This window comes from Salmo trutta, chromosome 29 (assembly GCF_901001165.1).
Source record: "Salmo trutta chromosome 29, fSalTru1.1, whole genome shotgun sequence".
In the NCBI taxonomy this organism is placed as follows: Eukaryota; Metazoa; Chordata; class Actinopteri; order Salmoniformes; family Salmonidae; genus Salmo; species Salmo trutta.
In genome coordinates this window covers 41,118,791-41,407,148 of record NC_042985.1, presented here as the reverse complement: position 1 = coordinate 41,407,148, position 288,358 = coordinate 41,118,791, and the positions used below count along the sequence as shown (strand labels likewise).

At 42.5% G+C, this 288,358-nt stretch overlaps 2 protein-coding genes and 2 long non-coding RNA genes across 10 annotated transcripts; 3 read left to right on the top strand and 1 right to left on the bottom strand.

Annotated features, from left to right (window-relative positions):
• Positions 1-67,770: 67,770 nt before the first annotated feature.
• Positions 67,771-83,381, bottom strand: LOC115167625 (lamina-associated polypeptide 2, isoforms beta/delta/epsilon/gamma-like). 4 transcript variants are annotated; one of them, XM_029722217.1, is made up of 8 exons: positions 78,555-78,890; positions 78,353-78,451; positions 77,727-77,846; positions 77,538-77,602; positions 77,274-77,304; positions 76,964-77,098; positions 70,339-70,403; positions 67,771-70,130 (listed from the first exon to the last, which is right to left on the bottom strand). In XM_029722217.1, exons 4-8 carry the CDS (start codon positions 77,549-77,551, stop codon positions 69,827-69,829), a joined length of 549 nt encoding a protein of 182 aa, XP_029578077.1. In that variant the 5' UTR covers positions 77,552-77,602; positions 77,727-77,846; positions 78,353-78,451; positions 78,555-78,890; the 3' UTR covers positions 67,771-69,826. The 4 variants fall into 4 exon arrangements, 3 of the variants coding, with proteins under 3 accessions (XP_029578077.1, XP_029578078.1, XP_029578079.1); XM_029722218.1 differs by having other exon boundaries at positions 78,572-78,890; XM_029722219.1 differs by lacking the exons at positions 76,964-77,098; positions 78,555-78,890 and adding an exon at positions 83,104-83,381.
• Positions 83,382-88,023: 4,642 nt separating this feature from the next.
• Positions 88,024-88,874, top strand: LOC115167750 (uncharacterized). Its single transcript, XR_003870549.1, has 3 exons — positions 88,024-88,403; positions 88,489-88,563; positions 88,690-88,874. It is a non-coding gene; the product is annotated as an uncharacterized LOC115167750 (long non-coding RNA).
• A 7,486-nt stretch (positions 88,875-96,360) lies between these two features.
• Positions 96,361-97,869, top strand: LOC115167624 (uncharacterized). The gene is made up of 3 exons (XR_003870516.1): positions 96,361-96,927; positions 97,017-97,079; positions 97,190-97,869. It is a non-coding gene; the product is annotated as an uncharacterized LOC115167624 (long non-coding RNA).
• Positions 97,870-113,851: 15,982 nt separating this feature from the next.
• On the top strand, positions 113,852-273,318 carry LOC115167623 (C-Jun-amino-terminal kinase-interacting protein 1). Of its 4 annotated transcripts, XR_003870515.1 has the most exons (14): positions 113,876-114,449; positions 148,138-148,199; positions 166,062-166,173; positions 189,974-190,228; positions 224,028-224,109; positions 225,458-226,552; positions 234,469-234,544; positions 236,721-236,893; positions 257,063-257,166; positions 263,310-263,426; positions 264,478-264,548; positions 264,806-264,904; positions 268,694-270,947; positions 270,989-273,318. XR_003870515.1 is itself a non-coding variant. In XM_029722214.1 (13 exons), exons 1-13 carry the CDS (start codon positions 114,327-114,329, stop codon positions 268,764-268,766), a joined length of 2,442 nt encoding a protein of 813 aa, XP_029578074.1. In that variant the 5' UTR covers positions 113,876-114,326; the 3' UTR covers positions 268,767-273,318. The 4 variants fall into 4 exon arrangements, 3 of the variants coding, with proteins under 3 accessions (XP_029578076.1, XP_029578074.1, XP_029578075.1); XM_029722214.1 differs by having other exon boundaries at positions 268,694-273,318; XM_029722215.1 differs by lacking the exon at positions 148,138-148,199 and having other exon boundaries at positions 113,881-114,449; positions 268,694-273,318.
• The last annotated feature ends 15,040 nt before the right edge of the window (positions 273,319-288,358 follow it).

The window sequence follows — 288,358 nt, the reverse complement described above, 5'->3', positions numbered from 1 at the left end:
GGTGGTCTATAGTTTTTGTCCCTCTGGTTGCACATGTGACATGCTGGTAGAAATGAGGTAAAACGGATTTAAGTTTGCCTGCATTAACCTCTCTGGGGCATGTGGGACGAACTCGTCCCACCTACGTAACAGCCACTGAAATCCAGTGGCGCGATTTTTGAATCGTTAGAAATACTATTACTTCAATTTCTCAAACATATGACTATTTTACAGCTATTTAAAGACAAGAATCTCGTTAATCTAACCCCACTGTCCGATTTCAAAAAGGCTTTACAACGAAAGCAAAACATTAGATTATGTCAGCAGAGTGCCCAGCCAGAAAAAATCAGACACCCATTTTTCAAGCTAGCATATCATGTCACATAAACCCAAACCACAGCTAAATGCAGCACTAACCTTTGATGATCTTCATCAGATGACACACCTAGGACATTGTGTTATACAATACATGCATGTCTGTTCAATCAAGTTCATATTTATATCAAAAACCAGCTTTTTACATTAGCATGTGACGTTCAGAAAAAGCATAACTCCCGCAAACTTCCGGGGAATTTACTAACAGTTTGCTAAATTACTCACGATAAACGTTCACAAAAAGCATAACAATTATTTTAAGAATTATAGATACATTACTCCTCTATGCACTCGATATGTCCGATTTTAAAATAGCTTTTCGGATGAAGCACATTTTGCAATAATCTAAGTACATAGCCCGGCATTACAGGGCTAGCTATTTAGATACCCACCCAGGTCAGCCTCCACCAAAATCACATTTCCTATAAGAAAAATGTTCTTACCTTGCTTGTTCTTCATCAGAATACACTGCCAGGACTTCTACTTCAATAACAAATGTAGGTTTGGTCCCAAATAATCCATCGTTATATCCAAACAGCGACGTTTTGTTCGTGAGTTCTAGACACTATCAGAATGCTTCTTCACGGTCCTGCGCATGGCGCATTGGCGTGTCAAAAATGTCTAAATATTCCATTACCGTACTTCGAAGCATGTCAACCGCTGTTTAAAACCAATTTTTATGCCATTTAACTCGTAGATAAGTGATAATATTCCGACCGGGAGTATGCATTGAGCCTAAACAGCCGAATAAAATTTCTCCTCAGGAGCGACTCGTGCACGCGCCTCATTCAAAGGTCCTCGGAGCCGACACTTACAAAAGGTGATAATGTGTTTCAGCCTGAGGCTCCCTCGTAAACCTTCAGTTATTTCCCGGGCTCTGAGAGCCTATTGGAGCCCTGGGAATTGTCACGTTACAGCTAAGATCCTTACTTTTCAATAAAAAGATGCAAGACGCACGACTCCTTGTCAGACAGGGTACTTCCTGCTTGAAACCTTGTCAGGTTTTTGCCTGCCATAGGAGTTCTGTTATACTCACAGACACCATTCAAACAGTTTTAGAAAATTCAGAGTGTTTTCTATCCAAACCTGAACAATAATATGCATATTCTAGCTTCTGAGTTGGTGTAGGAGGCAGTTAAAAATGGGAACATATTTTTTCCAAAATTCTCAATACTGCCCCCTAGCCCAAACAGGTTAAAGTCCCCAGCCACTAGGAGCTCCGTTTCTGGATAAGCATTTTCTTGTTTGCTTATGGCCTTATAGAGTTGGTTGACGGCAGTCTTACTGCCAGCATCGGTTTTTGGTGGTAAATAGACGGCTATGAATAATATAGATGAGAACTCTCTTGGTAGATAGTGTGGTCTACAGCTTATCATAAGGTACTCTACCTCAGGCGAACAATACCTCAAGACTTCTTTAATATTAGACATCGCGCACCAGCTTTTATTAACCTCACCCCTCGTTTTACCAGGCATAGCTTCTCTGTTCTGCCAGGGCATGGAAAATCATGCCAGCTCTATATTATCTGTGTCGTCGTTCAGCCACAACTCGGTGAAACATAAGATATTACCGTTTTCAATGTCCCGTTGGTAGGATAATCTTGATCGTAGGTCATCGATTTTATTTTCCAACGATTGCACATTGGCCAATAGAACGGATGGCAGTGGGAGTTTACTCGCTCACCTACGAATTCTCAGAGGGTAGCCCGACATCCGCCCCCTTTTTCTCCGTCTTTTCTTCAAGCACATGACGGGGATTTGGGTCTGTTCCCGGGAAAGCAGTATATCCTTCATGTCGGACTCGTTATAGGAAAAAGCTTCTTCCAATTCGAGGTGAGTAATCGCTGTTCTGATGTCCAGAACTTATTTTCAGTCATAAGAGACAGCAGCAACATTATGTTCAAAATAAATGAGGAAAACAATGCAACAAAAAACAAAACAATATAGCACAGTGGTAAGGAGCACGTAAAACGTCAGCCATCTTCTCCGGTGTCATTTAGTGACCAGCCCAATGGAGGCCGATCCGATGCCACCCTCCAGCACTGAGAAGGCCAACCTGCACGTTTCAAACTCCCAGCCCTTCTCCAGCCCTGTGGAGGCCGAGCCATCGCCGCACTCCAGCCCTGCGGAGGTCAAGCCATCCCCGGCCTCCAGCCCAACTTCCCCCATTGAAGCAGTCAACCGGCTGCCCTGTCATGCTGAGGAGGACTCCACGCCTTCCCGGTTCCTTCCGGGCACCATCTCATTTGGGAGGCTAATGGAGCCCAGCTGAGGTTAATTAGTCAATCGAGTTTGTGATTGGCTGGACAATCGGCCCCTACAGTTGAGTTTGGGGCTAAAGTTTCAGATAATCCTTGGTACTGAAGTTATACTTTAAGTTCCTTATTTGTAATAATTTCTGTTGGTAAATTACGTAATAAAGCCTAAGTTTGAAATGTTTACTTTGCCTCACAGCCTCTGTAGCCTGGGATTGTTTTAGCTTTGGTACATGGCAGTGGCCTCTTCCCAGACTCTGCCACAATTACGTTTCAAGGTCACTCTACGAAAGACATGGACTAATGACGGTCATTACTTAAGTAGTAAAAGTATTTAATTCATAAAGCACTTTTCACAATCCCCCAAATGTGACACTTGTATTTAAAAAAAATTGTGAGAGAATGAAAGTGTATCAGAATGCAATTCAGCCCAGCTTGAACAAAAAAATTTCATATAATAATACAAATATAGTAAATACATTTTTACGTGCAACAGAATTTGACTAAAGGCAACAAGCACATACCGTACAGTAGGCAAAAATGCAATAAAACATTTAACAAAGCTATAAAGTGCCTTTAGAGCATATTAGCATTGGAATATGAAGGGGAACACCTATATGAAGGGGAACACCCCATCGACCACCTATGGGAATGCATTCAACCAAAATGTATCTTCCGCATGTAACCCAACCACTCTGAATCAGAGAGACACTCATGGCTCATCCAACCATTGATCTATTAATTCACAGGAACATGTGCTCCCGTCAGGTCTCACACTACATACAAGAGTACATTTTAAATGTAACCTTTATTTAACTAGGCAAGTCAGTTAAGAACAAATTCTTATTTACAATTACGGCCTACCGGGGAACAGTGGGTTAACTGCCTTGTTCAGGGGCAGAACGACGAGATTTTTACCTTGTCAGCTCGGGGATTCGATCCAGCAACCTTTCGGTTACTAGCCCAATGCTCTAATGACTAAGCTACCTGCCGCCCCGTAGATACACTACATTGACAAAAGTATGTGGACACCCCTTCAAATTTGTGGATTTGGCTATTTCAGCCACACCCGTTGCTGACAGGTGTATACAATCGAGCACACAGCCATGCAATCTCGATAAACAAACATTGGCAGTAGAATGGCTCGTACTGAAGAGCTCAGTCACCGTCATAATATACCAACCTTTCCAACAAGTCAGTTTGTCAAAATTCTGCACTTCTAGAAATTTCCCCAGTCAACTGTAAGTGCTTTTATTGTGAAGTGGAAACAGCTAGGAGCAACAACGGCTCAGCTGTGAAGTGGTACAGTCACAGAAGCTCACAGAACGGGACCACCGAGTGCTGTAGCGTGTAAAAACTGTCTGTCCTCGGTTGCAACACCCACTACCAAGCTTCCTCTGGAAGCAATGTCAGCACAAGAACTGTTCATCAGGAGCTTCATGAACTGGGTTTCCATGGCCGAGCAGCTGCACACAAGCCTAAGACCACCATGCGTAATGCCAAGCATTGGCTGGAGTGGTGTAAAGCTCACCACAATCGGACTCTAGAGCAGTGGAAACGTGTTTTCTGGCGTGAAGAATCACGCTTCACCATCTGGTAGTCTGACGGACGAATCTGGGTTTGGAGGATGCCAGGAGAACGCTACCTGCCCGAATGCATAGTGCCAACTGTAAAGTTTGGTGTAGGTCTGGGGCTGTTTTTCACGGTTCGGGCTAAGCCCCTTAGTTCCAGTGAAGGGAAATCTTAATGCTAACATACAATGACATTCTAGACAATTCTGTGCTTCAAACTTTGTGGCAACAGTTTGGGGAAGGCCCTTTCCTGTTTCAGCATGACAATGCCCCCATACACAAAGTGAAGTCCATACAGAAATTGTTTGTCGAGATCGGTGTTGAAGAACTTGAGCTCTGACCACAACCCCATCGAACACCTATGGGATGCATTGAAATGCCGACTGAGAGCCAGGCCAAACCGCCCAACATTAGTGCCCGACCTCACTAATGCTCGTGGCTGAATGGAAGCAAGTCCTTGCAGCAATGTTCCAACATCTAGTGGAAAGCCATCCCAGAAGAGTGGAGGCTGTTACAGCAGCAACGGGTGGGGGGATCAATTCCATATTAATGCCCATGATTTTGGAATGAGATGTTTGACGAGCAGGTGTCCACATACACTATATTGACAAAAGTATCTAGTCTCAAAGGGGCTGCATGGTTCTAAGAGGCTCTGGTCTCTTAGTTTCCATTAAGGTTGTACTACTGGTTATAAATGACAATGTTGAAGACGTAGATGCTGTGTTTTTCCCCACAAAGCTGTCGCCTCAATCTCAAAAAGGAATTTCTTAGTTTTACTTACCCTCAAACTTTGGAATCAAATAGGCAAGGTTCCCTTCATTCAACATATCCTTTTCAAAATTGTCCACTGGCCTTGACCTCTGAATTTATTTACAGAAATAAAGAAATGTTAGAAAAATAGCCTGCTATGCTAACTTAACTACATACAAATGTAAGGTAAACTGTAACCACAGAACAATGCTTTGCTCTGACATTAGTTACAGTGGCTTGCGAAAGTGTTCACCCCTTGGCATTTTTCCTATGTTGTTGCCTTACAACCTGGAATTAAAATAGATTTTTGTATCATTTGATTTACACAACATGCCTACCACTTTGAATATGCAAAATATGTTTTATTGTGAAACAAACAAGAAATAAGACAAAACATTTAAAACTTGAGAGTGCATAACTATTCACCCCCCCAAAGTCAATACTTTGTATAGCCAACTTTTGCAGCAATTACAGCTGCAAGTCTCTTGGAGTATGTCTCTATAAGCTTGGCACATCTAGCCACTGGGATTTTTGCCCATTCTTCAAGGAAAATTTGCTCCAGCTCCTTCAAGTTGGATGGGTTCTGCTGGTGTACAGCAATCTTTAAGTCATACCACAGATTCTCAATTGGATTGAGGTCTGGGCTTTGACTAAGCCATTCCAATACATTTAAATGTTTCCTCTTAAACCACTCGAGTGTTGCTATAGCAGTATGCATAGGGTCATTGTCCTGCTGGAAGGTGAACCTCTGTCCCAGACTCAAATCTCTGGAAGACTGAAACAGGTTTCCCTCAAGACTTTCCCTGTATTTAGCGCCATCCATCATTCCTTCAATTCTGACCAGTTTCCCAGTCCCTGCCGATGAAAAACATCCCCACAGCATGACGCTGCCACCACCATGCTTCACTATGAGGATGGTGTTCTCAGGGTGATAAGGGGTGTTGGGTTTGCGTCAGACACAGCATTTTCCTTAATGGACAAAAAGCTCAATTTTAGTCTTATCTGACCAGAGTACCTTCTTCCATATTTTTTCTTAAAGCAATGGCTTTTTCTGGCCACTCTTCCATAAAGCCCAGCTCTGTGGAGAGTATGGCTAAAAGTGGTCCTATGGACAGATACTCCAATCTCCGCTGTGGAGCTTTGCAGCTCCTTCAGGGTTATCTTTGGTCTCTTTGTTTCCTCTCTGATTAATGTCATCCTTGCCCGGTCCATGAGTTTTGGTGGGCGGCCCTCTCTTGGCAGGTTTGTTGTGGTGCCGTATTCTTTCAATTTTTTTATAATGGATATAATGGTGCTCCATGGGCTGTTCAAAGTTTCAGATATTTTTTTATAACCCAACCCTGATCTGTACTTCACAACTTTGTCTCTGACCTGTTTGGAGAGATCCTTGGTCTTCGTGGTGCCCCTTGCTTAGTGGTGTTGCAGACTCTGGGGACTTTCAGAACAGGTGTTTTTATACTGAGATCATGTGACAGATCATGTGACACTTAGATTGCACACAGGTGGACTTTAACTAATTATGTGACTTCTGAAGGTAATTGGTTGCACCAGATCTTATTTAGGGGCTTCATAGAAAAGGGGGTGAATACATATGAATGCACCACTTTTCCATTTGTTATTTCTTAAACATTTTTGAAACAAGTTATTTTTTTCATTTCATTACACCAATTTGGACTATTTTTTGTATGTCCATTACATGACCTCCAAAGAAAAATCAATTTAATTTATAGGTTGTAAAGCAACAAAATAGGAAAAATGCCAAGGGGGTGAATACTTTTGCAAGACATTGTATGTGTGTCCCCGTGTATGTGTGTATTTGAATGAGAGTGTGTGTATATGCATATGCTAACATAATTGCAAAAGGATTTTCTAATGATCAATTAGCCTTTTAAAATGATAAACTTTGATTAGCTAACACAACGTGCCATTCGAACACAGGCGTGATGGTTGCTGATAATGGGCCTCTGTATGCCTATGTAGATATTCCATGAAAGATCTGCCATTTCCAGCTACAATAGTACACTGTATTAATGATCAATTTGATGTTATTTTAATAGACAAAAAATTTGCTTTTCTTTCAAAAACAAGGAAATTTCTAAGTGACCCCAAACTTTTGAACGGTATTGTATATCTTTCAACTATACTGTGATGTTTAACATACAATTTCTTTATAATCTAATAGAATCCACAGATTGCGAGTTGAAGATACAGCTGAAGTCGGAGGTTTACATACACCTTAGCCAAATACATTTAAACTCAGTTTTTCACAATTCCTGGCATTTAGTCTGAGTAAGAATACATGTCTTAGGTCAGTTAGTATCACCACTTTATTTTAAGAATGTGAAATGTCAGAATAATAGTAAAGAGAATTATTTATTTCAGCTTTTATTTATTTCATCACATTCCCAGTGGGTCAGAAGTTTACATACACTCAATTAGCATTTGGTAGCATTGTCTTTAAATTGTTAACTTCGGTCAAAGTGTTGGGTAGCCTTCCACAAGCTTCCCACAATAAGTTGGGTGTCATTTGGCCCATTTCTCCTGACAGAGCTGGTGTAACTGAGTCAAGTTTGTAGGCCCCCTTGCTCGCACACATTTTTTCAGTTCTGCCCACAAATGTTCTATGGGATTGAGGCTTTGTGATGGCCACTCCAATACCTTGACTTTGTTGTCCTTAAGCCATTTTGCCACAACTTTGGAAGTATGCTTGGGGTCATTGTCCATTTGGAAGACCCATTTGCGACCAAGCTTTAACTTCCTGACTGATGTCTTGAGATGTCGCTTCAATATATCCACATCATTTTCCTGCCTCATGATGCCATCTATTTTGTGAAGTGCACCAGTCCCTCCTGCAGCAAAGCACCCCCACAACATGATGCTGCCACCCTCGTGCTTCACGGTTGGGATGGTATTCTTTGGCTTGCAATCATCCCCCTTTTTCCTCGTAACATAACGATGGTTATTATGGCCAACAGTTCTATTTTTTTTCATCAGACCAGAGGACATTTCTCCAAAAAGTACGATCTTTGTCCCCATGTGCAGTTGCAAACCGTAGTTGGTCTGGCTTTTTTATGGCGGTTTTTTGGAGCAGTGGCTTCTTCCTTGCTGAGCGTCCTTTCAGGTTATGTCGATATAGGACTTGTTTCACTGTGAATAAAGATACTTTTGTACCTGTATCCTCCAGCATCTTCACAAGGTCCTTTGCTGTTGTTCTGGGATTGATTTGCACTTTTGGCAACAAAGTACGTTCATCTCTAGGAGACAGAACGCGTCTCCTTCCTGAGCGGTATGACGGCTGCGTGGTCCCATGGTGTTTATACTTGCATACTATAGTTTGTACAGATGAACGTGGTACCTTCAGGCGTTTGGAAATTGCTCCCAAGGATGAACCAGACTTGTGGAGGTCTACAATTTATTTTCTGAGGTCTTGGCTGATTTCTTTTGATTTTCCCATGATGTCAAGCAAAGAGGCACTGAGTTTGAAGGTAGGCCTTGAAATACATCCACAGGTACACCTCCAATTGACTCAAATGATGTCAATTAGCCTATCAGAAGCTTCAAAAGTCATGACATAATTTTCTGGTATTTTCCAAGCTGTTTAAAGGCACAGTCAACTCAGTGTATGTAAACTTCTGACCCACTGGAATTGTGATACAGTGAATTATAAGTGAAATAATCTGTCTGTAAACAGTTGTTGGAAAAATGACTTGTGTAATGCACTAAGTAGATGTCGTAACCGACTTGCCAAAACTATAGTTTGTTAACAAGTAAATTGTGGTGTGGTTGAAAAACGAGTTTCAATGACTCCAACCTAAGTGTATGTAAACTTCCGACTTCAACTGTACATATGTACAGTTTCAAAACACATTTATTTGAAGAACATCTACTTGATTTGAGTGTGTAATAGCTACGTATGCCTATATCTTTTTTTGTGAATAGTGGATCATATTATGCTAACATATACATTTAGCAACAATTTGGGACATGCAGCCTATTTGAATCATTATGAAACACAGACCATACATGTAGCAGTTTAAACCTGGACCCTGGTGTACGGTTTACAACGGCTGGATTCAAATTAAAGGTACACCAAATTTAAAGGGATGTCTTTAGATAAATGTACTGAAAACCCTATTGAATGAAAACTCTATGATAAAATATGTAGGCCAGCAAGTGGGAGGGTTTTCAGTGGTTGAATTAAATGTATTCAGTTCGCGTAAGGGAGCCACACCTGCAAAGCCCTTTACACACCTGCATACTTTTATTTATTTCACCTTTATTTAAAAAGTCTATATACAGTGAGTGCAAATTAGTTAAGTTAAGGCAATAAATAGGCCACGCTGGTGAAGTAATTACAATATAGCAATTAAACACTGGAATGGTAGATGTGCAGAAGATGAATGTGCATGTAGAGATACTGGGGTGCAAAGGAGTAAGATAAATAAATACAGTATGGGGATGAGGTAGGTAGATAGATGGGCTGTTTACAGATGGGCTATGTACAGGTGCAGTGATCTGTGAGCTGCTCTGACAGCTGGTGCTTAAAGCTAGTGAGGGAGATATGAGTCTCCAGGTTCAGAGATTTTTGCAGTTCGTTCCAGTCATTGGCAGCAGAGAACTGAAAAGAAAGACGACAAAAGGAGGAATTGGCTTTGGGGGTGACCAGTGAGATATACCTGCTGGAGTGCGTGCTACGAGTGGGTGCTGCTATGGTGACCAGTGAGCTGAGATAAGGTGGGGCTTTACCTAGCAGAGACTTGTAGATAACCTGTAGCCAGTGGGTTTGGCGACGAGTATGAAGTGAGGGCCAACCAACGAGAGCGTACATGTCGCAATGGTGGGTAGTGTATGGGGCGGTAGCTAAGTCTGAATACCAACAACAAACACATAGAAAGCAAATAGATTTGAGTCAGGCCCAAAGTGTTTCAGAGTAGTAATGATTATCTAGGATCAGTTGTGTCTTTTAAATTGTAATGAATAAGAAGGGGGAACTTATTCTAAAATCGTCACTCCTACCATGAGAAGCAATGTCTCCCGACCCCTCCTGTCTCAGCCTCCAGTATCTATGCTGCAATAGTTTATGTGTCGGGGGGCTAGGGTCAGTCTGCTGGTGTAATGTGTGAATTTAAGTATGCTCCCTCTAATTCTCTCTCTCTCCCTCTCCCTCCCCTCCCAGAGGACCTGAGCCCTAGGTCCATGCCCCAGGACTACCTAGCCTGATGACTCCTTGCTGTCCCCAGTCCACCTGGTCGTGCTGCTTCTCCAGTTTCAACTGTTCTGCCTGCAGCTTTGGAACCCTGACCTGTTCACTGGACATGCTACCTTGTCCCGGACCTGCTGTTTTTGACTCTCTCTCTCTACCGCACCTGCTGTCTCGAACTCTGAATGCTCAGCTATTAAAAGCCAACTGACATTTACTCCTGAGCTGCTGACCTGTTGCACCCTCTACAACCACTGTGATTATTATTATTTTACCCTGCTGGTCATCTATGAATGTTTGAACATCTTGGCCATGTAGTGTTATAATCTCCACCTTGCACAGCCAGAAGATGACTGGCCACCCCTCAGAGCCTGGTTCCTCTCTAGGTTTATTCCTAGGTTCCTGCCTTTCTAGGGAGTTTATCCTAGCCACCGTGCTTCTACATCTGCATTGCTTGCTGTTTGGGGTTTTAGACTGGGTTTCTGTATTGCATTTTGTGACATCGGCTGATGTAAAAAGGGCTTCACAAATACATTTGATTGATTGATTGATAATGAATACGGTCACAGACCTCTGATCCTATTCCAATCAAAAGTAATTTTAATCAAATTATCTTCATTAATGTGTGATGCATGAATACAGTATGGCTCCAGGGACATAGTAAGGAATATGCAGCACATTACTTCAGACAATCAATATTGGATTTCTCTCTGAGCAGCTGTGTTGGCTCCTCTGACATTTTCTACCAGCGCAAAGTGATCTGTCATGATTAAACGGGTCTTTGTAGTTTATCAACATTCATTATTAGCCCTGTTGATGCATGGATTGGGACTTGGTGGCAATCAACTAAGCAAACCCTTTTTGTTTCTGTTCTCTACAAATAGGAAAGAGGGTGTCATGTCAATCCAAACCAAAACACAAAACGTGTGAATGCAGCTTCTGAAAAATAAATATATCAGTCACACTTTATTTGGATAGTCCATCTGTAGATGCTGCTTGATAAGGTTATGGTTAGGTTTAGAATAAGGGTTAGGGTAAGGGTTACGTTTAGGGTTAGGATAAGGGCTAACGTTAGGGTTAGTAGATATTTAGTTGAAATGTTACTGATGGAGCATCTACAGATGGACTATTGTTTTAAAGAGATTGTTTGTGTCTTTGTAACAACCAAATAGTAGTGGTATGTCTGTGGGGGACATGCTTGTCTGTGCGGCATACATTTCTTCTCTCAACAAAAGAAGGAAGAGCGAGAGAGGAGAGAGAGGTGTGTGTGTGAGAGAGAGAGAGAGAGAGAGAGAGAGTAGGAGAGAGAGAAAATTAGTCTATGTGCTATTCAGTACAAATGTGTTTGTGTGTCTGTGTAAGCTTGAGTGTACACTAAATCAAAGATCTGTGAATGTTACAGGCGTCAATGGCTGCTGTCTCTTTTGCATTTACTCTTTTGGACAGAGAAAACACTAAAATCTGAATATTTAATTATCTGTCCTGGTTTGTCTGTATAGATGTTGATATATTTAGGACTGTGTCTGTGAAAACTCACATGGTAGTTTTTTATATAAAGATATGTATCACTTTTAGTATATATATTTGTGTACACATGATTATTGCGTTACCATGTTACATTCTTTAGAAGATTGTGTGTGTTATCTGATGAGGCTATGCAGGATACATAATCTTCAAACTAGATTGTAAATGGTGGTGTTTCTTTTCTATACATGTGCATGTTTAAATTGAGCTATGTATTATGCAATAAATCTATCTATACATGCCAACGGGTATGTCTTGATTTACTGCTAGACCAGCTCCTCAACATTGGGAATGGGAGTAGATAGGTAAATACTGTCATCTGCTGGTAACAGGTAGGAACTGACGTCTACTGCTGGTAAATTCACAGCTACCCAGTAGGCCTACTCTCCTCAGAAGTGACAATCAATTGATATTTCAACAGTTCTCTCGCACTAACCTCAGTGTCAGTGCAGCCTATAGCATCAGAATACTGCAATTATTGTTTGCTTAAAATTTTATCCCAATAAAATATTGAAAATACATAAAACATGATTGTTACCAAGTGTGTTTGAATGTAATCAATAATTTTATGCAGTGTGCTAAATCATTGTCATTGTGTGCATAGATGGTGTACCATATAAGGCTCTCAGAACATCTCTCTCTGTCGGGCTGGTCCAAACGGGGAGGTGCCGCTCATTACAGCCACCACAGGAGATTAATGGTTCAGTCAGAGTGGGAGGGAGAACCAGGCTGAAAGAGGTAGAGGTCCAACTGATGATGCGTTGCGATTTTCAAGTCTAAAGTGGCCTACCCTCCTTGTCTCCTCCTGTAATCTGAGCTAACGTGAAGTGACAGGTGAAAGCTAAATTCTCAGTAGATGTCCACCATTTTGCTTTCAGTGCAGTTCAAGGACAAGAGGGGAAGCTAATTTAGACTATTGAGCCCAAAACTCTGCTGCTCCCCTCCCTCTGACCCATAGGCGTCGTTAGACCTGGGTTTTCAGGGCTTCAGTCCCAAAGCCATAATTCACTTTCATCTCAAACACCATCCTGATATGCATTACATTAATTTACAGAGATAAATATAACCATTCAAAATAGGAGAGCATTGTTAACTTCTTTGGGATAGGGGGCAGTATTTTCACGGCCGGATAAAAAAACATACCCGATTTAATCTGGTTACCACTCCTGCCCAGAAACTAGAATATGCATATAATTAGTAGATTTGGATAGAAAACACTCTAAAGTTTCTAAAACTGTTTTAATGGTGTCTGTGAGTATAACAGAACTCATATGGCAGGCCAAAACCTGAAAAGATTCCATACAGGAAGTGCCCTGTCTGACAATTTGCGATGCCATTGGCTGTTGGCTAGGGGTTCCGCTAGCGGAACGTCTGTCCTCAACAGGTTATCCATGGAGGATCATTAGCTTATTTTTTAAATCACAAGCGCATTCAGAAGGGCGGAGCATTTAACTTTTATAACCTCTCTAGGATATGTGGGACGAAATCGTCCCACCTACGTAACAGCCAGTGGAATCCTGTGGCGCTTTATTCAAATACCTTAGAAATGCTATTACTTCAATTTCTCAAACATATGACTATTTTACACCATTTTAAAGACAAGACTCTCGTTAATCTAACCACACTGTCCGATTTCAAAAAGGCTTTACAACGAAAGCAAAACATTAGATTATGTCAGCAGAGTACCCAGCCAGAAATAATCAGACACCCATTTTTCAAGCTAGCATATAATGTCACAAAAAACAAAACCACAGCTAAATGCAGCACCAACCTTTGATGATCTCATCAGATGACACCCCTAGGACATTATGTTATACAATACATGCATGTTTTGTTCAATCAAGTTCATATTTATATCAAAAACCAGCTTTTTACATTAGCATGTGACGTTCAGAACTAGCATACCCACCGCAAAATTCGGGTGAATTTACTAAATTACTCACGATAAACGTTCACAAAAAACATAACAATTATTTTAAGAATTATAGATACAGAACTCCTCTATGCGCTCGCTATGTCCGATTTTAAAATAGCTTTTCGGTGAAAGCACATTTTGCAATATTCTAAGTAGATAGCCCAGCCATCACGGCTAGCTATTTACACACCCACCAAGTTTAGCCCTCACCAAAGTCAGATTTACTATAAGAAAAATGTTATTACCTTTGCTGTTCTTCGTCAGAATGCACTCCCAGGACTTCTACTTCAATAACAAATGTTGGTTTGGTCCCAAATAATCCATAGTTATATCCAAATAGCGGCGTTTTGTTCGTGCGTTCAAGATACTATCCAAAAGGGTAAATAAGGGTTATGCGCCCGACGCGTTTCGTGACAAAAAAATTCTAAATATTCCATTACCGTACTTCGAAGCATGTCAACCGCTGTTTAAAATCAATTTTTATGCCATTTTTCTCGTAAAAAAGCGATAATATTCCGACCGGGAAATCGTGTTTTAGTACAAAGAGAGAGAAAATAAAAACATGGTGTCGCCCTGTGCACGAGCCTCAGTCTGATGGTCCTCTGATCGGCCACTTACCAAAGGCGCTTAAGTTTTTCAGCCAGCGGCTGGAATTACATCATTCAGCTTTTTCCCGGGTTCTGAGAGCCTATGGGAGCCGTAGGAAGTGTCACGTTACAGCAAAGATCCTAAGTTTTCAATAAACAGAGCCAAGAAGCTCATGGAATGGTCAGAGAGGGTACTTCCTGTAAGGAATCTTCTCAGGTTTTTGCCTGCCATATGAGTTCTGTTATACTCACAGACACCATTCAAACAGTTTTAGAAACTTTAGGGTGTTTTCTATCCAAAGCCAATAATTATATGCATATTCTAGTTTCTGGGCAGTAGTAATAACCAGATTAAATCGGGTACGTTTTTTATCCGGCCGTGTAAATACTGCCCCCTAGCCCTAACAGGATAAACAGCTGATTATTGAGTTGCAGCTGTCAGTGAGCAGCAGCTAAAATAGATCTTTTACAACATTCCAAATTACAACTGCTGGAAAATAGTTTGGAAAGCAATTGGCTAGGCCTACTGGAAGAGGAATCTCATCTTTCCAAAACTATCTAAATTATTTCTCAACTCCCTATATTGCGCAAACAGCACCTTTTTACAACCGGAGAAGCCTATCAAGTAGGGTTTTGAAGGGGAGCGTTTCAGGCCATCCCCAGTTAGTGCGCATATTCACTATTTATCAGTGGGTGAGTCAGTGCTGCTGCCGATTTTTTTTAAAGACAATATATTTTTCCAGGCCAGGCTAGTAACGTGCAGTTGGATAATTCACCTGAATGTTGAGCATGCATTGAAAGCCCATCAATTAAGTCCTAGATGGTACTTGTCAATTTCTGTATGGAGTCAGGCAGTGCATGAATTCGAATATGCTCCCAAAAAAACACACATTCAGCCAAGACAGTGTGTGATTATATGGTTCAGTGTTGTTTCTTGGCAGAAATAGCAAGGCATGGCTGAGGGTCTGATGGTCTGGCTTCTTCTATTCTGGTTCAAATGGGAAAAAGGAAAACAAGCCTTCAGATGGATGTCATAGGCTACTGTTCAATCTGTGTCTACCCTCTTTGTTTCGTATTGGTTGCATACAAGACAAGGGGTTGGGTTGTCAGAGTAACCAAGTCATTTTTGGTCTATTAATGGAGCGGACTGTAATGGAGTGGGCTTGCTCATAGGTTTAACTGCTTGAAACTACCTTGTTGACACCTATCCAACCAGATTTTTGAGAGTCAGTGAGGTGAGAGGTGCTTCTAGGATTTGCCCACATTTGGGGCTCAGCCTCACTGACTCACCCTCGAAAATCTTGTTGGATGGGTGTCAGCAAGGTGGTTTAAAACAGTTCCACCTACAGTATGAGCCAGGCCACTCCATTACAGAGGACAACACCGACACACAAAGGCTGTAATCAGACATGATTGTGTGTGTGTGTGTGTGTGTGTGTGTGTGTGTGTGTGTGTGTGTGTGTGTGTGTGTGTGTGTGTGTGTGTGTGTGTGTGTGTGTGTGTGTGTGTGTGTGTGTGTGTGCGCTATCTGGGAGCAGGTGTGAGAAGGTGGCCTGCACACTGGGATTTAAAATGGTTACGAAGTGTGAACTCAACACATGCTCTGAGTTAGCTATGACCACAGCAGGGATTTTAGGTTTCACGCCTGGCAACCAGCGGTAATCCTCACCGTTATAGAGTGCTCTCTCCGAATGGCTTCTCTTGTCTCTTTCACTGCTCAGCTAACGCAGGGATTATGGAGCACTTTCCCTAGTTTGGTTTCGTGAACTGAATATATTCTCCGACAACCTCCATGAGTATTCCATTTTACTGTGTGCTGTTTTTCTGTTCTACATTATTTATTTATTTTATATCAAGGTTTCGGACCATAGCTGCTGGAGCAATGGGTGTGAGAGGTGTCATGACTATCCTGTGAGGATCCAAATAGGTCAGATCAGGTTTGCAATGAATAACTTCAACCAGACCCCCTCTCACCCTCAGAGGGGGGGGGGGGGGGGAACTAGTGGGGGTAAACTCACGCCCTATTGTAAATCAATGTAGAAGATTCAGGTATCCCTCTCCAAATTCACAGAAGGAATGTGACTTTGTTTCAAGATACCCTTTCCCAACGAAAATCTAACACATTCAAAAGCGAATACTGAAACAATATTTCTTACATAGAACGTGGGGGATGGTCAGAGGTGATCTAAAGAACACTAATGTTGTTTTGTTTTGTTATGTTGTGATGTCATAAAAAAAATTATAAGGGAAATACTGTATCTTGGAAAGTATATCCACTACATGTGTGAAGTGTCCATTATATGCATTGTGCATGAAATATGAAAAATTATAGTGTTTTTGTTAACCTCTTATGGCTAGGGGGCAGTATTTTCACGGCTGGATAAAAAACGTACCCGATTTAATCTGATTATTAGTCCTGCCCAGAAACTAGAATATGCATATAATTATTAGCTTTGGAGAGAAAACCCTCCACAGTTTCTGAAACTGTTTGAATGGTGTCTGTGATTATAACAGAACTCCTATGGCAGGCAAAAACCTGAGATGCTTCTGTTCAGGAAGTACCCTGTTTGAACATTTCTTGCCCTTGTTGATTCTCTCTATCTATTACAAGGGATCTCTGCTGTTACGTGACACTTCCCACGTATCCAATGAAGTCTCAGAGCCCGGGAAAAACAGGAATTACGTAATTCAAAGCACTGGCTGAAGCACACGAGAGCAAAAGCTGAGTGGTCACTCAATGGACTAAGCCTTACGCTCGCGACCCGCCCCGCCCCCGGCTTTCGGTTTTTCCCTCAGTATACAGACAGGCAGATTCCCGGTCGGAATATTATCGCTTCTCTACGAGATAAATTGCATAAAAATTGGTTTTAAACAGCGGTTGACATGCTTCGAAGTACGGTAATGGAATATTTAGAATTTTTTTGTCAAATTCTGCGTCATGCTCGTGGCCGAGATTTAGCGTTGGGATAGTGTCTAGAACGCACGAACAAAACGTCGTTGATGGAACATAACGATGGATTATTTGGGACCAAACCTACATTTGTTATTGAAGTAGAAGTCCTGGCAGTGTATTCTGACGAAGAACAATCAAGGTAAGAACATTTTTCTTATAGGAAATGTGATTTTGGTGAAGGCTAAACTGTTTGGGTGTCTAAATAGCTAGCCCTGTGATGCCGGGCTATGTACTTAGATTATTGCAAAATGTGCTTCATCCGAAAAGCTATTTTAAAATCGGACATATCGAGTGCATAGAGGAGTTCTGTATCTATAATTCTTAAAATAATTGTTATGCTTTTTGTGAACGTTTATCGTGAGTAATTTAGTAAAATCACCGGAAGTGTTCGGTGGGAATGCTAGTTCTGAACGTCACATGCTAATGTAAAAAACTGGTTTTTGATATAAATATGAACTTGATTGAACAGACATGCATGTATTTTATAACATAATGTCCTAGGTGTGTCATCTGATGAAGATCATAAAAGGTTAGTGCTGCATTTAGCTATGGTTTGGGTTTATGTGACATGATATGCTAGCTTGAAAAATGGGTGTCTGATTATTTCTGGCTGGGTACTCTGCTGACATAATCTAATGTTTTGCTTTCGCTGTAAAGCCTTTTTGAAATCGGACAGTGTGGTTAGATAAAGGAGAGTCTTGTCTTTAAATAGCTGTAAAATAGTCATATGTTTGAAAAATGGAAGTTTTCTGATTTTAGAGGAGTTTGTATTTCGCGCCCCGCCCATTATTGGATATTGGAGCAGACGTTCCGCTAGCGGAACGTGTAGATGTAAGAGTTAAGAAAGCGACATGATTTTAGGAGCCATAAGAGATCATTGTTTTACATAAACATTGCACATTGACAAGTGACATCCCTGAGTGAGGTCAGAGAGTGTGTCAGCCTGACGGAACCACCCTTCACGTTACTCTCATCATCACACTGGGAACCATCAACACGGCTGGCTAGCCAATCATCAAAGAAGCATCTTCCAGAGCGAAAGGAAGGAGAATAAACTCTGTAGTTCTATTCAGGACTACACGACAAGTCACAGAATACTGGACAACTACAGAGAAGAACAACAGTAGAAGACTTGTTGGAACCATTTTTTAACAATCAGAGCCCAACCTCCTTTCAAGACCCTGTACACCAAGAGAGATACACGGCGAACCAAGGATTTTCACGTAAATACATTCATGATTTCTTACTCCAAGCGGGTGGGGATTTGTGTACAAAGTATAGCAGTACAATAAGTGAGAGTAGTTTCTAAATGTACCAACGCTAAGTGTCCCTCTCTCTCTCTCGCCCTCTCCATGTCTTTTGTAACAAGCAGCCATATTGTTGTCAGGATAGGGGGCGGTATTTTGACGTAAATCGCTTCGGATAGTGACCTGAACGCACAAACAAAACGGAGGTATTTGGATATAACTATGGATTATTTGGAACCAAAACAACATTTGTTGTTGAAGTAGAAGTCCTGGGAGTGCATTCTGACGAAGAACAGCAAAGGTAATCCAATTTTTCTAATAGTAATTCTGAGTTTAGGTAGCCCCAAACTTGGTGGGTGTCAAATTAGCTAGCCGTGATGGCCAAGCTATGTACTCAGAATATTGCAAAATGTGCATTCGCCAAAAAGCTATTTTAAAATCGGACATAGCGATTGCATAAAGGAGTTCTGTATCTATAATTCTTAAAATAATTGTTATGTATTTTGTCAACGTTTATCATGAGTAATTTAGTAAATTCACCGGACGTTTTCGGTGGGTATGCTCGTTCTGAACATCACATGCTAATGTAAAAAGCTGGTTTTTGATATAAATATGAACTTGATTGAACAAAACATGCATGTATTGTATAACATAAAGTCCTAGGAGTGTCATCTGATGAAGATCATCAAAGGTTAGTGCTGCATTTAGCTGTGGTTTGGGTTTATGTGACATATATGCTAGCTTAGAAAATGGATGTGTGATTATTTGTGTCTATGTACTCTCCTAACATAATCTAATGTTTTGCATTCGCTGTAAAGACTTTTTGAAATCGGACAATGTGGTTAGATTAACCTCTACGGGCTAGGGGGCAGTATTGAGAATTTTGGGAAAAATATGTGCCCATTTGTAACTGCCTCCTACACCAACCCAGAAGCTAGAATATGCATATTATTGTTCAGGTTTGGATAGAAAACACCCTAAAGTTTCTAAACCTGTTTGAATGGTGTCTGTGAGTATAACAGAACTCCTATGGCAGTCAAAACCCTGAGAAGGTTTCATGCAGGAAGTACCCTGTCTGACAAGGTGTTGTTGTTCTTGCTTCTGTTTATTGAAGAGTCAGGATCTTAGCTGTAACGTGACAATTCCTAGGGCTCCAATAGGCTCTCAGAACCCGGGAAAAACCTGAACGATGACGAGGCAGCCTCAGGCTGAAACACAGAATCCCCTTTTCCAAGTGGCCCATCAGAGGACAATGGAATTAGGCGCGTGCGTGATTCGACCCCGTACAGTATTTTCCTTCGGCTGTTTAGCTAATTGCAGATTCCCGGTCGGAATATTATCGCTTTTTTACGAGAATAATGGCATAAAAATTGATTTTAAACAGCGGTTGACATGCATCGAAGTACGGTAATGGAATATTTAGAATTTTTTGTCACGTTCTGCGCCATGCGCACGACCGTGATTTACCATTCTGATAGTGTCTAGAACGCACGAACAAAACGTCGCTGATGGAACATAACGATGGATTATTTGGGACCAAACCTACATTTGTTATTGAAGTAGAAGTCCTGGGAGTGCATTCTGACGAAGAACAGGAAAGGTAAGACCATTTATCTTATAGGAAATGTTATTTTGGTGAAGGCTAAACTGGGTGGGTGTCTAAATAGCTAGCCCGTGATGGCTGGGCTATGTACTTAGAATATTGCAAAATGTGCTTCATCCGAAAAGCTATTTTAAAATCGGACATATCGAGTGCATAGAGGAGCAATGTATCTAGAATTCTTAAAATAATTGTTATGCTTTTTGTGAACGTTTATCATGAGTAATTTAGTAAATTGTTAGTAAATTCCCCGGAAGTTTGCGGGGGGTATGTTTTTTCTGAACGTCACATGCTAATGTAAAAAGCTGGTGTTTGATATAAATATGAACTTGATTGAACAGACATGCATGTATTGTATAACATAATGTCCTAGAAGTGTCATCTGATGAAGATCATAAAAGGTTAGTGCTGCATTTAGCTGTGGTTTGGGTTTTTGTGACATTATATGCTAGCTTGAAAAATGGGTGTCTGATTATTTCTGGCTGGGTACTCTGCTGACATAATCTAATGTTTTGCTTTCGTTGTAAAGCCTTTTTGAAATCGGACAGTGTGGTTAGATTAACGAGAGTCTTGTCTTTAACCTCTCTAGGGTATGTGGGACGAACTCGTCCCACCTACGTAACAGCCACTGAAATCCAGTGGCGCGATTTTTGAATCGTTAGAAATACTATTACTTCAATTTCTCAAACATATGACTATTTTACAGCTATTTAAAGACAAGAATCTCGTTAATCTAACCCCACTGTCCGATTTCAAAAAGGCTTTACAACGAAAGCAAAACATTAGATTATGTCAGCAGAGTGCCCAGCCAGAAAAAATCAGACACCCATTTTTCAAGCTAGCATATCATGTCACATAAACCCAAACCACAGCTAAATGCAGCACTAACCTTTGATGATCTTCATCAGATGACACACCTAGGACATTGTGTTATACAATACATGCATGTCTGTTCAATCAAGTTCATATTTATATCAAAAACCAGCTTTTTACATTAGCATGTGACGTTCAGAAAAAGCATAACCCCCGCAAACTTCCGGGGAATTTACTAACAGTTTGCTAAATTACTCACGATAAACGTTCACAAAAAGCATAACAATTATTTTAAGAATTATAGATACATTACTCCTCTATGCACTCGATATGTCCGATTTTAAAATAGCTTTTCGGATGAAGCACATTTTGCAATAATCTAAGTACATAGCCCGGCATTACAGGGCTAGCTATTTAGATACCCACCCAGGTCAGCCTCCACCAAAATCACATTTCCTATAAGAAAAATGTTCTTACCTTGCTTGTTCTTCATCAGAATACACTGCCAGGACTTCTACTTCAATAACAAATGTAGGTTTGGTCCCAAATAATCCATCGTTATATCCAAACAGCGACGTTTTGTTCGTGAGTTCTAGACACTATCAGAATGCTTCTTCACGGTCCCGCGCATGGCGCATTGGCGTGTCAAAAATGTCTAAATATTCCATTACCGTACTTCGAAGCATGTCAACCGCTGTTTAAAACCAATTTTTATGCCATTTATCTCGTAGATAAGTGATAATATTCCGACCGGGAGTATGCATTGAGCCTAAACAGCCGAATAAAATTTCTCCTCAGGAGCGACTCGTGCACGCGCCTCATTCAAAGGTCCTCTGAGTCGACACTTACAAAAGGTGATAATGTGTTTCAGCCTGAGGCTCCCTCGTAAACCTTCAGTTATTTCCCGGGCTCTGAGAGCCTATTGGAGCCCTGGGAATTGTCACGTTACAGCTAAGATCCTTACTTTTCAATAAAAAGATGCAAGACGCACGACTCCTTGTCAGACAGGGTACTTCCTGCTTGAAACCTTGTCAGGTTTTTGCCTGCCATAGGAGTTCTGTTATACTCACAGACACCATTCAAACAGTTTTAGAAAATTCAGAGTGTTTTCTATCCAAACCTGAACAATAATATGCATATTCCAGCTTCTGAGTTGGTGTAGGAGGCAGTTAAAAATGGGAACATATTTTTTCCAAAATTCTCAATGCTGCCCCCTAGCCCGTAGAGGTTAAATAGCTGTAAAATTTTTGAAATCGGACAGTGTGGTTAGATTAACGAGAGTCTGTAGCTGTAAAATAGTCATATGTTTGAGCAATTGAAGTAATAGCATTTCAAACGTTTTAAAAATCGCGCCACAGGATTACACTGGCTGTTACGTAGGTGGGACGAATTCGTCCCGCCGGTCCCATAGAGGTTAACGAGAGTCTTATCTTTAAAATGGGGTAAAATAGTTGATTGTTTGAGAAAATGGAATTGTGGTATTTTAGTTGGTTTTGTATTTCGCGCCGTGCGATGCCATGTGTGTCATCTGATGAAGATCATAAAAGGTTAGTGCTGCATTTAGCTATGGTTTGGGTTTATGTGACATGATATGCTAGCTTGAAAAATGGCTGTGTGATTATTTCTGGCTGGGTACTCTGCTGACATAATCTAATGTTTTGCTTTCGCTGTAAAGCCTTTTTGAAATCGGACAGTTTGGTTAGATAAAGGAGAGTCTTGTCTTTAAAATGGTGTAAAATAGTAATATGTTTGAGAAATTGAAGTAATAGCATTTCTAAGGTAATTGAATATCGCGCCACGGGATTCCACTGGCTGTTGAGTAGGTGGGACGATTTCGTCCCACATACCCTAGAGAGGTTAAGGTCTAAAGCAGAACGCTGGGACAGGATGGCCCCCACTACGACATCTGAAGCATCTACCTCCACCACAAACTGACAGGACGGCTCTGGATTGTTCAATATGGGAGCTGTGGTGAAGCGGTGCTTAAGGTCCAGGAACGCCCGGTCAGCAGCTGGGGACCACTTGACTGGGACGTTGGGAGAGGTGAGTGCTGACAGGGTGGAAGCCAGGGTGCTGTAACTCCGGATAAAACACCGATAGAAATGGACAAATCCCAAGAAACGTTGCAGCTGCACTCTGAACGTGGGTTGGGGAAAATACAACACTGCTCTCACCTTTCTCGGATCCATCTACACATTCCCAGCAGTGATTATGTATCCAACAAAGGAGATGGAACTCACATTTTTCGGCTTTGACGCTGGAGGACTTGTCGGATGTGGAGAACATGTTCTTGAGCTGAGCTGGAAAAGACGACGATGTCGTCGAGGTAGACGAACATGAACCAGTTCAACATATCCTGGAGAACGTCATTAACCAGGGCCTGGAACACAGCAGGAGTATTGGTCAAACCGAAGGCTGTCTTCCACTCTTCACCTTCCCGTATCCGTACGGTAAGGTGGTAGGTGTTCCACAGGTCTAACTTAAAGAACAGCGACTCGAAAGCCAGGGCGATGAGTGGTAGCGAGTAACGGTTCATTACTGGGATGTTATTGATGTAGTCGATGCACGGGCGCAGAGTTTTGTCCTTCTTCTCCACAAAGAAGAACCCTGCTCCGGCGGGGGAGGCAGAAGGACGGATACCCCCTGCAGCCAGGGACTCCTCGATGTACGTCTCCATAGCCTTGGCCTCCGGACCTGACAGTGAATACAGCCATCCCCGGGGTGGTGTATTGCCCGGTAGAAGGTCGATCGCACAATCATAGAGTCGATGCAGAGGAAGCGAAGTGGCCCGGGCCTTGCTGAAAACCTCCAGAGATCCTGGTACTCCGCGGGAACGTCCGAGAGGTTGGAGGCTTCTTCCGAGCCCACAGGAAGACGTCCCGGGGAAGGCTATGAAGACTACAGGGAATGGGCGTGGCAGAACAGGCTCAAGCCCACGATAGTACCAGCAGTCCAGTTGATAAGGGGATTGTGATAATGGAGCCAAGAAAACCCCAATAGCACCTGAACCTGAGGAGACTTGATGAGCATAAACTGTATAGACTTACTGTGGTTCCAGGACACACACAGGTGGATAGGAGTAGCATTGTGGGTAACACTGCCTATCGAGCGCCCATCCAGTGCTCTAATGTCCAGGGGACTGGAGAGGGACTGAGTGGGGATGCCCAGCTCAGAGAGCAGGGTGCCATCCATGAAACATTCGTCGGCCCCAGAGTTATTGAGAACCCAGAGAAATTTAGACTAGTCGCCCCACAGCAGGATGCATGGAGTGGGGTGCAAATAAGGGGAGAAGAAACAATCTCTGTATGGCCCACCAAAGTACTCATACCTACTGATGAGCCTGGTCTCTTTAAGGGACAGGTAGACACATAATCACTGGCAGTTCCGCAATACAGACAACTCTGGGTGTTAAGTCTACGTAAGCGTTCGGCTGGAGACAGCCTAGCTCTGCCGAGTTGCATCGGCTCCAAAAAAGGCGAGTCGGCTGACCTGTGGCTCAGTTGGTAGAGCATGGTGTTTGCAATGGTGTTTGCAACGCCAGGGTTGTGGGTTCGATTCCCACGGGGGGCCAGTACGAGAAAAAAAATGTATGAAATGAATTGAAATGTATGCATTCACTACTGTAAGTCGCTCTGGGTAAGAGCGTCTGCTAAATGACTAAAATGTAATGTAAATGTTGGAGACTCTTGGGGGAACTCGGGTAAGCTCGGATCCTCTCGGGAACGTAGATGCCGGGGACTTCTGGAGTTCCTCGGAGGCAAGGTGGGATCCTTGGGCGAGCGATTGCAACTGGAATCAGACCTCCTCTCCCTCCTATGTTCCCACAGATACCCTTCAATCCGGATGGTCAAGGCGATGAGCAAATCGAGATCTGTAAGCAGCTCCCGGGCTGCGGGCTCGTCGTTAACCTCCTCCGATAATCCATGAACGAATGTGTCAAACAGGGATTCCGGGTTCCAGGCACTCTCGGCAGCCAACGTGCGGAAATCAACCCGCGTAGTCCGCCACACTGCGGAAGCCTTGGCGAAGCTGGAGTAACTTCCGGGCAGCCTTCTTTTTCGCATCAGCCACGAACTCCTCCAGGCTGAAACACACGGCAGATTGTTGTTACCACACCGCAGTAGCCCAGGTGAAAGCCCTCCTGGACATTAGCTTTATAAGATATTCTATCTTCGAGCGGTCCGAGGGGAAGGACAAGGGATGCAGCTCAAAGATGAGGGAACACTGGGAGAGAAACGCCCGACAGGTTCCTGACCATCCAGCGACACGTTCTGGAGGTGGTAAGCGGGGTTCTCGGGAAGCCGGGGTGGCCTGGAGAGATGCACTGCTGATAGCGGTGTTACTGGGGGTCTGGGAGGCTACGGTCGTGGCCAGCGGCCTCTCAGATAATCCGCAGAATTTCTCCAGCAATGTATTCAAGGCACAGTCATGGAGTTCTGCCAAGGTTTGGAATCCATCCATAAGACCTTGGAGTATCTCCTCGTGTCTCCCAATGGTGGCTCCTTGGGAGGAGATGGCATTGCGGAGCTGGTCCGAGTCTGCTGGGTCAGTAATGGCCAGTTCGTACTATCAGACCTCAGGATAAGACCCAGATGCAGACAGTTCGAAGTAACAAAACTGTATTTCAAAAACAGGGGGCAGGCAAACGACCGGTCAAGGGCAGGCAGAGTTCAGTAATCCAGAGCAGTGTCACAAGGTACAGAACGGCAGGCAGGCTCAGGGCAGGCATTATACTCAAAACTGGGAAAACTAGAAAACAGTGACTAGAGAAAAAAAAACGGATGTACGGGAAAAACTCTGGTAGACTTGACGATTCAAGACGATCTGGCAACCGACAAACTGAAAACACAGGTATAAATGCACAAGGAATTATGGGAAAATGGGTGACACCTGGAAGGGGATGGAGACAAGCATAAAACAGGTGATACAGATCAGGGTGTGACACGCTATGTTTAAATCAGAAATTGAAATGCAAAAATTATAAATCCAATGCAGTGACAGGTAAATGCAATGCATACTGCATCTGTATGACAGTGCTGTCCCTGTTACTATTGTGTACACATCTGTGTTAATTTGTTCACTTGTGCAATCTTAACATTGATCTTCATCATAACACCTTCAGAGAAGGTTGTGTTTTCCTGTCAAGGTTCCCCCTTATCTAATTGAAAAGTATATAAGTTGATACTGGGACATGCAAGTTGTCATCAAAGTTAGAGAGTGTGTGTGTTATCAGTAAGACAGTGGAAGCAAGGGGAGGAGGAGGTAAAAGAACACGAGGAGAGATGTGACAGATGCCTTACTGGGTGCCTATTCAGAAAGCAGGTTATATGAGGACCCCTGTGTGGAACCCTGACGTCATGGAGAGACAGCCATGACGTTAGGGTTCTACTCAGGGGTCCTCATATAACCTGCTTTCTGAATAGGCACCCAGTAAGGCGTCTGTTTCGGTAACGGACAGAATAGGGCACCAAGTCACATCTCTCCTCATGTTCTTTTACCTCCTCCTCCCCCTTGCTTCCACTGTCTTACTGATAACACACACACACTCTCTAACTTTGACGACAACGTGCATGTCCCAGTATCAACTTATATACTTATATAATTCATGAATTAATATTCCTGATCAGGCTCCATGATTCCCTCAACCCCCTAGACTATCCATTACATCTGTAGACAGAGACAGTCGAGAGGAGAGAAAGAGAGAGAGGAGTGAAAAAGAGGAGCATGAGAGAGAAGACTAAAAGACTAAAAGAGGACAAAGTAGAAAGAAGAGGAGCAAAGGTGAGTGAGCAAGAACATAGCACAGTCTCAAAGTGGATTTGATACACAAAGCAGATATACAAACTATACTGTGCATCTGTCTGCAACACAATATCATAAGAGAACACGCTGCATATGACACTCGCCAATACACTTACAAGGCATGAAACGTTTATTTTTTAACCCTGAAATGTTATGTTTACGGGCTGTGCACAGAGATGTTTCAGCTTTGTGTGTGCAGTCCTGAAAAAACTCCCAACCACGCTGTATCACACTGAGCACGGGTCTTGTACACCCCTGACCATCCCACTGCTGCGGTCAAGTACACACCCGACAAGCTAGCTAGCTGTGAGCAAAGCCACAGACATTCATTGAAAGATCAGTCACTGACTGAAGCTAGCTTTTATTTTTATTTTTATTTAACCTTTATTTTGACAGAGAAGTCTCTTTTACAGATGAGCCCTCCATAAATAAAACAGACATATCAATACACAATATACAAAATTATAAAACATATGAAGAAAAACAGACCCATATATCAACATAGAGGTCTCTGATCATTACTCTGAACCGACAAAGGGGGACTAGAACATCTAATTTCAGAGAGCTCTATAAGTGTGCAAAAAAACTGATAGCAGCTTTACCCAACTCTGTGTAGACCGAAGAGGCCACCAGTGTTATCCAAGCCTGAGACTGTGTTTGGTCATTTGCAAGTCTAAATTGAATTAATGATGGAAGTTTCTGCATGAGTGCTTTGTAGATAAACACAAGAAAATGCTTCTCTCTCCTTACATACTTACTAAGCACAGCATTATCCCAATGAACGTAATACAACGTTCATAGATCAAACACAACTTCATACTATTTCGCCTGTGGATGTTTATTCACCTTTATGGTCACATAATGCCACATTTGTTTTTGTATGCTAGCTACAGTGGTTATTCTTTTAAAAGTTGTGTCATGCTGCAGCACAGCTTGCGGGCTGCTGCAGAACTGGAAGAAAGTTTCCCCTCTACATAACACACATTTCTTGTATTTACAGATAACAATAGCAACAGGATTATTATAAAACTGAAATAAGTATTTGTTCTGACTTACACTTGGTCAAAAACGCACAAATATCAAATGAAAACAGTCTGATCTCCACAAAAGCCAACCTAACTAAGAAATACATGTTGTTGGCTGCCATGGGGAATAATCCAATAATAATTGGTAGGACACATAAAAGGAAACATCAAAGAGTTTACCGGAATCTTTAAATTAAAATACAGGAAGATTAATACATTGTCCTTGTATAGTAGTAGATATAATTAAATTTAAAGGATTCTAAATGAATATCTAAGGGGATTTTATACAAGTATAATGCAGGGTTAATAATAAATTAATATATTTGTAGGGGTTGATGCATTTTTTGGGGGGGGCAAATCTGTCTTTTTGAGTACTTAAGCATCGAATACATTGCCCATTTTGGCCTTTAGGCTACACTTTACAATAAGTCTAAACTCTGACTGACCACAGCATCTACAGTGGTGCAAATATATTGTATAAACTGTATTAGTTTATTAAGTAGTGTTCTGTTTAAATTCTAATACTTAACTATATTACTTACCTTGAATTTGGCTCCCTCTAGTGTTGATCTGGAGTATTTTCCTTTAGCTAGAAAATGACCCGTCATGTGACCTGTGAGGAGGAAGTTGGTCATTGTTGCCTCATGTAGAGCTCAGAGTGCTCTGTTTTAGCTGTCTGCTTACAATCTTCATCCATCATTTACGTTGTATGCCTTAGGAAGCTTTATCAGTGAGTATTTTCATTCCTTTTGCATATATCTTCTTTCCTTTCAGAGCATTATTTGTGGAATTTGGATGTGTATGTTTACTTTGGAATAGCACTAGCTTAATTGCTACAGTATGTTAGCCTAGCTTTTGCTTGTTGTCAGTGTGAGCAAAATATCAGGTTACGTTCATATCTAGTTTGTATTTTAGGACAGATTACATTGTCTTATGGAGACATTATTGTCTTTTTCAGTTTCACGCCGTTTCAACTCAATAAATTGTGTGAACATGGAGAAAATGCTTTTAGGATTATTGATGTGAAGGTGTTTATCTTCCTGTCAAAATATTCACAGTAACGCATACGGAGGACAGTACAAGTAGTCTTGTTTGTCTCAGAGCAGTGCGAAACGATGCTGAAATAGTTGACCACATGCGGGTAGGCTATTGTTTCAAATCCTATTATAACAATTGTATTAATTTTGGTGTTCCAGTAAGCAACAATTTGTTGCCTTCATTACCCCACTTTATTCCAATATTTCTGTCATTCAGTGATTATTTATTCCCATAGTAATTCGTTATGGACCCATCCAGATGTGGTTAGAAAACAATGCATTTGGTGGACTCGGTAAGAGTCTATTGTCCTGCTGATAGCCAATCAAGGGTGCATGGCTTCTTTTGTATTCTTAAAATAACTCCAGCACAGAGAAGAGAAAGGATCCTTGAATATGAAACATGTTTGGTTAAATACTGTTAGACTTGGGGATTATGGTCCTGGACAGTGCTATTCACCTGTGTTACACCGAACGCGAAAGCCCAGGAAAATGAACAGGTACAGTAGGCTACAATACTGTAAAATAGGCCTAATAATGCAAAAAATATGGCTTAAATAAATCGACTGCTGGTCTTTACTGTATGCTGCACATTTTTACATTGTATTCCATTTCCAGCGAGACTATTCAAGCCATCGATTCACTGACGGTTGAAGATGATGAGCGATCGGCAATGGCAATCTGGAATCTGCTGGCATCACAGCGCAACATCAACATCACAGTCAGAAGACTTGAGTGGACTTTTGGAAAGGCTCTAAGACATTTTATATATATATATATAATATACTTTTTTTCCAGAGCATTAACTATGTGTGTTCTCTTGTTTTGTACTGTTCTGTAGTTTCAACCCAATGATTCGTCTGACAAACAAAGAACTTTGCGTGCTGCAGGCCCAGGTATGGATCAAAGTTGGCGAGAAATTCAATGTCATCAACCGATATTCTGTACCCTATGTCAGAGAGGTGTTTTTGGGACCACATCGTTTCTATTGTCCTGCTAATAGCCCTTGTGAAAAACAAGTGTTTGAAAACATGTTTTCAAAATGCCTCCAGGGACGACAGACAAGTTCCTTACTCTTTCCCCCTTCCATTTTTGCGGTAATGCTGCAATTAGTTGGTTGTAATTTTGGGTAGAGCAGACATTCCCATATATTTGTGTTAGCTGCATGTGTGACATAACTTCACCATTCCTATTTATGATATCATTTACAAAGATCCTTTTTTTAAAATAATGTTATCGAAAAATAAAGGTTTGGAGTTAATAAAGTATTTAATACATTGCAAGTTGGGGGTATTTTTTTCCACACGTAGCCGAGCTATCCTTTTGTAAAGGTTGAAGAGTCCATTGTCCTGCTAATAGTCCTTCATGGAAACATTATTTGCACCCATAGGTTTTAGGCCTGCAGTAGGTTAAAATAGGCCATGCCTTCTGGGAATGTTTAAAAGTCCAAAAGTTATGGGTGGAGTTAGAATTTTGTCTGTCAGAAGTATTAAAATCAACCAAGGTTAGCCTTTAAATGCTTTATTATCCAAATGTTTAACTTCTATGGGCTAGGTGGGACATTTGCGTCCCACCCTAGTCAGCAGACAGTGGAATCACATGGCGCGAAATACAAATACCTCAAAACTTACATTTTTCAAACATATGACTATTTTACACCATTTTAAAGACAAGACTCTCGTTAATCTAACCACATTGTCCGATTTCAAAAAGGCTTTACAGTGAAAGCAAAACATTAGATTGTCAGGAGAGTACCCTGCCAAAAATAATCACACAGCCATTTTCAAAGCAAGCATATATGTCACAAAAACCAAAACCACAGCTAAATGCAGCACTAACCTTTGATGATCTTCCTCAGATGACACTCCTAGGACATTATGTTATACAATACATGCATGTTTTGTTCAATCAAGTTCATATTTATATCAAAAACCAGCTTTTTACATTAGCATGTGATGTTTAGAACGAGCATACCCACTGAAAATTTCCGGTGAATTTATTAAATTACTCATGATAAACGTTGACAAAATACATAACAATTATTTTAAGAATTATAGATACAGAACTCCTTTATGCAATCGCGGTGTCAGATTTTAAAATAGCTTTTCGGCGAAAGCACATTTGCAATATTCTGAGTACATAGCTCGGCCATCACGGTTAGCTATTTTGACACCCACCAAGTTTGGGGCTCACTAAACTCAGAATTACTATTAGAAAAAATGCACTCCCAGGACTTCTACTTCAACAACAAATGTTGTTTTGGTTCCAAATAATCCATAGGTATATTCAAATAGCTCTGTTTGGTTCGTGCGTTCAGGTCACTATCCGAAGGGTGACGCGCAAGCGCATTTCGTGACAAAAAAATTCAATATTCCATTACCGTACTTAGAAGCATGTCAAACGCTGTTTAAAATAAATTTTTATGCTATTTTTCTCGTAAAATAGCGATAATATTCCAACCGGGCAACGTTGTATTCATTCAAAGGCTGAAAGAAAAAATGGAGTAGTCTTGTGAACGCGCATCTCAGTCTCACTGTCCCCAGGCTGACCACTTACAAATTCTGCTGCTGTTCTTTGCCCAGAGACAGCAGACATCCCATTCCACTTTCTGGTGGCTTTAGAGAGCCAATGGAAGCCTTAGAAAATGTCACGTTACAGCACAGATGCTGTATTTTCCATAGAGATGCAACAGAAGGACTACAAATTGTCAGACAGGGCACTTCCTGTATGGAATCTTCTCAGGTTTTTGCCTGCCATATGAGTTCTGTTATACTCACAGACACCATTCAAACAGTTTTAGAAACTTAAGTGTTTTCTATCCAAATATACTAATTATATGCATATTCTCGTTTCTGGGCAAGAGTAGTAACCAGTTTAAATCGGGTACGTTTTTTATCCGGCCGTGCAAATACTGCACCCTAGCCCCAACAGGTTAAAGTGCAGCACGCACCTGATTATTCAATATGAATAGGATCTATTTTGTTTACATTCTTCTTTGTAACCACAATGTCACAAATAATTGAACACACACAAAATGAGCAGATTAACTTGGTCAAAACATTTATTTATTAAAGACTATCAGACTGAAAACACCTCCATTAATTTATGAACAGATAGTCAATTTGAGCCACAGTTTAGACTACCAATAGATCAGCGATATTTTGGAGATTTCACTTTCAAATAACCGATAGTGAGCGGTTGTAATCTGAATAAAGGGGAAAAAGCCATTCTTGAACATGGGGTGAGACAATAGGCCCTTTTAATTTTGTCTGGCTTGCCATACCAAATAAAATATTTTTTTTATCATATCTTTTACAGGTCGCTAGGTGTAGGCAAAACCATAATCAAATAGGAATGACTGTGATATGACTAAAGAGTTAATCAGGGTGATTTTCCCACAAATAGACAGGTGTTTTCATCATGGACATGTTGATTGCAGACTCCACAAACTGGAGGTGGAGTTCCAGAGCTCACAGGTGTGCCTGGCACGGATTGTGACTCCATCTCGTTCCTTGCCCTCTCCGCCAATGCTGCCTGACTCTCCGCCAATACCACCTGGCTCTGGACCAATGCAACAGCTGATTCATTTTCCAATCATAATCCTAACATTTCCAAATAAAACTCTGATTGATTTATCAAGATCAGTCCCCATGCTCTGTCATTCAATAATAATAATAATAATATAATCATTAATTCAAAGGTTAAACCCATAGATTTTAGGCCTGCAGTAGATTATAATAAATGGAAAATTTCATGTCAATTCATAAACCATGTGCCATGGAAAATCTCTTCCCAACTATTTTGCAATCTATATGGCACAGCTGTCAATTTTCTTTAACCAATTTTGGTCTTTAATGCAGGGCCCCCTTCCAATTGATAAAGGTTGCAATTGATAGTTTTTTTATCAATTAGTATATTTGAGTTTAACCACTATTTGTTGTATTATTTGTTCTGTCTTTTTTTGGTGGATTAAACGTAAATTGCAACCAATTTGGTATATCTCATTTAAAAAATGTAATTTTTTGGAGATGATTTGGATTTCAAATAACCGAAAGTGAGCGGTTGTAATATGAATTAATGGAAAAAGGCCATTGTTGAACATGGGGTGAGACATTCTTACTAAATTGTAAATAAAGCCAGTTTGTTATTTAGGATGTTTTTAGAGGGAGGGAAACCAAAAGGCCACCGTGCCTATTTAAAAAAAATTGTCAGTCCACATGTCAAGTGAAATTCCCCCAAGGCAATTACCCAAGTTCTCTCTTAACTCCAGGACCACCAACAGTTTTTTTGTTGTTGTCTGATGCAGGATTCTAGTGCCAGAAAAGAGACTCTCTGACTGAAAACGCCTCCATTAATTTATGAAAAGATAGTCAGTCAATTTGTGTCACAGTTTAGACTACCGATAGATCAGCGTTCTAACGTCCCATTGTGATAGTATGGTGCAATGACAGAATGCCACCATCTACCACTAGCTCGTAACTTTTAAAGGAAGAACCACTGCAGGTACATCATCTAGCTAGCAAGCTAGATTGGTGGGATATTTTACTGAAAATCACCCTGGGCTTTCTATGGCTTTGTCGTCACCTACTGGCATAACAATAGGTGAAGTCAGATAATGTGAGTTAGAATCAGTCTATCCATAATCAAGTGATGTTCATTGACTTTAGGTCTACCTTTTTTATTTAAGAAAAGTTACCTTCTTGAAATCCATGTTGATACAACTACCCTACGTGAAACCTATAATTTAACCAGCTAAAGTAATGCTTGGTTGCTGCATCTTTAACCATTTAACATAAGAGTTCAGACAGATTCAAGGCAGTCATAACATGTTTGGATGATCAAAAGTGGGTAGAAAGCAAAGTCATTATGATTAACTATCTCACATTTTAGCCCTTTACAACATATGTCCAAATGACAGATCCTATAATATTCTTGACAGTAGCTCATTCCAATTGGTGACAGATTTTCATGTAAATATGATAAAATCTGATTAAAAACAATATGCACATATTCTCCCACCAGAGGTAAGTTCCCATCTACCGAATAAAAATAGAATACATGACCAAGAGTATGTGGACACCTGCTGGTCAAACATCTCATTCCAAAGTCATGGGCATTAATATGGAGATGGTCCCCCTTTGCTGCTATTACAGCCTCCACTCTTCTGGGAAGACATTCCACTAGATGTTGGGATATTGCTGCAGGGTCTTGCTTCCATTCAGCCACATGAGCATTAGTGAGGTCGGGCACTGATGTAGGACGATTAGGCCTGGCTCGCAGTCGATGCTCCAATTCATCCCAAAGGTGTTCCATGGGGTTGAGGTCAGGGCTCTGTGCAGGCCAGTCAAGTTCTTCCACACCGATCGCACCAAACCATTTCTGTATGGAATTCACTTTGTGCACGATGGCATTGTCATGCTGAAACAGGAAAGGGCCCTATCCAAACTGTTGCCACAAAGCTGGAAGCACTGAATTGTCTAGAATGTCGTCTTCTCTGGAACTAAGTGGCCTAGCCCGAACCATTATGCCTCCTTCACCAAACTTTACAGTTGGCACTATGCATTTGGGCAGGTAGCGTTCTCCTGGCATCCGCAAAACCCAGATTCGTCCGTCGGAATGCCAGATGGTGAAGCGTGATTCATCACTCCAGTGAACGGATTTCCACTGCCACAAAGTCCAATGGCGGGGAGCTTTACACCACTCCAGCTGATGCTTGGCATTGAACAAGGTGACCTTAGGCTTGTGTGCGGCTGCTCGGCCATGGAAAACCATTTCAGGAAGTTCCCGATGAACAGTTATTGTGCTGATGTTGTTTCCAGAGGCAGTATTGGAACTCGGTACTGAGTGTTGCAACCGAAGATTTTTATGCGTTATGCGCTTCAGCACTCGTCGGTCCTGTTCTGTTAATTTGTGTGGCCTATCACGTTTCCACATAAGTGATAATACCCTCGAAGCCGGTGTTTGGAGGATATATTGGCACAGTTGTTTTTAGGCCCAAGACTAAGTCGAGCATACATTTGGATACATCCATAACTTTGGTTTTAGAAGTGGGGGGACATTTTATATATTTATATACACTGCTCAAAAAAATAAAGGGAACACTAAAATAACATCCTAGATCTGAATGAATGAAATAATCTTATTAAATACTTTTTTCTTTACATAGTTGAATGTGCTGACAACAAAATCACACAAAAATAATCAATGGAAATCCAATTTATCAACCCATGAAGGTCTGGATTTGGAGTCACACTCAAAATTAAAGTGGAAAACCACACTACAGGCTGATCCAACTTTGATGTAATGTCCTTAAAACAAGTCAAAATGAGGCTCAGTGTGTGTGGCCTCCACATGCCTGTATGACCTCCCTACAACGCCTGGGCATGCTCCTGATGAAGTGGTCTCCTGAGGGATCTCCTCCCAGACCTGGACTAAAGCATCCGCCAACTCCTGGACAGTCTGCGGTGCAACGTGGCGTTGGTGGATGGAGCGAAACATGATGTCCCAGATGTCCTCAATTGGATTCGGGTCTGGGGAACGGGCGGGCCAGTCCATAGCATCAATGCCTTCCTCTTGCAGGAACTGCTGACACACTCCAGCCACATGAGGTCTAGCATTGTCTTGCATTAGGAGGAACCCAGGGCCAACCGCACCAGCATCTGGTCTCACAAGGGGTCTGAGGATCTCATCTCGGTACCTAATGGCAGTCAGGCTACCTCTGGCGAGCACATGGAGGGCTGTGCGGCCCCCCAAAGAAATGCCACCCCACACCATGACTGACCCACCGCCAAACCGGTCATGCTGGAGGATGTTGCAGGCAGCAGAATATTCTCCACGGCGTCTCCAGACTCTGTCACGTATGTCACATGTGCTCAGCATGAACCTGCTTTCATCTGTGAAGTGCACAGAGCGCCAGTGGCGAATTTGCCAATCTTGGTGTTCTCTGGCAAATGCCAAACGTCCTGCATGGTGTTGGGCTGTAAGCACAACCCCCACCTGTGGATGTCAGGCCCTCATACCACCCTCATGGAGTCTGTTTCTGACCGTTTGAACAGACACATGCACATTTGTGGCCTGCTGGAGGTAATTTTGCAGGGCTCTGGCAGTGCTCCTCCTGCTCCTCCTTGCACAAAGGCGGAGGTAGCAGTCCTGCTGCTGGGTTGTTGCCCTCCTACGGCCTCCTCCACGTGTCCTGATGTACTGGCCTGTCTCCTGGTAGCGCCTCCATGCTCTGGACACTACGCTGACAGACACAGCAAACCTTCTTGCCACAGCTCGCATTGATGTGCCATCCTGGATGAGCTGCACTACCTGAGCCACTTGTGTGGGTTGTAGACTCCGTCTCATGCTACCACTAGAGGGAAAGCACCGCCAGCATTCAAAAGTGACCAAAACATCAGCCAGGAAGCATAGGAACTGAGAAGTGGTCTGTGGTCCCCACCTGCAGAACCACTCCTTTATTGGGTGTGTCTTGCTAATTGCCTATAATTTCCACCTGTTGTCTATTCCATTTGCACAACAGCATGTGAAATGTATTGTCAATCAGTGTTGCTTCCTAAGTGGACAGTTTGATTTCACAGAAGTGTGATTGACTTGGAGTTACATTGTGTTGTTTAAGTGTTCCCTTTATTTTTTTGAGCAGTATATATAAAGTGGAGGCTCCTCAGAGGAGGAAGGGGAGGACCATCCTCCTCAGTGGATTTCAGAAAAATACATTTTCATAAATATTTTAAAAGTTATTCTTTTTAGATAAAATTATATGAAATCTAAACACGTTACCAAATAATTGAAGAGAAACACTATTTTGCGAAGAAGGTCTACAGTAGCCTCCACAGCACTCTGTAAGGTAGCACCACGGTGTAGCTGGAGGACAGCTGGTTCTCACCCCCTTCCAAAGACTTACACAGTAATTATGACAACTTCCGGAGGACGTCCTCCAACCTATCAGAGCTCTTGCAGCATGAACTGACATGCTGTCCACCCAATCAAAGAATCAGAGAATGAATCTATTACTGAAAGCATAAGCTACAGATAGCTAGCACTGCAGTGCATAAAATGTGGTGAATAGTTGATTCAAAGAGAGAGAAAAACAATAGTTGAACAGTTTTAAACAAATTAATTTCTTCCAAAATGAAGAAGCAAGAGAGAAATAGAAAGAGAGAGTGTCTTTCTTTCACTTTCAGTTTCACTTACTTAGCTAGTAAATAAAGAGGGATGCATTGTATGCTAGCTGGCTATGACTATCCAACACAACACTGGAACTCTTCCAAGTTAAGGTAAGCTTCTGGTTTTCCTAATTTATTGCCACGGGGCCCACCGGTGTAACTGCTTACTGACTGCACACTATAATGTTATTGCATGATTGTAGCAGGTATACTAACATGTTAGTTCTATTAGCTATGCCAACTATGACGTTACTTTAGCAAATATGGTGACAACGATGTGGGTTGTGTGCAGAGTTTTGGCTTGGAAAGGTTTTTTCGCCTGGTCACATACAGCTGATGTGTTGTATATTGAAGCCCACAAGAGAAGGGAAGAGGTGAGAGGAGGAGAGTGCATGTGAGAAGGAGTACAACGTGACTGCTATGAAAGTGAACTGTGTTTTTGTGTGATCAGGGGTGTATTAATTCCGCTGATTCTGTTGAAATAAGTTTCTTAAACAGAAGCAAACAGAAAAAAACGGCATAAACATACCTGAATTTGTCCAATTGAAACTCTCGTTTGCAACTGCTGGACCATCAGTCCATGTGTCACCGTCTGTCACCTCAAATGTGTCTCTAAACCTGTGTGCACTTTGTAAACTTTCATTCATAGGCTAGGTTGTAGCAACCTCATGATGGGTATAAAGAAAATGTTTGTATCATGAAGTAGCCAAAACTTAAATCAGTTTTACAACATTTTTAGCAACATGTCATCTGTGCAACCAGAGAAAAAAAGATCTGGACCACCTTTACTCCACACACAGAGATGCATGCGAAGCTCTCCCCTGCCCTCCATTTGGCAAATCTGACCATAATTCTATCCTCCTGATTCCTGCTTACAAGCAAAAACTAAAGCGGGAAGAATCAGTGACTCGCTCATTACAGAAGTGGTCAGATGATGCAGATGCTACACTACAGGACTGTTAAGCTTGCACAGACTGGAATATGTTCCGGGATTCATCCATTGGCATTGAGGAGTACACCACCTCAGTCATCGGCTTCATCAATAAGTGCATCGACAACGTCGTCCCCACAGTGACTGTACGTACAGTTGAAGTCGGAAGTTTACATACATCTTAAGAAAATACATTTAAATTCAGTTTTTCACAATTCCTGATATTTAATCCTAGTAAAAATTCCCTGTCTTAGGACAGTAAGGATCACCACTATATTTTAAGAATGTGAAATGTCAGAATAATAGTAGAGAGAAGGATTTATTTCAGCTTCTATTTCTTTCTTCACATTCCCAGTGGGTCAGAAGTTTACATACACTCAATTAGTATCTGGTAAAATTGCCTTTAAATTGTTTAACTTGGGTCAAACATTTCAGGCAGCCTTCCACAAGCTTCCCACAATAAGTTGGGTGAATTTTGGCCCATTCCTCCTGACAGAGCTGGTGTAACTGAATCAGGTTTGTAGGCCTCCTTGGTCGCACACGCTTTTTCATTTCTACCCACACATTTTCTATAGGATTTGAGGTCAGGGCTTTGTGATGGCCATTCCAATACCTTGACTTTGTTGTCCTTAAGCCATTTTTCCACAACTTTGGAAGTATGCTTGGGGTCACTGTCCATTTGGAAGACCCATTTGCGACCAAGCTTTAACTTGACTGATGTCTTGAGATGTTGCTTCAATATATCCACATCATTTTCCTGCCTCATGATTCTATCTATTTTGTGAAGTGCACCAGTCCCTCCTGCAGCAAAGCACCCCCACAACATGATGCTGCCACCCCCATGCTTCACGTTTGGGATGGTGTTCTTCGTCTTGCAAGCCTCCCCCTTTTTCCTCCAAACATAACGATGGTCATTATGGCCAAACAGTTCTATTTTTGTTTCATCAAACCAGAGGACATTTCTCCAAAAAGTACCATCTTTGTCCCCATGTGCAGTTGCAAACCACAGTCTGGCTTTTTTATGGCGGTTTTGGAGCAGTGGCTTCTTCCTTGCTGAGCGTCCTTTCAGGTTATGTCGATATAGGACTCGTTTTACTGTGGATATAGATACTTATGTACCTGTTTCCTCTAGCATCTTCACAAGGTCCTTTGCTGTTGTTCTGGGATTGATTTACACTTTTCGTACCAAAGTACGTTCATCTCTAGGAGACAGAACGTGTCTCCTTCCTGAGCGTTATGACGGCTGCGTGGTCCCATGGTGTTTATACTTGCATACTATTGTTTGTACAGATGAACGTGGTGCCATCAGGTATGTCGTGACGTTGTATTAGTCAATGTGACGACTGCTGCTCATCGAATGATTAACGGTTTATAATTGTGTGATTAAATGAATTAAGCAATGAATCAAGCAATTATTAACTCATTAACCTGGGGCACCATGGGAACATTGTTTTGATTGAGTTTCTATTTCCCAAATTAACTCAAAGGATATCAGAATATCGATTACAACAGTCGCTAAATTAATCAATTTCCTCTACAGTCTCATAATCTGAACGTCGTACAATCCGGGAATCTGCACAGACCCGGGCTTTACCACTGAATTTACCACACCAATCTTAGTTGATTATTTATTTACTAGCAAGCTAAAATGATGATAAAAAATACACATACACAAAACACAGTCTAGCTATTGATTAGGACTTAGTATAACGGGCCAACACACTATGGCGCTTGTTACCCAAAATGGGGATTTTAAAGAGAGAGAAATAAAGGAAGTACACGAGAGAAATATACATTTGGGTTCATTTGTCAGCCATGCTTATTTAAAATTAGCCTTGCCCCGAACTGCCGCTCTTATGGGTCAGAATATAATGATGTAATTACGTGTTGGAGGTCTCACGTGGGTCGTTTAGGCTTCTAAATGACGCACTTCTCCGGCGCAACTCTTTGGTTGTCCTCCTGATGTCAGTGTCCTTCTTGGCTAAGTGGTCTGATCCTCACCCTTGATCTGAAAGGGGTCTTCTGAGGACAGACAGCTCTGTAGCTCAGAGCTCACAGCTTCGGCCCGAACGGGGTAGATACCACGATTCAATGGAGAGTGGAGGCTGGGTGGTTCGGCTTGAATTCACCCGCTTAGACACAGCTACTCGTCCGTAGCTCGTGTAGAAAAAGATTTCTTTGTCTTCAACCTTGTGTTTCGTTTTGGGGTTCGTCGACTTTGTTAGACCTTAGCTGCAGCTTGGGGTCAATTAGTCTCCTATGTTAATTCTTCACTCTCTTGTCTTATACCCTCGGGTCAGAAGTGGGTGTAACCGCCTTTAGGGCAATTCTCTGGGCGGACCAAGTAAAGGGGGCAAGGCTTAGATTTGGCTAAAAATCCGATTTTAGACACTTACTTCACATTTCATCTTTACCAAAACATTCTGTTTGATTTGGATATTTTCCAAACAGCGTACAATGTATAAACATCAGGCATATACTGGGAAAACTCTTAAAGGTACAATGTTTTCATAATAACGTCATCTCTTAACCTTTAAAAACAAATACAAAAGTTACATACATTTTAATATTCCACTTTTCGTCATAACCACCATTGTGGCTGACGGAAACCATTGTTCCAAAGTCCCTTTATTGCATGTTTAATGTTCTGAGGCCAGTTCTCCATTGTTAGGACAAAGGAATTTCTCTGTGGCCTAAGTTTATTATGGGCATGAGGTGTCATAAACCCCCACATCTTCAGACCCCTAGATCTCTCCTCCTCTGTTGGGGGTTTGGGAGATAATCTGTAGGGTGGTGGTCTCCTGTACCCTGACCTGATCAGGACAGTCATGACAGTCCCCCGCTGGTAGGTTCAACTTGGAATGATTCTGCATGTTGCAACCCACCATAAGAATGACCATCGGATGTCCTGGTCTGTGGATCATCAGAGCAGCCCCACCCCTTTGGTGGTTCACCCTGGTAGGCTTTCCGCAAGCTGTGGATCACCACCAGAATGGACCTAGGAGGTCTGGCAGTGGCTCTGTGTTCCGGCCCGTCGTCCGGTTATCCCGGTTAGTGGACCTAGGCAGTAACTTGGCAGACGTTAATAACGCACAACACTCAGGCAATACATCATTACATTTCCTCCCCAAACGAGCGGTGTCTTGGCTCTAAGGCTTCCTAAGTGTCAAAGGTAATGAAACGAAAAATTGGAATAAAAACATAAAAGTATACAAAATATGTCTACCACACCTTAATCATCTAATATGGACTATGTTCTATATATGTCCAAGGCCTTGGCTAAACAGCTCTATCATGGCATTGTCTCTAATGTCATGTCTAGGTTGATCCTACTTGCAGGTGGGTAGTTAAGGCACTTGGAAAAACTTGGCCCCTGAAGGCCAAAGCTTACATTAGGGACATTACTGGGCTGACCTAGCGAGTTCGGGAGAGGAGGCTGGGACTGGGCCCTGTAAGAGGGTTTCCGGATCCATTGCCACCTTTCCAAAAATCGGGATTGCTTCCGTCCCACGGGTGATCCTAGTATAAGACCTCATTAGGTCTTCCATTGCACGTGTGCGCCTGTGTATGTAGTAGGTGCACACGCCAAGGGAAATGAGACCAAGGATCATGGTAACAGTCAGGATACTGTCCGGCACCGTCCAAGAGCGGGCGACAGACCAATCTTTTGGTCTGTAGTCAGTCGGATCAACTAACAGTGCCTCATCCAGTACGCTAAGATCAACAGTCATGGGTCCCTCGTACTGGATTTGTTATTGAATAGCTTGTGGTAACTCAAGGGAACGTTTAGCAAAAGCGTCCGGCATTTCAATCTCTGTGTCTATCCGGTCGTCGGGAAGGTGGTATAGAGCGAGGTCGTCTACGTGAATAATCGCCCCCTCTGGTACCGTAACAAAAACAGTCTGGTTGGGGAGGTTCAATTGGGTGATGGAGTCATGGCGTTCGTAAGTCATAGTGGCGGACGCGAACGGTGTGTTGACCAACCATCGGTTCCCTACCACCTCCACTTGTGTGGTGGTGGCCCCATCCCTGGCTGTTAGTTTGGCTCTACAGCGTTCTTCGCTGGTGATAGCTTTAATACCACAAAGACGCTCAGTGTTATCCCTGACAAATGGTTTGCTAGGACAAAGGTAGTGGACATCTTTGGTTAGAGTACACATTAGCAGGTTAGGGGTGAGATAGAAATCTGGGTTGTTTTCCTGGTAAGCTACAACTGGGGGCGTGGCAATCTTTACGTGGGTACTGTCGCGCCAAAATCCTACATTGAGAACCGTTTTCAATCTATAGATATTCTCCAGTTCAACAACCGGCAGCGTCAGTAGAAAACCCACTTCATTACGATCAACATCAACGTGTATTGGGATGGCCGACCCCAGACTATAGGCCAAATGTGATTGTAACGGCCTTAGTGTGGTTGAAGTAGCTGAGGTCAATATGTCGTGCACCATTGAGAGGGGCACTAGATATGAGGGGATTCTATTCATGGCCAAGTGGTCCATAGAAGAGCTAACTTCACGGAGAAAATCCTCCAGTAACAATCGAACCAATTGGACATGGGCATAGTCATGGTTCATGACCTCTGCTAGCTTTCCTACAGACAGGATAGTTTTGTTCAGGAGAGTAGCGTGTGTGTTGACCACCAGAATAGTGTCCTGGAGAGACTTTCCCACATGTTGCAACCTAAGGGCCTGTGCCTTCATCTGCTGCTGGATAAGTGGCATCTCTTCAGTAATCTCCCTAACATTCCTCTTGACTGTGGCTAGACTGACTGCGTTGACGGCAGTGGTACCTAGGGCAAATAGTGACCCTACGGCTGCCCCTATCGATAGTAGCGCCCCGACGAATCGTTTTTCTCGCCTGGGCTCAGCTAGTTCTGACTGGGTTACTGTGAACTTTTGGAGTTGGGCCAACATATGGGCAGTGTCTAGCTGGGCGTGCTTAATTGCCTGGCTGGTCCAGTCAGCCCAACTCAAATGCGCCGCAGGTGGAATGTGTTGGCGGTACACATTCTCTGCATCTAGGCGGACATATACCCTCTGCGTGTGTACTCTGCAGTTAGTTATGAGGAGTCCTGGATCGTCGCGGAGAACGATTCCCGTAGGGGGTCCGTTCGTGATTACGTCTGCTGGGTTGGTTTTGACCAGGGCGCAGAGTGTCAGGATCATCCAAAGGAACTCCATCCTACAGAAACGCATAATCAGAGATTGTTGGATTATTTCAGTTATTTGTATTCGTAAACAAAAATTGTTTTGACAACTATTTTTCTGTTTTTCTTATTTTTAATCAGTACAGCGCAGGACGATATCACTAGTGACAACAGATGTATATCTGGTAGCTGGGAAGAGAATAAAAGATATTAGGTGCAACGTACTGGTCTCCTGGAAGGGATCAGCTGAGGGTACTTAAGAATTTTCTTAGTACCTCTGGTTTTTTCTAGGGTTTTTATCTATTCGGTGCTGGCTAGCACCCCTTCTATTCCCATGGGGGGAGTGTACAACTTGATTTGGTTCCGGTGGACCCACTTTAATGTGGCGTTTTGTCGACCTTTGCTGATTTTGATCTGGTAAGCTACAGGTGATAGCTTCACCACAATCTCGTGTGGCCCCGTCCAGTGGGGCAGGAACTTTGTTGCGACGCCCGCGGGTTTGGTGTATATGTAGTACCATACCTTATCTCCGACCTCGAACACCTGGTGTGAGGCTTTTTTGTCGTAATAGGTCTTGTCACCTTCTGCACTTCTTTCCAATTGTCCTTGAGCGTACGCAAAGGTAGTCTGGAGATGGTTCCGCAAGTCGGTCACGTATTGGTGAGCCGTGTAGGCGGTGGCTGCGGCGACATCTCCCGGTTGGTTCAGGAGATGCAGTGGAAGGGTCATTTGCCGGCCCGTCATCATCTCAAAGGGTGTCATTCCCGTAGACCTGTTGCGTGTGGCTCTGATTGCCATCAGTACCAATGGGAGTTTGAGGTCCCAATCTTTGTGGTTGGCTGCCACATATTTCCTCAAGATTCTGACAATTGATTGGTTGCTCCTTTCTACCCCCCCCGAGCTCCTAGGGTGGTACGCGATGTGGAGTTTAGCTTTGACTCCCAGGAGCTTCCACAGTTCGGTTATTACAGCTGCCGAAAAGTGGGTTCCTCTGTCGCTGTCCACGGTTTCTCCTGGCAGGCCGAAACGACTGAAAACGTGGTTTAGCAAAAGAACGGCAGTGGTTTCCGCTGTCATTGGTCGCCGGCAGGCACTCCACCCACTTTGTGAATGCGCAAGTCACTGTGAGGAGGTACTTGTTGCCTCTGGCCGACCTGGCAACTGGGCCGACCCAGTCGATCTGGATCGAGCTCCAGGGGTAAGACACACCCTTGCGTTGCAGGGTTGCTCTGTGAAGTGGCTTGGTGGGTTGAAACTGGCAGCAAACTAGACACCCCCTCACGTATCGTGCCACGTCTTGTTCCATGTGAGGCCAGTGGGCCACCTGTCGCAATGTTTCACATGTAGCCTTGACCCCCCTATGGCCTCCACATGGCTCGTCGTGGGCATGAGCTATCATTATCCCCCTCTGTGTTTCAGGAACCACCCACCTTCGAGCGGTGTCGGTTTCTGAAACATACACCAATAGGTCATCTACAAGTGTGAGGTGCTGTTTAGTTGCGTACAGTGAACGCAAGTCGTGTGAACCTGCCAAAGCCAGTTCGGACACTGGGTGGTTGACAGGATCCGACAGGAATGCCATCAACGTGGCGAGGGACTCATCTTGGTGTTGCATTGCTACCAGGTCGCCATTCATGAATGAATGCGTTAGCAACACATTATGTTTGTGCGACGACGTTTTCCGTGGTGCTACATGGCTACGCGTTTCCGCAGACACCATAGCTTCCTCAGTGGGTTTTTCGTCTCGAGCAGCAAACACCCAAGGGGTGCCGTGAATTGCACCAGATTTCGCCATGCTGTCAGCATGGTCGTTGCCAAGTTTGTCACGACCAGGTGATTTGGAGTGTCCCTTGACTTTCTTCCAATACACCTGTATGTCGTGTTTGGTGATGAGGTCATCACAAGCTAGAATGAGCTCTTTGTTTTTCACCTCTTTACCACTTGAAGTAGTCATGTGCTTTTGTTTCCAAAATGGCAAGTGGCATAAGAAGGTGAGTCTCGCGTAGTTTGAGTCGGTGCAGATCGCCAGTTCTGCCAATTCGTTTTTCACCGCTGTTTGCAGGGTGATCAACACGCCAGCCACTTCTGCAAACTGGCTGGTCTTGTTGCCAAGCTGAAATTGAAGTGGTTTGCACGGAATGTCGTTGTGCCATACCAATCCCACCCCAGCTTGCAAGTGGTCTAGATGGCGGTAAGAACAGCCATCTACAAATGCCATCGGCATGTCGAGACCCACGTTCTCTTCGAAATAGTGATGGTTCGAAGGCAATGGCGGAGCGATGTCACGCGGGTGTGGTCCGGAGTCGGTTTCATCGTCACCACAGTGTTGACACACCGCCAAAGCACTGCCCAAAGGCAGGTTCTTTGCTTTTGCGTAGTTGATTACTACATCATGGCTCTGCAGCGTCATGAGCCAAGCCGCTATCCTGCTGTTGTGTACAGCACCCTCACGGATTCGTTGGCTTTTCAGAAAAGTCACAGGCTGGTGACATGTTTCTATGATCACCTTTTGTCCGCCGACATAACTGGTGAAGTGTTTGATCGCCCAGACTGTCGACAGCAGCGCTTTTTCGCAGTCTGAGTATTTGTGTTCGGCGGGGTTGAGTGTTTTGCTCGCGTAAGCAACCACACGTTTGTCTTGGTCGTATTTTTGGTACAACCCAGCGCTAAGGCAGTGCTCTGAGAAACCGACTTCCAAAAAGAATGTCTTGTCTTTGTTGGGGTATACCAGGCAGGGTGCCTCGCAAAGCAGGTTTTTCAAGGAAGTCACCGCTTCGTTGTGAGTGACATCCCAAACGAATGGGGTGTCTTTCTGAAGAAGGTGAGTCAACGGTTTTGACAAGTCGGCGTAGTTTTCGATGAATTGACGGGAGTAATTACATACTCCCAAGAAGCTGCGCACCTCGTGAAGGTTTGTAGGTGTTTTGATGTTGCGGACTGCTTGGATTCGGTTAGACTGTGGCAGGATGCCCTCGGCACCCACCAGAAGCCCAACGTAGTTTACCTTGGTCCTGCACCATTGTCCTTTCATGATGGCCAACTTAGCCCCTGCAGTCCCGAGTTGGGTGAGAACGTGGTCCATTTCATTGAGGTGATGTGACCAAGTCTCACTTCTCATGAGAACGTCGTCCACGTAAATTATCGTCCCCCTAGAGGCTGCGTCTGGCATCGCCTTGTGCAGGAAGATGTTGAACTCTGAGGGGGAGTTCGCATACCCGAATGGGCAACGATTGAACGTGAAGAGCTTGTTCGAGAAAGAGAAAGCCAACTTGTGTTGGTCACGCGGGTCGACTGTCATGGTCCAGAAACCATTTGCCACGTCGACGGTGGAGAAGTACTTGGCGTTTGCCACCTTTGGCAACTCTTGGTCGAGCTGTGTCATTGGCCAACGAGACAACGGAACCAGTTTGTTGAGTTGTCTATAGTCAATGGTAAGATGCCATTTACCCGTTGGTTTCAGAACGGGCCACACGGGAGCGCTGTACGTACTGTTACATTCCCTGATTATCCGTTTAGCTAATAAGGAATCGATAATCTCTTGTACTGCTGCGTATGCTGCGAGCGGAATTTTGTATTGTCTAACGAACGTAGGAGTTGCTCCGGGTGGCGTAGGAATACGCACCACATGGATACCCGTAACCCCGCAATCCAGCGAGTCTGTCGACCAGATCTCACTGTGTTTGTTAAACAATTCTCTCAACTGATGGCGTTCAGTGTCATTGACAAGAGCATCAGCCTCCGACAGTAGTTGTATTACCTGTGCATGGAAACCAGGATATGGTTCGGCGACATTGTACAGGTCTTCATCGGGTGGTGACGGCATGTCACCTTTGGAAGAGTCATCGGTTGTTTCCTCACAAGAGTGTACTTCGCATGCAGGAGGAGACGCAATATCATCCTCCGTGACGATGGAGTATATTAACAGGTTGCTGTCAGGATCGACATCCAGCCGGAATGCCGATGTGTCGTCCAGTGGCAATACAGGAGTTAGTGCTATTGCTTTTGACTGACAAGTAAACAGCGTACCTCCCTCGCCATCTAGGTCTAGGGAGGACGGAAGAGGCCCAATCACAGGAACAACTAGTTCAAAATCCTAGCTGAGTGTGCCGAGGAATGGAAATATCCGCTTGAGTCAGATTTTGTACCAGGAGGTAAGTGGATCTAGCGGTTAGTTCCAACAGTGGGTTGCCATTGATAGTTAGCCCCAAGTCGAATAGTTTTGGGGAGGGTTGGAAGAACGCAGTGGTGCCTTCCATCCGGTATCCGGGCGCCAGGTTCAGTCTTACAGAAACCTCTGTGGTTCTTGCCGGTATCAACATGGCGGACTCAGTTATCGTCTTGCAAGCTTCAGGAATAGTCTGCCCGGAAGCCATTCGCACCGGGTCGAAAGACAAGGCATGTTGGTTTGGCTGCGCCAAAGACCAAAGAACTTGGTGTATGGTATCAAGTTTAACACCCAATCTTACCAAAATGTCCGCTCCCACATAGACTGTATGTGGGAGGTCCGCGACAACCAGTAGGTAGTGGGATAATTCCTTGGTTCCAATGCGGATCGATAGCGCACACACCCCTATTGCGGTGAGTGTTGTCTGGGGAGTCGTTCCCAGTGGAAATCTAAACGTTTTCGGCACAAGGGGATGGCAGTTAGCCGTTTTCGAAATTTCGTTGAACATTTCCAAACTGATTGCGGATTTTTCTGACCAGGTGGCCAGCCTGGTATCCTCAGCCATAGTGCCGTTTAGGCACACGCCCCCTATCAGAGGAGGGCGGTAAGTGTCGGCTGGTGAATCACCCAAGCCGCACAAGAAAACCACATGTTCGGTTAAGTTCCGAGTTTAACTCACATTGTCATTTGCCACAAATGGCGGGCTCATGGCCAAGTTCACAGGGTTTGCGTCAGATGCTGACGTTGGACCCACGTCGTTGCACAATGTATGGCAGGTAGCCTTGGAAGAATGCGGCGAAGTCAACGGAGTTGGCATAGGTATTTGTGACCAGATTTGATTGGTTTTCCAATCCATTAGTGGTACCAAACGGTCAATTAAATCACTCCCAATCAGCATTCGTTCGATTTCGATGCTAGTCACATACACGGGGTGTATCAGTGACACGCTTTCGAAGTTGAGTTTAAGTAGGAGACGTTTGGTTAGGGGCGAGGTAGCTTGAGTGAAACCTCGAAGATTCGTATCGCAATGTTCCGTTTTCAACCAACGTTTTGTTGGGTCCACTGCCCTTTTTAGTTCATCCAGCAAGGTTTCGGATATGAGGGAAATTGTTGAACCCGAATCTATCAGAGCGTGACAGGTCACACAGTCCTCCAGGACTGTTCTAAGGTATGGCCTGTTCGAGTTGGTTTTTCTCGTCATATCCCCAACAAAATGGAGTGGGTTGGGAGAACGGAGCGGTTTGTAATCTGCGTCGATTTCCAAGACAGATAAGTCACCTACGTGACCCAGTGGGTCCTCTATCGGAATGGTAGAGGAATCATCTGTTGCAAAGCTGCTTATCTCGTGCATCTCCACCTCCGTGTCCAAGTTTGTAGACAAAACCTGCGGGCTTGTGTCTAGAACGGGCGGTACCTGGACAGGGATTTGAGTGGGGGCGGGGGTAATGGAAATGTTTGCGTCCTCTTGAATTGCATGAATTTCGGCGGACTCGGTTTCCAACGATTTTACGCCTAGTCATGAGGATTTATCCTTGTCCTCTTTCTCAAATTTCTTACGATGCAGTACATCTTTTATCAGAGCTTCTATATCATTTCGGTTAGCGTTTAAATCATTGTTGAACACTTTGTTGCCCTTGTTACGCTTGTTACCCTTGTGTCCTGACCCTTTGTGAGAGTTAGGCGGAGGGGCATGTCGGCTAGGTTGATCTCTACGGGACCTGTTAGATTGGGGACGTTCATCGTAGCTATTGTTACGGTGGTGGTTGTCGGGGTGGTGGTTACTTGGTAGCCACCCCCTTTGATCGTCCTCTTTTACAGCATATGTCCCAGATGCAGCCCCTTCTAATTCGAGTGATGGTTCCCGCCTAAGCTCAAAAGTCGAGGTGTCCGGGCTCTTAGCCCGGCTTGCTTTTGATGCTTCAAAAGCGGTGCTTGCCAGCTCTCGGAGCGTCGAGATTGGCAACCCGACGTGGGCAGTAGGGCCCAAGTAGTTAATGAAGTTGGGAGACATGTTTGACAGAAAAAGTTGTTTGAACGGTAATAGGTCTTCCATTCCTGTTTCAGTGAGCATGCCAAAGTAAGCTGAACGAAGCCGGTGATAGTAGGCTTGTGGGTGTTCATTTTGAGCTTGTCTGATATTGTTAGCCAACGAACTATCGTGTTTGCGAGTCGCAGAACCACTGAATTCTATTTTCAAAACCGTGGCAAGTTTAGCATAGTCGTTTTGCACGTGTTGCTCTTGTAGACGGATGAACCTTGTCACGTGTCTGTTGGACGTTCACTTCAAAAGATAGAGCCTGTCTGCATTCGTAGCATTTGGGTAGCCATCCAAGGCGTCCTCTATGTCTGCTAAGAATGTCTCAGTGTCGTTTGGCTTTCCCGGAACGGGGTCGAAGAGGCGGAAGTTTTTGACGATTTTGTCAAGGCGATCCCCGCCAAGTGCGCGGGGAGCATCTGCACTCTCCCGTGGAGAATTGTGGGCCGAGAGGCCAAGAGGAAAAGTCAAGCTGTGGTTGTGTTGGCGAGGAGGCCCCAATTCACTGTGGGTCGAATGGCCAAGAGAAAGAGGCTGAAATCTCCTGTCATCTACATTCCCTCGTTCTCTTAGCTCCGGATGTGAGCTAGGTTGCTTGGTCTGGTTGTCCCGCGATAGCGCGTGACTGTTCTGGAGTTCCTCCAGATGATACCTAAGGGTGGTGTTATGCTGCATCGCAGAGTCCACCTGGGAGTTGAGGGTGTTTATTTTCGACACGTAGGTGTCGCCCTTTTTTCGCTCGGCCTCATACTTATCTGTCATGGTTTGCAGGGAGAGGTCGCGAGTGTGGAGTGAGAGATCCAGTGATGCGATGTCCTCCTTTTGTTTAGAGGTCACATTTTCCAACTTTCTCACCTGGTCTTTCTCATCCTTCATTAAATCAGCGACTTCAATGAGTTCTGCTGTTTTGTCCTCCAACTTGGTCATTGTGTTCCTTAACTGATCGTCTTTGGTCTGCAGCTTTTGGAATAGAGCATTATTGCTTTGAGTGGTTTCATTCACAACCGTTTGTAGGGCATCAATTTGCTCGCCCCGTTTTCTAACTAGCTCGTCCGATTCATCTAGTTTCGCGTGGACTTCATCGTATTTAGTTTTGGCTAAACCGAGTTGTTCTTTTAGAATACGGACTTGGTCAAGAGTTTGTTCGCGTTCTTTGTTATAAGTGTTAGACAGATCTTCCAATTTATCTGTTCTCACACACAGTTCCTCAGCTAGCAGTAGCTTATCTTTTTCGGCTTTCGATGCCAGCTCCCTGGTTCTCTCCACCTGTACCTTGAACTCCCCAGCTTCCTGCTCGTGCCTCTGCTGGGCACTGAGGTACTGGTACACTGTCCATCTCTGCTGGTGGGCATAGTTGAGGGCTAAACTGGAGAGAACCTTCACAAGGCCTCTGCCTGATGGTCTATTTTGAAGAGCTTCTGTCGCAATGTCTGCATTTTTCTCGCTTATGGCATTGAAATCTAACATTTTCAGCCCCTCGGCATAGTTAGGATTTGCATCGTTGCTGAGGTCCGCGATCAATCTTTCCGTGGGTGAAGGTCCACTGATTAGAGGGGAAATGGGTGGAAACCCATCTGATGGATTGCTCATTATTATGATTGTCAGTTATTTCAATTTACGTAATGTTTGGGGTTTTTAGTTGGAGGCTGCAAACACGATTTAACTCAGTTTGTAAACGTCAATGAATCATCAAGACTGGGTCAGTAATGTGAGTTGGTTATTACTGAACTTGCCAAAACAGGTTTAATTGATTAAATCGATTTTAATGATAAATCTAACCTGTATCGGCTATTTGGGAATTTTAATTTTAATTCACCTGAAAGAGTTGCTATCTCTAAGTTAACGTTGAAAAGTTTAACTATGTCTCATTGGTTAGTACACATTAGTTTGCGTATTATTCCAATAACCAACCTGGACGGTAGTGTAGCAATTTAATGTATATTAAATTGAACGAGACAATGATATCCAATCAGTTGAGACTGGTTAGATATCGTACAGCATAACCTGAATTATTTAAAAATAATTACTGGTGATTCTACACCACCGGAGGTCACTGTTAACACAAGCTAAAATCGACAGGGTACCAGTGAAAATAGAATTTTACAATACTGTTAAAAAGTCTACCTAAACACCATTAAGCTGGTAAAACAGCTTTAATCTATTCATCAATTTGAATGATTAGTCAACCCCGTATAGGCTAAAGGAATTAGCTTTAATTAACCTGAAGTAATTGCTATATCTAAGTTAACATTGAAAAGTTTAACTATGTCTCATTGGTTAGTACACATTAGTTTGCGTATTATTCCAATAACCAACCTGGACGGTAGTGTAGCAATTTAATGTATATTAAATTGAACGAGACAATGATATCCAATCAGTTGAGACTGGTTAGATATCGTACAGCATAACCTGAATTATTTAAAAATAATTACTGGTGATTCTTCACCACCGGAGGTCACTGTTAACACAAGCTAAAATCGACAGGGTACCAGTGAAAATAGAATTTTACAAAACTGTTAAAAAGTCTACCTAAACACCATTAAGCTGGTAAAACAGCTTTAAATTATTAATCAATTTGAATGATTAGTCAACCCTGTATAGGCTAAAGGAATTAGCTTTAATTAACCTGAAATAGTTGCTATATCTAAGTTAACGTGGAACAGTTTAACTATGTCTCATTGGTTATGGCACATTCGTGTGTGTATTATTCCCATAACCACCCTGGACAGGTAGTGTATCAATTTAATATATGTATAAAATTGAACAAGACAATGATATCTAATCAGTTAAGACTGGTTTGATATCCTACAGCGTAACCTGACTTATTTCACGAAAAATGACTGGCGTTTCTTCGCCAGAGGTTACGGATAGCCCAAGCTGAGATCACACAGGATTCCCGTCTAACGCGGGAATTCACTATGAACAAAGAGGAAAACAAAAATGGCTGCTCCCTTTTGTTAGCTTAGCATCTGGCGCAATGCTTAGCTTTCCTCGCGCGGGGTTTCCCCCTCGCCGCACAAGGGATGTTCCCTCCAACAAGGGATCAGGTTTACTTGGTGACGTCTCACGTTCAACCCTTAACCTCTCCCCGTTACCCAACGCGAGAGGTAGAGAGATAATAACTTCGCTTCGGTCAAACGAATATATCTACTCTAATTTCCGTAATGGCTGGCTCATATGTCCTCTGCTCTAGGAATTACTTATGACCGAGTCAGATCACTCCTGAAAGCGATCGACAGAAATAACACTACGTTAGGCCCAACTAGTATTATTTCTCAGAATGCCTGCATCGGCTGGTACATATGCCCTAGCTCGTAGCATTCGGTAGATCCCCTTCACACTGGCTTTGGTCAGATATACAACAGGGGCCGTTCTCTCCCGACCAGTATCTGGGTGAAATGGAACGACACACACACTTCTCTCCCGCACTAGTCCTGCCTATAGCTATTAATGGAATGTATATATATTGCTACACAATTGATATGGAATAACACAACAGTGCGGCCTAGTCCTATCTTAGACTCCTCACAGGGGGCGCCATATGTCGTGACGTTGTATTAGTCAATGTGACGACTGCTGCTCATCGAATGATTAACGGTTTATAATTGCGTGATTAAATGAATTAAGCAATGAATCAAGCAATTATTAACTCATTAACCTGGGGCACCATGGGAACATTGTTTTGATTGAGTTTCTATTTCCCAAATTAACTCAAAGGATATCAGAATATCGATTACAACAGTCGCTAAATTAATCAATTTCCTCTACAGTCTCATAATCTGAACGTCGTACAATCCGGGAATCTGCACAGACCCGGGCTTTACCACTGAATTTACCACACCAATCTTAGTTGATTATTTATTTACTAGCAAGCTAAAATGATGATAAAAATACACATACACAAAACACAGTCTAGCTATTTATTAGGACTTAGTATAACGGGCCAACACACTATGGCGCTTGTTACCCAAAATGGGGATTTTAAAGAGAGAGAAATAAAGGAAGTACACGAGAGAAATATACATTTGGGTTCATTTGTCAGCCATGCTTATTTAAAATTAGCCTTGCGCCGAACTGCCGCTCTTATGGGTCAGAATATAATGATGTAATTACGTGTTGGAGGTCTCAGGTGGGAAGCTCCGCGTGGGTCGTTTAGGCTTCTAAATGACGCACTTCTCCGGCGCAACTCTCTGGTTGTCCTCACGATGTCAGTGTCCTTCTTGGCTAAGTGGTCTGATCCTCACCCTTGATCTGAAAGGGGTCTTCTGAGGACAGACAGCTCTGTAGCTCAGAGCTCACAGCTTCGGCCCGAACGGGGTAGATACCACGATTCAATGGAGAGTGGAGGCTGGGTGGTTCGGCTTGAATTCACCCGCTTAGACACAGCTACTCGTCCGTAGCTCGTGTAGAAAAAGATTTCTTTGTCTTCAACCTTGTGTTTCGTTTTGGGGTTCGTCGACTTTGTTAGACCTTAGCTGCAGCTTGGGGTCAATTAGTCTCCTATGTTAATTCTTCACTCTCTTGTCTTATACCCTCGGGTCAGAAGTGGGTGTAACCGCCTTTAGGGCAATTCTCTGGGCGGACCAAGTAAAGGGGGCAAGGCTTAGATTTGGCTAAAAATCCGATTTTAGACACTTACTTCACATTTCATCTTTACCAAAACATTCTGTTTGATTTGGATATTTTCCAAACAGCGTACAATGTATAAACATCAGGCGTATACTGGGAAAACTCTTAAAGGTACAATGTTTTCATAATAACGTCATCTCTTAACCTTTAAAAACAAATACAAAAGTTACATACATTTTAATATTCCACTTTTCGTCATAACCACCATTGTGGCTGACGGAAACCATTGTTCCAAAGTCCCTTTATTGCATGTTTAATGTTCTGAGGCCAGTTCTCCATTGTTAGGACAAAGGAATTTCTCTGTGGCCTAAGTTTATTATGGGCATGAGGTGTCATAAAACCCCCACATCTTCAGACCCCTAGATCTCTCCTCCTCTGTTGGGGGTTTGGGAGATAATCTGTAGGGTGGTGGTCTCCTGTACCCTGACCTGATCAGGACAGTCATGACAGGTATTTGTAAATTGCTCCCAAGGATGAACCAGACGATGTCTGTATAAGAGTAAGACTATAATGTGTGATGTCCAAATAAATAATAACTCCGCCAATTTGCATGTAACATATAGTGCGTATAGCCTTAATATTCATGATGATATTTGTAATCCATATCGTATCACCGTCATAGTTGCATCATAATTACCTTTAACATCATTGAAAAACACATCCCAGCATTTCCATAGCAATTGATGTTTGACATGATCACGAAAGATACCTTGCATTACTATAGAGACGGCTTCACTACAGTACAAATGTATCCCGTACATTATTATTATTCCCTAATGTCCCTATTCTGATATCTTCCCTAGCTTGGTGTGACTACCACTTTAATGCTGACCTCCCTATAGGCTGTCTCATCGTTGTCGGTGATCAGGCCTACCACTGTTGTGTCATCTGCAAACTTAATGATGGTGTTGGAGTCATGCCTGGTCATGCAGTCATGGGTGAACAGGGAGTACAGGAGGGGACTGAGCATGCACCCCTGGGGAGCTCCAGTGTTGAGGATCAGCGTGGCAGATGTGTTGCTACCTACCCTCACCACCTGGGGGTGGCCCGTCAGGAAGTCCAGGATCCAGTTGCAGAGGGAGGTGTTTAGTCCCAGGATCCTTAGCTTAGTGATGAGCTTTGAGGGCACTATGGTGTTGAACGCTGAGCTGTAGTCAATGAATAGCATTCTCACATAAGTGTTCCTTTTGTAAAGGTGGGAAAGGGCAGTGTGGAGTGCACTAAAGGTTGCATCATCTGTGGATCTGTTTGGGCGGTATGCAAATTGGAGTGGGTCTAGGGTTTCTGGGATAATGGTGTTGATGTGAGCCATTACCAACCTTTCAAAGCACTTCATGTCTACGGACATGAGAAGTCCAGTGGACGTTACACCTCCAAAACAGACCTCACAAGTCAAATTGCTATTGATAACAGCGATATCAAATCAAATCAAATGTATTTATATAGCCCTTCTTTCATCAGCTGATATCTCAAAGTGCTGTACAGAAACCCAGCCTAAAACCCCAAACAGCAAGTAATGCAGGTGTAGAAACACGGTGGCTAGGAAAACCTTCCTAGAAAGGCCAAAACCTAGGAAGAAACCTTGAGAGGAACCAGGCTATGAGGGGTGGCCAGGAGTTAGTAGTCAACCAGATTGCAACATGTGTAAGGGAATCTCCAGAACACTCTTCTGATGGTTAACACACATGCCCCTCATATAGAGAACCCTTCATTCAGGAATAAAGTTATTAGAAGTCATGAGCCATGATAACACCGTGTATGAATGTTTCAGTGCTTAGAGAGTACTTCCGTCGTGAGGTTAGCTCCTCCTTGGATAATATAGGTATAAAATAGACTCCTTCATACCTATCACCACTACAATGTTTATGACACACTGACATGTAGTAAAACTACTACAGGTCCCCTTAACACATCTTGAGGTCGACATCAATTCTTACTGACCTCCAGGCATTGACCTGGAAGTGATCTGATGACCTCATACTCATTCTGAACAGGTTGCAGCCTACCCGGATACTTGGTTTCTTTCCCTTGGTATGTGCTCTTGTGTAAGCACAAACGCACAACAAAATATTTAATGAGGGTTTATGCTCGGATCACTTAAGGGTCCGATCAATATACCAGCCTTAGTAAAGTTATAATTTATTCTGAAGGCTTTGACTCTACAGCTACAGTACTCACCAGTTTCTCCACAGAGGTTCATAGGTCATCCCTGTAGACTGCCCGAAGCTGGTGCCTCACAGCTGTAGACTTATCATGTAGTTATCAACTTAGGATAGTGTCCTAAGCAACACACCGGGAATTAGGAACGCCCTAGGTATAACATTAGACGATGCCATGATATTGGCATTTTGCCAAGACCTTGGACATATGTAGAATACAGTCCAATTAGATGATTAAGGTGTGATACCTATATTTTGTTTATCTTTTGTTTATGCTTTCATTCCTTTTTGCTTCATTTCCTTTGAAACTTGTGAAGTGATAGAGCCATAAACAAGTTCCCCATACAACCATCACTTAGTGCCACAACGCCGCTCATTTGGGAAGAAATGTAATTATGTATTTTGTGAGTATGTGTGCGTTGTTAACATCTGCCTAAGTTACTGCCTAGATCCACCAGCCTGGACAACCAGACAATGGGTCCGGAACAGCGATCCCAATCCGGACATCCGCTGCTCATCCTTGTGGCGGCCTACTCCCTTTGCAGAAATCCTACCTGGGTCAACCACCAGAGGGGGACTGCAAAGGCGATCACCAACCGGACATCCACTGCCCATCATTGTGGTGTGGTGGACTGCTCTGCTTTCAGAGAGCCTACTAAGGTAAACAACAGAGGGGGGGACCACAACGGTGAACACCAACCAGGACATTTAATTTTATTTAACTAGGCAAGTCAGTTAACTTCTTATCTTCTTCTTCGGTAGCGTCCCACCTGGCCAACATTTGGTGAAATTGCAGAGCGCGAAATTCAAAAATACTCAATTCAAATATTTAACATTCTTGATAAAATAAAGCTTAACTTGTTAATCCAGCCGCTGTGTCAGATTTCAAAAAGGCTTTACAGCGAAAGCACACCATGCGATTATCTGAGGACAGCGCCCCGCATACAAACACATGAAAATCATTTTTCAACCAGGCAGGTCCGACACAAAAGTCAGAAATAGCGATATAATTAATGCCTTACCTTTGAAGATCTTCTTCTGTTGGCACTCCAAAATGTCCCAGAAACATCACAAATGGTCCTTTTATTCGATAATGTCCTTCTTTATGTCCCAAAAATGTCAATTTATTTTGCGCGTTTGATTCAGAAATACACTGGTTTCAACTCGCCCAACTTGCGTACAAAGTATCTAATAAGTTACCTGTAAACTTGGTCCAAACATTTCAAACAACATACCTAATCCAATCTCAGGTACCCTAAAACGTAAATAATCGCTAAAATGTAAGACAATAAACTGTTTCTAATACCGGATAAAAAGAATGTGGAGCGCGCTCCTGTTCACACACAACAAAGCAGTAGAGTCCATCTGGAGTGACACTTACAATGAATAGGACTACTTCTTCATTTCTCAAAAGAAAAACATAGAACAATTTCTAAAGACTGTTGACATCTAGTAGAAGCCATAGGAACTGCAACCAGGTTCCTAATAGTAAGGGTATCTCATAGAAAATCCTATGACCTCATTTTTCCCCCCTGGATGGTTTGTCCTCGGGGTTTCGCCTGCCAAATCAGTTCTGTTATACTCACAGACATTATTTTAACAGTTTTAGAAACTTTAGAGTGTTTTCTATCCAAACCAATTATATGCATATCCTAACTTCTGGGCCTGAGTAACAGGCAGTTTACTTTTGGCACGCTTTTCATCCGGATGTCAGAATACTGCCCCCTACCTAAGAGGGGTTAAGAACAAATTATTATTTTCAATGACGGCCTAGGAACAGTGGGTTAACTGCCTTGTTCAGGAGCAGAATGACAGATTTTTACCTTGTCAGCTCGGGAATTCAATCTAGCAACCTTTCGGTTACTGGCCCAACACTCTAAGCACTAGGCTACCTGCCGCCCCTCGCCATTCCTATGGTGCTTTGCAGCTTTCAGAAAGCCTACCCGGGTCAACCACCAGAGGGGGACCGCAACGATGATCCACAACCAGGACATCACGTGGTCATGATTTTTATGTTGGTTTGCAACTTGCAGGATAATCACAAGATTGAACCTACCAGAAGGGGGACTATCATGACGCGCCCTTTTTGGTTGAGGATCATAGCCCTCTCTCTCTCTCACCACAGGTTTATGACAGTCATAAATTCCTAAAACTCTTACCCTACTTGGCCAAAATTAAGGTTGAGAATCCCTTTGTTACCACAGAGAAATACTTTGCAGTATGGTAATGTCAAAAGGTTGAATCATGTAACAGTATTTCTGTATTCCAAGCAGTTGGAGTGGTCCATGGACACTTAAGGAACAGTTATGTCGAGTTTGTTTCATTTGGTGACCTCATGAAAGACAGGAGACACACATTACTGTTTCTTTGTTTGTATACACTTCTCAATTATGAGGTTTGCTTATAAATAAAAGCATTCTGAACGAGAGTATGGGTTTTCATATAAAGTTTTAACTAGTCAGTGACCACAACCCGTGAGCACAGACATTTACATTGGTGTCACGGAACGCCCCCTTTTCTACTAAAAGTATAAAACTCACTTTCCGACTAAATTTACATTAGACCAAAACATGCCGCGTGATGCTGGTGTGTGAAGTGGTTTAAACTACAACTCTACAAAAGGACAAGACCAGAGAACGTGGAGATCATCACCACGTTGAAATGGTGAAGAAATCTACAAACTAAAGACCAGTTATTCAGGCTGCAGCTGTTTAAATACTTTAGTCTGGTAAACGCATCCATTCTAAGAACATTTCCGAATGGTACTCTGACTTATCCATTATAACAACGTACAACTACGACAGACTTTGATCTCGGGTGGACAAACCAGAGGCTGTCTGTCGACTCAATATCCAGAGACGGACCGGCGATCACAGAGAGGAACAAAGGCATACACCTGTAAATATGTAAATTGCCATTTATTTTCGAATGAGTGGTTGTTCATGTTAAAAGTATTAGCGTTTCCATGAGTGTAGTTACAAACTGAGTTTCCAGCTCTTGAGCTGTCCCCACCCCTTTCCTTTGTCTACCAAGCCGTCATAACGGTTTCGTCCACTAGGGACTGTTCCTTCTGTCATGTTAGTACCCAATGTATAACTAATTGTGTGTGTTTATGTAATTCTGTGATTGATTTGTTAGTAAATAAATAATTAATCACATTTTTATATAGCTGATTCATGATTTATTTTAGGGTTCATGCAGATGTCCAAGAGTTTGCGACATTCAGGAATGAGCCTGAGGTAACAATACATTAATAGAAGACTGTAATTGATAAGATAATAAAATATCTTTAGAGTTATATTCGGGAAATTGAAACTCTATAAACAACATTTTCCTGTGGTGCCCCAACTTCCTAGTTAATTACTATTCCGTGATTCGTTTAAAACTGGAATAATTACACATCGAGAATTGATTTGATAAAATAAGCCTTCACATTTAATGATAGTCAACGCTACGACATAGGGTCCAAAAGTATTGTGATAAATTCACTTATATGTGTATTAAAGTTGTCAGAAGCTGAGTATTTTTGTATTTTATGTTTGAATTGATTCATTTTACTATGTTATTAAATATCTACGTTTAATTTCACTCTGTCCATTCTTGATCTTTAGCCTATGCCTATTACTATAACACAATGCACATAGCTAATTATCTTATGGAGTAGATACAATAATATTTACTGTATAGACTGGTAATTTGCAAGTTATAGTCTATGGGTTCCAGATCAAACGTGTTGGTCTTTCAGCCAAAACACCCCATACAGAAGCAATCAGTTGATATAATAAAGAACAAACATAACAAATCTGACTATATCAATCAGACAGTATTAGGTCAGATGGTTGAAAATCACAGATTCATATTGTAATCTTTACAGTAGGCAAAAATCATCTTGTGGTCTTCCTATTTGTTGTTAGTGACGCTCTCCATTCTCCACTGCTGTGGTTCTGAACTCGCCACAGCATGCCTTGCATTTCTCCCACGCTGGCTAGCAGCAGCTGTCCCTGGTCCTGAAATAAGACGTTGGCGCAATATTATAAAAGGCGCACAGGTTAACGTACACAGTTCTTCATTTTACCTGTCCCTTCTCCAATATAGTTAAGCTACAACATTCTGTTTGGAGCAAATTAATGCCAATCTGAGACTTAGAAGTAAACAAGAGTGACCTTTTGTCTTTCTACTGGAATAATGTTAGTTCAATGGATAAAGGTGCAGCATAATTTTGTTCCAAATGCCACCCTATTTCCCTTGAAAGTGCACTACTTTTGATCAGAGGCCTAGGCACATGTTGATATATTAGTTATGAGCAGTGGATTGGGATAATCAACTTTAGTACTTAGTGGATGTCTTATGAGTAATGAGAAAATAATCATCAAAAGTGATGAGAATATTGCATTTTGGAAAGCATTTTGGCTGACTGACCTTGAACTTCACAATTCATATCAGAGTTTATTATAGGCCTACAGGCTAGGCTATATATTAAAATACATAGGCCCACGTGTATATCAACATAGCTTATATATATATATATATATATATATATACAGCATATATAATGCTATTATGTATATTACTTCACCTGCATTTTTTCTGTGGGATATAGACCTACCCCTGAGTCATATTTTTTAATTTTCTAAGCAAGTCAGTTAGGAACAAATTCTTATTTACGATGACGGCCTACCACAGCCAAACACAGATGACGCTGGGCCAATTGTGTGCCACCCTATAGGACTCCCAATCACGGCCAGATGTGATGCAACCTGGATCCGAACCAGAGACTGCAGTGACGCCTCTTGCACTGAGATGCAGTGCCTTAGACCACTGTGCCACTCGGGAGCTCCAGTGACATTGACAGACCGTCTATCTGTTTTGGCTCTAGGCTAATTGTCTGCGGAAAATATTTGATGAAGGTGAAAGCCAAATCATGCCACAACTGCTTTTTTTGAATAGGCAGTGAGAATTAATTTTCAAAATGGCAATAGAGGTGATGTGAGTAATGGATATAGGAGTTGAAAGGCCACATATAGGTAGTTGAATGTTTAAATTGTCTCGAAGCGTCAATATTGATGTAACAACATTTCTCTAAACATTTCTACACACACATTTGTTTTCTGCCATGAACCTTTATACACCCCTAGGAAACCTTTGTAAGAGGTCAGGTCTGGTCATGGAATAACCCAGATATATAACCCCCTGCATCCTGAGAACCCCCCTTACCACCTCCGGAACACGTTGCTGGAGGGTCAGGAACCTGACGGATGTTTCTCTCCCAGTGTTCCCTCATCTTCGAGCTGCAGCCCTCGTCCTTCCCCTCGGACCGTATCTCATAACGCTAATGTCCGGGATGGCTCTCGCCTGGGCTACTGTGGTGTGGGAACAACAATCTGCCATGTGTTTCAGCCTGGAGGAGTTTGTGGCTGAGGTGAGAAAGGTTTTCGATTCTCCATTGTCCGGGAGAGAGGCTGCCCGGAAGTTACTCCAGCTTTGCAAAGACTCCCACATTGTGGCGGACTATGCGGTTGATTTCTGCACGCTGGCTGCCGAGAGTGCCTGGAACCCAGAATCCCTGTTTGACACATTATCGGAGGAGGTTAAGGATGAGCTCGCAGACCGGGAGCTGCCTAAGGATCTCGATTCGCTCATCGCCTTGACCATCCAGATCGATGGGCGGCTACAGGAACATAAGAGGGAGAGGTCTGAATCCGGTCCCAATAAAAACTGTCACGTCATCTGCATATGCAGACAGTGCTATCGTGGGACCCTTCATTACACCTGGCACAGAGAAACCAGTAAGCCTCGCTCTTAAAAAACAAAGCATTGGTTCAATCGCCAGACTGTATAACTGCCCTGAAATTGGGCATCCCTGCCTGATGCCCCTTTGGACAGGGATGGGGCAGCTCAAACCACCCCCCACCTTCACCATACACGAGGCCCCAGCATACAGTAAATTCATCCACGACAAAAAAACATCCCCAAACCCAAAGGCTTTCATTGTTTAAAACAAGTACTGGTGGTCCACACGGTCAAAAGCCTTCTCCTGATCCAACGAAAGTAAACCCACATTTACATCAGACAGTTTACAAATGTCTAAAACATCTCTTATCAGAAACAAATTGTCAACAATAGAGCGATCAGGTACACAGTAAGACTGGTCCTTGTGGACCAACAATCCCAGATACTCTTTCAACCTGTTTGAGAGACATTTAGAAACAATTTTATATTCTGCGCACAGCAACGCAACAGGTCTCCAATTTTTTATGGGAGCCAAATCCCCCTTTTTTGGCAATAATGAAAGCACCGCACGTTGACAGGATACAGGAAGAGAACCCTCATTAAAAGATTCACACATCACCTCATAAAAATCCTATCCAATAGACCCCCAAAAGTGTTTATAAAACTCAGATGGTAAACCATCAATGCCAGGGGCTCAGCCTGTTGAGAGCTGCATAACTGCTGTGGACAACTCTTGCAGTGTACTGTCAGAGTCCAATGCGACTCTCTGCTCAGGTCCCAATTGAGGAAGACCGTGTAGCAACTGTTCAGTACACAGAGAGTCACAATCCTCCGCCTTATAGAGGGCAGAGTAGAAATCTACGGCATGTTGATGCATTTCCCTGTCATCTGTGGTCACCTTCCCATCAGGGAGACGAAGGCAGACCATCTGTTTACGTTGCAGTGTCGATTGTCCTAGGTTAAAAAAGAAAGCGCTAGGAGCATCCATATCCTTGAGGGAAGCGAACCGAGACCTAATCAAGGCACCCTTCACTCTTTCATGCAGAAACAATCTCAGTTCAGTTACTGCTGTCAAATTATCGTTTCTAATCACAGTTTGAACATAGTTGTCCATACTTTCTAATCATACTTTCTAGTCTGAGAGGTTTGATATAATAAACGGGTCAGATAGACCCTAAGAGGGCAAAAGCTACTGTTTACAAACTGTATGAATAAAAACTGTGATTCAATGGATAAATAGCCTTCATTTAAAAAAAAAACATACATGTAAATGGCAAGAATTAATACCTATCATTCTTAAATAATATATCTGTTCTTGGCTGATGGCTGGTGTTTGGAGTTAGGGTAAAGCCGTTCGTACAGAACCGTAGAATAGCACCTGTTTCATCTAATCCGTTTTAGAATATCTGTTAAAAAACATAACTCCTGTTTATTGTAATAATTGTAATATCCAAACATTTCCCAGAAAAAATACCTAATACCTCCAAATCTAATATATTATTTTCACTAACTCACCTTCAGAAAGCTCCATTAGGATGGATTCACCGATTATCTATTAGCTGCTCGGTATTCCGCTGTTCTGAGCTATTGGCTGGTGTTTGGAGTTAGGGTAAGGCCTTTAGTACAAAACCGTAGAATAGCATCTGTTTCATCTGCTCCTCCGAAGTCGTTCAGAGTCCCTAATGCATCATGTACCCCTGTTTGTTGGCTGTCCACTGTAAACACAAAAATATCTTTTAAAATAGGGTGCCCACTTTTGGTTTTTAATGTATAAATATTATGGATGTATTATATATTCAAACAATTCCCTGAAAATCCCTAACGCCTCCAAATCTAATATATTATTTTCACTAACTCACCTTCAGAAAGCTCCATTAGGATGGATTCGCAGATGATCTTTTAGCTGTTCTAAGCTGATAACTCTTCGGGGCTGTTGGCCGGGTGTTTGGAGTTGCGCTTTTGCCGTTCGTACAGAATGGATAGCATCTGTTTCACTAGCCTAGCTCCGCGGTCATGTCTCTAACGGGAGATAGTATGTAATGAGTTTACAGAGCGGGGGTGACGTTTTTCGGGCGATATCCTGTATGCAAAAATGGACCTATAGTACCCCAGAATGTTTAGACCCAAAAACAACAGGAGGGTGTCTCGACATATTCTGTCTGCCGGTATTGCATTTATGCTTCATAGCACCTCAGGGGAAACAGCTTGGGGGTGTCTGATGTAAATTTATAGACCTGGGGGTGGGGGGACCGTTAGTATATGCGCTGATTAGAAATAACATTTGTTTTAAACCGTAGGAGGTTGTCTAGACATTATATATTCTGTCTGGGCTGTTTGACTTTTTAGCCCCCACATCCTCTGGGGTGAGATACATACGTATTTGAAAGGCTTGTGTGGTAATGAATCGAAAGTTCCAAGCCAAATTGAAGAGATGCACACACAATCCTAAACAGACTCACACACCTTTTTGGTTTCAAACGCCCCATGCAGAGACACCCACCCCCACCCCCTTTTGTTTTGAAACACACACACATACACGCCCGCACACACACACACCCACGCACAAGTCTTTTCCGAAAGCCTTTTTCTCTGGGACAGGCATGTTGATAGAGCGAAAAGGCAGAGTCCCTTCATTAAAGGTGAGATACAACTTTTAAATCCCTTTATTTAATTCATAATATTTAGTACAGACCTTTTTAAAACATCTTATAATTAATACAAAACATTTTTACTGTGCAATATTGAAACATGCAATAATGTTTTTATGTATAAACATTGTTGTACAGCAGGTCAGCCACCGTTATCTGGCACAGTACTACACTTTTAATAACCTTTAAATGTTTATAACTGTCTGTTGTAGGAAAGACTGTATTCGTATAAAATAAGACATTGTTTTTTAAGACATTGCATTTCTCCATGACAGACTGGGGCTAGAGAGAAAAGACAGATTCCCGTTCGTTAAAGGGTGAGATATAGCATTAATACCCTTTATTTATTTATAAATCTTTAGCACAGACCTTTTAAAACATGCTATAATTATTTTAACATTTTTACTATTCCTTTCTTACAGATAAAGGGCCCGGCTATAGGGTTAGGCCTGACATCCATCCATCGTCAAGACAGGCTCTCTTGCACGCTCCAGCCTGGTTCCGTAAGTTTTCACTCCATGGATAGATCAAACGTCTTGCATGTAGACCCTGGGTATGTCTTAAGGATAGAAGCGGCCAGCGACGTAATTGTTCACGATTTTGGAAAAGACTGTCCAGCTTATTCATCAGGATTATGAATATAGGGTAATCACGCCATTTAAAGCTAAACACTGGCATAAAAAAGTTTACATCCTTGCAGGCTTTGGAAAATACATATAAACTGACAGATTTCATCGCATTTGTACTATAAAATTGTTCACATGCTAAAATTGTCACTTTGGAGTCGGGGGTATACGCCATTGAAGAGATTCTTATGGCTTCCAAATCACCGCGCCCGCACACCAGCTCTTCCAATGCATAGCCGGGCAGGGTTGTACCACTCAGGGCCTGTTCAATTTGACAGAGCGCTAGCCGAATCTTAAGCCATTCTCTCATTTGCAGCGCAGGAGAAAAACTCCCGGGTTTTGCAGGATAAAGGAGGTTGGGACCGCTGTCTGTGAAAATCTTCACAGTTGAATCCTCAGGTTGGAATATGTAAGTCATATGGCCATCACTCGTATCCAAACGCATAGTACCCCGAGAATTGGCCTAGGAGACATAATTTTCTGTTTAATGTTCTGGGTTTTATTTTTTTTTAATTGTTTAGTGTTCTGGGGCCGCATGTGTTGTTCTGGGTCTTATTTATAATGCGTCTGCCACCAACACAATCCCCCCGGACATTCCTGCTTCATAGACAACAGCCCTAAGGGCAATAAAATAGAGTGTGTGGGGCCATCCTCTTTGAAATGTTCAAACACATCCCCCCACCAGTTCAACGAGGTCCCAACACATCAATCATCATGACAACTTCAAAGGAATAGATGCAATATATGCATAAATTAACACACACTCTAACACGTGACAACAGGAACAGGATGCACTTATATGGGCATAACCACGTGCTAACTTCCCGCCAGGATGTCCTGACCGGATGCCCATATTTGGGCATGCAGACGTCATCCGGACATAGGGTCATAAATCAAACGTTTGACGCGCACCGTCTACTTTATTCTCTCTAATGTCAAAATAAATATGTAGTGGAGTATAATTCAGTAACACCAAGATGACCCCAATTTTGACAGTGAAACTATTTAAACATACATATTTCTTCATCAATGCTGAAAACTGGAGTGGATTCCAATCCACTGGTCCTTGTCTCTAAAATAACATATGCAAAAAAGGATCAGAATTAAAGGGGCATTCAGAAGTTGATACAGCCATTTTTGGACTTACATTACTAAAATATATCCATTGATTTGTTTAGATTATAACTTATTTATGCCTCATGAGTTTAGTTCAACTGTTGTACCCCATCAGAACCCAAAATATAAGCTTGTTTTAGTCAAATGTTTGCAAACAAAGTAAATGTAAAAAAACACTGTTTTAACCTTAAAACATGGTTAAAACTATTATTTTAATATCATTGATGGTAAGTTCTTGCATCCCTAGCTCGGTCTATAAATTGAAAGTGGTTACATTTCCCCAATCCCATCACTTAGTTTTTTACCAAAACAGGGGAGGGGACTGTGCTTTGTTATCGTTTTGTTAGGTTCTTATTTAGAGAAGCTTTAACCAAGTTTATTCTTCCCAAGGGTTCTGTACAGCTGAAATCAGACAGCAAAACATTTCAGACATCACAGTTTATATACATCCCACTTAAAACCTGTTGGGGCAGTATTGAGAAATTTTGAAAAAAATATGTGCCCATTTTTAACTGCCTCCTACAACTCAGAAGCTAGGATATGCATATTATTAACACATTCGGATAGAAAACACTGAATTTTCTAAAACAGTTTGAATGGTGTCTGTAAGTATAACAAAACTCAGATTGCAGGCAAAAACCTGTGAAAAATAGATCAAAAAAATGTTGAATTTTGTGACTGTACTATTTAGGGTCATTGTTTTATAGATACCACAGTGAGAAAGGATTCATTTCGCAACTCCTACGGCTTCCACTAGATGTCAGCGATCTTTATAAAGTTGTTTGAAGCGTCTATGATTAACAGAGAGCAAATTAGAATGCAGGGAAGTTGACATGTCGTCACTTCATTTTTCGCGCCTGCGCATAAATGTGAGAAGAGAGAATATTTCATAAACGTTTTTCTAGACACAGGATAGGTCGTGTGAAAATATTACTGATGTTTCACGTTAAAAATGGACCAAAAGATTGATGCTAAACAACGTTTGACATGTTTGAACGAACGTAAATAGATTATTTACTAGGTTTTTTTAGCTTTTCAGCGTGATTTTACACCCCCCCACCACGTTTTGTGGGAGCCTACTGAACGCTAACTACTTGGTGTTATTTGGACATAAATTATGAACTTTGTCAAAAGAAACCACATTTGTTCTGGACCTGGGATTCCTGGCAGTGCCTTCTGATGGAGATAATCAAAGGTAAGGGGATATTTACAATATTATTATCGATATTAGATGCTGCTAACCTGTATAGCCTAGCCTATTGTTCTTAGCATAGTATCCCGTTTATTGCAAAATGTGATTTCCCAGTAAAGTTATTTTGAGATCTGGCCATTCGGTAGCAATTACGAGATGATAATATATTATTCTTTGAATGACAATATTATAATTGACCAATGTTTTCGAATAGTAATTCCGTAATTTGTAACGCTGAATTCACTCGGAGCATTCGAGGCGAAAAAAATTCTGAATTTCACCGCGACTGTAAATGCTGTTTTTGGATATAAATATGAACTTGATGGAACTAAAAATGCATGTATTGTATAACATAATGTCCTATGAGTGTCATCTGATGCAGATTGTCAAAGGTAAGTGCATAATTCTAGCTGGTTTTCTGTCTCTGTTGATGCCCTTCTTTGAATTGGCTAAACATTACACACAGCTATTGTCAATGTACTCTCCTAACATAACCTAACTTTATGCATTCTCCGTAAAGCCTCTTTGAAAATCGGACAACGTGGTTAGATTTAGGAGATGTGTATCTTTCAAATGGAGGAAAATAGTTGATTGTTTGAGTATTTGAAATGATTAGACTCTTGCAGTTTTGAATTCCCCGCCATGGTCACTTGACAATGAATCCCATTACAGGGATAAGATCCCCAAGTTTAGACACTCCTCTTTCACTCCAATCCTTACATTGTATGGCTCTACAGGAAGCTAATACAGAGGGTAACAGGATTACAAATATTTATTACTCTCTGAAGAGAATCTGTCCTCACCTCCTGACCTCAACCCCTCTTTCATCTAATATACAGATGTCCATCTGTATTCCCTATATCAACCCATCGCTCTCCTCCATCAAACACATTCCAAAGCCTTTGTGTCTTTCTTCAGAGAACCATTAACTTCTAACATAACACCCGGTCTCTTTCATTTCCTATCATTCATTTAATATCTCAATTTTCAAAGTTTAGCTGATTCCAACAGTTTCAACTAACACAATTTGGCTTTAATAAAAAAATACAAGGCCACTGAATAACAAGGAATTCTATGGATGAATCTATTCAATCTCTCATGAATACCTGATTCTTCCTCCTCAGTGAATGGCCCAAAAATGTGCACTGGTCTTGCTCTTGATGTACTGGCCCTTGGAGCTGAAAAAATTATTCATAATAAGGTTTTTAGTTCAAAAGGTTTGCTGGAGTAATCCCTGTAGGCTTGTTTGTCTTTTTCTTCTTATTTTCCTAAAAAGTGCATTTCAGTTATTATGCCTGGCCCACTAATAAAAGTCTCCCACAAGCATGACTTGCTTGCACACAAGTGGAGCACAAGCAAGACTTTTATTTTCACATAATGTGAAGTGATTTGTCAGCTGAGGAAAGACACCTGCAGTAGACCCACGTTCTGGTTCACTCACACAGCTTACATGTGTTAAAGTTCACAAGGATGCTAACAAGTGCCTTCCTACTCAATGTCGAACATCATTGATGCCCATGATCAGGTCATATCTCTGTATAATTGCACATTTGTGCCATGTGGGCTCTACTTTAACAAGCAAAATGCAATGATAAATCTTAACGCTGTGGTGCTGGGTGTGGTTTGGGAATATTTGTGCATGTATGGGAGGTCACGGACGCAAACTGCTGAGGGTCCAAAAAGGTGACACTTTTTTGGCTTCTCGCCTAACGTTACCTCTTCGTTATCGTTCAGGGGACGCGCTGCAGTAACTGGCAAGCTGACTTTCCAGACTGCGCGCTGATGATGTAACTAGTAAATTGGTTGTCTCTACGGAAGGCCAAGAGTTTAAAATCGTCTCGAGTCTCTTCTTTCTTCAGTCACCTGCTGCGCTGCATTCTGTTATTATGTAAACAATTGGCTGAGCCTTGGATACAGCCAGTATTGCTCCAAAAGTGCATGAACGAGTGGTGATCCAAACCTCCCCCCTCCCAAACTTTTCTCATCGGATGTACACAAATCACGTAGGTCACCTATTTTGGATTCAAAACGGCGAATTTCGCCGAAAGGTGACTTAGTTTGTATCCCGGATTGTTTAGTGTTGTGTTTCGTAGTGTAGTTTCTTTGTTGGCATGCATCAAAAAAAAAAAATTTTTGCCCCACCAAGATTTACATGCCAACATCGCCACTGGCTCTAACACAGACTGGACCCCAACTGAACCAACGTGTAAATTTTAGCTGTAACTCCATACATTTTTCATTGATACATTTAATTAGATACAAAAAATCTTCCATTAAATTACACACATCTCAAAATTGTATTATTTCTCTAAATTAGGCTAACAGTAGTTTCACCTGAACGTTTTCCAACCAACAGGATTATAATGGCTATCTTGCTTGGTTAAGAGTGACATAATCCAGAGTGTAAAGGTGAATTACGGTGACCAAATGAAGAGCCTCACAACAACTAAACCAATTTGTGGAGTATCCCGAATGTCCATCTTTTTCCCGAAGGGTGCACTACTTCTCATCATGGATTTCAAAGTTTAGGATTGGTATAAGCATTGGCTGGATTAAGTTTTATCCATTATTAAATCCATGCAAGAAAGGATTTCTCCTTTTAAGAGAAGGGTGGAGAATCAGGACACAGACCTAGAGCAGGGGAGTTACTCCTCCCTATAGAGGGTGTACAGATGAGTTCAAGGGGTCAGCCTGGAGCGACAGTCCCTCAGTCTCTGTTCCCATACTGAGGTTGTCCAGCAAGGCCACAAAGGGATGGTCCGAGCTGTGCTCCATGGCAGCGTAGATGAGGTAGAAGAGGCAAGTCAAGATGAGGAAGACCAGGATCTGGACGAACAGAGGCACCAGGCGGCGCTCCAATGCCTGTCTCTGTAGGGTCATGGGACTGGCAGGGAGATCTGGGTATTTAAACTGGACTGGTCGCCCCGCTGCACCCTTGATAGGCCTCTGACGGGTGGCACTGGAAGAAAGAGGAAAATGTGCCACATAAAGATGTAGACAAATAGTATGAGAATACAGAATCTAAGTAGCCTCAGTAAGCAGAAACAAAAAAGTCTCTGGGACATAGCCTTATTTAACCTGAGAGAGGCTACCTTACAAATGGTGACTATTCCCTAATTGTTAGTCTTCTGTATGTGTAGTGTTGTTTTATGGGAAACTGGACTTACGCAATGCCAGTGCGTGTAGGTTCCGTCTCTGGGAACATCTCCATCAGGACATCTGTGACCTGCTCCTGAAGAAGTAAAACATATAGAGGAACAAAATCAGACTGTCTGACCCAAACCAAAACAGATGAGAGGAAAGAGATAAAAGGTTAGGGGAAAGTCAACTATTCCGACGAGCAGCACTGTAGAAACTAAATACATTACAAAGGAACGTCTTGATTAGTGTTATGTTATGTTAGCTAGCTACAAAGTTGCTTTTGTATAATAGCCAACCTCTACCGACTAGCAGCACTGTAGAAACTATTACATTACAACGGAACGACTTGATTAGTGTAGTGTTGTGTTAGTTAGCTAGCATTTGTCATTTTAGTCAATAAGATTTTCGCAACGTAAGCTTAACTTTCTGAACATTCGAGACGTGTAGTCCTCTTGTCATTCCAATCTCCTTTGCATTAGCGTAGCCTCTTCTGTAGCTTGTCAACTATGTGTCTGTCTATCCCTGTTCTCTCCCCTCTGCACAGGCCATACAAACGCTTCACACCGCGTGGCCGCTGCCACTAACCTGGTGGTCCCAGCGCGCACGACCCACGTGGAGTTCCAGGTCTCCGGCAGCCTCTGGAACTGCCGGTCTGCGGCCAACAAGGCTGAGTTCATCTCAGCCTATGCTACCCTCCAGTCCCTAGACTTCCTGGCGCTGACGGAAACATGGATTACCACAGATAACACTGCTACTCCTACTGCTCTCTCCTCGTCTGCCTACGTGTTCTCGCATACCCCTAGACCATCGAGCCAGCGGGGTGGTGGCACTGGAATCCTCATCTCTCCCAAGTGGACATTCTCTCTTTCTCCCCTGACCCATCTGTCTATCTCCTCATTTGAATTCCATGCTGTCACAGTTACCAGCCCTTTCAAGCTTAACATCCTTATCATTTATCGCCCTCCAGGTTCCCTTGGAGAGTTCATCAATGAGCTTGATGCCTTGATAAGTTCCTTCCCTGAGGATGGCTCACCTCTCACAGTTCTGGGTGACTTTAACCTCCCCACGTCTACCTTTGACTCATTCCTCTCTGCCTCCTTCTTTCCACTCCTCTCCTCTTTTGACCTCACCCTCTCACCTTCCCCCCATACTCACAAGGCAGGCAATACGCTTGACCTCATCTTTACTAGATGCTGTTCTTCCACTAATCTCATTGCAACTCCCCTCCAAGTCTCCGACCACTACCTTGTATCCTTTTCCCTCTCATCCAACACTTCTCACTCTGCCCCTACTCGGATGGTATTGCGCCGTCCCAACCTTCGCTCTCTCTCTCCCGCTACTCTCTCCTCTTCCATCCTATCATCTCTTCCCTCTGCTCAAACCTTCTCCAACCTATCTCCTGATTCTGCCTCCTCAACCCTCCTCTCCTCCCTTTCTGCATCCTTTGATTTTCTCTGTCCCCTATCCTCCAGGCCGGATCAGTCCTCCACTCCTGCGCCGTGGCTCGACGACTCACTGCGAGCTCACAGAACAGGGCTCCGGGCAGCCGAGCGGAAATGGAGGAAAACTCGCCTCCCTGCGGACCTGGCATCCTTTCACGCCCTCCTCTCTACATTTTCCTCTTCTGTCTCTGCTGCTAAAGCCACTTTCTACCACTCTAAATTCCAAGCATCTGCCTCTAACCCTAGGAAGCTCTTTGCTACCTTCTCCTCCCTCCTGAATCCTCCTCCCCCTCCCCCCCCTCCTCTCTCTCTGCGGATGACTTCGTCAACCATTTTGAAAAGAAGGCTGATGACATCCGATCCTCGTTTGCTAAGCCAAACGACACCGCTGGTCCTGCTCACACTGCCCTACCCTGTGCTTTGACCTCTTTCTCCCCTCTCTCTCCAGATGAAATCTCGCGTCTCGTGACGGCCGGCCGCCCAACAACCTGCCCACTTGACCCTATCCCCTCCTCTCTTCTCCAGACCATTTCCGGAGACCTTCTCCCCTACCTCACTCATCAACTCATCCTTGACCGCTGGCTACGTCCCTTCCGTCTTCAAGAGAGCGAGAGTTGCACCCCTTCTGAAAAAAACCTACACTCGATCCCTCCGATATCAACAACTACAGACCAGTATCCCTTCTTTCTTTTCTCTCCAAAACTCTTGAACGTGCCGTCCTTGGCCAGCTCTCCTGCTATCTCTCTCAGAATGACCTTCTTGATCCTAATCAGTCAGGTTTCAAGACTGGGCATTCAACTGAGACTGCTCTTCTCTGTGTCACGGAGGCTCTCCGCACAGCTAAAGCTAACTCTCTCTCCTCTGCTCTCATCCTTCTAGACCTATCTGCTGCCTTTGATACTGTGAACCATCAGATCCTCCTCTCCACCCTCTCCGAGCTGGGCATCTCCGGCGCGGCCCACGCTTGGATTGCGTCCTACCTGACAGGTCGCTCCTACCAGGTGGCGTGGCGAGAATCTGTCTCCGCACCACGTGCTCTCACCACAGGTGTCCCCCAGGGCTCTGTTCTAGGCCCTCTCCTATTCTCACTATACACCAAGTCACTTGGCTCGGTCATATCCTCACATGGTCTCTCCTATCATTGCTACGCAGACGACACACAATTAATCTTCTCCTTTCCCCCTTCTGATAACCAGGTGGCGAATCGCATCTCTGCATGTCTGGCAGACATATCAGTGTGGATGACGGCTCACCACCTCAAGCTGAACCTCGGCAAGACGGAGCTGCTCTTCCTCCCGGGGAAGGACTGCCCGTTCCATGATCTCACCATCACGGTTGACAACTCCCTTGTGTCCTCCTCCCAGAGTACTAAGAACCTTGGCGTGACCCTGGACAACACCCTGTCGTTCTCCACTAACATCAAGGCGGTGACCCGATCCTGCAGGTTCATGCTCTACAACATTCGCAGAGTACGACCCTGCCTCACACAGGAAGCGGCGCAGGTCCTAGTCCAGGCACTTGTCATCTCCCGTCTGGACTACTGCAACTCGCTGTTGGCTGGGCTCCCTGCCTGTGCCATTAAACCCCTACAACTCATCCAGAACGCCGCAGCCCGTCTGGTGTTCAACCTTCCCAAGTTCTCTCACGTCACCCCGCTCCTCCGCTCTCTCCACTGGCTTCCAGTTGAAGCTCGCATCCGCTACAAGTCCATGGTGCTTGCCTACGGAGCTGTGAGGGGAACGGCACCTCCGTACCTTCAGGCTCTGATCAGGCCCTACACCCAAACAAGGGCACTGCGTTCATCCACCTCTGGCCTGCTCGCCTCCCTACCTCTGAGGAAGCACAGTTCCCGCTCAGCCCAGTCAAAACTGTTCGCTGCTCTGGCACCCCAATGGTGGAACAAGCTCCCTCACGACGCCAGGACAGCGGAGTCAATCACCACCTTCCGGAGACACCTGAAACCCCACCTCTTTAAGGAATACCTGGGATAGGATAAGTAATCCTTCTAACCCCCCCCCCCCCCAAAGATCTAGATGCACTATTGTAAAGTGGTTGTTCCACTGGATATCATAAGGTGAATGCACCAATTTGTAAGTCGCTCTGGATAAGAGCGTCTGCTAAATGACTTAAATGTAAGTCATAAAGCCACTTGTGGTTATTGTGCAAGAACTTAGGTTCAAAGTCCTGAAGTGAAAGTACAGTGTAGCAAGACATTTTCCCCAAACCTTTTCTTAGTAAAACATGAATTTAGGTATGAATGAACACTTTTTGATTAATGCACTAGCTTGGTTGTATACATGAACAACCCAATCAAACTCAGTGATGGTAAAACCATTAACAGGATAATAAAGTATACCGTGTAGACCTGCATATACACCATAGCTCTAGTGTATGAACTGTTGAAAGAGTGAAAAGATAGGAATGAATCTGAAAGACAACTAAACAAGGTAATGTAAGTGTCTTGTTATGCTGTTTGAAAAAGGAGGTCTTTGGGGTGACGCAAGGTGATCGGTTAGTCATGGTATACTTGTCCACGATCGCCATGTCCTAAAGGAAGAAGTGAGAAACAACTCATTAAATGTACACTACTGGTCAAAAGTTTTAGAACACCTACACATTCAAGGGTTTTTCTTTATTTTACTATTTTCTAGATTGTAGAATAATAGTGAAGACATCAAAACTATGAAATAACACATGCAATCATGTAGTAACCAAAAAAGTGTTAACAAATCAAAATATATTTTATATTTGAGATTCGTCAAATAGCCACCCTTTGCCTTGATGACAGCTTTGCACACTCTTGGCATTCTTTCAACTAGCTTCACGTGGAAAGCTTTTCCAACAGTCTTGAAGGAGTTCCCACATATGCTGAGCACTTGTTGGCTGCTTTTCCTTCACTCTGCAGTTTAACTCATCCCAAACCATCTCAATTTGATTGAGGTCAGGGAATTGTGGAGGCCAGGTCATCTGATGCAGCACTCCATCACTCTCTGGGGGTCAAATATCCCTTACACAGGCTGGAAGTGTGTTGGGTCACTGTCCTGTTGAAAAACAAATGATAGTCCCACTCAGCGCAAACCAGATGGGATGGTGTATCGCTGCAGAATGCTGTGGTAGCCATGCTGGTTAAGTGTGCCTTGAATTCTAAATCAATCACAGACAGTCTTACCAGCAAAGCAGCCCCACTAAGCTTTACGGCGGGAAGTACATATGGAAAGCATCCATTCACTCACACCGCGTCTCACAAAGACACGGCAGTTGGAACTAAAAATCGAAAATTTTGACTCCAGATCAAAAGGACAAATTTCCACCGGTCTAATGTCCATTGCTCGTGTTTCTTGGCCAAAGCAAGTCTACTTCTTATTGGTGTCCTTTAGAAGTGGTTTCTTTGCAGCAATTCAACCATGAAGGACTGATTCACAGTCTCCTCTGAACAGTTGATGTTGAGATGTGTGTTACTTTACCTCTATGAAGCATTTATTTGGGCTGCAATTTCAGAGGCTGGTAATTCTAATTAACTTATCCTCTGCAGCTGAGGGAACTCTGGGTCTTCCATTCCTGTGGCGGTCCTCATGAGTGCCAGTTTCATCATTGGTTTTTGCGACTGCTCTTGAAGAAACTTTCAAAGTTCTTGAAATGTTCCTGATTGACTGACCTTCATGTCTTAAAATAATCATGGACAGTCGTTTCTCTTTGCTTATTTGAGCTCTTCTTGCCATAATATGGACTTGGTCTTTTACCAAATAGGGGTATCTTCTGTATACCCCCCCTACCTTGTCACAACTCAATTGATTGGCTCAAATGTATTAAGGAAAGCAATTCCGCAAGTTAACTTTTAAGAAGGCACACCTGTTAACTCAAATGCATTCCAGGTGACTACCTCATGAAGCTGGTTGAGAGAATGCCAAGAGTGTGCAAAGCTGTCATCAAGTCAAAGGGTGGCTATTTGAAGAATTTCAAATATATTTTGATTTGTTTAACACTTTTTTGGTTACTACATAATTCCATATGTGTCATTTCATAGTTTTGATGTCTTCACTATTATTCTACCATGTAGAAAATAGTAAAAATAAAGAAAAACCCTTGAATGAGTAGGTGTTCTAAAACTTTTGACCAGTAGTGTATATTCCACATCCCCTCTACTTAACCACAGCCCAGTGAGTCACATTGATGGGTTCTGACTTCTAAACTTGAAATATCCTTGTTAATGTTACTGAGGGAGAGAGAGGGGAATGCAGAACATTTACATTGTCAGAACATGTTACTGTTAGACATCAGGTATCCTATGGAAGGAAAGGAGAAGGGCCACAGTCTGGTAAGTCAACAGAACAGCCATGAGTTGGGGAGGAGTGAGGAATTTGGGCCAAGGTCAGGTCACATGAAGTGAGAAAGAACAGGAATCACTAAAGTCCTGTCTAGCAACAGCGATGTATTGGCTGTCCAGGTGTGTAAGGAGGAGACTCAGCATAGGAGGAAGGTTTAAATACCAGTGCTTATGTGAATATGTCTTGGTCTGTTTAGCTGTCTGATCCATTTGGTGAATAAACTTGGTTTGAGCTTTTCATAGTTGTCCGTGAATTTTTACTCAGTTTATTTAGAACCAAACAACATCCACCCTGTAACCACCAACAACAGCTTGTCACTGATAAGATTACTGAAGTGTTTGTCTGACCCTGTGGGGCCTTGGCCAAGATCCCAGAATTTTACTCCCATTGTGCTTCTGTGTTCTACTACTAGAGAGAGGGCTTTGACTCTCAATCGGTGGTTCCAGAGGAAAACGTTAATACAGCATATCACTCATTGGTCGTCACTTTAGTGGGGATTAGATATTTAGGTTGTTGATGTGATCGTCAAGATTAGATAAAAAACAGATAAAAACAAACTTCACTCCTCTACCATCTCAGTAATGCTGAAGCTCTGAGAAGAGGAATAGGAGGAATTATCACGACCACCTCCCAGAGATACAGACGGAGGCTGCATCTGCATGGGTTTAAAGTAAGACTGTTGTTCAGAGCCACAGCCAATAACAGGTTATCCAAAAATATGCTCCAACAGCTTGCTTGATCCCTTAAGTTGTCCCCTAAAACCCAAAATATGCACCAGCTTTAGAGTGTGAGATGAAAAAAATTGCAAGTAGAAGAGCAGAGATCCCATTCCCATTGAAGAGTTAATGAGTGAGTTTTTCTAAAAGGGTTACCACTGATCCTACCCAGGAGTAACAGGCAATGGGGGCAACTGCCCCCGGTGCCCCCCCTCTGCTGTTGGAAGACTCAGCCACATTCCCATGATTCCCTGCATTCCTCTTGGGATTTAATTCATAGTGGCCCGGAGCGCTCCAGACCTGCTGCCAGGGTAGAATCATTTTTACCCATTACACAAAAGCATCACACTCCAGAAATAATCACCCATTTTAAATTATGAACTTGTGAATAATTCATAAGTAAGGGTGCTGGTGGTCTAAGTAGTTAGAATTACCATTCTCGACGATGGCATAAAACACTGAGGATAATGATATTCACCTTTTTTATTATTCCGAGAGTGCCGTACCATCTGTTAAAAGTAAGAAATAACTGAGCTGAGAACCACTCCTAAAATGTAACAACTTCTTTTGACATTGAGACCCAACAGTTAGAACCCAGGTACAGAAATACCTATCTACTGTCACAAGGTGGCACTGCAGGCAACATTTTTTCCTTACTTGAGGAGAATGACATAGCTGCATATGAAATTCACTATTCTTTGGTCACGGTCTCAAGATAAGATCCTAGTATGAACTCACTCACCTGATCATTAGCATGCTGATATTCCTCCACTAACAAAACCGTCTCTGGTCTTCCTTGTTCCGAACCTACAGAATCAGAGGTAAACACATCCTTGTTTGAGGACACCGTTTTGTCAACCATTTTAGCATACAGAATCCACATCTGCGTCTGTATATCACAAATGGCAGTAACACATCTTAATGATTATACCCCACTCTTCCTCCTCTTCTTCACTGTCAGAGTACTGGTTTGCATCTCCTGTGCTACCATTCTGTCTGGGCAGGTTCTAGTAGCCTTTTAGCTTCATCTCATAGATAGACCTGGTGGTGGCTATCACAAACACACACACACACACACACACACACACACACACACACACACACACACACACATACCATATGGAAATGTTGTATTAGCAAGTACAGACAGATCAAATACAGAGATTAAAAGGGGCAATCATCAGTAGCTACATCCATATTTGGACATACATTTAAGATGTGTACCCTTTGATTCTTGAAGAATACATACAAACTTATAAATTCCTCATGAGTTTAGTTCAACTGTCGTACCCCATCAGAACCCAAAATAAGCTTGTTTTACTCCAGTGTTTGTAATCAAAGCAAATAAAAACAAACGCTGCATAGCCTCAAATCATGGTTAAAACTATAATTTGATATCTTGGATGGCCAGTCCTTGCATCCATAGCGTGGTCTATGAATTTGAGAGTGGTGCCATTTCTCCAGCCCCAGCACTCAGCTTTTTAGCTTTTTTGTTTCAACTGCTGATTGCCGCTTTAATGTAAGGTCTTTAATAAGTGTAGTCTTCAGTAGTCTCACCTACAATGGGTCTAGCTTCGACTCCAGTGTGGCCTTGAGTTCATCATCCGTAAGTCCACAGGGGTCAGTCCTCTTTGGATCTTCCTTATTTTCTTCTTCCTGTGGGGACAGGAAATGACCAGGTATGATTGAAACTCACTGAAATCCCTTGACACAACTTTTACCATAACTGAGAAGTGTCTCTTAAAAACAAATTTCAGACCGCTGAGCATGACTAACTGGACAGGGTAAACACAGTCATGTTGATTATAATGCTAGTGTCACGACTTCCACCGAAGTCGGCCCCTCTCCTTGTTCGGGCGGCGTTCGGCGGTCAACGTCACCGGCTTACTAGTTGCCACCGATCTATGTTACCCTGTTCGTTTGCTTTTGTCTTTATTATTCACACCTGTTTTTGATTCCCTGATTATGTTCATTATTTAACCCTCTGGCTTCCCTGTTTGTCTTGTCCGTGATTGTTTCCTGTTTTGTGATATTTGGAGGTGTTTTCTCCTAACCCTGTATTTGGATGTGGAAGAAGTTTGATTATGATTTTAGTAAACACGTTATTGTTTAGACTCATCCATGTGTCCTGCACCTGACTCCGACACTTCTTCTACTAAAGCATTACAGCTAGACACAACCATGACTACTATAATGAAAATAAGGACAATTGAATGCTGATCAAAACATCAAGATAAGCTAGCTGTTACAGCAAAACATTAATAATCAATATAAGAGCAAGTTGCACAAAGTGCTGGTTTAACAGCATTTCAAATTCCACCTCCTATACAGCTTCGATAGAAGACACCCTGTTTTGTCTGCAATGCAACTTATACATAAGGCTTGGGGCTAGCCCTTATTCAGGAAATAATTCAGTGTTCATATACCCTCATTGACAGGCTAGCTTTTACATTACATTACATTTTAGTCATTTAGCAGGCACTCTTATCCAGAGCGACTTACAGTAGTGAATGCATACTTTTTTTTTTTCCTGTGCTGGCCCCCCGTGGGAATCGAACCAACAACCCTGGCGTTGCAAACACCATGCTCTACCAACTGAGCTACAGGGAAGCTGACGTATTGTAAAGAGGACAAAATCAGGTGCATCCTTTGAAAGCATCAAGCATGTGCTTGAGCAGAACAGAGCCCATATAAACTCAGACAGTTTATTTGGTACACCATCCCGTTCACAAAAATTGATCGCTCCTACAGACAGTGAGTCACGTGGCCATGGTAGCAGGTAGACGGGCATCGAGGCATTCAGTTACTGTTCGATTGCACGATGGGCAAAAACAAAAACGAGTGACCTAAGCGACTGAGTGTTGTATGATCGTCGGTGCCATGCACCCGGGATCCAGTGTCTCAGAAATAGCCGCCCTCCTGTGTTTTTCACGTACGGCAGTGTCTAGGGCTTACAGAGAATGGAGCGACAAAGAAAAAACATCCAGTCAGCGGCAGTCCTGTGAGCGAAAACAGCTCGTTGATGAGAGAGGTCGTGGGAAAATGGCAAGAATCGTGCAAGCGAACAGGGGGGCCACAAACAGACAAATAACGGCACAGTACAACAGTGGTGTGCAGAACGGCACATCGGAACGCACAACTCGTTGATCCTTGTCACGGATGGGCTATTGCAGCAGACGACCAAACCGGGGTTCCACTCCGATCAGCCAAAAACAAGAAGCAGCTCCAATGGGCATGCGATCACCAACACTGGACAATTGAGGAGTGGAAAAACATTGCCTAGAACATGACCTCGAGTTCAGTTTACTTGAGTGGCCTGCGCAGTCCCCAGACCTCAACCCAGTATAGCATCTTTGCGATGAGATGGAACGGGCTATTCGAAGAATGAATGTACCGCCATCCAATCAGCAGCAACTGTGTGATGCCATCGCGTCAGCATGGACCAACATCCCTGTGGAACTATTCCGACACCTTGTAGAATACCCTGAATAATTCAGGCTGTTCTGGAGGCAAAGGGAGGTCCGACCAGGTACTAGTTGGGTGGGTGTACCTAATAAACTGATCAGTGAGTGTATATAAACAGGTGTGAGAAGAAGAGATCAGCATGACTCTAATGTGCCTGTGGGCTATCCTTTTTTGCAATACATTCTCAAATGTAAATATAGAAATGCAACCGTCTAGTGTAAAGCAGTAAAGCACTAAGCTCTAACTAAGTGTGAAACCATACTGAATGATGGCATGACATTGGCAACCCAGTTCTGGAAGACAGCCACTCCCCCTCACCCCCAATCCCCTCACCCCCTCCATGGGCTCCTCCCTGCAGTCTAGTCAGTTAGGCCAACTATTTAGCTGACCTTGCAGAGTATCAGTTGATATGCGGCTACAACAGCTGCATGCCACCATGTGTGCTCCCTTCACTTTAGGCAGTCACCCCGGGACAGTATCAATAACATGTTTAACTTCATTTACCAGAAGATCTGCCCCATACACTATGAAATCATTATTTAAACAATGCATACAACATTTTAGTATAGTACAGTAAAGTATAGTAGTAGCTAAGCTAAAACCATTTGAACATATTTTGGTGAGCACATGACTCTGTAGCTCTTGAAAACACTTTTCCGTGTGTAGGGTTTCCAGCCATTACAGTCACCCACATTTGGCTCTGTGTAAACTACAATTCTGACCCTGGGTTTTAACGTTTAGAAACGTCAATCATCGTTGCTTTCAAAACAGTTTTCGAAACATATGCTGATATGTCCCTTATCTTTCAAGTCAGCGAGAAAGAATCTTTTAATTAAAAAAGATACACTTACTGTAGCAATTTGCACAGATCCATACACTGTGTGTGCCTCCAGTTGATGAACTACACTTCCTGCCCAGTTAGCTTACATACAGGTGTTCTTTGGCACACTAGCAGGGCTGGGGAGTAACTGACTACATGTAATCAGTTACATGTAATCTGATTACCAAAAAATTGTTACATTACCAGAAAAAAATATTGTAATGAGATTACAGATACTTTTGAAAAACTAGATGATTACTTCTTGGATTACCTTTTAATTGAAAAAGGATGTTTGCAAAAAAAACATGACACCTTGGTTTTCTCAATGACATTCAATTCAGCATTGAAAAAGGCACAAGTTTAAGTTTGTTCCAACTGAGCGAGTTTCACCACAAGCGTTTGTTAGATCCTTTTTGTGTTCTTCTAATGTCTCACTGTAACAGATTTTTTATTTTTATTTGAGGTATTACCAACAGTAAAAAAAGCTCTGAAAAGTTCAACTGTAGCATACCGTAAATTATTGTGCTTTGTGGGAAAATTGCTGTATTTCAAATGGTACTGTAATTCCATCCCACAAAATACAATAGTGGGTACATGATATTGTTGTTTCTGTCTCATTAACATAGAGGCGTGCGTTGTAAGAGGCTATATTTGTTTCACACGTGAGTGAGAATGCTGTACCATTTTACCTCATATGTGGTTATAGTGCCCCATCAATTAAAAAATGTTTAGGGGAAAGATTGGAGTGGCAGCAAGTCTTAAACCTTAAATGGTTGAGTATTTTGCCATGTCCTTTTGGTCTGTTTTGCCCTATAGTTGCTGCCAGTTTGGAAGCCTTTGTTAAGGCCTCTAGAAGTGCAAGTGATATAAAAAACACAAAATATTTATTAATATGCTGTAATTTACAAACACTTTACCAATCAGCCAACCTGCTTGCACCAATCCCCTTGTAATTACAGTAAAATACAAAACCCTCCCCTCAACAAATGTCATTAATTCATCCATTCATGCCAATTACAATAAAATGTACTTTTTACAGTGTAATACAGTACATTTTACAGTATTGTAGGCCTACCGTGTGTCATTACACAGTACTTGCTTTGATATCGTATTTATATTATAGGAATTATACTGTAATATAAAATACAGAATTTTACTTGCCACCAAGCTGCTTGTAAATTAATCTGAAATCAATGGAAACCCATGAAAAAGTAATCAAAGAAAAATAATCAAAAAGTAACTGAAAATCAGATATTGGTACTGAGTTTAAGTAATCCAAATGTTACGATTTTTGATGAACATTTTGATCAGGTAACTAGTAAACGATTACATTTAGAAAGTAACCTACACAAGCGCTGTAACATGGAGATATGGCCGTGTGGGAAAACTGACCTTATAAAAAGCTGTGTAGTAATTTACCTTTTGTTGAATGACTTCTTGCTGATATGAAAGATAAGTTCCTTTTGTTTCCAAAACCCTACCGCAGGCGATGCGTGTTAATGTTTAGAGCAAGCGTCAGGGCTCTTAAGTTAACAAAACTCCGCCATTCAGAAGATACTATCGTCAATATGCGCTAAAGTAGTTAGCGTGATGAATGGGGTAATAACTCTGAAGAGGGGAGGGTGGACACAATAATAAACACTGATAAGTGACTTATGATCAGAGTTGATATGCATATGGTTTTGATTGCTATTCCCAAATAGATTGTGAGGACTGGATATAGAAAGATCTATTGACCTAGATCAGAAGGACACAAATCTGTAAAAATGTATATAAAATTGTTTGAAGCGCTCTCCCACTATTTATTGTTTCTGCAGTGAGGATTCACACTCTTTAGATAATTATTTTGTACCTTATTGGCAGAAAAATTGTTTTTAGTTTAAAAAAAGCAGTAGTAGCAATATGCAAAACAGGGAGCCAAATTAATTGCTTTTTCACCGATGCCATTCGGTTTCGACGTTCACCAAAAATATTAGTTCAAGAAGAGCCGTTCGTTCGCAAACAACCCATGAGTACTACTCACGCAGTCCTGGCTGTCTTGTACTTCCACAACTTCTTGCTGGTCATCTTCCTCATCGCTAGAGAAATCTGGAGAATTTTTCTGACTGATGTGTTTCAAATATAGTTTTACATAGATTTTCTTCTTGCTTTCTGCCACAGGTAGCGTAACATTGTGGGCTATCAAGTCCGACACCAAAGAAAGCAATATGCCAACTTGTTTACAAGCTACTGAAGTAGACACTGTCAATGATCCAGCAATGGTTTCTAGCTAGCTAGCTACATCGCCTACCCTGCTGGTAAGCCAACTACACACTCCGCCAGAAGAACAGGTGCTGCCTGGAAGGGGGTAGAGGGCACTAGTCACTTGATATGCCAGGTAACACAGTCAAGCAAGCAGCTGCAACAGTAGTAGGAGAAAGCTGCATGATTAGCTATCTAATCTAATTTAATCAGTGAGCATAGTCGGATTCCCTGGCTTTGTGGCATTTAACGTGGATAGTATTAAATGACTTGAATTGTTGATACTGTTTTATGCTTAATTTAGAGCTTATTAAAGTTGTACCTTTATTTAAATTAGCTGGTACACCATCCTGGTCGTTTGACGTTCTGATTTGGCGCCAAATTACATGCACAGCATCTTGATTGGATGCTTTTATGAACGACAAGTTACCTTGACTAGTCTAGTTTTACATGTGAGGCTGGCTGGGGGATGATTTGGAGAAGAAGGTATATTTAATTTCCACACATTGTGGAGAACATTTTTAAAAAACAAGCTTCTACTTGACCAGGTTTGAGCAATTGGTATAAACAATAGAGATGTTTCCAGTGGAGACCCATGTCATTCAGGGCAGGTGGGGCTCTCTCTCTCTCTCTCTAGTGAGGGAAAAAAGTATTTGATCCCCTGCTGATTTTGTACCTTTGCCCACTAACAAACAAGTGATCAGTCTATAATTTTAATGAAGGTTTATTTGAACAGTGAGAGACAGAATAACAACAACAAAAAATCCAGAAAACCGCATGTCAAAAATGTTATAAAATGATTTGCATTTTAATGAGGGAAATAAGTATTTGACCCCTCTGCAAAACATGACTTAGTACTTGGTGGCAAAACCCTTGTTGGCAATTACAGAGGTCAGACGTTTCTTGTAGTTGGCCACCAGGTTTGAACACATCTCAGGAGGGATTTTGTCCCACTCCTCTTTGCAGATCTTCTCCAAGTCATTAAGGTTTCGAGGCTGATGTTTGGCAACTCGAACCTTCAGCTCCCTCCACAGATTTTCTATGGGATTAAGGTCTGGAGACTGGCTAGGCCACTCCAGGACCTTAATGTGCTTCTTCTTGAAGAAGACACCGCGATTGCATGAAGGAGTTCTGTATCTATAATTCTTAAAATAATTGTTATGTATTTTGTGAACGTTAATCGTGAGTAATTAAGTAAATTCATCGGAAGTTTGCGGTGTGTATGCTAGTTGCTAGTTCTGAACATCACATGCTAATGTAAAAAGCTGGTTTTTGATATAAATATGAACTTGATTGAACAAAACATGCATGTATTTTATAACATAATGTCCTAGGAGTGTCATCTGATGAAGATCATCAAAGGTTAGTGCTGCATTTAGCTGTGTTTTTGGTTTTTGTGACATATATGCTTGCTTGAAAAATGGCTGTGTGGTTATTTCTGGCTATGTACTCTCCTAACATAATGTAATGTTTTGCTTTCGCTGTGTCCCTGAACAAAGGGGGGGGGGGGGGGGGGTGGTCAGAATCAAAAGTAACAGTCAGTATCTGGTGTGGCCACCAGCTGCATTAAGTACTGCAGTGCATCTCCTCCTCATGGACTGCACCATATTTGCCAGTTCTTGCTGTGAGATGTTACCCCACTCTTCCACCAAGGCACCTGCAAGTTCCCAGACATTTCTGGGGGGAATGGCCCTAGCTCTCACCCTCCGAACCAACAGGTCCCAGACGTGCTCAATGGGATTGAGATCCGGGCTCTTCGCTGACCATGACAGAACACTTACATTCCTGTCTTGCAGGAAATCACGCACAGAATGAGCAGTATGGCTGGTGGCATTGTCATGCTGGAGGGTCATGTCAGGATGAGCCTGCAGGAAGGGTAGCACATGAGGGAGGAGGATGTCTTTCCTGTAACGCACAGTGTTGAGATTGCCTGCAATGACAACAAGCTCAGTCCGATGATGCTGTGACACACCACCCCAGACCATGAAGGACCCTCCACCTCCAAATCGGACTCACTCCAGAGTATAGGCCTCGGTGTAGCGCTCCTTCCTTTGACGATAAACGCGAATCCGACCATCACCTCTGGTGAGACAACCGCGACTCGTCAGTTAAGAGCACTTTTTGCCAGTCCTGTCTGGTCTAGCAATGGTGGGTTTGTGCCCATAAGCGACGTTGTTGCCGGTGATGTCTGGTGAGGACCTGCCTTACAACAGGCCTACAAGCCCTTAGTTCAGCCTATTGCGGACAGTCTGAGCACTGATGGTGGGATTTTGCGTTCCTGGTGTAACTTGGGCAGTTGTTGTTGCCATCCTGTACCTGTCCCGCAGGTGTGGTGTTCGGATGTACCGATCCTGTGCAGGTGTTGTTACACGTGGTCTGCCACTGCGAGGATGATCAGCTGTCCGTCCTGTCTCCCTGTTGCGCTGTCTTAGGCGTCTCACAGTATGGACATTGCAATTTATTGCCCTGGTCACATCTGCAGTCCTCATGCCACCTTGCAGCATGCCTAAGGCACATTCACGCAGATGAGCAGGGACCCTGGGCATCTTTCTTTTGGTGTTTTTCAGAGTCAGTAGAAAGGCCTCTTTAGTGTCATCAGTTTTCAGAACTGTGACCTTAATTAGTCTTAACGACTGTTCCACAGGGACATGTTCATTACTTGTTTATGGTTCATTGAAGCATGGGAAACTGTTTAAACCCTGTACAATGAAGATCTGTGAAGTTATTTCGATTTTTACGAATTATCTTTGAAAGACAGGGTCCTGAAAAAGGGACTTTTTTTTGCTGCTGGGTTTACATATCATAAAATAACTAATAACAACATAAAAATAGCAAAATGCTTGCATAGGTTTTGATTTTTTTTAAAGAACGATCAAAATACTATTTAATACTATAATGGTATTTACTAACATAATATTACAAATAGTTTTTAAAAGTTTTCTAGGCTACCCTACCCAAGAATTAGGGTTTGGGTTTAGTGTTTAGGGTTAAGTCTAAAATAGGTTAGGGTTAGGGTTTTTAAGGCAAAAAACAGTATGGGTTTATAGCTCTTTCTCCTCCGTGTGGCCTACATAACTCATTTGTGATACTTGTTAAACTCATAATCAGAGGTTGCAACTGCGTCAGATCTACAAATCAATGAGCTAGACCTTTCCATTTGGTTTGCAACTCCGTGAACCTGCCAGCATTCGCTCCATTCGATGCCAATTTAACAGATTTCAACGCATATCAAATTACCCAGCAGCCATTTAGAAACAACAAATTGTCCAAAAAATAGGTTATTTCTTAGTAAAAAAAAATATTCTGGCTGTTTAAATCGGCCACATCTTGAAAAGTAGGAGAGAGACATGCGTTTTGTTTAGGTTTATACTTTTTTTTTTAAAGAAAATATGGTTAACCATGATCAGAAAATGTTTAACGTTTGATCGGTATGCGCCAGCCATTGTTATCAGTAGGTTACAAGAACGTGTGTCAAGGATAGTAGTGAGTGTCCTTACAAAAATAAATGTAACCTGTTAATGATAAATGACTTAGTGTTAGCATGAGAGTTTAACGTGGGTGTGTCGTAATGCCAATAATAGCGAAGCAGGTATTGTGACCTAGGACAATGGGCTGAATAGAACTTTCGGAAGGCGAGTTGGTGCGACAGTGCTCAATAGAACTAATAAGAGCTGGCATGGTGAAAAATGCCTTAAAATAACGCTGATTGCTTTTCGCGATTAGTTCAAAACTACGGCAAGCAGTAGGGACACATGGTAATATTATGAAACTGGGCTCCACTGCGGATGCAATGAACTAGTTTTTCTCGGAAAAAAGCGTTGTTAAATGTAATGTGTCCAGCCTACTTGGACTGTAGCCTCACTTGGCGGTAGCTCATTTTGCCAGTATACATGCGTTCTATGGAAAATAATGCACAACATGGAAGGTGATCCACGATGCGCAACAGAGTATTTAGCAGTAGCCCAGCGCTTGACTTGGACTGTAGCCTGGGCGAGGTAGCGCATTTTACCATTAACGTTACTGTTAATTACTGTAAACGCCTGCCAAAGTCAAGCACTGTTACTGCCCTACAAATACCTACTGTCATTGCTTTGCCCTGGACATTAGGGAATTGGCTAATACAAGCTATTCAATTCAAATGCATTATGATGTCTACATTAGATAGCTACCTGATTTAAACAAAGTGAATACATCATCTCAATTCTGAATCCGATTAAACACATTGTCTCATTAATTTACAAATATCTAACTGAGATTGGGGATGATACTGTTATAACATGGTGTAATAAGGTCTATGTGTCATTAATTGTGATGTAAGTTCCTGCATAGTGCATGAACATTACTTTATTGAATTATTAAAAGTATATTCTCTTCTTGATCTTGCACAGGTGAGACATGGCCATATTTTTCCCCGGCAGGATCCAAGTCACCTTCAGGAGGGGCCCCTTGGGTTTAATTACAACAGGATCCCTTTGATGTAGCCAGGAAAATAAAATAGAAGTCTGTTCCTGTGAACCAAGACATTGTCAGTAAAAATGCAATCAGTGTTGTCTTCAACAGAGATGGGATATTTCAGATAAGGTGGAGGTGTTAGGAGAGTACCTCCTGCAGTTTGGAAAGTATAAGAGCAAATCTTTCAGGTGTCTCTTAGAAAATGATATTGGATACGTCATCTACCTCGTAGACAACGTGGAGAAGGAGAGGTTAGTGGGTCATAGCAGAGAGACACAGTAAGGACAGTTTACTGTCTTTTATGGAGTACGCCCTTAGCTTCAAGGACATAGAAGACATTTTGAAGTACGTGTCCAAAAAGCCAAAACCACCGTTGTGATGTCAGAGAGTGACAAACTTGTTGAGTTTGGAAAAAATGCCCAATGTACTTGGAGGGAAATATGGGAGAACAGAGCAGATGGATATGCTGCCTATAATATGGCACAGGTTTGTACCTCGGGTACAGCAATGGACAAATTACAAAAGTACCTGTTGAAGCAACGCCAGGCAATCCAGTCCCATGAACCTCTACATTGCCTGCTGTGGCTGCACCAACACCAACTCCCTCCACCCCTGTCTCTCAACTTCCAGGTGTGTGAATAGTAAATACAAACACTTAAAAATAATGGTTAAATGATCTGTTAGTTCTAATCATAATTTCTGTTTTATCTCATAGTCATGGATGAGGATGATGAGGACTTGGAAAAGGCAATGCTGAATCTGTAACCCTCAAAATTCCACATCCAGCCCTGTGAGTAAACTCATAATTGTCTTAACTCCTAACATCACTTTTTACATCATGACGGTCTCCATATATATTTACTGTTAAGATTTTCTTAATGCAATGATCAAGTGCATATGTTCAATGTACTTTCAGATTCACCACCATCCACAGCAGTCGGAGCCCCAACTGTGTCTACAGGCAGAGGTTTTACTCCAGCCGTTTGAGAGGATAATTCTGTGACCCACAGAATTATTCTTCAACATCTGGAAGCGTAAATACCCATGTTTCTTTTTTGGGCCGTGTTCTGGCCTTGTTCAACTAACTCTATGTTCTTATGCTTGTGTTCTATTAACAATATCATAAGGGTTTAAGATGTCTAGCGCAACAGCAGCTGTGAGGGTAAGTGTTAATTTAAGTTCCCTTTGTGCATGTTCACATTTATCACACAATTTTGAAAATACAATATGTTTTGGTTATTTCTTAATATATGCTGTTGATATTTTAGTTGGTTGTGAAATAAACATACAACTAACCTATTCATGCATCACTATGCTGTACCTGCTTTAAAAAACAAGTGACAGCAGTTAGATACAGTATGAGAAATTCTCATTGAGACACACTGGGTGTCACTCATTTAAAATTAAAATGAGCTTGATAGAAGATTAGCAGGTACAGAAAGTGCTTGTTAATCAATTTACTAACATGACTTATACAGTTGAAGTCAGAAGTTTACATATGTAACCGATGTGAAATGGCTAGTTAGTTAGCGGTGGTGCGCGCTAATAGCGTTTCAATCAGTGATGTCACTCGCTCTGAGACTTGAAGTAGGGTTTCCCCTTACGTTGCAAGGGCCGCGGCTTTTATGGCGCGATGGGTAACGATGCTTCATGGGGTGTCAGTTGTTGATGTGTGCAAGGGTCCCTGATTCGAGCCCGGGTTGGGGCGAAGAGAGGGACAGAACCTACACTGTTACACATACACCTTAGCCAAATACATTTAAACTCAGTTTTTCACAATTCCTGACATTAATCCTAGTAAAACTTCCCTGTCTTAGGTCAGTTAGGATCACTACTTTATTTTAAGAATGTGAAATTTCCAAATAATAGTACAGAGAATGATTTATTTCAGCTTTTATTTCTTTCATCACATTCCCAGTGTGTCAGAAGTTTACAAACACTTAATTAGTATTTGGTAGCATTGCCTTCAACAAGCTTCCCACAATAAGTTGGGTGAATTTTTACCCATTCCTCCTGACAGAGCTGGTGTAACTGAGTCAGGTTTGTAGGCCTCCTTGCTCGCACACGCTTTTTCAGTTCTGCCCACAAATCTATAGGATTGAGGTCAGGGCTTTGTGATGGCCACTCCAATACCATGACTTTGTTGTCCTTAAGCCATTTTGCCACAACTTTGGAAAAATGCCAAAAATGCCAAAATTGTCCATTTGGAAGACCCATTTGCGACCAAGCTTTAACTTCCTGACTGATGTCTTGAGATGTTGCTTCAATATATCCACATCATTTTTCTTTCTCATGATGCCATCTATTTTGTGAAGTGCACCAGTCCCTCCTGCAGGAAAGCACCCCCACAACATGATGCTGCCACCCCTATGCTAAAATCAAATTTTATTGGTCACATATACATGGTTAGCAGATGTTAATGCAAGTGTAGCAAAATGCTTGTGCTTCTAGTTCCTGACCGTGCAGTAATATCTAACAATTTCACAACAACTACCTTATACACACAAGTGTTAAGGAATGAATTAGACTATGTATATATGGATGAGCGATGGCCGAACGTCATAGGCAAGATGCAGTAGATGGTATAGAGTACAGTATATACATATGAGATGAGTAATGTAGGGTATGTAAACATTATATAAAGTGGCATTGTTTAAAGTGACTAGTGATACATTTATTACATCAAATTTGTTATTATTAAAGCGGTTAGAGATTTGAGTCAGTATGTTGGCAGCAGCCACTCAATGTTAGTGATGGCTATTTAACAGTCTGATGACCTTGAGATAGAAGCTGTTTTTCAGTCTCTCGGTCACAGCTTTGATGCACCTGTACTGACCTCGCCTTCTGGATGAAAGCGGGGTGAACAGGCAGTGGCTCGGGTGGTTGTTGTCCTTCATGATCTTTTTGGCCTTCCTGTGACATCGGGTGCTGTAGGTGTCCTGGAGGGCAGGTAGTTTGCCCCCGGTGAAGCGTTGTGCAGACCTCACTACCCTCTGGAGAGCCTTACAGCTGTGGTCGGACAAGTTGCCATACCAGGCGGGGATACAGCCCGACAGGATGCTCTCGATTGTGCATCTGTAAAAGTTTGTGTTTTTGGTGACAAGCCAAATTTCTTCAGCCTCCTGAGGTTGAAGAGGCGCTGTTGCGCCCTCTTCAATACGCTATCTGTGTGGGTGGACTATTTCAGTTTGTCCATGATGTGTACGCCGAGGAATTTAAAAACTTTCCACCTTCTCCTCTACTGTCCCGTCGATGTGGATAGGGGCGTGCTCCCTCTGCTGTTTCCTGAAGTCCACGATCATCTCCTTTGTTTTGTTGACATTGAGTGTGAGGTTATTTTCCTGACACCACACTCTGAGGGCCCTCACCTCCTCCCTGTAGGCCGTCTCGTCGTTGTTGGTAATCAAGCCTACCACTGTAGTGTCGTCTGCAAACTTGATGATTGAGTTGGAGGCGGGCATGGCCAATGCAGTCATTGGTGAACAGCGAGTACAGGAGAGGGCTGAGAACACACCCTTGTGGGGCCCCAGTGTTGAGGATCAGATGTTGTTTCCTACCCTCACCACCTGGGGGTGGCCCGTCAGGATGTCCAGGACACAGTTGCACAGGCGGGGTCGACCCAGGGTCTTAATGACGAGTTTGGAGGGTACAATGGTGTTAAATGCTGAGCTGTAATGGATGAACAGCATTCTTACATAGGTATTCCTCTTGTCCAGATGGGTTAGGGTAGATTGCAGTGTGATTGCATCATCTGTGGATCTATAGGGGCATTAAGCAATTGGAGTGGGTCTAGGGTGTCAGGTAGGATGGATGTGATATGATCCTTAACTAGTCTCTCAAAACACTTCATGATGATGGAAGTGAGTGCTATGGGGCGATAGTCGTTTAGCTCAGTTACCTTAGCTTTCTTGGGAACAGGAACAGTGGTGACCCTCTTGATGCATGTGAGAACAGCAGACTGGAATAGGGATTGATTGAATATGTCCGTAAACACACCAGCCTGCTGGTCTGTGCATGCTCTGAGGACGCGGCTAGGGATGCCGTCTTGGCCGGCAGCTTTGCTAGGGTTAACACGTTTAAATGTTTTACTCACGTTGGCTGTGGTGAAGGAGAGCCCGCAGGCTTTGATAGCGGACCGTGTCAGTGGCACTGTATTGTCCTCAAAGTGAGCAAAGAAGTTGTTTAGTTTGTCTGGGAGCAAGACATCAGTGTCTGCGACAGGGCTGGTTTTCTTTTTGTAATCCATGATGGATGATCCTCATGGTTGGGATGGTGTTCTTCGGCTTGCAAGCCTCCCACTTTTTCCTCCAAACATAACGATGGTCATTATGGCCAAACAGTTCTATTTTTGTTTCATCAGACCAGAGGACATTTCTCCAAAAAGTACCATCTTTGTCCCCATGTGAGGTTGCAAACTGTAGTCTGGCTTTTTTATGGCGGTTTTGGATCAGTGGCTTCTTCCTTGCTGAGCGGCCTTTCAGGTTATGTCGATATAGGACTCGTTTTACTGTGGATATAGATACTTTTGTACCTGTTTCCTCCAGCATCTTCACAAGGTCCTTTGCTGTTGTTCTGGGATTGATTTGCACTTTTTGCACCAAAGTACGTTCATCTCTAGGAGACAGAACGCGTCTCCTTCCAGAGCGGTATGACGGCTGCGTGGTCCCATGGTGTTTATTAGAGGTCGATCGATTAATCAGAATGGCCTATTAATTAGGGCCGATTTCAAGTTTTCATAACAATCGGAAATCGGTATTATTATTTTTTTACCTTTATTTAACTAGGCAAGTCAGTTAAAACTTCTCCAGGGTAGGGGGCTGTATTTTGACGTCCGGATGAGAGGCGTGCCCAAATTAAACTGCCTGCTACTCAGAAGGTAGAATATGCATCTTATTAGTATATTTGGACAGAAAACATTCTGGAGTTTCTAAAACTGTTTGAATGATGTCTGTGAGTATAACAGAACTCATGTGGCAGGCAAAACCCTGAGAAAAATCCAACCAGGAAGTAGAAAATCTGAGGCTTATAGTTTTTTTAATTGATTCCCTATTCAAACTACAGTGACTTCATTTTGCAGTTCCTAAGGCTTCCACTAGATGTCAACCGTCTTTAGAACGTTGTTACAGGCTTCTACTGTGACCTGGAAGGGAATGACAGTCATTTCAACCAGGTGTCTGGCTGAGTACCATTAGATCATTCATGCGCGTGGCCATCAGCGCGAGGTGCTTTCTTTTTACTTTCTGAAGACAAAGGATTTGTCCGGTTGGAATATTATCGAAGATGTATGATAAAAACATCCTAAAGATTGATGCTATACATCGTTTGACATGTTTCTACAAACTGTAGTATAACTTTTTGGACATTTCGTCTCAACAAAATGCGCGAGCATGGCGCATTTGGATAACTTGACTGAACGCGTGAACAAAACGGAGGTATTTGGACATAAATATGGAGTTTAGCAAGCAAAACAAACATTTCTTGTGGAAGTGGGAGTCCTGGGAGTGCATTCCAACGAAGATCAGCAAAGGTAAGTGAAGATTTATAATACTATTTCTGAAATTTTTTGACTTCAGAACTTGGCAGGTAACTGTATAGCTTGCTTTGATGGCTGAGCTCTGTACTCAGAATATTGAAAAATGTGCTTTCGCCGTAAAGCTATTTTGAAATCTGACACAGCGGTTGCATTAAGGAGAAGTGTATCTATAATTATTTCAATAACTGTTGTAAAGTTTATCAACGTTTATGATGAGTAATTTTGTAAATTGATGTGCTCATTCACCGGACATTTTGGAGGCAGTACATTTTCTGAACATCAGGCGCCAATGTAAAATGGGGGTTTTGGATATAAATATGAACTTGATCGAGCAAAGCATACATGTATTGTGTAACATGACGTCCTATGAGTGCCATCTGATAAAGATCATCAAAGGTTAGTGATTCATTTTAGCTGTATTTCTGGTTTTTGTGACGCCTCTCCTTGCTTGGAAAATGGCTGTGTGGTTTTTCTTGTTTACGTGCTGTCCTAACATAATCTAATATTATGCTTTCGCTGTAAAGCCTTTTTGAAATCGGACAATGTGGTTGGATTAATAAGAATCGTATCTTTAAAATGGGATATAATAGTTGTATGTTTGAGAAATTTGAATTATGACATTTTTGTCGTTTTGAATTTTGCGCCCTGCTATTTCACTGGCTGTTGAATAGTGTGTCCCGCAGGTGGGACGGTCATGTCCCCCAGAGAGGTTTTAAGAACACATTCTTATTTTCAATGACGGCCTAAGAACAGTGGGTTAACTGCCTTGTTCAGGGGCAGAATGACAGATTTTTACCTTGTCAGCTCAGGGATTCAATCTTGCAAACTTACGGTTAACTAGTCCAACACTCTAACCACCTGCTTTAAATTGCACTCCACGAGGAGCCTGCCTGTTACGCGAATGCAGTAAGAAGCCAAGGTAAGTTGCTAGCTAGCATTAAACTTATCTTATAAAAAACAATCAATCAATCATAATCACTAGTTAACTACACATGGTTGATGATGTTACTAGTTTATCTAGCCTGTCCTGCGTTGCATATAATCGCTTAGGTACACGTTGCTCCAACCATAAACATCAATGCCTTTCTTAAAATCAATACACATGTATATATATTTAAACCTGCATATTTAGTTAATATTGCCTGATAACATTAATTTCTTTTAACTAGGGAAAATGTGTCACTTCTCTTGCAACAGAGTCAGGGTATATGCAGCAGTTTGGGCCGCCTGGCTCGTTGCGAACTGTGTGAATACTATTTCTTCCTAACAAAGACAGCCGACTTCGCCAAACGGGGGATGATTTAACAAAAGCGCATTTGCGAAAAAATCACAATCGTTGCACGACTGTCCCTAACCATAAACATCAATGCCTTTCTTAAAATCATTACACAGAAGTATATATTTTTAAACCTGCATATTTAGCTTATAGAAATCCAGGTTAGCAGGCAATATTAACCAGGTGAAATTGTGTCATTTCTCTTGCTTTCATTGCACGCAGAGTCAGGGTATATGCAACAGTTTGGGCCGCCTGGCTCGTTACGAACTAATTTGCCAGAATTTTACGTAATTATGACATAACATTGAAGGTTGTGCAATGTAACAGGAATATTTAGACTTAGGGATGCCACCCGTTAGATGAAATACGGAACGGTTCCGTATTTCACTGAAAGGAAAAACGTTTTGTTTTCGAAATGATAGTTTCTGGATTCGACCATATTAATTACCAAAGGCTCGTATTTCTGTGTGTTATGTTATAATTAAGTCTATGATTTGATAGAGCAGTCTGACTGAGCGGTGGTAGGCAGCAGCAGGCTCGTAAGCATTCATTCAAACAGCACTTTCGTGCGTTTTGCCAGCAGCTCTTCGCTGTGCTTCAAGCATTGCACTGTTTATGACTTCAAGCCTATCAACTCCCAAGATTAGGCTGGTGTAACCGATGTGAAATGGCTAGCTAGTTAGCCGGGTGTGCGCTAATAGCATTTCAATCGTCACTCGCTCTGAGACTTGGAGTAGTTGTTCCCCTTGCTCTGCATGGGTAACGCTGCTTCGAAGGTGGCTGTTGTCGATGTGTTCCTGGTTCAAGCCCAGGTAGGAGTGAGGAGAGGGATGGAAGCTATACTTTTACACTGGCAATACTAAAGTGCCTATAAGAACATCCAATAGTCAAAGGTATATAAAATACAAATCGTATAGAGAGAAATAGTCCTATAATTCCTATAATAACTACAACCTAAAACTTCTTACCTGGGAATATTGAAGACTCAGGTTAAAAGGAACCACCAGCTTTCATGTTCTCATGTTCTGAGCAAGGAACTTAAACGTTAGCTTTCTTACATGGGACATATTGCACTTTTACTTTCTTCTCCAACACTTTGTTTTTGCATTATTTAAACCAAATTGAACATGTTTCATTATTTATTTGAGGCTAAATTGCTTTATTGATGTATTATATTAAGTTAAAATAAGTGTTCATTCAGTATTTTTGTAATTGTCATTATTACCCCCCAATTAAAAAAAAAAAAATTGGCCGATTAATCGGTAGCGGCTTCTTGGTCCTCCAATAATCGGTATCGGCGTTGAAAAATCATAATCGGTCGACCTCTAGTGTTTATACTTGCATATTATTGTTGTTTGTACAGATGAACGTGGTACCTTCGGGCATTTGGAAATTGCTCCCAAGGATGAACCAGACTTGTGGAGGTCTAAAAAATATTTTTATATTTTTGAGGTCTTGGCTGATTTCTTTTGATTTATCCCATGACGTCAAGCAAAGAGGCACTAAGTTTGAAGGTAGGCCTTAAAATACATCCACAGGTACACCTCCAATTGACTCAAATGATGTCAATTAGTCTATCAGAAGCTTCTAAAGCCATGACATAATTTTCTGGAATTTTCCAAGCTGTTTAAAGGCACAGTCAACTTAGTGTATGTAAACTTCTGACCCACTGGAATTGTGATACAGTGAAATAATCTGTCTGTAAACAATTGTTGGAAAAATTACTTGCGTCATGCACAAAATAGAAATCCTAACCGACTTGCCAAAACTATAGTTTGTTAACAATACATTTGTAGAGTGGTAGCAAAACTGACTCCAGCCACGCTGTCAGACCAGCTGAGGTCCCTAAAACAGTATCTCCATCACATGGTGATGACATTCATGTCTACCTAAATCACATATTTCACACATTAATCTACTGTGAAACTCATTGCAAATTGTGTTAAATTTCATGCCTTTTCACTAGCTCCCTCAACACCTGTGAAGCTCTCTGTGCCCATTCCACCCCAGATGCTCTCCTTGGTCCCACTGCCTTCCGTCAAAGCAGCAATACACTGCTGTTTTAGCTGAAAATATGTATTACTCTCATGGTTTGAATTGTACTGCATCTACAGTAAAAAAGTACATATCACATAAGAAGGCACATAAGAATGAGTACAGTCACATGGTCAAGACAAAGGTAAATATGTCAATGTAGATCTGTTATGTTATTACACATGGTTTAATAACTATGTGTTCTTGTGTTATATTTTTTAAAGCACACAACAGAGCACACAGCAAATCAACAGCTGTCTCCATCGCATCAGCCGTGGGTGCTGCAAATACACCTTCCACTCTCTCTAATGGTAATCCAAATCGAATTACATAAACTGTTGCCACTTAATTTACTGTGGATGTATACCTCTATATATTTTCTGTGTTTGCATTACCCTAGATACTACATCATTGAGTGAAACACCCCCTACCAGAGCAGAGTAGGAAAGAGTGCTTGCTCAAGGTAGATCAACATTTATTTTGGGATTATATTTAACAAGTGATTAGTCAACAGAGTATATTTTTGGTTTAATGATATGTTTCATGCTCTGCCACACACTACCATTTCTACAGTATGCCCTGCAGTCCCTCTCCCTCTGCCACCCACACAGCCTGCAGTCCCTCTCCATCCTTCCCCTAAGCGAGATATCAACAGCTGGAACTGCTCTCTAAATAAGAGAATGTGTATGAAGACAGAGCTGGAGGCCATGGGACTGTGGTCAAGGTCCCGACCAGTGCGGCACCTCATGAACATGGTCTCCTTGTGGCATTGTCCACCTCAGCCCGAACTCATAGAGACCTCCTCTGAGCCGCCGTCACCAAAGTACTTCCAGCTCCACCCATTCTTCATCTGGAAGCCAGAGCATGACATCATGGAGAGACTAAGGAACAACTACATCCTTCCTTGTATACACAGTTGCCCCAAACCTCACTTTATCTCTTCTGGTGTGGGAAGGCCTCAGGTGATTGTTGGCATCAGTGGCCAGTACTACCTGCTAGCTTCCCATCTCGTCTGCAAGGTATGTTGGAAGCACTGGTTTGTTGACAATCCCCAGTAGCTGGACAAGCTACCGAGGCGCTTTGTCAACATCTTGCCAGCGTTCCTCACCTACAAGAAGGCCATCTGTAAGACGCTTATGGATGAACTCCGGCGCAGTGGCAAGTCAACAAATGACATGACCAACCAGGTAATGGAGACACTGCACCTAAAATACTAGAGAGCCCATCTGGCCTACCTTCTCAGTGTGCAGAACACCAGGGATGCTGAAGCAGGCATATATGGACAGAGGACCATCACAGGGCTCCTGAGACGGGAGGACTCACCTGCTGTGTTTGGTGGCTATGAAGATGTAGATGGCTGGTGTGGAGTGTCTGTGTCTTCACACTACCTGACTGACTGCCTCCTACAAGAGTACCAGCGGCAGGAGCTAGCCCTCATCCAGCTCCTACAAGGCACCTTCAGACAGGTCTTCAGGTCTGACCACCCCCACAAAGTGGCCAGGAAGGTGACACTGTCATCTGGCACCATGTCTTCCTATGCGGTGATAAATGAGAACTGGGTGATGGTGCAGTCAGAGAGTGAGCAGTCTCTGGAGGCTATGTACAAGGCCAACCGCTACAGTTCTGCTGGTGTTGAGAAGGCCAAGTACCATTGGGTGGACAGGTATGTAAAAATCCTTCACATTCATCGCAAACAGTACATTAATCAATCTTAAGTATACACTACCGGTCAAACGTTTTAGACACCTACTCATTCAAGCATTTTTCTTTATTTTTACTATTTTCTACATTGTAGAGTAATAGGGGAAATCAGAACTATGAAATAACACATATGGAATCATGTAGTAACCAAAAAAGTGTTAATTAAAACTTCTTAGGGCTAGGAGTCCCGCTAGCAGGACAACTTCTGGTGAAACTGGAGGGCGCGCAATTCAAGTAAATAATCATAAATAATATGGATTTTAAACATTTATGTACATATGTGTCTTATATCGTCTGAAAGCTTAAATTCTTGTTAATCTAACTGCACTGTCCGATTTACAGTAGCTATTACAGTGAAAACATGCCATGCGATTGCTTGAGGACGGCGCCCCACATCAAAATATTTTTCCACCGGTACAAGTTTCATACATTCACATATAAAGATTAAATATTCACTTACCTTTTGAAAATCTTCCTCTGATTTGTCATCCAAAGAGTCCCAGCTATAACATGTAGTGTCATTTTGTTAGATAAAATCTTTCTTTATATCCCAAAATGTCTGTTTAGTTACTGCCATCGATTTGAGTAATCCACTCGTTCAACTTGCCAAGATAGGAATCTGAAAATCTAACCCTAAACTTTGTTTCAACAAGTCAAAATACGTTTCTATGTACTCCTCAGATACCCTAAAATGTAATGAAACTCTAACTTTTCTTATGGAAAGAAGTATGTACAATAGGAAACCGATTTTAGCAGATGCTTAAAGACTGTGTCCTTCTGCTAAAACTGATATTTCTTATTCGTTTTTAAAGTTACAAGCCTGAAACCTTTAACATAGACTGCTGCCACCCTGTGGAAGCCATAGGAATTGCATCCAGGGAGCTAATTGTCAATATGACCTTTCTCTTAAATTTCTAAGAGGATGGTCTCTCAAAAACATTCTGGTTGGTTTTCCTTTGGATTTTTTCCTACCATATCTATTGTGTTATATTCTCCTACATTATTTTAACATTTATACAAACTTCAAAGTGTTTTCTTTCCAATGGTACCAATTATATGTATATCCTGGCTTCAGGGCCTGAGCTACAGGCAGTTTACTTTGGACACGTCATTCAGACAGGAAGTGGAGAAAAAAGGGGCCTAGCCCTAAGTTTTAACCTCTTACATCTAAATGTTCCGCTAGTGGAACGTCTGCTCCAATATCCAATGATGGGCGGGGCGCGAAATACAAACTCCTCTAAAATCTGAAAACTTCCACTTTTCAAACATATGACTATTTTACAGCTATTTAAAGACAAGACTCTCGTTAATCTAACCACACTGTCCGATTTCAAAAAGGCTTTACAGCGAAAGCAAAACATTAGATTATGTCAGCAGAGTACCCAGCCAGAAATAATCAGACACCCATTTTTCAAGCTAGCATATAATGTCACAAAAAACAAAACCACAGCTAAATGCAGCACTAACCTTTGATTATCTTCATCAGATGACACACCTAGGACATTATGTTATACAATACATGCATGTCTGTTCAATCAAGTTCATATTTATATCAAAAAACAGCTTTTTACATTAGCATGTGACGTTCAGAACTAGCATTCCCACCGAACACTTCCGGTGAATTTAGTAAATTACTCACGATAAACGTTCACAAAAAGCATAACAATTATTTTAAGAATTATAGATGCAGAACTCCTCTATGCACTCGATATGTCCGATTTTAAAATAGCTTTTCGGATGAAGCACATTTTGCAATATTCTAAGTACATAGCCCGGCATCACAGGGCTAGCTATTTAGACACCCAACCAGTTTAACCTTCACCAAAATCACATTTCCTATAAGAAAAATGGTCTTACCTTTCCTGTTCTTCGTCAGAATGCACTCCCAGGACTTCTACTTCAATAACAAATGTTGGTTTGGTCACAAATAATCCATCGTTATGTTCCATCAACGACGTTTTGTTCGTGCGTTCTAGACACTATCCCAATGGTAAATCACGGTCCGGCGCATGGCACAGAACGTGACAAAAAAATTCTAAATATTCCATTACCGTACTTCGAAGCATGTCAACCGCTGTTTAAAACCAATTTTTATGCAATTTATCTCGTAGAAAAGCGATAATATTCCGACCGGGAATCTGCATGTCTGTAAACTGAGGGAAAAACCGAAAGACGGGGGCGGGGCAGGTCTCGAGCCTAAGCATTTCTCCACTGATTGCCCACTTAGCTTTTGCTCTCGTGTGCTTCAGCCAGGGCTTTGAATTACGTCATTCCTGTTTTTCCCGGGCTCTGAGAGCCCATTGGAGACGTGGGAAGTGTCACGTAAGAGCAGAGATCCTTTGTAATAGATAGAGAGAATCAACAAGGGCAAGAAATGTTCAGACAGGGTACTTCCTGAACAGAACCTTCTCAGGTTTTTGCCTGCCATAGGAGTTCTGTTATACTCACAGACACCATTCAAACAGTTTTAGAAACTTTGGAGTGTTTTCTTTCCAAAGCTAATAATTATATGCATATTCTAGTTTCTGGGCAGGACTAATAATCAGATTAAATCGGGTACGTTTTTTATCCAGCCGTGAAAATACTGCCCCCTAGTCATAAGAGGTTAAACAAATCAAAATATATTTTATATTTGAGATTCTTCAAATGTCCACCCTTTGCCTTAATGACAGCTTTGCACACTCTTGGCATTCTCTCAACCAGCTTCACCTGGAATGCTTTTCCAACAGTCTTGAAGGAGTTCCCACATATGCTGAGCACTTGTTGGCTGCTTTTCCTTCACTCTGCAGTCCAACTCATCCCAAACAATCTCAATTGGATTGAGGTTGGGTGATTGTGGAGGCCAGTTCATCTGATGTAGCACTCCATCACTCTCCTTCTTGGTTTAATAGCCCTTACACAGCCTGGAGATGTGTTCATTGTCCTGTTGAAAAACAAATGATAGTCCCACTAAGCGCAAACCAGATGGGATGGCGTATCATTGCAGAAGGCTGTGGTAGCCATGCTGGTTAAGTGTGCATTGAATTCTAAATAAATCACATGCAGTGTCACCAGCAAAGCACCCGCACACCATCACACCTCCTCCATGCTTCACGGTGGGAACCTCACATGCTGAAATCATCCGTTCATGTATTCTACGTCTCACAAACACACGGCGGTTGGAACCAAAAATCTCAAATTTGGACTCATCAGATTTCCACCGGTCTAATGTCCATTGCTCGTGTTTCTTGGCCCAAGCATGTCTCTTCTTCTTATTGGTGTCCTTGAGTAGTGGTTTCTTTGCAGCAATTCGACCATGAAGGCCTGATTCATGCAGTCTCCTCTGAACAGTTGATGTTCAGATGTGTCTGTTACTTGAACTCAACTTATTTGGGCTGCAATTTCTGAGGCTGGTAACTCTAATTAACTTATCCTCTGCAGCAGAGGGAACTCTGGGTCTTCCGTTCCTGTGGCGGTCCTCATGAGTGCAAGTTTCATCATAGCGATGATGGTTTTTGCGACTGCTCTTGATGAAACGGCCAAAGTTCTTGAAATGTTCCTTATTGACTGACATTCATGTCTTAAAGTAATGATGGACTGTCATTTCTGTTTGGTTATTTGAGGTGTTCTTGCCATAATATTGACTTGGTCTTTTACCAAATAGGGCTAATGGCGCCGGAGGAGATGGCTGCCGTTCTATGGTCCCCTAACCAATTGTGCGGGTTTTTTTGCGTTATTTGTAACTTATTTTGTAGATAATGTTTCTGCCACCATCTCTTATGACCGAAAAGAGCTTCTAGATATCAGGACAGAGAATGCTCACCCCATACTGTAAGAAGATTTATTCTTTAAAGATTTGGATGCAAAGGATTTACTCCAGACACCCGACAGGGCCGTCATCCCCGTCATTCGCATGCGAAAGAGACCGAGATATCGGGGATGTAGGTCTGGGCGCCTTGAAAGGATCCGAAGGCGAGTGGGTAATCTGCCTTTACCATCGGTCCTTTTAGCCAACATATAATCAATGGATAATAAAATAGATGAACTACGAGCACGTATATCCTACCAACGGGTATTAAAAACGAATATCTTATGTTTCACCGAGTCGTGGCTGAACGACGACATGAATAACATACAGCTGGCGGGTTTTACGCTTTCTCAGCATGATAGAACAGGAGCGTCTGGTAAGACAAGGGGTGACGGTCTATGTATACTTATAAACAACAGCTGGTGCACGAAATCTAAGGAAGTCTCGATTTCTTTCGCCTGAGGTAGAGTATCTCATGATAAGCTGTAGACCACTCTATATACAAGAGAGTTTTCATCTATGTTCTTTGACGCTCTCTATTTACCAACACAAACCCGATGCTGGCACTAAGACTGCACTCAATGAGCTGTGTACGGCCATAAGCAAACAGGAAAACACTCATCCAGAGGCAGCGCGCCTTGTGGCCGGGGACTTTAATGCAAGGAAACATCTACCAGCATGTTAAATGTGCAACCAAAGGGGGAAAAAAACTCTAGACCACCTTTACTCCACACACAAAGACGCATACAAAGCTCTCCCTTGCCCTCCATTTGGGAGATCTGAACACAATTCTATCCTTAGAAACAAAAACTAAAGCAGGAAGCACCAGTGACTCGGTCAATAAAAAAGTGGTCAGATGAAGCAGATGCTAAGTTACAGGACTGTTTTGCTAGCACAGACTGGAATATGTTCCGGGATTCTTCCGATGGCATTGAGGAGTACACCACGTCAATCACTGGCTTCATCAATAAGTGCATCGATGACGTCGTCCACACAGTGACTGTAATTACATACCCCAACCAGGACTTATGGATTACAGGCAACATCAGCAATGAGCAAAAGGGTAAAGCTGCAGCTTTCAAGGAGCAGGACTCTAACCCGGAAGCTTTTAAGAAATCCCGCTATGCCCTCCGAACCATCAAACAGGCAAAGCATCAATACAGGACTAAGATTGAATTGTACTACACCGGTTCCGACGCTCGTCGAATGTGGCAGTGCTTGCAAACTATTACAGACTACAAAGGGAAGCACAGCCGCGAGCCGCCCAGTGACACGAGCCAACCAGACGAGCTAAATTACTTCTATGCTCGCTTCGAGGCAAGTATCACTGAAGCATGCAAGAGAGCACGCGATGTTCAGGATGACTGTGTGATCACGCTCTCCGTAGCCAATGTGAGTAAGACCAATAAACAGGTCAACATTCACAAGGCCACGGGCCAGATGGATTACCAGGACATGTACTCCGAGCATCTGCTGACCAACTGGCAAGTGTCTTCACTGACACTTTCCACCTGTCCCTGACTGAGTCTAATACCAACATGTTTCAAGCAGACCACCATAGTCCCTGTGCCTAAGGTAACCTGCCTAAATGACTACCAACCCATACACTCACATCTGTAGCCATGAAGTGCTTTGAAAGGCTGGTCATGGCTCACATCAACACCATTATCCCAGAAACCCTAGACCCCCATAATTTGCATACTGCCCCAACAGATCCACATATGATGCAATCTCTATTGCACGTAACACTGCCCTTTTCCACCTGGACAACAGGAACACCAATGTGAGAATGCTGTTCAATCAATCAAATGTTTTTATGAAGCCCTATTTACATCAGCTGATGTCACAAAGTGCTGTACAGAAACCCAGCTTAAAACCCCAAACAGCAAGCAATGCAGATGTAGAAGCACGGTGGCTAGGAAAAACTCCCTAGAAAGGCAGGAATCTAGGAAGAAACCTAGAGAGGAACCAGGCTCTGAGGGATGGCCAGTCCTCTTCTGGCTGTGCCGGGTTGATATTATAACAGTTCATGGCCAAGTTGTTCAAACATTCATAGATGACCAGCAGGGTCTAATAATTATTATTATTATTATTATTATTATTATTATTATCATCAGTGGTTGTAGAGGGTGCAACAGGTCAGCACCTAAAGAGTAAATGTCAGTTGGCTTTTCATAGCCGAGCATTCGGAGTTCGAGACAGCAGGTGTGGTAGAGAGAGAGTCGAAAACAGCAAGTCCAGGACAAGGTAGCATGTCCGGTGAACAGGTCAGGGTTCCATAGCCGCAGGCAGAACAGTTGAAACTGGAGCAGCAGCACGACCAGGTGGACTCGAGACATCAAGGAGTCATCAGGCCAGATAGTCATGAGGAATAGTCCCAGGGCTCAGGGAGGAGAGGGAGAGAGAGAATTAGAGGGAGCATCCTTAAATTCACACAGGACACCGGATAAGACAGGAGAAATACTCCAGTCATAACAGACTGACCCTAGCCCCCCGACACAAACTATTGCCATATAAATACTGGAGGCTGGGAGACACTGACCCCGTCCGACGATACCCCCAGACAGGGCCAACCAATACCCCCATGACTATCTCTCCCTCTCCTCCCTGAGCCCTGGGACTATTCCTCATGACTATATTACCCCACCCACTTTGCCAAAGCACAGTCCCCACACCACTAGAGGGATATCTTCAAACCACCAACTTACTACCTTGAGACGAGGCTGAGTATTGCCCACTAAGATCTCCCCCACGGCACGAACCTGAGGGGGCGCCAAATCCAGATGGGAAGATCACGTCAGTGACTCAACCCACTCAAGTGACACACCCCTCCTAGGGACTGCATGGAAGAGCACTAGTAAGGCAGTGACTCAGCGCCCGTAATAGGGTTAGAGGCAGAGAATCCCGGTGGAGAGAGGGGAACCGGCCAGGCAGTGACAGCAAGGGTGATCGTTGCTCCAGTGCCTTTCCGTTCTGCGTCTCTCACATGGATAGGCAGACCATTCCATAAAAATTGAGTTCTATAGGAGAAAGCCCTGCCTCCAGCTGTTTGCTTAGAAATTCTAAGGACAAAAAGGAGACCTGCGTCTTGTGACCGTAGCGTATGTGTAGGTATGTACGGCAGGACCAAATCTGAGAGATGGGTTGAAGCAAGCCCATGTAATGCTTGGTAGGTTAGCAGTAAAACCTTGAAATCAGCCCTCGCCTTTACAGGAAGCCAGTGTAGAGGCTAGCACTGGAGTAACATGATCACATTTTTTGGTTCTAGTCAAGATTTTAGCAGCCATTTAGCACTAACTCAAGTTTATTTGGTGCTTTATCCGGGCAAAGTAGAGCATTGCAGTAGTCTAATCTACAAGTGATAAAAGCATGGATTAACTTTTCTGCATCATTTTTGGAGAAAGTTTCTGATTAGACTGATTTTTGCAATGTTACGAAGGTGGAAAAAAACTGTCCTTGAAACAGTCTTGATATGTTTGTCAAAAGAGCGATCAGGGTCCAGAGTAATGCTGAGGTCCTTCAGTTATATTTGGGAGGCTGGGAGACACTTTGCCATTGCTTTTTAGTTAGCTCTGCGACAGTGTCAAAAATCAATTTTGTTTGTTCTTATTCTCAATAAATAGTAAAAATGGAACGATTGAGCAGCAAGTGAGGGCTCTTCGATATTGTACGGTACTGTCTTTCCAAGCTAGTCAGAAGACATCCAGTTTGGTGGAGTGCCATTCCCATTCCAATTTTCTGGAAGCTTGCTTCAGGGCTCGGGTATTTTCTGTATACCAGGGAGCTAGCTTCTTATGACAAATATTTTTTGTTTTTAGGGGTCGGGTATTCGGGTATTACGCAAAGTTAAATTTAGTTCCTCAGGTGGTCAACCGATTTTAATTTTCATGTTTTATTTTTTTTTACGTTCTTGCGTAGGTGTAGGGAGTCTGGAAGGGCATCTAGGAATCTTTCGGTTGTCCGGGAATTTATAACACGGCTTTTGATGATCCTTGGTTGGGGTCTAAGCAGATTATTTGTTGTGATAGCAAACGTAATAAATTGTTAGTCCAATAGTCCAGGATTATGAGGAAAAACATTAAGATCCACAACACTTATTCCACTGGACAAAACTACATCCAGAGTATGACTGTGGCAGTGATTAGGACCAGAGACATGTTGGACAAAACCCACTGAGTCGATGATGGCTCCGAAAGCCTTTTGGAGTGGGTCTGTGGACTCTTCCATATGAATATTAAAGTCACCAAAAATGTGAATATTATCTGCCATGACCACAAGGTCCGATAGGAATTCAGGGAAGAGTGAGGAACGCTGTATACGACACAGGAGGCCTGTAAACAGTAGCTACGAGGAGATTACCTTTATAACAAGTGATTTGAGTAGGCTGCATAGATTTCATAACTAGAAGCTCAAAAGACTAAAGCAGTCTTTTTTTATTTATTTTTTTGTAAATTTGAAATGTTCTATTGTAAATGTTAGCAACACCTCTGCCTTTGCGGGATGCGCGGGGGATATGGTCACTAGTGTAACCAGGAGAGGCCTCATTTAACACAGTAAATTCATCAGGCTTAAGCCATGTTTCAGTCAGGCCAATCACATCAAGATTATGATCAGTGATTAGTTCATTGACTATAACTGCCTTGGAATTGAGGGATCTAACATTAAGTAGCCCTATTTTGAGATGTGAGATATCACAATCTCTTTCAATGGAGGAAGTGGAAGTCTTTTTTCCAGTGAGATTGATAAAGTGAACACTGCCATGTTTAGTTTTGCCCACCTAGATTGAGGCACCGACACTATCTCAATGGGGATAGCTGAGCTGACTACACTGACTGTGCTAGTGACAGACTCCTCTAAGCTGGCAGGCTGGCTCACAGCCTGCTGCCTGGCCTGCACCCTATCTTATTGTGGAGGGGAACCAGGCTCTGAAGGGTGGCCAGTACTCTTCTGGCTGTGCTATGTGGAAAGTATAACAGAACATAGACAAGATGTTCAAATGTTCATAGATTACCAGCAGACTCATCAGGCCAGGTAGTCCTGGCGCATGGTCCTAGGGGAGGGAGAGACTTACTTACAGTCACACAAGATTGGAGAAATACTCCAGATATAACAGACTGACCTTAGCCCCCTGACACACAAACTATTGCAGCATAAATACTGGAGGGTGAGACAGGAGGGGTCAGGAGACACTCTTGTGACAAATAACATTTGATTTCTGTATAGCACCCCTACCTTGTCACAACACAACCAATTGTCTCAAATGCATTATGAAGGAAAGAAATTCCACAAATTAACTTTTAAGAAGGCACATTCCAGGTTACTACCTCATGAAGCTGGTTGAGAGAATGTCAAGAGTGTGCAAAGTTGTTGGTCACTTATGTATTACTTTTCTAATATGTATTCATTATAGAATTGTGTCAGTTATTAATTATAAACCTTTAAAATCATTGAAATTGTTTTGAGTTGCATTCATGTTTTTGTTCAGTATAAATCAGTGATTGTCAGCGCTGTTTAAGATGAGGGAGGACAATTTATTTTTCATGAGCATGGCCTTATTTCTATTACAGCATATTGGATGACTCTCATTCATATTCCATTCACCCAGTGCAATTTACGAGCTATAGGTTTAGGCTACTCCGTGATACTCAAATTTTCACTATACCCATCACGAGGTTGCTACAACCTAGCATATGAATGAAAGTTTACAACGTATGTGCACACAGGTCGAGCGACAAATTTGAGGTCACAGACAGTGACATTCAATACTGCCTTGCACACTCTTGCCTGCATCTAGCTGATATAGAGTGTAATCATTAGTCCAACAGTTGCAAGTGAGAGTTTCTATTGGACAAATTCAGGTATGTTTATCCCCGTTTTGTTCCATTTGCTTCCGTTTAAGAAAGTTTTTCAACAGAAACGGTAGAAAGAATACACCCCTGATCATGCGTAAACAGAGGTCACTCTCATAACAGCCACGTTGTATTCCTTCCCTTCTCTTCGCTTGTGGACATCAGCTGAATGTGACCAAACAAAAAAACCTTTCCAAGACAAACCGCTACACACAGCCTACATCGTTGTCACCATATTATTTAAAGTAAGGTCATAGTCAGCATAGCTAATAGAACTAACACATTAGTAAACCCGCTACAATCATGCAGTAACGTTAGTGTACAGTCAGTAAGCAGTGAAACCGGCGGGCCCCAGTGGCAAAAGAATTGTTATACCAGAAGCTTACCTTGACTTGGAAGAGTTCCAGTGTTGTGTTGGAAAGTCATAGCCAGCTAGCTAACATAGCTTCCCTCTGTTTGAGTGTGGGGGTGTTCCAGGAAGGCTAAACCAGATAGCTGCATTTGCTTGCTTCTCCTTCATTTTGGAAGAAATTAATTTGTCTTTCTTTCTGAGTCAATTACTCACCACATTTTATACATTGCAGTGCTAGCTACCTGAAGCTTATGCTTTCAGTACTAGATTAATTCTCTGATCCTTTGATTGGGTGGACAACATGTCAGTTCATGCTGCAAGAGCTCTGATAGCCTGGATGTAGTCCTCCGGAAGTTATCATAATTACTGTGTAAGTCTATGGAAGGGGGTGAGAACCATGAGCCTCCTAGGTTTTGTATTGAAGTCAATGTACCCAGAGGAGGACGGAAGCTAGCTGTCCTCCGGCTATACCATGGTGCTACCCTACAGAGTGCTGTTGAGGCTACTGTATACCTTCTTTGCAAAATAGTGTGTTTTAATCAGCTATTAGGCAACGTGGTTATATTTAATATAGTTTTATCTATAACGTATAACTGTAAAATGTTTTACAATTACATTTTGTATGTATTTCACTGAGGAGGATGGTCCTCCCCTTCCTCCTCTGAGGAGCCTCCACTGGTATAAATGTACAAATGACATACCTTACAGGGAACCATGACAGTGGCAAGCGTTTGTACCATGTTAGGAACAAATCGAAATCCTTCATTTTCTGAGACTGTATGGCTAGATCTGAAAACAGCAGTTGGTGGAGGGCATCCCTAAAACATTGAAAAGTTATTTACGTTTGCTGCTGAAAAGTGGGCCAAATTGCCAGTAGAAAGGTGCAGCAAGCTCAATGATGGCTACAAAAAGATTTTGTCTGCAGTTATCTTGGCCAAAGGCTGTGAAACCCAATACTAGCTTCGGGCTGCCAATAATTTTGTCCATGCCATTTGCCTTTATTTTATAAATAAAAAATGTAAATGTAAGTTTACAAAAATAAAATGGTCTGCTTTAATTAACATTTAGCTTATAATTGCTTCATAAAGCCTTCATAATGCCTTCATGAGCACTACATAAATGTTCTACAAAGCATCTATAACTTTGTCATGCTTTTTAAAGGGTTCATAAATGTGGCATAACTGTGTGACATAATCACCAATGTCAAATGTGACATAACCCACTATGTCGAATATGATACAATTGTATTTTTTACATGCGGCAAATACCTTATCGTGAAATGTTTACTTACAAGCCCTTAACCAAAAAGAGTTTAAAAATAGTTTTTAAAAAGTAAGTAATAAATATGTTCTAAATAAACTAAAGGAAAAATAGTAACACAATAAAATAACAATAACGAGGCTATATACAAGGGGTACCCCGTAGTCAATGTGCAGGGCTACGAGTTAGTCAAGGTAATTGAGGTAATACTGTATGTAGGGTGGCAAGTAGCCTAGTGGTTAGAGCGTTGGGCCAGTAACCGAAAGGTTGCTAGATCGAATCCTCGAGCTGCCAAGGTAAGAATCTGTCGTTCTGCCCCTGAACAAGGTAGTTAACCCACTGTTCCTAGGCCGTCATTATAAATAAGAATTTGTTCTTAACTGACTTGCCTAGTTAAATAAAGGTTAACTAATAATACCTATTAACCCCTGTGCGGCCTCGACATCCAGCGAAAAATCCTATCGCCATTAGCATAACAAAATGTAATAATTTTTTTTTTTCAATTTTTTTTTCAAATTATATCGTTTTATAGCTACACCTCTCCTGAATCGAACCACGTTGTCCGATTTCAAAAAGGCTTTACAGCAAAAGCAAAACATTAGATTATGTTAGAGGAGTATATCGTAAAAGTAGCCACATAGCCATTTTCCGACCAACCACATGCATCACAAATAACCAAAAAACAGCTAAATGCAGCACTAACCTTTTACAAACTTCATCAGATGACACACCTAGGACATCATGTTACACAATGCATGCATTCTTTTGTTCGATAAAGTTCACATTTATATATAAAAACAGCATTTTACATCGGCACGTAACGTTGACTAACTATTTTCCCTCAAATGCATCTGGTGAAACAGTGCTACAATTTACTAAATTACTATTCGAAAACATTTTTAAAATGTAATATTGTCATTCTAAGATTTATAGATGAATATCTCTTGAAAGCACCTGTAATGCCAGATTTAAAAATAACTTTACTGGGTAATCACACTTTGCGATAAAAGGGGATGCGATACTCAGAACAATAGGCTAGCAATAGCAATAGGCTTGCCATCTTGGAACAATCGCATATCAAATCTAGTCTTGTATACTATTGTCAATAATCCCTTACCTTTGATTATCTTCATCCTTAGGCACTTCCAGGAATCCCAGGTCCACAACAAATGTATTTTCGTTCGAAAAAGTTCATCCTTTATGTTCCATTAGCTTGTTGTTGTTAGCGCGTTCTGAAGGCTGAACCAAAAGTTCCGACGTGCGCGGGGCTACTCTTTCAACAAAATGCATTTTTTTCTTATTTAGGTTCGTTCAAACATGTCAAACGTTGTATAACATAAATCTGTAGGGCCTTTTTCAACGAGAGCTCCAATAAGATTCGAGGGGGACGATTGCATTGTGTTTCAAAACGTTTCGAAAGGGGAGGGTAACCAGGGGCGCCGGCGTCATAATGGTGATGGCCCTCTCCGTGTGACCACGTTCCACAGCGTGTCATTGTGTCAGTTTTCACAGTAGGAGACTCAAATCACTTTGTAAAGACTGGGGACATCTAGTGGAAGCAATAGGAAGTGCTCAATGAACCATAGCTCACGGTGTGATTAATAGGCAACGTGATGAAGTTGAGTTCGCGATTCAGAATTCCACTTCCTGTTTCGATCTGTCTCGGGGTTTTGACTGCCATATGAGTTCTGTTATACTCACAGACACCATTCAAACAGTTTTAGAGACTTTAGGGTGTTTTCTATCCACAAGTATTAATTATATGCATATCCTAGCTTGTGAGTTTGAGTAGGAGGCCGTTTAAAATGGGCACGATTGTTTTTCAAAAATCGTTGTAGCGCCCCCTATCCTAGGCGAACGCCAAGCGGTTAAAGGCTTTATAAGCTACTTACACATTCACAAATAATATTTTGGATTTATTATCTATGCTGATCAATCAGAATTTTATCCCGAAGTCCCTAAATGCAGACTCGTTGCTCACCACTGTCTCTCTGCTGGTTCAGGCTCTGTCTCTGTCTCTGGCCCAATCTGTGTTCCCTCAGCCTTCTCCTTCTCAAGACCTTCTGCCTGAGTCTCAGTGACTGGCTCACTAGTACTAACAGTTCATTTTCCAAATATAATACACTGCTCAAAAAAATAAAGGGAACACTAAAATAACACATCCTAGATCTGAATGAATGAAATAATCTTATTAAATACTTTTTTCTTTACATAGTTGAATGTGCTGACAACAAAATCACACAAAAATAATCAATGGAAATCCAATTTATCAACCCATGGAGGTCTGGATTTGGAGTCACACTCAAAATTAAAGTGGAAAACCACACTACAGGCTGATCCAACTTTGATGTAATGTCCTTAAAACAAGTCAAAATGAGGCTCAGTAGTGTGTGTGGCCTCCACGTGCCTGTATGACCTCCCTACAACGCCTGGGCATGCTCCTCATGAGGTGGCGGATGGTCTCCTGAGGGATCTCCTCCCAGACCTGGACTAAAGCATCCGCCAACTCCTGGACAGTCTGTGGTGCAACGTGGCGTTGGTGGATGGAGCGAGACATGATGTCCCAGATGTGCTCAATTGGATTCAGGTCTGGGGAACGGGCGGGCCAGTCCATAGCATCAATGCCTTCCTCTTGCAGGAACTGCTGACACACTCCAGCCACATGAAGTCTAGCATTGTCTTGCATTAGGAGGAACCCAGGGCCAACCGCACCAGCATATGGTCTCACAAGGGGTCTGAGGATCTCATCTCGGTACGTAATGGCAGTCAGGCTACCTCTGGCGAGCACATGGAGGGCTGTGCGGCCCCCCAAAGAAATGCCACCTCACACCATGACTGACCCACCGCCAAACCGGTCATGCTGGAGGATGTTGCAGGCAGCAGAACGTTCTCCACTGCGTCTCCAGACTCTGTCACATGTGCTCAGTGTGAGCCTGCTTTCATCTGTGAAGAGCACAGGGCGCCATTGGCGAATTTGCCAATCTTGGTGTTCTCTGGCAAATGCCAAACGTCCTGCACAGTGTTGGGCTGTAAGCACAACCCCCACCTGTGGACGTCGGGCCCTCATGGAGTCTGTATTTGACCGTTTGAGCAGACACATGCACATTTGTGGCCTGCTGGAGGTCATTTTGCAGGGCTCTGGCAGTGCTCCTCCTGCTCCTCCTTGCACAAAGGCGGAGGTAGCGGTCCTGCTGCTGGGTTGTTGCCCTCCTACGGCCTCCTCCACGTGTCCTGATGTACTGGCCTGTCTCCTGGTAGCGCCTCCATGCTCTGGACACTACGCTGACAGACACAGCAAACCTTCTTGCCACAGCTCGCATTGATGTGCCATCCTGGATGAGCTGCACTACCTGAGCCACTTGTGTGGGTTGTAGACTCCGTCTCATGCTACCACTAGAGGGAAAGCACCGCCAGCATTCAAAAGTGACCAAAACATCAGCCAGGAAGCATAGGAACTGAGAAGTGGTCTGTGGTCCCCACCTGCAGAACCACTCCTTTATTGGGGATGTCTTGCTAATTGCCTATAATTTCCACCTGTTGTCTATTCCATTTGCACAACAGCATGTGAAATTTATTGTCAATCAGTGTTGCTTCCAAAGTGGACAGTTTGATTTCACAGAAGTGTGATTGACTTGGCGTTACATTGTGTTGTTTAAGTGTTCCCTTTCTTTTTTTGAGCAGTATATATTACTTATATTGTATAAAGCAGTTACAGGGGGTTATTAGAATGAAGTAGAAGTTTAGATAGACATTATATTCACAAATGTATTCATGGTCACCTTACCGTAGCTTCCAATCTTGGCCTCTTACTTTGAGAGGTAAAGAATTAAATGATTTTGCCTTTGTCCTTGGTTTCTCTGTCAAAATATGAACAAGAGCTAACTAAGTCCCCTGTAAGGTCTACTAAGAGCATTGTCTGCTGAAGTGATGTACCTCAAAGCTCTTAGACTTGTCCAACAACTAAAAGATAATCCAAACAATTATTTGTCACATGCGCCGAATACAACAGGTGATTTTTTCTTCCTTTAAATAACCAAACCAAAGTTTTCTCTGATTAACTTAGATCATAGATTATGTGAAATTATATTGTCAAAATAATATGCTGCTTCCAGCTAGGAAGCAGGTACATATACACAACATTTAATATTTCAACAATATACATGGTGCTTGGTATGCCTTTGTTCAGTAAAATATGACTAACACACACACACAGTTTTGTAGAAGGCATGGAGGTGGCATGAAAGTCAGGGTTAATGGAGTGTACACCCCCCCACTCCTCCCCCATCTGGGGATGAAGCAGATCCTCCTGTCTCCTTTCATCCATCTTGTATAGAGCAAAAGGGAGAGAGGAGAAAAAGAGGAAAGGGAGAGAAGATGAGAATAACCCAAGCATGATCGATCTGCTCCATGAATAATTGAAGAGGGATGTGTTTTGGAGAGTTCTGTTCTCAGCCCAGCCAAGCCCAGCTCTCCTACAATGATTTCTCTTTCTACTCCTGCTTGTGCCACAGGGAAGCAGTTCCCTGCAGTGCACCTCTCGCATAGTAAATCTGATGTACATCCGGGACAGTGTAAACACTGATGACTCGAAAAAGGCTCTCAGTGTGAGAGGAGCAGAGAGAAGTCGGTTATCTAATAGAACTTTGCGCTGGCTGCTCCTGCCGATGCTAACGACGATACTCCTATATTCCCATTCTGGGCTCAGGAACATTTAGTGCGACAGGAGGAAGGAGGGATAACCAGAGCAGGGCTTTGAATCATATGCCTAACCTAACGACCCATCTGAGTACACCTCCTCCTATCCTCTGTGAATGCCCTCACTTGCAGCATGGACTCCGGAGGGGAAAGAGAGGAAGGGTGGATGGAAGACCAGTGGGAGAAATGGTAGGGCAACACAACATATTTTTCCTATCCTAGGTGCTTACCACACTGGCAGAAACCTAGTGGAGGGCTGGGTTTCCTTGTGTGTGTATGTAACTGCTGAAAATCTGTCGCTCCCTATGCTTCGCTCAGTGTTGCAGCATAGGACAGAGATGCCCTTGAAGTAGAGCGGATGCATAGGAGAGAGGCAGAGAGAGAAGACAGCGAGAGAGTGGAGGTTGCACTATAGGTAGATGTAGTAGTTTTTATCATATAAGACACATGTAATATAACTCTTGGGAGAATAAGAATACAGAATATGATGATTTCACCAGGATGCTGGTATGTTGAAAGCACAGACTTGCTGCCTCTGTGTTTGTTGTCGTACGGTCTTGGATGTAATGTGAGCAGCAAAGGTTGATGAATGAACGATATGCCTGATTTGGGATTAAGATGTAAATTAGCAGGAGAGAGAGGCAGGCTGATGTGGCTGTATTAATGAATCAATCATGTGTCTAATGCTTAACATGGAGAAGCCATAAGTGGCATAATTTAATCAGCAAATGAAGGAAGATTCACAGCCATGTATGATGTCAGTAAATCACCCTAAGCAGATTCACGGATCTTCTTACTGTGTTATGGTTTATTATAAATCTTACAGGCTTTGGGGTTTTGCTCGATTTCGTGTTCGATTAAATTTTACATTTCGAGGTTGGTTCTGATTGGGCGTGGCTGACCCTGATTGGAATTATCCTCATTGGTCAGGATGTGTTCAAATCAGAATAATATGCTGCTCCTGCTTCTAGCACAATATTTACACAACATTTTATATTTAAACAATATGCATGGTGCTTGGTACGCCTTCTGTGTTCAATAGAATATGACTAACACACACACACACACACAGTTTTGTAGAAGGCATGAAGGTGGCATGAAGGTCAGGGTTAATGGAGTGTACACCTTACCGTGAAATGCTTACTACAAGCCCTTAACCAACAATGCAGTTCAAGAAATAAGCATTTCGCTACACGCGCAATAACATCTGCTAAACATGTGTCTGTGACAAATACAATTTGATTTGAATGGAGTTAACAAAATATGTATTAAATAAACTAAAGAGAAAAAAAGGTATTAAAACAATAATACAAAAGTAACACAAGAAAATTACATAACAATAACGAGGCTATATACAGTACCGAGTACAATGTGCGGGGGTACAGGTTAGTCGAGGTAATTTGTAAAGTGACTATGCATAGATAATAAACAGCGAGTAGCAGCATTGTAAAAACAAAGAGGGGGGAGGGGGACTCAATGTAAATAATCCAGGGTGGTCATTTTATTAATTGTTCAGCAGTCTTATGGCTTGGGGGTAGAAGCTGTTAAAGAGCCATTTGGTCCTAGACTTGGCGCTCCGGTACTGCTTGTCGTGCGGTAGCAGAGAGAACAGTCTATGACTTGGGTGACTGGAGTCTTTGACAATTTTTGGAGCCTTCCTCTGACACACCTAGTATATAGGTACTGGATGTCAAAAAGCTTCGCCCCAGTAAGGTACCGGGCTGTACGCACTGCCCTCTGCAGCGCCTTATGGTCAGATGCCGATCAGTTGCCATACCAGGCGGTGATGCAACCTGTCTGGATGCTCTCGATGGTGCAGTTGTAGAACTTTTAGAAGATCTGGGGACCCATGACAAATCTTTTGGAGGCCCATGACAAGTCTCCTGATGGGGAAAAGGTGTTGTCGTGCCCTCTTCACAACTGTCTTGGTGTGTTTGGACCATGATAGTTCATTGGTAATGTGGACACCAAGGAAATTGAAACTGCCGACGAGATCCACTTTAAACCCATCAACATTAATGGGGGACTGTTCGGCACTCCTTTTGCTATAGTCCATGATCAGATCCTTTGTCTTAATCACATTGAGAGAGGTTGTCCTGGCACCACACAGCCTGGTCTCCGACCTCCTCCCTATAGGCTGTCTCATCATTGTCGGTGATCAGGCACTGACACTGTTGTGTCATCAGCAAACTTAATTATGGTGTTGGAGTTGTGCTTGGCTACGCGGTCGTGGGTGAACAGGGAGTATAGAAGGGAATAAACCACGCACCTCTGAGGGGCCCCAGTGTTGAGGATCAGCTTGGCAGATGTGTTGTTGGCTACCCTTACCACCTGGGGGCGGCCGTCAGAAAGTCCAGGATCCAGTTGCAGAGGGAGGTGTTTAGTCCCAGGGTCCTTAGCTTCGTGTGGGCACTATGGTGTTGAATGCTGAGCTGTAGTCAATGAACAGCATTCTCACATAGGTGTTCCTTTTGTCCAGGTGGGAAACGGCAGTGTGGAGTGTGATTGAGATTGCGTCATCTGTGGATCTGTTGGGGCGTTATGCGAATTGGAGTGGGTCTAGGGTTTCAGGCATGATGGTGTTGATGTGCGCCATGACCAGCCTTTCAAAGCAATTCATGGCTACCGACATGACTGTTACGAGTCGGTAGTCATTTAGGCAGGTTACCTCTGCTTTCTTGGGCACAGGGACTATGGTGGCCTGTTTGAAACATGTAGGTATTACAGAATCGGTCAGGGAGCGGTTGAAAATGTCAGTAAAGACACTTGCCAGTTGGTCCACGCATGCTTTGAGTACACATCCTGGTAATCCGTCTGGCCCCGTGACCTGTTTAAAGGTCTTACTCACATCATCTACGGAGGGTGTTATCACACGTTCGTCCGGAACAGCTGGTGCTCTGTGACGACCCTCCCACTCTGTCTGCTGTATTTTCTCTCTTTGCTCTTGTTCCTTAGTAGGATGCCAGTGGGCGGAGTTGGAAGGGTCGTCAGCTAGATGGGAAACACCTGGGCTCGGGTGTGTCCCAGGATAAAGACACCTCTTCCACAGTCATTAAGGGACTCTCTCCACGCAGACACTTTGTTAGTTTTGGTTGTGTAGTTTTGTGGCTTTTTGGTTATTTGCTTTGGCACCTTTCAACACAATGCATTATTACTTTCAGGTATGCAAAACACACACTTACACTACTGATTACACACACCATTGTTAATTACTTAGTTACTTTATTTAATAAATATATATTTTGATACTCCTTGTCTCCACGTTGTCTCCCTTTTGTTGTGAACTCTGAGCCGGTTCGTAACAAGTGGGGGCTCATCCGGGATTTTGAACGGATTGTGTTTGGGAGAAAACGTGGAGGTATGTTAAATTCTGTAGGTGCTTTGTTTGTATATTTTGTTAGTTTGAGTTTGGTGCTCAGTACTGGTTGCTTTTGTTTGTGTGCTGTGTTGGAGAGAGGACATTGGTTAGTTTCCAGGCCCTGCCCAGCCTGGAAACGCTTGTTCTACTTGCTGTTGGGACGTTGGTCTGAGGAGGTGAGTGCAATCAGCTGTGTACCTCAATGGGAGATTTGGGTAGGGTAGTGAAACTTACTACCCGGAGCTATAGCCTTTTTCCCCTGATAGGCTTAGCGACATGTTTCATTTTTGGAATATGTTGGGCATTGTTAAAGTTTGTTATTTTTGTGTGGTGTCTGTGGACTGAGCAGTTGTCTCGGGAGCACATCCGTGGCTTGGTGGAATCTACCAGCGTGCTGGGGGGTTACTTCCTTGCCAGCGGGCTACAGTGCATAATTACCCATCGCAAATCTGCATGAAGACTAGGGTTGAGTTATTGTAGGTTTTGGGGAAGCTCCATATCTCATCTCTCTTTCTGTGGTGCCAGTGTGATTGTTATTTCTCTTGTTGTGGTCTGGTGTGCTCAGCAGAGGGGTTGAGTGAGAATTTTTTTTTCTCTGACTATGGTGTCTAATGTAGACGAGTTCATTCGCTTTCCATCAGAGGAACTGTTAGACTTATGTACTAAAGAACAGCTGCTGAAGGTTGCTGAACACTAAAAGGTTGAAATTAGTGATAAACGTCTAAAAAATTCTATTAGGTTAATATTGAAGGCCAATCTGATGGAGAGCGGTATTCTTGATGTTACCACTGGGGCAGCCTCTGTTGAGGACTCACCATCTTCCCGATATGTCACAATTACCGCTCCATCGGTTAGTCCTAGTAGTCTTCTTTTTGAACAGCAGAAAGAGCTGCTTCTGTTACAGCAAGAGCATGATCGGGTAAAATATGAAAAGGAATTGGCTGCTGATCGGGTAAAATATGAGAAGGAATTGGAGTTTAAACAGGATATGGAGCGTGCTAAAATCAAGCTGCAACAAGAGCGATTAGAGTTGGTTAGGGAAGGAAAGCTCTCAGGAGAGAGTTTGCTCTGGGAAGGTGACGTAGATTTACTTAGGAATCGTTCCTCTTTTGGTCGTGCCCCGGACACATTTGACATTGTTGGGAATTTACGGTTGTTGCCTCAGTTTAATGAAAGGGACCCTGAGACATTCTTTTTGTTGTTTGAGCGTGTTGCTAACGCTAGGAGTTGGCCTGATTCTGATCGCGCTTTAATGTTGCAGTGTGTGCTGACTGGTAAAGCGCAGGAAGCATATTCAGCTCTTAGTGTAGCCGACAGTGTCAGTTACGATAAGGTTAAAACGGCGGTGTTACAGATTTACGAATTGGTTCCTGAGGCTTACCGCCAACGATTTAGAACTTTAAAAAGGGATGATAAACAAACTCATGTTGAGTTTGTGCGACAATTATCTTCACAGTTTAATCGCTGGTGTTCCGCCTCTGCAGTTATGACTTTCCAAGGGCTGTGTGAGCTGATTATGTTAGAGCAATTTAAGGACACAGTCCCTGATTGTATAGCCACGTACATTAACGAACGGAAAGTTAAAACTGTCGCTGAAGCTGCGGTTTTGGCAGACGAATATGTTTTGACTCACAAAACTGTTTTTGTAGAGCCCTGTATTCGGAGTGAGTGGAGACGTTCGGAGAGATTTGGACCTCGCTCACCGAGATACTCTGGTTCACGGGCAGAGTTTTATTCAACTAGGGTTGAGCCTGACTCCCATGGTAAAACTGACTTTGGTCAAGAGTGTCACTACTGTCTAGGCTCAGGACATTGGAAAAACGAATGTCCGGTTCTTAGGTCTAGGGATAAGTTCAGTACAGGTACTTTTGTTAAATCTAAGCCAACGGCGCTAGCTGCGCCTGTTCCACATCAGTTCACTCCTGACACATTGTCTCATGCCCAGGGGCAGGTGAAAGTCCATATTGATCCAGACTATTTACCTTTCATTACGGAGGGTTTTGTGTCTCTGTTAGGAAGTAAGAACCTAGTGCCAGTGAAGATCCTAAGAGACACAGGTGCCTCTGAATCATTTGTGTTGGAATCTCTGTTACCCTTCTCTGCTGAGACTGATTCAGGGAATAGCGTGCTAATTAGGGGAATAGGTTTGAACACTCTGTCAGTTCCATTGCATAGACTAATGTTGGATTGTGGACTGGTGAAAGGTGAGGTTGTTGTGGGGGTGCGTCCTTCATTGCCTATTGAGGGTATTGACGTTATCCTTGGGAATAACTTGGCTGGTGAGCGTGTGTGGCCTGTTGTGTCTCCATCTCTAGTGGTTTCCACTACACCGTCAATTGTAGGGATTCCTGATGAGAGTGCGCAGAGTTTCCCAGAGGTGTTCTCTGCGTGTGCAGTGACGCGTTCTATGATCCATGGCGACCTAGTTACTGCGTCGGTAAATGAGAATACCACAAAGACGTCTCTCACTGTTTTCCCCGTTATCCCGTTACCTGTACCCCGCTCCGATCTAATCGATGCGCAACGGACTGACCCCACATTAGAGAAGTTGCGTGACCAAATTGTGCCTGTGGAACAGTTGGGAGATGTCGCACATGGATATTTTCTCCTAGAGGATGTCCTGATGAGAAAGTGGATGTCTCATGGTAGTTGTTTTCTGGGGGAGGCGATTAGTCAGGTTGTTGTACCAGTTAAGCTTCGTGAGTTGGTTTTGACCACTTCTCACAATGACGTTGCTGGACATATGGGTGTGAGGAAAACCTACAATCGCATATTAAGACATTTCTTTTGGCCTGGATTGAAGAGAGATGTTTCTGATTTTATCAAAACTTGTCACCTGTCAATTAACTGGTAAACCTAATCAAGCTATTAAGCCGGTACCACTGTTTCCTATTCCGGTACTCAGCCAACCTTTTGAGTACCTGATTATTGATTGTGTTGGTCCTCTGCCTCGTTCTAAAAAAGGTAGTAATTATTTGTTGACTGTGATGTGTCAGACCACTAGGTTTCCTGCTGCCTATCCTCTCCGGTCTATCACGACTAAGTCTGTGTTAAAAGCTTTGACTCAGTTTTTCTCACTGTTTGGAATCCCTAAGGTCATTCAGAGTGATCAAGGATCAAATTTCACCTCTAATCTCTTTGGTCAGGTTCTCCAACAGCTCCATATTAAACACAATTTGTCTAGCGCCTATCATGCGCAAAGTCAAGGAGCACTGGAACGTTTCCATCAAACACTTAAGTCTGTTGAGAGCTTATTGTACTGAGATGGATAAGGATTGGGAGGAGGGGTTGCCTTGGTTATTGTTAGCCGCTAGGGAGGTTTCACAGGAGAGCACAGGTTTCAGTCCAAATGACCTTGTGTTTGGACATAGGGTGCGTGGACTTTTATCTGTTCTCCAGGATGATTGGAAGTCTCCCGAGGCCCCTCAGTCCCTGTTATCGTATGTTTGTGATTTCCGGCGACGCTTGTACGCCGCTGGTGAAATGGCGAAAGAAAAAATATCATCTTCACAGGAAAGGATGAAGGGCATATTTGATCGTCGAACTGAGCCTCGTCACTTTAGTCCAGGTGACCAGGTTCTTGCTCTGCTGCCAATTATTGGTTCTCCTTTTCAAGCCAAGTTTCAAGGTCCATATACAGTGGTGCGCCAGTACACTGAGCAGAATTATCTAGTTGCCACTCCAGAACGGAGAAAAGCACACCAACTGTGCCATGTAAATTTGTTAAAACCCTATTATGCATGTTCAACGGAGACTGAACAGTGGGAGTCTACAGAGGATGGTAAACCTGTTCTTTTGGCTGATACCGTTACATCCTTTGGTTTTTCTCATGCTAGGTCTGTGCATGATGAGGAAGATGTTCCTGGTCCCGACGATTGCATATTGCAAGGTAGATTGAAAAATTCAGAGACACTGGATATTTTGGACGACCTTCTTACTCATCTACCTGTTGATGAGCGAAAAGAGATGGTTGGTCTGATTCGGAAATTTCCAGAGTTGTTTTCTGATACACCAACACGTACAAACTTGATAGAGCATGATATTGACATTGGAGATGCTGACCCCATTCGTCAGCGATTCTATAGAGTTTCTGCAGAGAAACTGCGTTGTCTGGATGCTGAGGTCAGGTACATGCTGGAGAGTAAGATAGCAGAGCCTTCTTTCTCCAGTTGGGCTTCTCCCTGTATCTTGGTCAGTAAACCGGATGGAACAAACAGATTTTGTACGGATTACCGTAAGGTAAATGCTGTCACTAAGCCAGATTCATTTCCTCTTCCTCGGATGGAGGACTGCGTAGATCAAGTCGGAGCAGCTAAGTTTGTGAGCAAATTTGACCTGCTAAAGGGCTATTGGCAGGTGCCCCTAACGAGTAGGGCACGTGAAATCTCTGCCTTTATTACACCCTCTGGTCTGTACTCGTATTCGGTTATGAGTTTCGGCCTGCGTAATGCACCTGCCACTTTTCAGCGACTTATGAACAGGGTTGTAGCAGGTCTGGCCGGGTGCGCTGTTTATCTGGACGATGTAGTGATATATGCAGATACCTGGGAGGAACATCTGTCCCGTATTCAAGCCTTGTTTGAACGTCTGGCTGCAGGTCGCCTCACGATCAATTTGGCTAAATGTGAGTTTGCTCAGGCAACTGTTACATTCCTTGGAAAGGTGGTTGGGCAGGGTGAAGTGCGTCCTGTTCGGGCTAAAGTGGTAGTTATTGATGCTTTTCCACCACCAACTACAAAAAAGGAACTTATGCGTTTCTTGGGAATGATTGGTTACTACCGTGGCTTTTGTAGGAACTTTTCCACTGTGGTTGCTCCCTTGACAGAATTGTTGAAAGCTAAGGCTGTTTACGTATGGTCTTCTCATTGTCAACAGGCTTTTGAAGATGCAAAGAGGTTGCTTACCTCAACTCCGGTGCTGGCTGCCCCTCGTGTGGATTTGTCATTTACCTTGCAGGTGGATGCTAGTCATGTGGGGGCAGGTGCAGTTTTGCTGCAAGCAGATGTGTCTGGGGTTGAGAGGCCTGTTAGTTTCTTTTCCAAAAAGTTTAACCGTTATCAGTTGAACTACTCGGTCATTGAAAAAGAAGCGCTAGCACTCATTTGGGCGCTACAACACTTTGAAGTGTATGTTGGGTCGGGAGTAGTACCTATTGTGGTCTACACCGACCATAACCCTCTCACCTTTTTCAGGTCCATGATGTGTCCCAATCAGAGGATAATGAGATGGTGTTTATTTTTACAATCCTTCCATCTCGATGTGAGGCATATCCGGGGAACTGATAACGTGATTGCTGATGCGCTCTCTCGTGCGCCCTGTTCCTGAATATGTACGTGACTGACCGTTGTTTGGTGTTGTCATGTTCTGTCGTTCCTGTCTGTTCCCTCCTGGTCTCGTTTTCTTCTTTCCTCTTAAAAGTTGCTTCCTGTGTAAAGGTTGCTGAGGTCTGGGGAGGAGGTTGGTTGGGGCAGGTGGAACTGTGAACACGTAACCCCTTGTCAATTTGGGAGGCAGAGGCTGGTACGTTGTTCCGGGGTCCTTGTTGGTTCCCGGTTTTATGGGGGGGGTGTGACGACCCTCCCACTCTGTCTGCTGTATTTTCTCTCTTTGCTCTTGTTCCTTAGTAGGATGCCAGTGGGCGGAGTTGGAAGGGTCGTCAGCTAGATGGGAAACACCTGGGCTCGGGTGTGTCCCAGGATAAAGACACCTCTTCCACAGTCATTAAGGGACTCTCTCCACGCAGACACTTTGTTAGTTTTGGTTGTGTAGTTTTGTGGCTTTTTGGTTATTTGCTTTGGCACCTTTCAACACAATGCATTATTACTTTCAGGTATGCAAAACACTCACTTACACTACTGATTACTGATTACACACACCATTGTTAATTACTTAGTTACTTTATTTAATAAATATATATTTTGATACTCCTTGTCTCCACGTTGTCTCCCTTTTGTTGCGAACTCTGAGCCGGTTCGTAACACTCTCATGCATGTTTCAGTGTTGCTTGCCTCGAAGCGAGCATAAAAGGCATTTAGCTCGTCTGGTAGGCTCACATCACAGGGCAGCTTGCGGCTGGGTTTCCCTTTGTAGTCTGCAATATTTTTCAAACCCTGCCACAGGGTTACTCAAAGCCAGTGGCATGTCATTGGTAAAGATTGAAAAAAGTAAGGGGCCTAGACAGCTGCCCTGGGAAATGCCTGATTCTACCGGAGAGGCTTTCATTAAAGAACAACCTCTGTACTCTGTTAGACATGTAACTCTTTATCCACAATATAGCAGGGGGTGTAAAGCCATAACACAAATGTTTTTCCAGCAGCAGACGATGTCAAAGCCGCACTGAAGTCTAACAAAACAGCTCCCACAATCTTTTTGTCATCAATTTCTCTCAGACAATCATCAGTAATTTGTGTAACTGCCATGCATGTTGAATGCCCTTCCCTATAAGCGTGCTGAGAGTCTGTTGTCAATTTGTTTACTGTAAAATAGATTTGTATCTGGTCAAACAATTTTTTTTCTCCAAAAGTTTACTAAGGGTTGGTAATAGGCTGATTGGTTGGCTATTTGAGCCAGTAAAGGGGGCTTTACTATTCTTAGGTAGAAGAATGACTTTTGCTTCCCTCCAGGCCTGAGGGCACACACTTTCTTGTAGGCTTAGATTGAAGATATGGCAAATAGGAGTGGCAATATCCTCAGTAATTTTCCATCCAAATTGTCAAACCCAGGGGGCTTGTCACTGTTGATAGACTACAAAAACATTTTCAACTCTTCCACACTCACTTAACGGAATACAAAATTACAATGCTTGTCTTTCATAATTTGGTCAGCTGGATGTGTAGTGTCGTGACGTTGGTACCATTAATGTGATGCCGATTATTTTATCAAATCAATTACATACCACGTTCAATTACTATGCTACTAAGTGAATCATATAACAATTAAGTAGTAATCTGGGGCACCACGGGAAAAGTTTATTTAATGAGTTACCATTTCCCGAATTAACTAAAAAATTTCAGAATATCTCGATATGCTATCTGTCATCCAATCATTTGCTCCTCATATCTCAGTCTCATTCTGAACGTTGTAATATCCTATAAATCTGCATGAACCCTAGTCTCCATGATGAATCAGCGATACACAAATTGGCATAATTGTTTATTTACTAACTAACTAAATAATCATACAGAATTACATAAACACACAGGATAGATTATACATTGGTTACTAACATGATGCAATGAAAAGTCCCTAGTGGACTAACCCGATATGATGAAAGAGCGGGAGAAGAAGAGAAAGGAATTATCATGCATACAGTTGAATAATATGCTCATCGTAAATATGGATATTTAGCACTCTGACAACCGCTCATTCAGATTTAGAAATGCAACACATATTTAAGCTTGTATGTCAATGTTGTCTCGCTCTCTTGAAAACACTCAATCCATCTATGGGGAGTAATTCGACAGAAAATCTCTGGTTGTGTAAGTCTCTGGTTGTCCACCAGAGGTCACCATGTCCTTTGTAGTTGTAGTAGGTTGTTCTCAGAGTGTCATAACAGTTCTTCCTAGGGGCTGTCATGATAGGGGCTGCACCAAATGACTGTATTATAATAATTGATTATGATTGTTGTATTAATAGAAGGGGAAGAGCTACAATACCCCTCCCCCACTACATTTATAGGGTCCTGGACTACAGATTAGCAATATATATCTGCATTATAAGGTTTAATATTGTTCCACAGTTATTTTCTAGTCTCTGAGTCTGAGAGATGTGTGAGTTATTGCAGTCAAAACAGGGTGTCTGTGAGAATGCGCCTCAGAGCTAAAAGAGATTAATAGACACAAAACCCTGCAGGGGAGTGAAAGAGATAAGAAACTAGTCAGACATACCACTATAAAGCAACTTGGGGAGTGGAAAATTACTGCTGAGCCCTTAGAAAACACTGGAACTATTGTCTCTCCTGCAAGTTTGTATAACTGTATAAGCATGGGATTGGTCTCATGAGTAGAAGGTGTTGACGTAGGCAGTTACATCACTAGCAGTTGACTGCAAGCATATTAAAGCAACTTGGACCCTTTCCTATTTTGCAGAACTTACTCGGAATCATGCGTGCTATGTTCCCATTGTCAACTTCTGTCTGCAGTTGCATTAATAAAGGTTTTTGATTGATTTACTTAACCTGATGGGGCTAGGGGGCAGTATTTGCACGGCCGGATAAAAAACGTACCCGATTTAAACTGGTTACTACTCTTGCCCAGAAACGAGAATATGCATATAATTAGTAGATTTGGATAGAAAACACTCTAAAGTTTCTAAAACTGTTTGAATGGTGTCTGTGAGTATAACAGAACTCACATGGCAGGCCAAAACCTGAGAAGATTCCATACAGGAAGTGCCCTGTCTGACAATTTGTTCTCCTTCTGTGGCATCTATCAAAAATACAGCATCTCTGCTGTAACGTGACATTTTCTAAGGCTTCCATTGGCTCTCAGAAGGCGCCAGAAAGTGGAATGACGTCTCTCCAGTCTCTGGGCGAAAAACAGCAGGAGATTTTGTGAGTGGTCAGGCTGAGAACAGTGACACTGGAGATGCGTGTTCATGTGAATTCTCCATGTTTTTCTTTCTCTCTGAATGAATACAACGTCGCTCGGTTGGAATATTATCGCTATTTTACGAGAAAAATCGCATAAAAATGGATTTTAAACAGAGTTTGACATGCTTCGAAGTACGGTAATGGGATATTTTTAAATGTTTTGTCACGAAATGCACTCGCGCATCACCCTTTGGATACTGACCTGAATGCATGAACAAAACGGAGCTATTTCAATATAACTATGGATTATTTGGAACCAAAACAACATTTGTTGTTGAAGTAGAAGTCCTGGGAGTGCATTCTGACGAAGAACAGCAAATGTAATCCAATTTTTCTTATAGTAAATCTGAGTTTGGTGAGGGCCAAACTTGGTGGGTGTCAAATTAGCTAGCCGTGATGGCCGGGCCATCTACTCAAAATATTGCAAAATGTGCTTTCGCCGAAAAGCTATTTTAAAATCTGACACCACAATTGCATAAAGGAGTTCTGTATCTATAATTCTTAAAATAATTATGTATTCTGTCAACGTTTATCATGAGTAATAAATGTCCCACCTTGCTCAGGGAGGTTAAAGATATTGTCTGATTGCTGATAAGCAAATGATTGACAAGGAACCTACACAAACATTTGGCGAGCTTGTCAGAAGCGAGTGTCCACCCTGGTTGGAGGAGAATCTACACCATGGTGCCAGAGCTCCAAATTAAACAAGCTAAGTTGACACCTGTTTAATCTAAGTCTGTAATTAATTGACATTCACTGGTGTGGTTTCCCTCTAACAAGTAAGTGGCACCTCACTCACTCTAAAATATATACATACACTTTGAATATGACATAGTCGAATTCTAGATTGGAGAAATTACATAATGGCTATTGGTGAAATGCATGATTTCAATATATGATGAATGATTGATGATTTTAATTTTGGGTAATAATGCAGCTACCATTACTGAATACTAGTTATTTTGGTTTTGGAAAGGTGGTTCAGTAATAATCATCTCTTCTATTTTATTTCAGACGGTAATGCAGGGGACCATTACTGAATGCTAGTTATTTTATTTTGGAGAGGTGGTTCAGCGATAATCATCTATTTTATTTTGGAGTCCTGGCAGAATGTGCTTTTGCTGAAAAGCTATTTTAAAATCGGACATAGCGATTGCATAAAGGAGTTCTGTATCTATAATTCTTAAAATAATTGTTATGTTTTTTGTGAATGTTTATCGTGAGTAATTTAGTAAATTCACCGGAAGTTTGCGGTGGGTATGCTAGTTCTGAACGTCACATGCTAATGTAAAAAGCTGTTTTTTGATATAAATATGAACTTGATTGAACAAAACATGCATGTATTGTATAACATAATGTCCTAGGTGTGTCATCTGATGAAGATCATCAAAGGTTAGTGCTGCATTTAGCTGTCTTCTGGGTTTATGTGACATTATATGCTAGCTTGAAAAATGGGTGTCTGATTATTTCTGGCTGGGTACTCTGCTGACAAAATCTAATGTTTTGCTTTCGTTGTAAAGCCTTTTTGAAATCGAACAGTGTGGTTAGATTAACGAGAGTCTTGTCTTTAAAATGATGTAAAATAGTCATATGTTTGAGAAATTGAAGTAATAGCATTTCTAAGGTATTTGAATATCGCGCCACGGGATTCCACTGGCTGTTGAGTAGGTGGGACGATTTCGTCCCACATACCCTAGAGAGGTTAAAAGTAGAAAGTTTACAGCCATCCACTTCCTTATGTCTGAAACACAGGCTTCTAGCTAGGGCTTCACCATGTTTCATTGAAATGTACAGCTGTGTTTCATCCACATAGCAGTGAAAGTTAACATTATGTTTTCGAATGACATCCCCAAGAGGTAAAATATATAGTGATAACAATAGTGGTCCTAAAACGGAACCTTGAGGAACACCGAAATGTACAGTTGATTTGTTAGAGGACAAACCATTCACAGAGACAAATTGATATATTTCCGACAGATAAGATCTAAACCAGGCCAGAACTTGTCCGTGTAGACCAATTTGGATTTCCAATCTCTCCAAAAGAATGTGGTGATCGATGGTATCAAAAGCAGCACTAAGGTCTAGGAGCACGAGGACAGATGCAGAGCCTCGGTCTGACACCATAAAAAGTTAATTTACCACCTTCACAAGTGCAGTCTCAGTGCTATGATGTGGTCTAAAACCAGACTGAAGCATTCCGTATACATTGTTTGTCTTCAGGAAGGCAGCGAGTTGCTGCGCAGCAGGTTTTTCTAAAATTATAGAGGGGAATGGAAGATTCGATATAGGCTGATAGTTTTTTATATTTTCTGGGTCAAGGTTTGGCTTTTTCAAGAGAGGCTTTATTACTGACACTTTTAGTGAGTTTGGTACACATCCGGTGGATAGAGAGCCATTTATTATGTTCAACATAGGAGGGCCAAGCACAGGAAGCAGCTCTTTCAGTAGTTTAGTTGGAATAGGGTCCAGTATGCAGCTTGAAGGTTTAGAGGCCATGATTATTTTCATTATTGTGTCAAGAGATCTAGTACTAAAACACTTGAGTGTCTCCCTTGATCCTAGGTCCTGGCAGAGTTGTGCAGACTCAGGACAACTGAGCTTAAGAGGAGTACACAGATTTAAAGAGGAGTCCGTAATTTGCTTTCTAATGATCATGATCTTTTCCACAAAGAAGTTCATGAATTTATTACTGCTGAAGTGAAAGCCATCCTCTCTTGGGGAATGCTGCTTTTTAGTTAGCTTTGCGACAGTATCAAAAATAAATTTAGGATTGTTCTTATTTTCCTCAATTAAGTTGGAAAAATAGGATGATCGAGCAGCAGTGAGGGCTCTTCAATACTGCACGGTACTGTCTTTCCAAGCTAGTCGGAAGACTTCCAGTTTGGTGTGGCGCCATTTCCGTTCCAATTTTCTGGAAGCTTGCTTCAGAGCTCGGGTATTTTCTGTATACCAGGGAGCTAGTTTCTTATGACAAATGTTTTTAGTTTTTAGGGGTGCAACTGCATCTAGGGTATTGCACAAGTTTAAATTGAGTTCCTCAGTTAGGTGGTTAACTGATTTTTGTCCTCTGACGTCCTTGGGTAGGCAGAGGGAGCCTGGAAGGGCATCAAGGAATCTTTGGGTTGTCTGAGAATTTATAGCACGACTTTTGAGGCTCCTTGGTTGGGGTCTGAGCAGATTATTTGTTGCGATGGCAAACGTAATAAAATGGTGGTCCGATAGTCCAGGGTTATGAGGAAAAATATTAAGATCCACAACATTTATTCCATGGGACAAAACTAGGTCCAGAGTATGACTGTGGCAGTGAGTAGGTCAGGAGACATGTTTGACTAAACCAACTGAGTCAAAAGCCTTTTGGAATAGGTCTGTGGACTTTTCCATGTGAATATTAAAGTCACCAAAAATGTGAATATTATCTGCTATGACTACAATATTCGATAGGAATTCAGGGAACTCAGTGAGGAACCCTGTATATGGCCCAGGAGGTCTGTAAACAGTAGCTATAAAAAGTGATTGAGTAGTGTGCATAGATTTCATGATTAGAAGCTCAAAAGACATACGTCATGTTTTTTTTTGTAAATTGAAATTTGCTATCGAAAATGTTAGCAACACCTCCGCCTTTGCGGGATGCACGGGGGATATGGTGACTAGTGTAACCAGGAGGTGAGGCCTCATTTAACACAGTAAATTCATCAGGCTTAAGCCATGTTTCAGTCAGGCCAATCACATCAATATTATGATCAGTGATTAGTTAATTGACTATAACTGACTTTGAAGTGAGGGATCTAACATTAAGTAGCCCTATTTTGAGATGTGAGGTATCACAATCTCTTTCAATAATGTCAGGAATGGAGGAGGTCTTTATTCTAGTGAGATTGCTAAGGTGAACACCGCCATGTTTAGTTTTGCCCAACCTAGGTCGAGGCACAGACACGGTCTCAATGGGGATAGCTGAGCTGACTACACTCACTGTGCTAGTGGCAGACTCCACTAAGCTGGCAGGCTAGCTAACAGCCTGCCTGCACCCTATTTCATTGTGGAGCTAGGGGAGTTAGAACCCTGTCTATGTTCGTAGATAAGATGAGAGCACCCCTCCAGCTAGGATGGAGTCCGTCACTCCTCAACAGGCCAGGTTTTGTCCTGTTTGTGGGTGAGTCCCAGAAAGAGGGCCAATTATCTACAAATTCTATCTTTTGGGAGGGGGAGAAAACAGTTTTCAACCAGCGATTGAGTTGTGAGACTGCTGTAGAGCTCATCACTCCCCCTAACTGGGAGGGGGCCAGAGACAATTACTCGATGCCGACACATCTTTCTAGCTGATTTACACGCTGAAGCTATGTTGCGCTTGGTGACCTCTGACTGTTTCATCCTAACATCGTTGGTGCCGACGTGGATAACAATTTCTCTACACTCGCCAGTTTTAGCTTTAGCCAGCACCATCTTCAGATTAGCCTTAACGTTGGTAGCCCTGCCCCCTGGTAAACAGTGTATGATCGCTGGATGATTCGTTTTAAGTCTAATACTGCAGGTAATGGAGTCGCCAATGACTAGGGTTTTCAATTTGTCAGAGCTAATGGTGGGAAGCTTTGGTGTCTCAGACCCCGTAATGGGAGGAGTAGAGACCAGAGAAGGTTCGGCCTCTGACTCCGACTCGCTGCTTTATGGGGAGAACCGGTTGAAAGTTTCTGTCGGCTGAATGAGCGACACCGGTTGAGCATTCCTACAGCATTTCCCTCCAGAAGCCATGAGAAAGTTGTCCGGCTGCTGGGACCGTGCGAGGGTATTTAAACTAACGTTACTATCTGTACTTACTGGTAGCACAGACGCTGTTTCATCATTTCCTACACTGAAATTACCCTTGCCTAACGATTGTGTCTGAAGCTGGGCTTGCAGCACAGCTATCCTCGCCATAAGGCGATCATTCTCCTGTATATTATGAGTACAGTGACTGCAATTAGAAGGCATCATGTTAATGTTACTACTTAGCTTCGGCAGTTGGAAGTCCTGACGAACCATGTCCAGATAAAACATCCGGAGTGAAAAAGTTGAATGAAAAAAAGTTGAGTGAAGGAAAAACAAAAAATATAAACGGTAATTAAAAAGTAAAAACAGTAAAGTTGTCAGGTAGCAAAGTAAGGTTGGCAACAAAACGCACAGCAGCACGTAAACAAGTCTGCAAGTTGTGACCGGAAATGACAAGCCTTACTGAGGATGATGATGATGATGATGCTGGAAGGACAGCTCTTCATGAACAAGGTGACCTAATGTGACCAAACTAAAGCTGGAGAGAACAATAGAGTGCGGGAGGAAAGAAATGAGTCAGGACTGAGGCAGAACAGTACTCCCCACAGCCCTGCCGCCATATGAGAATCAACCCAGAGGTCTCCCGGGTGACTATACACAGATCTACCCTCTCATATCACTGACAGAAGAAAATGGAGAAGCAACCACAATTATCCTCAAGGGGATTCTGATGAAGGAGTTGGATGACACAACAGCAGCAACAAGCGGCATGAGAACAATAGAATTGGACACTCCAACTCACTCCACAAAAAGGAACAGACTGGAAGACCCTAGACATATGGTCGCCTGTAGAAAATAAACTAACTACTAAAGAAGTAAAAGAAAAGTACAAAGTTTTACCATCCATGGGTGACCTATTCAGAAACCAGAGAGAAAGGGAAGAAAGAGAGAGAGAAGAAGGAAAATTGGAAAATAATAAGTTGAATAGATTACAAAAAGAGAAGAGAAAGTTGATAGAAGATCTGCAGGTGCTAATTGCTAATAAGATTAAAGAGACAATGGACACAGATGTTGTGGACGAAAGTAAGAAGCTAAAAGAGGAGGTCAGACAAGCCACGGATATGGTAAAGACAATAACAGAGGGAGATAGAAGAGTGTGATTGGAGGACTAGACACTGCACTGAAGAAGGCCCAGCTTGCACAGATCGAGAAAGGAAGAGGTGATTTTACTCACAATATGATGGCTGCTCAAGTTGTTTCTACTGGCTCACCACAACGACAGTCTGCAGCTCCCCCAAAGTCACATCAGGCACACCTGTGAACCCGGTGCCTGCAGGGTATGTGCTTTTCACCACTCAGCATTATGGTGACCCACAAACGTGGACTGGAAGAGGAGGTGGGCCTGCCAGATCCCTTCGTGACTGGAACAATACTCAATGCTGGACCTGTGGGCAGTTGAGGCATGTGAGTTTGCAGTGTGGGGGAAATGAAAGAGGAAGAGGTTACAACAGAGGCAGAGGAAACTTTGGGCCTGGCAGAGGAAGAGGAAACTTTGCTAATGTACATCCTGGAGTGTACTACCCACCATGGCAACAATATGCTCCTCAGCCACAGTACCACTCGCCTAGAGCTGAAAATGCTCCCCAGGGGCCACCTATGTCCTATGGACAAGGAGGACAAGTTAATAACAGAGGTCAGCCATGGCCAATGGGAAATCAGAACACCAACAGTTCTTATTTCCCTCTGACTCAACAATGAAGGCGCCCAACTCCCCTGCTCCAGTGTTCCCAGTATGAATTCAATGATGAAAGAGAATAGCCAATGGTTATTCTTAATGTTAATGGACATCACCTACCATTTCTAATAGACACTGGAGCTCACTGTTTCTGTTTAGCAAACCTGGACAAGTTGTTCGGATTTCCCTGAGCAAATCATCAGTAACAATAACAGGGGCATCGGAACAGCCCAGGAATGTGTACCGGACAAAGACTTGTTTGATGAACCTTTGCTTGACTCTGACATGGTGCTGTTCGTTGATGGTTTTGCTTATATAGATCAAAGCACAGGGAAGAAACATGTAGGATTTGCTCTAGTAGATGTGGAAGGTAATATTGAGGTTATACAGCCCCTACCAGAACATTTATCAGCGCAACAGGCAGATTTATTAGCTCTGAAAACAGCTTGTGAATTGGGGGAAAGGAAGGCCCTCACTGTCTACTCAGACTCAGCATATGCTATTGGGGTTTATCTGTCCTGGTGTGGGGTTTGGAGAGCAAGAGGGTTTACTAATACCACAGTCACACCTATTAAAAACAGACCTTATGTTGAACAGTTGATTGAAACTATGCGAAAACCTAACAAATTGGCTATTGTTAAGGTTGAGGCACACACGGGGAGGAGTGATTATGCTAGTATTGGTAACAGCATAGCTAATGAGGCGGCCAAATTGGCTGCTTCCCGTTGTCACACACATGCATTCTATTTTTAGTTGTTTGTGTCATCTGAAGCTACTGATCTTGAGAAACAGCAGCAGGCTAATATTCTCAATCACCAAGTGTGGAGGGAGAGAGGGTGTGCTCTCTGTCCTAGGTCTGGCTTATGGCTACATCTTTTGTCTGGCATGCCTTGTTTACCATCAACCATGATCTCTACTGTTTGCCGATTGGCTCACCGAGTGAGCCTTTCGTCAAGGGGGGATATGGTGGAGGAGAAGATTTATATGGTGGAGGAGAAGATTTCGGCCTAATGGTTTTGCCCAAATTTGAATCAGCACGTAAATCAGTTAATTTACCGTTGCGCGAAACGTTTATTATATAACATAGACAAGGGAACTCCACTGCAACCAGGGAAGTTCCCCACACCAAAATGACCTTTTGTCCACCTTGCTATGAATTTCATAGACATGGTAGAGCGAACAGAAAGAAAGAAATACTGCCTGGGGATAATTGACAGGTTCACCAGGTGGGTGGAAGCATTTCCCACCACCAACTGCATTGCGCGAACAGTTGCAAAATTGCTAGTCAGGGAAATTATACTCAAGTTCGGAGTGCCTGAGGTTTTGTCTGCAGACAATGGGACCAATCACATAGGAGATGTGGTTGCCCAGGTGGCCAAAATGATGGGTGTTGACCAGAAGTTTGTGTCCATCTATCACCCGCGGAGTAACGGGATTACAGAGAGGGCTAATCAAATGATCAAAGGGGGGATTGCAGAAGCCTGCCATTCCACAAAAATGAGCTGGGTGGAATGCTTGCCCCTTGTCCTCGTGAAAATGCGCAGCAGCCTTAACTTCTATGGGCTAGGTGGGACGGGACACAGCCAGTGAAATATTAGGGTGGCAAATTCAAAACAACAAAATGTCATAATTCAACTTTCTCAAACATACAACTATTTTACACCATTTTAAATATACACTTCTCCTTGATGTAACCACATTGTCCGATTTCAAAAAGGCTTTACAGCAAAAGCAAAACATTAGATTATGTTAGGAGAGTACATAGACAAAAATAATCACACAGCCATTTTCCAAGCAAGGACATGTGTCAATAAAACCCAAAACACAGCTAAATGAAGCACTAATGTTTGACGATCTTCATCAGATGACACTCCTAGGACATTGTGTTACACAATACATGTATGTTTTGTTCGATAAAGTTCATATTTATATCCAAAAACAGCATTTTACATTGGCACATGATGTTCAGAAAATGTATTCCCACCAAAACTCCCGATGAATGTGCACATCACTTTACAAAAATACTCATCATAAACTTTGACAAAATATATAACAATTATTTTAAGAATTATAGATAGACTACCCCTGGATACAACCGCTGTGTCAGATTTTAAAATAGCTTTACGGAGAAAGCACATTTTTCAATATTCTGAGTACATAGCTCAGCCATCACGGCGAGCTATTCAGACACCCGCCAAGTTCGGGGCAACCTAAACTCAGAATTAGTATTAGAAATATTCTCTTACCTTTGCTGATCTTCGTCAGAATGCACTCCCAGGACTGCTACTTCAACAAGAAATGTTTGTGTTCGAAATAATCCATATTTATGTACAAATACCTCTGTTTTGTTCGTGCGTACAGATCACTTATCCAAAGGCATAACGCGCGAGCGCGGAACGAGAGACGAAAAGTCAAAATGTTCCATTACCGTACTTAGAAGCATGTCAAACGCTGTTTAAAATCAATCTTTATGGTATTTTTTATGTAAAATTGCGCTAATATTCCAACCGGACAATAGCATATTCATTCAAGAAGAAAAAGAAGGAACGGTGTGCTCGCGTGACAGCGCATATCCAATCCCTTTGTTGCCAGGCAGACCACTCAGTAACTGAGCTCCTATTATCTGCCCAGTGACAGGAGAATGCTCAAACCACTTTCTGAAGGCTTTAGACAGCCAATGGAAGCCTTAGGAAGTGCAACGTCCCCCATTGACACTGTAGCTTCAATAGAGAATCAAAAGAAGAACTACAATTCTCAGACTTTCCACTTCCTGCTTGGAATTTTCTCAGGTTTTTGCCTGCCATATGAGTTCTGTTATACTCACAGACACCATTCAAACAGTTTTAGAAACTTCAGAGTGTTTTCTATCCAAATCTGCTAATAATATAATATGCATATTCTAGTTTCTGGGCCAGAGTAGTAACCTGTTTAAATTGGGTACGTTTTTCATCCGGCCGTGAAAATACTGCCCCCTAGCCCAGACAGGTTAAAGGTATTACACCTAAGGTGTACACCTTACGAGATGTTAACAAGACGACCCATGAACACACCAGGTGTTCGAGACCTATGACTGACCGACAGATAGACATAACAGAGAAACAGTGTGATCACATACAGTACATGGAAGATCTAACCTCTATTGTCAGTTTTCTCCACTCTCGCACTAGGAAAGCAACAGAACCAATCCCAGGTGAGGATCCAGATGCTTTGACTATCTGCGTAGGAGACCATAAACGACAATGGAACCAGCCAAAATGGATGGGACCCTTCCAGGTGACCATGGCAACACCAACTGCGGAGAGGTCCGGCTAGCATCATCTCTCCCACTGCAAGCATCTCCCAGTGTGGAAGCCATGGATGAGCAACTGGAGGGAGGGAGAACAGGGCCCCGAGAACATCTGAAGGAGGAAGAAGGTCCGAGCCAAAGGACAGAAGCAGAGGGCCCAGACCAAAAGGCCGGAAAGAAAGATGAAAAAGAAGGCTCTAGCCAACGAGCAGAAGAAGGAGACATCATTTCACACTCACACTCAGGTTCTATAACTAGGAAACATAGACTACACCGGGTCTGGTGGTTTGTTTTCCCCATCATCCTTTCCATGGGTAGCTTGTTGGCACAGCCACAGGACCCTCTGGGGGATCTGAGATAAACAACAAATGGATACAAATGGTGAAAAAAAATGGAAATCAGATTTTAGTATTTAGAAAGCCTACATCAACCACGGAGCTGTTCGGGAGTCAGTTTGAGCCTATGAGAAGGACGGAGTTTGAATGTGGGTTTTTTATACTTTATGCAGAGAGGTAATGAGAAACAACCTACTATGCGAAGGGAGACCAAAGGACTGTTCTTTGGGAGTAGAACTGAGAGGTTAGCCGGGTATCATGGGACACGTATCTTGGGGTGGTCACAAGAATGGAGCAAACGTACTTAATGTGGTAGAAAGAAGCAGGCAGATCCCTCTATGGCCTAGAACTCACCTCAGGTGAGGTGAGTCAGTCTTCACGGTAAGAACTACCCACTCTGTACGGTGTAATTATCCCAGCACCCACCCGTGGATAGAAATGTTAAGAAATGTAAGCTTGAGCATCAATCCCATACTGACCTCCCTAAGCTTGATGTCAACCCCTGCCCTGTGTCTTTGTAATGATGGGAAGGAAGATATGGGAGATACTAGAGCTTGTCGTGTATATATGGGTCAACTGAGAGAAGAGTATAGTGATAGGAGAAACTATGCTAAAGGGGAATTTAGTGTGTTAGACTTACAGCAACAGGTGACAGGTGTAAACCTTTCCAGGGTAGAGGAAGGCATCGGAGCACCTTTTGGATGGATGTGGGTATGCAGTGACAAGGGGTACCTCACTTTACCTCCTGGATGGGGGGGGGGGATGTTGTTATTTGGGGAGAACAGAAGTGTACATGTTAAGAATTCCGGTCACCGATCTTTTCAATGAGACAGGTAAAACCAACTCTGGGGAACTAAAGCGCGCCAAACGACTCATCCCAGACAATCAGGAAGCCTATGGTCATGTCCTACACCCGGGTGAGATTTTTGGTATGTCAGTCATACCCTCCTGGAGTGTGGCTGTCCTAGGAAAGTGGGTAAACAATTTAACCTACTCTTTACAGGCCCATATGAATTTAACGAGCCGAGAATTTAGCCAACTCTCATTAGATGTCCAAAATCTGAAAGCAGTCGTCAGCCACCATAAATTGGCTTTAGAGGAGGACACTGTAACGTACTAGGTATTGTTGATCCTGATAATTGTGTTATGTTCCTCCCTGATTCCTCTGAGAATATGACTGTGATAATTGATAAGATTGCTGATCTTAGTATAACTCAAATCTCAAAAATCTGTTTTTGACAAAATTGGTGACTGATTTAATGCTAAATTTGGAAATGTAATGGGGAAAGTTATGTTGACTTTGTTTTCAGTGTTTACTCCAATACTTGTAGGAGGTTTGGTGATTTTGGCTACTGTTTATATTTGTAAGAAAATTACTCTAACTGCTCTTGAACATGCTGGAGTGATGGTGTTGGTGGAAGCTGATACAAATCGTGCTGAGTCTGGTGCATTTTTGGTTTCTCTTAATCCCATTGTCTATCCAACTTGTGTGGTTCTTCCCAGGACTCAGGAGGAATGGGAGTATAGACAGACTCACCCCACCCCAACAGCATTCCAGGAACCCCAGGAGTTGTTTCTCACTTTAGCAGGCCATCCCTGGGATCAAATGGGTCCAGGATATTTGCCAAATCGGTTTGATTTCAGAGAAGAATATTATGATTGAAGGTGTAAGACTAATTAGTCAAAAGGGGAGAATGATGGGGGTCACCTTGGGGTCGTGATAGGGGCTGCACAAAATGATTGATGTATTCTAATAATTTATTATGATTATGTTGTATTAATAGAAGGGGAAGGGCTATAAGACCCCTTCCCCACTACATTTATAGGGTCCTGGATTACAGATTAGCAATATATATACATTATAAGGTTTAATATTGTTCCACAGTTATTTTCTAGTCTCTGCTTCTTATAAGAAACGGTCTGAGAGACGTGTGAGTTATTGCAGTCAAAACAGGGTGTCTGTGAGAAAGTGCCTCAAGGCTAAAAGAGATTAATAGACACAGAACCCTGCAGGGGAGTGAAAGAGATAAGAGATTAGTCAGACATTCCACTATAAAGCAACTTGGGGAGTGGAAAATTACTGCTGAGCCCTTAGAAAACACTGGAAATATTGTCTCTTCTGCAAGTTTGTATAACTGTATAAGCATGGAATTGGTCTCATGAGTAGAAGGTGTTGACGTAGGCAGTTACATCACTAGGGGTTGACTGCAAGCATATTAAAGCAACTTGGACCCTTTCCTATTTTGCAGAACTTACTCGGAAACATGCGTGCTATGTTCCCGTTGTCAACTTCTGTCTGCAATTGCATTAATAAAGGTTTTTGATTGATTTACTTAAGCACTCGCCTTTGTGGGCGGTTCCATCCTGTTGCAACAATGTGTGTGCTCACGTGGGCGTGGTTACTGACTTGGCAAAAGTATTTTAATGTTACAGTATTATCTAATGTAGAAGGCTAAAATCACATTTCATCTTCTCACGAACAGTTTCATATTTAATCATACAAGTTCCAAAACATTTACATGTACACTACTGTTCAAAAGTTTAGGTCACCTGGAAATGTCCTTGTTTTTGAAAGAAAAGCAAATTTTTTGTCCATTGAAAAAAACATCAAATTGATCAGAAATACAGTGATGCAAAGAAAGAAGGCAGAGTTGCAAAGAGAAAGCCATATCTCAGACTGGCCAGTAAAAAGAAACCATTAAGATGGGCAAAAGATAACAGACACTGGACAAAGGAACTCTGCCTAGAAGGCCAGCATCCCAGAATCACATCTTCATTGTTGACTTGAGACTGGTGTTTTGCGGGTACTATTTAATGAAGCTGCCAGTTCAGGACTTGTTAGGTGTCTGTTTCTCAAACTAGACACTCTAATGTACTTGTCCTCTTGTTCAGTTGTGCACCGGGGCCTCCCACTCCTCTTTCTATTCTGGTTAGAGCCAGTTTGAGCTGTTCTGTGAAGGGAGTAGTACACAGCGTTGTACGAGATCTTCAGTTTCTTGGCAATTTCTTGCATGGAATAGCCTTCATTTCTCAGAAAAAGAATAGACCGACGAGTTTCAGAAGAAAGGTCTTTGTTTCTTGTCATTTTTAGCCTGTAATCGAACCCACAAATGCTGATGCTCCAGATACACAACTAGTCTAAAGAAGGACAGTTTTATTGCTTCCTTAATCAGGACAACAGTTTTCAGCTGTGCTAACATAATTGCAAAAGGGTTTTCTATTGATCAATTAGCCTTTTAAAATGATAAACTTGGATTAGCTAACATAATGTGCCATTGGAACACAGGAGTGATGGTTGCTGATAATGGGCCTCTGTACACCTATGTAGATATTTTATAACAAATCAGCCGTTTCTAGCTACAATATAGTCGTTTACAACATTAACAATGTCTACACTGTATTTCTGATCAATTTTATGGTATTTTAATGGACGGAAAAATAGCTTTTCTTTCAAAAAAGAGGACATAAAGTGACCCTAAACTTTTGAACAGTAGTGTAAATCTGATAACTGGGAAATATTCATTTGTAGAGTTACCGTTATTTGGTTATACCATCCTTAAATGATATCACAAACAATGACTTATTTTACATGATTATTGTTTTGAGCCCCACGAACCATTTACCACATTATTTACGTTAGAAATGTCCAATCTTTATATGTTACAGTATTGCAAAGTCTCTCTTTGTGGTAACAAAGGGATTTTTAACTTCCATTTCTGCAGAGTGGGAGAGAGAGTTCCTGCAAAGTATTTATGACCCGGTTGTTAAGTCATAAATCTCTGGTGGAAGAGAGAGAGAGGGGAGGGTGGGGGGGCTGATCTGGCACCTATGATCCTCACCCAAGAGGGACAGTGGGGTAGGCGTTTGTTGGTGGAATGTCATGCCTAAAGTTTGCTAATCTTGCCAATGAAAAACTTATTAAAGTAGTTGGCAATATCACTGTTTTTTTGTGATGTATTAGCCATCTGACTCAATGAATGATGGAGCTGAGTTTGCCTTTTTGTCCAACATTTTATTTACTATCATTCTTTATATAATTTATCATAGTATAGTTTCGTTTTATTCAGTTTAGTAACATGATTTCTCAATTTGCAGTATGTTTGCCAATCAGTTGTGCAGCCAGACTTTTTTGCCGTATCTTTTGCCTCATCCTGCTCAACCATACCATTTTTCAATTCCTCATCAATCCATGAGGATTTAACAGTATTTACCGTCTTTTTCTAATGGGTGCATGCTTATTGGTAACTGGAATAAGCAATTTCATAAATGTGTCAAGTGCAGTGTCTGGTTGCTCCTCATTACACACCACATACCAACAAATATTCTTTACATCATCAACATAGGAATCATTGCAAAACTTCTTGTTTGACCTCTCATACACTATATTAGAACTAGCCTTTGGAACTTTTGTTTTTCTAGATATGGCTACAGCATTGTGATCACTACATCCAATTGGTTTTGGATACTGCTTTAAAACAGATTTATGCAGCATTCGTAAAGATGTGATCAGTACATGTGGATGATTTCATTCCTGTGCTGTTTTTAAATACCCTGGTATGTTGACTGCTAACCTGAACAAGGATGCAGGCTCTAGTTACCGTTTGAAGCTTTTTCTTGAGTGGCAACACATACATTATCAAGCTTTTCACACATATTATCCAGATACTGACTGTTAGCACTTGGGCAGATTAACCTGTAGCCAACAGTATTTCACATGAGATCCTCTCTAAGCTTTACAGGAATGTGGTTCTGAATATAGACTGCCACAATCAAATGTATTTATAAAGCCCTTCTTACATCAGCTGATGTCACAAAGTGCTGTACAGAAACCCAGCCTAATGCCCAAACAGCAAACAATGCAGGTGTAGAAGCACGGTGGCTAAGAAAAACTCCCTAGAAAGGCCAGAACCTAGGAAGAAACCTGGAGAGGAACCAGGCTCTGAGGGGTGGCCAGTCCTCTTCTGGCTGTGCCAGGTGGAGATTATAACAGAACATGGCCAAGATATTCAAATGTCTATAGATGACCAGCAGGGTCAAATAATAATAATAATAATCACAGTGGTTGTAGAGGGTGCAACAGGTCAGAACAAAATCAAATCACATTTTATTTGTCACATGCGCCGAATATATGTGTAGACCTTACAGTGAAATGCTTACTTAAAAGCCCTAACCAACATTGCAGTTAAAAAAAAATAATAAGAAATTAAAGTAACAAATAATTAAAGATCAGCAGTAAAATAACAGTAGCAAGGATATATACAGGAGGTAACTGTACAGAGTCAAAGTGTGGGGGCACTGGTTAGTTGAGGTAATATGTGGGGGGAGAGGGGCAATGCAAATAGTCTGGGTAGCCATTTGATTAGATGTTCAGGAATCTAATGGCTTGGGGGTAGAAGCTGTTTAGAAGCCTTTTGGACCTAGACTTGGCACTCCAGTACCGCTTGCCATGCGGTAGCAGAGAGAACAGTCTATAACTAGGGTGGCTGGAGTCTTTGACAATGTACTGGGCTGCACGCACTACCATGTGTAGTACCTTGCGGTCGGAGGCCGAGCAGTTGCCATACCTGGCAGAGACGCAACCAGTCAGGATGCTCTCAATAATGCAGCTGTAGAACCTTTTGAGGATCTGAAGACCCATGCCAAATATTTTCAGTCTCCTGAGGGGAAATAGGTTTTGTCGTGCCCTCTTCACGACTGTCTTGGCATGCTTGGACCATGTTTGTTGGTGATGTGGACACCAAAGAACTTGAAGCTCTCAACCTGCTCCACTACAGCCCCGTCGATGAGAATGGGGGCATGCTCGGTTCTCCTTTTCCTGTAGTCCACAATCATCTCCTTTGTCTTGATCACGTTGAGGAAGAGGTTGCTGTCCTGGCACCACACTACCAGGTCTCTGACCTCCTCCCTATAGGCAGTCTCGTCGTTGTCGGTGATCAGGCCTACGACTGTTGTGTCATTGGCAAACTTAATGATGGTGTTGGAGTCGTGCCTAGCCATCCAGTCATGAGTGAACAGGGAGTACAGGAGAGGACTGAGCACACAACCCTGACGGGCCTCCGTGTTGAGGATCAGCATGCCAGATGTGTTGTTACCTACCCTTACCACCTGGGGGTGGCCCGTCAGGAAGTCCAGGATCCAGTTGCAGAGGGAAATGTTTAGTCCCAGGGTCCTTAGCTTAGTGATGAGCTTTAAGAGCACTATGGGGTTGAACGCTGAGCTGCAGTCAATGAATAGCATTCACATAGGTGTTCCTTTTGTCCAGGTGGGAAAGGGCGGTGTGGAGTGCAATAGAGATTGCATCATTTGTGGATCTGTTAGGGCGGTATGCAAATTGGATTGGGTGTAGTGTTTCTGGGATAATGGTGTTGATGTGAGCCATGAACGGCCTTTCAAAGCACTTCATGGCAACAGATGTGAGTGCTACGGGTTGGTAGTCGTTTAGGCAGGTGTTCTTGGGCACAGGGACTATGGTGGTCTGCTTGAAACATGTTATTACAGACTCAGACAGGCAGAGGTTGAAAATGTCAGTGAAGACACTTGCCAGTTGGTCAGTGCATGCTCAGACTACACGTCCTGGTAATCCGTCTGGGCCTTCGGACTTGTGAATGTTGACCTATTTAACTTCATTAGGGTAGGGGGCAGTATTTTTACGTCCGGATGAAAAGCGTGCCCGAAGTAAACTGCCTGTTACTCAGGCCCAGAAGCTAGGATATGCAGATTTGGATAGAAAACAAATGTAAAGTTTCTAAAACTGTTAAAATAATGTCTGAGTATAACAGAACTGATATGGCAGGTGGAAACCTGAGAAAAATCCATCCAGGGAGTGGGATTGTTTTATTTCTGTAGTTTTCTATTGAAGGCCATTACAGTATCCATTGACTTTGGACTCAATTTGCACTTCCTATGGCATCCACTAGATGTTAACAGTCTTTAGAAATTGTTTCAGGCTTGTATTCTGAAAAATGAGGGAGTAAGACCACTTTGAATGAGTGGACCATTCAGTGTCCCATAGGTTTTTCATGCGCACGACCGAGAGCACGCTTTTCTTGTTATCCTTTTATATTGGCGAAGCTTTTGTCCGGTTGAAATAGTATTGATTATTATGACTAAAAACAACCTGAGGATTGATTATAGACATCGTTTGACATTTTTCTACGAACTTTACTGATACTTTTCAGATTTTTCGTCTGTCTGTTGTGACTGCCTTTGAGCCTGTGGATTACTGAACAAAACGCTTTGTTTTTGGATATAAAGAGGGAATTTATCGAACAAAACAAACATTTATTGAGTAAATGGTAGTCTTGTGAGTGCAACCATATGAAGATCATCAAAGGTAAGTGATTAATTTTATCACTATTTCTGACTTTTGTTACTCGTCTACTTGGCTGGTAACTGTTTGTAATGATTTGTCTGCTGGGCGCTGTTCTCAGATAATCGCATGGTATGCTTTCGCCGTAAAGCCTTTTTTCAATCTGACACCGTGGTTGGATTAACAAGAAGTTTATCTTTAAACTGATGTTTAACACTTGTATGTTTTATGAATTTTTATAATGAGTATTTCTGTTTTTGAATTTGGCGCCCTGCAATTTCACTGGATGTTGGCCAGGTGGGACGGTAGCGTCCCACACTCCCTAGAGAGGTTAAAGGTCTTCCTCACGTTGGCTGCGGAGAGCGTGATCATCCGGAACAGCTGATGCTCTCAAGCATGTTTGTGTTATTTTCCTCGAATCGAGCATAGAAGTTATTTAGCTCGTCTGGCACTCTCGTGTCACTGGGCAGCTCTCGGTTGCTTCTCTTTGCAGGCCCTGCCACATCCGACAAGCGTCGGAGCCGGTGTAGTACGATTCAATCTTAGTCCTGTATTGACCCTTTGCCTGTTTGAAGGTTCGTCGGAGGGCATAGCGGGATTTCTTATAAGCTTCCGAGTTGGAGTCCTGCTCCTTGAAAGCGGCAGCTCTACCCTTTAGCTCAGTGCAGATATTGCCTGTAATCCATGGCTTCTGGTTAGGGTATGTACAGTGAGGGGAAAAGTATTTGATCCCCTGCTGATTTTGTACGTTTGCCCACTAACAAAGAAATGATCAGTCTATAATTTTAATGGTAGGTTTATTTGAACAGTGAAAGACAGAATAACAACAAAAAAATCCAGAAAAACGCATGTCAAAATGTTATAAAATGATTTGCATTTTAATGTGGGGACGACGTCATCGATGCACTTATTGATGAATCCATTGACTGATGTGGTGTACTCCTCAATGCCATCGGAAGAATCCTGGAACTTATTCCAGTCTGTGCTAGCAAAACAGCTACAAATAATACAGATGAAAACGCTCTAAGTAGATAGAGTATCTCATCATAAGCTGTAGACCACACTCCCTCAAGCAAACAAAACGTTGAGACTTCCTTCGATATCGTGCACCAGCTGTTGATTACAAATATACATAGACCGCCACCCGTTGTCTTACCGGAGGCTGCTGTTCTGTACTGCCGAGTTTACATATACAGTTGATGTCGGAAGTTTACATACACCTTTGCCAAATACATTTATACTCAGTTTTTCACAATTACTGACATTTAATCAAAGTAACAATTCCCTGTCTTAGGTCAGTTATGATCACGACTTTATTTTAAGAATGTGAAATGTCAGAATAATAGAGAATGATAGTACAGAGAAGGATTTATTTAAGCTTGTATTTCTTTCATCACATTCCCAGTGGGTCAGAAGTTTACATACACTCAATTAGTATTTCATAGCATTGCCTTTAAATTGTTTGACTTGGGTCAAATGTTGTTTCGGGTAGCCTTCCACAAGCTTCCCCCAATAAGTTGGGGGAATTTTGGCCCATTCCTCCTGACAGAGCTGGTGTAACTAGGTCAGGTTTGTAGGCCTCCTTGCTTGCATACGCTTTTTCAGTTCTGCCCACAAATTCTCTATAGGATTGAGGTCAGGGCTTTGTGATGGCCACTCCAATACCTTGACTTTGTTGTCCTTAATCCACTTTGCCACAACTTTGGAAGTATGCTTGGGGTCATTGTCCATTTGGAAGACCCATTTGTGACCAAGCTTTAACTTCCTGACTAATGTCTTAGGATGTTGCTTCAATATAGTCACATAATTGTCCTCCAGAATCTTCACAAGGTCCATTACTGATCTCTGGGATTGATTTGCACTTTTGGCACCAAAGTACGTTAATCTCTAGGAGACAGAATGCGTGTCCTTCCTGAGCGGTATGTTGGCTGCGTGGTCCCATGTTGTTTATACTTGCGTACTATTGTTTGTACAGATGAACGTGGTAACTTCAGGCGTTTGGAAATTGCTCCCAATGATGAATCAGACTTGTGGAGGTCTACAATTTGTTTCTGAGGTCTTGGCTGATTTCTTTTCATTTTCCCATGATGTCAAGCAAAGAGGCACTGAGTTTGAAGGTAGGCCTTGAAATACATCCTCAGGTACATCTCCAATTGACTCAAATTCTGTCAATTAGCCTATCAGAAGCTCCTAAAGCCATGACATCATTTTCTGGAATTTTCCAAGCTATGTAAAGTCACAGTCAACTTAGTGTATGTAAACTTCTGACCCACTGGAATTGTGATACAGTGAATTATAAGTGAAATAATCTGTCTGTAAACAATTGTTGGAAAAGTTACTTGTGTCATGCACAAAGTAGATGTACTAACCGACTTGCCAAAACTATAGTTTGTTATTAACAAGACATTTGTGGAGTGGTTGAAAATAAGTTTTAATGACTCCAACCTAAGTGTATGTAAACTTACGACTTCAAATGTATTTGGCTAAGGTGTATGTTAACTTCCGACTTCAACTGTATATACTAGGCGGTGTCAGAGGAAGGCCCAAGAAATTATTAAAGACTCCAGTCAACCAAGTCATAGACTGTTCCCACTGCTACCACACGGCAAGCGGTACCTGAGTCTAGGACCAAAAGGCTCCTTAACCTCTCTGGCGCATGTGGGACGAACTCGTCCCACCTACGTAACAGCCACTGAAATCCAGTGGCGCGATTTTTGAATCGTTAGAAATACTATTACTTCAATTTCTCAAACATATGACTATTTTACAGCTATTTAAAGACAAGAATCTCGTTAATCTAACCCCACTGTCCGATTTCAAAAAGGCTTTACAACGAAAGCAAAACATTAGATTGTCAGCAGAGTGCCCAGCCAGAAATAATCAGACACCCATTTTTCAAGCTAGCATATCATGTCACATAAACCCAAACCACAGCTAAATGCAGCACTAACCTTTTATGATCTTCATCAGATGACACACCTAGGACATTGTGTTATACAATACATGCATGTCTGTTCAATCAAGTTCATATTTATATCAAAAAACAGCTTTTTACATTAGCATGTGACGTTCAGAAAAAGCATAACCCCCGCAAACTTCCGGGAAATTTACTAACAGTTTGCTAAATTACTCACGATAAACGTTCACAAAAAGCATAACAATTATTTTAAGAATTATAGATACATTACTCCTCTATGCACTCGATATGTCCGATTTTAAAATAGCTTTTCGGATGAAGCACATTTTGCAATAATCTAAGTACATAGCCCGGCATCACAGGGCTAGCTATTTAGACACCCACCCAGGTCAGCCTCCACCAAAATCACATTTCCTATAAGAAAAATGTTCTTACCTTGCTTGTTCTTCGTCAGAATACACTGCCAGGACTTCTACTTCAATAACAAATGTTGGTTTGGTCCCAAATAATCCATCGTTATATCCAAACAGCGACGTTTTGTTCGTGAGTTCTAGACACTATCAGAATGCAACATCACGGTCTTGCGCATGGCGCATTGGCGTGACAAAAAAATTCTAAATATTCCATTACCGTACTTCGAAGCATGTCAACCGCTGTTTAAAACCAATTTTTATGTCATTTATCTCGTAGAAAAGTGATAATATTCCGACCGGGAATATGCATTGAGCCTAAACAGCCGAATAAAATTTATCCTCAGGAGCGAATCGTGCACGCGCCTCATTCAAAGGTCCTCTGAGCCGCCACTTACCAAAGGCGATAATGTGTTTCAGCCTGAGGCTGCCTCGTCAACCTTCAGGTATTTCCCGGGTTCTGAGAGCCTATCGGAGCCCTGGGAATTGTCACGTTACAGCTAAGATCCTTACTTTTCAATAAACAGATGCAAGACGCACGACTCCTTGTCAGACAGGGTACTTCCTGCTTGAAACCTTGTCAGGTTTTTGCCTGCCATAGGAGTTCTGTTATACTCACAGACACCATTCAAACAGTTTTAGAAAATTCAGAGTGTTTTCTATCCAAACCTGAACAATAATATGCATATTCTAGCTTCTGAGTTGGTGTAGGAGGCAGTTAAAAATGGGCACATATTTTTTCCAAAATTCTCAATACTGCCCCCTATCCCAAACAGGTTAACAGCTTCAACCCCTAAGCCATATGACTGCTGACCAAATAATCAAATGGCCACCCGGATTACTTACAATGACACTTTGTTTTTACACTGCTGCTACTCGCTGTTTATTATCTATGCATAGTCTCTTTACAAATTACCTCGACTAACCTGTACCCCCACACATTGACTCGGTACCGGTACCCCCTGTGTATAGCCTTGTTATTGTTATGTAGTTTTGTTGTGTTACTTGTTTTGATTTTTTTTTTTTCACTTTAGTGTTTTAGTAAATATTTTCTTAACTCCATTTCTTTAACTGCATTGTTGGTTAAGGGCTTGTAAATATGCATTTCACTGTATTCGGCGCATGTGGCAAATAACATTTGATTTGATTTTGATTTTTATTTGAAATCTTCTTTTTCAACTTGTTTTCTTTCAGGGACTAAACAGGGCAATTGATGCTTTGGCAGGACAAATCCCTATTTCCCGATTGGTGTGGAGGTAAGAATTTGTATCATTATCTATTTCATTATCTATTTTTTTGATGAAATACAGCTAGCTGTTTTTTGCTCCATTTAGGCTTGCTTGCTAGCTAGCCAAGAAATTTGTTGTGCAGGGGGCTGAGATCTAAGCAGGGCAGGAGACTGCAGACGTGCAGATGGGGCAGCTAACCTTTGGCCTATCATCGCAGGGGGCTCTAAGCCTGGCAGGCTAGGATGAAGCGTACTCAATAAGGAGGGGGTCTGCGGTCCATGCAGGGCAGGATATTTTAGACCTATTTGACGGTCATGACATACTTGGCTTACTGGGAAGGCAGGGAACTCTAAACATGACCCTACTTGAAAGGAAGGCAACTCTGACCCTACAAGGAAGGAAGGGAACTCTGACCTTAACGGGAAGGAGGGGAACTCTGACCCTACCGGGAAGGAAGGGAACTGTAACCCTACCTGGAAGGATGGGAACTCTAAACCTATCATGGAGGCAGGATAAACTGGACCTACTTGAGGGGCAGGACACTCAAAGCCTGGACACTTTACACCTGCCAGGTAGGCCCAAAACTGTAATTCTAACCCTACCTGGAAGGAAGGTAAGGGAAAACCCCTATGAAATTTACAAAAATGAATGGCATCTTATTGACATTGGGCCAACCATATACACAATCGCAAATACCACTCAATTGGGCAGCAGTTGGTCAAAAACATATAGCAAATGGAACGTGTCAGATGCTCGGTGTTAAAAATCCAAAAGGGGACGAGCGCACTCCACCGTAGGATTTCATATGTGAAATGGTCTGAAAGTCAGGTCTCAGGTGTACATTTATTTTCAATTTTTTGGTCAATTATACATATGTAGGAACTGCATGGACATAAGTTTGTCTTATTTTATGCGAGTTTGTCATAAGGCCTATGTTTTGTCTATTTGCCATATATGATTGAAGTTAGTCGGGTTCTGAACCCAAAAGTCACAGAACTATGTCCAAATGGCATAGGAAATGTCCAAATTGCATATATAAGTTGTGGCAGACCAGGGGGTTGGGTCAAAATGTTTACACGGATCAGACACGGACAGAGTAGGATTAGCTCAGTTTCAAAGGTGTTTATTAAACTAATTTAGAAAGAAAATAATAAGTCTCCCCCATGAGACCCTCTCTGGGATACCATCTTCTGGGCTCCAGGTCTTGCCGTATCCTCTGGGGATCAAAAACTGACCTCCCTCCTGTTATGTCTGGAACCGTCCCCAACTATAAGGGAGTCCTTTCTTCCCCCAATCTCTCCCCTGTGTGCTGCCCTTATGGCAGCTTTATGGGACTCGTACAGCTGTTGAGCAATCAGCCCTTGATTACTCACCAACCCCAATCAGTCCCAATTAGTCTTGACCGGAGAGCCCGTCGAGACCTGGCACGTCCAGCAGAGGGAGCCATCGCCTCGTGATGTATACTCCGTCTGTCACCAGGCCTTGACGAGTCTCCCCCTGTGGCTGACCTGCTGTATGCCACAAAGTATCGAAAGTACTAAATCATGATGTTATGTCCATTTGCCATATATGATCATAGGAAGTCAGGTTCTTAACACAAAAGTAACAGAACCATGTCCAAATGGTATGTGAAATGTCCAAATGGCTTATATAAGTATTGAAAGTACTAAATCAGGATGTTATGTCCATTTTCCATATATGATCATAGGAAGTTGGCTTCCAAACCCAAAAGTCAGTGAACCATATCCTGCCCTACAAAAAGTGTTGGGACACTGTAAAGTCCATGGAGAATAAAAGCACCTCCTCCCAGCTGCCCACTGCACTGAGGATAGGAAAATTGTCACCACTGATAAATCTATATAATCAATCATTTCAATAAGCATTTTCTACGGCTGGCCGTGTTTTCCACCTGGCCACCCCTACCAACATCTCAGCACGCCCTGCAGCAAGCAGACGACACCTTTCTGTATACATCTGGCCCTTCTTTGGACACTGTGCTAACAAACCTCCAAACGAGCTTTAATGCCATACAACACTCCTTCCGTGGCCTCCAACTTCTTTTAAATGCTAGTAAAACTAAGTGCACTTTTGCTCTTGCTCTTTTGCTCTTCAACCGATTGCTGCCCGCACCCTCCCGCCCGACTAGCATCACTACTCTGGACGGTTCTGCCTTAGAATATGTGGACAACTACAAATACCTAGGTGTCTGGTTAGACTGTAAACTCTCCTTCCAGACTCACATTAAGCATTTCCAATCCAAAATTAAATCTAAAATTGGCTTCCTATTTCGCAACAAAGCCTCCTTCACTCATGCTGCCAAACATACACTCGTAAAATTGACTATCCTGCCGATCCTTGACTTCGGCGATGTAATTTACAAAATAGCCTCCAACACTCTACTCAGCAAATTGGATGTAGACTATCACAGTGCCATCCATTTTGTCACCAAAGCCCCATACACTACCCACCACTGCGACCTGTATGCTCTCGTTGGCTGGCCCTCACTATATATTCGTCACCAAACCCACTGGCTCCAGGTCTTCTATAAGTCTATGCAAGGTAAAGCCCCGCCTTATCTCAGCTCACTGGTCACCATAGCAACACCCACCCGTATCACGCGCTCCAGCAGGTATATTTCACTGGTCATCCCCAAAGCCAACAATTACTTTGGCCGCCTTTCCTTCCAGTTCTCTGCTGCCAGTGACTGGAACGAATTCCAAAAATCACTGAAGCTGGAGTCTTATATCTCCCTCTCTAACTTTAAGCATCAGCTGTCAGAGCAGCTTACCAATCACTGTACCTGAACATAGCCCATCTGTAAAAAGCCCACCCAACTACCTCATCCCCAAATTGTTATTTATCCTCTTGCTCTTTTGCACCCCAGTATCTCTACTTGCACATCATCATCTGCACATCTATCACTCCAGTGTTAATGCTAAATTGTAATTATTTTGCCTCTGTGGCTTGTTTATTGCCTTACCTCCCTACTCTTCTACATTTGCACACACTGTACATGGATTTTTCTATTGTGTTATTGACTGTACGTTTGTTTATGTGTAACTCTGTGTTGTTGTTTTTGTTGCATTCCTTTGCTTTATCTTGGCCAGGTCGCAGTTGTAAATGAGAACTTGTTCTCAACTGGCCTACCTGGCTAAATAAAGGTGAAATTAAAAAAAATAATAATAATGTAGAGATGGCCTATACTGACTAAATTATATCACTATGTTAAGCCCTGAATCAACCAAGAAGGTCTTTTTGTCATGTTTGATCATAGGAAGTCATAGGAAGTCAGAATTTCTCGTTGGTGTTGATTCAACATGTCAATTTCATAATGGGAAGTCCTTATGGATATGTATTGGCAATGGACACTGTCAACTTGCAGAAGAGCATGTTCACACTGACAATATAGCAAATGTGTAATGGACACTGTCCAATAGGAATATATTCGCAATGGACACTGTCCAACTGCGGTATAACATGTTAAGACTGGCAATGTATTATTTGTATCGGACACTGTCCATTAGCAATACATTACAATGGGCATTTACCGTCACAAATTGGACATGCTCTAATATATTGCTGAAATTCCCAATTGACTTGCTCATTGAACTCGGGATGGCCGAGCAGTGATAGTGGTTCCTCTCCATCGCTCGTTGGTGTTGATTTCAGCCTGTCCATTTGGTGATGTTAAATCACTGTTTAAACTTATTGGAAATAGGCACTGCCGGTATGACCTACATGTGGTTGTCACAGGAAGCTGAGAGTAAACAAATATCCTCGGGACACCCTTATACAGAATCCTGAGTTTCAAGTCTTTACATTAAGAACTGACTGATTAACAGAGGGTTGAATGCAGTGTTTTTCACTACCTGTAGGGAGTGAAATCATTTTTTTTGGGGGGGGGGTCAATTGAACCACTTCCGGTTACTCCAGGAAGCTTAAAATCAACACAGGTAATCCTTATAGTGGCCCGATGGATTGTCATTGAAGACGATTGATATGGCAATCATAATCCACATAGGCATCAGGTTGAAGTTATGGCAGCAGGCAATGTATTCCTATGGGGAGAGATGTCAATGTCAACTGTTAGAAGAAATACTCCCTGTTTTCACTGTTAAGGGTTAATTCAACACGGTCAAGGGTAGGCTTGCACAGACCGGGAGAACCTTAGGAACGTTCCTGGGATTGAATTGTGTTTCTAGCCTCAACGGTTCTGCCGCTGTCACCCAAAACCACCTCAAATTTAGGTTAGGCTTCATTTTGGGCCTACTTTTTTGCACGCTCGCTGCGGTGCTAAAATAGTTGTAGGTCATTGCTTCAAATCCTATTGCTTCTAACTTCAATATGCTCTTTAAATAAGACCTACACCACTTTTAACATCACATTGCTCAACACTAGTGAGACTACGGTAGGCCTACAGTATATCGAAAAATATGAATTGACTCTCCACCAATAATTACATATATTGGAGGATTCTAAATTCAAACCAAAGCCGCCTCATGGGTCTCCTGGTGGCGGCCGGCACGGGTATCGAACCTGCATCTTTTTGCACTTCGGGAGCCCCCATCCACTCCGGAGCCCCCATCCACAAAGTATCAAAATACAGAGAAGTATTGGTAAAGTTATATTGTCCTGCTAATAGCCCATAATGGGCTATTATAATACTGTACATGGTGTCCCAGTCAGGATAACCAAAACATTTATTTATTAAAGACTATCAGAAAGAATGTTGGTACTTATTTATTTTGATCCAAAGCCATGAATGAATGAGTCACTCAGTTTTATGTAGGTGCCAGCAATATGACTGTGCCATCAACTTGATAATATATAATAATACTTTCTGTGGTATTATTTGTTTTGTCTTTTCTGGTGGATTAAACTGAAATTGCAATCCATCACGGAGGGTTGTGCCAACCTAACTTAGAAATATATTTGACGATAGAATTCTCCCCATACCCTCCTTCTAGGCAAGTCTATTGTCCAGCTACCTGCTAATAGCCATAATGGCACAGTACATCGTGACCATGTGTGTTTGAAAGAGTATTTAGTGAAAATGATATCCTGGTGATGGTTTTTATGTGGGGTTGAAATGAGAGGGAACTTTCCAGGGTGACACAGAGGCTTTTGACTTGTGTTAACAAAGGTACTGGGAAAACATGTATGGTGATGCTGAGGTTGTATTGTTTGGAGAGGTTGGATTTGGAGCCGATGAGCATGAGCTCTGTCTTGTTGCTGTTAAGTTTTAGGAGGTTCATTCTCATCCAGCTCTGGATGTCTTGAAGGCAGCTGATGAGGGAGGGAAGTGGTGGGTTTGTTGGGAGATGTCTTTTGGGTGTCATCTGCATTGCAGTAGAAGTGAACTTTGATGTTGCATCTTTCCCAGGGGTAGGTCACGCACCCTGATCTGTGATTTTTCAGTTGCACAAACTGTTGGCGGTCAGTGAGGTAGGAGGAAAACCAGGAGAGTGCAACACCCGTGACACCAACTAGACATTTCATGAGGAGTGGGTAGGAGATGGTATGAAAGGCTGCATTCAGTTCGAGGAGGATGAGGATGGATAGCAGCCCTGAGTCAGCTGCATGGAGGGGGTTGTTACTGATTTTGACCAGGGCTGTTTCAGTGTTGTGTTTGGAGCGGAAACCAGACTGGAATGGTTCGTGAAGGTTATGTAGTTGAGTGGCCACAACCCACTCCAGTATTTTGGAGAGGAAGGGAAGGTTTAAGATGGACTGAAGTTGTTCAGGAATTTATCGCACTGCTTGAGGGAAGGTTCTGCAGGGAAGTTGTCAAAAGGCTGAAGTAGGAAATTCACTGTGGAGAAGTGGACTTTTGGGTTGTTTTTACCAGAGTTTATGATGTCGGAGTAATAGGATGTTCTTGCAGCTGAGATGGCATTCTTATATTTTAACAGGTGATCTGTGTATGCTTGAGAGTGAACTACTCAACCAGTCTACTTGTCCAAATGCTCAGGACGCCGTGCACTGGCTTTTAACAAGCGTAGCTCCGAGGAGTACCAGGGAGCAGTGTGAGTGAAGGAGGCTGAGTGGGTTTTGAGGGGAGCGAATGGCACCGGAGGAGATGAATGCCAATGTATGGGCTCCAAACCAATGGTGCTATTGTGTGTTTTTTTGCGTTATTTGTAACTTATTTTGTACATAATGTTTCTGCCACCTCCTCTTACGACCGAAAAGATCTTTTGGATATCAGGACAGCGATTACTTACCTCGAACAGGACAAAGATTTTTTCCTTAACGAGTAGTACGCGAAGGATTTACTTCAGACACCGGACAGGGCCCAAATCTCTGTCATTCGCATGAAGAAGAGACGGAGATATCGGGGACATGGGTCAGGGTGCCTTGTAAGGATCCAACGGCGATTGGGAAATCCGCCTCTACCATCAGTCCTATTAGCCAACGTGCAATCATTAGATAATAAACTGGATGAGCTCTGATCAAGACTATCCTACCAACGGGACATTAAAAACTGTAATATATTATGTTTTACCAAGTCATGGCTGAACGACAACATGGATAACATACAGCTGGCTGGGTTTTCCATGCATCAGCAAGTTAGATCCCCTGCCTCGGGTAAGACGAGGGGTGGCGGTTTGTGTCTATTTGTAAATAACAGCTGGTGCACCAAATCTAATATTAACTTCTTTGAGAGAAGGGGGGGTATCCATTTACATTTAAGTCATTTTATCCGGCCGTGAAAATACTGCCCCCTATCTTAAACAGGTTATTAGATATTTTGTAGTCATGTTGGGTGAGTTGGCACCAGTGTTTTTCTGAATCAAATGCGCCAAATAAATCAACATTTTGGAGATATAACGATGGAATTAATTGAACAAAAGGACCATTTGTGATGTTTATGGGACATATTGGAGTGCCAACAGAAGAAGCTCTTCAAAGGTAAGGCATGAATTATATCGTTATTTCTGAGATTTGTGTCATGCCTGGCTGGTTGACTTAAAAAACGTACCCAATTTAATCTGGTTATTACTCCTGCCCAGAAACTAGAATATGCATATAATTATTTGATGTGGATAGAAAACACCCTAAAGTTTCTAAAACTGTTTGAATGGTGTCTGTGAGTATAACAGAACTCATATGGCAGGCCAAAACCTGAGAAGATTCTATGGGAAGTGCCCTGTCTGACCATTTCTTGGCCTTCTGTAGCCTCTTTATCGAAAATACAGGATCTCTGCTGTAACATGACATTTGTAAAATAGTGATATATTTGAAAAATGGACGTTTTTGGATTTTTGAGGTGTTTGTAATTCGCGCAACGCTCTATCATTGGATATTGGTGAGGCGTTCCGCTAGCGGAACATCTAGATGTAAGAGGATAAGTTACCTGTAAACTTTGTCCAAACATTTCAAACAACTTTCCTAATCCAACTTTAGATATTTTAAAACGTAAACAATTGATAAAATTTAAGACGGGATAAACTGTGTTCAATACCGGACGAAAACAAAGTGAAGCACGTTCCAGGTTGCGCGCACCAAAACATTAGAGTGCACTAGGCTGGACCCTCGTTTTGAATAGCCGTACTTCTTAATTTCTCTAAAGAAAAAGATCAACCAATTTTTAAAGACTGTGGACATCTAGTGGAAGCAATAGGAACTGCAACCAAGTGCCACAGAAATCTAGGTTCCCATAGAAGACCAATTGAAAACACAGTGAACTAAAAAAAAACATTCCTGGATGGTTTGTCCTCGGGGTTTCGCCTGCCAAATATGTTCTGTAATACTCACCAACATTATTTTAACAGTTTCAGAAACTTTAGTGTTTTCTATCCAAATCTACTAATTATATGCATATCCTCACTTCTGTGCCTGTGTAGCAGGCAGTTTACTTTGGGCACGCTTTTCATCAGGCCGTGAAAATACTGCCTCCTATCCCAAACAGGTTATCAGTAAATCCTGAAAATCAGCCCTAGCCTTTACAGGAAGCCAGTATAGAGAGACTAGCACTGGAGTAATATGATCAATTTTTTGGGTTCCAGTCAAGATTCTAGCAGCCGTGTTTAGCACTAACTGAAGTTTATTTCGTGCTTTATCCGGGTAGCCGGAAAGTAGAACATTGCAGTAGTCTAATCTAGAAGTGACAAAAGCATGGATTAACTTTTCTGCATCATTTTTGGACAGAAAGTTCCTGATTTTTGCAATGTTTTGAAGGTGAAAATAAGCTGTCCTTGAAATAGTCTTGATATGTTCATCAAAAGAGAGATCAGGGCCCAGAGTAACACCAGGTCCTTCACTGTTTTATTTGAGACGACTGTACAACCATCAAGATTAATTGTCAGATTCAACAGATCTCTTTGTTTCTTGGGACACAGGACTGGGATCTCTGTTTTGTCCAAGTTTAAAGTTAAACATTTGCTGCCATCCACTTCTTTATGTCTGAAACACAGGCTTCCAGGAAGGGCAATTTTGGGGCTTCCCCATGTTTCATCGAAATGTACAGCTGTGCATCGTCCGCATAGCAGTAAAAGTTAACATTATGTTTCCGAATGACATCACCAAGAGGTAGAATATATAGTGAAAACTATAGTGGTCCTAAAACGGAACCTTGAGAAACACTGAAACTTACAGTTGATTTGTCAGATGACAAACCATCCACAGAGACAAACTGATATCTTTCTGACAGATAAGATCTAAACCAGGCCAGAACTTGTCGTGTAGACCAATTTGAGTTTCCAATCTCTCCAAAAGAATGTCATGATCGATGGTGTCAAAAGCAGCGCTAAGGTCTAGGAGCACAAGGACAGACGCAGAGCCTTGGTCTGACGCCATTAAAAGGTCATTTACTACCTTCATGAGTGCAATCTCAGTGCTATGATGGGGTCTAAAACCAGACTGAAGCATTTCATATACATCCTTTATCTTCAGGAAGGCAGTTAGCTTTTTCAAACTGTTTGAGAGGAATGGAAGATTTGATATAGGCCGATAGTTTTTTATATTTTCTGGGTCAAGATTTGGCATTTTCAAAAGAGGCTTTATTACTGCCACTTCTAGTGAGTTTGGTACACATCCGGTGGATAGGGAGCCATTTATAGCTCCCTGTGGCTCAGTTGGTAGAGCACGGTGTTTGCAACGCCAGCATGGTGTGTGCAACGCCAGGATTGTGGGTTCGATTCCTACGGGGGGCCAGTACAAAAAAATAAAATGAAATGTATGCATTCACTACTGTAAGTCGCTCTGGATAAGAGCGTCTGCTAAATGACAAATGTAAATGTATTATGTTGAACATAGGAGGGCCAAGCACAGGAAGCAGCTCTTTCAGTAGTTTAGTTGGAATAGGGTCCAGTATACAGCTTGAAGGTTAGACGCCATTACTATTTTCATGAATGTGTCAAGAGATATAGGATTTAAAAACTTTAGTGTCTCCCTTGATCCTTGGTCCTGGCAGTGTTGTGCAGACTCAGGAAAACTGAGCTTTGAAGAAATACGCAGATCTAAAAAGGAGTCCATCATTTGCTTTCTAATGATCTTTTCATCAAAGTTCATGAATTTATCACTGCTGAAGTGAAAGCCATCCTCTCTTGGGGAATGATTTTTAATTAGCTTTACGACAGTATCAAAAATACATTTTGGATTGTTCTTATTATCCTCAATTAAGTTGGAAAAATAGGCTGATCGAGCAGCAGTGAGGGCTCTTCGATATTGTACAGTACTGTCTTTCCAAGCTAGTTGGAAGACTTCCTGTTTGGTGGAGCGCCATTTCCGTTCCAATTTTCTGTAAGTCTCACAACTTCCGCCGAAGTCGGCTCCTCTCCTTGTTTGGGCGGTGTTCGGCGATCGACGTCACCGGCTTTGTAGCCATCGCCGCTCCATTTCTCATATGTCCATTTGTTTTGTCTTGTTCCATACACACCTTGTTTTCATTCCATAATCACACTGATGTATTTAGTCCTCTGTTCCCATCCATGTCTTTGTGTGTAATTGTTTCATGTTACGTGGTTATCGTTACGCGCAAGACTGGGTTTTCATGTTTCTGTGTTTTTTGCACACTGTTTGTTTATTTTGTATTACTGTGTCTTGTATTGAACATTTATCGCGCCTTACACTTTTGCCTTGTGGGCTGGAGGTTTTCAAGAAGCTGCGTTCTTCTGTTATTTTCTCTACTGCCATAATAAAGTGCGCTTGTTCAATACTCCCTGCTCTCCTGCACCTGACTTCTCCACCAGCAGCGCACAGCCTTGACAGGTAGCTTGCTTCAGGGCTCGGGTATTTTCTGTATACCAGGGAGCTAGTTTCTTATGACAAATGTTTTTTGTTTTTGAATGATATCAAGACCATAGAGTGATAACATAAAGACAGCAGCAAAAGTACATTTTGCAATAGCGTCAATATGGACATTAAAATCATCTACTAACAGTACATTGGGAGACATGGCACAGACAGAAGTCATTAATTTAATATTTTTTATTTTACCAGGCAAGCCAGTTAAGAACAAATTCTTACTTAGGAGTACGGCCTACACCGGCCAAACCCGGACGATGCTGGTCCAATAGTCCGCCACCCTATGGGACACCAAATCAATGCCGTTTGTGATACAGCCTGGAATCAAACCAGGGAGTCTGTAGTGCCGCCTCTAGCACTGAGATGCAGTGCCTTAGACCACTGCGCCACTCGGGAGCCCATTAATGAGGACAGTTCAGATAAAAACAGCTCAGATGGCTTAAGTAGTCTATAAATGGTTACAATTATCAGCTGCTTTTGGACCCTTCCTCAAATCCCCACTAATCAAACTCCTGTTTCTTTCAGGCCTTTCCTGAGTTGGAGATTGGAGTTAAAAGAGTGTTTGTACCGGTTGGTCTTGAAAGTGGGGAATCCTCCTTTCTGACTGTGCCCACCCTTCACACAATGAGCAAAACATCCCTGAAAGTTATATGCTGAACCACCATATTTTTTAGATCAGCGTTTCCAAAACTCGATTCTGGAGACACCAAGGGGTGCAGTTTTTTTTTTACTTCAATACACAGCTAATTTAAACAATCAAAGCTTGATTATGAGTTGATTATCTGAATCAGCTGTGTAGTCGTGCTAGAGTATAACCCCAAAAAGTCCACCCCTTGTGGTCCCCAGGACCGAGTTTGGGAAACATTGGTAGACTCAGCAGCCAGATCAAACAAGGGCCTAAAATAAACAGGAGCTTGACTAGTGGGGAGTTGCAGTACGGTCCAAATGCAGCTGGCCAGTGGTAGAACAGGGCATGCGAGGTCATGGTTCTACAGTGCATTTGGAAAGTATTCAGACCTCTTGACATTTTCCAAATGTTGTTATGTTACAGCCTATTCCAAAATTGATTAAATAGTTTTTTCCCCCTCATCAATCTACACACAATACCCCATAATGACAAAGCAAAAACAAGTTTAGAGAAATTCTTGCTCAAGAATGTTGATGCAAATTCTTGCATCAACAGATTTTTCCCTTTGTCGGCTCAGAGATTTGAACTAGCAACCTTGCAGCTACTGGCCCAATGTGCTAACCGCTAGGCTACATGCCACCCAAGGAGCTTCAACTGCCAAGGACCACGACCATTTTGAATAGATACCACTGTATTCCTATGGTTCTCATTCAAACCCATGTTATTGAATGCATATTTAGAATTCTTATAAACTCAGCAAAAAAAAAAAACGTTATCTCACTGTCAGCTGCGTTTATTTTCAGTAAACTTAAATATTTGTATGAACATAACAAGATTGGATGAACATAAATATTAGTAAATATTTTTATGAGCATAACAAGATTCAACAACTGAGACAAACTGGACAAATTCCACAGACATTAAATAATGTGTCCCTGAACAAAGGGGGGGTCAGAATCAAAAGTAACAGTCAGTATCTGGTGTGGCCACCAACTGCATTAGGTACTGCAGTGCATCTCCTCCTCATGGACTGCACCAGATTTGCCAGTTCTTGCTGTGAGATGTTACTCCACTCTTCCACCAAGGCACTTGCAAGTTCCCTGACATTTCTGGGGGGAATGGCCCTAGCCCTCACCCTCCGATCCAACAGGTCCCAGATATGCTCAATGGGATTGAGATCCGGGCTCTTCACTGCCATGGCAGAACAAGGACTTTCCTGTCTTGCCGGAAATCACGCACAGAACGAGCAGTATGGCTGGTGGCATTGTCATGCTGGAGGGTCATGTCAGGATGAGCCTGCAGGAAGGGTACCACATGAGGGAGGAGGATGTCTTCCCTGTAACGCACAGCGTGGAGATTGCCTGCAATGACAACAAGCTCAGTCCGATGATGCTGTGACACACCACCCCAGACCATGACACCTCCAAATCGATCCCACTCCAGAGTACAGGCCTCGGTGTAACGCTCATTCCTTCAACGATAAACGTGAATCGGACCATCACCCCTGGTGAGACAAAACCGGGACTCGTCAGTGAAGAGCACTTTTTGCCAGTCCTGTCTGGTCCAGCGATGGTGGGTTTGTGCCCATAGGTGACGTTGTTGCCGGTGATGTCTGGTGAGGACCTGCCTTATAACAGGCCTACAAGCCCTCAGTCCAGCCTCTCTCAGCCTATGGCGAACAGTCTGAGCACTGATGGAGGGATTGTGTGTTCCTGGTGTATCTCGGGCAGTTTTTGTTGTCATCCTGTACCTATCCCGCAGGTGTGATGTTCAGATGTACCGATCCTGTGCAGGTGTTGTTACACGTGGTCTGCGACTGCGAGGACGATCAGCTGTCCATCCTGTAGCGCAGTCTTAGGCGTCTCACAGTATGGACATTGCAATTTATTGCCCTAGCCACATCTGCAGTCCTTATGCCTCCTTGCAGCATACCTGAGGCACATTCACGCAGATGAGCAGGGACCCTGGGCATCTTTCTTTTGGTGTTTTTCAGAGTCAGTAGAAAGGCCTCTTTAGTGTCCTAAGTTTTCATAACTGTGACCTTAATTTCCTACCGTCTGGAAGCTGTTAGTGTCTTAATGACCATTCCACAGGTGCATGTTCATTAATTGTTTATGGTTCATTGAACAAGCATGGGAAACAGTGTTTAAACTCTGAAGACCTGTTATTTGGATTTTTATGAATTATCTTTCAAAGACAGAATCCTGAAAAAGGGATGTTTCTTTTTTTGCTTAGTGTAGTTCATAATTAACCTCTTACATCTAGATGTTCCGCTAGCGGAACACCGCTCCAATATCCAATGATAGGGCGTGGCGCGAATTACAAACTCCTCAAAAATCCAAAAACTTCCATTTTTCAAACATATGACTATTTTACACCATTTTAAAGACAAGACTCTCCTTTATCTAACCACATTGTCCGATTTCAAAAAGGCTTTACAACGAAAGCAAAACATTAGATTATGTCAGGAGAGTACCCAGCCAGAAATAATCACACACCAATTTTTCAAGCTAACATATAATGTCACAAAAACCAAAACCACAGCTAAATGCAGCACTAACCTTTGATGATCTTCATCAGATGACACTCCTAGTGTAACAGCTGTTGTCTGAAGAAGTGGACCAAGGTGCAGCGGAGTTAGTGTTCATTATTAGAATTTAATATAAACAACATGAACACTATACAAAACAAGAAACAAGTAAACCGACAGCAAACAGTCCTGTCTGGTACAAAACACTGACAGAAACAATTACCCACAAAACCCAAAGGAAAAACATGCTCCTTATGTGTGACTCCCAATCAGCAGCAACGAGCTTCAGCTGTGCCTGATTGGGAGCCACACACACGGCCCAAAACAAAGAAATACCAAAACCTAGAAAAAGGAACATAGAACGCCCACCCAATGTAACACCCTGGCCTAACCAAAATAAAGAACAAAAAACCCCTCTCTATGGCCAGGGCGTTACACCTAGGACATTATGTTATACAATACATGCATGTTTTGTTCAATCAAGTTCATATTTATATCAAAAAACAGCTTTTTACATTAGCATGTGACGTTCAGAACTAGCATACCCACCGAAACTTCCGGTGAATTTACTAAATTACTCACGATAAACGTTCACAAAAAACATAACAATTATTTTAAGAATTATAGATACAGAACTCCTTTATGCATTCGCGGTGTCAGATTTGAAAATAGCTTTTCGGCGAAAGCCCATTTTGCAATATTCTGAGTAGATAGCCCGGCCATCATGGCTAGCTATTTTGACACCCACCAAGTTTGGTACTCACCAAACTCAGATTTACTATAAGAAAAATTGGATTACCTTTGCTGTTCTTCGTCAGAATGCACTCCCAGGACTTCTAGTTTACACCCAATGTTGTTTTGGTTCCAAATAATCCATAGTTATATCCAAATAGCGGTGTTTTTTTCTTGCGTTCAAGACACTAGCCGAAGGGTGACGCGCCGGCGCATATCGTGACAAAAAATGTCAAAATATTCCATTACCGTACTTCGAAGCATGTCAAACGCTGTTTAAAATAAAATTTTCTCGTAAAATAGCGATAATATTCCGACCGGGAGACGCCGTTTTCGTTCAAAGACTGAAAATGTAAAATGGACTCTTCATGTGCACGCGCGCCGCGCCCCCTGTTTCATTGTTCTCAGATCGACCACTATCCAAATGCGCTACTGTTTTTCAGCCAGGGACTGCAGAGTCATCATTCCCCATTCTGGCGCCTTATGGGAGCCTTAGAAAATGTCACGTTACAGCAGAGATCCTCTATTTTCCATAAAGAGGCTATAGAAGGCCAAGAAATGGTCAGAGAGGGCACTTCCTGTTTGCAATCTTCTCAGGTTTTGGCCTGCCATATGAGTTCTGTTATACTCACAGACACCATTCAAACAGTTTTAGAAACTTTAGGGTGTTTTCTATCCAAATCTGGGCAGGAGTAATAACCAGATTAAATCGGGTACGTTTTTTATCCGGCCGTGAAAATACTGCCCCCTATCCTAAACAGGTTAATAGTATAACAAATCTGAATGCAAGCACAATAAGTTGAGTCCGTCTGCACATTTCAGCCTTGGTTTGGAATTGATAGCTTAAACGGTTAAAGCGTAGTACCGTCTAGGATTTTATTATTTTTTACCATTCTAGTCTTTGGCCTTTGAAATTAATGGGGTTTTCTTCAAATATGGTTGTCATATAAAAAGTATAAATAGTATCAAAAATAATGAATCTAAGTTAGGGCAGTCTGCACATTTGAAAGTTGGTTTATGTTGATAGCTGAAACAGTTTAAGCGCTAGAGCCGGCAGAAGAAGTAAAATAATATGAGTATTCAAGAGTTCAGCAAGCACATTAATTACATGGGATTGGTGCATGCAGGTTGGCTGCTAGGTAATTATACATTGGGTCTTTGACCTGGTTTGCTAACTACCTCTCTCAAAGAGTGCAGTGTATAAAGTCAGAAAATCTGCTGTCTCAGCCACTGCCTGTCACCAAAGTATTACCCCAAGTCTCGATCCTAGGCCCCACGCTCTTCTCAGTTTACATCAACAACATAGCTCAGGCAGTAGGAAGCTCTCTCATGCATTTATATGCAGATGATACAGTCTTATACTCAGCTGGCCCCTCCCTGGATTTTGTGTTAAACTCTCTACAACAACGCTTTCTTAGTGTCCAACAAGCTTTCTCTACCCGTAAAACTTGTTCTGAACACCTCCAAAACAAAGGTCATGTGGTTTGGTAAGAAGAATGCCCCTCTTCCCACAGGTGTTATTACTACCGCTGAGGGTTTAGAGCTTGAGGTAGTCACCTCATACAAGTACTTGAGAGTATGGCTAGACGGTGCACTGTCCTTCTCTAAGTAACATATCAAAGCTGCAGGCTACATTTAAATCTAGATTTGGTTTCCTCTATCGCAATCGCTTCTCTTTCACCCCAGCTGCCAAACTAAACCTGATTCAGATGACCATCCTACCCATGCTAGATTACGGAGACATAATTTATAGGTCGGCAGGTAAGGGTGCTCTCAAGCGGCTAGATGTTCTTTACCATTCGGCCATCAGATTTGCCACCAATGCTCCTTATAGGACACATCACTGCACTCTATACTCCTCTGTAAACTGGTCATCTCTGTATACCCGTCGCAAGACCCACTGGTTGATGCTTATTTATAAAACCCTCTTAGGCCTCACTCTCCCCTATCTGAGATATCTACTGCAGCTCTCATTCTCCACATACAACACCCGTTCTGCCAGTCACATTCTGTTAAATGTCCCCAAAGCACACACATCCCTGGGTCGCTCCTCTTTTCAGTTCGCTGCAGCTAGCGACTGGAACGAGCTGCAACGAACACCTCATACTGGACAGTTTTATCTCAACCTCTTCATTCAAAGACTCAATCATGGACACTCTTACTGACAGTTGTGGCTGCTTTGTATGATGTATTGCTGTCTCTACCTTCTTGACCTTTGTGCTGTTGACTTTGCCCAATAATGTTTGTACCATGTTTTTGTGCTGCTACCATGTTGTGTTGCTACCATGCTGTGTTGTCATGTGTTTCTGCCTTGTTTTGTTGTTGTCTTAGGTCTCTCTTTATGTAGTGTTGTGTCTCTCCTGTTGTGATGTGTGTTAGAAATGGCTCTAAATACTTTTCTGTTTGTGATTTAAAAATTCGGATAAATAAGCACGTCAGGGGACGTTGGCCTATGGCGGTTCTAGTAATGACGTCATTCACAAGGACAAGGCAAGAGGGGGTGCGCCCTGAGTCACTTCGCTGAGGCTATAGATTATCTGTGGGAGAGATGAGATAGAGACTGATTAAGTGAATGAATAAAGTTTTAGTGGCAATCAGCTTTGAAATCAGCATATTTTGCGTGTTATTAGAAACATAGTACTTGGTTTGTGAATTGATTATAGCTTCAGCTGTAAGCTAGCAAGAAAAGTTAGCCTACAAAGCTGGAAGCTACCGGTATCTTCTTGCATTGTAAAGTGTCCTAGCCTGTATGAACATAGTTTGCGAACAGCCATTAACAGTTTAAACATTTCTACATGCCGTGTCGCATTATTCAAGTGTGTTAACTTCTGTGCAGCATTATAAGGGGGACATCGGCTGCGCAGATAGACGGAGTTGATCTGTGAGACACATTTGACAGAAATACCAAAAGTAACAAAAATTCTAGTACCAACTGGGCTCATTCTGTGCTTTATGCAATAGCCATTTAGCAACATATAGACAATCAACACAAATTCTCCCAAACTGACTGTGCATATTTTCCACAGACCACTTGCCTAAATGTTTCAGAAGTTTCCTGAGTTACAGTATGTTTGGCTATAAGAATAGGCAAAAACATGATTTTACTGGATAGGTTCCTTGTTATTATCACATCCAAACCAAACATTCTCTTATTGTATGATGTCATATTCTATTTTTTTTTACTGTATTAAAAATGTAATATGACCATGTTGCTGACTGTATACATGCGCCGTTCACAATGTTGCATTATAGTGCCCAAAATGAACTGGCTAAAAGTGTGTGCTATTTAGTTTCTAACAATGTCCCATATTTAGGAAAAGTCACAGAGTGAGAACCACCTCATTTCTTTGCCAACAGTAATATATTTTTTAAGAGTGTCAACGGTCAAAATTACCTTTTGCTGCGGTTTTAGTAATAATATTTGAAAAATACTCCAACACGCTCTGCATTTCTTCAGTTATACTCGTACCTTTAGTGCACTTTATTTTATTTATTTTAATCTTATGTTAACTCTCAGTTTTTGTCAGACATCATAGATGGCAATTGTTTTTAAACAACATTATCCATCTTGGGGGTTAGCGACAGTTGCTGTCAATGAAGATGTCAAAGTTCAGTTAGATTGATCAGACAGATTGTACAGAAGTATATTGCACTTTGGAGGGTTCAGAGAGTTTAACATTTCCTCTCCCTGTGTCTTCTTACTCTATCCCACCCCCTTCCCAATCTCCTTCCACTCTCCTTCTCTCCCCAGGTTGACCCATGACATCAGCCTGAATGAGTTTGAGGATGACGACCTGTCTGAGATCACTGAGATCACAGATGAGTGTGGGATGAGTCTCAACTACATGGGCCTAGAGATTAAGGTAAGGTAGCACTTCAAACCTGCAGTTGCTTTATGACAGTCGCAAACACACACACACACACACACATGCATAATGGTCTGGAGATTAACTTAAAACACCACTTTAAAATAGCAGTTTAAATACTTACCGCTAATATAAACAACTCCACACAACAATATTGTCCAAATAATCTGTGCGCACCTCAGAATTTGTTTTGCCCAGTTGATTGGCTGGAAGTTTTTGAAATAGCCTAATTGGTCTGCGTCAGCAGTCCTGGATAAGGAAACATGTAGCCCTTTCCTGCTGTCAAATGGTTATTAATATTTTTCATAATTTCATAGTTAATCAACATTATATAAAAAAAACTGCTGAAAGTCTGGTGTTTCTATGTCAAAATCCCCTTTAGCTGACGCCAATTGCTCATTCTCGGGCATTGTGTCCAATGTGTCCTGATGGTGGCACAGTGGGCACACAGCTGAACACCGGCAACGCTGATTGCAGCTTTAATTATTATTATTATTATTTCTACTGCATGAGGCTATAAATCTGCCACAGCAAGTTGATCCCTGCAATGCAAGGATTTATTTTGCAACCCGTCCGCCAAATCCATTCACTACGCATGGTTCTCAGTCTCCAGCGACTCTTTTCGAGGATGCTTTCAAATATAATTTTTGTTGTTGCTTTGGCTTAAAATTACTAGTTTGCGATCATCGGTGCTATTGGAAATAGGATATCTAAGGGGCCTAGCCCAAACCATGAAAAACAGCCCCAGACCATTATTCCTCCTCCACCAAACTTTACAATTGGCACTATTCACTTGGGCAGGTAGTGTTCTCCTGGCATCCGCCAAACCCAGATTAGTCCGTCGGACTGCCAGATGGTGAAGCGTGAGTCATCACTCCAGAGAATATGTTTCCACTTCTCCAGAGTCCAGTGGGGGCGAGCTTTACACCACTCCAACTGACGCTTGGCATGGCGCATGGTGATCTTAGGCTTGTATGCGGCTGCTTGGCCAAGGAAACCCATTTCCTGAAACTCCCAACAAATAGTTATTGCGCTGACGTTGCTTCCAGAAGCAGTTTGGAACTCGGTTGTGAGTGTTGCGCTACGCGCTTCAGCACTCGGTGGTCACGTTCTGTGCACTTGTGTAGCCTACCACTTTGTGACTGAGCCGTTGTTGCTCCTAGATGTTTCCACTTCCCAATAATAGCACTTACAGTTGACCGGGGCAGCTCTAGCGAAATTTAACAAACTGACTTGCTGGAAAGGTGGCATCCTATGACGGTGCCACATTGAAAGTCACTGAGCTCTTCAGTACGAGCCATTCTACTGCCAATGTTTGTCTATGGAGATGCACGGCTGTGTGCTCAATTGTATACAGCTGTCAGCAACGGGCGTGGTTGAAATAGCTGAATCCTCTAATTTGAATGTGTCCACATACTTTGTATATACAGTGTATGGAGACTGTTTAGTGCCAAAAATAAGGGGTTAAATACAAAAAACGTTTCCTGATCTTTCTTATATCTCTCAGATATAGGACAGACACTTCAGAACAAACTTAATTTAGATTTTTTGGGGGGACTCTCTGTTGTTCTACAGTGCATTCGGACAGTATTCAGACCCCTTGACTTTTTCCACATTTTGTTGCGTTTCAGCCTTATTGTAAATTGATTATTGGCTTTTTTTCACATCAATCTACACACAATACCCCATAATGACGAAGCGAAAACAGTTTTTTATTTATTCAGACCCATTTGCAAAATGTGGAAAAAGCCAAGGGGTGTGAATACTTACCGAATGCACTGTATGTAAGTGCATCTGTTATTCAATGCATTTGTATGGGCTAATAGCAATAAGGCCAAATACACTTAGAAAAAACTAATCATGTTTTCATAATTTTATTTTTTATACTTCAAGGGGTCTTAAATTTCTAAATGAAATAGGAAAATGATACTTGATTTGACCTTCTTAAAAATGATTTATATCTTAGTAGAACCCCTCCCCAGTTTAGGCAAGGCTTCGACTGTAATGGGTTAAGTCGTTCAAATGAGATAATAAGTAGTTCAAACGAGATACTAAGTCGTTCAAACAAGATACTATCTCATTTGAATGACTTAGTAAATATGTTGAATGGACTTCATCTGTGTGTATTTACAGTATAGAGGTTCACATGATTTTAGAATGAATTAAAAGGTCTCTGTAAGGTTACCCAGTCCTATACAGTGGTTCTTCCTTTAAAAGTTTTGAGCTTATGCTGTGACCGTTTGTGGTTGATGGTGGCAGATTGTGGTAAATTGCGTCATTCTGTCATTGCACCACACTATCACAAGGGGGAGTTAGAACGCTGATCTATTGGTAGCCTAAACTGTGGCACAAATTGACATTTTTTTCGTAAATTAATGGAGGTGTTTTCAGTCCGAGATTCTCTCTTCTCTGGCATTAGAGTCCTGTATCAGGCAACAAAAAAATTAGCTAGCGGTGGTCCTGGAGTTGAGAGAGAACTTAGGTAAATACAATGGGCGAATTACACTTGACATGTGGACTGATGATTTTCAAAAATAGGCACGGTGGGCTTTTGGTTTCTCTCCTTCTAAAAACAGAAAAAAAATATAATAATCTAAATAACAAACTGGCTTTATTTACCACAGTGTCAAAGAGTGATAGCCCCTCTATATAAAGTGAGTTTCTGAAACACGGAGTCCTTCATTGCTGATGTGAAGAAGAAACAGAATCATCAGTGTGATGTCCCCACATGCTTCAAGATGGTCACCATTGTTCCTGTACCCAAGAAGGCAAAGGTAACTGAACTGAATGACTATCGCCCCGTAGCACTCACTTCTGTCATCATGAAGTGCTTTGAGAGACTAGTCAAGAATCATATCACCTCCACCTTACCTATCACCCACTGCAATTTCCATACCGCCCCAATAGGTCCACAGACGATGCAATCACCATCACACTGCACACTGCCCTATCCAATCTGGACAAGAAGAATACCTATGTAAGAATGCTGTTCATTGACGACAGCTCAGCATTCAACACCATAGTACCCTCCAAGCTCATCACTAAGCTTGAGGCCCTGAGTCTGAAACCCGACCTGTGCGATTGGGTCCTGGACTTCCTGACGGGCCGCCCCCAGGTGGTGAAGGTAGGAAACAACATCTCCACTTCGCTGATCCTCAACACTGGGGCCCCTCAAGGGTGCGTGCTCAGCCCCCTCCTGTACTCCCTGTTCACCCATGACTTCGTGGCCATGCACACCTCCAACTCGATCATCAAGTTTGCAGACGACACAACAGTAGTAAGCTTGATCAGAAACAACGACGAGACAGCCTATATAGAGGAGGTGAAGGCACTCAGAGTATGGTGTCAGGAAAACAACCTCTCACTTAACATCAACAAAACAAAGGAGATGATTGTGGACTACAGGAAACAGCAGAGGGAGCACGCCCCTATCCACATCGACGGGACAGCAGTGGAGAAGGTGGAAAGTTTTAAGTTCCTCTGCGTACACATCATGGACAAACTGAAATGGTCCACCCACACAGACAGTGTGGTGAAGAAGGCACAACAGTGTCTCTTCAACCTCAGGAGGCTGAAGAAATTTGGCTTGTCACCTAAAACACTCACAAACTTTTACAGATGCACAATTGAGAGAATCCTGTCGGGCAGTATCACCGCCTGGTACGGCAACTGCCCCGCCCACAACTGCAGGGCTCTCCAGAGGGTGGTGCGGTCTGCACAACGCATCACCGGGGGCAAACTACATGCCCTCCAGGACACCTACAGCACCCGATGTCACAGGAAGGCCAAAAAGATCATCAAGGACACCAACCACCCGAGCCACCGCCTGTTCACCCCGCTACCATCCAGAAGGCGAGGTCAGTACAGGTGTATCATAGTTGGGACCGAGAGACTGAAAATTGCTTCTATCTCAAGGCCATCAGACTGTTAAAAAGCCATCACTAACACAGAGCGGCTGCTGCCTACATACAGACTTGATATTCATGTCGACTCTAACAAATGGATCACGAGTCACTTTATTATTGATGTTTACATATCTTGCATTACTCATCCAATATGTATATACTGTATTTTATTCCATCTATTGCATTGTGCCAAGGCCTCTCGGTCATTGCTCATCCATATATTTATATGTACATATTCTTATTCCATCCCTTTACTTAGATTTGTGTGTATTGGATAGTTGTTGTGGAAATGTTAGATTACTTGTTGATATTGCTGCACTGTCGGAACTACTGTAGAAGCACAAGGATTTCGCTACACTCGCAATAACATCTGCTAACCATGTGTATGTGACCAATAACATTTTATTTCATTTGATTTGATTTAAACGAAAGAGAGTCCAGCGAGGATTTGTCAGCATAAAGCTGATTGACTCACCCATTAATGGCTTTGGATCACAATAAATAAGTACCAACATTCTTTTTTTCTGTCTTTAATAAATACATGTTTTGACTGTTTTGACCAAATTAATCTGCTCATGTGTGTGTTCAATTATTTGTGACATTGTGGTTACAATGAAGAATGTAAACAAAATAAATCAAATGAATCCTATTCATAATGAATAATCATATGCGTGTTGCAAGCTTTTCATTTTTCCTTATTTTTTTCCCAAATGTATTTTTAGACAATACAAAACATACACATGACAACTATATCACTCCGGCCCAGACCCACCTGCTCACAACCCCATCTCCCGCACCCGCATCACTCTTTGCAACATTGCCTCAAACTGCACCATGTTGTTTCTCTCCGTCGCACACACACACTTTAAACATTTGAATAATAAAGCATTTAAAGGCTGACATTGGTTGATTTGAATAATTCTGACAGGCAAAATTCTAACTCCAACCATAACTTTTTGACTTTTTATAATAATCCATGCCTTCTGGGAATGTTAACCTAATGAAAACTAAAATGCGAAGAAGAAACGGAATGAAAGAGAGTCCAGCAAGGATTTGTCAGCTGAATGACTCACTCATTCATGGCTTTGGATCAAAATAAGTACCAACATTCTTTCGAATAGACTTTAATAAAGAAATGTTTGTCTGTTTTGTCCAAGTTCATCTGGATTATTCTTAATGAGTTCCGAGAGCCAATCAGTTACCCAACAAAATAATATAATTTTATTTAGCCTAATTGCTTTTAAGACTACAAACAGCAGGCTATTATTCCTCTTTTCCTCCATGCATTAATTCATTTGTCTGCATGTCTATTCAAAATTTGGCTAAAAAGAAACCACGCCATAAATGAATAACAGATATATATTTTTCTCTGTAAGGTTTTACATTTCTAACTCAATATCACATCTCAGATTTGCCCTAACCAAAAATGCATCAAGCCCTACAAGTATTATTAACCCTGCATTATAATTGTATAAAAGCCCCTTAGATATTAATTTAGAATCCTACAATCCTCTAAATTTAATTAGATCTGCAGGGACATTTTATTGATCTGCTAGTATTTTCATTTAGAAGCAGCCTCTTAATAAGTTCCAAGAGCCATGTCATACCAATTATAATTGGATCATTCACCCGTGCAAACACTTATTAGTATCAACTTGCAATGTTTCAATTTATTTTACCTTTATTTAACAAGGCAAGTCAGTTAAGAACAAATTCGCCTCCATGCTTAATTAAGTACTCTAAAGTTTTACACTTCTAACTCAAAACCTCATGCTCCCACAAAATGTTGGATAAAGCATATACTGTACAGTATTTGTTCATCAACATCTTTATGCTTTCGTTAATAAAATAATGCAAAAAAAAAGACTCAACATTTCAACTACTGTACATCTCAGCTACATTTTATTTGCACTTCCCCCCAGCTCCACGACCACGGGTAAAACCTTGCTGAGATGATCAATGTATTTGTTGCATCATCAATTTCTCTAGCCAAAACGTCTTGTTGGCTTTCACCAGTTCATCTTTGCTTGTAGGCTGCGCTTCACGAATCTGCTTCCCTATTCCCCAGCTGGGTGCCGTCACCAGGTATGAGGTGGGAAGGATGGTCTCGGGTTCCGGGGTTGAAGCCATGGGGCTATAGAGGCGTGACAGCGCATCCGGCTTAACATACTTGAATCCTGGCCTTTAAGAGAGGGAGAAGTTGAAACAGGTGAACAGCAGGGCCCACCTAGGTGGCCAGGAATTGAGGCGCTTGGCGGTGCAGAGATAATCCATGTTCTTGTGGTCGGTCCACACAATGAAACAATGTTCTGTCCCTTCCAGCCAGTGCCTCCACTCTTCCAACTCCATCTTAACCGTGAGAAGCTTAGGATTCCCCACATTATAGTTCCTTTCCGTGGCATTGAGGCGGTGGGAGAAGGTGCAGGGGTGTAACTTGGTCCAGGGCAGAACGCTGGGACAGGACAGCCCCCACTCCGACATTCGAAGCATCGCTCTAAACCACGAACTGGCGGGACGGGTCAGGATGAACCAAGATGGGAGCTGTGGTGAAGTGATGTTTGAGATCCCGGAAAGGCCGGTCACCAGCTGGGGACCACATGAACGGAGCCTTGGGAGAGGTGAGTGCAGACAGGGGGAAGCCAGGGTGCTGTAACCCTGGATAAAGTGGCGATAAATGTGTCAAATCCCAGGAAATGTTGCAGCTGCACCCTGGACGCAGGCTGGGGCCAATCCACCACTTCTCTCACCTTTCCGGGATCCATCTGTACACTCCCTGCAGCAATGATGTAACCCAGAAACGGTATGGTAGAATGATGGAATTCGCACTTCTCTGCTTTTACAAAAAGCTGGTTCTCCAGGAGGTGTTGGAGAACCTGTCGGATGTTGAGCACGTGTTCTTGGGCGGCACAGGACAAGACGAGGATGTCATCGAGGTAGACGAAGACATACCGGTGTGGAGAACATCATTAACCAGAGCCTGGAACACAGCAGGGGCATTGGTGAGGACAAATGGCATGACCAGATACTCGTAGTAACCTCTGGCCATGTTGAAGTCGGTCTTCCACTCGTCCCCTTCCCGTATCCGCACCATAGGTCCAGCTTGGAGAACACGGTAGCCCCCTGGACCGGCTCGAAGGCCAAGGAGATGAGTGGTAGCGGTTCTGCACTGTGATGTTGTTGAGACCCCGTTAGTCGACGCACGGGCGCAGGCAGAAGGACGGATGAACCCTGCAGCTAGGGAGTCGTACCGGGGCAGGCTGCGCTGACATCAAGCAATGGGTGTGGCAGAACAGGCTCCAGCCCATAATGGCACCAGCAGACCAGTCAATGAGGGGATTGTGTCGCTGGAGCCAGGAGAATCCCAATACCACAGGAACCTGAGGAGACTTAACCTCCCTAGGGGGTGTGGGACGGTAGCATCCCACCTGGCCAACATCCAGTGAGATTGCAGAGCGCTAAATTCAAAAACAGAAATACTCATTATAAAAATTCATAAAACGTACAATTGTTATACATCGGTTTAAAGATTAACTTCTTTAAATGAAAACAGGCTTTACGGCGAAAGCATACCATGCGATTATCTGAGAACAGCGCCCAGCAGACAAATCATTACAAACAGTTACCAGCCAAGTAGAGGAGTTACACAAGTCAGAAATAGCGATAAAATTAATCACTTGCCTTTGATGATCTTCATATGGTTGCATTCACAAGACTCCCATTTACTCAATAAATGTTTGTTTTCTTCGATAAAATCCCTCTTTATATCCAAAAACCTCAACCGGACAAAAGCTTCGTCAATATAAAAGGAAAACAAGAAAGGTGCGCTCTTGGTCGAGCACATGAAAAACCTCTGGGACACTGCAGTTTCCAGTCATTCAGTGGTCTTACTCCCTAATTTTTCAGAATACAAGCCTGAAACAATTTCTAAAGACTGTTGACATCTAGTGGAAGCCATAGGAAGTGCAATTTGAGTTCTAAGTCAATGGAATCTGTATAGGCAGTCAATGGAAAACTACAAACAAAAAAATCCCACTTCCTGGATGGATTTTTCTCAGGTTTTCGCCTGCCATATCAGTTCTGTTATACTCACAGACATTATTTTAACCTCTCTAGGATCGTTCGGGACGCTAGCGTCCCACCTCGCCAACAGCCAGTGAAATTGCAGGGCGCCAAATTCAAACAACAGACATCTCATAATTAAAATTCCTCAAACATACAAGTATTATACACCATTTTAAAGATAAACTTCTTGTTAATCCAGCCACAGTGTCTGATTTCAAAAAGGCTTTATGGCGAAAGCATACCATGCGATTATGTTAGGTCAGCGCCTAGTCACAAAAAAACATACAGCCATTTTCCAGCCAAAGAGAGGAGTCACAAAAGCAGAAATAGAGATAAAATGAATCACTAACCTTTGATGATCTTCATCAGATGGCACTCATAGGACTTCATGTTACACAATACATGTATGTTTTGTTCGATAAAGTTCATATTTATATACAAAAATCTCAGTTTACATTGGCGCGTTATGTTCAGTAATGTTATGCCTCTAAAAAACATCCGGTGATTTTGCAGAGAGCCACATCAATTTACAGAAATACTCATCATAAACTTTGATGAAAGATACAAGTGTTATGCATAGGATTAAAGATACACTTCTCCTTAACCTCTCTGGTATAAGGAGTGTGGGACGGTAGCCAGTGAAATTGCAGGGCGCCAAATTCAAAACCAAATCCAAATTATACACCATTTTATAGATAAACTTCTTGTTAATCCAACCACTTGTTAATCCAGCCGCTGTGTCCGATTTCAAAAAGGCTTTATGGCAAAAGCACATCATGCGATTATGTTAGGTCAGCGCCTAGCCACAGAAAACCACACAGCCATTTTCCAACCAAGGAGGTGTCACAAAAGTCAGAAATAGGGTTAAAATTAATCACTTACCTTTGATGATCTTCATCTGGTGGCACTCCCATGACTCCATGTTACACAATAAACGTTTTGTTCGATAATGTCCAAAAACCTCAATTTTGTTGGTGCGTTTAGTTCAGTAATCCAAAGGCACAAAGCGCGCTCTCAACATCTAGACGAAAAGTCAAAAAAGTACAGTAAAAGTTTGTAGAAACATGTCAAACGATGTTTAAAATCAATCCTCAGGTTGTTTTTGTCATAAATAATCAATAATATTTCAACCGGACAAAAGCTTCGTCAACAGAAAAGTAGAAACAAGAAAGGCAAGTTCCCGATCACGCGGTGGACTCATGTCTGGAAATTTCCACTGTCCACTCATTGAAAGTACTGTATTTCCCTCATTTTTCAGAGTAAAAGCCTGAAACAATTCCTAAAGACTGGCCACATGTAGAAGAAGCCATAGAGATCGTGAACTGGGTCCTAAGTCTTTGTATGGTGGATAGGCTTTCAATGGAATAACAGCCTTTCAAAATAATAGTACTTCCTGGATGGATTTTCCTCAGGTTTTCGCTTGCCATATCAGGTCTGTTATACTCACAGACATTATTCTAACAGTTTTGGAGACTTTAGAGTGTTTTCTATCCAAATCTACCAATTATATGCATATCCTAGCTTCTGGGCCTGAGTAGCAGGCAGTTTACTTTGGGCACGCTTTTAATCCGGAGATGAAAATAGTGCCCACGTCTCTAGTGAGGTTAATGAGCAGGAATTGGATCATCTCGCTGTGGTTCCCTGACACACGTAGTTTGATGGGGGTGGTATTGTGGGTGATCCGGCCTATAGAGCGCCCATCCAGTGCTCTAACGTCCAACTCGGAAGCCAGGGTAGCGTCCATAAAGCTCTCATCAGCCGCAGAGTCGATGAGTACTCTGAGAGATTTTGACTGGTTCCCCCACAGCAAAATGGCATAAAAAGGGATGCGAGTAAGGGGAGAGGAAAAGTTTTCCGTATGGCCCACCAGAGTACTCGCTCTTACCGGTGAGCCTGGTCTTTTAGTGGACAGGTGGAGACGAAATGACCAGTAGTCCCGCAATAAAGTCAACTCTTAATGTGAAGCCTGTATAGCCGTTCAGCTGGAGACAGTCTAGCTGCGTAGGCTAGTTGCATAGGCTTGGGAAGAGGTGAATCGGCAGTCTTCAGAGACTCTCAGGGGAACTTGGGTAGCCTCGGGTTCTCTCGGCAATGGAGCCATCGGGGACTTCTGGGATACCTCGGAGGCGAGGTGGAATCCTTGGACGGGCAAGTGAAATTGAATCTCCTCTCCTTCCTTTGTTCCCGTAGTTGCACATCGATCCGAATGGTCAAGGCGATGAGCGAGTCGAGATCCCTCGGTAGTTCCCAGGTTGAAAGCTAGTCCTTTACTTCCTCCAATACTCCATGGAGGAACATGTCGAACAGCGCTTCCAGGTTCCAGGCACTCTCCGCTGCCAACATGCAGAAATCCACTGCTTAGTCTACCACACTGCGGGAGTCTTGCCGAAGTTGAGGTAACTTCCCGACATCCTCTCTCCCAGACAATGGAGCATCGAAAACTTTCTTTACCTCTGCCACAAACTCCTCCAGACTGACGGAAAGAGTTGGGCTGTAGCTCGATGAGGGAACACTGAGCGAGAAACGCCCGACACTCCATTGAAACGCCCGACTCTCCATTGAAGCGTTCCATGGGAGGTAAGCAGGGTTCCCGGGACACCGGCGTGACCAGAGAGGCGGTGCTGCTAACATCCGGGTTATTGAGGGGCTGGGAGGTTACCGTCATGGTAGCCTGCCTAACAGAAAACCCACGGATTTGCTCCAACTATGTGTTCAACGCTTGGTAATAGCGTTCGGCCAAGGTCTGGAACCCTTCCATAAGACTTTGAAGCAACTCCTCATGCCTTCTAATGGTGGATCCTTGGCAGGAGATGGTGTTGTGGAGCTGGTCCAAGTCTGCTGGGTCAGTCATGGCCAGTTCGTACTATCACGTTTCAGGTAAGACCCAGATGCAGATGCAGATGAAGTAACAAAAGTTTATTACTAGTACAGGGGCAGGCAAAATGACAGATCAAGGGCAGGTAGAGGTCAGTAATCCAGACAGGGTGCAAAAGGTCCAGAACGGCAGGCAATCTCAGGGTCAGAGCAGACAGGGGTCAATAATCCAGTGTGGTGTGGCAAGGTACAGAATGGCAGGCAGGCTCAGGGTCAAAAGGAAGAATGGTCAAAACCGGAAAAACTAGAAAACAGGAACTAGAACAGACAGGCGCCAGGGGAAAAACGCTGGTAGGTTTAACGATACAAAATGAACTGGCAACAGACAAACAGAGAACCCAGGTATAAATACACTGGGGATAATGGGGAAGATTGGTGACACCTGGAGGGGGTGGAGACAAGCACAACGACAAGTGAAACAGATCAGAGTGTGACAATAATCCTACCTTGAAAGAAACAATGTGGTCCAAAAAACACGTCTCTGACATAGGTTCCAGCCTATCTCTTGATGATGTCATTGAATGTCTCGCCAGCTTTGATTCATGCCTGGGCCTGCAGCACGTCAAGGTCTTGTTTGTCATACGAATCATTGCGTCAAAACTACAGAACAGTACAAAACAAGAGAACACACATGTATACACTACCATTCAAAAGTTTGGGGTCACTTAGAAATGTCCTTGTTTTTGAAAGAAAAGCACATTTTTGTCCATTAAATGCCTCTCCTGTGAAGTAGTGATGTGTGACGTATGCCCAGCTTTCTGTAACGGGTCACATATTCACCCACTCAAAAGACAGCCAAAAGTTTGTTGAATTCCCAATGTTTACTTGTCACCTAAAGCTCAAATGAGAATATGTCAGATATTTGGTTTATTGTCTAATAGCACAACCAAATGATCTGGATTGCAATTGAGATTACATTACAAGTACATGCTGCAAGTAATCAATGCCGTTCAAGATTCTGCGCAAATTATAGCAATTGTGAAGATCTCCACAGACTTGCCATCAGCTAAATCATATAGCTAGTTAGCTGTCTTTTGAATACACATTGGCAATTAATTTCGCCAATGCCATGATAGTCAATGCTAGACTGGTAACTAACTTCAGCAAAGTAAACATTTTGTATGTTCTATCTTTGACTAACGTTAGCTAACATAAGCTAGCTAACGTTAACAAATGAAAGTAACTCAATCTGGTAGCTATCTATTCCTTCCTTGTCTAGAAAACACTTATTTTCTAAACATAAAGTTGTCGATATAGCTAACTCACTCTCTGTTTGTGTTTTGGTTGTAATGATGGATGTGTATAAATCGTCTATGGTTGGTTAGTTGGTTCTCAGCTGGCTAGCAATCTTGCCAATTTAGTGAAGCTAGCTAGCTAACAGCAAGCTGACAATATTGAAATGTCAATGTTAGGTGTGTGCTAAGCTAGCCAGTCTAATAAATCAAATCAAATGTTATTTGTCACATACACATGGTTAGCAGATGTTAATGCGAGTGTAGCGAAATGCTTGTGCTTCTAGTTCCGACCATGCAGTAATATATAACAAGTAATCTAACAATTTCACAACAACTACCTTATACACACAAGTGTAAAGGAATGATTATATATGTACATACAAATATATGGATGAGTGATGGCTGAACGGCATAGGCAAGATGCAGTAGATGGTATAGAGTATAGTATATAAACATGAGATGAGTAATGTAGGGTATGTAAACATTAGATAAAGTGGCATTGTTTAAAGTGGCTAGTGATACATTTATTACATCCAATTTTTAATTATTAATGTTGGCAGCAGCCACTCAATGTTAGTGATGGCTGTTTAACAGTCTGATGGCCTTGAGATAGAAGCTGTTTTTCAGTCTCTCGGTCCCAGCTTTGATACACCCCGCCTTCTTGATGATAGCGGGGTGAACAGGCAGTGGCTCGGGTGGTTGTTGTCCTTCATGATCTTTTTGGCCTTCCTGTGACATCGGGTGGTGTAGGTGTCCTGGAGGGCATGTAGTTTGCCCCCGGTGATGCGTTGTGCAGACCTCACTACCCTCTGGAGAGCCTTGCGGTTGTGGGCGGAGCAGTTGCCGTACCAGGTGGTGATACAGCCCGACAGGATGCTCTCGATTATGCATCTGTAAAAGTTTGTGAGTGTCTTCTTCACCACGCTGTCTGCGTGGGTGGACTATTTCAGTTTGTCCGTGATGTGTACGCCGAGGAACTTAAAACTTTCCACCTTCTCCACTACTGTCCGGTCGATGTGGATAGGGAGCTGCTCCCTCTACTGTTTCCTGTAGTCCACGATCATCTCCTTTGTTTTGTTGACGTTGAGTGTGAGGTTATTTTCCTGACACCACACTCCAAGAGCCCTCACCTCCTCCCTGTAGGCCATCTCGTCATTGTTGGTAATCAAGCTTACCACTGTAGTGTCATCTGCAAACTTGATGATTGAGTTGGAGGCGTGCATGGCCACAGTCATGGGTGAACAGGGAGTACAGGAGAGGGCTGAGAACGCACCCTTGTGGGGCCCCAGTGTGAGGATCAGCGGGGTGGAGATGTTGTTTCCTACCCTCACCACCTGGGGGTGGCCTGTCAGGAAATCCAGGACCCAGTTCCACAGGGTGGGGTCGAGATCCAGGGTCTCGAGCTTAATGACGAGTTTGGAGGGTACTATGGTGTTAAATGCTGAGCTGTAGTCGATGAACAGCATTCTTACATAGGTATTCCTCTTGTCCAGATGGGTTAGGACAGTGTACAGTGTGATTGCAATTGTGTCGTCTGTGGACCTATTGGGGCGGTAAGCAAATTGGAGTGGGTCTAGGGACTCGTGTAGTTAGTGAGCATGATAGAGCAAAACATGTTACAGGTGCTTGTTGGTCAGAGTCTCATCTTTTCATAGTAAGCTCAAACCATTCTGACTCTACAGACATTTTTGTTAAAGAAGAACCGGCCAGAGCCACTTCTGGATCTGCCTTTGTCTCACAAACACCGCTCTAACTCTACCCCCCGTTAATCACACAGACAATGTTTAAAAGGGGTTAGAAGTTCTAAATCATGCCAGTGATTAATAGGACTAATAGGCTATTTACTGTATTGCAAAAATGATATAGAATTTTGTTTGGTTGTTAACACAACCAACTTCTGTATCAACATTTGAAGGCAATGTATCTAATAACGGCGCCGGAGGTGATGGCTGCCGTATTACGGGCTCCTAACCAACTTTGCTATTTATTTATTTTTTCTCATTGTTTGTAACTTATTTGCTGCTACTGTCTCTTATGACCGAAAAGAGGACATCAGAACAGCGATTACTCACCTAAATCAAATCAAATCAAAGTTTATTTGTCATGTGCGCCGAATACAACAGGTGTAGACCTTACAGTGAAATGCTTACTTACAGGCTCTAACCAATAGTGCAAAAAAGGTATTAGGTGAACAATAGGTAAGTAAAGAAATAAAGACAACAGTAAAAAAGACAGGCTATATACAGTAGCGAGGCTATAAAAGTAGCGAGGCTACATACAGACACCGTTCAGTCAGGCTGATTGAGGTAGTATGTACATTTAGGTCTGGTTAAAACTTCTTCAGCCTACCATCCCGTTAGCGGGATCATTTTCCAGCGAAAACTCCTAGCGACATTAGCATAACGAAATTCAATATTTTTTTTTTTTCAAATATAGGGCTGTCTCATATCGTTTTATAGATACACCTCTCTTGAATCGACCCTCGTTGTCCGATTTCAAAAAGGTTTTACAGGAAAAGCACAATATTAGATTATGTTAGAGGAGTACATTGTAAAAGTCGCATCATATGAATTTTCCGAGCAAGCACACCCATCACATATAACCAAAAAACAGCTAAATGCAGCACTAACCTTTTACAAACTTCATCAGATGACACACCTAGGACATCATGTTACACACAGCATGCAATCTTTTGTTCAATAAAGGTCATATTTCTATATAAAAACAGCATTTTACATCGGCACCTGAGGTTGACTAACTATTTTCCCATATAATGCGTCCCGGGAAACAGTGCTACAATTTTATAAATTACTATTCGAAAACGATTTTTTTAATATATATTGTCAATCTAAGATTTATAGATGAATATCTCTTGAAAACACCTGTCAAAACAGATTTTAAATTAACTTTACAGGGTAATCACACTTTGAGATCAAATGGGATGCGATACCCAGAAATTGAGCTCGAAAACCTAGCTCGGCGCCATCTTTGAACATTTGAGCAAGTAACATCTGATATTGTATAATATCGCCAATAATCCCTCACCTTTAGTTGTCTTCATCAGAAAACACTTCCCGATGTCCCAGGTCCATGACAAATGTATTTTCGGTCGAAAAAGTCCATGCTTTATGTTCCATTAGCTTCCTGTCGTTAGCGCGTCCTAAGGCTGTAATCAAATGTTGTTCCGTGCGCGGCACCTGTCTAACGCAAAATGACTGTTTACGGTTAGTTAGGTTCGTTCAAACATGTCAAACGTTGTATAAAATAATCGTCAGGGCCTGTTTCAACAAGAGAGCCAATCAGATTCGAGTGGGACGATGTCATTGTGTTTCAAAAGGCTTCCAAAGGTGGGGGCAGACACGGCCGCCGACGTCACAATGCTCATGGCCCTACTACTCTGACCAATTGCCACATCGTCTCTTTCACTGAGTTTCTACCGCAGAACCCTCAAAACACTTTGTAAAGACTGGGGACATCTAGTGGAAGCACTGGAAAGTGCTCAATTTTTATTTTTTTACGTTGTGATTTATAGGTAAGGCTGTGAAGTCGAGTCCACAATTCAGATTTCCACTTCCTGGTTCAATCGGTCTCGGGGTTTTGACTGCCATACGAGTTCTGTTATACTCACAGACACCATTCAAACAGTTTTAGAAAATTTAGGGTGTTTTCTATCCATATAAAATAAGTATATGCATGTCTTAGCTTCTGACTTTGATTAGTAGGCCGTTGAAAATGGGAACGATTTTTTTCCAAAATGCGCTGTGGCGCCCCCTATCCTAGGGTAAATCCAACAGGATATAGTGACTATGCATATATGACGAACAGAGAGTAGCAGTAGTGTAAAAGAGCGGTTGGCGGGTGGTGGGTGGGACACAATGCAGATAGCCCAGTTAGCCAATGTGCGGGAGCAGTGGTTGGTCGGCCCAATTGAGGTAGTATGTACATGAGTGTATAGTTATAGTGACTATGCATATATGATAAACAGAGTAGCAGCAGCTTAAAAAGAGGGTTTGCTGGGGGGAGGAAGGGGTTGGGGGGGCTCACAAGGAGTCTTATGGCTTGGGGGTAAAAACTGTTGAGAAGCCTTTTTGTCCTAGACTTGGCACTCCGGTACCTCTTGCCATGTGGTAGTAGAGAGAACAGTCTATGACTGGGGTGGCTGGGGTCTTTGACAATTTTTAGGGCCTTCCTCTGACACCGCCTGGTGTAGAGGTCCTGGATGGCAGGCAGCTTAGCCCCAGTGATGTACTGGGCCGTACGCAGTACCCTTTGTAGTGCCTTGCGGTCAGAGGTCGAGCAATTGCCATCCTAGGCAGTGATGTAACCAGTCAGGATCCTCTCTCCTTAACACTTTTTTTTTCTTAAAACTGCATTGTCAGTAAAGGACTTGTAAGTAAGCATTTCACTGTGAGGTCTACCTACACCTGTTGTATTCGGGGCATGAGACAAATACAATTTAATTTTATTAGATTTTTATGTATTATATATTTTTGGTTGAATCCTTGATTGTCACAAGCTCTTACAAAGACTGTAGAACTGAGAGTGGACAAATTAGGTGCTCAACCTTATTCAACAAAATTATAAAACCCTTTGACTTTTAACACACTACGTTAAGTTACAAAGTGGGATTAAATTGATAACATTTGACTATTTTTGTCAATGATTCGCACATAATACTCTGTCAAAGAAGATTTTTAATTAATGCAAAATAAAAATGAATATATCTTGATTAGATACTGAAAGTAATCAACGTCCTGAGTCAATACACGTTAAAATCACTTTTGTCAGCGATTTAAAGCTGTGAGTGTTTTTGGGTAAGTCTCAAAGAGCATGGCATACCTGGATTGTACAATATTTGCCCATTATTCTTTTTAAATTATTCTAGCTCAGTCAAGTTGTGTAAGGGGTGTTTAACTGGCGGCAGAGAAGTCAGACGCAGGAGAGAAATAACAGTTTATTACAAAAAAAACACCGGAAAACATAATAATAAAAATGAATGGGTAAACATAACCCGACGCACACCAGTACAGACGTACACAAACACTTACAATAAACAATCTCCGACAAGGACATGAGGGGAAACAGAGGGTTAAATACATAACATGTAATTGATGGGATTGGAACCAGGTGTGAAGGAAGACAAGACAAAACCAATGGAAAAGTGGTTTCCTTCCTCTCCGGAAAATTAGTTAGGAAGGACGCCTGTATCTTTGTAGTGACTGGGCGTATTGATATACCATCCAAAACGTCATAGATAACTTGCACCATGCTCAAAGGGATAATCAGTGTCTGCTTTTTTCATTTTCACCCATCTACCAATAGGTGCCCTTCTTTGCGAGACATAGGAAAACCTCCCTGGTTTTTGAGGTTGAATCTGTGCTTGAAATTCACCTCGACAGAGGAACCTTACAGATAAAATGATGTGTGTGGTACAGAGATGAGGTAGTCATAGAAAAATAATTGTAACCACAACTACTACACACAGAGTGAGTCCATGCAAGTTATTATGTGACTTCTTAAGCAAATGTTATATCCTGTACATATTTAGGCTTGCCATAACAAAGGGATTACATACTTATTGACTCAAAAGGTTTCAGCTATTCATTTTTTATACATTTGCAAAGTAAAAATAAATACAAAATTCCACTTTGACATTATTGGGCATTGTGTCTCAATCAGTGACACAAATCTCAAGTTAATACATTTTCAATGCAAGCTGTTACACAACAAAATGTGGAAAAACTTAAGGTGTGTAAATACTTAATGAAGGCACTGTAAACTGGTACAACACTTCCACAAATGGTTGGAATAAATACAACATAGACCATTCCCCTAAATATAATATCTCTATCATACCCACAGACCTGGTGGCGTGGCAGGAAATGCAGATTGCTGGCAACCGAGAGGTTGTAAGTTCAAATCACAAGTGAGGTTGACTCCCAAGTAATCATAATATTGCAGCATTTTATCAATTTCTAAAAATACATTTAGGGGCTCTCTTCAATCCATAGCGCTGAGACTACATTCACGGTAAACACATATAATGGCTCAATTGGAAAATACCTTTTAATCCAGATCTTCAGCGTTACAAATTTAATTCAGCCCTTACTTTTTGTATATTTACTGTAATTTCACTGCAGCCAGTAGCCGGGAAAAACAGTGTAATTGTCACAGCTGTCGAAAGGAGCAGACCAAAGTGCAGCGTGGCTGTAGTTCCACATTTTATTTAATCTGTGAAACTTTGCAATACATAAATAAACTGACTTGACAAAACAAACCGTGACGCAGAGGAGAAACAAACACTACTCAAAAATATAACCCACAAAACTCAGGAAGAAAAACCCCTACTTAAATATGATCTCCAATTAGAGACAACGAGGGAAAAAAAACACTAAACACCCCCTGTCACGCCCTGACCTACTCTAACATAGAAAATAACATCTTACTATGGTCAGGACGTGACAGTACCCCCCCCCCCCCCCCCACAGGTGCAGACTTCGAATGCCACTAAACAAACAAAAACAAAAGGGAGGGATGGGTGGTTAACTCCTATCTATGGCAGCTCTAGTGCAGTCCACATAACCTCATCCTCCAGCAGAGGAGGCGGCTCCGGTTCGGGGTGCAACCCCCGCTCCACCCTGCATGCATGTACATGTGGTTGTGTAGGTAAGCCTTTACCCATTAGAGTGCAGGGCAATTGGATTTGACTAGCGGTCATTTGTATGGATGTAGAAAAATACAAAATGTCAGGGCTGAATCAGGCTATTAGATAGAGTAATTACATTTACTTGCTCTGCATTATTCCTAAACACACACACACACACACACACACACACACACACACACACACACACACACACACACACTGCTGAGAGGACAAACAGCTGACTTGTTATTCCTCAAAGAAACCTCTTTGTTTTAGAAAAAAACAGCAAAATGAAGGGAGGGGAGATGAGGGAGGGAGGATGGAGGGAGCAGAGAAGATGAAGAGAAGGAGGGACATGGGAGGGGGTGATGGAGGAGAGAGGGAGGGGGTGTATCGGTGGAGTGTGGGTGTGCATGAGCCAACGAAAACACGGACAAGGAGGAAAAGGAAACCTATCTCCATGGCAACAGTTTTATCTCATCTACTGCAAGTTTCATTGCTGAAAATATATGCAGCGTTGGAACACACTTCTTATGTACGACGCAACACGGAGTGCCTGGATACAGCCATTGGCCATATACCACAAACCCCCAAGATGCATAATTGCTATTATAAACTGGTTACCAACGCAATTATAGCAGTACAAAGAAATGTTTTGTTATACCCATGGTACACGGTCTGGTATACAACGGCTGTCAGCCAATCAGCATTCAGGACTCGAACCACCCAGCTCATAATAGAACTGGTATCTTCTATTTCAAAAACCTTCTAGCATTATGAAGATAAACCTTCCTTTTGTAGCTTGTGTTTGGTCATACACATACAGGATACACTATATAGCCAAAAGTATGTGAACCCCCCGTCAAATTAGTGGATTCGGCTATTTCAGCCACACCCATTGCTGACAGGTGTATAACATTGGGCACACAGCCATGCAATCTCCATAGAGAAACATTGGGGCTGTTTTTCATGGTTCGGCCGAGGCCCCTTACTTCCAGTGAAGGGAAATCTTAACACTACAGCATAAAATTACATTCTAGACGATTCTGTGCTTCCAACTTTGTGGCAACAGATTGGGGAAGGCCCTTTCCTGTTTCAGAATGACAATGCCCCTGTCCACAAAGCGAGGTCCATACAGAAATGGTTTGTCGAGATCAGTGTGGAACAATTTGACTGGCCTGCACAGAGCCCTGACCTCAACCCCATCAAACACCTTTGGGATGAATTGGAACGCTGACTGCGAGCCAGGCCTAATCGCCCAACATCAGTGCCTGACCAAGTCCATGCAGCAAAGTTCCAACATCTAGTGAAAAGCATTCCCAGAAGAGTGGAGGCTGTTATAGCAGCAAAGGGGGGACCAACTCCATATTAATGCCCATGATTTTGGAATGAGATGTTCGACGAGCAGGTGTCAACATACTTTTGTATTGTACCTTAGTTATTTGTGCATATAAATGTTATGTTCATCTCTAGTAAGTCTGTGTCAAAAAACTGGTGATTGGCCAATGCAATGCCAGGCATCAGGATCCTCAGGCTGTGGTGGTGTTCCTGCCCAACTACATTGCAGACGCGTGCCAAATCTCACAACGGCTGAACGTCAGCTAACCCCATCATATGATATAGAAATCTGTTTTTGCATCAACCATTAGCATCTAGTCGGGCAGGAACACCACCAACTACCAACTACTGCCTGCCCTGTCGTCAGTGGTGGAAAAAGTACTCAATTGTTATACTTGAGTTAAAGTAATGAAACCTTAATAGAAAATTACTCAAGCAAAAGTCAACCAGTCAAATACTACTTGAGTAAAAGTCTAAAAGTATTTGGTTTTAAATATACTTAGGTATCAAAATTAAAAGTATAAATCATATACCATGTTTTACAAACCAGACAGCACAATTGTCTTGTTTTTTATTTGTTTACGGATAGCCAGGGGCACACACTCCAACACTCAGATATAATTTACAAACAAAGCATTTGTGTTAAGTGAGTCCGTCAGATCGGAGACAGTAGGGATGATCAGGGATGTTCTCTTGATAAGTGCGTGAATTTGACAATTTTCCTGTTCTGCTAAGCTTTCAAAATGTAACGAGTACTTTTGGGTGTCAGGGAAAATGAATGGAGTAAAAAGTACATTATTTTCTTTAGGAATGTAGTGAAATAAAAGTAAAAGTAATCCAAAATATAAATAGTAAAGTAAAGTACAGATACTAAAAAAAACTACTTAAGTAGTACTTTAAAGTATTTTTACTTAAGTACTTTACACCACTGCCCGTTGCTAAGGCTCCTGGTCTCCTAGCAACAAAGATTTTAATAAGTGGCAACACATAATTGATACCATAAAACAAGGGCATATGCCTGAAGGCATATTGATCACCACTGAGGGGAGAGGAGGATGGAGAGAAGGAAAAGTCTGACAGCTCCCCGATTGAGGCAGAGTACGAATGTTTATGGGTACTTCAAGGTAGGAATGAAGTGAAGGAACTAGGAGTGAGGGGTGGCTGTGAGAGGAGTAGAACAGACATAGTAATTTACTGTAATTCAACATGACCCTATTACAGGCCTCACGAGTGGCGCAGCGGTCTAAGGCACTGCATCGCAGAGCTAGAGGCGTCACTACTGACCCTGGTTCAATCCCAGGCTATGTCATACATTCTAAAGCAGAAATGTTCGATAAAGGACTATGTTCACTGAATGTCGAACTCACGGATTATTTGAAAGATGGAGGTGGCTTTCAGAAGCAACATATATCTGTATATAGTTTATATAGCTCTGAGATAGGACTATATACATTGAGGGAAAAAAAGTATTTGATCCCCTGTTGATTTTGTACGTTTGCCCACTGACAAAGAAATGATCCGTCTATAATTTTAATGGTAGGTTTATTTGAACAGTGAGAGACAGAATAACAACAACAAAAATCCAGAAAAGCGCATGTCAAAAATGTTATCAATTGATTTGCATTTTAATGAGGGAAATAAGTATTTGACCCCCTCTCAATCAGAAAGATTTCTGGCTCCCAGTGTAACGGCTGTTGCAAGGAGTAGACCAAGGCGCAGCGTGGTGAGTGCTCATTATTAACTTTTAATAGAACACTTTCAACAAAACAAGAACGACAGCTAAACAGTTCTGTCAGGAACATGAACTAAACAGAAAGGAACCACCCACAAAACCCAAAGGAATACAGGCTGCCTAAGTATGGCTCCCAGTCAGAGACAACGATATACAGCTGTCGCTGATTGAGAACCATACCCGGCCAAAACAAAGAAATACAAAACATAGAAAAAAGGACATAGAATGCCCACCCTAGTCACACCCTGGCCTAACCAAAATAGAGAACAAAACCTTCTCTATGGTCAGGGCGTGACGCCCAGGTGTCTTTTATACAGGTAACGAGCTGAGATTAGGAGCACACTCTTAAAGGGAGTGCTCCTAATCTCAGCTTGTTACCTGTATAAAAGACACCTGTCCACCGAAGCAATCAATCAGATTCCAAACTCTCCTCCATGGCCAAGACCAAAGCGCTCTCCAAGGATGTCAGGGACAAGAATGTAGACCTACACGAGGCTGGAATGGGCTACAAGACCATCGCCAAGCAGCTTGGTGAGAAGGTGACGACAGTTGGTGCGATTATTCGCAAATGGAAGAAACACAAAAGAACTGTCAATCTCCCTCAGCCTGGGGCTCCATGCAAGGACAACTGGGTGAAAGTGTTGTGGTCAGATGAGACCAAAATGGAACTCTTTGGCATCAACTCAACTCGCCGTGTTTGGAGGAGGAGGAATGCTGACTATGACCCCAAGAACACCATACCCACCGTCAAACATTGAGGTGGAAACATTATGCTTTGGGGGTGTTTTTCTGCTAAGGGGACAGGACAACTTCACCGCATCAAAGGGACGATGGACGGGGCCATGTACGTCAAATCTTGTGTGAGAACCTCCTTCCCTCAGCCAGGGCATTGAAATTGGGTTGTGGGTGGGTATTCTAGCATGACAATGACCCAAAACACATGGCCAAGGCAACAAAGGAGTGGCTCAAGAAGAAGCACATTAAGGTCCCGGAGCGGCCTAGCCAGTCTCCAGAGCTTAATCCCATAGAACATCTGTGGAGGGAGCTGAAGGTTCGAGTTGCCAAACGTCAGCCTCAAAACCTTAATGACTTGGAGAAGATCTGCAAAGAGGAGTGGGACAAAATCCCTCCTGAGATGTGTGCAAACCTGGTGGCCAACTACAAGAACGTCTGACCTCTGTGATTGCCAACAAGGGTTTTGCCACCAAGTACTAAGTCATGATTTGCAGAGGGGTCAAATACTTATTAACCTCATTAAAATGCAAATCATTTTCTAACATTTTTGAAATGCGTTTTTCTGGATTTTTTTGTTGTTATTCTGTCTCTCACTGTTCAAATAAACCTATCATTAAAATTATAGACTGATCATTTCTTTGTAATTGGGCAAACGTACAAAATCAGCAGGGGATCAAATACTTTTTTCCCTCACTGTATTGTAGGTGCAGAATAGTGTCCACATAACATATTACACCTGCCCTGGGTGTCTCTTTCTGGTATCATTAAAGCTACAGTCTGGGATTTGAGAAGCTGTTCAGTGATCATTTCAATTCTTAATATTTTCCTGAGGTTACCCTAATGACTGTCTTTATCATAACCCAGAATATAAGGCTTTATAACTTAATTGTTTACTAACATCAAGAATTAAATGAACATTGTATATCTTATGGTAGATAGTCAGTAAACAAACTGCTGCTATGAATAGTCTCTCTGCCTTGATCTCTCCATTTGGCTCTTTCCCTCTCTCTCTTTCTCTCCCTGTTATAAGTGGCTCAGCGTTGACAGTGTGCAGGCTGATGTCAGATCAGCCTCTAATTGGCCAACTCAATCCCCCTTCCCCCCTATTTTCTCCTTCCTCCATCCCTTGTTCTCTCTCTACCTCTACCTTCTCATCTTGTTCCATTTCCTCTGTCTCTCTCAATCGTTATCTCCCTTTGTGTGTCTCAGCTTGTAGCTCCTATTGCCTTTCTCTCTCTGGACTGATGTGAGCATCTTCCAATCCCTGCAGGGCTGTGTGAGGCAGGGGACCAATAGTGGGGTGGGGAAGGAGGAGCTGGGTGCTGTCGGCCAGCTCCAGGCTGAGATGCTCCATTTGGATCTGATCGACGGGGCCGATGATTACCGCGATGACAAGGAGTCATCTAAGCCATCTTCCACAGCACCCCTGCCAGTAACCGAGGACCCCCCACTAGTAACCATGGATATATACCGGCCAAAGAGACCCACGACCCTTAACCTTTTCCCCATGGTGCCACGCACTCAGGTGAGTCCAAATGAACCCTCCGTTATCCCTTTATTACTCTTCCCATCCTTTCACCCACCTCCCTCCTTCTGCTGGCTGACCCCACTTGCTGTCCCCTTTTCTTTCTTCCTCGTTAACCTCTGTGACAGCTGAATGAATATTGATAGCTGGAAGGATGGAGGGGTGGATGAATGAAATGATAGAGTAAAATGTACGAGAATGTGTGGATAAAGCTGATATTCTGTACTGTATCTAGTCATTATGTGTGTATAACATCAGTGGGGAAAAACCTGTGATGATATCACCCCCCTAGACACCATTTCTGTTTTTCTCTGGGTGTTATGCTGGTCGAAACAATGGCTGGGATTGTCAGGAGAGAAGAGAGTGTGTTCTTTTGGTACACATCTCCTTTTGTGTGTGACAACAGTGTATGTGTGTGACTGAGGCTTGTGACTGTATCAGTGGTGGTCGGTGCCATTTAAGATGAGGGAGGAATTATATTTTTTTAATGAGCATGGCCTTATTTCTATTACAGCATATTGGATGACTGTCATACCATATTCCATTCCCCAAGCTCAATGTAACATCGATAGGTTTAGGCTACTACATGATACAACATGTTTCCCTATGCCCATCATGAGGTTGGTACAATCTAGCCCAGTGGTTCCCAACCTTTTTTGGGTACTGGAGTGATTCCTATATTATATTGGACAAAAATGTATTTTAAAATCAATATTATTTGTCTATGCCTGTCATTTAACTGCAAATAAGGAAAATGTATTACTATAATAACACTCATGTACTCTTAACATGCAAGCAGTAAAATTAGATAAAAAAAACAGATAAAAATACACCTTATGGAACAGCGGGGACTGTAAAGCAACACAAACATAGGCACAGACACATAAATACAAACACACAATAACATACACACTATACACACAGATGTTGTGTTGTGGATATGTGGTAGTAGAGTAGGGGCCTGAGGGCACACACGTAATATGTTGTAAAATCTTGTGTGAATGTATTAAATAAAAATGTATACTGCCTTAATTTTGCTTGACCCCAGGAAGAGTAATGGGAATACATAATAAATACAAATTCAAACATCAGTTTAATCTTTTTATAGGATTTGTTCACATCTTTAAGTGTCCAGAAAATTATACAAAAACAAAGATCAAATGTTACACACATTCTCCCAGTATATGTAACCCATATTTCTAGACTTTTGTATGACACATGAGGACTCACCAATCAATGAGAAACTTGATCATGTCTCTCACTCATAAGCTCTGTCAGTATTTTGGGGCAGGGTGGCAACAGCAGTGATCAGGCTTTTCTCCAAGTCCAGTCTGTTCCTGTGCTTGGTCTTGATTAGGGTCATGGATGAAAATGTCACTTCACATAAGTATGTACAGTGCATTCAGAAAGTATTCAGACCCCTTGACTTTTTCCACATGTTGTTATGTTACAGACTTAAAATCGATAACATTTTTGCAAATGTATAAAAAAAAAATAATGAAATATCACATTTACATAAGTATACCGACCCTTTACTCAGTACTTTGTTGAAGCACCTATGGCAGCGACTACAGCGTTGAGTCTTCTTGTGTATGATGCTACAAGCTTACACACCTGTATTTGGGGTGTTTCTCACATTCTTCTTTGCAGATCCTCTCAAGCTTTGTCAGGTTGGATGAAAAGCATTGCTGCACAGATATTTTCAGGTCTCTCCAGAGATGTTTGATCGGGTTCAAGTCCGGGCTCTGGGTGGTCCAGAGCCCGGAACAGAACCCGATCCCTAAGCCACTCCTGCGTTGTATTGGCTGTGTGCTTAGGGTCGTTATCCTGTTGGAAGGTGAACATTCACCCCAGTCTGTGGACCTGATCGCTCTGGAGCAGGTTTTCATCAATGATCTCGCTGTACTTTGCTCTGTTCATCTTTTCCTCGATCCTGGCTAGTCTCCCAGTCCCTGCCGCTGAAAAACATCCCCACAGCATGATCCTGCCACCACCATGCTTCATGGAATGGTGCCAGGTCTCCTCCAGAAGTGACACTTGGCATTCAGGCGAAAGAGTTCAATCTTGGTTTCATCAGACCAGAGAATCTTGTTTCTCATTGTCTGAGAGTCCCTTAGGTGCCTTTTGGCAAACTCCAAGAGGGCTGTCATGTGCCTTTTACTGAGGAGTGGCTTCCGTCAGGCCACTCTACCATGAACGCCTGATTGTGGAGTGCTGCAGAGATGGTTGTCCTTCCAGAAGGTTCTCCCATCTGCACAGAGGAACTCTGGAGCTCTGTCAGAGTGACCATCAGGTTTTTGTTCACCTCCCTGACCAAGGCCCTTCTCCCCCGATTGCTCAGTTTGGCTTGGCGGCCAGCTCTAGGATGAGTCTTTGTGGTTCCAAACTTCTTCCAGTTAAGAATGATGGAGGCAACTGTGTTCTTGGGGACATTCAATGCTGCAGAATTGTTTTGGTGCCCTTCCTCAGATCTGTTTCTCGACACAATCCTGTCTCGGAGCTCTACAGACAATTCCTTCGACCTCATACCTTGGTTTTTGGCTGACATGCACTGTCAACTGTAGGACCTTACATAGACAGGTGTGTGCCTTTTCAAATCATGTCCAATCAATTTCATTTACCACAGGTGGACTCCAATCAAGTTGTAGAAACATCTCAAGGATGATTAATGGCAACAGGATGAAACCTGAGCTCAATTTCGAGTCTTATAGCAAAGGGTCTGGTTACTTAAAGTAAATGATTCTGTTTTTATTTTGAATACATTTGCAAAAATTTATAAAATGCTGTTTTTGCTTTTTCATGATGGGGTATTGTGTTTAGATTGATGAGAAATGTTTTATTTAATCAATTTTAGAATAAGGCTGTAATGTATAAAAATGTGGAAAAAGTAAAATGGTTTGGAGTCACGTGATGCTGCGAAGCAAGATGGTTGTCTTAAAGGAGCCTTCTGATAAAATCCTCCGAAGTTTGATAGAACAGTACGTTTAGTACAATTATTTTTGAGGGGAAAGTTAATTTAATTTGTTTTATCAATGTTTTTCAACAATGTCTGCGTTGAATTCGGCTTCAACACGTACACGTAGCGTAATTCCTGGCGCAGTGGTTAACCTCCCTGGGCAAGGTGGGACGCTTGCGATTCCACAGCCAGTGGAATCGCGTGGCGTGAAATACAAATACCTCCTAAATGCTATAACTTCAATTTCTCAAACATATGACTATTTTACACCATTTTAAAGACTCTCGTTAATCTAACCACATTGTCCGATTTCAAAAAGGCTTTACAGCGAAAGCAAAAGATTAGATTATGTTAGGAGAGTACATAGACACAAATAATCGCACAGCCATTTTCAAAGCAAGCATATATGTCACAAAAACCAAAACCACAGCTAAATGCAGCACTAACCTTTGATGATTTTCATCAGATGACACTCCTAGGACATTATGTTATACAATACATGCATGTTTTGTTCAATCAAGTTCATATTTATATCAAAAACCAGCTTTTTACATTAGCATGTGATGTTCAGAATTAGCATACCCACCACAAACTTCCGGTGAATTTACTAAATGACTCACGATTAACGTTCACAAAATACATAACAATTATTTTAAGAATTATAGATACAGAACTCCTTTATGCAATCGCAGTGTCAGATTTGAAAATAGCTTTTCGGCGAAAGCACATTTTGCAATATTCTGAGTAGATAGCCCGGCCATCACGGCTAGCTAATTTGACACCCACCAAGTTTGGCCCTCACCAAACTCATATTTACTATAAGAAAAATTGGATTACCTTTGCTGTTCTTCGTCAGAATGCACTCCCAGGACTTCTACTTCAACAACAAATGTTGTTTTGGTTGGAAATAATCCATAGTTATATTGAAATAGCTCCATTTTGTTCGTGTGTTGAGGTCACTATCTGAAGGGTGACGCGCGAGCGCATTTCGTGACAAACAATTTCAAAATATTCCATTCCATTACTTCGAAGCATGTCGAACGCTGTTTAAAATCAATTTTTATGCTATTTTTCTCGTAAAATAGCGATAATATTCCAACCGGGCGATGTTGTATTCATTCAAAGACTGAAAGAAAAACATGGAGTCATCTCGTGGACGCGCATCTCCAGAGTCATTGTTCCCTGCCTGACCACTCACAAAACCTCCTGCTGTTTTTCGCCCAGACTGCAGAGACGTCATTCCACTTTCTGGCGCCTTCTGAGAGCCAATGGAAGCCTTAGAAAATGTCACGTTACAGCAGAGATGCTGTATTTTTGATAGAGATGCCACAGAAGGACAACAAATTGTCAAACAGGGCACTTACTGTATTGAATCTTCTCAGGTTTTGGCCTGCCATATAAGTTATGTTATACTCACAGACACCATTCAAACAGTTTTAGAAACTTTAGAGTGTTTTCTATCCAAATCTACTAATTATATGCATATTCTCGTTTCTGGGCAAGAGTAGTAACCAGTTTAAATCGGGTACGTTTTTTACCCGGCCGTGCAAATACTGCCCCCTAGCCCCAACAGGTTTTAACAAGGCTAGCTCTGTTGCTAGCAATTCAGCAAGCATGACTTTGAAAGGGCAGAACATAGAACCCAGCTCGTTGTCAGCCTTGCAATCATCCCTACAGAAGACCATGGCAGAAATGGGTAGAGTCAGCACCATTCTTGAATCGGATGTTTCTCAGGTCAAACAATCTTAGATGGATATGCAAGAAGATGTATCGGTCATATTACAGAGGCTAGATGAGTCAGAAGGTCGGATATCAATGCTGGAGGACGACAACGATTGACTGATTAAGAACGTCGAGAAGAACGCCAAACTGTATGAGGATCTCCACAGAAGCGTGCAAGACGCAGCTAACCGAGACAGGCCCCTCAATTTAAGACTTTTAGGGGTCAAGGAAGATGTGGAGGATGGCAAGCCGTGGGAATGCGTGAGACAAATTATTTTGGAGACTCTGGGGGTGGATCTGGACGAATCCGAGCTTCAAAGAGTTCACCCTACCCTAGCACCAATACCACGAGAGAATCAGCCGCCTAGACCGATCATCATCCGCTTTCTCAGGGATCTGGAGAGAGAGAGAGTACTGGCCGCTGTGAAGGGAATGTTCTCTGGAGAAGGAGAAGGGCTGGAAGCTATCATTTTTTCCTGATATGACCAAGGAACTGGTGGATAAAAGGAGGCTTTTTACCGCAACAAGGAAGAGGCTGCATGAGTTGGATGTACGTTTCACACTCGCCTACCCAGCTATTCTACGCTTTGCATGGAAGGGGGAAAGACAGATCCATCGCAAGGCGATGAAATTCCTCAAGAAAAACTCAGAGGACCAAAAATAAGGGCATGGATGGCATAGCTATATTGGCCAGTGAGTTCTATATGGGACAGTGTCTGTGTGACACACTATCGCAAAGACACTGTGAAATGACAATTTGGCTTACTAATAGCCACAGTATTTAGCTCTTTGTCTATTTCAGACTGTTTAGCTACAATTCTATTTTCGTCACTGGAGGTTTAGCCGGTTGGCTACTCAGTGACCAATTGCCTGATCAAAACTACCCTTAAGCAAAGATGTCGGTAAAGTAAGTAGATGAAACTAATAACCTTGACATTATTTTAATTGATCTGATATTATATGGTTGCATAGAAAATGTTATTCTCCCACTTTCCTATAATTTCAGTTTTGTTCATTTTTACTTATTGCCATTTGGTGGGGGAATAGAAGTATTGTTAGGTGCTCTCCAAAGTACCAGCCATGAGGCTGGAGAAGGTTTTACCTCATATTATTCACACAGATCAGGTGGGATTTGTAAAAAGTAGATCCTCCACAGACAATCTTAGACGTTTGCTTCACCTCATGTGGCTGAGTCCAAAAGAAAATACTCAGGTGGCAGCCCTTTCCCTAGATGCGGAGAAGGCATTCGATAGGGTAGAGTGGGGCTTTTTGACATTTACCATTGAGAAGTTTGGCTTTGGCCCTGGATTTATCAAGTGGGTTAAGGTATTGTACTCCAATCCAAGAGCAGCAGTCCTCACAGGCTATGCCTGTATCTAAATTCTGTCCTCCTGTTGAAATTACTTCATTACAGATAAAATGAGTGCCATCAGGGACGAAATACCTGGGTATAAAATTCAGCAACTAACCACAGAATATCATGCAAATTAATATGATGCCACTACTACAAAAAATAAAGAATACTCTTGACAAATGGAGGTTGCTTAATCTTACATTATGAGGTAAAATAAATACTATTCAAATGGTTGAGGCCCAACAGTTTAATTATGTGTCCATGATGCTCCCTGTGACCATTTCTCCCTTACTATTTAAGCAGTACAATCAAATGATTAAGAAGTATTTTTGGGATGGGAAAAAACCCAGAATAAATGTGAACAAGTTATATGCTCCAAGGGATGAAGGAGGACTAGCATTACCCAATGTAGAACTATACAACATATCATTTGAAGTAGCCAAATTGGCCAGACACTGGGGCAATTATGATTCCCATTTGGGATGGACTCAGATTGAGAGGTCTATCACAGCCCCGTTTAAGCCTATTGAGGCCTTATCTCAATTCTACAACATTCCCGATAGGTATGGGTTAAGATTCATAAGATGTTTGGAATTTCCCAGTATAAACAAAAATATCCTTCCATATGGCACAACCCATTGGTTTGCATAAGAAAACATTAATTCATCTGGGAGGTATGGCTTAGACAAGGCCTGCATGTACTAGGGGATGCATATGAGAAAGGAGTGCTTATGTCCTATCAGGACCTGAAGGGAAAATGTTATTTGCCAGATAAGGGATATTTCTGGAAATACTTACAACTAAGGAGCAGCATGGGGTCTCTTATGAGAATTAACCTCCAGTATTTCCATTAACCTCCAATATTTCATGTTACCAGCAATATCACACTTTGCTTCAGTGTTTTATAAAATAGTCTCATATGCACAATATGGAAACTGTGGAATTTAAGGTTGATTTGGCAGAGGGATCTTAATTGTGACATTGAGGATGTATGGAATTGTGTTTCCAATGTAGGGTGGTGTACCAGGGATACAAGGGGTACATTTACATATTATACAATTGTTCATAGATACTACTGGACCCCAGTTAGATTACATGAAGTGGGTTTATTGCAAAATCATTTATGCTGGAAATGCTAGGGTGATGTAGGTACCTTTCTGCATGCTATATGGTAATGTCCCATGGTGCTCCCTTTTTTGAAGGAGGTTCTTAAATAGCTTGATGAATAGCTGGGACAGCCTATCCCAGAGGCCCCACAGCTGTGCTTATTAGGGGATATATCTATTTTACCACCAGGTATTAGCAAAGAAGAGTTTGGTCTTGCCTCAGTGGGTTTTGATATTGTGGCTAGACTCATACTATGTAACTGGAAGAGCGCAGAAATCAACAGATTGGCTGAATGAGCATAATCTTGTCTGCGAAACAACTTTCAGACAAGAATATGCTCATTCATTTCCAAAATGTCTTTGAATCGCACAAACGCAATCAACTGGGCTACCTCACTGACATCAGTGGCTTCATCCAATAGCAGAGAAAATGGACCCGAATTTTTTACATTTTCCACCACTTGATCTATGATATCAACGCCCATGTCATCGATCCTACAGTACATCATGTTATTTGAAAATGGTACCATCTTCAGTGCGTTCGCTGTTGTCTTATCAATGATTTGTCTTATCAATGATAGTTTCTGTTAGAATAACAGCAGCAGGCACTCTAGTGCACGGAGCAAAGGATCACGTGCACTTGGTGCGAGCAGAGGATCAACCATTGAGCGAACAGAGGCCAGGTAGACAGAGCAAGGCACACGCACCCAAAGTAAAAAACCAGGGATATAAATATAAACTAACTACATTTCACACCAGTGACCTCAGTAAATGTTTTCCTACCTAAAAAGACTGAAATAACTTGAACATATTTTGGGGAATAATATTTTTACAAATATTATTTTTCTTCACATTTTTGAAAATCCACCCACATACTCCCTGGGGACTGCCCATGTACCCCTAGGGGTACACCTACCCTCAGTTGGGAAACCCTGACCTTGCCTATGAATGAAGGTTTACAACGTAGGTGCACAGATCGAGATACAGTTTTTAGTAATCAAGATGACAGACAGTGACACACACAACACCACCTTGCCTGCATCTAGCTGATCTAGGTAGTATTCATTAGTCCAACAGTTGCAAACGAGAGTTTCTATTTGACAAATACAGATATGGTTATCCCCATTTCGTTTGATTTGCTTCCGTTTAAGAAAAGATTTTCAACAGAATTGGTGAAATGAATTCACCCCAGATCACATTCAAACACAGTTCACTTTCATAGCAGCCAGATACAAACAGCATGATCACTTTGCTCAATGTATAATTCCTTCTTGCATTTATGCACTCTTCTCCTCTCACCTTTTCTCTTTGCTTGTGGACTTCAGTGCACAACACATCAGCTATCTGTGACCAGGCGAAAATACCTTTCCAAGCCAAACCTTCATATCATAACTGCTAACCGCTAAATACAGCCTACATCATTGTCACCATATTAGCTAGCATCATAGTCAACATAGTTATGTAGAACTAATGCTTTAGTAAACCCGCTACAATGTACAGTGTAGTTACACCGGCGTGTTCCAGTTCCCACCAATATCCAGCAACATCGCACAGCCGAAGAGGAGTGGGACAATATTCCACAGGCCACAATCAACAGCCTGTTCACTCTAAGTGAAGGAGATGTGTTGCGCTGCATGATGCAAATTGTGGTCACACCAGATACTGACTGGTTTTCTGATCCACGCCTCTACCCTTTTTTTAGGTATCTGTGACCAACAGATGCTAATCTGTATTCCCGTTCATGTGAAATCCATAGATTAGGACCTCGTGAATTTATTTCAATTGACTGATTTCCTTATATGAACTGTAACTCAGTAAAATCTTTGATATTGTTGCATGTTGCATTTATATTTTTGTTCAGTGTAGATTCATTCTCTGATCATTGGATTGGGTGGACAACATGTCAGTTCGCGCTGCAAGAGCTCTGATAGGTTGTAGGACTTCCTCCGGAAGTTGTCAGAATTACTGTGTAAGTCTATGGTAGGGGGTGAGAACCATGAGTTTCTTTCCTAGGTTATGTATTGAAGCCAATGCACCCATAGGAGGACGGAAACTAGTTGTCCTCTGGCTACACCATGGTGTTACCCATAGTGCTGTTGAGGCTACTGTAGACCTTCATTGGAAAACAGTGTGTTTTAATCAGTCATTTATTGACATTAATATATTTTGTATAGTTTTATCTAAAAAGCATAACTTTTTCAATGTTCCACTATTTACATTTTTATGAAATTCACTGAGGGTGGTCCTCCCCTTTCTCCTCTGAGGAACCTCCACAGCTGGGTATGTGTGTGACAGTGTGTATGTTTGTTTCTTGTTCTCTGTAATGGCCCGCTACCAAAGCCTGAAAGCTCTCCTTCTCCGTGGCCAACGTGAGTAAAACGTTTAAATATGTTAACCCTCGCAAGGCTGCCGGCCCAGATGGCATCCCTAGCCGCGTCCTCAGAGCATGCGCAGACCAGCTGGCTGGTGTGTTTACGGACATATTCAATCAATCCCTATCCGTCTGTTGTCCCCACATAATTCAAGATGGCCACCATTGTTCCTGTTCCCAAGAAAGCTAAGGTAACTGAACTAAATGACTATCGCCCCGTTACACTCACTTCTGTCATCATGAAGTTCTTTGAGAGACTAGTCAAGGATCATATCACCTCCATCCTACCTGATACCATAGACCCACTCAATTTGCTTACCGCCCCAATAGGTCCGCTGACAATGCAATCGCCTGCACACTGCCCTATCCGATCTGGACAAGAGGAATACCAATGTAAGAATGCTGTTCATTGACTACAGCTCAGCATTTAACACCATAGTACCCTCCATTCTCGTCATTAAGCTCGAGACCCTGGGTCTCGACCCCGCCCTGTGCAACTGGGTCCTGGACTTTCTGACGGACCACCCCCAGGTGGTGAAGGTAGGAAACAGCATCTCCACCCCGCTGATCCTCAACACTGGGGCCCCACAAGGGTGCGTTCTTAGCCCTCTCCTGTACTCCCTGTTCACCCATGACTGCGTGGCCATGCATGCTTCCAACTCAAGTTTGCCGACGACACTACAGTGGTAGGCCTGATTACCAACAACGACAAGACGGCCTACAGGGAGGAGGTGAGGGCCCTCGGAGTGTGATGTCAGGATAATAACCTCTCACTCAAGGTCAACAAAACAAAGGAGATGATCGTGGACTTCAGGAAACAGCAGAGGGAGCACCCCCCCATCCACATTGATGGGACAGCTAGTGTAGAAAGTGGAAAGTTTTAAGTTCCTCAATGTACACATCACAGACAAACTGAAATGGTCCACCCACACAGACAGAGTGGTGAAGAAGGCGCAACAGTGCCTCTTCAACCTCAGGAGGCTGAAGAAATTTGTATTGTCATCTAAAACTCATAAACTTTTACAGATGTACAATTGAGAGCATCCTGTCGGGCTGTATCACCACCTGGTACGGCAACTGCACCGCCCTCAACCGCAAGGCTCTCCAGAGGGTAGTGCGGTCTGCACAACGCATCACCGGGGGCAAACTACCTGCCTTCTAGGACACCTACAGCACCCGTTGTCACAGGAAGGCCAAAAAGATCATCAAGGACAATTTCCACCCGAGCCACTGCCTGTTCACACAGCTATCATCCAGAAGGTGAGGTCAGTACAGGTCCATCAAAGCGGGGACAGAGACTGAAAAACAGCTTCTATTTCAAGGCGATCAGACTGTTAAACAGCCATCACTAACATAGAGAGGCTGCTGCCAACACATAGACTCAAATCTCTGGCCACTTAAATAAATTAACTTAATAACGGAATCACTTGTCACTTTAAATAATGCCACTTTGATCATGTTTACATATCCTACATTTCTCATCTCATATGTATATACTGTATCCTATACCATTTTCTGCATCTCGTCTATTCCGCACGGTCATCGCTCATCCATATATTTCTATGTACATATTCTTATTCCTCCCTTTACATTTGTGTGTATAAGGTGGTTGTTGTGAATTTGTTAGATTACTTGTTAGATATTACTGCATGGTCAGAACTAGAAACACAATCATTTCACAACACTCGCATTAACATCTGCTAACCACGTGTATGTGACCAATTACATTTGATTTGACCAAATTATGATAGACAAGCATTGTGATTTTGAATTCCGTAAAGTGAGTGTGGAAGAGGTGATTTTTGTTGTTGTTGTTGTCTATCAACAATGACCAGCCACCGGGGTCTGACAACCCGATAGGACAATTAATGAGGATAATAGCGGACGATATTGCAACTCCTATTTGCCATATCTTAAATTTAAGCATACTAGAAAGTGTGCACCCTCAGGCCTGGACTGGAAGGAAGCAAAAGTTATTCCGCTACCCACAAATAGTAAAGCTCCCTTTACTGGCTCAAATAGCCGACCAATCAGCCTATTACCAACCCTTGGTAAACATTTGGACAAAATTGCATGACAAGATACAATGCTCTTTTACAGTAAACAAATTGACAACAGACTTTCAGTACTCTTATGGGGAAGGACATTCAACAAGCACAGCACTTACACACATGATTGATGATTGGCTGAGAGAAATTGATGAGAAAAATGTTAGACTGTTTTGTTAGACTTCAGTGCGGCTTTTGACATTATCGATCATAGTCTGCTGCTGAAAAAACGTATGTGTTATGCCTTTACACCCCCTGCTATATTGTGGATAAAGAGTTAGGCCTCTTACTTTTTTTAATCTTTACTACCAACATGCCATTGGCTTTGGGTAAAGCCAGTGTGTCTATGTATGCAGATGACTCAACACTATACACGTCAGCTACTACAGCGACTGAAATGACAGCAACACTTATTAACAAAGGGCTGCAGTTAGTTTCAGAATGGGAGGTAAGGAATAAGTTAGTCCTAAATATTTAAAAAAGCATTGTATTTGGGACAAATCATTCACTAAACCTCAACTAAATCTTGTAATGAATAATGTGGAAATTGAGCAAGTTGAGGTGACTAAACTGCTTGGAGTAACCCTGGATTGTAAACTGTCATGGTCAAAACATATTGATACAACAGTAGCTAAGATGGGGAGAAGTCTGTCCATAATAAAGAACTTCTCTGCCTTCTTAACAACACTATCAACAAGTCAGGTCCAACAGGCCCTAGTTTTGTCGCACCTGGACAGTAGTTCAGTAGTGTGGTCAGGTGCCACAAAGAGGGACTTTATTACAATCGGCTCAGAACAGGGCAGCACGGCTGGCCCTTAAAAGTATATGGGGAGCTAACATTAATGATATGCATGTCAATCTCTCATGGCTCAAAGTGGAAGAGAGATTGACTTCATCACTACTTGTTTTTGTGAGAAGTGTTGACAAGCTGAATGTACTGTGCTGTACATTACTGTAGGGATCGGCGTCCCGTCAACGGGACAGTTGTAAATCATGCAGCGCCGTATGTCAAGATTGCAGATTTTAGAGAAACAACAAATGTCGGTACATATAGGTGTCTATATCGGCTGAAAACTTAAATTGTTGTTAATATAACTGAACTGTTCAATTTACAGTAGCTATTACTGCGAAAAAATGCCATGCTATTGTTTGAGGAGAGCTCCTAACAACAAAACACTTTTTTTCACCGCGATAGGTTTGATAAATTCAACTCTGAAGGTGAAATGTGAACTTACATTCTGAAATCTTGCTCTGATTTATCATCCAAAGGGTCCCAGAGATAACATGAAGTGTTGTTTTGTTAGATAAAATCTTTTTCATATCCTAAAAAGGTCCACATAGCATGCATGATCTATTTTGTATATCCACTCAATTTTCAAAGAAAGGAATCTGTGAAAATCTCCCCCTAAACGTTGTTTCAACGAGTCTAATCACATTCGTATGTATTCCTCAGCGATCCTAGAATGTAACAAGACTTCACTATATCATTAGGGGTGTAGTATATCCTATAGGACACCATATTTGGTCAGAGAGCGACGCCTTCATGGCACGCCGATGACGCAGGGCCGTCTTCACTTGAAAGACTGTATCTCGGTCAAATAAGCCCCAATCGGGGTCAAACAAAGCTAGCTAGATAGCCAATGAGCTGGGCTTTACGGGAGTATCCAGAAACCCTGTGTCTGTCGCTAAATGTAGGCGCTAACCTTTTGCGACAGCATGTCTTTTCCTTTTGGACAAACATTTTAGGAATATTCAGAGTTATGAAGTTATGAAAACTGGTTCTTTTGCAAATGTTGAACTTATAATATGGCTACTAATACTGGAAAAGCTAAATCAAAGTCCAAGTATACTGATTTGACAATATTCTAGCAGAGAAATGTAATATGAATGCAAATGTCTCTCACAATTTGCCCATGTATACCTGGGTGACTTCACACTAAATGTCCTGTAGCTCGCTCATACTTTAAGTTATCCATCTGAAACGTTGCACATACGCTGCTGCCATCTTGTGGACACCATCGGAATTACAACCAGAGTGATGGCTGGAACTGGGACCTTTCTCTTGCATTTCAAAATGGTGGTAAAAAAAATTGGTTGGTTTTTTTCTTTGTGTTTTCTACCAGATCTATTGTGTTATATTCTCCTACATTCAATTCACATTTCCACAAACTTCAAAGTGTTCCCTTTCAAATGGTACCAAGAATATGCATATCCTTGCTTCAGGGCCTGAGCTACAGGCAGTTAGATTTGGATATGTCATTTAGGTGAAAATTGAAAAAAAATGGGGCTATCCCTATTAAACTACTAGCACACAGCTCGGACACCCATACATACCCCACAAGACATGCCACCAGAGGTCTCTTCACAATCCCCAGAACAGACTGTGGGAGGCGCATAATGCTACATAGAGCCATGTCTACCTTAAACTGTATTCCACATCAGGTAACTAATGCAAGCAGTAGAATCAGATAAAAAAACTGGTAAGATATACCGTATTAAACAGTGGGGACTGTGAAGAGACACACACAAAGGTACACACGCTTTACACACATACGTTGTAATATTGTTGTGTGATGGTATTATACATTTTGTATTGTAGATATGTAGTGGTGTAATAATGTTATATGATGTACTGTTTTATCTTTTGTTTTATATGTAATGTAAGTGCCTTAATGTGTTTGGACCCCAGGAAGAGTGGCTGCTGGGATCCTTAATAAATACAAATACAAAATTCAAGGCTTTAATATGTGGCACCGTGCAGACATAGCAAAGAAAATACTGGTTGATGAGCTAAGTTTGCTAGCAAGATGGCAATGAACGGACTGCCTATGAGACAGGACTGCTCCATCTAGCTAGATAGTAGAGGGGTACAAAAACACTGGTACACAGATGCAATTATATTTTGTTCTAGTCAATGACAATACATGTTGCAATGTAAATATCTGCGTGAAATACATCTCATTGCATGCTAGTGCATAAAATATCAAATTGTGTTTTCTTTGCTTAGGAAAGGGGACTCACCCATCACCAAGCTTGTGAAGGAGATACACATTTATGATAGCTAGTGACCGAGGATGAAAAACCTGGTGACCACTAGATGTCCTCGTATACCCATATTTAGATCAAATGCACTTGATTTTTCATGTCTGTGTGAATGACAAGCCCATTCAGTCTATTATGGGGTATCTATAAAAACCATTACGTTTTATACTCAGCATGTAGGGGCCTACATACTTAAGATAATTTGTCTTCATGAATGGTTGCATCGCTCATTTTAAAGTGTAAGAAAATAAGGCATTTGATATCACGAAGTATGCTGTATTTCCATCTCTCCAGGATTGCCATTTCTCATTTCATTACCCCACCTCACCTCAGAAATGTTTACATGTGTAAAACAGATCCATAAGTCTTCTCCAAAATGTCCCAGATATGTTAATATACAAATCATACACTGCTCAAAAAAATTAAAGGAACACTGAAATAACACATCCTAGATCTGAATGAATGAAATAATCTTATTAAATACTTTTTTCTTTACATAGTTGAATGTGCTGACAACAAAATCACACAAAAATAATCAATGGAAATCCAATTTATCAACCCATGGAAGTCTGGATTTGGAGTCGCACTCAAAATTAAAGTGGAAAACCACACTACAGGCTGATCCAACTTTGATGTAATGTCCTTAAAACAAGTCAAAATGAGGCTCAGCAGTGTGTGTGGCCTCCACGTGCCTGTATGACCTCCCTACAATGCCTGGGCATGCTCCTGATGAGGTGGCGCATGGTCTCCTGAGGGATCTCCTCCCAGACCTGGACTAAAGCATCCGCCAACTCCTGGACAGTCTGTGGTGCAACGTGGCGTTGGTGGATGGAGCGAGACATGATGTCCCAGATGTGCTCAATTGGATTCAGGTCTGGGGAACGGGCGGGCCAGTCCATAGCATCATTGCCTTCCTCTTGCAGGAACTGCTGACACACTCCAGCCACATGAGGTCTAGCATTGTCTTGCATTAGGAGGAACCCAGGGCCAACCGCACCAGCATATGGTCTCACAAGGGGTCTGAGGATCTCATCTCGGTACCTAATGGCAGTCAGGCTACCTCTGGCGAGCACATGGAGGGCTGTGCGGCCCCCCAAAGAAATGCCACCCCACACCATGACCCACCGCCAAAACGGTCATGCTGGAGGATGTTGCAGGCAGCAGAACGTTCTCCATGGCGTCTCCAGACTCTGTCATATGAGCTCAGTGTGAACCTGCTTTCATCTGTGAAGAGCACAGGGCGCCAGTGGCGAATTTGCCAATCTTGGTGTTCTCTGGCAAATGCCAAACGTCCTGCACGGTGTTGGGCTGTAAGCACAACCCCCACCTGTGGACGTCGGGCCCTCATACCACCCTCATGGAGTCTGTTTCTGACTGTTTGAGCAGACACATGCACATTTGTGGCCTGCTGGAGGTCATTTATCAGGGCTCTGGCAGTGCTCCTCCTGCTCCTCCTTGCACAAAGGCGGAGGTAGCGGTCCTGCTGCTGGGTTGTTGCCCTCCTACGGCCTCCTCCACATCTCCTGATGTACTGGCCTGTCTCTTGGTAGCGCCTCCATGCTCTGGACACTACGCTGACAAACACAGCAAACCTTCTTGCCACAGCTCGCATTGATGTGCCATCCTGGATGAGCTGCACTACCTGAGCCACTTGTGTGGGTTGTAGACTCCGTCTCATGCTACCACTAGAGTGAAAGCACCGCCAGCATTCAAAAGTGACCAAAACATCAGCCAGGAAGCATAGGAACTGAGAAGTGGTCTGTGGTCACCACCTGCAAAACCACTCCTTTATTGGGGGTGTCTTGCTAATTGCCTATAATTTCCACCTGTTGTCTATTCCATTTGCACAACAGCATGTGAAATTTATTGTCAATCAGTGTTGCTTCCTAAGTGGACAGTTTGATTTCACAGAAGTGTGATTGACTTGGAGTTACATTGTGTTGTTTAAGTGTTCCCTTTATTTTTTTGAGCAGTGTATGTAAAATTGACATTACACCAGTGCAGCAAGCTGGTGGAATCCATCAAGTACTGTTGATCTGTGGGTATACAATGCTTGATTTCTCCCTAACCATAATGATTATCTCTCCCTCGCAGTTCTGGTAGGTCCTTGAAAATTGTCTCCGCTTCTTTCATGCGCAAGAACTACAAGCCAAATTTCAGAAAAATGGACTAATATGCAATGTATTGAGACATTTTGTTGTATGCATTTTTTATGCCATAGTAAAATTTATAGCTAATGGAGATGATGAAAAATCTAATTAGCTACTTTACAGTTTACAATGTGCTCGCTCATAGCTATTTTATGTGTATGGACTGTTATTAACGACAGATCATTGCATTGCATGAGATCTGCATCTGTGTATACAGTCCCTTGCAAAAGTATTCACCCCCTTGGCATTTTTCCTATTTTGTTGTATTACAACCTGTAATTTAAATTGATTTTTATTTGGATTTCATGTAATGGACATACACAATATAGTCAAAATTGGTGAAATGAAATTTAAAAAATTATGTGTTTAAAAAAATTATACAACAAAAAAAACACGGCAAAGTGGTGCATGCATATGTATTCACCCCCTTTGCTTTGAAGCACCTAAATAAGATTTGGTGCAACCAATTACCTTCAGAAGTCACAGAATTAGTTAAATAAAGTCCACCTGTGTGCAATCTAAGTGGCACATGATCTCAGTAAAAAAAACACCTGTTCTGAAAGTCCCCAGAGTCTGCAACACCACTAAGCAAGGGGCACCACGAAGACCAAGGAGCTCTCCAAACAGGTCAGAGACAAAGTTGGGGAGTACAGATCAGGGTTGGGTTATAAAAAAATATCTTAAACTTTGAACATCCCATGGAGCACCATTAAATCCATTATAAAAAAATGAAAGAATATGGCACCACAACAAACCTGCCAAGAGAGGGCCGCCCACCAAAACTCAAGGACCAGGCAAGGAGGGCATTAATCAGAGAGGAAACAAAGAGACCAAAGATAACCCTGAAGGAGCTGCAAAGCTCCACGGCGGAGATTGGAGTATCTGTCCATAGGACCACTTTAAGCCATACACTCCACAGAGCTAGGCTTTACAGAAGAGTGGCCAGAAAAAAAACAACATGTTTAGTGTTCACCCAAAGGCATGTGGGAGACTCTCCAAACATTTGGAAGAAGGTACTCTGGTTAGATGAGACTAAAATTGAGCTTCTTGGCCATCAAGGAAAACGCTATGTCTGGCGCAAACCCAAAACCTCTCATCACCCCGAGAACCCTATCCCCACAGTGAAGCATGGTGGTGGCAGTATCATGCTGTGGGGATGTTTTTCATCGGCAGGGACTGGGAAACTGGTCAGAATTGAAGGAATGATGGATGGTGCTAAATATAGGGAAAATCTTGAGGGAAACCTGTTTCAGTCTTCCAGAGATTTGAGACTGGGACAGAGGTTCACCTTCCAGCAGGACAATTAATTTATTTTTATTTGTACCTTTATTTAACTAGGCAAGTCAGTTAAGAACAACTTCTTATTTTCAATGACAGCCTAGAAACAGTGGGTTAACCTCCTTGTTCAGGGGCAGAACAACAGATTTTTACCTTGTCAGCTCGGGGATTTGATCTTGCAACCTTTTGGTTACTAGTCCAACGCTCTAACCACTAGGCTACCTGCCTCCCCAATGACCACTAAGCATATTACTAACTACAGCTGCTAGCCTTCTACTAGCTAGCTGCTACTGTTGCGCAGCAACCAAGTTGTTTGACCGGAATAGAACACTGAGATTCGGCTGAAAAGATGTTAAAATTGTCAGAAATGCTACAAAAAGGTAGCACATCATTGGGTTTTATTTGGCTGAAATGTGAGAGCGATAAATTGTGAATTTAATCAAAACTGTTGCATCTACAAACTTGTTCAGTCCGAACGGATTTAAGTCTAATGGTCACCCTATGGACTCTGTAGCCTCGGTTTAATCACTTTAAGCCTAGTGGTTAAAACCATTTATCCAGTAACCAAAAGGTAGCTGGTTAGAATTCCCGAGCCAGCAAGGTCGAAAAATCTGCCGTTCTGCCCTTGAGCAAGACAGTTAACCCCCAACAATAAAGCCTCCCCGGGTGCCAATGACATGGACGTCGATTAAGGCAGCCCCCACACCTGACTGATTCAGAAGGTTTGGGTTAAATGCTGAAGACACATTTAAGTTGAATGTTTTGCAACTGACTAGGTATCCCCTTTCCCTTAATCCGACATCTAGAATTTGAGCTAGATTTGGGGAAAAAATTGTCTGACAAGCCTAAAAGAATAATCAGGTACCGTGGTTCTCGTTAATGGCCGAACAGATCATTATGAGAGGCAGGGAGTGTGTTTTATACCTCCAATCAAGTTGATCTGCGACTTTTCATTGACATATTGGCTTGATGATGGTAGGGAGATTTTAATTAAAAATGTTGCTTCAAACAATGCACACTACAGTTGCGCCAACCTGCACAACTATAATAAAATAATACCTCCCACTAATCAGGTGATGGCTGCATGGTGCAGTTGGTGAGAAGCAACGACAGTGTCTAGAAGATGACTTCATCAAGTTCATGCTGTCGACATGTAGGTGCAAGTCAGAGCTTTTTATCCCTATAATGTAACACACTCTTGATCCTCTAGAAAGCGCCCATTATTAACGTGTCAAGCAAGTTTGATTCAGACAGCTGTTAATGGTAATTCATAAAAAAGAATTATGTAAGAATACAAAATGAAACAATACAATAAAAGGCACTAGGAAGTAGCAGGCACTGCAAGAAGCCGATGGAGTGATGCGGTGCCTGCTAATATTGGTTGAGATTTCACAAAGCAGGGGACCGCCAGTTAGACGTCAATGTCATCACTCAGCAAAACACCTGTCACTCAGTCAGTCTGCAGCATAGCACAAAGCAAATATGCATATTCGAAACTTCCTCCGAAAGAGAGGCAAAAAAAGCGAGCAGGTTTAGTAGGTTGAGCACGAGCAGTGAATGAGGTGGAGAGGGCAGAACAGCCAGAAAGTCAAAGTGCAGCAGCAGAGTTAGCCACAGGTTTGTGCAGGGTTGGTGGTAGCTAACTAGCTAGTCTCCCTCAGCATAACGGTTGGCTAACATGCTTACTACACCAACCACGAGTGTGCGTGCGCCTTCGTGCGCATGTTGATTTTGTCCATCCACACCAGACGTTATCATGACGCACAGGTCATTAAATCAAAACCAACTGTGAACCAACTATATTAATTTGTGGACAGGTCAAAACACACATGAAACATTCATGGACATTCATGGACATTTAGCTAGCTAGCTGTTGGGCTGTAAACATTGGGCTGTAAATTTACCTGACATGCATATGGTCCTCTTTGTAGCTGGTTCTTTGTCAAATTTTGACTTTGGTTGCTGCTGGCTTGTTAGCTAGCTGAGGCCGAATGAGATGCGAGAACATTTTTCTGACTGAAGCACATGTCTTCTGACAATGAGAAAGTGCCCCCCTGTGGACTGAAGCTGAACTTTACTACAATTAGATATTTAACCAGGGAAGAATGACTGCCCCCTATTATTGAAGCCATGGAAGTTCAAGGCCTATCGCGGTGCTGCAGGCATAGTTTGCAACAAAAAAACAGGATCCCCCATTATAGTGAACCAAAAATCCCCATCTTCATGGTCAATCTTTGTGACATTAAGTTTATATCGCTCAACGAAGAAGTTATAAAGATAATTTAGTTGCTAATGGCAGCCTGCAGTATCCCGGTCGGCCTTCAACTTGAGTTACTCAATGAGAGGGGGCAGCACTGAGCTAGCCTGCAACGTCACTTCCTGGAGTAGCTCAAACGGCACATGTTATATCTCCATGAGACGCCATCTTAACCCACTCCATTTGGCTTCAATGCGACAATTGAGTCATGTGGTGTCATGTGATCGATGGCTTTGTCGATTCATATATAGTTATTGTATTTAACCCTGCTTAATTAACCTCTTACATCTACACGTTCCGCTAGCGGAACGTCTGCTCCAATATCCAATGATGGGCGGGGCGCGAAATTCAAACTCCTCTAAATCCGAAAACTTACACTTTTCAAACATATGACTATTTTACAGCTATTTAAAGACAAGACTCTCCTTTATCTAACCAAACTGTCCGATTTCAAAAAGGCTTTACAGCGAAAGCAAAACATTAGATTATGTCAGCAGAGTACCCAGCCAGGAATAATCACACAGCCATTTTTCAAGCTAGCATATCATGTCACATAAACCCAAACCATATCTAAATGCAGCACTAACCTTTGATGATCTTCATCAGATGACACACCTAGGACATTGTGTTATACAATACATGCATGTCTGTTCAATCAAGTTCATATTTATATCAAAAACCAGCTTTTTACATTAGCATGTGACGTTCAGAACTAGCATTCCCACCGAACACTTCCGGTGATTTTACTAAATTACTCACGATAAACGTTCACAAAAAGCATAACAATTATTTTAAGAATTATAGATACAGAACTCCTCTATGCACTCGATATGTCCGATTTTAAAATAGCTTTTCGGATGAAGCACATTTTGCAATAATGTAAGTACATAGCCCGGCGTTACAGGGCTAGCTATTTAGACACCCTGCAAGTTTAGCCTTCACCAAAATCACATTTCCTATAAGAAAAATGTTCTTACCTTGCTTGTTCTTCATCAGAATACACTGCCAGGACTTCTACTTCAATAACAAATGTAGGTTTGGTCCCAAATAATCCATCGTTATATCCAAACAGCGACGTTTTGTTCGTGCGTTCTAGACACTATCCCAACGCTAAATCTCGGCCACGAGCATGACGCAAAATATGACAAAAAATTTCTAAATATTCCATTACCGTACTTCGAAGCATGTCAACCGCTGTTTAAAACCAATATTTATGCAATTTATCTCGTAGAGAAGCGATAATATTCCGACCGGGAATCTGCCTGTCTGTAAACTGAGGAAAAAACCAAAAGCCGGGGGCGGGGCGTGTCACGCGCCTAAGGCTTAGTCCATTGACTGACCACTCAGCTTTTGCTCTCGTGTGCTTCAGCCAGGGCTTTGAATTACATCATTCCTGTTTTTCCCGGGCTGTGAGACTCCATTGTTGACGTGAGAAGTGTCACGTAAGAGCAGAGATCCTTTGTAAACGATAGAGATAATCAAGAAGGGCAAGAAATGTTCAGACAGGGTACTTCCTGAACAGAAGCATCTCAGGTTTTTGCCTGCCATAGGAGTTCTGTTATACTCACAGACACCATTCAAACAGTTTCAGAAACTTTGGAGTGTTTTCTCTCCAAAGCTAATAATTATATGCATATTCCAGTTTCTGGGCAGGACTAATAATCAGATTAAATCGGGTACGTTTTTTATCCAGCCGTGAAATTACTGCCCCCTAGATGTAAGAGGTTAAAATGGGTAATGTTGAGGTGGTAGAACTGACAATGAAGTCAATCATAGAGCTCTTATAACCTATTTCATTCTAAAGGTAAACAAGCTTGGCTTATGTCTGTTATTTCCATATAGGCTATGTAACTATTTGTAAAATATATATATATATATATAGTATCAGTCAAATGTTTGGACACACCTACTCATTCAAGGGTTTTACTTTATTTTTACTATTTTCTACATTGTAGAATAATAGTGAAGACATCAAAAAGAGTTTGCAAAGCTGTCATCAAGGCAAAGGGTGGGTACTTTGAAGAATCGAAAACATAAAATATATTTTGATTTGTTTACACTTTTTTGGTTACTACATGACTCCATATGTGTTATTTCATAGTTTTGATGTCTTCACTATTATTCTACAATGTAGAAAATTGTAAAAATAAAGAAAAACCCTCAAGTAGGTGCGTCCAAACGTTTGACTGGTACTATTTATGCCCATTACTAAAAGTGAAAGTGCAGCAGCAGAGTTAGCCACAGGTTTGTGCAGGGATAGTGAAATTATTTCATTGAGCTTCATATTCATTTAGCAACTTATTTGTTCTATTGTTGTTGCATTTTCGAGATGTACTCCATGTACTCCATCTACTGTATGTCAGGTGTAAATGACAAGTACACAAGCTTGAACTTAAAAGGGAAGGGGGCGGGCAGCTAGAAAGATAAGGAAAAGTTGTCTAACTTCGTGATTAGATAGTATGTGAACAAAATATTGAAAATACATAGGCCCTTCAGGAAAAGTCCAATCTTATGGTATTTTCTCCATTAGTCCACTGTTGATACAGTCTCAAAATGTTTTGCATATCAGCAGTAAAGTTTTCAAGATATAGGATTTTCATTGTGCATCATCATGATTATGTGACACTGCTTCTTAAAAACATTATCCCACTTTTACATTATGGGGTATTGTGAATAGACCAGTTACACAAAATCTGGAGTTGGAAAAATTCAAGTGGTGTGAATACTTTCTGAAGGCACTATATGTTGTCTGCCTGCATGTATAAGATTAAAAATATATAATGTATAAGTCTGATAAGATCATTTCTATGTCTAATATTTCTGAAGGGTTAGTTTTTCTTCCTTGTTACCTTTCGGTTTTGTAAAGACAGCTGAGAATACAACCATTAACTTGCTTGTTGTGTTACAAATTGAATACATCTACAAGTCTCTGCTTGGTAAAGCCCTGCCTTATCTCAGCTCACTGGTCACCATAGCAGCACGCACCCGTAGCACGCGCTCCAGCAGGTATATCTCACTGGTCACCCCCAAAGCCAATTCTTCATTTGGCCGCCTCTCGTTCCAGTTCTCTGCTGCCAATGACTGGAACAAACTGCAAAAATCTCTGAAGCTGGAGACTCTTACCTCCCTCACTAGCTTTAAGCACCAGCTGTCAGAGCAGCTCACTGATCACTGCACCTGTACATAGCTCATCTGTAAATAGGCCATCCAATCTACCTCATCCCCATTCTGTATTTATATATTTATGTATCTTGCTCCTTTGCACCCCAGTATCTCAACTTGCACATTCATCCTCTGCACATCCTACCATTCCAGTGTTTAATTGCTATAATATAATTACTTTGCCACCATGGCCTATTTATTGCCTTACCTCTCTATATTAGATTTTCCTACTGTATTATTGATTGTATGTTTGTTTATTCCATGTGTAACTGTGTTGTTGTATGTCTCGTACTGCTTTGCTTTATCTTGGCCAGGTCGCAGTTGCAAATGAGAACTTGTTCTCAACTAGCCTACCTGGTTAAATACATTTTGGAAACCATAAAATTGCATAGCTAAATTCCACAAAGTGGGTCTTTAATCTAGTGATTCTATTGATTCATTGTACAGTTGAAGTCAGAAGTTTACATACACCTTAGCCAAATACATTTAAACTCAGTTTTTCACAATTCCTGACATTTAATCCTAGTAAAGATTCCCTGTCTTAGGTCAGTTAAGATCACCACTTTATTTTAAGAATGTGAAATGTCAGAATAATAGTAGAGAGAATGATTTCTTTCAGCTTTTATTTCTTTCATCACATTCCCAGTGGGCCAGAAGTTTACATACAATTAATTAGTATTTGGTAGCATTGCCTTTACATTGTTTAACTTGGGTCAATCGTTTCGGGTAGCCTTCCACAAGCTTCCCACAATAAGTTGGGTGAATTTTGGCCCATTCCTCCTGACAGAGCTGGTGTAACTGAGTCAGGTTTGTAGGCCTCCTTGCTCGCACACACTTTTTCAGTTCTGCCCACAAATGTTTTATGGGATTGAGGTCAGGGCTTCGTGATGGCCACTCCAATACCTTGACTTTGTTGTCCTTAAGCCATTTTTGCCACAACTTTGGAAGTATGCTTGGGGTCATTGTCCATTTGGAAGACCCATTAATGACCAAGCTTTAACTTCCTGATTGATGTCTTGAGATATTGCTTCAATATATCCACATAATTTTACTTCCTCATGATGCCATCTATTTTGTGAAGTGCACCAGTCCCTCCTGCAGCAAAGCACCCCCACAACATGATGCTGCCACCCCGTGCTTCACGGTTGGGATGGTGTTCTTTGGCTTGCCAAACAGTTCTATTGTTGTTTCATCAGACCAGAGGACATTTCTCCAAAAAGTACGATCTTTGTCCCCATGTGCAGTTGCAAACTGTAGTCTGGCTTTTTTACAGCGGTTTTGGAGCAGTGGCTTCTTCCTTGCTGAGTGGCCTTGCAGGTTATGTCGATATAGGACTTGTTTTACTATGGATATAGATACTTTTGTACCTGTTTCCTCCAGCATCTTCCCAAGATCCTTTGCTGTTGTTCTGGGATTGATTTGCACTTTTCTCACCAAAGTACGTTTATCTCTAGGAGACAGAATGCGTCTCATTCCTGAGCGGTATGTGTGGTCCCATTGTGTTTATACTTGCGTGCTGTTGTTTGTACAGATGAACGTGGTACCTTCAGGTGTTTGGAAATTGCTCCCAAGGATGAACCAGACTTGTGGAGGTCTACAGTTCTTTTTCTGAGGTCTTGGCAGATTTGTTTTTGATTTTCCCATGATGTCAAGCAAAGGGGCACTGAGTTTGAAGGTAGGCCATGAAATACATCCACAGGAACACCTCCAATTGACTCAAAAATGTCAATTAGCCTATCAGAAGCCTCTAAAGCCATGACATCATTTTCTGGAATTTTCCAAGCTGTTTAAAGACAAAGTCAACTTAGTGTATGTAAACTTCTCACCAACTGGAATTGTGTTACAGTGAAATAATAAATAATCTGTCTGTAAACAATTGTTGGAAAATTACTTGTGTCATGCACAAAGTAGATGTCCTAACCGACTTGCCAAAACTATAGTTTGTTAACAAAAAATTTGGGGAGTGGTTGAAAAACAAATTTTAATGACTCCAACCTAAGTGTATGTGAACAGATAGCCTAGTGGTTAGAATGTTGGGCCAGTAACCGAAAGGTTGCTGGATTGAATCCCCGAGCTGACAAGGTAAAAAAAACTGTCGTTCTGCCTCTGAACAAGGCAGTTAACCCACTGTTCCCCGGTAGGCCATCATTGTAAATAAGAGTTTGTTCTTAACTGACTTGCCTAGTTAAATAAAGGTGAAATATATATTTTTTTAACTCAGGTGTTTGATAGTATCAGGTATATGATAATACATGTTTGAATACGATGGTAATGCATTCTCAATTATTCCAAAGTCTGGCAGCACGAGACCACGTTTGATTTAAAGGCAAGCAATATTAATAGATTTTGATAAGGGTGTCTGCATCTCAGTGCTAGAGGCATCACTACAGACCCTGGTTCGATCCCGGGCTGTATCACAACAGGCTATGATCGGGAGTCCCATAGTGCGGCGCACAATTGGCCCAGCATTGTCCGGGTTGGGGGAGGGTTTGGCTGGGGTAGGCGGTCATTGTAAAATAAGAATTTCTTCTTAACTGACTTTTTTAAAACTACAGTACACAATTCTATAGTACGTACAGTACATGCTCAAGGTATTACTATTGTGTCTAGTAAAGTATACTACAGTTTACTGCAACATTCTATCATAAGTACTGTAGTATTCTATAGTAAACTGGAGTATTTTTTGTTTTTACATGTTGTTCTCTATTTTTCGCAAGAATGTTTCAGATGGACCACATATTTATTAATTTGATGTTCTCCCATTGACCGTGTTCTCCCCTATAAATATCTGGGCATTTGGATTGATAAAGACTTAATGTTTAAAAAACCTACAGATGAGATAGCTTTTAACTAACATTTAAAGTGGGCTCCTTTTTTTTAAATAGATTGAGCTACCAAACCCTCTCACAGGATTGGTTAACTCTTATCACTCTGGTCTCGACCAATTTTGGTAAATCCTCCTTTTGTTTTTGTGCTCCCCATTTTTGGAACAACGCCCCCAAATCCTTGCGTCTTGTTTCCCTGGTGCCGCTAGGGAGGTTTAGGACTCTGGTGTTTAATGAATTCATTGAGGATTGCAGTTGTTTCAATTGATTGCAGTGGTTTATTTGTTAAAATTGTGGTGTTGAGGTTGTGCCTTGTGATTAGTTGTATTAATCTTGTTTTAATTAGAATGTAAATTGTTCTTCCTGTTGTGAAAAAAAATGTGTACTCAGGGCACCATTCTCAATTGGGCTACCCTGAATAAATACAAGCTTTTAAGAAATGTTCGTCTTGTAAGCGGAGAGACATTTTTACAGTTTTTTAATTTCCTGCAATGCTACACATTTTGCCATGGCTTATACCGTGTTCATGTGACTTCAACATTATAACAAAATCAATGGGACCCCCTGGAGGTCGGGGCTACTGTGTACGTGCCCTGAGTGCCCGGTCGGTAATCCTGCAATGTTCATAAAAGTAGTATACTGGGAATAATTTCTGATTGGCCGCTTATTCAAGTCATCTGGCGTGATGGGTAATTAGGTGGGTAATTAGACAATTACCCACCTCCGACACCTCCAAAACAACCGTTATGCGGATGTCGGCTAGCACGGATCTGATAGAATATAGCCCAAGCTAGCCATCCTATGGTTAGTCATCGAGGTTTATGACACACACATACATGCCATGCACACCCAACCTGCTACATCACTGATAGGGGTACCATGGTGACACACCATTTCTGCCTGATGTGTCAATGAGGGTGAGTCAGCAAGCAGAGGAAGAAGGGGTGGGTGCCCAATGGTTCAATGTAATTTGTCAACATATTGTGACTTGGAAAATACATTGTTTTGATGGTAAAATGTTTACACCAGTATTATGTCATCATGGTAACCCATTTTCAACATAGACAAACCTTGTATAAAATATGTTGAGTTTCTACCTTTGAAACATCAGATATTCAACATTATATCAGCTATCAGAGAAAATCTGTAGGTTGGGCAGCACCTCCTACTGGAGAGTTTATTTATATACAGCTATCCATTTGGTTTTAACCAGGCCCAGCACTGCTTGGCTTTGATATTTGTCACTGAACACTACCAATATGCTATCATAAGGAAGATTATTGAGAGATTGCTTAATAACTAGAAAGATTCACTGTTGCTGTCAAAGTCATTCCAAAGGGTAGGTTTAACAGAGCAAATGAAATGTAACGATACTGTATAACTAGAAACTTATACTTATATTTTTGGTGATGGAGATATGAATCCAATATATAAATGATTTGTTTGTAGACAAACTGGATATTAAATTGTGTTTTGTCAGTCCAACCAAATATCAACATTTGAAGGAGATACATATATCTTCTGTTTGGATAGTTCTATCTGTGCCACTGACTTAGTCTGTCTTTAATTCCAGTTCTTCAAATGTAACAGTATTTATTCAACCTTAAAATTAGCAACACATCCACTGCCACATTGAGGTCACTGTAATGTATTCGTATGTAATCATAGAAAGCGTGCATGTTCAAGATAACATGCAAAGGTCGCAGGTCTGTGGAGATCTTCACAATTGCTATAGTAATCTGCGCAGAATCTCGAACAGAATTTATCACTTGCACTATGTACTTTTATTGTAATCTCAACTGCAATCCAGGTAATTTGGCTGTGCTATTTGATCAGTGATAACACAGTAGCCCTTCCCACTCACAGCCCCTGTTATTCCGTATCCCGGTTGAAAATGGCAGATTTTGTGATTGAGCGCTTAAATTGGAATGCAGTGGCCATACAGCAACATGCTATCAAAGCTCAGGTTCTCCGCTTCACAGCGCTGAATGGGTTTTGACTGACAGTCATTATAAATTGAGCAGCATGCACAGAAGAAGAAGATGTCCCCATCCCGTCTGCTACTTGGGAAACTTTTGCACATTTGTTGTACTCTGAGTGAGGGGAATGCTGTAAAGCGAGAGGAGTGTATGTGTTCTGAAAGATGATGAGGATTATAATAAATACTGCTTTGATGTTATACAAGCAAACTTCAAACCCGTGAGTCCAAATGTGCAATTCATACACACACTTGAATGTACTCATGACCTCATTATAGGCGCACCAAAATTACAATATGTTTGCCTTTTGAAAGCCTAACACTATAAAATCTTATTTTATAACTTGTTGCCATGTTGGCAATAGAATAACCTGTCAAATGATGCCCACCTGACCCAGATTGCAATTTATAATGAAACTTTTTTTGATTGTATGGTGGTGGGGATGCAGGGCTGTGTTCCAAAAAAATAAAACAAATACAAGTGTATTTGCTTCAGTTCCTCAATGGCAAAGCTAGGAGAGCATTATTTTTCTTTGAGTTATAAAAGTGCATTGAAATTACTTAGGAACTATGCACAGTTTGGAGAGGTGTGTGGCCACTTGTAGACACCGTTTAGACCTCTAACTCAAACTGTAAATGTTTTATCTTGCACCTACTCCAAAATGTAAATTAATATTCTTATTATGTTACTGAATGTATCCAGAGTGTTTTCAGATTTTGTTATTGATGTAATGTATATGCTTGGAGTCAGGAAGTAGGTGAAGAAGGTGAGTTTAATAAACATGAACAAGGCAGATAAACAAAACAGTATAGTAACAGTACCCACCCCCCTGACTCGCGGCTCCAGCTGCAGGATGACGCTAGCCAGGAGTATGGCCCCAAAGGGGCGAGGAGCAGGCTGGTCCAGACGGTGGAGATGGAAATCCCGGACAATGTTGGGGTCCAGGATGTCGCCCACTGGAACCCAACAGCGCTTCTCTGGACCGTTCCCCTCCCAGTCCACCAGGAAATGAAGCCAACCCCCACAATGTCAGGAGTCCAATAGGGACTTGACGATATAGGCGGGGGTCCCATCTATGTCCAGGGGAGGCGGAGGGATATCATGGGGCAAGGCATCAGCAAAGGGAACAGGAACCACCAGCCTGAGGAGGGAAACATGAAAAGAGGGTGAGATCCAGTAGTTAGTGGGGAGTTGTAACTGATATGTTACCTTGTTGACCCTCCGGAGGACCTTGAAGGGCATCACTAACTGGGGGCTCAGCTACCGGCAAGGCAGGCGGAGCGGGAAGTTCCTTGGTGGAGAGCCAGACATGATCACCAGGATGGAAAATGGGAGCCCAACTGTGGTGGCGGTCCACTTACTCCTCTTCAGTTATCACCAGCTGGGTGTTCTGTGTGAAAGCAGTTTTAAATATTAGTTTTATTTCTGCTGGAGCCTCATCTGGCAGCATTCAAAATTTCCTCTGCGCACCGGAACCACTCATCCACCACAGGGGCTTCGGTCCGGCTCAGGGTCCATGGGGCCAGGGCTGCTGATATCCCAGGACGTACTGGAAGGGAGTCAGCCCAGTGGAGGAGTGACGAAGTGAGTTCTGGGCATACTCCGCCCAGGGAATACTCCGCCCAGGGCATACTCCGCCCAGTGACTTCTAAAGAACCTCCCCAGCTCCTGGTTGGTCCTCTCCACCTGCCCGTTGGACTGAGCCCAGTACCCGGATGTGAGGCTGGCCATGGCCCCCAGCTTCTCCATGAAGGCTTTCCATACCCCATGAGAATTGGTGGCCATGGTCGGAGATTATGTCCTCCGGAAGGCCGTAGTACCGGAAGACCTGCTGGAACTGTGCCTCAGTGACCTGGAGGGTGGTAAGGAGACCAGAGAGGATAAAACAGCAGGATTTAGAGAATCTGTCCACAACAACCATAAGTGGTGAAACCATCCAGACAGATGGAGATCAGTAACGAAATCTATGGACAGATGGGACCAAGGCCTCTGAGGCGTGGGAAAGGGAAAGAGTTTTCTGAAGCGTGCCGGGAGATTTGGTTTGGGCACATACAGAGTAGGAGTTGACAAAGAGGGCGATGACCTGCGCCATGATGAGCCACCAGTACTTTGCAGAGATGGATTGAATGGTGCAGGTGAAAGCTGGATGTCCAGCAGCGAGAAATGTGTGTGCCCAGGTCTCTTACCCCCCGTGGGGACATAGATGCGCTCAGGAGGGCATATAGCAGGTGCGGGTTCCCTCTCCAGAGCCTGGCAGATGTTCACATCTACATCCCAAAACATGGGGCCAACGATACAGGAGGATGAAATTATGGGCTGGAGGGCACTTACAGGACTCTCAACCGACATGGAACCCAAGGAAGGGTTTGGCCCTCTGCCCCAGTGGACCCCGGGTTGGGAAGCATCAGACACAGCTGAAGCTGGTGCCACTCCTGGCTGTTTGGACCTCCTCGTGCAGTCCTCTATACAGAATAGGGTGCAGAGCACCGGTTCATTCCATCCGCTGGAGGTTGCCACGGACCGGAAGGTGAGGGTGCACTCAGTAGCGGTCTGGGCACCCTGTTGGAGTTGGAATAGTTGCTCACCTCCCTCTCTGACCTCCGGTGGAGCGTCGAAGACTGCCCTGAACAGAGCCATGAACCTCTCATAGGAACCCAGCTCTTTCTCGCCTCTCTCCCAGAGGGCGAGAGGCCTGGTCAGCAGGGAAATTTCCCTGCCTGGTCAGCAGGGAAATGACTGTGGCAACCTTGGACATCTCCTGGTGGGGGCTCCTATCTGATGGCCGAAATAGAGGGAGTACTGGAGTAGGAAGCCATGGCATTTGGATGGATGCCAATCTCATATCTATTGGGTGAGATCTCAATTCATTAAAAGGAGGATATCACCATCGCCTGACCTCTCTGCTTTCTCTCCCCCAACTCCATCTAATCCAGATATTTTGTGCGTCCACAAAACAACGGCCCTTCAGATCATCACTGGCCAGTTAACCTGTTGAGGATCTTATCCCGATCTTATCCCGGTATTGGGATTCATTGTCATGTGACCATGGCGGGGAATTCAAAACTGCAAGAGTAATCATTTCAAAAAATCAAATAATCAACTATTTTCCTCCATTTGAAAGATATATCTCCTAAATCTAACCACGCTGTCCGATTTTCAGAGGCATTACGGAGAATGCATAAAGTTAGGTTATGTGAGGAGAGTACATTGACAATAGCTGCGTGTAATGTTTAGCCAATTCAAAGAAGGGCATCAACAGACAGAAAACTAGCTAGAATTATGCACTTACCTTTGACAATCTGCATCAGATGACACTCATAGGACATTATGTTATACAATACATGCATTTTTAGTTCCATCAAGTTCATATTTATATCCAAAAACAGCATTTACAGTCGCGGTGAAATTCAGAATTTTTTTCGGCTCGAATGCACCCAGTGAATCCAGCATTACAAATCACGGAATTACTATTCGAAAACATTGGTAAATTATAATATTGTCATTCAAAGAATAATATATTATCATCTCGTAATTGCTACCGAATGGCCAGATCTCAAAATAACTTTACTGGGAAATCACATTTTGCATAAACTGGGTACTATGCTAACAACAATAAGCTATATGCTAAGCTAAGCTAAGCTATACCGTTAGCATTAGCATCATCTAATATCGATAATAACATTCTAAATATCCCCTTACCTTTGATTATCTCCATCAGAAGGCGCTGCCAGAGATCCCAGGTCCAGAACAAATGTGGTTTCTTTTGACAAAGTTCATAATTTATGTCCAAATAGTTAGCGTTCAGTAGGCTCCCACAAAATGAGGTGGGCAGTGTAAAGTCACGTCGAAAAGCTAAAGAAAACCTAGTAAATAATCTATTTACGTTTGTTTAAACATGTCAAACGTTGTTTAGCACTAATCTTTTGTTCCATTTTTAACGTGAAACATCAGTAAACATCAGTAATATTTTCACACAACCTATCAAGTGTCTAGAATAAACGATAATGACAAAGGCACTCTTCTCAGATTCATGCGCAGGCGCAAAAAATGAAGTGATGACGTGTCAACTTGTAAGCTTTCTAATTCGGTCTGTATTCATGACAGATGCTTCCAACAACTTTCTAAAGATCGTTGACATCTAGTGGAAGCAGTAGGAGTTGCGAACTGAATCCTTTCTCACTGTGGTATCTTTAAAACAATGACACTAAATAGTACAGTCACAAAATTCTCTTTTTTTTTAATCTATTTTTCACAGGTTTTTGCCTGCAATATGAGTTTTGTTATACTTACAGACACCATTCAAACTGTTTTAGAAAATTCAGAGTGTTTTCTATCCGAATGTGTTAATAATATGCATATCCTAGCTTCTGAGTTGGTGTAGGAGGCAGTTAAAAATGGGCACATATTTCTTTCAAAATTCTCAATACTGCCCCCGTGGCCCGTAGAGGTTAAGCCATTGATATGTATATAGTATGAAACGTAATTATTATTTTCTAAATGTATAAATCCTGATATCAAACTGATTGAGATTATAGATTGAATAATTGATACCTGATCAATTTATTTGAGAGAGAGAGAGAGAGAGAGAGAGAGAGAGAGTCAGACAGAAAGAGAGAGAGTCATAGACAGAAAGAGAGAGAGTCATAGACAGAAAGAGAGAGAGTCATAGACAGAGAGAGAGGGTCATAGACAGAAAGAGAGAGAGCGAGTGAGTCATAGACAGAAAGAGAGAGAGCGAGAGAGAGTCAGACAGAAAGAGAGAGAGTCATAGACAGAAAGAGAGAGAGAGAGTCATAGACAGAAAGAGAGCGAGAGAGAGTCATAGACAGAGAGAGAGAGAGGGTCATAGACAGAAAGAGAGAGAGGGTCATAGACAGAAAGAGAGAGAGCGAGAGAGTCATAGACCGAAAGAGAGAGAACGAGAGAGAGTCAGACAGAAAGAGAGAGAGAGAGTCATAGACAGAAAGAGAGAGAGAGAGAGTCATAGACAGAAAGAGAGAGAGTCATAGACAGAAAGAGAGAGAGTCATAGACAGAAAGAGAGAGAGAGAGAGTCATAGACAGAAAGAGAGAGAGAGAGAGAGAGAGAGAGAGAGAGAGAGAGTCATAGACAGAAAGTCATAGACAGAGACAACATTCTACCCCAAACCAGAGAAGGGAGATGAGGGGAATCAGTGGGGTTCTGGGTGTAAGACAGGGGAGCTGTTGGCCCCCCAGCTTCTAAAAACAGTCCCCCCTCTGAGTGTGGGTGTGTTTCACAAGCTTGGAAAAGGGACATTGGGTCCCTTTAAATGCACACCACAGAGCACAGACAAAAGACTCCCTGATCATTCAACAGAATAAAAGCTTTGTCTGTGTGAAAGAGAGTGAGTGAGTGAGTCAGTGAATGAGAGAGAGGCAGGGTAGAGAGAGAGAAAGAGATTGTGTACATTGACTTTGTGCATCCAAATCTCTCTCACTCACAATCTCTCCATTCCCTCTCTTTTGCCGTGTCATTCTCTCTCGCTTCATCTCTCTGTCTTTTTTTACCATTCTCTCTTGCCCTCTCAGGACACATTAAACAACAACTCATTTGGTAAGAAGTACAGCTGGCAGGAGAAGGTCTCGCGCTCTTCCTCCCCCCTCAAAACAGGTGAGCTGTTCCACCACCACTTCACTTTACAGGAGACTGCTGGCTAATACCACCAGTTTAAACTTTTGGGGGGTTGCTGATTTTGCTGATTTAGTAGATATAATTAGGAAACAAAGCAGTGACTGCAGAATCAACCACTGCCCCTAGAACTATAAACATATTTCCTTTCATCCATTGTAACATTGTCCAAAATCTGTATGTGGATGTGTTAGAATGGCCTCTCTGAACTACAGTATATGTAAAACTAGCAGAGAGTGTGTTGAGTTACCGACTAGCACCACCGACTCTGATGTTAAAAAGATGGCCAATGCTGCACAACTATGACGCTTCTATTACCCTAGCTGTCACTAAATGTGTATGGACAGAAAGGATAACGAAACAAATAGAAAATGGTTGACTTTTTATTCTTGAAGCACATAGGGCTGGTACACATTTTGAGGTTACATCTGTCTCTCTAATATATAACCGCGTCTGCTTTAGGTCCACTAGTACCCATTTGGTTCGGTGCTTTATATTGCTGTTTTCTTGATCAGATATCTCTTGAAAAATATATTGGCCAACTACGTACTCTCCAGGATACATTTGTCTCCTTATAATGACATTATCTGACTCTTTTCATTGCTTCACACCCCCAATCATTAGTAATGGTTGTAATTATAACTTAATTTATTAAAAGATTTTTATACATTGCTCTCAAAGCATGTATTAGTGTCCTCTGAAAGCAGTGACAGCATCCCTGCAAGGCTCTAATAGTTTTTGACAGTGGATTATGACGTACTAGGTCAATCACATTCTATTTGCTGCCCACTGAATATGACGAGTAACGTGGATTTAGAGTGTAATCCCAGTGTTACCTAACCAACTAGACATTTCTGATATTTGTGTGCGTTTGTCTGTGCATGTTGCTCTGTATTTGCACTGTCTGTGTGTACTGTATGTGAACTGCTGCTTACGTTTCCATCTGTTTTATTTTTAATTTAACCTTTATTTAATTAGGCAAGTCAGTTAAGAAAAAAATCTTATTTACAATGACGGCCTAAGAACAGTGGGTTAACTGCCTTGCTCAGGGGCAGAACGACAGATTTTTACCATGTCAGCTCAGGGATTTGATCTAGCAACATTCCAGTTACTGGCCCAACACTCTAACCACTAGGATATGTGCTCGGTGCCCTTGTATGTGTTTGTGCATTTTCTATGTTAATGTGTACATGTGTGGATATGTCTGTCTTTGTGTCTTCTTGTATGTATGTCTGCTTGTATGTCTGTCTGTGTGCCTGCACGTCTGTATGTCTGTGTCTTGTATGTATGTCTGTGTATGCTTGGGTCTCTGTCTGTCTCCCTCCCCCAGGCGGGCTGACCTCTCCCCATGAGCACAGCTGTCTAAGCGACGAGGACAAGCTGCATCAGGGAGGTGGGACACAGACCAAGGACCGCGGCACATCCACTGAAACTCCCTGCAGATACAAACACACTTCTGGACACACCCACAGCTCCACAGCAGGGACACACTCCAAACTGCCGGAGAAGCCCCCAGCACCCCCGCCTCCCCAAAACTACACACTCACACCTCTGGGCCCCCCAGGGAAGGGCGAAGAGGGGACACACAGAGAGAAGATCCGCTATCACACAGATGTACGCCTAGAACCCACCGAGGAGATCTATCTGACTCCCGTGCACCGTTCCGAGCAGGACCACCCATTCCTGTCCCAGCAGCCAGAGCACGGACGCATGTCAATCAGCTCTGACACCGAAGGCCCGCCCCCTTACCAGCCTCTGCCCGACCGGACCAACCCTTCCATCTGTGAGGAAGACGAGGTGTACGTGCCCCCTCCCTCCTACGCCTCCTATGTGGAGGCTCTCTTTACCCCTCCCTCTACCGCCCCCCCCAGGGAACCCCCAGGCTTAGCTCTGAACCTCGGCCTGAGGGAAGGAGGAGCAGGGGCGATGGTGAGGGCAGGGGCAGGGGTGGAGTATGTAGATGTCCAGGATGAGACATTTGGGGTAGAGGGTGAGGCTGAGGATGAGAGGGTAAGGGTTGTGGGAGGCAGGCAGTATTTGGGACGTGGTGGCTGTGGTGCCCCCATGAGTACTTTGATGAGCTCGGAAGCGAGTGGTCTGTCTTACGACTCTGTGAAGTACACACTCGTTGTGGACGAGCACGCGCAGCTCGAACTGGTAAGTCTGCGGCAGTGTTACCAATGTTACAGCGACGACAGCAACTCTGCGACCGTCTACGACAACTGCGTCTCGTCTCCGTACAAGTTGGCCATAGGGGAGAAGTATAAAGAGGAAGAGAAAGAGGAGGAGGAGGAGAGAGCAAGAGTGGGAAGGGTGAGGAGAGAAGCCACCTCCTGTCTGTCAGAGGACACCACCCCGGAGGCGAACTTGCACTTCTCTAAGAAGTTCCTCAACATCTTCATGAACGGACGGTCACGATCATCCAGTAGGTACCACCACTGAACCACAATGACACCATCTTGTGTTCAGACACTGCAGTTTCTTACTTTAGGCTTAAAGGGCACCTCAATCACTTTTCACCATCATATTCATTATCTCCAGCACAATATCATTGTCAACATATGTGAAAACGGCGCATTTCTAAGTTTTGTAGAAACAAATATAAAGTTCAAAAGTTCTGTCCGATGACGCCATTAAAAGTTACAAAATTTTAATCCTTAACAGTTTATTGACTCACCTGTGCATCAATCTAAGTAACATAATAAAACAAATCCCTATTAAAATCCATCAGTTTAAGCTAGAGATACTTTTTGTGTTTCAATCAGTGGCGGTCGGTACAGTTTAAGATGAGGGAGGATGATACATATGCTATTAGATATAGCATATTGGATGACTGCCATTCATATTCCATTGACCCAGCTCAATGTAACATCGATAGGTTTAGGGTACTTCATCATACTGTACTTGAATTTTCCCTGTACCCATTATTATGAGGTTGCTACAACCTAGCCTATGAATGAAAGTTTACCGTGTAGGTGCACAGGTCGATATCATTTTTAGTAATCAAGGTGACAGACACTGACACTTCAATACTGCCTTGCACACTCTTGCCTGCGCCTAGCTGATCTAGGGTGTAATCATTAGTCCAACGGTGGCAAACGACAGTTTCTATTGGACAAATACTGGTATGTTTATCCCCGTTTTGTTCTGTTTGCTTCTGTTTAAGAAACATTATTCAACAGAATCTGCGCAATAAATACATCCCTAATCGCGATCAAACGCAGTTCAATTTCATAGCAGCCACATACAAACAGCTCGTTATATACATTATATAATTCCTCGCATCTATCTACTCTCTCTCCTCCTCTCACCTTTTCCCTAAGTGTGTGGACTTCAGTGCACAATACATCAGCTGTCTGTGACCAGGCAAAAAAACGTTTCCAAGCCAAACCTTTATATCATGACCGCTAACAGATTCACACAGCCTATTACGTTGTTGCATCATAGTCAACATAGCTACTAGAACTAATGTGTTAGTAAACCCACTACAATCATGCAGTACAGTGTACAATCATCAGCAGTTACACCGGCAGGCCCCAGTGGCAATAAATTAATAAAACCAGAAGCTTACTTTGACTTGTAAGAGTTCCAGTGTTGGATAGCAAAAGCCAGCTATCTAATATAGCATCCCTCTCTGTTTGAGCCGGGTGTTTGAGTAGGCTAAACTAGCTAGTTATGTTAGACTCTAGCTAAGTAAGTGAAAAAATATATATTACGAAATATAGCTAGCTCTCTTTCTCTCAAAACTGTTTAACTATTGTCTTTCTCTCTCTTTGAGACAACTACTCACCACATTTTATGCACTGCAGTGCTAGCTAGCTGTAGTTTATGCTATCAGTACTAGATTCATTCCCTGTTCCTTCGATTGGGTGGACAACATGTCAGTGCATACTGCAAGAGCTCTGATAGGTTGGAGGATGTCCTGGGCGTCCTCCGGAAGTTGTCATAATTATGGTGTAAGCCTATGGAAGGGGGTGAGAACTATGAGCCTCCTTGGTTGTGTGTTGAAGTCAATGTACCCAGAGGAGGACAGAAGCTAGCTGTCCTCCAGCTATACTGTGGTGCTACCCTACAGAGTGCTGCTGAGGCTACTGTAGACCTTCATTGCAAAACAGTGTGTATTAATACATTATTTGGTGACGTGAATATATTTAGTATAGTTTTATCTGAAAAGGATACATTTTTGAAGGTATTCAAATTTGTCTGAAATTCACTGATGAGGATGGTCCTCCCCTTCCTCCTCTGAGGAGCCTCCATTGGTCTCAATCCAACTTCCACCCAACAATGCCGCTTTATATAATGTTTACATACCCTACATTACTCATCTCATATGTAAGTCGCTCTGGATAAGAGCGTCTGCTAAATGACGTAAAGGTAAAATATGTATATACCGTTCGGCCATCGCTCATCCATATATTTCTATGTACATATTCTTATTAATTCCTTTACACTTCTGTGTATAAGGTAGTTGTTGTGAAATTGTTAGATTACTTGTTAGATATTACTGCATGGTCGGAACTAGAAGCACAAGCATTTCGCTACACTCGCATTAACATCTGCAAACCATGTGTATGTGACAAATAAAATATATATTTTTTTTTACATATCTGCCTATGTTAGCGTTCTGCATCTGCGGTGGAAGGTGGCCGAGCTTCTCAAGAAAACGTCTGTAGCTTCCGAACGGTCTGTAGTGTCTGTTTTGCTCTACGACCCCCACAAGTGTCACAGAGCTCGTCTGAATGTAAGCCATACAAATGAATGGAACTACCGAGGTAGTTTTGTGCCAACAAAAATAAGGGGTTAAATACGTTTTTTTAAAAACACTAATATTTCCTGAGCTTTCTTTTATCTCCTAGATATAGGACAGACACTTTCAAACCTTGTTCCTTATGATTCCTTATGTCTTTTTCCCATTCATGAATGTGTTATTCAAAGTGTTTCTATGGGCTATAGTAGTAAAGGTCAAATTCAATATTTTATCAAATATATTTCAAAATCCAATAGCTAAATGATCCATGGTATGACCATCTTAAAACAATTCCATATGTTAGCTCATTAGACCCCTGGTGCTGGAGATGATTTTGACTCAGGACACTATCATTCCTTATTGTACCAGCAACTCACAACAACATGCAGTAATTCACGCCACCGCACCACACGTCAGACATGTTCTTACGTCCAGCGTGACACACACAACATTGCAAAAAAGGATAGACCAAATCATATAATATGAATGAATTCAATGAAACTGCTCTCTTGAACATGGATAAATATTTTATCTTCTGCTCAAAAGATGCACAGTATATCTTATTTGCTTGGTTGCCTCAATAATCACGTTTCCATCCATTGTTTCTATGCGAGTAAAGTCATGTCGTATAAAAAAGTGGCACAATTTCATAATGGTGGGATCTTAAAGTTGTGGGATCTTTTAGCGTCTGTTAAATGTATTATGCAACAATAGCGGTGGAAACTCCTTTATGCGCATATATTGACATAATAAACCATCATATTGAAGTAAACTTGGAGTCACGCAATGACAGACTATGCTACGCTGTACTACCACGACGATGTGGAAAATCTTTAAAAGTACATAGGCAGATTAAATCAATTATGATGAAGATCATAATGGTTAAGTGATGGATGATGATGACCTTCATGCATATTTCCAATAAATATTTAGGGTTTTATTTGAATGCTGGTGATATGATGATCAATGCTTGGCTGCCAAATATCAACTACAAATGATATTGCTCTTATCCATATCTCAACATATAACCCACCCTGTCCACTTTATGAGCAAACTGTTATTTAGACCAAGCGCAAAGACCAGATTGGACAAGTTTGCTATTTATCATAACAGTTTTTGTGACAAAGTTATTGGTAGAGTTGAAAATGCCATGGAAACATATAAAACTTATTTTCATTCAGTACATGGAAAATTAAGCCTCAAAACACTTTATGTGCGCTACATCATCGCGCACATCATTTTATCCGCAACAAGTCAGTTTGATGGAGACACACCTCTGGTGGGAAAATGTGCATATTTTAGAATATTCTCATGGAAATCTGTCGCCAATTGGATGGAAGCCTAGATCATGTCTTTATATTCAGGGAAGCATTACATTTCAAATAACAGCTGCATTCTGTGCAGAAATTCAGGTATGAATGGCAACAATATTGTCATGCAACTGTAAAATTCCCCTTAAAGTCAGCTGACCTGCAACCCTGGTTCTTCTAAAGTAGTGAAATTGTGGACAATTAAATGTTTTTTGGATCAGAACCACCATGATATCACCATGAATTGAATTTCTGTATATTTGAAAATATGATGCACCCAAATCCTATTTACAGCATTTTTGTAATTCAACTTTTTTTTTAGGGAGGGTGGAGTACCATTGAGACCAAGGTCTCTTTTAAAAGAGAACTCAATGACAAACACTTAGGCAATCTAGGCAGCATAGGAGCATAGGAAATATACAAAGAAAATGCAAACACAATCATAAAAAACAACAACATTACTCAGTGAATCTGAATTGTCCGAAAGGCACCAATGCATCCAATTGCAGAGTATTCTGAAGATTGTTCCATAAATGAGGTGCAAAGAAACTAAAATCTGTTTTATCTAAATCTGTGGTGACAGAAGAAATGTCAATATTTGGCCATACCTGTGACTGGGTATGGTATCTCGTACGTCTTTAGGTTAGTAATAATTTGAGTAATTCTGGAGTTTTTGCGAAAGAGCTTTATAAATGAACAGCATGCAATGTTTCGACCTATTTGACGTCAGAGGCCCAGCCTACTTTTTCCTAGAGAAAACCTGTCACCCCTAATAAAAGGAAGTGTGCTATCAAATCAAATCAAATGTATTGTCACATACACGTGTTTAGCAGATGTTATTGCGGGTGTAGTGAAGTGCTTGTTTCTAGCTCCGACAGTGCAGTAATATCTAACAAGTAATATCTAACAATTTCACAACATATACCCAAATACACACAAATCTAAGTAAAGGAATGGAATTAAGAATATATAAATATATTGACGAGCAATGTCAGAGCGGCATAGACTAAGATACAGTAGAATAGAATAGAATACAGTATATACATATGAAATGACTAATGCAAGATGTGTAAACATCATTAAAGTAACCAGTGTTCCATTTATAAAAGTGGCCAGTGATTTCAAGTCTATATACAGTGCCTTGCAAAAGTATTTATCCCCTTGGCGTTTTTCCTATTTTGATGAATTAAAACCTGTAATTTAAATTGATTTTTATTTGGATTTCATGTAATGGACAAAAACAAAATAGTCGAAATTGGTGAAGTGAAATGAAAAAAATTACTTGTTTCAAAAATAATTTTTAAAAAATAACAGAAAAGTGGTGCATGCATATGTATTCACCCCTTTGCTATGAAGCCCCTAAAAAAGATCTGGTGCAACCAATTACCTTCAGAAGTCACATAATTAGTTAAATGAAGTCCACCTGTGTGCAATCTAAGTGTCACATGATCTCAGTATATACAGTTGAATTTGGAAGTTAACATACACCTTAGCCAAATACATTTAAACTCAGTTTTTCACAATTCCTGACATTTAATCCTAGTAAAAATTCCCTGTCTTAGGTCAGTTAGGATCACCACTTTATTTTAAGAATGTGAAATGTCAGAATAATAGTAAAGAGAATTATTTATTTCAGCTTTTATTTCTTTCATCACATTCCCAGTGGGTCAGAAGTTTACATACACTCAATTACTATTTGGGAGCATTGCCTTTAAATTGTTTAACTTGGGTCAATCGTTTTGGGTAGCCTTCCACAAGCTTCCCACAATAAGTTGGGTGAATTTTGGCCCATTCCTCTTTACAGAGCTGGTGTAACTGAGTCAGGTTTGTAGGCCTCCTTGCTCGCACAATCTTTTTCAGTTCTGTCCACAAATTTTATATAGGATTGAGGTCAGGGCTTTGTGATGGCCACTCCAATACCTTGACTTTGTTGTCCTTAAGCCATTTTGCCACAACTTTGGAAGTATGCTTGGGGTCATTGTCCATTTGGAAGACCCATTAATGACCAAGCTAACTTCCTGACTGATGTCTTGAGATATTGCTTCAATATATCCACATAATTTTACTTCCTCATGATGCCATCTATTTTGTGAAGTGAACCAGTCCCTCCTGCAGCAAAGCACCCCCACAACATGATGCTGCCACCCCTGTGCTTCACGGTTGGGATAGTATTCTTCGGCTTGCAAGCTTTTCCTCCAAACATAACGACGGTCATTATGGCCAAACAGTTCTATTTTTGTTTCATCAGACCAGAGGACATTTCACCAAAAATTACAATCTTTGTCCAAATGTGCAGTTGCAAAACGTAGTCTGGCTTTTTTATGGCAGTTTTGGAGCAGTGGCTTCTTCCTTGCTGAGCGGCCTTTCAGGTTATGTCGATATAGGACTCATTTTACTGTGGATATAGATACTTTTGTACCTGTTTCCTCCAGCATCATCACAAGATCCTTTGCTGTTTTTCTGGGATTGATTTGCACTTTTCCCACCAAAGTACATTCATCTCTAGGAAACAGAACGCGTCTCCTTCCTGAGCGGTATGACGGCTGTGTTGTCCCATGATGTTTATACTTGCGTACCATTGTTTGTACAGATGAACGTGATACCTTCAGGCATTTGGAAATTGCTCCCAAGGATGAACCAGACTTGTGGAGGTCTACAAAGGTTTTCTGAGGTCTTGGCTGATTTCTTTTGATTTTCCCACGATGTCAAGCAAAGAGGCACTGAGTTTGAAGGTAGGCCTTGAAATACATCCACAGGAACAACTCCAATTGACTCAAATTATGTCAATTAGCCTATCAGAAGCTCCTAAAGCCACGACATAATTTCTGGAATTTTCCAAGCTGTTTAAAGGCACAGTCAACTCAGTGTATGTAAACTTCTCACCCACTGGAATTGTGATACAGTGAATTATAAGTTAAATAATCTGTCTGTAAACAATTGTTGGAAAAAGTAGATGCACAAAGTAGATGCACAAAGTAGATGTCCTAACCGACTTGCCAAAACTATAATTTGTTAACAATAAATGTGTGGAGTGGTTAAAAAACAAATTTTAATGACTCCAACCTAAGTGTATGTAAACTTCTGACTTCAACTGTATACACCTGTTCTGAAAGGCCCCAGAGTCTGCAACACCACTAAGCAAGGGGCACCACCAAGCATAATTTCACCATGAAGACCAAGGAGCTCTCCAAACAGGTCAGGGACAAAGTTGTGGAGAAGTAGAGATCAGGGTTGGGTTATAAAAAAATATCCTAAACTTTGAACAACCCACAGAGCACCGTTAAATCTATTATTAAAAAATTGAATGAATATGGCACCACAACAAACCTGCCAAGAGAGGGCCGCCCACCAAAACTCACGGACCAGGCAAGGAGGGCATTAATCAGAGAGGCAACAAAGAGATCAAAGATAACACCGAAGGAGCTGCAAAGCTCCACAGCTGAGATTGGAGTATCTGTCCATAGGACCACTTTAAGCCATACACTCCACAGAGCTGGGCTTTACGGAAGAGTTTTCAGAAAAAAGCCATTGCTTAAGGAAACATAAATGTAAAACAGCTATAAGCAGAGGAAAACCTGTTTCATTCTGCTTTCCAACAGACACTGGCAGACTAATTCACCTTTCAGCAGGACAATAACCTAAAACACAAAGCCAAATCTACTCTGTAGTTGCTTACCAAGACGCCATTGAATGTACCAGAGTGGCCTAGTTACAGTTTTGAATTAAATTGGCTTGAAACTCTATGGCAAAACTGGAAAATGGCTGTGACCAATGACCAACAATCAACTTGAAGAATTTTAAAAAGAATAATGGGCAAATATTATACAATCCATGTGTGCAAAGCTCTTAGACTTATCCAAAAAGATTCACAGCTGCATTCACCGCCAAAGGTGCTTCAAAGTTTTGACTCAGGGGTGTGAATACTTATGTATTCAACATATTTCTGCATTTAATTTTCAATACATTTGTAAAAATGTCTTCAAAATATTTTTCACTTTGTCATTATGGGGTATTATGAGTAGATGGAAGAGAACATCACATTTCATCCAGGCTGTACACACAACAAAATGTGGAATAAGTCAAGGGTATATGAATACTTTCTGAAGGCACTGTAGACATTAAAAAGTACGGAACCCAGAGTAGACGCTTGCGGGATACCTTTTATTAAATAAAGGATAAATAAAAAAAGCGATTGTTGTAAGTACAGTGTGTATTCTGTTAGATATACTTTGGAAACAGTACTTCAGAATAAAATGAAAACTCTTTTACTCCCGACTTCTCCAGGTGCAGAGCCATTTGGCTTGTTCTCCTGCCTCATAAATGGGGAAGAGAGGGAACAGAGTCACAGAGCCGTCTACAGGTGAGATACACCTTTGTTATCATCATCACATCATCATTGTCTTGGTCTCCATCATCATTGTCGTTGACGTCACCTGCACTATTGCTAATGAAATTTGGCAGGTATTTATACAAAGATACTTATTAAACACATACTTTCAGTATATAGCTGATGTGGGAATTGAACCCATAACTATATCCTAGCACTGATTAAGCAAAGACCTCTAACCCGTCATACTTACTCAGATGATCTTAACCACTAAAGTAATTGACCAGTTACACTTTAGCCCTGCTTTGTAGCATTTAGTAATGTGACTTGTAAGTTATGCTCCATGACATATAGATTTGACAGGCCAAATGGGTCTCTTGGAATCAGTAGAGCAGAAAAACCTATGCATAGTTGCGTCATTCCACAAATAGAGTACATTTTGCGTCCCTTTGATATGTTAAGTAGAAATTGTGCACAAATATTGCATTTTAAAAGACTATTAAAATTACGTTTTCTTTAATATAGACCATATGGACAAGTCTATACATTTTTCATAAATTGCCAAAATCCTGCATTTTGAAATGTCACTTGCCAGGTTTTTCCGACTTCTAGGAAGATTTCAACCCACTTAACCACAACATTTCTCATAGTTTTCACCATCATTGTAAAGTTAGGGTCAACCCCTGTTACGTGAACTGAAATCTCATTTTAATATGGTGAAACTATTCCTTTTTAAAGGGATACTGCGAGATTTGGGGATTTACAGTAGCTCTTTATTCTACTTACCTAGTCTGATGAACTCAACATAATTTTTATGTCTCTGCATGCAGTTTGAAGGTAATTGACATTAGCTTATTGTTAGCATAGCGCAATTGCTGGAATTCTCCAGGTACAGTAACCAGCTCCTCTCAAAAGCAGGGAAATATACCTTCTAACTATTCCAAAGCTGGTTGGTTGGTAATTTATAGTCCCACATAGTAATTTATATTTTCTAAATTCTCACAGTACACTCACAAACTATATTGGACAGCTATCTAGCTCAGAACTGAAGCGCTGTCCTGTTGTCGCAGCTGGCTGGCTGTGTGGAGAGAGGTTGCACATAGCCTTTTCTTGCGCCTACAGCAGATGAATGAAATGTGTATAATTGCATTTAAAACAACTAGAATTTAAATATTATAGTTTATATATACACTGGTAAAAATACATAGAAAGTGCCAAACGCCTAGCTTTGGAGTAGCTTGAAGGTATTTGTCCATGCTTTTGAGAGGAGCGTGCTACTGTACCTGTAGACATCCAGCAATTGTGCTAAGATAATGATGATCTAATGTTAATTATCTTTAAACTAAGCATTGGGCCAGTAACCAAAAGGTTGCTGGTTTGAATCCCCAAGCCGGTAAGGTCTGGAGTCATAAAAGCAATTCAATAAGTGTATGTTATTTGGCAAGTCACGGTTATTTGGCAGGTCATCTCTGAAAAATTCAACCCCCCCCCCCCAGACCCCCTGAAAGCTAAAAAACTAAATAAAATGTTCAATAAATATTGAGTGTTTGACTGATTTGGACACAGAATGTGCAAAACCAATGGGCTGCTCAATACATGTCGTTTGGTGTATACAGTGAAACTCATGGAGGTACTACCACAGAATTTTTTCAATTTGTTGAGCCTTTTACCATTACTCGTAACTTCATCATACATTTGAACAGTATAAGACAAGTGATCCTTCATGTACTGTCATGCAACCCTCTGTTTGCAAAACAATAGATTAAAACACACTTATATTTTGGGTTCTGATGGGGTACGACAGTTGAACTTAGCTCATGACACAAGTTATATTCTTCAAGAATCAATGGGTATACAACTGTATAATTAACTCAAAAGTTAAAAAAATGTATGTAGCAACTGCAGATTGCCCCTTTAAGGAAGACAAATATTAAACAGTTTGATCCTGATAACCAAATGATTCAAGCACATGACATTGTAAGTACAGGAATATTTCTTAGCTATGGTGTTTGACCACTATAAGCAGTTCAGCAGTATATCTGTGAATCTTCTAAGCTGAGTGCTCTGTATCTGTTACCAGCCAAAGTACACAGGTGTGAACTTAAACGTTACACAGTTAAAAAAAATTGCCTCTGTAAGCATGAACAGGTTCTAAATCTGACTTGTTGTTATATCTGGCTGCTTGTCCCTGTTTCTGTGACGACAACAGGTTTGTCCCTCGCCATGATGATGAGCTGGAGTTGGAGGTGGATGACCCTGTACTGGTGGAGGTACAAGCAGAGGATTACTGGTACGAAGGCTATAACATGCGTACAGGCACCTGCGGCATCTTCCCTGCTTACTACGCCATAGAGGTCGCCAAGGAGCCAGAGAGCTTCAAAGGTGCAGTGCTTTGATCCCTGCTTATTTACACAGTGCTAAAATGCTAAATGAGTATTTGTAGCACTTTAAAGGGGCAATCTGTAGTTCAAACAATAACAAAGCCAACACCCCACCACTGATTTGGTAAACAGGGATGGGACTGGAGAAATGTAAGAGCTATGGATGCAAGGACTGACCATTCATGATATCAAAAATATAGTTTTTACCATGTTTTGAGGCTATGTAACTATTTAAAATGAAATTGTTTACACAGTGGAATAAAACAAGCTGATAGTTAAAAACTAAGCTAATGAGAATGGAGAAGTTATATTCTTCAAGAATCAATGGGTCCACAGTATATCATTAAATTAAAAGTCTAAAAATAGATGTAACAACTGTATATTACCTCTTTAAGGAACACAAAAATTAAAAATGTGATCCTCATAACCAAATGATTCAAACACATAACATTGTAAGTAAAGTCATGTTTTTTAACCTTTATTTAACCAGAAGGGAAGACCACCATGAACTGAACAAAAATGAATGGCAACATATTGCCATTGGGCGAAACATATACACAATCGCAAATACCACTCAAATGGACAGCAATTAATTCAAAGCTTATAGCAACTGGCATATGGCAAATGCCAAGTCTCATACAGTAAAAATCCCAAAGATGGCGAGTTCGCTCCACCGTAAATGTTCATATTGCAAATGGACATGAAGTCAAGACCCAAGGGTCAAATTTGGAATCTTTCTAAAAAAAAAGTGCTTTCTGGACCGTTTTTCAAACTTTTGCAATTTATTTTGTCAATAAAACATGATATGATATGAACATACCTTTTTGTCTTATTTTATTGAGTTTGTCCATAAGGCCTACAGTAAGGGAAAAAAGTATTTGATCCCCTGCTGATTTTGTACGTTTGCCCACTAACAAAGAAATTATCAGTCTATAATTTTAATGGTAGGTTTATTTGAACAGTGAGAGACAGAATAATTCCAGAGAAAATTCCAGAGAAAATTCCAGAATAACGCATGTCAAAAATGCTATGAATTCATTTGCATTTTAATTAGGGAAATAAGTATTTGACCCCCTCTCAATCAGAAAGATTTCTGGATTCCAGGTGTCTTTTTATACAGGTAACGAGCTGAAATTAGGAGCACACTCTTAAAGGGAGTGCTCCTAATCTCAGCTTGTTACCTGTAAAAAAGACACCTGTCCACAGAAGCAATCAATCAGATTCCAAACTTTCCACCATGGCCAAGACCAAAGAGCTCTCCAAGAATGTCAGGGACAAGATTGTAGACCTACACAAGGCTGGAATGGGTTACAAGACCATCGCTAAGCAGCTTGGTAAGAAAGTTACAACAGTTGGTGCGATTATTCGCAAATGGAAGAAACACAAAAGAACTGTCAATCACCCTCGGCCTGGGGCTCCATGCAGCATCTCACCTCGTGGAGTTGCAATGATCATGAGAACGGTGAGGAATCAGCCCAGAACTACACGGGAGGATCTTGTCAATGATCTCAAGGCAGCTGGGACCATAGTCACCAAGAAAACAATTGGTAACACACTACGCCGCGAAGGACTAAATCCTGCAGGTCCCCCTGCTCAAGAAAGCACATATGCATGCCATCTCAAGTTTGCCAATGAACATCTGAACGATTCAGAGGAGAACTGGGTGAAAGTGTTGTGGTCAGATGAGACCAAAATGGAGCTCTTTGGCATCAACTCAACTCGCCGTGTTTGGAGGAGGAGGAATGCTGCCTATGACACCAAGAACACCATCCCCACCGTCAAACATGGAGGTGGAAACATTATGCTTTGGGGGTGTTTTTCTGCTAAGGGGACAGGACAACTTCACCGCATCAAAGGGACAATGGACCGTCAAATCTTGGGTGACAACCTCCTTCCCTCAGTCAGGGCATTGAAAATGGATTGTGGATGGGTATTCCAGCCTGACAATGACCCAAAACACACGGCCAAGGCAACAAAGGAGTGGCTCAAGAAGAAGCACATTAAGGTCCTGGAGTGGCCTAGCCAGTCTCCAGACCTTAACCCCATAGAAAATCTGTGGAGGGAGCTGAAGGTTCGAGTTGCCAAACGTCCGCCTCGAAACCTTAAAATGCAAATCATTTTTATAAAACTTTTGGCATGCGTTTTTCTGTATTTTTTTTTGTTATTCTGTCTCCCACTGTTCAAATAAACCTACCATTAAAATTATAGACTGATCATTTCTTTGTCAGTGGGCAAACGTACAAAATCAGCAGGGGATCAAATACGTTTTTCCCTCACTGTATGTTTTGTCCATTTGCAATATATGGCCATAGGAAGTCAAAAGTCAGTGAACCATGGCCAAATGGCATTAGAAATGTCGAAATGCCATACATAAGTATTGAAAGTGCCAAATCAGGATGTTATGTCCATTTGCCATATATGATCATAGGAAGTTGGCTTACGAACCCAAAAGTCCATGAACCATCTCCAAATGGCATTTATACTGACCAAATGATATATATATATCACTATGTTAAGCCATGAATCAACCTTGAAAGTCTATTTATCATGTTTGATGAGAGAGAAGTGGGACTGTTGTTTTTTTAAAGATTTTTAGAAAAACGTCCAAAATGACCTCTATTGGATGGGCACGGGTGGGGGGTGCTCCCTACCCAGCTGTTGACCCCTTGCACCCCCCTAAAGGCATTAAAAACCATTCAAAAAATGTGCTCCTAGTAATCCGTTCCAATCACCAGGTGCACTGCTGTCCATTTGCAATGTCTTACAATGGGCATTTACCATCATGAATTTGACATGCTCTAATATACTGCAGAAATGTCCAATTGACATGCCCGTTGAACTCGGGATGGCCGGGCAGTGATAGTGGTTCCTCTCCATCACTTGTGTTGATTTCATCATGTTGATTTGGTGACGGTAAAGCCCTCATTAAAAACATTGCAAATGTACTGTCCATTTGCAATGTCTTTCAATGGGCATTTACCGTCATGAATTTGACATGCTCTAATATACTGCAGAAATGCCCAATTGACGGGCCCGTTGAACTTGGGAAGGCCGGGCAGTGATAGTGGTTCCTCTCCATCGCTCGTTGGTGTTGATTTCTGCATGTCAATTTGGTGATGGTTCATCACTGTTTAAACTTATTGCAAATGGACAAAAGTCAGCCAGCAAGTCAGCGTCCATCAGTCAATAAGATATAATTTTGACACCAAATTGATACATATCGACACCAAACCCACTTAGTCCAACATGTGTAGAAGCCAAATATCACATATTTCATAGCAGGCCCAAAATTCACAGCGCCTTCTGTTTAAACCACAATAAAAATGGAAAACACGTAGTTACATTCTATCTGTGGGTCCAGTTCACACATAACTCACCGTGCACTATCGACTTAAGCTATAGAACAGGTTTCTAAAGTTTCAAAGCTCTAGGTTTGACGATTCATTTATATTTTGAACGCAGGTAACTATTGCAGGCTCTGTGTGTCTGTAAGTCCCACACTGTGTTACTCCATCCTTGCTGTGTGTGTGTGTGTGTGTGTGTGTGTGTGTGTGTGTGTGTGTGTGTGTGTGTTTCTTGGATATCTGATGGGAGAAATGACTGATTTACAGTTCATGAGGGTTGCCTAATCACACATATGAGGGTTTGAAAAGATGTGACCCTTTTAACCCTTCGAAACAGCCCCTATGACCCCACTTTAAGGCACTTCCGGTTGGCACAGGAAGCTGAAAGTAAACACATATCCTCATTGGGGCAAGCTTTTACAGAATCCCGAGTTTCAAGTATTTACGTTAAGAACTGGCTGATTTTCAGAGGGTTGAATGCAGTGTTTTTCACAAACTGCAGGTTAGGTATATCAAAAAACATTTAGGGTGAATTTAACCACTTCCGGTTGCTCCAGGAAGCTTAGAATCAACACAGGTAGTCCTCATAGTGGCCTGATGGATTGTCATCAAAGACAGTTTCATATGACATTCATAGCCCACATAGGCTTCAGGTTGAAATAAGGGCAGCAGGCAATGTATTCCTATGGGGAGAGATGTCATTGTAAACTGTTAGATGAAAAACCCTGTTTTCACTGTGAAGGGTTAATGCCACACGGTCGAGGTTAGGCTTGCACAGATCGGGAGGACCTTAGGAATGTTCCTGTTGTTGAATTGTGCTTCTAACCCTAACGGTTCTGCCACTGTTACCCAAAAGCACCTGAAATTTAGGCCAGGCTTCACTTTGGGCCTACTGATTTGCACGGTCGCTGCGGTCAGACCGAGTGAGCTACAGTCAAGTTGGGCATCTCGATGAAGTTGGCACGGCCTAGAGACTGCGGTGATGCCATTTGCCAACACTTTTAGTGTTTATTTCAGTCTGTCATTTTGGTGATTGTTCATCACTGTTTAAACCTATTGCAAATGTACAAAAGTCAGCCAGCAAGTCAGCGTCCATCAGTCAATACGATATTATTCTGACACCAAACTGATACAAACTGACACCAAACCCACTTTGTCCAACTCGTTTAGAAGCCAACTATCACATATTTCATAGCAGGCCCAAAATTCACAGCGCCTTCTGTTTAAACCATAATAAAAACGTAAAACACATTGTTACGTTCTAGCTGCGGGTCCAGTTCCAACATTATGTGTAGGCCTAGCTGAGGTGACCCCGAATCCCAAGTTTCGGCTCGATAGGTCATTCGGAGCCCGAGCAGCGACCTTAATTAGTGCTGAAAATTCACTTTTTCCGTGCATGCTACGGGGTCCCTGGACAGAAACTTTAGGGTCCGTCTCTATGGGCCGAGGTGGTTTCAATGCACCTAGTCTTGTACCTCTGGGACTTTTCTAAATGTCGTCATTTTCGCGATGGTCAAAATGAATTGAAGTCATTGCAAATGTACAAGGCTGTTTCTCGGCCTGAGGACCTTCTAGAGCCACATAACTCATCATGCACGGTCGACTTAAGCTCTAGAACATGTATATAAAGTTTCAGAGCTCTAGGTTTGACGGTTCTTTGATAGTTCGAACACAGGTAACTATTGCAGGCTCTGTGTGTCTATTAGCCCCACACTGTGTCACTCCCCATTGACTCTGTGTGATTTCAGAAAATCACAGAAAATCACAGAAATCATGTAGAGCTCCGAAACCCACCTTAACGGATTCATCTGAATACGCCGCAACTGGATCTGTAAAGTTTTTGGGAAAAAAAAACAAATTTCTTTAACTATCACCAATTGTACATTGTACGATTTTTCGTAAATTACGACAGATAAATGGCTGGTTCTTTTTTTTCCTGACACCGTAGGTTCATGTACTTAGACATGAAGTGCTCAAATTAGCACTCTATTACCGTTTTTGACCTTTAACCTCTTGGGGCTATGTGGGACGCAAGCGTGCTACCCCTGGTGCACCCTATCAACAACAGGTGAAATATCAAGAGCGCCAAATTTGAAACCAATTAAATGTCATAATTCAAATTTTTCAAACATACAACTATCTTACACCCTTTGAAAGATAAACATCTCCTTAATCTAACCACGTTGTCCGATTTCAAAAAGGCTTTACGGCGGAAGCATAAAGTTAGATTATGTTAGGAGAGTACATTGACAATAGCTGTGTGTAATGTTTTGTCAATTCAAAGACAGGCGTCACCAAAACCAGAAAATCAGCTAAAATTATGCACTAACCTTTGACAATCTCCATCAGATGACACTCCTAGGACATTATGTTAGGCAATACATGCATTTTTAGTTCTATCAAGTTCATATTTATATCCAAAAACAGCGTTTTACTATGGCGTTGATGTTCAGGAAATCGTTTCCCTCCAATAACCGCCAGTCAAGTCAGCACAACAAATTAAATAATTACTATTCGAAAACATTGGTAAAATATTATATTGTCATTCAAAGAATTATAGATTTACATCTCTTGAACGCAACCGGCTTGCCAGATTTAAAAATAACCTTACTGGGAAATCACACTTTGCAATAATCTGAGCACTGCGCCCAGAAAAATACGCTTTGCGATACAGACTAACCGCCATGTTGGAGAGATCTAAAATCGAAAATACTATGTAAATAATCCATTACCTTTGATTCTCTTCATCAGATGTCACTTCCAGGAATCCCAGGTCCATAACGAATGTAGTTTTGTTCGAAAAAGCTCATCATTTATGTCCAAAAAGCTCCGTATTGTTAGCACATGATCTATGCCCGCCGGACTTCACATCATGAACGAGGGGGAAAAAAATATTTACGTTCGTTCAAACATGTCAAACGTTGTATAGCATAAATCATTAGTGCCTTTTTTAACCAGAACATGAATAATATTCAAGGCGGACGAATGCATTCTCTTTTAAAACGTATTGGAACGAGAGTACCCAACATGAACTCGCGCGCCAGAGTCTAATCGGCCACCACCGTTCCATGGCTCTTATTCGGTCAGATCTCACAGTATAAGACTCAAAACACTTTGTAAAGACTGGTGACATCTAGTGGAAGCCATGGGAAGTGCTCAAAGATGAATAAGCCCCTGTGTGTTTCAATGGCATAGGCTTAAAGGTAATTCAACACATCAGGTATCCACTTCCTGTCAGAATTTGTCTCAGGGTTTTGACTGCCATATGAGTTCTGTTATACTTACAGACACCATTCAAACAGTTTTAGAAAATTCAGAGTGTTTTCTATCCAAACCTGAACAATAATATGCATATTCTAGCTTCTGAGTTGGTGTAGGAGGCAGTTAAAAATGGGCACATATTTTTTTCAAAATTCTCAATACTGCCCCCTAGCCCTAAGAAGTTCTCAGAAAGCGTTGAGGCCTCGACGCCATCTTGTTTCTGGGCTAAAAACCCATTTAGCCAAACCTGTGCTCACCGAGTTTCGTCTTCAAAGTCTTTTCCGTTTTGTGCATTTACAATAAGCAGCCAATCACCATCTGGTGGAATTTTCCAAAAGAGCGGAAACATTACCAAAAATGTACAATTTCATAAAACGGAGACCAAATGTCCGAGAGACTTCATATGATGACTTCCCGGAAGATCTGGCCCTGGGGCACGACCTGAGGCCGTCAGCCTATTTTACAAACATTTGCGGACGTCTAGTAAGGGACCATACATTTGCAATATGGAGTTTACCCAAAAGGGCTTTGTAGATGAACACATACAAATGTATCTTTCTGCGCATTTAATGTGAGGTCCAACTTACCATTTGGTGCAATGTGCAGTGGTAGGTGAGTGACTTGGCTTTTGTAATAAAGTGCAAGGATCCATGATAAACAGAGTCCAGTCTCTGTAAGACAGAGGAGGTTGCATGCATATACAACAAGTCACCATAATCAATTAGAGAGAGAAAAGTGGCCTGAACAAGCTTCTTTCTAGCCATAAATGGGAAGCAAACCTTATTATGAAAATAAAAAATCAAATTTCAATTTAAGCGTTGTCACAAGATGATCCACATTAACTTTAAAGGACAACTTGTCGTCCGATCAAATACCTAGGTATTTGTAGGATGACACTTTTTCAATGGATAAGCCACCAAATGTGACAATGCTAACGTTCTCTGGAGGAGTTCTAGCTCTGGTAAAGATCATGAATTTAGTTTTTTGTACATTCAAGACCTAAGACAGCGCTACAGGGAGACAGGACGGACAGCTGATCGTCCTCGCAGTGGCAGACGACGTGTAACAACACCTGCACAGGATCGGTACATCCGAAAATCACACCTGCGAGACAGGTACAGGATGGCAACAACAACTGCCCAAGTTACATCAGGAACGCAAAATCCCTCCATCAGTGCTCAGACGGTCCGCAATAGGCTGAGAGAGGCTAGACTAAGAGCTTGTAGGCCTGTTGTAAGCCTCACCAGACATCACCGGCAACAACGTCGCCTATGGGCACAAACCCACCATCGCTGATGGGTTTCGCGTTTATCGTCGAAGGAATGAGCGTTACACCGAGGCCTGTACTCTGGAGTGGGATCGATTTGGAGGTGGAGGATCCATCATGGTCTGGGGCGGTGTGTCACAGCATCATCGGACTGAGCTTGTTGTCATTGTAGGCAATCTCAATGCTGTGCGTTACAGGGAAGACATCCTCCTCCCTCATGTGGTACCCTTCCTGCAGGCTCATCCTGACATGATCCTCCAGCATGACAATCCCACCAGCCATACTGCTCATGATTTCCTGCAAGACATGGAATGTCAGTGTTCTTCCATGGCCAGCGAAGAGCCCGGATCTCAATCCTATTAAGCACGTCTGGGACCTGTTGGATCGGAGGGTGAGGGCTAGGGCCATTCCCCCCAGAAATGTCTGGGGACTTGCAGGTGCCTTGGTGGAAGAGTGGGGTAACATCTCACAGCAAGAACTGGCAAATCTTGTGCAGTCCATGAAGAGAAGATGCACTGCAGTACTTAATGCAGTTGGTGGCCACACCAGATACTGTGACTTTTGATTTTGACCCCCCTTTGTTCAGGGACACATTATTCCATTTCTGTTAGCTTCTTCTGCTAGCGTCCCACCTCAACAACAGCCAGTGAAATTGCAGGGCGCCAAATTCAAAACAACAGAAATCTCAAAATAAATATTCCTCAAACATACAAATATTATACACCGTTTTAAAGATAAACGTCTTGTTAATCCAACCACAGTGTCTGATTTCAAAAAGGCTTTACAGTGAAAGTATACCATCCGATTATGTTTGGTCAACGCCTAGTCACAAAAAAACATAGACATTTTCCAGCCAGAGATGAGTCACAAAAAGCAGAAAAACAGATAAAATGAATCACTAACCTTTGATGATCTTCATCAGATGGCACTCATAGGACTTCATGTTACACAATACATGTATGTTTTGTTCGATAAAGTTCATATTTATATCCAAAAATCTCAGTTTACATTGGCGCGTTATGTTCAGTAATGTTTGGCCTCTAAAAAACATCCGATGATTTTGCAGAGAGCCACATCAATTTACAGAAATACTCATCATAAACTTTGATTAAAGATACAAGTGTTATGCATAGGATTATAGATAAACTTCTCCTTAATGCAACCGCTGTGTCAGATTTCAAAAAAGCTTTACGGTGAAAGCACACCATGCGATAATCTGAGTACAGCACTCAGCCACCAAAACAAGCCATACAGATACCTGTCATGTTGTGGAGTCAACAAAAGTCAGAAATAGTGTTAGAAATATTGACTTACCTTTGATGATATTCATCAGAATGCACTCCCAGGAATCCCAGTTCCACAATAAATGTTTGTTTTGTTCAATAAAGTCCTTTTTGTTTGCGCATTTAGTCCAGTAATCCAAATGCACAAAGCGCGCCCACAAAGTCCAGACGAAAAGTCAAAAAAGTTCCATTATAGTTCGTAGAAACATGTCAAACGATGTATATAATCAATCTTTAGGATGTTTTTATCATAAATCTTCAATAATATTCCAACCGGACAATTCCTTTATCATTAGAAAGGAAAGGGAACGGAGCTCATGCTCACGGCTGCGCACGATCAACAACTCAAGGCTTTCAGCCAGACCACTGGTTCAAACAGCTCTTATTCGCTCCCCTTTCACAATAGAAGCCTGAAACAACGTTCTAGACTGTTGACATCTAGTGGAAGCCTTAGGAAGTGCAATCTGACCCCATATACACTGTATATTGGATAGGAATTCACTTGAAAAACTACAAGCATCAGATTTCCGTCTTCCTGGTTGGATTTTTCTCAGGTTTTTGCCTGCCATATAAATTCTGTTATACTCACAGACATTATTTTAACAGTTTTGGAAACTTTAGAGTGTTTTCTATGCAAATCTACTAATTACATGCATATTCTAGCTTCTGGCCCTGAGTAGCAGGCAGTTTAGTCTGGGCACCTTATTCATCCAAGCTACTCAATACTGCCCCGCGTTCCCAAAGAAGTTAATCACGTGTCTGTGAAACTTGTTCTATTTATGTCTCAGTTGTTGCATCTTGTTATGTTCATACAAATATTTACACATGTTAAGTTTGCTGAAAATTAACACAGTTGACAGTGAGAGGACGTTTTTTTGTTGTTGCTGAGTTTAGATGTAACTTTGCTGGTTGTATCCCATTTCTCAAATCATGAGAACAACACAGGAGCTTAAATGGTACCCGGGCACACCTCTATTAATTGCAAGAAAGCTAGACTTGTGATTGTCAGTATTTTCACATTGTGTTCTGTCTGAATGATAGTTCCTAAACCAATTTACTGCCCCTTCACTGAGACCAATGTTTCTGAATCTAGCTAGCAACAATTCATGGTCAACTGAATCAAAGGCCTTTGATAAATCCACAAACATAGGAGCACAGTGTTGCTTTTTATCAAGTAAAATCAAACGAAATGTTATTGGTCACATACACCTGTTTAGCAGATGTTAATGTGAGTGTTGTGAAATGCTTGTGCTTCTAGTTCCAACTGTGCAGTAATATCTAACAAGTACTCTCACAAATTCACAACTACCTTATACACACAAATGTAAAGGGATGAATAGAACATGTACATATAAATATATGGATGAGCGATGGCATGCGGCATAGACGAGATGCAGTAGATGGTATAGAATACAGTATATACATATGATATGAGTAATGTAGGATATGTAAACATTATTAAAGTGCAGTTATTTACAGTGACTGCTGATACCTTTATTAAGTCCATTTATTTAAGTGGCCAGAGATTTGAGTCTGTATGTTGGCAGCAGCCTCTTTATGTTAGTGATTGTCACGCCCTGACCATAGAGAGCCCTTGTTTCTCTATGGTGTAGTAGGTCAGGGTGTGACTAGGGGGTAGTCTAGTTTAATATTTCTATGTTGTGTTCTAGTTTATATTTTCTATGTTGGTGTTTTGTATGATTCCCAATTAGAGGCAGCTGGTAATCGTTGTCTCTAATTGGGGATCATATTTAAGTAGCTATTTTTTCCCACCTGTATTTGTGGGATATTGTTTTGTGTTTGTGCCTTTGCACCACGTAGTCATGTTTAGTTGTTTGTTTATTTGTTTTTGCTTGAAGTTTCACTTTGGAATAAAGATGTGGAACTCTACACACGCTGCGCCTTGGTCCGCTCATTTCCAAGAACATGACAGAATATCCCACCAAAGCAGGACCAAGCAGCGTGTTCACAAGGTAAAGGAATTTTGGACATGGGAAGAAGTGATGGGTGGATGCAAAACCCTTCCTTGGCGGCAGATGGAAGGTAATAATGGAGGACAGCGACGCCGCCAGGGTTCGCGGCCACAGAAAACCCAAGGACAACCCCAAGATTTTTTGGGGGGGCACAAGGGATGGCCGGTCGAGCCGAGGAGAGTGCCAGAGTTGGTGTTTTGTATGATTCCTAATTAGAGGCAGCTGGTATTCGTTGTCTCTAATTGGGGATCATATTTAAGTAGCTATTTTTCCCACCTGTGTTTGTGGGATATTGTTTTGTGTTTGTGCCTGTGCACCACGTAGTCACGTTTAGTTGTTCGTTTATTTGTTTTTGCTTGAAGTTTCACTTTGGAATAAAGATGTGGAACTCTACACTTGCTACGCCTTGGTCACGTCCTTACGACAACTTTGACAGTGATGGCTGTTTAACAGTCTGATGGCCTTGAGATAGAAGCTGTTTTTCAGTCTCTCGGTCCCAGCTTTGATGCACCTGTACTGACCTCGCCTTCTGGATGATAGCTGGGTGAACAGGCAGTGGCTCGGGTGGTTATTGTCCTTGGTGATCTTTTTGGCCTTCCTGTGACATCGGGTGCTGTAGGTGTCCTGGAGGGCAGGTAGTTTGCCCCCGGTGATGCGTTGTGCAGATCTCACTACCCTTTGGAGAGCCTTGTGGTTGAGGGCGGTGCAATTGCTGTACCAGGCGGTGATACATCCCGATAGGATGCTCTCAATTGTGCATCTGTAAATGTTTCCGAGTGTTTTAGATGACAAGCCAAATTTCTTCAGTCTCCTGAGGTTGAAGAGGCGCTGTTGCGCCTTCTTCACCACGCTGTCTGTGTGGGTGGACCACTTCAGTTTGTCCGTGATGTGTACGCCGAGGAACTTAAAACCTGTTGAGGACAGACGTTCCGCTAGCGAACCCCTAGCCAACAGCCAATGGCATCGCACGGCGCGAAATACAAAACCAACTAAAATAACACAATTCAATTTTCTCAAACAATCAACTATTTTACACCATTTTAAAGACAAGACTCTCGTTAACCTGTTAGGGTATAGGGGGCAGTATTGAGAATTTTTTGAAAAAAGATGTGCCCATTTTTAAATGCCTCCTACACCTACCCAGTAACTACAATATGCATATACTTATTATATATGGATAGAAAACACCCTAAAGTTTCAAAAACTGTTTGAATGGTGTCTGTGAGTATAACAGAACTCATTTGGCAGGCAAAACCCTGAGACAGATTCTGACAGGAAGTGGATACCTGATGTGTTGAATTGACTTTGAGCCTATGCCATTGAAAAACAAAGGGGGTGAATTATATTCTGGCACTTCCTATTGCTTCCACAAGATGTCCCCAGCCTTTACAAAGTGTTTTGAGTGTTCTACAGTGAGATCTGACCGAATAAGAGCCATGGAACGTGATGGTCCATCATTCACCCTGGCGCGCGATTTGATGGTGGGTACTCTCATTCCGAAACGTTTTAAAAGAAAACCCAATGGTCCGCCTTGAATTTTATTCATGTTCTGGTTAAAAAAGGCCCTAATGATTTATGCGATACAACGTTTGACATGTTTGAACGAACGGAAATATATTTTTTCCGTTCTTGAAGTGAAGTGAAGTCCGGCTGGCTTAGATCATGCGCTACAACACGGAGGTTTTTCGACATAAATGATGAGCTTTTTTGAACAAAAATACATTCGTTATGGACCTGGGACTCTTTGGAAGTGACATCTGATGAAGAGAATCAAAGGTAATGGATTATTTATATAGTATTTTCGATTTTAGATTCCTCCAACATGGCGGTTAGTCTGTATCGCGATGCGTATTTGTCTGGCGCAGTGCTCAGATTATTGCAAAGTGTGATCTCCCAGTAAGGTTAATTTAAAATCTGACAAGTCCATTGCGTTCAAGAGATGTAAATCTATAATTCTTTGAATGACAATATAATATTTTAGCAATGTTTTCTAATATTAATTAATTATTTTGTCGTCATGACTTGACTGCCGGTATTGGAGGGAAACGATTTCCTGAACATCAACGCCATAGTAAAACACTGTTTTTAGATATAAATATGAACTTGATAGAACTAAAAATGCATGCATTGTCTAACAAAATGTCCTAGGAGTGTCATCTGATGGAGATTGTAAAAGGTTAGTGCATAATTTTAGCTGATTGTATGGTTTTGGTGAGGCATGTCTTTGAATCGACAATGCATTGCACACAGCTATTGTCAATGTACTCTCCTAACATAACCTAACTTTATGCTTTCCCCGTAAAACCTTTTTGAAATCGGTAAACGTGGTTAGATTAAGAAGATGTTTATCTTTCAAAGGCTGTAAGTTAGTTGTATGTTTGAGAAATTTGAATTTGTACATTTATTTGGTTTCAAATTTGCCGCTCTTGAAATGCACCTGCTGTTGATAGGGTGCGCCACAGGTGGCACGCTAACGTCCCAGGTAGCCTCAAGAAGTTAATCTAACCACGTTGTCCGATTTCAAAAAGACTTCACAGCGAAAGAAAAACATTAGATTATGTTAGGAGAGTACATAGACACAAATAATCACACAGCCATTTTCCAAGCAAGCATATATGTCACAAAAACCAAAACCACAGCTAAATGCAGCACTAACCTTTGATCTTCATCAGATGACACTCCTAGGACGTTATGTTATACAATACATGCATGTTATGTTCAATCAAGTTCATATTTATATCAAAAACCAGCTTTTTACATTAGCATGTGATGTTCAGAACTAGCATACCCACTGCAAACATCTGGTGAATTTACTACATTACTCATGATAAATGTTCACAAAATACATAACAATTATTTTAAGAATTATAGATATAGAACTCCTTTATGCAATCGCGGTGTCAGATTTTAAAATAGGTTTTCGGCGAAAGCACATTTTGCAATATTCTGAGTACATAGCCCGGCCATCACGGCTAGCTATTTTGACACCCACCAAGTTTGGGACAACCTAAACTCAGAATTACTATTAGAAAAATTGGATTACCTTTGCTGTTCTTTGTCAGAATGCACTCCCAGGACTTCTACTTCAACAACAAATGCTGTTTTGGTTCCAAATAATCCATAGTTATATTCAAATAGCTCCGTTTTGTTCGTGCGTTCAGGTCACTATCCGAAGGGTGACGCGCGAGTGCATTCGTGACAAAAAAATTCCAAAAATCCATTACCGTACTTCGAAGCATGTCAAACGCTGTTTAAAATAAATTTTTATGCTATTTTTCTCATAAAATAGCGATAATATTCCAACCGGGCGACGTTGTATTCATTCAAATGCTGAAAGAAAAAAATATAGAATTCTCGTGAATGCGCCTCTCAGTCTCACTGTCCCCAGGCTGACAATTCACAAATTCTGCTGCTGTTCTTCGCCCAGAGACAGTAGACACCCCATTCCACTTTCTGGCACCTTCTGAGAGCCAATGGAAGCGTTAGAAAATGTCACATTACAGCACAGATGCTGTATTTTTGATAGAGATGCAACAGAAGGAAAACAAATTGTCAGACAGGGCACTTCCTGTATGGAATCTTCTCAGGTTTTGGCCTGCCATTGGAGTTCTGTTATACTCACAGACACCATTCAAACCGTTCTAGAAACTCTAGAGAGTTTTCTATCCAAATCTACTAATTATATGCATATTCTCGTTTCTGGGCAAGAGTAGTAACCAGATTAAATCGGGTACGTTTTTATCCGGCCGTGCAAATACTGCCCCCTATCCCAAACAGGTTAAAACTTTCCACCTTCTCCACTACTGTCCCGTCGATTGGGGGGGGGGAGGGGTTCCCTCTGCTGTTTCCTGTAGTCCACGATCATCTCCTTTGTTTTGTTGAAGTTGAGTGAGAGGTTATTTTCCTGACACCCCACTCCGAGGGCCCTCACCTCCTCTCTGTAGGCCGTCTTGTCGTTGTTGGTAATCAGGCCTACCACTGTAGTGTTGTCTGCAAACTTGATGATTGAGTTGGAAGTGTGCATGGCCACGCAGTCATGGGTGAACAGAGAGTACAGGAAAGGGCGCACTCTTGTGAGGCCCCAGTGTTGAGGATCAGCGGGGTGGAGATGTAGTTTCCCACCTTCACCACCTGGGGGCAGCCCGTCAGAAAATCCAGGACCCAGTTGCACAGGGCGAGGTCGAGACCCAGGGTCTCGAGCTTAATGACAAGTTTTCAGGGTACTATGGTGTTAAATGCTGAGCTGTGGTCTATGAACAGCATTCTTACATAGGTATTCCTCTTGTCCAGATGGGATAGGGCAGTGTTCAGTGTGATGGCGATTGCATCGTCAGTGGACCTATTAGGGGGGTAAGCAAATTGGAGTGGGTCTAGGGTATCAGGTAGGGTGGAGGTGATATGATCCTTCATTAGTCTCTCAAAGCACTTCATGATGACAGACGTGAGTGCAATGGGGCAATCGTCATTTAGTTCAGTTACCTTAGCTTTCTTGGGAACAGGAACAATGGTGGCCATCTTGAATTATGTGGGGACAACAGACTGGGATAGGGATTGGTTGAATATGTCTTTTTCTAATCCGTGATTGACTGTAGCCCCTGCCACATTCGTCTCGTGTTTGAGTTGCGTTGAATTGCGGTTAAAATCCCCAGCTACAATAAATGCAGCCTCAGAATGTATGGTTTCCAGTTTACATGGAGTCCAGTGAAGTTCTTTCAGGGCCGATGAGGTATCTGCTTGGGCGGATATACACGGCTGTGACTATAATCGAAGAGAATTCTCTTGGAAGATAATGCGGTCGGCATTTGATTGTAAGGAATTCTAGGTCAGGTGAACAAAAGGACTTGAGTTCCTGTATGTTGTTGTGATTACACCATGAGTCGTTAATCATAAAGAATACACCCCCGCCCTTCTTCTTACCAGAGAGATGTTTGTTTCTGTCAGCGAGATGCTTGAAGAAACCGGGTGGCTGTACCGGCTCTGACAACGTATCCCGAGTGAGCCATGTTTCCGTGAAACAGAGACTCGTGCCCTAATTTCGTCAACCTTGGTATCAAGAGTTTGGACACTGGCGAATAATATGCTAGGAAGTGGTGGATGGTGTGCTCGCCTTCTGAGTCTGACCAGCAGGCCGCTACGTCTGCCTCTCCTGCGGCGACCGTGTTGTTTTGGGTCAGCCTCTGGGATAAGATCGCATGTCCAGGGTGGAGGTCCAAACAAAGGATCATTAATGATGTTGTTTGCCACTGCCGTAGCTGCAGTTCTGGTGCTGTGCTCAGTATGTTCTTTTCAATTATACGTTTTTTAACTGTGAGTTCACTAGGGATTCATAGATTTTTGTCAGGATAAGGAGTTTAGAGACAAGAGGTCGGGGTCCAGGTTGTCTGGACCTGCAGACTTTTTAGCGTCTATAGCCTTTAGTGCTTTATAGACCTCAGTATAAGAAACAGACTCAAAGTTAAAATGGTTCACAGAGCTTACATTAGAGGAACCAACAGATATGAAGTGCTTGTTAAAACCCCCTACAATATTGGATTTGTCCTTCTCTTCATTAGAATCTATCATTAAATGATCAGGAAGGCCAAAGGGTACATTTGAACCTGACACTGATTTGATGAGCTTCCAGAACTCACTAGGGTTGTTTAGGTTCTCTGTGACTGCATTTAAATAGCAATCTGATTTGGAATTCCTGATCAATCCTGTGCATTTGTTTCTTAGTGCTCTGAAGGAGGCCCAGTCAACAGGAGCATTTGTATGTCTAGCTTGAGCCCAAGATATATTTATCTTTCTAATTAATTCTGCCAAGTTATCTGAAAACCATGGATTGTCCCTTCCACTGATTCAAAATTTCTTCACAGGGGCATGCTTATCGTAAATCGACACAAATTTCATATAAAAATAGTCCCAGGCAGTGTTAACATTGGGAATCAGACTTACTCTGTCAATATTATGGTACAGATCATGTAAGAACGCTTGCTCATCAAACTGTCTAAAATGTCTTTTAAAAATACAACAGGTTGTGGCTTTGGCCATTTTTGTATTTCTAACACAAGCAATTGCACAGTGATCACTGACATCATTACAGAATATCCCAGTCGATGTATATTTGTGAGGGGTATTCGTTAGAATAATGTCCAATAGCGTTGATTTGTTAGGCATTCTGGGATTCGGTCTTGTAGGCGCATTTTTTTATTTTTATTTCACCTTTATTTAACCAGGTAGGCCAGTTGAGAACAAGTTCTCATTTACAACTGCAACCTGGCCAAGATAAAGCAAAGCAGTGCAACACAAACAACAACACAGAGTTACACATGGAATAAACAAACGTGCAGTCAATAACGCAATAGAAAAAGTATATATACAGTGTGTGCAAATTGCGTAAGGAGGTAAGGAAATAAATAGTAGCGAAGTAATTGCAATTTAGCAAATTAACACTGGAGTGATAGATGTGCAGATGATGATGTGCAAGTAGAAATAATGGTGTGCAAAAGAGAGAAATAAGTAAATATAACAATATGGGGATGAGGTAGGAAGTTGGATGGGCTATTTACAGATGGGCTGTGTACAGCTGCAGCGATCGGTAAGCTGCACAGATAGCTGATGCTTAAAGTTAGTGAGGGAGATATAAGTCTCCAACTTCAGCGATTTTTGCACTTCGTTCCAGTCATTGGCAGCAGAGAACAGGAAGGAGAGGCGGCCAAAGGAGGTTTTGGCTTTGGGGATGACCAGTGAGATATATGGTGACCAGTGAGATGAGATAAGGCGGAGCTTTACCTAGCAGAGACTTATAGATGACCTGGAGCCAGTGGGTCTGGTGACGAATATGTAGTGAGGGCCAGCATTAATTAATTGAGCGAGATTCAGAGAGTCACACAGTTCTTTAAAAGAGTCCAATACAGATGTAAGCATGTCCCACTTCAAATCTCCTAAAATAATGAATTCAGAGTCCTTTAGCCTGTGCAGGACATCAGAAAGAGAGTTAAGCGCGTCTCCTGAAGCCGAGGGCGGTCTGCAGTAGCCGACTACAATGATGTGGGAGTCCTTATAGATGTTCACTTTAACCGCAAGCAATTCAAAATGTTTGGCTTTGGTAATCGAGATAATTTCAGGTGTTAAACTCGGGATTTCAAATAAATTGCAACCCCTCCGTCTTTACTCATCCGATCTGTTCTAAAAACCATGTACCCATCAATAGAAATAGAGTTATTTGACACAGATTTCTTTAGCCAAGTTTCTGATTAAACCATTACGTCTGCATGTGTCGTTTTGGCCCATATTTTAAATCATGTCTATTTTTGGAAATAGACTTCTGACATTAACATGCGAGAGGCCAAAACCTGCTCTGTTTTTAAAATCATGGTGTGTAACCAGTCGCAGATTGCCCCTTTAAAGAACACTATTGTGTTGACAGCTCTATAGGTGAAAATATTGATGCACATTACAGTACTTGGCATTGAGCCAACCTTGTGTAGAGCACTTTAACTCTTCCCTTCTGTTCCGGGTCAAATTGACCAAGAACAAATACTAAATTATTTTATGCCATTTTTCAACCATGACCCATGGGTCTCAAACTTGCAAAACATGTAATTAAACAAATCTAATAAAAATTAAACCCGGTACCGGAATAGTGACATGATGTTCTAGGTACATTTTATTCTCAATTTGACCTTGGTCTAGATTAGATAACTAATATATATATATATAAATCATATGAAAGAGGACACTCTAAGCTACTATAAAATTATTTTGAGGGGGTTAAAATCCTATATTTGTGATCTTGATGTACTTACTGTACTGATCAAATTGACCCAGAACATAAACAGTGTGGGCCGAGTAGAACATAAGGGAAGGGCTAAAAGTACATTGTCCAGCACTAACCCATTATTATGTATGCAGGGCTTAAATGCTGACCCATCTTCATTCAGAGCACTTTAAAGGTCCATTATGTAGCTTTGTGGAAGAACCAACAGATTTCACATAGAAATGGGAGTTGATATGTCATTCTCATTGAAAGCAAGTCTGATAAGTAGTAGATCTGTTCTATGTACAATATTTCTATGCTCCCCCTCCATAAGTTTCATTTTTGTGTCTTTTTACTTTCAGTTCTGTACACCAGCTTCAAACAGATGAAAGTACATCATTTTTTCTCTTCTCACTAAAGACATGCTCCAATGAACGCTTCTTTAGCTAGATAGCCAGCTAAACTTTTCTTAACACTAATCCTCCGAGAACCAGGCTGGAGATATAATTTGAAGATTTAATTTCAGAAGTCTAAAAGTGTACGCACAAAAACTATAAGCACAGCATGCCAAAAGGTAAGTATGATATTATCACATATATAGATAGATACATGTAGAATTGGATGTATCAAAGCTAAACAGTAACACATAACATGTTGGGACAACAGCAGGAGAGAACAGTGATTTACAGGTCTCACAAGGTAGGTATAGGCTACAATCGTATTTTGTAGATGGGGCAATTTACAGGGAGGTGAACATCCAGGATGAACCAAAATAGACCAAACAGGTAGGACCCAGGTGAGCATACTAACACAAATACACATTTGCATACACACACATCCATGCTGTTTAGCATGACGATTAAAGAGAGAAACATTAATAGCAATGAGGCTAGCTAACGTCCAAGCTAAACACCATACATTTCAATGGGATCAGCGGATCCCGATTTAGCAAGCGATCTTTTTAACGTCATACAAAGTAATAAATGGTGAAATAATAAGAACATAAGCACACATTAACAAGGAATATGAATACTTACAGATGTCAAATGATTAGTTACAGGATGGAATGTTGCTTATCTCGAGGATTGTTAAGTGGTTGCTAGTTACTAAGCTGCAATATACAAAAACAGGTGAGGATAAATCTTTATGCGGTCCATGACAGTTGTTGATGGTACAATTATTCTCTACATTATATATTGTTTTTGTCATTAGAAACCAGGAAATGGCAGAGCTATTTCTACACATTGCGCCTTTAAATCTACTGTAGCATCCATAGTTCATATTTTTCTCTCTCTCTCCCACAGTGAAGAGCAGTGAATGGGTAGACAGATACCACATGAAATTCCTGGGCTCGGTCCAAGTGCCCTACCACAAAGGCAACGATGTTCTGTGTGCAGCTATGCAGAAGGTATGGGAGGTGCTGTGTGTTTTCTTGTGAAAGAAAGCGTGAGAGGATAGAAAGAGTATGAGAGAGATGTCAACTGGCACATTACCAAAGAAGATCATAAACTTTAACTGAGAGAGAGAGGGGGAGGAAGAGAGATGGATGAAGAGACAAATGGAGTGAGTAGGAAGATGGGAAATAATGGGGGAGAAAATAGTATTGAAAATAGAATGTTATTACACCAAGGTTGGGGTTGAAATTCAGAATTTAATTCAAAGTCTATATCCTGTAGGGTGTGGGCAAATAAAACAAAATTCAAATTTATGAATAGAATTGGAATTAAAAGACCAATTCGCATCTCAATTCAGAATTGACCCCAACCCTGTATTACACAAACAAGCATTGACAGGAGAAGAATCTGAGATTACAAATTAGAAAGGTTAAGACAGGAAATCATTAAAACAAGATAGAAAAGAAAAGAGGACAGAGGCAGTTTGAAAAGAGGTATTAGCCATTGCTCATAGCTACACTACATGACCGAAAGTATGTGTATGTGTACATCTGCTCGTCGAACATCTCATTCCAAAATCATGGGCATTAATATGGAGTTGGTCCCCCCTTGGCTGCTATAACAGCCTCCACTCTTCTGGGAAGGCTCTCCACTAGATATTGGAACATTGCTGTTGGGACTTGCTTCTTTTCATAAGATGGTGCCAGAGAGGATGGCTGCCGTTTCAAGGGATCTTAACCAGCCGTGCTATTTTGTAACTTATTTTGTACATAATGTTGCTGCTACCGTCTCTTATGACCGAAAACAGCTTCTGGAAATCAGAACAGCAATTACTCACTTTAAAATGGACAAACAATTTCTCTTTAATGAGTCGGACGAGAGTGATTTACTCCAGACACCCATCCCCTGTAAGGTTTGATGCTGGAGATAGGAAGCAGGTACAGAGAGTGAACATTTAATAACCACAGACAGGAACAGAATATGGACAGCGGCTGGACAGGGGAAACGTAACAGACAATAATGCTGACACGGGGATGAAACAGAGGAAACAGACAGATATAGGGAATGCAATCAAAACGTGAAGGAGTCCAGGTGAGTCCAATGAGTGCTGATGCACGTAATGATGGTGACAGGTGTGCGCAATGAAAGGCAGCCTGGTGCCCTCGAGCGCCAGAGAGGGAGAGCGTGAGCAGGCATGACATCCCCGTCATTCGCAGGAGAAAGACGGAAGAGGTATCGCGGAAAGAGATCGGGGTGTCTTGTGAGGATCTGCCGACGAGTAGCTAATCTGCCTTTGCCATCCGTACTATTGGCCAACATACAACTGCTGGATAATAAACTTGACGAACTAAAAGCACGTATATCCTACCAACGGGACATTGAAAACGGTAATATCTTATGTTTCACCAAGTCATGGCTGAACGATGGCATGATTAACATACAGCTGGCGGGTTACACACTGTATCAGCAGGATAGGACAGCAGCCTCTGGTAAGACACGGTGGGTGGTCTATGTATATTTGTAAACAACACCTGGTGCACAATATCTAAGGAAGTCTCAAGGTTTTGCTCGCCTGAGGTAGAGTATCTCATGATAAGCTGTAGACCACACTATCTACCTAGAGAGTTTTCATCTGTATTTTTCGTAGCTGTCTACATACCACCACAGAACGAGGCTGGAATTAAGACTGCTCTCAATGAGCTGCATACCGCCATAATCAAACAGGAAAATGCTCATCCAGAGGCTGCACTCCAAGTGGCAGGGAACTTTAATGCAGGGAAACTTAAATGCGTTTTACCTCATCTCTACCAGCATCTTAAATGTGCAACCAGAGGGAAAAAAAATCTGACCATAATTCTATCCTCCCGATTCCTGCTTTCAAGCAAAAATTAAAGCAGGAAGCACCAATGACTCGGTCCATATAAAAAAGCGGTCAGATGAAGCAGATGCTAAGCGACATAACTGTTTTGCTAGCACAGACTGGAATATGTTCCGGGATACTTCCGATGGTATTGAGGATACACCACATCAGTCACTGGCGTCATCAATAAGTGCATTGATGACGTCGTCCCCACAGTGACTTTACGTACATACCCCAACCAGAAGCGATGTATTACAGGCGACATCCGAACTGAGCTAAAGAGTCGGGCAGCCGCTTTCAAGGAGCGGGACCCTAACTCGGAAGCTTATAAGAAATCCTGCTATGCCCTCCGACAAACCATCAAACAGGCAAAGCATCAATACAGGCAAAGCATCAATCAGTCGGATGTGGCAGGGCTTGCAAACTATTACAGACTGCTAAGGGAAGCACAGCCGAGAGCTTCCCAGTGACATGAGCTACCAGACGAGCTAAATTACTTCTATTCTCGCTTTGAGGCAAGTGACACTGAAACATGCATGACAGTATCAGCTGTTCCAGACGACTGTGTGATCACACTCTCCGCAGTCGATGTGAGTAAGACCCTTAAACAGGTCAACATTCACAAGGCCACAGGGCCATACGGATTACCAGGATGTGTACTGCGAGCAAGCACTGACCAACTGGCAAGTGTCTTAACTGACATTTTCAACCTCTCCCTGTCTGAGTCTGTAATACCAACATGTTTCAAGCAGACCACCATTGTCGCTGTGCCCAAGAACATGTAGGTAACCTGCCTAAATGACTACTGTCTTGAAGTGACTATCATTAATGTTATGACGGTTATTATCAAATTAATTAACTATTTCATTATTACGTGAATAAATGAATCATGTAAAAATTAAGTCATTAGCAATCTTGGGGCACTATGGAAAAAATATGTTTAATGAGTTACCGTTTCCCGAATTAACTCAAGAATATATAATTATATATTGTTATCATAACATCCTCCATTAATCATTATTACCTCGTATCAGTCTCATTCTGAACATCGTTGACTTCAAATCTGCACAAACCCTAGTTTAAATGATGATTCAGCAATACACAAATTAGGCTTAATTATTTATTTACTAACTAAATAATCACACAGAATTACAAAACACACACAGTATAGATTATACATTGATTACTAGCATAATGCAATGAAAAGTCCCTAGTGGACTAACCTGATATGACGGCTTGTTACACAAAGAAAGGGGTGAGGAAAGAAATAGCGGGAGAAGGAGAGGCCAAGGAATTCAACTATCGTACATACAGTTGAATGATACACTCATGGGAATGTGAATACTTTGCACATGAACGACCACTCATTTGAAAGTAATTGCAATGTATATGTTTACGCTTGTATGAAACCTTTAATGAGACAGCACATTAGATCTCCATCCAGGAGGGCAAGTCATGATACTACCGACCTGTAGCAGTCACGTCTTTAGCCATGAAGTGCTTTGAAAGGCTGGTCATGGTTCACATCAATACCATTATCCCAGAAACCCTAGACCCACTCCAATTTGCAAACCAACCCAACAGATCCACAGATGATGCAATCTATATTGCACTCCACACTGCCCAATCACAACTGGATAAAAGGAACACCTATGTGAGAATGCTATTCATTGACTAAAGCTCAGCGTTCAACACCATAGTGCCCTTAAAGCTCATCACTAAGCTAAGGATCCTGGGACTAAACATCTCCCTCTGTAACTGGATCCTGGACATCCTGACGGGCTGCCCCCTGGTGGTAAGGGTAGGTAACAACACATCCGCCACGCTGATCCTCAACACGGAGGCCCCTCAGGGGTGCGTGCTCACTCCCCTCCTGTACTCCCTGTTCACTCATGACTGCACGGCGAGGCACAACTCCAACACCATCATTAAGTTTGCCGATGACACAACAGGGGTAGGCCTGATCACCAACAACGACGAGACAGCATATAAGGAGGAGGTCAGAGACCTGGCCGTGTGGTGCCAGGACCACAACCTCTCCCTCAACATGATATAGACGAAGGAGATGATTGTGGACTACAGGAAAAGGAGGACCGAGCACACCCCCATTCTCATCGACGGGGCTGTAGTGGAGCAGGTTGTGAGCTTCAAGTTCCTTGGGATCCACATCACCAACAAACTAACATGGTCCAAAATCACACCAAGACAGTCGTGAAGAGGGCATGACAAAACCTATTCCCCCTCAGGAGACTGAAAAGATTTGGCATGGGTCCACAGATCCTCAAAAGGTTCTACAGCTATACCATCCTGACTGGTTGCATCACTGCCTGGTATGGCAACTGCTTGGCCTCTGACCGCAAGGCACTACAGAGGGTAGTGCGTACGGTCCAGTACATCACTGGGGCCAAGCTTCCTGCCATCCAGGACCTCTATACAAGGCAGTGTCAGAGGAAGGACCTAAAAAATGTCAAAGACTCCAGCCACCCTAGTCATAGACTGTTCTCTCTGTTAATGCACGGCAAGCGGTACCGGAGCGCCAAGACAAGGTCCAAGAGGTTTCTAAACAGCTTCTACCCCCAAGCCATAAGACTCCTGAACATCTAATCAAATGGCTACCCAGACTATTTACATTGCCCCCTCTCTTTTACACTGCTGCTACTCTGTTATTATCTATGCATAAGTCACTTTAATAACTCTACCCACATTACCTCAATTACCTCGACTAACCGGTGCCCCCGCACATTGACTCTGTACCGGTACCCCCTGTATATATTGTTATTATACTGCTGCTCTTTAATTATTTGTTAGTTTCATTTCTTATTTTGGGGGGTATTTTTCTTAAAACTGCATTGTTGGTGAAGGGCTTGTAAGTAAGCATTTCACTGTAAGGTAACACCTGTTGTATTTAGTGCATGTGAGAAATCAAATTTGATTTGATTTGAAAAGTATGTGTACACCTGCTCGTCGAACATCTCATTACAAAATCATGGGCATTAGTATGAAGTTGGTCACCCGTTGGCTGCTATAACAGCCTCCACTCTTCTGGGAAGGCTTTCCACTATATGTTGGAACATTGCTGTGAGGACTTGCTTCAATTCAGCCACAAGAGCATTATTTATTTATTTAACCTTTATTTAACTAGGCATTAGTGAGGTTGGACAGTGATGTTGGGCGATAAGGCCTGGCTTGCAGTCGGCGTTCCAATTCATCCCAAAGGTTTTTGATGGGGTTGAGGTCAGGTCTCTGTAAAGGCCATTCAAGTTCTTCCACACCGATCTCGACAAACCATTTCTGTATGGACCTTGCTTTGGGCACGGGGGCATTGTCATGCTGAAACAGGCAAGGGAAGGACATTCTCCAAAATGTTGCCACAAAGTTGGAAGCACAGAATCGTCTAGAATGTCAATGTATGCTGTTCCATTAAGATTTCCCTTCACTGGAACTATGGGGCCTAGCCTGAACCATGAACAGTCCGAGATCATTATTCCTCCTCCACAGAACTTTACAGTTGGCACTATGCATTGGGGCAGGTAGAGTTCTCCTGGCATCCACCAACCCTAGATTCGTCCGTTGGACTGCCAGATGGTGAAGCATGATTCATCACTCCAGAGAACACATTTCCACTGCTCCAGAGTCCAATGGCGGCGAGCTTCATTCCACTCCAGCTGATGCTTGGCATTGCACATGGTGATCTTAGGCTTTGGTGCGGCTGCTCGACCATGGAAACATATTTCATGAAGCTCTTGTGCAGGCGTTGCTTCCAGAGGACAGACGATTTTTACACTCAGCAGTCCCGTTCTGTGACCTTGTGTGGCCTACCACTTCGCGGCTGAGACGTTTTTGCTAGATGTTCCCACTTTACAATAATAGCACTTACAGTTGACCGGGCAGCTCTAGCAGGGCAGAAATTTAACAAACTGACTTGTTGGACAGGTAGCATCCTATGATGGTGCCACGTTGAAAGTCACTGAGCTCTTCAGTAAGGTCATTCTACTGCCAATGTTTTGTTTATGGTCAGCAACGGGTGTGGCTCAAATAGCTGAATCCACTAATTTTAAGGGGTATCCACATACTTTTGTATATATAGTGTATACTTCTAGCTGAGATGCCACTAGAATTTTAAGACTAATAACCCACCTCTTTCCTATGTCTCCTTTCCCTGTTCACGGTTTAAATTCCAATTATAGAATACGTTTTTTTTTTTTTTTTACATATACATTGAATATCTAAACCAGGCCTGACATTTCAGCTGCTGCTTTTTTCAAGGGATGCTGATGCTGTTTTGATTGCCACCAGATTGCCATCAATAGGAGGATGACAGTGCAGTATAACCCACCTTCGTCTTGTATCCTTGAGATCAACGTGAAAGGCGTGAAGCTCCTAGTCCAGGATGACTACTATGCCTCTGACAGAGTAAGACTTTCACACTAAAATACACACGTTGTACACATACACACACGCACACACCACACCACACAAACAGGACAGGTACACAGACAGAAGGCTCAGATTTCTGCACACACACGTACACAGTCTACACCTGCATTTGCATCGCACGCACGCACGCACGCGCACACGCACACGCGCACACACACACACACACACACTTCTTCAGGCACACCTTCAGCGCATGTTAGAAAGACAGCAGTTTAGTTTGGACCAAAGTACGACTACAAGACATTGTGTCTGGCTTACAAGACTAGATACATGGAGGTTTTTTATCCAAACCTCTGACCAGCAAGATCACACTAGGGGAATATTCCCAGTAAAGAAGGTTGATAACGCTCCAGTGTGGGCACTACAGTGTATTGCAGTCCACACATAATAATCCAGTTGTATTGTATAGAGGAGAGTGAGAATTGAATCTGGCAATAGCGGTGCCCACCTAAACTGAAGTCAAGCTATGTAACCATCAGTGGGTTCTTTGTTGACATTAAGGCTATGATTTGTTTTAATATCTAATCTAATTGGCAAATCATAAAGTTCACTAGCTACAGCTCCTACAGATGATGTGGTGTATGCAGATAGCAAATTCCATGACAAAAGAGAGTTGTTGACATGGAGAGTGGATACTTTTTTACCCCCAACACCTGTTTTTCAGAGCCATAGAATTTGGTCAATGAGGTTTGTACCAAAGAATTATGATGCATTCATATGTAGTGTGTATTTCATTGTGACATCACAGTTGCCAATGTTACTGACCCCCCCCTCAAAAAAAATGCAGTGGAATATCAAGTAGCCTACCCCATGGTCCCAAACGATGCACTTATTTTGAGCCAAAATGAAGAAAGTCAGTCCAAAATTTAAGGACGCAAATCCAGCACTAGTTTATAATATAGATGTGTGTGTGTGTGTGTGTGTCTCTGTCTGTCTGTCTGTCTGTCTGTCTGTCTGTCTGTCTGTCTGTCTGTCTGTCTGTCTGTCTGTCTGTCTGTCTGTCTGTCTGTCTGTCTGTCTATCACAGAGTAACCAGTGCAGCCACTTCTTCCAGTTGAAGAATGTTTCCTTCTGTGGATATCACCCTAAGAACAGCAAGTAAGTATCTGCACCAGGATGAAATTTTGTCAGTCGTGCTCACCGTATTCAAATAAGAAGGAGAGTCGTTATGCAGGCAGTGGAGGAAATGGAGAAAGAGAATCACTCTGGGAACCTTCCATTGTAAAATCTGCATTTTTAAATGTCAAATTATTTTACTCCCGGAACCTGGTTCCCCCTTGGGGTTCACTCCTCTTACCCCTGTATTTTTTTATTTATTTTTTTACCTATGTGTGGTTTGTATGGTTTCCCCTTAGGTACTTTGGCTTCATCACAAAACATCCAGCTGACCAGAGATTTGCCTGTCATGTGTTTGTGTCTGAAGATTCTACTAAACCCCTGGCAGAGTCTGTTGGGTGAGGGTTGAGAACTTTGTTTGTTTCTGTCTTAAAAATTATATATATATCATGTCACTCTTTTGCTCTTTGTCCTTCGCTTTTATATTGTCAGAGAATTCAAGAGGTTCTTAGCCATAGTGGGCCAATTACAACCAACATTGAGCACTGTCTCAACGCCAGGTGATCTCTCGTTAAACCACCAATATGCGCTAAGTTCACCAGAACAGCTGATCTCATTTGCAACCACAATTGGCCATTATATTATCGCTCCCTAAAGCTGATGTCAGTGTATAAAGGGCGATAGCACTTTGGGATTTGGCCCCGTTGATGTGGGTGTTTCTTGGGTTTGTCTTTGTCATTCAATCACAACAAACAAGTGCAGTAATGAGTATATCCAGTAAGCTAGCTTTGAAGTTGAGGACTTCAAAACAAATTGTATTGGTCGCCCACACATATTTGCAATGTTCTCACGGGTGTAGCGAAATGCTTATGTTCCTAGCTCCGACAGAATAGTAATACCTAAAAATACAAAACAATACCAGCAAAACCAAAATAGAAGAAAGACATTTAGAAATATTATAGTGAGCAATGTCGGAGACCAGAATATAATTATATATGTACAGTGCATAGACTTTTTCCACATTTTGTTACGTTACAGCCTTATTCTAAAATGTATTGAAAAAAAAATCCTTATCAATCTACACACTATACCCCATAATGACAAAGCAAAAACAGGTAAAAAAAACAAAAACATAATAATAATATATATATATAAAAATAAAAAAATGTTATCAAATTTACATAAGTATTCAGACTCTTTACTCAGTACTTTGTTGAAGCCCCTTTGGCAACGATTACAGCCTTGAGTCTTCTTGGGTATGACGCTACAAGCTTGACACCTGTATTTCGGGAGTTTCTCCCATTCATCTCTGCAGATGCCCTCAAGCTGTGTCAGGTTGGATGGGGAGAGTCGCTGCATAGCTATTTTCAGGTCTCTCCAGAGATGTTTGATCGGGTTCAAGTCTGGGCTCTGGCTGGGCCACTCAAGGACATTCAGATACATGTCCCGAAGCCACTCCTGCGGCTGTGTGCTTAGGGTTGTTGTGCTGTTGGAAGGTGAACCTTCGCCCCAGTCTGAGGTCCTGTATTTACTGCTGAAAAAACATCCCCACATCCTGATGCTGCCACCACCAAGCTTAACTGTAGAGTTGGTGCCAGGTTTCCTCCAGATGAGACGCTTGGCATTTAGGCCAAAGAGTTCAATCTTGATTTCATCAGACCAGAGAATCTTGTTTCTCATGGTCTGAAAGTCGTTTAGGTGCCTTTTGGCAAACTCCAAGCGGGCTGTCGTGCCTTTTACAGAGGAGTGGCTTCCATCTGGCCACTCTTCCATAAAGGCCTGATTGGTGGAGTGCTGCAGAGATGGTTGTCCTTCTGGAAGGTTCTCCCATCTCCACAGAAGAACTCTGGAGCTCTGTCAAAGTGACCATCAGGTTCTTGTTCACCTCCCTGACCAAGGCCCTTCTCCCACGATTGCTCCTTTTGGCCGGGTCGCCCAGCTCTAGGTAGAGTCCTGGGGGTTCCAAACTTCTTCCATTTAAGATTGGTGAAGGCCACTGTGTTCTTGGCAACCTTCAATGCTGCAGACATTTTTTGGTACACTTCCCCAGATATGTGCCTAAACACAATCCAGTCTCAGAGTTCTATGGACAATTCCCTCGACCTCATGGCTTGGTTGTTGCTCTGACATGCACTGTCAACTGCCTATACCTTATATAGTATAGACAGGTGTGTGCCTTTCAAAATCATGTCCATTCACTTGAATTTACCACAGGTGGACTCAAATCAAGGTGTAGAAACAAGTCTCATAGCAAAGGGTCTGAATACTTATGTAGTGAAGAAGGTGCAACAGGAGGCTGAAGAAATTTGGCTTGGCCACTAAGATCCTCACAAACTTCTACAGATGCACCATTAAGAGCATTCTGTCGGGCTATATCACAGTCTGGTACGTTAACTGCACCATCCACAGCCGCAGGGCTCTCCAAAGGGCAGTCAGCCCAACGCATCACTGAGGGCACAATACCTGCCCTCCATGACATCTACAGTAGCCGGTGTCACAGTAGGTCAAGTAGACCATCAAGGACCTCAGCCACCCCAGCCATGGCCTGTTCAACCCACTACCATCTAAAAGGGGACCGAGAGACTGAAAAACACGTTCTATCTCCAGGCCATCAGACTGTTAAAAAGTCACCCCTAGCCAGCCTCTGCCCAGTACCCCACCATCTACACACGATACCCCATAATGACAAAGCGAAAACAGGTTTTTGGAAATTTTAGCAACTGTATTAAAAATAAAAAACTTAAATACCTTATATATACTGTCGGTGTGGGTGGACCATTTCAGGTCCTCAGTGATGTGCGCGCCTTCTGAGAGCCAATGGAAGCCTTAGAAAATGTCACGTTACAGCAGAGATGCTGTATTTTCGATAGAGATGCAACAGAAGGAGAACAAATTGTCAGACAGGGCACTTCCTGTATGGAATCTTCTCAGGTTTTGGCCTGCCATATGAGTTCTGTTACACTCACAGACACCATTCAAACAGTTTTCGAAACTTTAGAGTGTTTTCTATCCAAATCTACTATTAGATGCATATTCTCGTTTCTGGGCAAGAGTAGCAACCAGTTTAAATCGGGTACGTTTTTTATCCGGCCGTGCAAATACTGCCCCCTAGCCCCAACAGGTTAACACGCAGATTCATGTAATCTCCTGTTAGTAGCGTTTTAAGAAATCCAGCGCTAAATTCTGCCTGTTGGTTGCAATTGGTCCAGTACACTCAGTTTATTAGGTACACCACCCCGTTCACGAAAATAGTTTGCTCCGAGACAGTGAGTCACATGGCTTGCTTTATAAAGCAGGCAGACAGGCATTGAGTCATTCAGTTACTGTTCGATTGAATGTTAGAATGGGCAAAACGAGTGACCTAAGCAACTTTGAGAGTGGTATGATCGTCGGTGCCAGGCACGCCGGTTCCAGAATCTCAGAAACAGCGGGCCTCCTGGGCTTTTCACGTACAACAGTGTCTATGGTTTACTGAGAATGGTGTGACAAACATAAAACATCCAGTGAGCGGCAGTGCTGTGGGCGAAAACTGCTCATTGATGAGAGAGGTTGAAGGAGAATGGCAAGAATCGTGCAAGCTGGAGGGCCACAGGCAAATAACGGTGCAGTACAACAGTGGTGTGCAGAACGGCATCTCGGTACGCACAAGTCGTCAGTCCTTGTCACGGATGGCTTATTGCAGCATACAACCATACCACATCCTGTTCCACTCCTAATAGCTAAAAACAAGAAGAAGTGGCGCCAGAGCACACGCGATCGCCAACACTGGACAATTGAGGAGTGGAAAAACATCACCTGGTGCAATGAATCCCGGTTCCTGTTGCATCATGCTGATGGCAGAGTCAGGATTTGGCATAAGCAGCATGAGTCCATGGCCCCCTCCTGCCTGGAATTAACAGTATAGGCTGGTAGCGGTGGTACAATGATGTGTGGAATGTTTTCGTGGCACACGCTAGGTCCTTTGATACCAATTGAGCAACGTTTCCATGCCTCAAAGAATTAAGGCTGTTCTGGAGGCAAAGGGGCCCGACCCGGTACTAGATGGGTGAACCTAATAAACTGTATGTTTCTGTAGAGAGTTGTCATACCTGTCAGGTAAAGAACTGAGTGATTGAATAACCTTTTTTTATTTTTATTTTTTTATTAACTACCCCCGGATCTGTTCTCCCCTCTTGTCTCTTCTACAGGAAAGCCTTCCAGTTGTACTATAAGGAATTTGTAGATTGCTCCTGTCCGACAGAGGATATTTACCTGGAATAGCACCCACCCCGCCTTCCACCACAACCCTGTACATTACAGTGTATCATAACATAATGTTGCATGACAGAGAAAACAATTCTAACAAATGTGAACTAATAAATCTGACAAAAAGATGAAGAAGGAGAGGTACTGGTGTCTACTGTTTGTCCAAAGATTTTAAACAGTATGAAGATTGAACAAGTAATTGATCCAAATATAGTGGAGATGTTGAAGAGTATCCCAAAATATGCAAAATGGAGTCACTGATGAGGAAGTTAATGTGCCACTCAAGCACAATGCTCAGATCATAGTGACCATGGGCCTCATTTATAAACGTTGCGTAGGCGCAAAATAAGGCGTACACCACTTTCTAAGCAAACTTTGGGATTTATAAAAAACAAACTTGACGGGAGAATGTGCGGTCCTCCATGGACACTTTGACACATACGTATGCACATAACCTGGAGAAATGAGAAACTGTGACTCCGATGGCAGAAGAATGAAACTCGAGAAATGCTTTGAAATTGATACCATTGTGTAAAATAAATTGAAATATTACCTCTCACGTATTATATATGAAGAGTTCCCTCGAGTACACACAAAAGAAACCACACAAAAAACATGATGTAGGATAATAAATACAAATGGAGATATCCGTTTTTGCAAAATAACCCCTCAAATATGTTGTACAGTTTAATCGGGAATCATATTTAATTGGATCTGTAATTATTAAACAATACTTGAATGTTATGAAATGTATTCTCATAAATAATAAGGTGAACAGTAGGACAAATTACGTTTAAACTGCTGACGTTTTCAATGCCTCAGTCGGGCAGATACCAGTGCACAGTTTCATATATTGTTATCACATGTTCGTTGCACAGAACTGTCAATGTGATAATGGCCCTGTCATTGTCAGTTACAATCAGGGTATTTACCACACCTAAAAGGTGTTACACAATTATGTGGCTTTGACAATCAAATGGGTGGGTATAAAAAGGCATGCAATTACAATGCTTAATGACTCACAATGGCTGCTTTGGCACTGTTGGAAGATTTGACGAATGGAAGAATTCTGAGAGAGCGAATTTTCAGAGACCAGACAGATTTACTGGCAAATGATGAAGAGTGGCTTATTAGCTGGTTCCGATTACCGAGAGCTGTTCTCTTGGATCTCTGTGCTATAGTGGGCCCAGCTTTACAGAGAAGGACCCGCAGAAACTAAGCCGTGCCTGTCCCACATCAACTCCTTGGCAACCTCGTTAATAGCGTCGATGGTGTCTCTTCACGTTTGCAGGACTGCATCTGTGAGGACATGGCCACTGGAGGGTTGTGATGCACGAGGTACAGTGGAGACGCTGGGGCTGGGCGTACTCAGCTCCTGCTCAGCTGCAGCTCCTCAGACTCCACAGGAACACACAGCGACTAAAAACAATTGAAAATGTCACAATTGTTTGTGTAAATAAATGTTTAAACACAACTTGAATACATTTGGTTTACTCTTTTCAAACGAGGGAATACTAATTACATACCTGGATCATCCGGTGCGTCTTGCATGTCCGTGTCCCCCGCCACCACTACTCCACTCAGGAGGGATTCCCCTATAATACTGGCAAGTCGATCATCAAGGAGCAAAGGGATAGGGATTGGCCTCCACTTTTATGTCTGACCACTTCTTTTTTATTTCTGAGAAAGTCCGACCTTCTGAGCCAGCAGCATTCACAGCGTCCGCCCTATGCTGCCATTCGAATGCCTTTTTGGCATTTGTAATGCCCACACTGTGTCCACCAAACAATATATTTTTTCTTGCTTCAACCTCCCCTACAAGAACTTCAATTTCACACTGGATGAAATTTCTTTTTTTAGCCTTTCTGTCGGGATTTGCCGTCATTATCGTCATGCAGTCAGTATGGATGAATATTAATTAGGAATGTTTCACTGACTATTTATAGGCAACTATGGGCGTTAAACGCTCGCTCACATATGCCAAATTTTGAGTTGATTGTGATTTATAAAGGGAAACGGGCGTGGGACGTGCGTGCGCATTGTGTTATAGATCTGAATATTTTTGTGCATAAGCACCTTCTGTGTTTGTCCGTACGCCAGCTTTTGACGTGAATCCTCCGCACAGTTTTATAAATGAGGCCCTTGGACTGGAGTATGCTAAGACTAATCTTTGTGGATTTAGAGCTTGAATCCCAGGTAGAACACTGGGCTTTGTGGACTTGGAGCTTGAATCCCAGGTAGAACACTGGCATTTGTGGATTTGATAAACCGAAGAAAGACCAGTAGTCGCTAAGGTAACAGCAAACGGAGGTCAGGGAAAATAAATCAATAATTGAAGGAACCTGCCATAAAGATCTTATTAAATTACTAGTATTTGAGTATTCTAATCCCTAATCCTATGGAATCTCGAATGTTGGTGTGATACATTGTGTGAGGAAAACAGTGATTCTCCATGAGCTAATGGTGCAGTGTGTTTGGAGAGGGTGATAAGGCCTCACTGAAGAGTCCTGTGGTCTAAGGTAACTAACGATCTAGGATCAGATTATCCTACCCCATCCTTTACAATTAAGGGGATGACAAATGATCTGCCAAATTATCAGTTGCTCACACTGTTACTTATTTCCCATGTGTTTGTTCCCCCTAAACCAAAAACAAGTAAGCATTAGGGTCACACTGTTGACCAGGAATAGTGTCTTTAACATGCTGCAAAGCCTTTGGTGTTCTCTCTGGTACACTGTCAGAACCCTCAAATATATTCACATTAAAGAATCAAGAGCAAACTTTTAAAACAGAGGTTCCTACCAATAAAATCGCTCACACTGTTTTCTGTTCGAAAATGCTTCCGTTTGTTTGTGCTGAACATGACCCTAGTTATTCTTTGATTTGTGGGAAGACTGATTCTTGTTAAATCATTAAGGGTACACTCCTTAATTGAATTACAATATTGTAATTCTATTACCAGAAACAAAGAGATGGACTACAGAGTTTCCAGTCAACCGCTTTGGCTTGCTTTTAAGGTAGTTTTAGTCTTGTAATATGCAGGAAGGGTCACTATGGACATAGTTCTTCTCATGCTCAGTTTCAACATGAAATGAGAGTTCATATTGAGAGTTCAGATGGGGTTGCCATTCAGATAACTGGGTATAAGATAAGGATGCTTACTCAAGCTGTTACCCTGGTAACATAAAAGGGAATTACCTCTGACCCTCACAAAAAGGACATGAAAGGTGAAGTGTGTAGGAAATGCATGATGGGAGATGTAGTTTTAAAGGTAGTGCCTGACGAGGAATTACAAGGCAGGGGGAGACTGGTATCTTTTACAAGTAGTGCCTCTATGAAGGATCATTGATGTAACTGCTATGTCATTTAGATTTACCACAATGTGTGTTGACAGGAGAGGTTGAAAAAAGGCTGTTTTTGTGGAGGAGATATCATGAGTGTGTTGAGATGGTAAGAAAATAATAAACAATGGCCTGGTCTGAAATCAACCAATTGCTCCTACCCATTTGGTGCTTGTAGATTCTGATGGAACTAGAGGTGTTTGTTATACCTTAACTTCACTGGAAGGCTAGGTGGAGCCATCCCCCTACTGCCTACACCTTTCCAGTCTTCAGATTTGCCATCACAGAAGGGGTAGGAATTAGGGGAAAGGGCAAATAATTGTATTGTGTGGCTTTCTGACACAGTGATTTCTAATGTGGCTGACACAGAATCACATTCTAACAAGAACTTGTAACACAATGTATTGTTTATAAGAACTGTAATTAACTGAACATTTAAAACATTGTGAGAAGGAATGCTTGTCAAATGGGTGTCTCTAACTTATGAAAGCATGGGATATGAAACTACATTCATTCTACCACCTGTCATGCGATATGAAACCACATTCATTCTATCACCTGTCAAGCATCTTCCTATGAATAGTGACATGTATTTCCAAGTCACAAGTTTACATTTTATCTTCATCATTCCTATTTTTCTTCTGAACCAAGAAACAAAGGCCAAAATTCAGATCAGATCCGCCTTAAACCATGATAAATGACAATTGCATAGCATATCATTGTTTTTGTTTTTCGTGTTGTGTGTTGTAATCTACACCTTGATTAGGCTGATATAAATCCGTATTATTTTATATAGCCTAGACTTTCACATTTGGAACTTCTAACACAGGTGGGACTGGTGTGACTTCGTGACAATGACCTCAAGAGCAGCCATTCACCATTTGACAGCTCCAACGCAGAACACCTGCAACATCGCCTAAACAAAAACAATTATATGCAATGCAGTCTGTCGGTTATTGCGGGTTAAGGCGAATCTGATTGAATCATGCCTGATTTTGCGACATTCTCCGAGACTACTTATATTTTCAGTCCCCAAACAGTCATTCTGGCCACTATGAGGAAACCAAGTAAAGGTTATAAAGAGTGTACAGATATGCCATATATACATAAATATATTGTAATTACAAATGTTACACTGTACCAATTCTTACTGTAGTAATTTAAATTATTTTTATTTATTTATTTTTAAGTGTGAATTGTATTATTTATTTAAAATGTTTAATGCAGCATCTGTGGTGTCTTGTCATTATTATAACAGTCCTCAACTGTGCTCTACTCTATAGCCTTAGCTTACCAATTACCCCAAACATACCCCAAAATACTAGCGACAACCAAAAACAGCTACCCCAAAGGGGGTCTGTTCATAATAAAGTGTTACTCTACCTTCTTAACAGCACAATCAACAAGGAAGGTGCTACAGGCCCTAGTTTTGTCGCACCTGGACGACTGTTCAGTCATGTGGTCAGAACAGGGCAGCACGGCTTGCCCTTGGATGTACACATAGAGCAAACATTAATAATATGCATGTCAATCTCTGCTGGCTCATAGTGGAGGAGAGATTGACTTCATTACTACTTGTAATTGTGAGAGGTATTGACATGTTGAACGCACCGAGCTGTCTGTTTGAACTACTCGGACACCCATGCACACCCAGCTCGGACACCCATGCATACCCCACAAGACATGTCACCAGAGGTCTCTTCACAGTCCCCAAGTCCAGAACAGACTATTGGAGGTGCACTGTACTACATAGAGCTATGACTACATGGAACTCTATTCCACATCAAGTAACTGATGAAAGCAGTAAAATTAGATTTCAAAAATACACCTTATGGAACAGTGGAGACTGTGAAACAACACAAACATAGGCACAGGCACATGCATACACACACATGATAACATACGCACTATACACACAAACACATGGATTTTGTGTTGTAGATATGTGGTAGTGGATTAGGGGCCTGAGAAATATGTTGTGAATGTATTGTAATGTTTTTTTTAATTGAAAAACTAACTGCCTTAATTTTGCTGGACCCCAGGAAGAGTAGCTGCTGCCTTGGCATCCATAATAAATACAAATAGGTAAAACTTAGCACTGTTCTGTGGCACTATAGCCATAGGGCATTTCAGAAATAATTTTCAGTTTGCACAGCTGGAATAGAAAACTAAATGCCTTAATTTTGCTGGACCCCAGGAAGAGTAGCTGCTGCCTTGGCATCCATAATAAATACAAATAGGTAAAACTTAGCACTGTTCTGTGGCACTATAGCCATAGGGCATTTCAGAAATAATTTTCGTGGGCTGGTGTTTTGATTAATTAATAAGTTGGAGGTGTAGCAATGTCTTGGTGACTCACTGGCCAATCAACGAGCTTCATGGCATAAAGAGGGACTGTAATGGCTGATTTCGACTCGGTTTTCCGCCTCCTCATGAAAGGTATATATTTTTATTTAAACTGCGAACAATATACACTCACCGCCATATGTATTTGGACAGTGAAGCTACATTTTTTTATTTGTCTCTATACTCCAGAATATAAGATTTGAGAGCAAATGTTTTATTTGAGGGTATTTTCATACATACGTTTTATCATTCAGAAATGAAAGCACTTTATATATGGTATCTAGTCCCCCCTATTTCAAAAAGTCATAAGTGATAAATTCACTTATAGTGTATTACAGTAGTCAAAAATGTAGTATTTGGTCCAATATTCCTTGCACTCAATGACTACACCAAGCTTTTGACTACAAACTTATTGGATGCATTTGCAGTTTGTTTTGGTTGTGTTTTTTGTTATTTATGTTTCTGAACACTTCTGTGAATGCATCCAATAATGCATCCAATAAGTTAATGTGAATGCTACCATTATTATGGACAATCATGAATGAATAGTGCATAATGATGAGTAAGAAAGTTACAAAGATCATATACCCCAAAATGCTAACCCCCCTGCTATTGGTAATGGTGAAAGGTTAGCCTGTTTTGTTGTAGCCTTTGTAAAATTCTCACTCATTATTATCAATGATGAGTGAGAAGGCTGTACCTCATGAGTACCGTAGGGATACATTTTAGGGCCACACTTATTCCTTATACATCGAGTGCACAAACATTAGGAACACCTTCCTAACATTGAGTTGCACCCCCTTTTGCCCTCAGACGAGCCTCAATTCGTAGGGGCATGGACTCTAGAAGGTGTCGAAAGCATTCCACAGGGATGTTGACTCCAATGCTTCCCACAGTTTTGTCAAGTTGGCTTGCTGTCCTTTGGGTGGTGGACCATTCTTGATACACACAGGAAACTGTTGAGCGTTAAAAACTCAGCAGCATTGCAGTTCTTGACACACATACACCGTTCAAAGGCAGTTAAATATTTTGTCTTGCCCATTCACCCTCTGAATGGCAGACATACAGACATTTTTAACCTGCCTCCACCCCTTCATCTACACTGATTGAAGTGGATTTAACGGGTGACATCAATAAGGGACCATACTTTTCACCAGAGTGAGGTGAGCGACTTTTCCAAATCCAGCAGGGTGCCAAACTGCTGCGAAGTACGCCCTCACCTTTCGGACTGTGCCAGCCTCCAGTGGCTGGAATGAGCCGGCGCTCCGCATTCTATTCCTCAGTGGATTGCGCAAGTAGGTACAGATGGAGTTGACATGTCGAGATGACAACGTATCCTTGGACGCTCACGATGGCCAGTCGTCTTGATAACCTTCGGGAGTGCCGGTGTCCACCTCGCCACTCGCCTCCCTCCTTTGGCTGTCCTGAGGCAGAGCCTGAACCCATGGAGTTAGGGGCCGCACACCTCTACGCGGCAGAGCAGCATCACCGGGGACAGTCCCTATTGCGGCCAGGAGAGGCACCAGCTTCAGCAGTATCTGGTGTGTCCCAACCCGGGGTCCACTAGAGCAGAGGGGTGGCCCAATGACCTCCCATCTCCCAGGGTAGGTGTGAGTATTCCATTATTGTTTTCCGCCAAACCCTTTCTGGTTCCCATTTCACTGGCTGTTGTCCCTCAAGTGTTGTCTTTACAGCTCTAGTGGACTCCGGTGCCTCTGGGAACTTCATCGACAAGGCCCTCGCCGCCTCCCTGAACTTCATACCTGCTCTATTCTCCTTTTCCTGTCCAAGCCATGGACACACAACCATTGGGATCCGATACAATTTCACACATCAGAGCACCACTCACCCTCACGGTGGGACCTATGCACCAGGAAAGGCTTCCCTTCACCACCACACCCGTACACAAAGTCATCCTTGACCTCCCGTTGCTCCAACTTCATAACCCCACCCTCTCCTGGTCGAGGATGAGAATCACCACCTGGGCACCAGGATGCCGGAGCACCTGCTTTCCCGCACCCTGTGGTTCCATGTTGGTGGAGGGTCCTGTGAGTGCACTCCAGCCTATCAATTTGTCCTCCCGAATCATTGGCCCTGTGTGTTGGACGTAGATGTGGACATCCACCAGGCTCTGGAGAGGGAACCCACTCCTGCTATCTGCCCTCCAGAGCGCATCTACATCCCCACGGGGTGAGAGATTGACTGTTGACCTGGACACAAACATCCCTCGCCGCTGGGCACCCAGCTATCACCTGCACCATCCAATCTCTCTCTGATAAATACTGGTGGCCCACCTTGGCGCAGGACGTTGCCCACTATGTCAACTCACGCACCGTGTGTATCTAATCCAAATCTCCCCAGCACGCTCTGGCAGGGAAACTCCTTCCCCTTCCCATGCCTCAGTGGCCTTGGTCACATCTGTCCACAGACTTTGTAACTAATCTCCCCCTTTCTGATGGCTTTGTCACTATTATGGTTGTTGTTGACAGATTCTCTAAATCCTGCCATTTATCCCTCTCTCTGGTCTACCTACCACTCTCCAAGTTGCTGAGGCACTATTCCAGCAAGTCTTCCGGCACTATGGCCTTCCAGAGGACATCATTTCCGATCGTGGTCCCCAATTCACGTTGCGGGTCTGGAGCGCCTTGGAGAAGCTGGGGACCATGGTCAGCCTCACATCCGGGTACTGCCCTCAGTCCAATGGGCAGGTGGAAAAGACCAACCAGGAGCTGTTGAGGACCGGCAGGGGGAGTGGGCCCGGTTCCTTCCCTGGGGAAGGAGAACTCACTTTGTCACTCCTCCACTGGGCTGACTCCCTTGGGAGTCCTCGGATATCTGCCGGCCCTGGCGCCGTAGATTCCGAGTCAGACCGAGGCCCCTGCAGTGGACGAGTGGTTCCGATACGCAGAGGAGGTGTGGAACACTGCCCACGTGAGGCTCCAGCGCGCTGTCCACCGCCAGAAGGATCAGGCGGACCGCCACCGCAGTGAGGCTCCTGTGTTCCACACTGGTGATTGTGTCTGGCTCTCCACCAGGAACCTCCGGCTCCGCCTATCCTGCCAGAAGCTGAGCCCTCGGTTTGCTGGGCCCTTCAAGGTCCTATGGAGGGTTAATGAGGTAACTTTACAACTCCCCCGTCGACAACTCCCCATCAACTACCGGATCTCACCCTCTTTTCATGTTTCCTTCCTCAGGCTGGTGGTTCCTGGTCCCCTTGCTGATGCCATCCCCCGCGACACCCATCCTCCTCCACCCCTGGACCTCGAAGAGTCCCCTGCCTATGCCGTCAGGTCCCTACTGGACTCCCGACGTTGTGGGGGTCGGCTTCAGTACCTGGTGGACTGAGAGGGGTACGGCCCAGAGGAACGCTGTTGGGTTCTGGTGGCCGACATCCTGGACCACAAAATTGTCTGGGATTTCCATCTCTGCCGTCCGGACTGGCCCACTCCTCGCCCTCGGGGCCGTCCTCCTGGCCGGCATCGTCCTGCGGCTGGAGCCGCACATCGGGGGGTACTGTCACGTGTACTCCCTTTCACTCTCTCCAGCACTCAACATCCCCGATCTACTAACCACCGGTCCTGGCAACCCACATTACGCACACCTGGCAGCCATCATTACACACACCTGTTCCCCATTGTTATGCACATCTGGACTTCATCATTACCTTGATTACTTCCACTTTATTTAGCCCTCAGTAGCCTCAGTCTTCAGGCAGTATTGGTTTTGTTCACAATCAGTACGCTTCTGATTTATTTATCTGCTACTTCTCATTATGAAATTCACCTTCTGCACCTGCTTCCTGACTCTTAGCGTATACAATACATCAGCTGTGTGTCAGGGAATGCTGATGTGTGGATCACGTGTAGTAATTACTTCCAAGTTACGAACCAGAGCATGAGAGACACTGCACACTGCATATATTCTGCATGTCACTGTTTCTAATCATTTGAATTAATGGTTCACCCCTGACATTTTTGTACCTTATTCAATGTTTGGAATCACGCGACCAGCATGTTGTTGAAATGTTATGCTAAAAATGAGTGGGGAAGTCCAAGATTCTGAAACCATAACCACCCTATTGTAAACACAGGTTGTCATGAATCTTGCCCTGGAGGCAGCTCAGCAGAGTGGTCACTAGCTGGTACAGCCACAAAGTACTTAAATCAGATTTTAAACACAACCCTAACCTTAACCACACTGCTAATGTAACAGTGTAGGTTCCGTCCCTCTCTTCGCCCCAACCCAGGCTCGAACCAGGGACCCTTGCACACATCAACAACTGACACCCACGAAGCATCATTACCCATCGCGGCACAAAAGCCGCGGCCTTTGCAACGCAAGGGGAAACCCTACTTCAAGTCTCAGAGCGAGTGACGTCACTGATTGAAACGCTATCAGCGCGCACCACCGCTAACTATCTAGCCATTTCACATCGGTTACACTAACCCTAGCAAAATGTGACTTTCCAGCTGGCCCATCTAGTGGAAATTGCTCAGTTCTGCCTCAATGGTAAGATTCATGACAATAAATGTCAACATACATTGTAAACACATCAACAGGGGCTGGTGTGTGTAGCCTGACAACTCACACAAAATTATTCTGCTGCTCTGTCGTTCGCTTCAAATTTTACTCTGAGATTGCCATCATTGAAGTTGTTTGTGGTGATGAGGGGCACGAGGGGAGCGGTACAAAACAAAGTCATCATTGATTGGATCATCTCTAACCATTCAGAGTATCAAAGCCAATGACACATTTTTAAACCGCCGCTTTACCCACGTGTGTTCTGGCTCAGGCCCAACCCATCAGTTTATGGACCAATCAGATGGCCACGAATGTGTTCGCAATCGGTGATGGGTCGAGGATGAACTATGATCAACTCATTGCAGAGAAGAAACTAACGTCCATGGGCATGGTGTAGCGTATCCCCGGAGCAAGGAGTCTGGTTAGCCAGGCAACAATGTGTGTGCTTGTTTGCAGACTTTTTTTTCAGCTTTGGCAGTGCTACTGACCATGGTGGTGGTGCTTGGCTTGCACACGCAAATTCAGCACGCAACATTCTATAGTCAAATTTTGATATTTTATGCCTCAAATTAAAAACCTATTTGACGTGTATCTTTTGACACGTAAAGACATGTATGGCCTTCATAACCATGGCAACTAGTCCATATCAACTTTACCAGATCATTCATGGTTCTTGATCGCAATCGATGCACATTCTAAATGGCCTGAAGTTGTTTCCATCGGAAAAGACAATCCCTATTCTGAGGACTATCTTCTCCAGAGCAGGATTCCTAAGCAAATTATTAGCAATAACAGATGACAGTACACAAGTGAGGCATTCCGGACGTTCATCATCCAGCCACAAATGGCTTGGCAGAAAGATTTGTACAAACCTTAAAAAGGGCAATCAAAACAATGGCCAAAGATGTGTCATGACGTGCCCTGGGGGAAGGATCATAGCTCCCCCCTCTCTCTCCACAGTTTTATGACTTTACGACAGATCATAAATACTTGGTAGAAACTGCCATGCAATATTGAGAGAGTCGTAGAGACAAAGCACCTCTCTTGGCCAAACTCCTAATCTCCACAATGGAAGAATTAAACAATATTTCTACTTTTGAGAATGTGGGAATGGTCCATGGACAGTTAGGGGAGAGTTATGACGAGTGCATTTCATTTGGTGATCTCATGAAGGACAGGAAACACACATAACTGTATCTCTTAAAGTGTACATTTCCCAGCTGTCAGGTTTACATCTAAATATTGTGAAACATATGTGATTAAACATGAAACTATTTGTGAAAAGGTGTAATGTGATGTTAACCTTCTAAATGAGAGTATGGGTTTTTCGTATAAAGTTAACCACGCCCACGTCATGGAACTGCCGTTTTCTACTGAAATGTATAAAAACCACTCCTGATGGAATTCACACCAGACCACGCAAACCCCGGTGTAAGCTAAGGTTGCAAATGGTTGAATTTCTAAGACTAGAAAACATGCAGCTGACGCGACACGTTGACATAGTTGGCACTGAAACTCAAATGACAAGACCATACCACGTGGAGCTTTGGCTACATGGCTGGAAATGGTTAAACTCTGACACTATCAATCACTACAGAATAAGAGCAAATCTTAGATGTATAATTACTAGTCTGCAGCTAGAAATTACGTAAGTCTAGAACGAGAATACCGACAACCGCCGAAGTATCTATTCTATGAGAACATTTCCGAATGGTACTCTGTAGTATCCATTCTAACCTAACCACCAACAACCACTAAAGACATTGTGACTTCTGGGAAAATTAACCAGAGGCTCTGATGAACCCTACAGGACCATCGAGGATTTCATGTGCAAAGGATTAGCATTTCAATGAATATAATTATAGACTGTGTGTAGTGAATCCATTTTGTCTTTCCCGCTCTTTCTCAGTCCCCACCCCTTTCCTTTGACTACCAAGCCGTCATATCGGCTTAGCCTACTATGGACTTTTCTATTATTGTTAGTAACCAATATCTACTGTTTGTTTGTGATGTATTTTTGTGATTATTTGGTTAGTTAGTAAATAAATAACATTTACGTCATTTAGCAGACGCTCTTATCCAGAGCGACTTACAAATTGGTGCATTCACCTTATGATATCCAGTGGAACAACCACTTTACAATAGTACATCTATATATTTTTGGGGGGGAGGGTGGGGGGGGAATTAACAATAATAATTAAGCCAATTTGTATATTGCTGATTCATTATGGAAACTAGGGTTCGTGCAGATAACCAAGAATTTTATGACGTTCAGATGAGACTGATAGAAGGTAAAGATAATTAGTGACTGATTGATGACTGAAATGTAAGAGATTTTTAGACCTCTAAGAGTTAATTCGGAAGACGGAACTCCTTAAATAAACTTCTCCGTGGTTATTAATTAGTTATTGTTGCATGATTTAATTCAATCACGTAAGCTATTAAACATGAGATAATCGATTTGATAAAATAGCATGTCATCACATTAATGATAGTCACAGAGAGGACAGATGACATACCACTATACAAGAGAAGTTTGACATTATCCTCTTTGTGTACCAAAACGCAATAAAGGCAACAATGAACCAAACATAAGCGTTCATGAACAGGAACCTGAGATCACACATGGACCTGATGAAACCAGATGTTTGGAGTGAAATAATAAACAAACCGTTGAAATACATGAATCACAAAGCAACCTTAAGGTTTTAGTGTGGGACAAGATATTTTTGCACGAGACTACCAAGCTAACAAGTGGCAACCAGGAAAGATCGTCACGAGAACAGGCCCTCATACGTAAACAGTCAAGGTTGGAGACAACACATGAAGACGTCATGTAGATCAAATTCTGGAATACCTACCACAGGACATCGACACTGCTCCAAAAGTGCAGACAGTGGATCCACCATACAGACGTCACGTTCGAGTGATGCACGTGAATCCCGTACCAAATAGTTGTAGCAGAAACGTTAACTCTAAAGTCGGGACGTTGATAAGCTCAACGGTGACAGTGATGACTATGAAAACAAGCTAGACTGATGGCTATAGCATTGGTGAACACGTTTATTATTCGTCTGGCTTTGTCTAGCTTTATTTGTGATATTTTACCTTGCCACGCGGGCTTTGAGTAGGGCCAGTGTGTCTACGTATGTGGATAACTCAACACTATACATGTCAGCTACTACTGAAATGACTGCAAAACTATATAGAGCTGCAGTTAGTTTCAGAATGGATGGCAAGGAATAAATTAGTCCTAAATATTTCAAAAACTAAAAGCATTGTATTTGGGACAAATCATTCACTAAACCCTAAACGTCAACTAAATCTTGTAATTGTCACGTTTGTTGTAAGAAACTGACCAAGGCGCAGCGTGTGTTGAGTTCCACATATTTATTTAAAGTGAAACTTCTTCAACAAAACAAATAACAAGCAACAAAATGTGACTATGTGGTGCAACAAGCACAAAACCAAACAATATCCCACAAACACAGGTGGGAAAAATGGCTACCTAAATATTATCCCCAATTAGAGGCAACGATTACCAGCTGCCTCTAATTGGGAACCATACAAAGCACCAACATAGAAATATTGAACTAGAACACCCCCTAGTCACGCCCTGACTTACTACACCATAGAGAACCAAGGGCTCTCTATGGTCAGGGCATGACAGTAATGAATAATGTACCCCCCCAAAGGTGCGGACTCCGGCCGCAAACCCTGAAACCAATTGGAAAGGGTAGGGTGGCTGACTAGTGTCGGTGGCGGCTCCGGTGCGGGTCGCCTCCCCCGCCCCGACCCCGGATCTGGCCATGGCGCCGGGCTGAACACCGTGCGTCAGGCGACGGCAGTGTTATCAGCAGCACCTCTCTTGTTTACTAAAGATATGTGTTAACTTGTGGCCTTATTCTGTTCAGATTAAATATTCTTTCTTACTTTTTCATCGGCGCAGAGGAAGGCCTTGGAGCGGTACTGGTTGCCGTGCCTGGACTTGGCACCGGCGCAGAGGAGGGCTCCGGCCATGGAGCTGGGTTGGCTGCCGTGCCTAGACTGGGCACTGGCGCAGAGGAAGGCTCCGGCCATGGAGCGGGACTGGACGCCGTGCCTGGACTCTCCGGACCGTTGACCGTCACTGGAAGCTCCGGGCCATTGACCGTCGCTGGAAGCTCCGGACCGTGAACCGTCGCTGGAAGCTCCGGACCGTGAACCGTTGCTGGAAGCTCCGTTGGAAGCTCCGGACCGTGATCCGTCGTTGGAAGCTCCGGACCGTGAACCGTCTCTGGAAGCTCCGGACCGTGAACCGTCTCTGGAAGCTCCGGACCGTGAACCGTCTCTGGAAGCTCCGGACCGTGAACCGTCTCTGGAAGCTCCGGACCGTGAACCGTCTCTGGAAGCTCCGGACCGTGAACCGTCGCTGGAAGCTCCGGACCGTGAACCGTCTCTGGAAGTGCTGGACTGTGAACTGTCCCTGGAAGCTCTGGACTGTAAACCATCGCTGGAGGTTCCGGGCTGTAGAGGCGCACCAGAGTCTAGTGCGTGGAGCCGGCACAGGACGTACCAGGCTGGGGAGGCGCACTGGAGGCCTGGTGCGTGGAGCCGGCACAGGACTGGTGACACGCACTTCAGGGCGAGTGTGGGGAGCAGGCACAGGACGTACCGGACTGGGGAGGCGCACTGGAGGCCTGATGCGTGGAGCCGGCACAGGTGGCACCGGACTGGTGACACGCACTTCAGGGCAAGTGCGGGGAGCAGGCACAGGACGTACCGGACTGGGGAGGCGCACTGGAGGCCTGATGTTTGGATCCGGCACAGGTGTCACCGGACTGGTGACACGCACTTCTGGGAGGATGCGGGGAGCTGGCACAGAACGTACCGGACTGGTGAGACGCACTGGAGGCCTGATGTGTGGATCCGGCACAGGTGTCACCGGACTGGTGACACGCACTTCCGGGAGGATGCGGGGAGCTGGCACAGAACGTACCGGACTGGGGAGGTGCACTGGAGGCCAGATGCGTGGAGCCGGGACAGACTTCACCAGACTGCTGACAGGGTCTTCAGGTCAAATGTTGAGCAGAACACACTTGACCAACATCTCTCTCATCTCTCTCTCTCCCAACTTCTCCATCGCCTCCTTGACGGTCTCTGGCTCTTCAGGGTGTCTACGGGGAGCTGGCACAGATGACCCGCTCTTCCACTCTCCGCTGCTCCGCAGACCGCCCCCCCCCCCAAAAGAATCTTGGGATTTCTGTGGCCACGGTTCCCAGCATCATTGCTGTCCTTCCTGAGGTCTCTGTGACTCCCGCCAAGGAAGGGTCTCGCATGCACTCATGACTTCCTCCAATGTCCAAAACTCCTTTACCTCGTGAACACGCTGCTTGGTTCTCTTTTGGTGGGATATTCTGTCACGTTTGTTGTAAGAGACGGACCAAGGCGCAGCGTGTGTTGAGTTCCACATATTTATTTAAAGTGAAACTTCTTCAACAACACAGATAACAAGCAACAAAATGTGACTACATGGGGCAACAAGCACAAAACCAAACAATATCCCACAAACACAGGTGGGAAAAATGGCTACCTAAATATGATCCCCAATTAGAGGCAACGATTACCAGCTGCCTCTAATTGGGAACCATAGAAAACACCAACATAGAAATATTGAACTAGAACACCCCCTAGTCACGTCCTGACCTACTACACCATAGAGAACCAAGGGCTCTCTATGGTCAGGGCATGACAGCAATGAATAATGTGGAAATGTAGCATTGTCAAAACATTTCGATAAAATCAAATAAAATGGAATTTGTCACATGCGCTGAATACTGACAGTGAAATGCTTACTTACAAACCCTAAACCAACAATGCAGTTCAGAAAAATATCAACAATGCAGTTCAGAAAAATACCAACAAACCAAAAAAAGAATGATAATGAAATTAAAGTAACAAATGATTAAAGAGCAGCAGTAAAATAACAATAACGAGGCCATATACAGGGGCTACCGGTACAGAGTCAATGTGCAGGGGCACCGGTTACTTGAGGTAAATAAGTGTGGTCAGGTGCTCAGAACAGGGCAGCCAGCTCGCCCTTGGATGTACACAGAGAGCAAACAATAATATGCATGTCAATCTCTCCTGGCTCAAAGTGGAGGAGGCATTGACTTGTATTTGTGAGAGGTATTGAAATCTTGAATGCACCTAGCTGTTTGGTGCACTACTGGCACAGAGCTCGGACACTCATGCATACCCCACAAGACCAGAGGTCTCTTCAGAGTTCCCAAGTTCAGAGCAGACTATGGGAGGAGCACAGTACTACATAGTGACATAACTACATGGAACTCTATTCCACATCAAGTAACTCATGCTAGCGGTAAAATTAGATTTAAAACCAGATAAAAATACACCTTATGGAACAGTGGGGACTGTGAAGCAACGCAAACATAGACACATGCATACAAACACACGATAACATACACACTATACACACATGGATTTTGTGTTATAAAAATGTGGTAGTAGAGAAGAGGCCTGAGGGCACACACTTAACACGTTGTGAAATCTGTTAGAAATGTATTGTAATGTTTTTAAAATGTATAACTGCCTTAATTTTGCTGGACCCCAGGAAGAGTAGCTGCTGCCTTGGCAGTAGCTAATGGGGATCCATAATTAATACAAATAAATGTATTTAATAAAGATCTACATCATCCATTGTCGATGTAGCACCTTGTTGTTCACGTACTGATAACTATTGTAATAGGTAGAGTTTAAGTGGCAATACAGTGCTCTTGTGATTTGTACTTCTTAAAACATATACAGTACCAGTCAAAAGTTTGGACACCTACTCATTCAAGGGTATTTCTTTATTTTTACGATCAGCTGGCTGGTTATACGCTGTATCGGCAGGATAGAACAACGGAGGCGGACTATGTATTTTTGTAAATAATAGCTGGTGCACGATATAAAAGGAAGTTTCTAGGTTTTGCTCGCCTGAGGTAGAGTATCTCATGATAAGCTGTAGACCACACTATCTACCAAGAGAGTTTTCATCTGTATTTTTCATAGCTGTCTACATGCTGGCACTAAGACTGCACTCAATGAGCTGTATTCCGCCATAAGCAAAAAGGAAAACGCTCATCCAGAGGCGGCGCTCTTAGTGCGCCGGGGACTTTAATGCAGCATGTTAAATGTGCAACCAGAGGGAAAACAATTCTGGACCACCTTTACTCCACACACAGAGACGCATACAAAGCTTTCCCTCGCCCTCCATTTGGCAAATCTGACTATAACTCTATCCTCCTTATTCCTGCTTACAAGCAAAAATTAAAGCAGGAAGCACCAGTGACTCGATCAATAAAAAAGTGGTCAGATGAAGCAGATGCTAAGCTACAGGACTGTTTTGCTAGCACAGACTGGAATATGTTCCGGGATTCCTCCGATGGCATTGAGAAGTACACCACATTAGTAACTGGCTTCATCAATAAGTGCATCGATGACATTGTCCCCACAGTGACTGTACGTACATACCCCAACCAGAAGTGACGGATTACAGTCAACATCTGCACTGAGCTAAAGGCTAGAGCTGCCGATTTCAAGGAAAGAGACTCTATCCCGGAAGCTTATAAGAAATCCGGCTATGACCTCCGACGATCCATCAAACAGGCAAAACGTCAATAAAAGACTAAGATCGAATCATACTACACCGGCTCTGACGCTCGTCAGATGTGGCAGGGCTTGCAAATCATTACAGACTACAAAGGAAGCACAGCCGAGAGCAGCCCAGTGACACGAGCCTACCAGATGAGGTAAACTACTTCTATGCTCACTTCGAGGCAAATAACACTGAAACATGCATGAGAGCACCAGCTGTTCCTGAAGACTGTGTGATCACGCTCTCCGCAGCAGATGTGAGTTAGACATTTAAACAGGTCAACATTCACAAGGCCGCAGGGCCAGATGGATTACCAGGATGTGTACTCCGAGCATGCACCAACCAACTGGCAAGTGGCTTCACTAACAATTTCAACCTCTCCCTATCCGAGTCTGTAATACCAACATGTTTTAAGTAGACTACCATAGGCCCTGTGCCCACGAACACGAAGGTAACATGCCTAAATGTCTGTAGCCATGAAGTGCTTTGAAAGGCAGGTCATGGCTCACATAAACACAACTATCCCAGAAACCCTAGACCCACTCCAATTTGCATACAGCCCTAACAGATCCACAGGTGATGCAATCTCTATTGCACTCCACACTGCCCTTTCCCACCTGGATAAAAGGAACACCTATGTGAGAATGCTATTAATTGAGTACAGCTCAGCGTTCAACACCATAGTGCCCTCAAAGCCAATCAATAAGCTATGGCTCCTGGGACAGAACACCTCCCTCTGCAACTGGATCCTGGACTCCTGATGGGCCGCCCCCAGGTGGTAAGGGTAAGTAACAACACATCCCCCACGCTGATCCTCAACACAGGGGCCCCTCAGGGTGCATGCTCAGTCCCCTCCTGTACTCCCTGTTCACTCATGACTGCATGGCCAGGCACGACTCCAACACCATCATTCATTTTGCTGATGACGCAACAGTGGAGGAGGAGGTCATAGGGAGGAGGTCAGAGAACTGACCGTGTGGTGCCAGTTCAACAACCTCTCCCTCAACGTGATCAAGACAAAGGAGATTATTGTGGACTACAGGAAAAAGAGGACCGAGCGCGCCCCCATTCTCAGTGGAGCAGGTTGAGAGCTTCAAGTTCCTTGTTGTCCACATCACCAACAAACTAGAATGGTCCAAGCACACCAAGACAGTCGTGAAGTGGGCATGACAAAACCCATTCCCCCTCAGGAGACTGAAAATATTTGTCATGGGTCGTCAGATCCTCAAAAGCTTCTACAGCTGCACCATCGAGAGCATCCTGACTGGTTGCATCACTGCCTGATATGGCAACTGCTCAGCCTCCGACTGCAAGGCACTACAGAGGGTTGTGCGTAAGGCCTAGTACATCACTGGGGCCAAGCTTCCTGCCATCCAGGACCTCTATACCAGGCAGTGTCAGAGGAAGGCCCTAAAAGACTCCAACCACCCTAGGCATAGATTGTTCTCTCTGCTACCAAACGGCAAGCTATTCCGGAGCGCCAAGTCTAGGTCCAAAAAGCTTCTAAACAGCTTCTACCTCCAAGCCATAAGACTCCTGAACAACTAATCAAATGGATACGCAGACTATTTGCATTGCCCCCCCCCCCCTTTTTACACCGCTGCTACTCACTGTTGTTATCATCTATGCATAGTCACTTTATTAACTCAACCTACATGTACATATTACCTCAATTACTTCGACTAACCGGTGCTGTACCAGTACCCCTTGTATATCGTCTTGCTATTGTTATTTTACTGCTGCTCTTTAATGATGTGTTA

Coding starts and splice junctions, on each gene's coding strand:
- LOC115167625 (XM_029722217.1), bottom strand. Junction 77,099..77,273: donor CTCTCGGAATAATAAAAAAG/GTGAATATCATT, acceptor CTACCCTGGCAG/CAGGTCTGGAGCGCTCCGGG. Junction 70,131..70,338: donor CCTACACGCACTGGCATTGC/GTAAGTCCAGTT, acceptor TCTTTCTTCCAG/TGCCACCCGTCAGAGGCCTA.
- LOC115167623 (XM_029722214.1), top strand. CDS start 114,327: ATGCCTAACCTAACGACCCATCTGAGTACACCTCCTCCTATCCTCTGT. Junction 148,200..166,061: donor ATTTCCCGATTGGTGTGGAG/GTAAGAATTTGT, acceptor TTCTCTCCCCAG/GTTGACCCATGACATCAGCC. Junction 264,905..268,693: donor CCCCTGGCAGAGTCTGTTGG/GTGAGGGTTGAG, acceptor TCTCTTCTACAG/GAAAGCCTTCCAGTTGTACT.